Below are 230,965 nucleotides of genomic sequence, written 5' to 3'. Positions count from 1 at the left end.
AGTTATGAGCTGTCTTGATGCAGAGAAAGTGGAGTTTGTCATCCTGGAGCTTCTGCCAAGATTGAATGATGCTCTGCCTCTGTGGTCAAGTTCAGACATAGGCTTTAAGCAACCATGAGCCACTGATAAGCGTGATAGATTAATAAGCATGTATAAAGTGGACTTGTTAAACAGCTCTGATAGGAGAAAGTCAATGAGCACGCAATAAAGTGGACTTGTTAGGGACAGTTTACCATCAGCCTTGATAAAGTTTAACTTCATTTGTATTGAAAGACAGACTTTAAAGAAGATTCTTATTTGAAACTGGTGATAAAATCCAGGTCAGATACAGTTACATACAAGCATACAGTACACACTACTGCTCAAAGGTCAGAGGTCAGTTAGAAAAGTCCCTGATTTTAATAGAAAATTGGCTTTAATGTAACATCACATGAAGTTTATCAGTAATGTTTCACAGCTTTAATCAAATCCTTCATCATCCATAAGTTGTGAAGGAAAAATGTCTGCAAGCGTGCAGGAGCCCATTTTTAGAGACAATCACTCCTGTGTCATAATGTTCATTGAAGTTTATCAGGTCAGACGACCAACAGATGATAAGAAATATAATCTTACTAATTATTAGAGTTGAAAAGTACTTTGCTAAGCAAAATTCAATGAGGTTAGGCTGGAGCTTGAGACGTTAACATAACAGGTTCAGTTGGTGATACCTGAAAGAAAATAATTTTCTTCTACAAATCTATTGGAGAATTCTGATTGTAAGAAATGAAAAATATTCAAAGAGTGAAACTTTTTAAAAAAGTGAAGGTTTTGTGCAGCTGGGTGTTGCAGCCCCTTTAGAGGAAAATGGAAACTTGGTTTCATGAGGTTAAAAACAAACACTGGGATGATCCAGACACATTAATTGTTTCTTTAATCACCACAATAGTTTCAGTTTGTGCAAAAATCTTTAAAAAGCTGTTTTGAGTGATAAGTTAGGCTTTAATGTGTTAAGCTTGCATTAGATAAGACAATGTACCACTGAACACAGGAGGGATTATTGCTGAAAATGGGTCTCTGAACACCTCTGTAGATATTCTATTAAAATCATTCATGATTTGTGATCAGTGTTAATATTAAGCATTTATATGATTATTTTCATAAATTGCTGTGATTCAATCTGAAACCTAATTTGAGTCTATTCTGAAAACAAGACATTTCTAATTCACCTCAGAATTTTGAGCTACATTGTAATGATAGTGTATGGTTATTGATTAGAGCAGATGATATGAGACTATCAGGAGAGACTGTTAAAAAGTTATGAGCTGTCTTGATGCAGAGAAAGTGGAGTTTGTCATCCTGGAGCTGCTGCCAAGATTGAATGATGCTCTGCCTCTGTGGTCAAGTTCAGACATAGGCTTTAAGCAACCATGAGCCACTGATAAGCGTGATAGATTAATAAGCATGTATAAAGTGGGCTTGTTAAACAGCTCTGATAGGAGAAAGTCAATGAGCACGCAATAAAGTGGACTTGTTAGGGACAGTTTACCATCAGCCTTGATAAAGTTTAACTTATTTTGTATATTAAAAAAGACACTTTAATGAAGATTCTTATTTGAAACTGGTGATAAAATCCAGGTCAGATACAGTTACATACAAGCATACAGTACACACTACTGCTCAAAGGTCAGAGGTCAGTTAGAAAAGTCCCTGATTTTAATAGAAAATTGGCTTTAATGTAACATCACATGAAGTTTATCAGTAATGTTTCACAGCTTTTAATCAAATCCTTCATCATCCATAAGTTGTGATGGAAAAATGTCTGCAAGCGTGCAGGAGCCCATTTTTAGAGACAATCACTCCTGTGTCATAATGTTCATTGAAGTTTATCAGGTCAGACGACCAACAGATGATAAGAAATATAATCTTACTAATTATTAGAGTTGAAAAGTACTTTGCTAAGCAAAATTCAATGAGGTTAGGCTGGAGCTTGAGACGTTAACATAACAGGTTCAGTTGGTGATGCATGAAAGAAAATAATTTTCTTCTACAAATCTATTGGAGAATTCTGATTGTAAGAAATGAAAAATATTCAACGAGTGAAACTTTTTAAAAAAGTGAAGGTTTTGTGCAGCTGGGTGTTGCAGCCCCTTTAGAGGAAAATGGAAACTTGGTTTCATGAGGTTAAAAACAAACACTGGGATGATCCAGACACATTTATTGTTTCTTTAATCACCACAATAGTTTCAGTTTGTGCAAAAATCTTTAAAAAGCTGTTTTGAGTGATAAGTTAGGCTTTAATGTGTTAAGCTTGCATTAGATAAGACAATGTACCACTGAACACAGGAGGGATTATTGCTGAAAATGGGTCTCTGAACACCTCTGTAGATATTCTATTAAAAATCATTCATGATTTGTGATCAGTGTTAATATTAAGCATTTATATGATTATTTTTTAAAAATTGCTGTGATTCAATCTGAAACCTAATTTGAGTCTATTCTGAAAACAAGACATTTCTAATTCACCTCAGACTTTTGAGCTGTAGTCTACATTGTAATGATAGTGTATGGTTATTGATTAGAGCAGATGATATGAGACTATCAGGAGAGACTGTTAAAAAGTTATGAGCTGTCTTGATGCAGAGAAAGTGGAGTTTGTCATCCTGGAGCTGCTGCCAAGATTGAATGATGCTCTGCCTCTGTGGTCAAGTTCAGACATAGGCTTTAAGCAACCATGAGCCACTGATAAGCGTGATAGATTAATAAGCATGTATAAAGTGGGCTTGTTAAACAGCTCTGATAGGGGAACGTCAATGAGCACGCAATAAAGTGGACTTGTTAGGGACAGTTTACCATCAGCCTTGATAAAGTTTAACTTATTTTGTATATTAAAAAAGACACTTTAATGAAGATTCTTATTTGAAACTGGTGATAAAATCCAGGTCAGATACAGTTACATACAAGCATACAGTACACACTACTGCTCAAAGGTCAGAGGTCAGTTAGAAAAGTCCCTGATTTTAATAGAAAATTGGCTTTAATGTAACATCACATGAAGTTTATCAGTAATGTTTCACAGCTTTTAATCAAATCCTTCATCATCCATAAGTTGTGATGGAAAAATGTCTGCAAGCGTGCAGGAGCCCATTTTTAGAGACAATCACTCCTGTGTCATAATGTTCATTGAAGTTTATCAGGTCAGACGACCAACAGATGATAAGAAATATAATCTTACTAATTATTAGAGTTGAAAAGTACTTTGCTAAGCAAAATTCAATGAGGTTAGGCTGGAGCTTGAGACGTTAACATAACAGGTTCAGTTGGTGATTCATGAAAGAAAATAAATCTTCTACAAATCTATTGGAGAATTCTGATTGTAAGAAATGAAAAATATTCAAAGAGTGAAACTTTTTAAAAAAAGTGAAGGTTTTGTGCAGCTGGGTGTTGCAGCCCCTTTAGAGGAAAATGGAAACTTGGTTTCATGTGGTTAAAAACAAACACTGGGATGATCCAGACACATTTATTGTTTCTTTAATCACCACAATAGTTTCAGTTTGTGCAAAAATCTTTAAAAAGCTGTTTTGAGTGATAACTTAGGCTTTAATGTGTTAAGCTTGCATTAGATAAGACAATGTACCACTGAACACAGGAGGGATTATTGCTGAAAATGGGTCTCTGAACACCTCTGTAGATATTCTATTAAAAATCATTCATGATTTGTGATCAGTGTTAATATTAAGCATTTATATGATTATTTTTAAAAATTGCTGTGATTCAATCTGAAACCTAATTTGAGTCTATTCTGAAAACAAGACATTTCTAATTCACCTCAGACTTTTGAGCTGTAGTCTACATTGTAATGATAGTGTATGGTTATTGATTAGAGCAGATGATATGAGACTATCAGGAGAGACTGTTAAAAAGTTATGAGCTGTCTTGATGCAGAGAAAGTGGAGTTTGTCATCCTGGAGCTGCTGCCAAGATTGAATGATGCTCTGCCTCTGTGGTCAAGTTCAGACATAGGCTTTAAGCAACCATGAGCCACTGATAAGCGTGATAGATTAATAAGCATGTATAAAGTGGGCTTGTTAAACAGCTCTGATAGGAGAAAGTCAATGAGCACGCAATAAAGTGGACTTGTTAGGGACAGTTTACCATCAGCCTTGATAAAGTTTAACTTATTTTGTATTGAAAGACAGACTTTAAAGAAGATTCTTATTTGAAACTGGTGATAAAATCCAGGTCAGATACAGTTACATACAAGCATACAGTACACACTACTGCTCAAAGGTCAGAGGTCAGTTAGAAAAGTCCCTGATTTTAATAGAAAATTGGCTTTAATGTAACATCACATGCAGTTTATCAGCAATGTTTCACAGCTTTAATCAAATCCTTCATCATCCATAAGTTGTGATGGAAGAATGTCTGCAAGCGTGCAGGAGCCCATTTTTAGAGACAATCACTCCTGTGTCATAATGTTCATTGAAGTTTATCAGGTCAGACGACCAACAGATGATAAGAAATATAATCTTACTAATTATTAGAGTTGAAAAGTACTTTGCTAAGCAAAATTCAATGAGGTTAGGCTGGAGCTTGAGACGTTAACATAACAGGTTCAGTTGGTGATGCATGAAAGAAAAGAATTTTCTTCTACAAATCTATTGGAGAATTCTGATTGTAAGAAATGAAAAATATTCAAAGAGTGAAACTTTTTAAAAAAGTGAAGGTTTTGTGCAGCTGGGTGTTGCAGCCCATTTAGAGAAAAATGGAAACTTGGTTTCATGAGGTTAAAAACAAACACTGGGATGATCCAGACACATTTATTGTTTCTTTAATCACCACAATAGTTTCAGTTTGTGCAAAAATCTTTAAAAAGCTGTTTTGAGTGATAAGTTAGGCTTTAATGTGTTAAGCTTGCATTAGATAAGACAATGTACCACTGAACACAGGAGGGATTATTGCTGAAAATGGGTCTCTGAACACCTCTGTAGATATTCTATTAAAATCATTCATGATTTGTGATCAGTGTTAATATTAAGCATTTATATGATTATTTTCATAAATTGCTGTGATTCAATCTGAAACCTAATTTGAGTCTATTCTGAAAACAAGACATTTCTAATTCACCTCAGAATTTTGAGCTACATTGTAATGATAGTGTATGGTTATTGATTAGAGCAGATGATATGAGACTATCAGGAGAGACTGTTAAAAAGTTATGAGCTGTCTTGATGCAGAGAAAGTGGAGTTTGTCATCCTGGAGCTGCTGCCAAGATTGAATGATGCTCTGCCTCTGTGGTCAAGTTCAGACATAGGCTTTAAGCAACCATGAGCCACTGATAAGCGTGATAGATTAATAAGCATGTATAAAGTGGGCTTGTTAAACAGCTCTGATAGGAGAAAGTCAATGAGCACGCAATAAAGTGGACTTGTTAGGGACAGTTTACCATCAGCCTTGATAAAGTTTAACTTCATTTGTATTGAAAGACAGACTTTAAAGAAGATTCTTATTTGAAACTGGTGATAAAATCCAGGTCAGATACAGTTACATACAAGCATACAGTACACACTACTGCTCAAAGGTCAGAGGTCAGTTAGAAAAGTCCCTGATTTTAATAGAAAATTGGCATTAATGTAACATCACATGAAGGTTATCAGTAATGTTTCACAGCTTTAATCAAATCCTTCATCATCCATAAGTTGTGATGGAAAAATGTCTGCAAGCGTGCAGGAGCCCATTTTTAGAGACAATCACTCCTGTGTCATAATGTTCATTGAAGTTTATCAGGTCAGACGACCAACAGATGATAAGAAATATAATCTTACTAATTATTAGAGTTGAAAAGTACTTTGCTAAGCAAAATTCAATGAGGTTAGGCTGGAGCTTGAGACGTTAACATAACAGGTTCAGTTGGTGATGCATGAAAGAAAATAAATCTTCTACAAATCTATTGGAGAATTCTGATTGTAAGAAATGAAAAATATTCAAAGAGTGAAACTGTTAAAAAAAGTGAAGGTTTTGTGCAGCTGGGTGTTGCAGCCCCTTTAGAGGAAAATGGAAACTTGGTTTCATGAGGTTAAAAACAAACACTGGGATGATCCAGACACATTTATTGTTTCTTTAATCACCACAATAGTTTCAGTTTGTGCAAAAATCTTTAAAAAGCTGTTTTGAGTGATAAGTTAGGCTTTAATGTGTTAAGCTTGCATTAGATAAGACAATGTACCACTGAACACAGGAGGGATTATTGCTGAAAATGGGTCTCTGAACACCTCTGTAGATATTCTATTAAAAATCATTCATGATTTGTGATCAGTGTTAATATTAAGCATTTATATGATTATTTTTTAAAAATTGCTGTGATTCAATCTGAAACCTAATTTGAGTCTATTCTGAAAACAAGACATTTCTAATTCACCTCAGACTTTTGAGCTGTAGTCTACATTGTAATGATAGTGTATGGTTATTGATTAGAGCAGATGATATGAGACTATCAGGAGAGACTGTTAAAAAGTTATGAGCTGTCTTGATGCAGAGAAAGTGGAGTTTGTCATCCTGGAGCTGCTGCCAAGATTGAATGATGCTCTGCCTCTGTGGTCAAGTTCAGACATAGGCTTTAAGCAACCATGAGCCACTGATAAGCGTGATAGATTAATAAGCATGTATAAAGTGGGCTTGTTAAACAGCTCTGATAGGGGAACGTCAATGAGCACGCAATAAAGTGGACTTGTTAGGGACAGTTTACCATCAGCCTTGATAAAGTTTAACTTATTTTGTATATTAAAAAAGACACTTTAATGAAGATTCTTATTTGAAACTGGTGATAAAATCCAGGTCAGATACAGTTACATACAAGCATACAGTACACACTACTGCTCAAAGGTCAGAGGTCAGTTAGAAAAGTCCCTGATTTTAATAGAAAATTGGCTTTAATGTAACATCACATGAAGGTTATCAGTAATGTTTCACAGCTTTTAATCAAATCCTTCATCATCCATAAGTTGTGATGGAAAAATGTCTGCAAGCGTGCAGGAGCCCATTTTTAGAGACAATCACTCCTGTGTCATAATGTTCATTGAAGTTTATCAGGTCAGACGACCAACAGATGATAAGAAATATAATCTTACTAATTATTAGAGTTGAAAAGTACTTTGCTAAGCAAAATTCAATGAGGTTAGGCTGGAGCTTGAGACGTTAACATAACAGGTTCAGTTGGTGATTCATGAAAGAAAATAAATCTTCTACAAATCTATTGGAGAATTCTGATTGTAAGAAATGAAAAATATTCAAAGAGTGAAACTTTTTAAAAAAAGTGAAGGTTTTGTGCAGCTGGGTGTTGCAGCCCCTTTAGAGGAAAATGGAAACTTGGTTTCATGTGGTTAAAAACAAACACTGGGATGATCCAGACACATTTATTGTTTCTTTAATCACCACAATAGTTTCAGTTTGTGCAAAAGTCTTTAAAAAGCTGTTTTGAGTGATAAGTTAGGCTTTAATGTGTTAAGCTTGCATTAGATAAGACAATGTACCACTGAACACAGGAGGGATTATTGCTGAAAATGGGTCTCTGAACACCTCTGTAGATATTCTATTAAAAATCATTCATGATTTGTGATCAGTGTTAATATTAAGCATTTATATGATTATTTTTTAAAAATTGCTGTGATTCAATCTGAAACCTAATTTGAGTCTATTCTGAAAACAAGACATTTCTAATTCACCTCAGACTTTTGAGCTGTAGAGTTGCACACAGTAGAAATTTTGTATTCATTGTTTATCTTGGTTTTCTTCTGATTTTAGTATCTATTTGTGAGTGTATTTTTTATTTGCACTATTTTATTCTGTTTGTATCGCATGTTTTTAGTGTGTCATTTTACGTTTTTTTAATCCACTGTGGATTAGCTGGGCATGGGAAAAATTAGCTGACAGTGATCCCATGTTGAGGCATGGGTGTGTCCAGAGGTGTCCTTTCAGCTGTTTAAAGGTCGTATTAAAAGGAAGCAAGCTGAGCACTGGAAGGAGAGAGGCCCTAGATTGGAAGAGGAACGTATGAAGGCCAGGTGGAAAAGAGGGAGCCGCTGCGTGATCGTGGGGGGTGCTACGCCTTGTCTGGAGACCGGTCAGCGTGATGTGGTGACCCAGTCCCGACAGCAGGAACGGTGACAGTAGGAGACAACGTGTGTGATTGACATCAGGGCAGATGTATACCACTGCCTGCATTTGTCAGTAGCGTCTCACTGTTGTTCACTGGGTGCAGCCGTGTTGGGAGAGGGTCGCCATGGCTATAAGCCAGGACAGCTTCCGGGATGATGGTTCTGGCTCCTATTTGTTTTTACTTACAGGTGATGACGTGAGGGGAGCCGCGGTGGTATCGAGCGACGGACTCCAATGCAGAATGCGAACTGGGCTGGGATGTGATGGGCCCAGTGGACGGATGAGACTGGGACAGGAGGCTCCTCGTCTGCCTGACACGAGGCTGGCGTGGACCCCGCTCAGCAAGAGGAATTTCTGTCCAGCTCAAGAACACACAAGGAATATTCGTCCTGGGTTGTGGGACTGGGTGGGATTTCTGTGCATGAAGAGAATTGTATTTTGACCAGTTTTAGAATAATCTCATCCAGTCTCAGTGGGAATTTTAGCATATCGAGAAAATTTCATTGTATACTTTATTTCTTAGTATCTGGTTTGTTTTATTCCTGCTGTCCACCTCGTGGAATAAACATGAATGAAACAATACTTTCCTGTCAAAAACAATATTTTAGTCAAGCCTAGCAGAAAGTTTCATATATATCATGAACATCTTTCCTCTTTGTCTCCCTATAGTTTAGTTTCATTTTCTTACCCCAACCGGTGGAGGCAGATGGCCACTCCCTGATTCTGGTTCTGCTGAAAATGGAGTTTTTCCTTCCCACTGTTGCCAAGTTCTTGCTCATAGGGGGTCATTTGATTGTTGGGGCTTTCTCTGTATTATTGCACAACCTTTATCTTATCATATATTTCAAGTTTATATGTTGTGAATTGGCTTGATTTAAATCAAATTGAACTCATTCAATTAAAACCAAATATAACTTGTAATCGAATCTATTCAAATGTAAAGTCATCTCACTCAATTTGGACTAGCACTGAAAAATACACTGACATCCTGTTTCCCAATTAGCAGATCAGAGGTTGATGTTTTATTCATGACTCAATACTTGAATGGTTTTATCCTGTTTATAAATAAACATTTAAAAAGGACATTGCTTCATTGTCTGATTCATTCTTTGTCTGTGTCAGTCCTTAATACACACACGTATACAATAATTCTAGTTGCCACAGTCTCCGGAGATCCTATGCTCCGTTTTCTCATACTTTTCTTCACTGTTTACCTCATTTTGCCCAATAAAATGTACATTTTTGTAAACAATGACTTGTTTTGGCCTATTAAAAAAACTGGCTCCATATGAGGACGTCACCACTTTGCATTTTACAAATCAAGTAAACAAACACGGGGCTGTTTATCATATAACTAACATTTAGGTCTGTGGGATGGAAGGATGGGAGCTTTAAATGTTGTGCCTCCATAATCATTCTAGAGTCTTTACAGTGTTCAGCCCCTGCTGTGATTTGGTGCTACATACATAAACTTGAAATGAATTAATCCACCTGTTCACAGGAGTCACAGGAAGATGACACCAAACATCAGAAGATCTTATTGTGCGCCACAGTAAAAGGGTGGTTTCTTGGGACTAAAGCACATAATAAACTACAGCAGAAGCTCACATAAAGCAGGAAATAAGCAGGCAGCACTTGATCTGCTAATGCACGTTTCCCACTTTTATTGTTGCCTCATTCACTAACAGTTCAATGGTGCAAGATTACCATACACAGAATTAAGATATCTGCATGACACATCTATGCTGTACAGTGAATGGATTATAATTATTACAAATACAGTAAACATATTTACATTTTAGTTCAAGCTCCATAGAACATAGATATTTACAAAGTATGAAAATAAAACCGGTCTGACAAATAATAAACAGCGTTAATGACGTTTTTTTTGTTTTTTTTTCTTTTGGTGAACAAATCTGAAAGGGGGCTTGGTTAACTGATATTAATTGTCAGAGGGGGAAGGTGGAAAATATCATGGCTAGTTTTGTTTGAAAGGCATCATCAGAAAAACACACACAGAAAAAAGTGATGAGGTGAAGAAAGACACAATAAGTCTGCTGTTGTTTTAGTTCTCACCAGCTACTTTGTATAGTCCTAGACCTCTGATATTAGAAAAAATAAAAATGAGTTAAAATACACCTTTATTTTGATAGAGTTCAGATGGATGTCTAGCATGACTAATGAGTAGATCTCCTCCAAAAAAACAACAGACTTCTAATTCACTCAAACCGCTTTCTAATAAAGAGGAAGCACTAATGTAACTCACCTCCTCCGTCGAGATGCAGGGGGTTACATTTTAGGTCTCCTTTTCCTTTTTCCTCCTCTCTCTTACATTCAAACCCTCTCTTAGTTCACACTAAAATAGCAAATATTTTTATGGGGTAGTATCAGAAATAAGACCTTTGAATATGTAGTCCCTTTAACTTCTTTCCTTCTATTAAACCATTCATTCATTCTTTTTCCTTACGTCCTTCTAACCTTTTCACTGTGTTTTCTTTGCGTTTACAACAAGAGTGTAAAGTTAATAGCAGTAAATGTCAAGGCTTTCTGATTCTCAGTGAGATAAAGCGAGCTAGAGGAGCAGAGAGGGATGTGTTAAACGAGGGTTAACTACCACACTCATCCCAGAACAGACTGCATGTACAAATCAAGTTTTCTCCTTAGTTCGTTTTCATCCTCCTAGTCCTCCTCCTCATCTCCTTGTAACCCTGTTAGTGAGTCAGTATTTTACTGACTCACTAACTGACTGGCACTATCGGGGGTTTAGAGGCGGCGTATGTACACAGATTGAGGAGGATCTAAGTATGACGTGGATGACAGAGGAAATTGGGCGTGGCCCTCCTGTCAAAGTTCATTCCCACTTTGAGTTTTTGTTTCAGAGACGGTTCAGCCTGATGCAAATTCACTGCGAGAAGAAAAATACCCTATAAATCTATTAGCAGCTATAGTTTAGGTAGCAGAGCGTAAACTAACACGTCACTTGGAGATATCTGTAGATTTTTCCTTCATGGTTTCAAATGTAAGCTGGTTGATTTGGTTCATTTTTGTTTTTCGTTTGAAACTGAGCAAACCTGGTCTTCTCCTGAGGACTGCTGCAGGTATCATGCAAGCATGTTAATTTAATAAAAAATCAACAGCAAAAAAAACCCAAATTAGAATGAAACTCATTTCAGGAGACAAATAAAACTAGAGACATTTTTTTGTACAGATGATTGGCAAACCGAAAGTTTCTAAAGAGTCGTGCACACACAAGTAGACTACTACAACATGCTACTTAGTTAGGGGAGTTTGGGAATGACAAACAAGCGGAACAAAATTAGACCCAAACATTGTCATCGAAACAAAAACACAAAAAGCTGAGGGGAGGGAATAGAGAGGAGGAAAGCTAAGTTGGCAGCGGGGTTGCTGGAGGGAAGGGGGGAGGCAAAAGTTCTGTGGAACTTAAACGTTTGAGTCACATGAAAAGAGACTTAAGCCACAAGTCTACTTACAAGAGAAAACCATCAAGAATCACAATGATTAATACGTTTTAACACTTGGTATTTTTGGTATTTTCAAAGGCTTTTCATAAAAGATGGAAGCGGTGGTTTTCCCGCGTACCGCTCCGCCCGCTCAGTTCTTCCTCGCCAACTTAGATCTGTGGGGAGAGTTTTACATTGTGAGGAGAAGGGAATGTTTTTGAAGGGTGCAGAAGCTGTACGTTTGACTGTGGTGTGAGAGGTGCGTGTGTGTCTGTGTGTGTGTACCTTATTGTTCCTGCCAGCAGAGGATTAAAGGCGTACAGCCAGTCGTTCATGTCATTCTCGTTGTTGGCCTGCAGGAGGATGCCTCCATGTTTTGTGCACACTGCAAATGTGTTGGGCGTCTGAAAAGAAAACATCACATTATATTTATGTTCATTCAAATGATAAATCCCAGTCAATTTGCCATTTCATCAATCAATGTGTCCAAAACTGGCCAACGTGCACCAAAACAATTTGAATGAATTCTCATTAAAGACAAGCGTGTTACATCCAGCCTTTCTCTATCCTGCCTCAAACCATAAGCATGGCCTGCTGGTCTTCGTTGTATTCCACCTGTGCTGTGGAGAGGTTGAGGACGCCTCGCTCCACGGGGTCCTGGTTGCTGTTGTAGATGAAGACGTAGGGCCGGCGAACAACCACAAAATGCTTCACCCATGAGTTAGAGCGAGGCTCCATGAAGCTTAGAAAACTCTTCTTGGACACAACAGATCTGAAAAGAAGTGATTTTATTCATTTATTTATTTTTTAAGAGAGCGCTTGTTTTTCTGAGGAAGAAGCAGAGTTGGTTTGTTTCCAGCTGAAATCATCCAGGCTCAGGAATTTGAATCAATCCACATCATTTCTGCTTGAACTAGAGAACATGAGTGTCGACTTACATTTGGTCTGTGAGACACATGTCTTAGTGACAGTATTTAGGTTAATATGGCATTACTCACCCTGGTCGCATTTCTTCAATATCAGGCACCAAGTTGAGGAACTCGTTCTTTGCAGCCCGCGCAAGGTAGGTCTCCAGAGTGAGAACCATCTGGAAGTTTTCATAGTCTGAGCAGGAGGGACTGGAGGCTTGAGGCTCCCTATAATGGTATTCTAAACAGTACTTAGCTGAAACCCAAAGACTGCTTGGTTGAGTTAACTTCCTGAACTATCTACAACATATGGTGGAAACCTGAAATTAAGACAGAGCAGACTAGAGGTAAGACATGACCATTACTGAATATTAAAAATAATAAATGACAGATTTAGTGATCATTTTTATAAACTATTTATTTACCACATCAATAAACAGCATGGCAGGGCAAAATATGTTTTCTAACATGGCAACCTTTAAAAAGTGAAAGGAGACAGAAAGACAGGTGAGAAAGAATAAAACTTAACTGACTTTTTGATGGCATTTTACACAAAGTACTAGTACAGTATCTAGAAAATGTGGGAAAATACTGGCATCATGTACAGTACTTTCTTCTGAAAAAATTATGTTGGGACCCTGAAAAAAAATTACTATGCACAATAATGGATTTCTATAAATTTGACATCAGATGAAAACTTTGGTTGTAAGATTCGGATAATTATTTGTTAAAAGCTAGAAATTTTAAATGAGAATAAGAAAGAAAAGTATTTCTTTGTGCCCCCCTTTCCCTTTAATGCTCTACCTGGCCCCATGGCAAAACTTTGCTAGACCTGCCCCTGCACAGTTACCAGCTGTCAGCTACATAGAAAAGGATCCTGGTGTAAGTTGTCTCTCAGAAACAGTTCATAGCTTTCCTTCAACCCATTCATGTCACCTAAAAGGTAAACCTGTTTCTCCATCACCTGTTCAGTTTTGATGATTCAGTAAGGACATCTCCTGGTTTCTTCTTGTTAGGATGCCTGGGTCGTTGACCCAGGGCTTTTGAGTTTATTATATTATTTATAATTTCTAGTCTTTGGGTTTTCATTAGAGTCATGTCTTATGGTTTGTCTCTGTGTAATCCTTGGTTGCTGTCTCCCCTGTCTGCTATATCCCCGTGTCCAGTCAGTGTCTGTGTCTGCCCTGGTCCCACATCTCTGTTCCCTCTGTTGTAGTGCCTGCATGTGAGTCTGTGTCTTTTGTTCAGTCTGTGTTATGTGTTTCCTGTTTTACTTTGAAGGTCTCTGTCTTATCTCAGTGTGTTCAGTTTACGCTTCCTTGTCTCGTCAGTTCTGATTTGCCCCAGCTGTGTTTCCCTCCTGTTGTCCATTCCCTGATTGCTCCCTCTATGTATTTAAGCCCTGTGTTTCAGTTTGTCATTGTCGCGATCTACCGTTTATTTAGCTGTGTGTTTTTTCAGTCCTTCGTTGTAAGTTTATTTTGATTTTTCCAGTTATGTTATATTTGAGTTGAAGATTAAAGCAGTTTTGAGTTTAAGTTTTGTCTCCGGAGTCTGCACTTTGGGTCCTATTCCTGTCTGCACACAGCCGTTCCCTAACAGAAGATCGCGACCAGAACATGGACCCCGCAGACTCTTTTCCCTCGGAGTTCAACGGCGAGATGATGCGGATGGTGAGTCTGCTCGACCGCATTGCCCAGGCACAGGATTTACGGACTATGGCAGTCGGGCTAAGTGCAGTAGATGCCATCATTCATCATAACCCCCAGCTCTCTCAGTTTGCTAAGGACACTAAGTTGGATGACACCATTACTGCCTGGAGAGAGCAAGTCAAGGCTGGTGAGCTTGCTCTCTCACTCACTACATCTTCCCAACCGCTGCCCCAGGACAACACACACTCTCCACCTGTCTCAACACTGCCACGGACTTCCTCTCCCTCCCCACACCAGCCGGGTCCTCGTTCGCCTGCCTTCTTCCTGGCGGCTATGTGGTCAGAGGATGAGGAGGAGGTCTCCTTTTCTCCACCGGTTCCTGTTTCCTCATCCCGAAGGAAACGGCGCTCAGGCACCACTCATATTGTTACAGTGGATGTAATATATCCATAATTTAAATACTTGTCTTATGCAACAAAAGGAAGATAAAGTTTGTGAACAAGTGCAAAGTTGCATGTACCTCCCGTTTCTTAAGTAGGAGAATTTTCTTAGAAATCGTTTTATTTAAAAAGTTTTTTTCTTTTGCTATAACAAACAAATCACTCTTTATTTTTAATTTAATAATTTACTTCAGCCCTACAAATGGTCATGTTTTTTAATGCCTGCAAAGACTGGTGGGTTTTTTTGTTTAGTTTTCTAAACAAAACCAAACGATCTACCGTTTATTTAGCTGTGTGTTTTTTCAGTCCTTCGTTGTAAGTTTATTTTGATTTTTCCAGTTATGTTATATTTGAGTTGAAGATTAAAGCAGTTTTGAGTTTAAGTTTTGTCTCCGGAGTCTGCACTTTGGGTCCTATTCCTGTCTGCACACAGCCGTTCCCTAACAGAAGATCGCGACAATGACAAACTGAAACACAGGGCTTAAATACATAGAGGGAGCAATCAGGGAATGGACAACAGGAGGGAAACACAGCTGGGGCAAATCAGAACTGACGAGACAAGGAAGCGTAAACTGAACACACTGAGATAAGACAGAGACCTTCAAAGTAAAACAGGAAACACATAACACAGACTGAACAAAAGACACAGACTCACATGCAGGCACTACAACAGAGGGAACAGAGATGTGGGACCAGGGCAGACACAGACACTGACTGGACACGGGGATATAGCAGACAGGGGAGACAGCAACCAAGGATTACACAGAGACAAACCATAAGACATGACTCTAATGAAAACCCAAAGACTAGAAATTATAAATAATATAATAAACTCAAAAGCCCTGGGTCAACGACCCAGGCATCCTAACACTTCTTCATGTTTCCCTCTCACCAGATAACCAAACCGATATCATGACCAGCAGCTTTTACAGCTCCAACAAACATCAGCTGATACTAGAAAGTAATATTAAATAAATTCTAACAACAGCTTATCAAGTTTAAAGGCGCTGCTGCTGTTTAACCCGACCTCCACTAGTTTCCTCTTTCTGGCGCAAACAAGATAAACAAGCAAGAGAGACAGGAGAGAGGCGGCAGAAACGCGATCAGCTGATCATTGATCAGTTTCAGGATTGAAGTAGCAGCAGGAGAGGGAGGGGGGAGAATGAGAGAAGAAGAGGCAGCTGACAGCGTAAAGACACAGAATAACTCCAGCTTTTTGTCTTTTTTTTTTTTATTGTAGCTGAAGTACGGGACAAATCGCATTTATTTTCATCTCAATACAAAACGCATAATATTAACTCTGAATACCAGAGGATTCCGTTTTTTACAGGATGGTAGGCAACTCTACTAACTAACCATATGAATAAAATAAAGTTCACCAATAACATCATAGCACCCACCCAACTGTATAGAAACTCTGTCATGCTAGCTAGTACACAGTACAAGTTATTGTAACTGACTGTAAAAAGTTAGCACAACGAAAATAAACTACACCAAAACTTGGTTTATATCTGACCCAGATAGACTGCAGGTCATAACTTCTTACCTGAAGCTCATTTCACCTGACAGTCAGACCGGTGTTGTGCCAAAAAGTGATTGCCTGCCAAAAACCGATTTCCAATGTTTCCGTGTATTTTTTTTATGTGTAATATCTTTATGTATGTTGGTAGACTTCGGTGAACAGCGTTTACAAAGGGGTTATATATAGAATTAAAAAATTATCTGTTTTTTCAAGTATCTTTACAGCTCTGTGTTATTGTACTTACATTATAACCAATCCGGTCCTTTATCCTCGTTTAAAATATTTTTACAGAACTATTGTCATATTTGCTGCCATTTCTGCTGTCCTCTTGGCCAGCTTACTCAGACAAAATACATTTTTAATGTTAATGAGATTTTTTTTAACTGCATAAATAAAGGTTAATTCAATTCAATTCAATTTTATTTATATAGCGCCAAATCACAACAAATGTCGCCTCAAGGCGCTTCATAGATACAGAGAAAAGCCCAACAATCATATGACCCCCTATGAGCAAGCACTTTGGCGACAGTGGGAAGGAAAAACTCCCTTTTAACAGGAAGAAACCTCCGGCAGAACCAGGCTCAGGGAGGGGCGGCCATCTGCTGCGACCGGTTGGGGTGAGAGAAGGAAGACAGGATAAAGACATGCTGTGGAAGAGAGACAGAGATTAATAACAGATATGATTCAATACAGAGAGGTCTGTTAATACATAGTGAGTGAGAAAGGTGACTGGAAAGGAAAAACTCAATGCATCATGGGAATCCCCCGGCAGCCTACATCTATTGCAGCATAACTAAGGGAGGATTCAGGGTCACCTGGTCCAGCCCTAACTATATGCTTTAGCAAAAAGGAAAGTTTTAAGCCTAATCTTAAAAGTAGAGATAGTGTCTGTCTCCTGAATCCAAACTGGAAGCTGGTTCCACAGAAGAGGGGCCTGAAAACTGAAGGCTCTCCCTCCCATTCTACTTTTAAATACTCTAGGAACAACAAGTAGGCCTGCAGAGCGAGAGCGAAGTGCTCTAATAGGGTGATATGGTACTACAAGGTCATTAAGATAAGATGGGGCCTGATTATTTAAGACCTTGTATGTGAGGAGCAGGATTTTGAATTCAATTCTGGATTTAACAGGAAGCCAATGAAGGGAAGCCAAAACAGGAGAAATATGCTCTCTCTTTCTAGTCCCTGTCAGTACTCTTGCTGCAGCATTTTGGATTAACTGAAGGCTTTTCAGTGAGTTTTTTGGACATCCTGATAATAATGAATTGCAGTAGTCTAGCCTGGAAGTAATAAATGCATGAACTAGTTTTTCAGCGTCACTCTGAGACAGGATATTTCTAATTTTAGAGATGTTGCGCAAATGGAAGAACGCAGTCTTACATATTTGTTTAATATGTGCATTGAAGGACATATCCTGGTCAAAAATGACTCCAAGGTTCCTCACAGTGTTACTGGAGGCCAAGGTAATGCCATCCAGAGTAAGAATCTGGTTAGATACCATATTTCTAAGCTTTTCAGCGCCGAGTACAATGACCTCAGTTTTATCTGAGTTAAGAAGCAGAAAGTTAGTGGCCATCCAAGTCTTTATGTCTTTAAGACATTCCTGCAGTTTAACTAATTGGTGTGTGTTATCTGGCTTCATGGACAGATAGAGCTGGGTGTCATCTGCATAGCAGTGAAAATGTATGCTATGTCTTCTAATGATGCTGCCTAAGGGAAGCATGTATAATGTAAACAGAATTGGTCCTAGCACCGAACCCTGTGGAACTCCATAATTAACCTCAGTGTGTGAAGAGGACTCTCCATTTACATGCACAAATTGGAGTCTATTAGATAGATATGATACAAACCACTGCAGTGCAATACCTGTAATACCTACAGCATGTTCTAATCGCTCTAATAGAATACTATGGTCAACAGTATCGAATGCTGCACTAAGGTCAAGAAGGACAAGCACAGAGATGAGTCCACTGTCAGAGGCCATAAGAAGATCATTTGTAACCTTCAATAAAGCTGTTTCTGTGCTGTGATGAACTCTGAAACCTGACTGAAACTCTTCAAATAAACCATTCCTCTGCAGATGATCTGTTAGCTGTTTGACAACTACTCTTTCAAGGATTTTTGATATGAAAGGAAGGTTGGAGATTGGCCTATAATTAGCTAAGACTGCTGGGTCTAGAGATGGCTTTTTGAGTAAAGGTTTAACTGCAGCCACCTTGAAGGCCTGTGGTACATAGCCGATTATTAGAGATAGGTTGATCATATATAAGATCGAAGAATTAATCAATGGCAGGACTTCTTTGAGCAGTTTTGTAGGAATGGGGTCTAAAAGACACGTTGATGGTTTGGAGGAAGTAATTACTGAAGTTAACTCAGAAAGATCGATTGGAAAAAAAGAGTCTAACTTAACATCAATGGAACTAAGAGTAGCTGTAGATAATATTACATCTGTGGGATGATTATTGGTATTTTTTTCTCTAATGATAAAAATTTTATTTGTGAAGAAGTTCATGAAGTCATCACTAGTTAACGTTAAAGGGATGGTTGGCTCAACAGAGCTCTGACTTTTTGTCAGCCTGGCTACAGTGCTGAAGAGAAACCTGGGGTTGTTCTTATTTTCTTCAATCAGTGATGAGTAGTAAGCTGTTCTGGCTTTGCGGAGGGCTTTCTTATAAAGCAACAAACTATTTCTCCAGGCTAAATGATGATCCTCTAAATTTGTGACACGCCATTTCCTCTCCAGATTACGAGTCATCTGCTTTAGGGTACGTGTTTGAGAATTATACCACGGGGTCAGGTACTTCTGATTAGAGACCTTAGTTTTCACTGGAGCTACAGTATCCAGAGTCGTACGTAGTGAGGAGGTGAAATTATTAACAAGATAATCGACCTCTGTTGGGGTAGCGTTCAGATAGCTGCTCTGCTCTGTGTTGGTACAGGGCATTGACGATGATAACAGTGGCTGGATTATATTCTTAAACTTAGTTACAGCGCTTTCAGAAAGACATCTACTTTGATAAAGTCCACTCTCCACTGCTGCGTAATCAATTATTGTAAATGTAAATGTTATCAAGAAATGATCAGACAGGAGAGGGTTTTCAGGAAACACTGTTAAATGTTCAGTTTCTATGCCATATGTTAAAACAAGATCTAGAGTGTGATTAAAGTGGTGGGTGGGTTCTTTTACATTTTGAGAGAAACCAATTGAGTCTAACAACAGATTAAATGCCATGTTGAGGCTGTCATTTTTAGCATCTACATGGATGTTAAAATCACCCACAATAATTATTTTATCTGAGCTCAGAACTAAATTAGATATAAAGTCTGAGAAATCAGACAGAAACTCTGTGTAAGGCCCAGGTGGACGATAGATGATAACAAGTAAGACTGGTTTCTGAGTTTCACAGCTGGGGTGGACAATGTTAAGCATCAGGCTTTCAAATGAATTAAAAGTCTGTCTTGGTCTATAAAAGGTTATATAAAAGTCACTGCCAAAAACTGATTGCGGCTTCTACCTTGTTACACGAATGTTGTTTGTGGCTCAATATGACTTTATGTCATCCATGAGGGATGCATTTAACATATGTTTCACATATTATAGCCCAACAAGTTACTTATAGCAGTTTAAATACGAGCAATCAGTTTTTGGCAAATACCGGAAATCACTTTTTGGCAGACAATCGCTTTTTGGTACAACACCGGCAGCCGCCTTGGGTCTCTCCACCTCCGCCTCCCCTTTCCCCCATCCACCTGCTGGCCACTTGCTAATTTTACTGAATCTGTGAAAGCTCCACCATAGCCACTACCAAACAATTGAGTTATTTTTACACGTCTGCCAGCATCTGTCCAATCCGCCACCTTTCACTGTTTACACTGTTACAGAAAAAAAGACAACAACAACAAAACATCGGCCCATTTAAAACGAAAAATTGCCCGGTGGGCCGATGGCCAGTCCAGCTATGGCCATGACCCTAAATCTTGCCAATCGTTTTGTTCAGCTTTTGAAAGAGAAATGTGTGTGTGCAAATCTCCGTCATATTTAACCATCTGCAACACTCTGTTCACTTGTGTTATAGTCAAGCCATCTTTCTCTGACATAATGGCAGTCAACTAGTTTTCATGTCAAATCTTAACCTAACAAGTTGGCAGGACAGCATGATGACAACACAAATGCATGCTTAAAAGATCCATATAAAAGATCAGTGTCTTCATATTGTAAATATCTTGTGTTGTTCAATCATTAGAAAGCATCTTACAGTTTTTATATACTGTACTAACCACTAAGTTCATTGACTGGTGACTAATTGGTAGCAAGAGGTCCAGGTTTACCTCTTTCTGACACACTGAGACATTTAATTAATATAATTTTTCATCCCTGCTTGTTAACACTTTCTCTCTCTGATTCTTGCTTGGTCCTGTCAAAAGAAAATAATCTCCCCAATCTGCATTAAATGACACATACTACTTTTATTTTAAGTAATTTCTCCTCTTCCTTTTCACCGTCTTCCCACTTTTTTGGATTATTTTATCATAGATTGAAATACAGTTTTTTTTTTTTGAAAATGCAGTGCATCCACAAATTTTATTGCTGCAATATTTTCACCATGTTTTTCATAAATTTGACATTTGGATTATTTTAGGTTATACTTAACTTGAGCCACCTTTCTGTTTAGGACTTTAGGAGCTTCCCATATTAGTTCCTGGATGCTCACTTTGAATCTCAGAGACCCAATCACTAGATTCTCAATGACAGCCAAGGTCTATTGTTAATTCAGCCCCAGGAAGTCGTCACTCATGGAACCAACAATAACCTGAGTCTGCCTGTGGCAATCAGCCCAAGCCAACTGTGTTTACCGAAGTTTTCCCTGAATGGTGGACTGTCTTACCAAACACAGAGAAATTTCAAATTCCTTCAATTAAATAACCCATGTCCTTGAAAATCAGAAATTAATGTTGGTCTCAATTGTTCTCCACTCTGGCTTCATTATCAATTGAGATTTCAGCAGTGACTCTGTCTGCTCTCAGCTGTCATGCACTCATCTCTTCAATAATTTGCTCGGAGGTAAGCACTCTTTCAGACTCATTGAGTCTACCTGCAGGTTTTCCTAAATCAACATGAAAGCAGAGAAGAAATCACTTGAGCGATTCCATTATTGTTGCCAAAATTGTTGTGGAAATAATTTGAAACGGATTTTCTGAAAGAAAGTTAAAACCTTTGCAGAGGGATCAATACAGCATGAACAGGGTTCGTAGTAGCATCAATAAATAATAGCAGCTCCTTTATTGCCATCGTGTTGATATAATCTTTGGCTGTTCAGCCATAGGGAGCTCAGTTCCTGCAGTCATGTGGGCACCACCCTGATAATGAAGACAGACTGCATCGTGACATTAAACACAATTCACATTTAGTTTGTTTTCAAAACTACAAACTCATTCTTTATTCAAGAAAGTCACAGCTACACACCAACAGTACACTGAGGTTAAATGAGGTGAAGCACAAATTTTCCATTAGATCATAGAGGCACATTTAAGTTGTTGTTGTTTTTTACATATGTATATACTAGCTAAATAAACAATAGTTTATATTTATTCATGGTAAACTGCTCATTAGAATGACAAAATATCTTTCTTCATAAGAAAGAAATGTTTAGTCAAGCATAGCTTTAAAGATGACTTTCAGTGACATCTATGGCACTGGTTGAAAGAGCTTAAAATTACCTTAAATTATATGCTTGATTACACAGCTATAGTTAAGCCAATTAGGGATTAACCTTCAGGTCACATGCTGTCTGTGAAGTGACTGAAATGACAGGTCATGTGTCCATTCAGGTAAAACTGGTAAAAGGCCAGTGTTTATACTAACGCGATTGTTTATTCAATTCAATTTTACTGAAAGCTTACACTGCAGGGACTGACCTGAAGGTCAGAAGGGATTCAGTGAAACCAGCAAGCACTTGTGTTTCCCTGGAAACTCCCACATCCTTGTCAGCAAGCACACAAACAATGACACTGACATCTGTCTCTGTGACATTCAAGGTACTTTACCTATTTACTTAGAACCATGTGATCAATCCGGAGGGAAGGCTGTCCATTCAGATACATCCAGGCTTGTTTGAGAAAGCATATCACATTTTATGAAACCTAATATGCAGGGGCCATAACTGCCTTATTTTAACAGCGGTGAAAAACAGTCTTTATTAATAATGTGTTTATTATGGAGCAATCCAGCTTAACTGTAATATTAACTGCCATAACTGTACATAATGACAATATGTAATCACACAAACTCAAAAAAACAGCATTTACGTAGAAAGAAAATTAGCCACTTGTAGTTTTTGCCAGTAATTCTTAACGAAGTATATTGCTTGCAAAAGCAGCTTCTGCTCACACCTCCACTGTTTTATTTTTTCCTCTGATTCCAGGCCCGGGAGTGAGAAAGTTGAGAAGGGCTGTGTACTTTTGCGGGTCTTTTAGGAGCAGTGCACGCTGTGTTGAGGTGGAGTGTTTGAAGGTGGATTTGTATGGACGAGGGGGAGGTGGACACACGATCCTCTGACTCCACACCACTCTCTCCTCCTCCTGCTTCCTTTCCTCTATTAACGTACCCCAGCCTTGCTGCATCACTGTTCTGCCTGTGGAGCAAAGAAGAAGGCAACAATGGATGCACAGTATCACTCAGACTAATCTGAAGAGCAGAATACTTACGCTGGACGTTTTTCTGTTGGTGTGCTGGACAGAGAAGCAGTCGGTGTCTGCTGAGTGGAGGCTTCCTGTTAAAAATGCATACATATAATGTTCAGCAAAAAACAACCACAAAACCCTGTTTGAAGTTGTTTATTCATCCATGATATACGTCTATTCACGTGTTTTCTATTTATGTAGCATCACAAGAATCCTACCTAATGACTTACCCTGCTTGCATTATGTTGTGCTCTTTCTCCCAGTTTCTCCAGACTTCTAAGAAGGGTGGAATTTTCCTGCTCCAAAACCTTTATACGAATGCTATTTGCTTGCAGTTGCTGCTGCATATCCAGAAGCACATTTCCTGTACCTTTTTACATGGAATAAAATTAGAAATATTCCTTAAAAATGACAAGATTGAAGACAAGAGTAATACTTTAATGTGCACTGATTTTTCCGATTTACTGTCTCTTTCATCTGCAAATGTACTGGGTCATTTTTGTGATCTTATAATTCCAAGTCTGTCAAACTAGCACTCTGTGCTTTCCAAAGTATTAATAGCCGCAGTGAACTAGTGCTCGACAGGTGCAAAGCCACATTTATTTGCATACACACAGGTAATGTTAGTTAGTAGGTGGTTCATAGCAGCCTACTCTGTGGTTGAGCCAGTGGGCTGAGCTCTGGGAAAGCCACCAACAGCCTCTCCCTCTCTCTCAAAGCTTGCACATATTCCTTCAACTCATCCACGCAGTTGTTTAGCTCATCTGTGTGTGTTTGTAGGGTCTGTTTCTCATTTTGGAGCTTCGAACACAGGTCCTGATGGGGAAAAAATATAGGAGCATATACTACTTGGTTAAAACATGTCTTCTTTGGGTATTACTATGGGTAAAGTGCATTTAAGAGCTCTGATCTACCTGCTGTTGAGTGAGCTGAGCCTGCAGTTCTTCCTTCTCCTCTGACATCTGTTGCAGCTGACTCTGTAGGCCGATCTGCCCCTCCTCTCTCTCCCCCAGCTGCTTCTGCAGCTCTTCACACTCTTCGTCGAGAGCGTCAACTCTCTCTAACAAAGACTTCTGCTTTGCCTGCATTGACTGGATTTCACAACCAAACAACACCTGTATGAATCTATTTGATTACTGCTGTGTGACTCACACATAAGCGAGTCTGTCACAGTGCCCAGTGGAAAACAACAAATAATCAGATGCTTGCTGTGATGCTGACCTCTTGCTGACGGCAGGCACTCTGGTACTTGACTTTCTCCTTATCAAGCAGGAGCTGAATGTCGGCGATCTGACTCTCTAACTGCTGGATCCTGTGCTGCAGTTTAGAACAGGCCTCTTCCTCTATTTGTAAGGTGTTCAGACTCTCCTGCAGTCCTTTCTTTTCATGTTCTAACACACAAAAAAATTCTTAGCCTGCATAAATATTTATTTTGTGTGTGTTCTGCAAAACATACTTTCTTTTTTTTAAATGAAAGAAAGGTTGTAGATTGATCTTAGGTGCGTGTCTTACCCAGTGCTTTTAAGGTATTTTGCTGCAATGCTATTTCCTCCTTCAGTTTGAAATTCATCTCTTCCAAGGACATAGTGTCTGTGTTCAAAAATGTGAAAGTAGAAAAGTGATCTCAGTGAATTCTCATCATGTTTATTCACAATTTCACTCACCCCTCTTATGTTGCTGTTGGTCCTCATGTAGCCTTTTCTCTGTTTCTTTAATGACTCTCTGTGCTTTCTGCAGCGAAAATTCAAGCTGGACTGAATTTATTTGAAGCTTTTCCTTCTCTTGGTTGAACTCTTTTTGTGCTCTTTCCAGCTGGGACCTGAATCTTTTCTGTTCCTCTTCTGCCGCTGCTAGTCTGTCTTTAAGAGGCTGCACCGTACAGCGCACATCTTGAAGGTGTTTTTCCAGCCTGCGCGTGTCCCTGCGCTGTTCATTGGCCCACTGGGAAACATCGCCTGCTGTCATGCGTCCCAGCTCCAGAGAGTCGTCCACAGCTGCTAAGAGAGGCTGCAGAGATGAGGGCAGGCCCTCGCTCTGAAGCAGGTCTACCAGAGCGTCTCCTGTCTTTCTCAAAAGAGTTTGCACTTGATGACACACATCGCATGGAATGAGTGATGATTCGACAGTCTGGCAGCTTTTGTTTTGACTGCTAAACACAGGAGAGCATGGACTGCTGTGGGCAGGACTGGAGGATGTGAGATTCTGTGGGGAAATTTCAAATGTGCTCGTTGAAGACCAAGCAGACAAGCAATGCCTGCAAAAGTCGGTTCTTGAGCTCATTTGAGGTGAGACAGGTGATGCAGTGTTTGTCTCATCACTGTTTCTTTCCATCTGTTTCTTACTGAGTTCAGTCTCCTAAGAAAGGAAAGACAGCATAAAGCACTGAGATCTATCAGTTAACTGGCAACATTATGCCATTATTTTTAATTATGCCTTCACTAAAATGAAGCAGTCTGCCTACCTTTATGTTGGCAAATTGAACTAAATTACTCCAGTAGTTTGTGACTATGAGACCAACTGACAGGCATCCCTTCTGTGGCGTTTGTTCTCTCCTGTGGCTGCCCCTCAGTCGGTCAATGTAAGCACTGGAGCTTTGTACAAGAAGCAGCAGTCTTGTTCAGCCAGAGAGGGAGGGAAATAAATTATTATGTGTTTATGTAATGTAATGTCAATTTTTGCTGATTATTTATTTTGTCAGTTTCAAGTTATTTCAGTGATTAGTGTGAGTTTTTCCTCCTTCAACAGAAGGGTACCAATGATTTTGTTCATGTCTATTCATCAAACAGCAGCATTATAAAGTTCACAGATGATACCGCAATCATTAGGCTGATCACTGATGGCATATAGAAAACAAAATGGCAGGACTGGTGGCTTGGTGTCAGCAAAACACATCTGTTTAAACTGGCTTATTCGCTTTAATGTTGGTTTTATCTGTTGTCACGCTCTGTTTTGTAATTTTAACTTATTTTATGTATTTTATGACTACTGTTCCTTTTATTAATTGTGTTTTTTGTAAGGTGACCTTGGGTTTCTGAAAGGCGCCCTCAAATAAAATGTATTATTATTATTATTATTATTATTATTAATAAAATAATCTCTTCCTAAGTGCAGATAAGACCGACAACTCTTGATTTTTTTATGTGAAGAGAAGGATAAAGCAGCATACACACAGCAGGCATCTGTGAGACAGGTAGAGAGGGTGAAAACCTTTAAATTCCAAGGGACACACATTAGAGAAACCTTAAGTTTCTCAAGAAATCACAGTAAAGACTGTACTTCCTAAGATGGCTGAGAAAGTCTGGCATGTCGACTAAAATCACAGGATCACTACACTGCTCCTGCATCACAGGAGCAGCCTTCACATCACTACACTGAAATCAAGCACTAATACTCTCTGTAGCTTCTAGCTGTTGGCCATAGGACTCCTGAATGAGACAATCAGCACTGCCCCTCTCCCACACCAACACTACTGTTGGCTGTTACTGTACTATCATTATCTGCTACTGCACTAATTTGTACAGGTCTGTTTGCAAACATCCACAAGGCATGGGCACAACAGGGACACTGGCAAAATAAGAATTTCATTGTACATTGTAAACAGCGTTTATTTTCACTGTGCATGTAATAATAATAACAATATTAAAACATCTAACATTTTTATGTTTCTTAATTTTCTGTGTTAGGCACATTGAGCTTTCATGTAAATGTGCTATATAATAAAATTGTCATTGTTATGTATTACCTGTCAACCACCAACTCCAGTAAAACAATGTGGGAGTGCTGATTGAACGCATCTTCCCCGTCCACAAAGTCATACTGCTCTAGCAGAGCTACCATGTCTAGATTACAGGAGTGCTTGTCCGGGAACTTCCAGGAAGAAAAGCGGAGCGGTCCGGTTCGAGAAAACACGTCCAGAATCGCTCCCTGAAGGTCAACCAGGTCTTTTCGGAGGCTTTCGATACAGTCCTGACTACCCAGCAACTGACTCATGTCTGACAAACTATTTTATAAATGACACAGCTCTGAAAAACACTGTGCAGTCTGTTGATACCACATCTCCTTGGCAACGTCCAAAAAAAGTACTTCAAGTTCCACAATGCTGTGCGGTTTATTTCCGGAAGTAATTCATCTCCATTGGGTCAACGAAAGCGCGACGTAGTAAGTGTGTTTAACCACGGCAAATTTTAAGCTTTTAGCTGTAGCCTTTATTGTTGACATAGCATGTGCTAAAAAGGAGTGTTTAAAATACGTATATTTTCTTGTTGGTTTTGTGTTTGCAGGTAACTTCCAGTTTTACAATAAGTCGCAGCCATGCCGCCTGGGCCTGTTCAAATCGTTCAGCCGGAGGCTAACAACAAGGTAAGGGTACCGCTGCTAGTTAGCTAATGCCAGCAGTGTAGCCTACATACTGCTTGCTTTTTTTCGGCTAACTTGTGAACTGGGTTAATTTTTGTCTTTCTATACTTTGAACTGTCTCTGTGATTTTTGAATTTAGCGAACAGCTAGCGTCTATTTCTTTTTCTTTCGCTAAATGTTTGAGGTCGCAGCATTAAACCTTGCTAGCCCGTAGTTAGCTGTAGTTAGCTTACTTGCTAAATTGAAAACGGATATTTGGATCAATGTGTTTTGTACAGAACCACATTTTTTCACGTAGAAAATTCACCGACCTACTTTCATCAGAGGACTTGGTAGTTTTTACCGTATGGTGTGGACTACTACAGCGAAAGTTTTTCAAAATGTTGTCTATGCTTTGAGTGTTGTAAATTGTTGTAGAGCAGGGGAAATATTACTTGGTGTAGTTGGAAAAGCTTTAACATCGGGTGGGTGTCAAGTGGTCCACTGTTGTTGTTGTTTTTACCTTATTCTTTTATTTATCCATCTAACCCTTCTTTGTTTTATTCTAACTAACAAATGTGCTTTTGCGACAACAGAATGATTCAACAGCAGAAGAAACGCCAGCCACAAAACCTATTGTTGGTATCATTTATCCACCTCCCGAGGTCCGAAACATTGTTGACAAGACAGCCAGCTTTGTTGCAAGGTTGGTTATTTTATATGTGGCAGCTTTTTAAATATGTAATGGTAACTGGATTTTATGTATATGGCATAACTAATTCTTGCCAATTCACAGGAACGGGCCTGAATTTGAGGCAAGAATCCGTCAGAATGAGATCAACAATCCAAAGTTTAACTTCCTCAACCCGAATGACCCCTACCATGCCTACTATCGCCACAAAGTCAATGAATTTAAGGAGGGGAAAGCTCAAGAGCCATCTGCAGCTGTGCCCAAAGTTATGCAGCAGGCTATGCAACAGTCCCAGCAGCTTCCTCAGAAAGTAAGTCATTGAACTTCACTTTGCACTTTATTTTATTTTTTTAATAAAAAAAATAAAACTGGTAGTCTTTGACCCTGACTAATATTTTACATGTTTTTTAGGTTCAGTCACAGGTGATTCAGGAGACAGTGGTCCCCAAAGAACCTCCCCCTGAGTTTGAGTTCATTGCAGACCCTCCATCAATCTCAGCATTTGACCTGGATGTTGTCAAGCTCACTGCCCAGTTTGTTGCTCGCAATGGGCGCCAGTTTCTCACTCAGCTCATGCAGAAGGAACAGAGGAACTACCAGTTTGACTTTTTGCGACCACAGCACAGCCTTTTCAATTACTTCACCAAGCTGGTGGAGCAGTATACTAAGGTGACTTAACAGATTGGGCTTCTCTGGGTGTGTTCAAGTGGTGATTCTAAACTTTCTAAGCATTATATTGATTCTCGACTTTAATCCTTTAGATTCTGATCCCTCCCAAAGGCTTACTGACCAAACTCAAGAAGGAAGCCGAGAACCCAAAAGAGGTTATGGACCAGGTATTCTGTTTTAACAGTGACTGCTTCTCAAAATAACCGTTTACATTTGCTCTTTCCCATGGTTGTAATATGTCCTGTTGTCCAACCATCAGGTAAGGTACCGTGTTGAATGGGCAAAGTACCAGGAACGCGAGAGGAAGAAGGAGGAGGAGGAAAGGGAGAAAGAACGAGTTGCATATGCCCAAATTGACTGGCATGACTTTGTAGTGGTCGAAACAGTGGATTTCCAGCCTAATGAACAAGGTAATTATAACCACAGTAACTACATCTTTAAATAGTAACCCCCACCTGTAAATATTGGTACAATCATTTAATCTTTATTGGCATCTCAAATTCCTTAGGCCACTTCCCACCACCTACCACACCAGAGGAGCTCGGCGCTCGCATCCTGATCCAGGAGCGCTATGAGAAGTTTGGAGAGAGTGAGGAGGTAGAGATGGAAGTGGAGAGCGATGGTGAAGATGATGAGCGGGAGGATAGGGGTGAAGGCCAGCCTTCACAGCCTGATCAAGACACACAAGTGCAGGACATGGATGAGGTTAGAAATGATGGAGTAATTAATTACTGCGGATTGCAAGCTGTTCGTGTCTGACCAGTTATAGATTTGATACTATATGTTTTTCTTTTAATTAAATGACATCTTTTCTAACCCACTGCTTGGAGAAAGAAAAAGAAGAAAACTTTAAGATCTGGTAACAAAATTGATTCATCCCTGCTGCTTTCTTTAGGGATCTGATGATGAGGATGATGGCATGAAGGCTCCACTGCCACCGGACACCCCCATGCCACCTCCACTGCCTCCAACTCCAGATCAGGTTATCATTCGCAAAGACTACGACCCCAAAGGTAACACTGTTTGTTATGTGAGCAAGTTTTTACTTTGTACAATTTGTTTGTTTTTGTTTTTTAACTAATGTTACCTTTTCATTACAGCATCCAAGCCTCAGCCCTCAGTTGCAGTTCCAGACGAGTACCTCATCTCTCCCATTACCGGTGAGAAGATCCCGGCCAGTAAGATGCCAGAGCACATGCGTATCGGTCTGCTAGATCCACGCTGGCTGGAGCAAAGAGACCGCAGCATCAGAGACAGACAGACTGAGGATGAAGTTTATGCTCCTGGTTTGGATATCGAGAGCAGCTTGAAACAGCTGGCTGAGAGGCGTACTGATATCTTCGGTGTGGAAGAGACGGCCATCGGTAAAAAGATTGGGGAAGAAGAAATCCAAAAGCCAGAGGAGAAGGTAAAAACACTGAGTAACTGCAGTTTTTATAAAACTGTCTTTAACAATAATAATAACAATAATAATTTGTATTCTTTTGCATTTCAGGTTACCTGGGATGGCCATTCTGGAAGCATGGCTCGTACACAGCAGGCAGCGCAGGCCAACATCACCCTGCAAGAGCAGATAGAAGCCATTCACAAGGCCAAAGGACTGGTGGGAGAAGATGACACTAAAGAGAAAATTGGCCCTAGCAAGCCAAGTGAAATTCATCACCAGCCACCCATCCCCTCCTCTGCACCCAGTTTGCCTAAACCCAGTCCCCCTGTCACAGCGGTGCCTCGCCCACCCTCTGTAAGTTAAAATTGTAATTGTATACATTTGAATGCTTTTTGTTGTACATATGTACCTTCTTAACACGTAATGTGGTTATGTAACAGGTGGCACCACCAGTACGCACCACTCTCTTGTCTGCTGTACCTGTAATTCCGAGACCACCTGTGGCTCCTGTGGTGCGTCTTGCACCAGGACAAGTTATTACCCCAATGCCGCCCATGATTCCTGCTCCCCGCATTAACGTGGTTCCCATGCCGCCTTCTGCGCCTCACATCATGGCTCCCAGACCACCTCCCATGGTTGTTCCAGCCCGTAAGTTAACCCCCTAGGGTCAAGGGTATAGTTGGCTGTTTTTTACTACTTTTGATTTTGCTCTTGAATTAGATAAAATGCAGGTAATGGCTCAGGCATTGTTTTGGAACAACAAATTACAAAACAATCAGGTGTCACAATAAGATGCAACACTGATTATTCCTGACTACACACTATCTTTAAACTCCAGGCAGGCTTGCAATTCTCAAATCTTGCTATCGGTGTCGCTGTTCTTTTTTTTTTTTTTTTTTTTTTTTTTTTTTTGCCATTGTTCCCACAACTTCTCCCCAGCAATCAAATGCCACGTGTTCCATATAATTTTCTGATTGGTTGATGTGTTATATTTTTCCACCAGTAGGGTGTTGTTTTTTTTGTTTTTTTGTATTTTAATTTTAATTTTTTTTTTTTTTTTGCAATCGCTTTCCTTAGAATATCACATTTTCAAGCAAAAGCATACCATAAATTATTGATCGTAGGTCAAATAAAATCATACTTATCAAGACAATTTAAAAACTGGAACATGGTTTAAAGTCTGCACGTAATCACATGACTCATGTAAGCTACTATAGCTATAGATGTAAGATACTATAGCTGCTATAGTATCTTACATCAATCATGTGTTCTGGACATGCCTGTGCATCCGTCAACTCTATAAGGTTAAAGTGGTTATGAGAAACAACTAGATGACCATTGTTAGGGAAAATAATACTTGTCTTGGAGTAATTTGGTAACCAAACCTTTTATACACAGCCTTCCTTATTTTTATATTTAAATTCAAATAACCTTATTTTTTTCCCCTTCCTCTAGCATTTGTTCCTGCTCCACCTGTGCCACAGCCACCAAGTGCTGCTCCAGCACCACCTATCCACCCACCCCCACCTCATGAGGATGAGCCTGTCAGTAAGAAGATGAAGACTGAGGATAACCTGATTCCGGAGGAGGAGTTCCTTCGTAGAAACAAGGTTTGTTGGATCAATAAAGTGTGGAAAAGGTGTTACGTTACATTTATAATTTACCAGTGCTACCACATCACTCTCATGGTTCAGTAGACTGGATTGGGACTTTGTGTGACCATCAGATTCATTTAAAGATTCTCAGATATGCAAAAAAGAAAAGTTCTTTTTGTGTACATGGTAGTAATATAGGGCTTTGTGTCTGTGAAGGTTCTCAGTCATTCAGGTCATCGTAGTCAAAGGAACTTCAAGTAACTTAAAGAAGTCCAGATGCTTTTCTTTGCAAGCTCCTTTGAATATAGGGCTTTGTTTCCAGCTGTGGTAGTTGAAAATAAACACAGCTAACCTACTTAGTAGAACATGGATATGTAGTTTCATCTGTTTTTGTGCCTGAATCTTTTTCCTGTCTCTAGGGTCCAGTGGCTGTTAAAGTACAGGTTCCTAACATGCAGGACAAGAGTGAATGGAAGCTGAATGGCCAGGTGCTGAATTTCACTGTCCCAGTCACAGACCAGGTATGCAACATGTGGTTTGTTTTCTCTCTTTAAGGTTTAGTGGTTTCACACACAGCATTCTTATTGATGTGCAAATGTAATGTCTCCGCAGGTGTCTGTCATTAAAGTCAAAATCCATGAAGCTACAGGCATGCCGGCAGGAAAACAGAAGTTGCAGTATGAGGTAAAAATTTGCTCATGGCTTTGTTGGAATGTCTGATCTCATCTGCATTAATTAATATAAAGTGCTGATTTATTAATTTGTTGTTGTTGATGTTGTTTTGTTTTTTTTGTTTCTTTTCAGGGTATTTTCATCAAGGATTCCAACTCGCTGGCTTACTACAACATGAGCAACGGTTCGATCATTCATCTGGCACTGAAGGAGAGAGGTGGAAGAAAGAAGTGAGCCATCCTTGCAGAAAGAAGACATGATTTTTTTGTTGCTTTATTTTGTTGTTGTTTGTTGTGTCATAAAATTTACATTTTTGTTTGCATTATATGGCATTTTACATACAATTGTGTGCAAACAACATGTCCTCCTTAAAGGTTAAAAGAATAATACTCTGGATGGGAGTCATGATTTCATACTTTTGCTTCAGTCTTTTTCTTCTCTGTGATGCAACTTAAGTGGTAATTTGTAACAACATGTAGAGCCCACAAGATCCATTCATTGAAATAAAGGAGTTTTAAATGGTCTGGTTTTGTTGCTGCTGCGTTTGCAAATCTAGCAACATGACATGGATTAGGACAGGTCACATGTGCTCACAGAAAAGAGCAGACATGGGATTCGCTTCCTCTTTCTTCTGCAGCCGCTAGGGGCACACGTAACATTAGGATGTTAAAGCCCAGGCGAGGGCGGTAGGCTTGGGATACTAGGAGATGTAGAAATCTGTATAGTATTCTCGGGTGGGATGACAGGACGGCAAAACCAAGCCACAGCTAGCCGAGGACAAAATGTACTAGTTCGTTAACCAGGTGGTTTAGTAAGTAATCGGCTAACTATGTAAAACTAGATAATAATGTAGCGGCGGTTCGTTGAAGGTGGGGTCAATGTAGAAATAGTTTGGGATTGTTGTCACAAGCAGTTAAGGCTAACTTTTAGTACGTTAGCAACGCAGAGTTAGCTGGCTAATGTTAAAACTGGGGGAAAACCCATTCAAGTTAACTCAAGCATAACCAGTTTAATGTGACCCAGCGGTTGGAACGCACCCTTAGAAAAGATTTACGGACAAAACAGCGGTTGGAAAGTTTAACTCGCGCCCAGAAATCATGGCGTCGGTGCAGTTTGACTCGACAGCATATGCACAGGAGCAGATTTGACTCTGGGTTGTCCACAACCTCGCTGACGTTAGCTGTCCCGGCTAGAAGGCTAGTTTTTTTTTTCTTCCATGGACAAAATGGAAAACGGCCGTCGATCTGTGGACACGGGGAGCATCAGGACTCTTAGCAGCAGTCACATTGACGACGAAAGCTCCTTGGGATCCGACTCGGAGATCAACGGCTTCGCCAGCGAAAGGCAGACGGATAAATATGGATTTATTGGTGGGGCGCAGAAGTACTCAGAGGACACGTAAGTTTCCTTTAACTCTGAGGCCATCTGTGTTGTTTTGCCATGCTTAATGATAATGATGATAATAATATTAGGTAGTAAATTTGCAGCCTACTGTTGTGCATTAGTTGTGATGACAAGTTGTGCAGGTGTTGTTATGTGCCACAAACAGCTCCCAACCAGCTGCGTGGCACCGTGTTGTTTCTATTTTTTCCTTTCTTTTTTTTTTATTACCTTCTGTTTGCCACAGTCAACACAAGCAGCAAACGCGTAGATGAGGATTAAATGAGTCGTATTAATCTTCTTATTTCTGCCATGTAATGTTAAATTGTTTTTCTTTTAGTCTGTCACACAGTTTTTTGCGGTGGTGGTGGAGGTTGTGGGGGGTGCTGACCGAGCACTTCTGGCTGTCTGTGTCATGCTTGGATTTAATTTATCTCTGGCCTTTTGGCAATACAGTTTAGATCAGTTTCTTTACCTTCTTTTATAAGACATCTATTTCGTTTTTCTTTTTGTGCTGGGTGCCTGCATGACAGCAGTGAAACAGTGGAAGGAGTGGGTGAAAGTTATGGCAAGCACCGGCTGGCTGGGAGTTTCCTGTCTTGTAGAGTTTTGGCAGGCTTGGAGCCGCAGCTCTTGGTGCCTCTTTAGCTGAGGGCCTCTTTTGGCTCAGCTCTGTAGATAGTCAGTGTTTAGCTTGTACTGTTTGGCAACAAACGTATCTCTTTATTGTTTAAAGGTTCTGGGAGCTGAAGCTGCAGTATAGTCTTGCACTGATCTACAACACATAGGCAGCACTTTGTTACCAGAAGAGGTCTGTCTTAAATAAGAAGAGCTCTTTGAAGACGTTTCAGCCCTACAATTACAGGCTTGTGCCGATGAGATAATTACATACCATAGTAAAGCATCAGACCACAATTCCTAATGTAGGTTATACTTGCTTACGTTTTCTTTTTCTGTTTGAGAATATAATGTAAAGTCCTTGACTCCCCCCTCCCTCCTTGCCTGTAAATATTTTACTGTTAAATTATCCTGACTGCAGCTCTTTCAGATCAGAGAGCTTTGACATTAAATAGGTCTTGAGTTTGTAACTTTTATAGTTCGCTGACTGCAAATGAGTGATGGCCACACACACAGATCTGATGGCAGATGCAGAACGATAAACTGTCTTTGTGAGATTGTTTTCTTTTTAAAGCTTGGGCCAATTTGGAGGCTTATTTCAGACTTGCCTTATTGCAAAAAACAAGCAAACTTTTGTCACCTGTCTAATTATTTCTGTGCTAAAAGAAGAGAAGATGTGTCGTTTGCTGTCATTTCAAGCAAAAAAGTGCAAAAAATTATTTGAGCTTTGTAATTTTTTCCCCTCCTGTTGTGTAACCAGAGCTCAGGATATACCTCCAGCGGTGCTCAGGCAAAGAGAGGTGAAGTGGCTGGACATGCTGAGCCACTGGGACAAGTGGATGATCAAGCGATTCAATAAGGTCAGCACCAGGTGTTAAATCAGTTACATAAAACATGTGGCTTGGTTGTATGCCTTCCATGGTGTTAGCCATGTGAAGTTCACCAGATCAGTTTCTTTTAAAGAGTTCCTGAAGGTGGTTTGCTGAATTGTATTGTGTCGTTTCTAGGACGTTTTTGTTTTTGTCCCCCCAGTCACAGGTACTCTCACACATGATCAAACAAAGCAAACGGTATCATTAAATGATTGCACAAGGACCAGACTTTGTATACACTTTGTTTTGCAGCTTTGCTTGTCTAGCTGGTTCTGTGTGAAATGCTCTCAGCGAATCGACGTAAAGCTGCAACTTAACCTCACACCCATGAATCGGCAGCAAGCCAGGAGACAACCCCGTCCCTGTATCACTGCATATACTGTATGACAAATTGACGGTTTCAGATTCAGGGTGGGATTGTACTGGCTTCATATAAAATGATTCTCTTTCAAAAGGAATAAAAAAAAAAAAAAAAAAAGTGGCTCAGTACATGACAGAAACGGCTAATTTAGCGGCAAAAAGTGTTCCTTTTCTCGCTGTACATGTACTAATAAAGGTCAGGGTTTCTAATCCTTTATTGTGCCCCCATGATTGATAATAATTGTACAGTAAGAACTGTAATGTTCTTGAGGAAGTGTGCCAGCTTTGCTTTAGAGCAAACAAATGTGCTCAGAAAGGGTAACGCAAGTCAAGTCAAAAGTCTCAAGAGGACTCAAATGTGAAGGTCGTGTCAGCTAATCTGTTGCGACAACACCTGTTTGTGAGTCCTGCTGAAAGATTGCAAAGCCTCAACTTGGAGAGATGGCACGAGTTGAGATCAAATTTTATCAACGTGATGTTTTGCAGCATTCATTTTAGTATATTTTGGGCCTTTTGAAGGTCATAATGTTCTTCCTACAGTTGCAGCAACAAGCTTTTTTCTATGCCTATCCCTTCCACACACTCGCACGCTGCTGGATGCCTTTAGATCATTTTGGGGTTCAGTATCTTGCCCAAGATACTCCTCCAGCATGCACACTGGAGGAGTCTGACGTTCCGATAAGAAGACGACCCGCTCTACTCCCTGAGTCACAGGTGGTAGAGTGTTTGTGTATGACTTCTGTTTATGTTTCTATGCACCTTAAGTAATCGCCCCCTTGGAGATAAAGTTTTGTTTTCTGCATCCTGAAGATATAAATCACGTGGCATGTTTTTAATGTTACATGTATAACTGAAGCTCTAATAAGAGACTCAGATGTTAGAATATCCCCAAATTTTGGTTCGTCTTTGATCAAATTCTGATCTTGCATATGCCAAATAAATTGGTGATCTAGATAAGTAGTAACTGGCCATTTTCATTGCTGAAAAGAAGGAAGTCAACTCACTGGGTTGTAAGAGTTTTTAGAGTGCATGCAGTGCTACAAGTCAATGCATCCTAAGTGTAAGCTGTTAGTTTCTAAGTACAAAACTACACTTATTCAAAAAAGGGAACAAATACCAGTGGCAGCTCTCTGATGAAAACCATTTGCTGTATCTGCGTACCAGATTGCCTCTCTTAGCTTTTCTCAAGCTACATTCTCCCATGGTCCTTTGGTATATTGCTTTATTTGGGAAACCCTTTCGTTCTGTGACTCAGGTGAGGCTGCGGTGCCAGAAAGGAATTCCTCCTGCCCTCAGAGGCCGTGCATGGCTCTACCTGTCTGGTGGGAAGGTGAAGAGAGAGCAGAACCAAGGAAAGTTTCAGGTCCGACGGCTTCCTCTTTCACTTCCTCCTCACATCTCTGCTTAAACTCTACTTTGAGCTCATTTCATTTTTAAATTTCATTTGAAATTGGTACTGAAAGTGTGGTCATCCACAAGCATTACTCATTTGAGTGAGAACCCAGATAGTTTTACCAAAGAGCTGGAGCAATGGCAGTTTTTATTATTGATCTTTTTTTTTGGTTTGTTTTCTATTCAGGTTAAGTGTTCAAAATGCATGCTAGCATCAAATGAATAATGATGCAGATCTTGAATCTTTTCAAATATAAAGTTTAAAACTAGCCTCTGCTCGTGCAGTGATTAGACAATTCAGTGACCTTTATAGTGAATGAATAACTTAATTTATTGCTGAGATCACTAAATCCTATAAAAAAGAATCAGGGGTTTGTAGTCCTCCTACTTAAAGACAGTGTAATCACTTATACCGTATCACAAAGAGATCTCACTCTCATGTCCCCCATGCTCTTTTTGTCAGGAGCTGGATAGCCAGCCGGGAGATCCCAAATGGCTTGATGTAATTGAGAAAGACCTCCATCGACAGTTTCCTTTTCACGAGATGTTTGTGTCACGGGGAGGACACGGGTGAGCAGTCTACCACAATGTGACGTGCAACACGGGAGTTGTTTACTGCATCTTGTTTGAATATGCTAAAATGTTGCATGTTTGTGTGTGTGTGCAGGCAGAAGGACCTGTTCCGTGTTCTTAAGGCTTATACTCTCTACAGACCAGAAGAGGGATACTGCCAGGCCCAGGCTCCTATTGCTGCAGTGCTGCTTATGCACATGCCTGCTGAGGTACGAATTGCCTTCAATACAAACACACACCATCACTCACCATATAAATTATGTCCTTTGGTGTGGATGATCTGAACACTTGAAGACTTGTTATGGTCTTTAAAACTAAAATCCACACTAAAAATAGAAATAGTGCTGTTTCTTTTATTTTGTAAGGCTCAGTTTTAGTTTGTGACCTCAGGAAAGTATTTTTGAGCTGAACTGCAGAGGGACTGAGTGTACAAATGATGTAATCTGTAGATGATTTCCAGAGCTGCTCCATAGTATAAATAATACATCGAATTTGAGATTATGATAGCAGCCAAGGTGACTGTAAAAGGGTTTGGAAATTTTGAACTAAAAAACGAGGCAGATAGCATCGCTGGAAAAATCCTATCATTCCACAGATTAAGTCTCTGCATGTATGTCAGAGTATCAGCTAATGGAATCATGAATTCCACTTATTCAGTTTAGCTTTGTTAGACATGGTGTGTGATTTTTAGATACACTCTGTCAGTTTGAGGAAAGTCTTGTGGTCATTAAAAGCACTAAGCAATTAATATGTTGAAGGAAAATTCTCCACGCGTAAGGCACTGCATCGTCACAACATAAAGTATGAACTTCAGACATAAGAGAGAGAGCAGACTTTGAAGTGGATTTATCAGATGTGTGATATATATATATATATATATATATATATATATATATATATATGCAGTTTTCTGTCCTGGTGAGCATTTCAATTAAGTCAATTAGGTAAAGCATAAAAAATAACCCGCTAAATAAGTGTCCGGAGTGTTGCAAAGATGGCTTTTTATTGTGGATAGTTGCTTGGGAAAGGATTTTGGTTTGACACCACACTGTGTGACACAATAGCACTATACACACCAACTTGGCCAGTGTCCTAAGGGGGCCCGAGTGCTTCATAAGGGAAAATCTTGTATTTAAAAGAACATTTCTAATGTTTTCCAGATTTTCTGTGACCCCTGGAATGCCTCTCTAAGTATAACAAAGAACTACCCTTACATTGTGTGTATGTGTGTGTGATTCTACAGGATGCTTTCTGGGGGCTGGTCCAGATCTGTGAGAAGTATCTTCCTGGTTACTACAGTCCCGGCCTGGTGAGACTGAAACACTTGAAAGCGTTCATGATGACATGGCTCAGTGTTGGAAATGCAAAGAGAATATAGCCTCAGTTGACTTCACTGCTACCAGAGCTGTGCACACCTACTTGTAGGCCTTTTGCTTAGCAAAACTAGAATGTGTATTTTGTTTCCCACAGTGTGTGTGTGACGCAGTGGCACTGTGGTTATGGTTTTCTGATGAAGGCAGTGGGCTGTTTACAGACTTGTTTTCTCAGTAAGCTGTTTGAGTAAACTTTCTTGCGTAATAATTGCCTCCTCTTGGTTTCTGTTGCAGTTATGAATTCCATGTTACGAAAGAAGGTTTGCTAATTAAATGTTTCCTCATAAGTGCAAAATCTGGGTAGTCGTGCATAATGGGAAAACAATGTGTAGAAATAAGGACTGGTTTAATTTAATAGATGAGCGTGTATGTGCATATCTCATTTCAGCACCAGCAATGCAGAGTACAATACGTTTTTTGTTTAGAGTGTCCCACCGCTCCCTCTTTCAGGAAGCTATACAGTTAGATGGAGAGATACTCTTCGCCCTGCTGCGACGCGTCTCCCCTCCAGCCTTCCGGCATCTGGAGAAACATAAGATCGACCCCATCCTCTACATGACTGAATGGTTTATGTGTGCCTTCTCCAGAACCCTACCCTGGGCATCGGTGCTGCGCGTCTGGGACATGTTCCTCTGCGATGGTATGTATCTGCAGCGGTGCCTCATAGAGCCTGTTTACTCTGAAATTGACTCATCGGCTCCTTCTTCCTCCTTTTAGGAGTGAAGATAATTTTCCGAGTGGGCTTGGTGCTACTCAAGTGCATGTTGGGAACTCGTGAGAAGCTTAAGGCCTGCCAAGGCCAGTATGAGACCATGGAGCTTCTCAGGGCGATAGAGCCTCGATACATGCAGGAGGGTTTCCTCGTTCGAGAGGTAAGGGGTTTTTCCCAGATTGCTTTGCCTTCAGGCTGAAATGTCCATGAGCAAAGTCCTCTGTGTCCTGCCAGTGATTCTGATCTTTGATCTGCAGCTAGTAGAAGTGTAATCCAGGCCTAGAGTTGAATGTGGTAACTGTCTCCAAAAACTGAAGGTATTGCACTAGCAGCGAGTCATATAGATGCCTAAAGATGGTCTCTAGTTGTCCTTTAGTTTGCTCTTTCAAGGAGGAACTACATCCCAGATATCATGTTTCTCATCACATGAGTTACCTAGTTATGTGAGGATACCCAGTTACCTATTTACTTTAATGAGATGATAAGAATCAAGGAAAATATGATTTAAAAACAGTTTATTTTACTTTGCTGATATCAGTGTGTTCTAAACATGTGATCTGACTTTGTTTTTGAGAAGTCGTTTCTGATTGTCCGGCAGTGATGTAAACAGCATTGTGTCATATTGTGAGGGAGGAGTTAGAGGGAACAATAAATGTTCCTACAAGTAGTCAAGAGAACACCAGTGAGTCTGAGAGAGTGAATTAAAGTGACACACAGACAAATTGACCAGGGTGCTGGCTGCCTGGTGTCTGGTTCCTTGTATCGAGCTTTGTGTGAGGGTCTGTCTTCCCAAACAATACCCCCTGTTATATGTAGCGCCGGCTTGACTGTGTGTGGTGGTCATTTGGCATTTGCAGACAAAGTTCACAGTCTCAGTACAATGGCCAGTCATGGAAGGAACATGTGAGCACAGCAGTGACCGGGTGACTTGATTTTTCCTTTTGCAGATTCTCGAGGTGCCGGTGACGGCGCGAGACGTGGAACGAGAGCATCACATCCAGCTCAAGCGCTGGAAGAAGAACCGCGGGGAGCTCAATTTCAAACCGCCTCCGAGAATGCACGGCGCTCGGATCATCATGCTGGCTGAGCCACCCAGGCGCCAGGACCTGCAGCAGAACCCCACCATTGTACTTGAAGTGCCTCAGACTACCCCACAGCTGCAGAAGGGCAAGGAGGAGAAGAAGAGTAAGAAAAAGAAGAGCATGAAAAAATCCCAGCCCACAGAGGAGATTCCCAATCCTTACCCTCTTCTCAGTGACCCTCAATCGTCATCCACAGAACCGCCTGCCCCACCTCCAGGCAACAGTGTGACGCCAGAGGCCGCGGCGCAGACTGAAACGGACTCAGCTGGAGAGCAGAAAACACCTCCTACAGACCTCCCCTCTGCCAAAGAATCTACTCTTCAGCGATCTACACAAAGCCTCAGCAGCACAGAGCAAGACACATACTTGTAGCTCTGAAAGTGTGTGTGGGTGAGTGGGTGTCGACAAAGCACCAGCACTCTTCCGTCAACAGCCAGCCAGCCTTGCCGAAATCTCTGAGTGGCCAGCATAACCTATTTTTTTCTAATATCGGACTACTTTGTATGCATTTGCTCATTTCCACACAAGTTTGCCTTTGATATTAACAGCATACACTAAAGCACCTTTACCATGTATAAAACTACTTAAATGCTTTTGCCATTTGTCACTACAGAGCTGACGGATGCTTCCTCTTAATGCTTGATTCTCTTATTTAGACCATAAGTTTCAGTATTGTTTTTTTTGGAAGGGAGACAAGTTACTGCTTTACTGAGGGCAGTGTATTTCAAGTGTTCGGTAATCTTAATAAGGTGCCGGAATTCTTGCAGTTTATGCGTTTTCACTCAAGTTTTCTTGTAATAATATGCAGCACAGGATGTAAACTCCTGATGCACGCGCCACACATTTCAGCCTCTCAAGTCTTTGTATTTCGTTTTGGGGGGGGTTTCCACTAGAGGGCAGCCTTGCAGCTATAAATGCTCTTAGGAGAGGCAACCACAGCGAGGATGGGATTCAGTAAAATTGGGAGGAGGTACAAGTGTACTTCTCTGAAGTTGAGATTACATTTTCTCTCACAGTGAAAAATTGCATTAAATTTAGCGACTGAAGTGGCGAAAGTAAGGAAGTCTTTTCCAACAAGCACTAGTTATTTAAATACAATTTAAAACATGGAGTAATAGGTGTGTGTGTGTGTGTGTCCGTGTGTGTGTGTCCGTGTGTGTCCGTGTGTGTCCGTGTGTCCTGCTATGCAAAACAAACAAAAACATCTCTTTGTTTTTCCTGAATCAGTTGAACTGCTGTTTAGCTGTGTATAAGCTCCTCTTCTCACTGTGTGAGGCACTTCCTGCCACTTCAGCTCACCAGTCATTCCCAGGCATCAGAGTGGAGAACACTGGACTTTCCTCACTGTATGACACATTCCTGCCTTCTTAAAAGCTAATCATTTTAAAGACCACCTCTTACCCAATGCAAATCTGCCTGATTGTGTTTGTGCACACGAAGCAAATCACCTAATGGGCGCTGACCTTCCTTTTGGCTCTGCTTAAGGTCTATTTGGACATGTGAAACCATTAAGGTGTTGGATTCATTTTTGTATTTTGGGTGTTTGTTTGTTTTTTGCTAGAGCTTCCAAAGCAAATTAAGACTGTTACTCTGAGACGATCTACGACCCCTGCACGTGACCAGGCTCATTTTCTGTGCAGTCACGAGGGATCACGGGATTTAAGGATTTACTGGGATTTCTGTAGCTGTTTGTATTTTTGGGGGGAAATGCGGTAGCATGCATGGATTGTGAGGGTCTTTGTCTTTTCTTTTTTTCCCCCTGCAAAACACCACAGTCTTATTTTGGTGGCATTCCTAGTCTTCCTCAACTATCAATACAATGGTAAAGGGAGTCTTGACAAACACAAGTGCACGTGTGTTAAATGTGTTTGTGCATAACTAATATTAAAAGAGTCTTTGCTAATAAAGCGCGTGCTCAGCTCAGTTATAAAACGCAGCGGGGATATAAAAAGATGACATTTATCAAGCGATCACTCTCCCCTTATGCAATAGTTTAGTTGCTTGTGCCGCAAATCCTTACATTTCACTCATATTTTAATTTAATGCTCTTTGTGTACATACGATATAAAAAAAATATGTAATGAACTGTATTTTCAAGTGTATACTGCTATATTTTTTGTCATGCAGTTACAGATACTACAGAGGTAGCTATGTATGTCATTTGCAGTCAGAGACGGTGTATATATATATTTTTTTCTTTTTTTTTGATCAGCATTTGTAACACTAGGGGGGAAAAAAAAATTCAGGGGAACCTTTGCCACTAAAATGCTTTTTCTCACTCTAAAAGTGTTACTGTTGCTACTAGGTTTTAAAAAGGAGATCCTCTCCAGAACTCCCGTGGCATAAGTTTTAGTCTTGCAGATAAGTGGCTGTGTTGCATATATGATTGCTGTCAATCTAGATTGTTATTAAATGCTGGGATCTTTAGACCTGTTTGTATGTAATGCCCCATGTTCACCAGCAGATGGCGGACCAGAGTCATCTCTTGGAAATTAGAAGTTTGCCTGTATGTGAGTGACAAGCTGAATGCCCTGTGCGATCCAAGATGTCTCCATTAATTCCACTTTTTTTCTTTTGTTTTTTCTTAATGCTGCACCAGCACAAGGTCAATTATTACATTAAATACTGTTTTGCGTTACATTTTTTTTCAAAAATGCCACGTTTGAGAGTGGTGTGACAGCTCTACTTATGAATAAATTTGTTTTACAACCAGGTATTGACTGCTGTTTGTTTTACGTCGGGGACATTATATATGGGAGAGAAAAAGCCTTCAAATCAATGGGAAAAGTGGGGCAAAAAACCTTGTTATATACGATTTTTTTTTTTTTTTTTAAAGAACAGTTGATGTACATGCCTATAGGCCACTGATTTTATTTCACAGAATGATTCAAAAACAATGAACCAAAAAGTTCTTGGGTGTGTTTTAAGAAGTTGGCCAAATTATCGTTTATTAGTAAGTTGTCTTTTGTTTTGTTTTTTATCTGCCTAGCAAAGCTAAGTGCATTTCAGTTTACATAAAAATTTCAACTTACTGTTACACGTCAGAGTTATTTCTGTGTAAGCTGAAATTTTGAGATCCATGCTTTATGGATAACCAAAATAAATTCTTCAGTTGTGGAAACGGGCAGCTTAGTATGTTTGATTTGGCAGGTTTTTAGGCCAGGGTGCCAAAAAGTGATTTATGGTGTTTCTGTGTGTTTATATTGGTAAATGGACTGTAGTCATTCATGAAAGCTATGTTATACATATGTTTAACAGACTATAGACCAACAAGTCATTTACAACTAATTTACAACTTTTTGGGCATCACACCTGACTTCCTCACTTTCCCCTAAAGGCAGCACAATTCCGAATGACACTGGGTAAGTAATAGTTCACACGTACCAAATATTTTACATAAATTACTATTATTATTTTATTTTTGGCTGTCTGTATGTTTTTATTTTTGCTACAGTGTATTTGTTTTCTTTCTGAAGGTCAGTGTGGTTACGCTAAATGTGTAACTGCGAAGCAGCCTGTTAGCTTAGCTTAAAAATGCTAGTGTAGTTAATGGTATGTTTTGTGTTTTTTCTTGTTATTTCCCCCAAAACACTGCCATGAGGGGTTTCGAGGCATTTAGTAGTGAAAGACATGCTGGTAAGTTTATTCTGTTGCTTTTAATAGAGTCAGGCTAGCTGTTTCCTCAGGTTTCCAGTATGTAATGTAAACTACGCTACATAAAAAGTAAATATAGGAGATTGATATCAAGATTTTGCAAAAAAGGAATACAAAAAATATATATTTAAAAACCAAAAGACAAATTTTGGAGTTATACTGGATGAAAGTGTGCTTAAGCAGAAGTTTCCTGGTTGAACTGGAATGGTTTTTAAGGAGGCTTTTAAACAATAAAGATAAACTACATTTAATCTGGCATAGTGTTAGTGTTATATGATGATTTATCCCTCCCAGTGATGAATTTCCTTTCCTATAACGATGTTATTCTGCATTATGTCAACCCTGACATCTCAGATACAACAGTGTGGTACAAAATCTTATCAATTGGGAGTCTGTGGTTTGTTGTCTATTTGCCTAAGTATGAAGAAAGAAAGATTGTAAAGCCACTGTAGGAATGTATGTCCAGCATATTCGACCCTTCTCCTGTCAGGCTTTCTCAGCAGCTTGACTGACTCAGGCCCCCTCTTAAGTCTAATAACAGGGTGCCATTCTTTTCTTAATTCACAGTTTGACCTCTTTCCTTCACCTTAAGGTGTAGGGCATTTGAAGGATTTTTTCCCCCAGGCTCTAAAGAGTTGTCAAATTGTTGTCTTGATGACCTCAAAAAGCGTGCTAACTCATTTTTAATCATCCAGCAAGGTGTGACCTGCAGCTGTTGACCTCTGGTCTTCAAGGTTTAGTGTAGTTTTTTGCAGAATGCAGCGGTTCCTCATAAGTGGGAAACTTTAAGTTTCTTATTGTTTAAATATCAATGCACACATGTGTAGACATGATTAAAATTTTGCTGGAGACAGGGTACTTGTTCTGATTGTGTTACTCCAGCAAGGCCATTATGGACCATTATAGAATCTGCTGATGTTGACCCGCATAAGGCACAGAAACAGTTAATGTTCTAGGTCCCTGAGGAATGCATGCACCGTCACGCTTTCCCTCTTTGCATCAGACACCTGGCCCTCTTTCTGTGCCACCGTGCTATTTACATCTCAAAGGGGAATGACCAAGAAGGCTCTCTCTGTGCTCCCTTCCTTACTCCAGAAATGATCTGATTTATCTCTTCATCAACGGAAATATATGCCTTTAGAGGGGCATCCCGCGCCTCTCATCCCCAGCTAATACAGATGGGAGAGAGAGAGAAATAAAAAGAGAGACTTGTGATCCTCCGTGTGATCCCAGACCTAACGGACCCCTGTCACAGTGCTTGATTCATGTGATGCGGGTGACTTTCTCTCTCCTCCCAGAATCAATGTGTTAGGGCTCTGGGAGGTGGTGGCGGGCCATAACGCAAAGCAAAGGCGCCTGTGTTCCTAAGGTATCCGATTCCCACGTTTGATGGACCATGACAGGCAGGTTCAGGTCAAATTAAAACGCCGCAGTAACAAATATGAGGGCAGACGCTGTGATTGTCTGTGCAGGTGAACTTTCCGTGGCAGTGGGAATAAAAAGTTATTTATTGCACCAAGGGAAAACATTACTCTTTGTGCAAGAGGTATTTACAAAGGAGGGGGATTCCTGAGCTAGTAGTTGGATAATTGAATCATCCTTGTGTTGGTTTTTCTGTGTGGACTTCTTGTGTTCATTAGCCAAAGGAAAAGCCCTCACTTTTATCTTCCTCTTGCAGCATTATGGCATTACTCGCCCTTTTTTCCCCCTGTAATGTAGCATGTTATTAGTAAAAATCACCTTGAGTCTATTCCCTGGTGCTGCACATTTCTTCTGGATGGAAACTTTAAAGCCCGCTTTCGAGACATAGCTTTGCAAATATTTTCCATCTTTTGGCTCCAGTGTGGTATTTTGGACCATCCTAAATACAGACTACTGTTAAATAATCCCACGAATGAGTGTTAATGTTTTCAGTCTGGAGCAGTGCCTGGAGGTTCAGCCTTCCTGTCACATAGAAAGCCGAGTCTTGCCAGAAAAATTAAAATGCGGTTTTGGCACTTGCAGCGTTTCCATTGTATAATTCTGCTTGTATTTAGAGATTTGGTGGCTACAGATATGGATAATACTTAGAGGGTAATGTTACCGCAGAATAACACCCCAAAATTCACATCGGTGCATTTAGCAAGTGCTTTAAATGTCATCACAGTTCTCATTGCAGTTACTCCCAGTGGACGTGCTGCACTGCTTTAGGGACTGTATGATTAGTGGTGTTGGTGGTGGTGGGGGTTTGGGTTAAAAAAACTAAAACCATTTGAGGTTATTTGGTTAAGACAGTGCACGTGACTTTGAAAGAATACATTAAGGAACAAGGAACTCAAGTGATAGATTAGAGGTGAAATTAGCAATTACTGAAATTATGGTAAAAATGACCAAATAATTCAGTCTGCAAACTTTTAGATGATGTTCTTCTTTGCACTGAAACACAAAAGAGCCCTTTCTAAAAAGCTTAGAGTCACATTTGAACATACGGGTCAGTGGCTAAAAGGTAAGTGAGGCATAGTAATTGTATCTGCTAATCACCTGTCTGCTACACCCACAGGACATTTTGGGCCCAAATGACGGTTGTGTGGGGGTTAGTTGGGGGGTAAGTGCAGCGCACCTGTGTGGCTGTCATACTCCTTGAGGAGTTTCAGTTCAGTTAATCTCCGTCAGTTTCCCCCACCCCTGCACCCATCCTCCTGACCTCTTAACCCTCTACATCCCCTTGATCAGTAGTGCCAGGGGCATTTACAATTATGACTGTGAAGTCTCGTCAAGTAAATGAAGCATAACCGGCGGCAACATTTTTCCCGACACTCCTCGAGTCTTCTGACTTTTTCACGGCTGGTGGTAATTAAGTCTGTCGCAATAGTTTGTTTTATACCCTTGATCCCTGATTGAGCTGTTTTGCAGTTATGTCTGACGCAAATTCCCTGTGTAATGAGGATGATGATGAAGCAAAGTGAAGTTAATGTGCCCCTGTTCACAGTTGCCTCCTCCTTACCCCCCTTACCCCTCGTCACTGGCTCCCGTCCTCTGCTTTTTGGGTGGCGCTGATAATCAGTAATTAACCGAGCCAGGTAAAGAATTGGCTCTTAAATGGCTCTCTCTGGGTGTTTGTTTACTTGTGTTTGTGCCTGCAGAGCCTCCTGGCCTGTGGGTGATGAGTTAGAGACACAGATGGTGGGCATCAGCAAGCTGGCTGGAGGCAGATTAGCTACCTACTAATGTCTGAGCAGCCCAGTCCACTCCCACTCCCACTGAGCCCCAGAGGAGCGCCTGTCTGTAACACTACTCGCTTTGGAAAGCCTCATGTGTTGATGGAGGCCAACCATGGGCTTATCTCGTCTCATTCCACCACCAGTGAGCCTAGCAGGCTCAGGGCTCCGAGCAAGAGAGGGCGGGGGTGTCTGTGTGTGGATGTCTGCATGAACAGCCTTGTTTTGAAAAAGTAGTGGTGTTGTCTTTACAGGCAAAGGTTTCCCAATTAGGACTCATTTAACACCAATAAATAAAGAGCTTTATGAAAATGCATGCTTACCTGCACGTTTTTAACCTCGCATCCATATCCTGAAAACACCTTTTTCTTTTTTAATTAAAAACTTATTTTTTGGCTTTTATGATTGATATTGGTCTGCGACAAAGTTCTGGACTGCATCCCTGTTTTAATCATGTGTGGGAGGGCCACATGTGCCATCTCCATGAGGATATGTTGGTAATCCCCTCCACCGGTGCATGAAAAGTGCCTACAGTACAGATTTTGCCATTATGCTATAGTCACATCGTGTCGGACAGGAAGCACAGTTCAAACAGTCCAGGTCAGAGGTCATCCAGATGCAGAGTTGAGGGTGCAGGAGTGGGGAGACTGGGCAGGCTGTAGGTTAGTGTTCATGGGACTGTTTATTTTATAAACAGTGGGACCAGATTAGTATTGGAGCCAGGCTCCCTCAACCATATGTGGAGGATGTCCTCTGTGTTAGGAGGCTCTTAACAAAGCATTGTGTTCATAGTTGCAAACACACAGTCGCTGGCATCATTTCTGGTCACTGCTAATGATGACATGTCGGTGTTGCCAACACACATGTCTGATTCCAGGCGTGTGTGGTCTACGCCACTTCCATTTCAGGCAGTATTGAATGATTGTGTTAGCGGCCTATAGGTTTTGAGTCATTAGTGGTGTTGGCACACGCAGGCCTCCGTCACCGCTTAACTGGGAGGTAAAAAACAGGATATGGACAGATCTCCCCGTTCTCAGCGCCAGTCTAATGAATCCTGCTTCAAGATCTTTGTGTGTGGCTCATCTCCTGAAGACTTGCAGCCCCTTCCTGCTATTGTTTGGGCTTTTTGTGAGCAGCGCTAGTAGTAAAGTCTCTTTGATGACCTAAACTGTCAGCTCTTGGCTCCACTGATGGCTCTCCATCGACACGTTAGGATTTAAGTAAACACACTGTCGTTTGATGTTTAAATGCTCTCTTCTAAAGACCCTTACTGTATCATGAATGCTCACATTGTACACCAATTTGGCCCAGTGGGGAAACAAGCCTTTAACTTAAAACACTTGTGATTGCACACCCCATGCTTTTCTATTTGTTTATTTAAATAGGTGGTCTTATTGAGATTAAAACCTCTCTCACAAGAGTGAGCCATGCTGAGGAAACCTACCCAGATTAAATATGGACCGAAACTGTAAATACACACACACAGGTTAAGAAAAACAAGCACAATTTGAATTACAGAAGATCTTTTTACACTAAGATTCTTCTTTAATGGGGAGGACCTCACTTCATGACATTTTTGCATGTTTACACCACGCCACACCAAGTCAGCATGAAGCCTGGAATATAGTCCGCTCCCTGGGCTAATGTGTAGTTGGTGCATTGTAATGTAAAATTTCCACAGATCAGTCTGTGGACGAGTCCTCATGGTCACAAAAAACCCTCACGCTCACTATCCAGTGACAAACTACATCACAGGGACCCAATCGGACTTGTGGACGTGGAATGTGTTGGAGAATCATAATAAAAGGGACATAGATAATACAAAAGTAGTAAATAAATAAACTTTAGATCAATAAAGAATGGTGACAAGGTTTTTTGTTCTTCTGGCTTTCTCAAGGTTTTTCAAATGTCTTTAAATCCAAATGTGAAATCTTTGATTCAAATTGTAGTTAATTTTTATTGAGGAGATCAGGAGAGAGATGTGAATGATTGCAGTCTCCTGTAAAACACGGTGGAGACTTACAACAACACTTACCTCAAGGCAACAATCCCCAAAAATCATATGATCCACTATTCAGAAACGTCTCATTGGCAGTGGTTTAACTTTTCATTGTGACAATGATCCCAAACACACTGCCAATCCAGTGAAAGCGTACATGCATAGAAGGGAACACAAGGAAACACTATCAGTCATTGATTGTCCTCATCAGAGCCCAGACATCAACATTATTGAAGCACCATGTGATCACTTTTACAGAGAACAGAACAAAAGGCAGAAAAATCCAAAAAAAGAGCTTTAAATGTCCGTCAAGAATCATGGGAAACTATTTCTAAACTGCTTAAAGAAGTGATAAGTGATCACTTGCCAGGGAGAGTTCAGGCTGTGTTGAAGAATAAATGTGGTCATAGCAAATATTGACTTTCATGATTTTCAAACTCTGTTTTTTGCCTGATATACTGTGTTTCCATGTGTGTTTTCACATTTCAATAAATCACTGCACTTATTTCCCATGATTTCTAGTAAAATATAATGAAAAGACGGCTGGCTCAAGACCTTTGCACAATACAGTAGGATTGCAGCAGTTTGACAGACTTGTGCAGTGAAGTTTGGCATTGTCTTGCTGAAATAGGCAAAAACGTGCCTGAAAAAGAAGTAACAAGTATTACTTCAAAAACTGTATATACATATATTGATGTGGTTAAATAGTGCTTTTATTGCCCAGGACGTATGCACTAATGTAGGAATACTGACTTTTAAATGATGCGCTGATAACAAGTTTACCTGGAAGCTGCTTTTGGGGGGTAAATTTCACGTAAAGGGGCTTGTAGTATCAGACTCTGACACAATATGTTAAAAGGTGCTGTGGTTTTGGAGTCTGTCCTGCATCCTGAATAAGGCAGTGCAGATTCCCATACTTGAGCCAAGCTACCCACTCTTATATAGACCAGATGAGGAGTAACCTGAGCATTGCAGAGCAGGAAGCATAAACCTAACCAGCAATTTTGATGTTTAGCAATGTTGACGGGGCCTCTCTACATGAGCAGGCCCTGAGGAAGACAGGAGTGCAGGACTTGGGCACTGTAGATCTACAGATGGAGTGATACAAAGCAGGATTGTTTCCCATGGAAAGAGCTGTAGTTAGGCTTTTCTGTTATTTACAATGAGCTGTGGGGATGAAGCAGCAGCTCATGTGTCAGCACTGTGTGTTGTGGTTTCAGAGCTGCGTGGACAAAGCACCTTCTTCTGAAGGTTGGGGTATGACTGTGGAGGATCAGAGCACAGCAGTATGACTTGTTAACACTGCTGTTATAGACCGCTGGCTGCAAGTTCCAGATTGAACCGGTGGTGACAAAATATTGTTAGTTTTTACTGGACTCTGACCCACAATGATTGATTGTTAATAAAAATCTATTGTATCAATTCACTCTCTATGTAAATAAAGGCAATAAAGGAAAGTTCAATAGCGCAGCCAGTTCCAAAACTTTAAATTCTGAAGTATATACACAAATCTTTTAAGTGGATACTCAAAGAGACACAGGTTTCTTTGTGCAGTACAAAATAGGATGATAGTTCATTGATGCATAGGACTAACAGTAATTGCAGGAATTAAAGTAAATCTACTTGGAATTTATTTTTATGTTTATTGCTTTTATTGATTTCTGTCATGTTAAGCAGTGTCATAACTATAATACAAGAGCACTTGGACAGCACAACTCCGCCCAAAGAGCAGGGGCTACACTAACACTTTGATGTTTTATAATGTTTTTTACAATATGATGACGTTAGCCCGTTATGGTGTCATTGTGACATCATAGGAAAATTTTAAAAACTGTGTTATGCAGCGCTCTCCCTTTAATATGACATATTACTTGATATGGTTTCTTAACATTTTTTTTCAAGGTCAACTTTAACCTTGGGCATTAACAATGACGGTCAAGGTCAAAAGCTTTGCCAACCTAGGTACTAATGTCCCCCAAGGCCTGGTTTATTGTTGTGAAGTTTAAAAATGATAATATAGTTTTACTGATTTTCACAGCTGGCATCATTGACTCTGACTCGATTTTCACCAAAATTAAATCAGCTCAAGCTGTTATTGGTATCTGACATTACACAAAATTTGAAAATGATATTTTGAAAACTGTGGACGCTAACAAACAGACAGACAAACAAACAAACAAACAAACGTAAACATTAACCTACTCCCTCCCTTCAGGGACGGATTATTTGATTATTAAATATGCAAATTTAAAATATTGGATTCTTCGTTGCTGCATTAGTTGCTGACTAGAAGTTAAGTTAGTACATTTTGAACTTTACTGTAATGAAAATAAACTGTTCTTTGGGACCAGGAAACTTCACTGGAGTCAGTGAAGCCACATAAGAGCACATCTGGAGTTTGAGCTTCGACTAAGGTTTTATTCATGCATCAATATGAACCCATTATGCCATATCATAAATCTTGCTGTGGTCCGTGATTGCATGTGTGCTGTTGTCACCTAAACTCAACCCCAGACTTACATCTGCACCGGGCCTCAGATCATGATAGATGTAAGAACACGATTGCTGCAGATGAAGAGAAAGACTGGTTCTAAATCACAGAGAAACACTTAAACAGATAAGCAGTCTAAAAATGCTTGATTAAGTTTGCCCTTTCCATTTAACCACAATTATAAGGAGCACTAACAAGTAGATACAGTGCATTGCTTTTATTACCTAACAGGCTGAATGGAGGGTCAAATGTGATTCCAGTTTCTCATCATATCAAGCGTTTAATTTGTGCTATCTGATCCTTTTCACTAAATTGCAGGGTAATATGAGGAGATTGGCCTTGTAGGGCAGTAGATATATGAGGGAGTTGGGCCCTGAGAACGAGGAGTTATGTGGGGAGGGCGTGAAGGCCACAGCGACAGTGGAGATTAGAAAATAGAGCAGAGACGAGCAGGCAGAGACGAGCAGGCAGTGCCAGCGATAGCAGCAGGAAAGATAATAAAGGAAAGGCGTTTCCTGTGCGTCCCCTCAGGAAAAGTTCTCCTTCATTCAGTGCAGTATTTTAGACTACCCATAGGGTACAGTCTTTGTGAACATCTAAGACTGATTTGCTATAGCATTGTAAACAAAAAAACCTAAACTAAACTAACTAATCTTTGCTGTCAGACAGGGTCCCTGGGCTAAAGGCATGCTAAAGGCTCCTCCACCTCCAGTTTATATGCACATATCTGATCTTAAGGAGACAAAAAATTCACTAAAAATGAGGCATGTGATAGGGTCTCTCTGCAGTTATTTAGGTTTGTATAGATATGTAAATTTTACAGTTTTATCTCTATATGGTTCTTGTGGGTGATTTGTGGTTCTTTTTCCCCATTTTGTTGTAGTCCTATCATGTAATTTTGAGTTTCTTCATAATCAGTGCCATCTTTTTACTTTCATCTCCAGTTGTTTGTTAATAGTTGTTTCTCTTTGTTGTATATTTGCATTCAGTGGGGCTTCTTTGTGCACACATACACATCTAAACTCAGTCAAGACAAAGGTGGTTTTGGCTCCTAACAAATGACCTCACTAGCTTAGATGGCTGCTATCCCCCCTGTGACGCCATCTCTGGATTTTGTCCTAGCGCTTTGCTCTGAACTCATGTGATACAGTTTCAGCCTCTCCAGATGTCACAGGTGCTCTCAATTTCACCACTAATTAGGTGCTTGATCACGTTGCTTCTAACTTCTGTGAACCCCCATCAGAGAGAACCGTCACCGCCAATAATGTTTAGAATTTCAGGCCCAACTGGTGCGTGATAAAAAAAGCTTTGTTTGCCTGCGCTGTGTTACCAAGCTGTTGGTTGCAGCTGAAAGAACCGCCTGCGTGCCCCAGCTGACTTTTAATCACACTCACCCAGGCACTGGCTCAGTCATAGAGTAGCAGGCCTGTAATTAGATGACAATGGGCCCCCTCTCTCTGGTGCACGGCTGACGGGTGGCCGCAGAATTATTGATCAAAGACGTAGGCGCAGGAAGTGCAGGCAGAGCAGCAGGCCTGGTATACATGTTTGATGTGTGAACAACAGGTGACATACATCTTACAGGCATGGAACTAACTGTGGGCTGCTGGGAATAATTGTATCTTAGAGAGGTTTTGCCACAACAGTCGCAGATATGCTTCATGAAAGATGTATAATGGGAAAGCTCCTTTAAGATTACATTACATTATGGCACAAGTGGCCATTATTATCCAAATTTAATGGAACTAATGGTTCAGAGAAAAGCAGGGGTTTTTTTTAAGTGAGGGGTTGCTGTGTTGGAGAAGATCCTCTATCTTACTACAACCTTATGCACATCAGTTTGGAAAGAAATCCAAAGCTTGTTAGTTAGTGTGGGTTAGTAAACAGTCAATAGACAAGGGTACCAGCCTCCATCACTCACTGGTTCATCTATTTTCAGAGACTTACAAGCTCACTTGCAAATATGAGTGAGCTGAGAGAATAAAGCATTTATATTTAGCTGTGTGCTATCTGATACTTGGAGGGGTTTATAGAATTGGCCACAGTTAAGTCTCCTGTAAATCCCACTTAGAGTTACACAAACATGAACTCTGAACTGTTGAGCAAACTCTCATCAGATGCCTCTTGTAACTTCCATTCATATATGGGCAAGAATGTGCAAAATACAGTAGCTCATTCAAGCATGAATAACCCAGTGTTGGTTGGATGGATCCATGGTGGCTGCTCCACGTGTGTGTTGCTACTTTGTAAGAAGCCCTCGTCCCAGATGGTGAGGTGGAAATGCTCCAGCTGGGGTTCTACCACTCTTCTCTGCTATCTGGCCTGCATGCTTTACGTATCACTCTGATGTCACGAGGCTGCTATGGTCAGATGAGGAGGCCCTCCTCAACTCTGAGCAGAGGTGAAAGTGTCAAGTGCAGATAGTGGGGAGGGAGAAAAGGAAATATGCACTCGCTCTCACTATTTTAGCCAAGCAAATCCAAGCATTTATGAAACTAAGAGAATCCAGATGATAAAAGTGCAAAACCTTATATCATGCATTATTATCTTCTGCAGTAACCTGAATAATTGCACTGTGTTTCCGCAGTCTCCACATGCATTCATTAACTGTATATTAAAACAAAGATATGACCACACTTGGATGACAGCTCAGGAGTTACATCCTAATGCTAGCACTGGCAAACCAACTTGGTTAGTTAGCAAGGTGACATTTGGATCCATATTTCAATGTAAAATGATATGTGATGCTAATTTTGGTTCAGCGTCTCCATTGCCGAAGCTGCTGCATTGAGCTGCGGCCGCAAGGTGGTTGGTGCCTGCCGTGGTGGTAATCCCCGAACCAAATGGTGGACACCAGAGGTGAAGGGAGCCACCAGGCTGAAGAAGGAGTCCTATCGGGCTTGGTTAGCCTGTGGGACTCCGGAGGCAGCCGACAGGTATCGACGGGCCAAGCGGAATGCGGCTCGGGCAGTGGCTGAAGCAAAAACTCGGGTGTGGGAGGAGTTCGGAGAGGCCATGGAAAAAGACTTTCGGACTGCCTCGAAGAGGTTCTGGCAAACCGTCAGGCATCTCGGGAGGGGAAAGCAAACCTGCACTGTGTATAGTGCTGGCGGAGCGCTGCTGACGTCGACTGAGAAAATTGTCAGCCGGTGGAAGGAATACTTCGAGGACCTCCTTAATCCCACTGACGCGTCTTCCGAAGAGGAAGCAGAGTCTGGGGATGAGGGGAATGACCCGCCAATTTCCGGGGGCGAGGTCACTGAGGCAGTTAAACAACTCCTTGGTGGCAGAGCCCCTGGTGTTGATGAGGTCCGCCCCGAGTTCCTGAAGGCTCTGGACGTTGTAGGGCTGTCCTGGTTGACACGCCTCTGCAATGTTGCGTGGAGATCAGGGGCAGTACCCGTGGACTGGCAGACCGGGGTGGTGGTCCCCATCTTTAAGAAGGGGGAACGGAGGGTGTGTTCCAACTACAGGGGGATCACACTCCTCAGCCTCCCCGGGAAAGTCTATGCCAGGGTGCTGGAAAGGAGAGTTCGTCCGCTAGTCGAACCTCTGATGCAGGAGGAACAATGCGGTTTTCGTCCTGGTCGCGGAACACTGGACCAGCTCTTCATCCTCTTGAGGATACTTGAGGGTGCATGGGAGTTTGCCCAACCAGTCTACATGTGTTTTGTGGACTTGGAGAAGGCATTCGACCGTGTCCCTCAGGGTGTCCTGTGGGAGGTGTTGCGGGAGTATGGGGTGTCTGGCCCATTGCTACGGGCCATTCGATCCCTATACAACCGTTGCAAGAGCTTGGTTCGCATTGCCGGCAATAAGTCGGACTCCACCAGGGCTGCTCTTTGTCACCGGTTCTGTTCATAATTTTTATGGACAGGATTTCTAGGCGCAGCCAAGTGGCGGAGGGCTTTCGCTTTGGTGGCCTCAGAATCTCATCTCTGATCTTTGCGGATGATGTGGTTCTGTTGGCTTCATCGGGTGAGGGCCTCCAGCTCGCACTGGAGCGGTTCGCAGCCGAGTGTGAAGCAGCGGGAATGAGGATCAGCACCTCCAAATCTGAGGCCATGGTTCTCAGCCGGAAAAGGGTGGAGTGCCCACTCCGGGTTGGGGATGAGTTCCTGCCCCAAGTGGAGAAGTTCAAGTATCTCGGGGTCTTGTTCGCGAGTGATGGGAGAAGGGAGCCGGAGATTGACAGACGGATTGGGGCTGCAGCTGCAGTAATGCAGACGCTGCACCGGTCCGTCGTGGTGAAGAGGGAGCTGAGTGTAAAAGCGAAGCTCTCAATTTACCGGTCGATCTACGTCCCTACCCTCACCTATGGCCACGAGCTGTGGGTAGTGACCGAAAGAACGAGATTGCGGATACAAGCGGCGGAAATGAGCTTCCTCCGAAGGGTGGCTGGCCTCTCCCTTAGAGATAGGGTGAGAATTTCGGCCATCCGGGAGGGGCTCAGAGTAGAGCCGCTGCTGCTCCACATCGAAAGGAGCCAGCTGAGGTGGTTTGGGCATCTGACAAGGATGCCCCCTGGGCGCCTCCTGGGTGAGGTGTTCCAGGCATGTCCCACCGGGAGGAGGCCCCGGGGCAGACCCAGGACACGCTGGAGAGATTATATCTCTCGGCTGGCCTGGGAACGCCTTGGTGTTCCCCCGGACGAGCTGGAGGAGGTGGCTGGGGAGACGGAGGTCTGGGCCTCTTTGCTTAGGCTGCTGCCCCCGCGACCCGGCCTCGGATAAAGCGGATGAAGATGGATGGATGGATGCTTACAGTGCAAATACAGCTGGGAGAGTGGAAATAAGCAAAAAACCAAAAATCTTTTTATGGCTATTAACATGTTTATTTCTGCTTTGGAGCAGATATGGAGCCTGCATCTGTTGACTTGGTTTCAGAGCTAGCCGTTCGATGAACTGCAGTTGAGCTTTCATTGCTGAAAGTGTAATTATGAGTGACTGCATAGGATCCAGGGGACCCTGAGGAAGTCATATTAGCAGGGAATCCGCTTTGTTTGATGACAGAAGCAGCTTGACCAGCCTGAGCTGTGTTCATACTGCTGAATGCCATTCTGTACTCCAAGCTTCTGTTTACAGTTATACACTATAGGAGCCTCCTGTGGACAGGATTTCCCCACAGTAAAAACAAAAATGCAAGCACACACAACTGAGAAAACAGTAGTGATATGTCTCAAGGTCCAGGAAAAGATTATATGGCTCTTATGGTTCACACCATGACTAATCTTCTGTTTTTTAAGAGTTGGGCTAATAATCTTCATCAAAGAGGTCGGTTTTTCCTGAAAGACTCGTAACACAGGCACAGCATAATGTGAAAAACATTTTGATGGGTTCCTCCTTTGACTCCACACACTGTAGGTAATTGAAAACCACACAGCTAACATCGCTATACTAACTACGTCAATGTATTTCAAGCTGCATTGCTTTTCATGTTGACACAATTATTTCCCAGTGTTTTCCCTGCTTTGGAAATCACTCGCTATTGATGTGCTCTCTAGGGTCCCTATGTGCCTATAGATAAAAGCCAGTGGTTAATAGTGTAGGTGGGGTTTTTTTGCCTTTATGTGGGAAAATATGTGCTCAGAACATCCAAACATAATTAAACATTGGTTGGTGTGTGTTGGGACCATTACTCAGATTTTATGTCCTATCATGCACGCACATTTGAGTGACTTAGACATCCTTCCCCAGCTTCCTCTTATCCTTGAGATAATTTTGCATCATGTAAACAGTGCAATAGACTGGCGACCTGTCAAGGGTATACCCTGCCCTTCTCCCAGTGACAGCTGGGATAGTCCAGCTGGGTGGATGGATGGATGGATGGATGGATGGATGGATGATTCCTTTCTTATTTCCCTTACTCACTACTCACGTTGAGAGAACATTATCTGAGATCAGTCAGCCCTGATAACCATATTCAGCAGATCCAGAATTTATTTACTCTGGCCTGACCGTTTTTAATTAATCGAATTTATAGCTTCATTCATAAATTAAAGGAGAGCAGTACAATCTCTACAAAGTTAAAATTACTGTGTGGTCTCTTGAATGTCTTTTGACTCCACTATCTTCTTCATGTAAGATAGGTCCTGCTACAAAGGTCATTATTGATTAACGTCCTCATTCCTAACTGTATTAAAAAAGTCATTATGTTACCTATAATAAACTGTTATCTACAGTGATGTGTTCATACTTTGTTGGCAAGATAAAATACTACACAATCTTAAAAAAGATCTATATGTAAAAGGCAGTAAATCCTGTTTTTGTCGAGCTTAAGCCAAAGACAATATGCTTCACATTTTTATTTAACAATGACCAAATAAATGGATTGATGGATTGCATTTCAACTCCAATTAAGACAGGCACAGTGAGTTACACAGATTTTTGGCCTCCTTCTGACTGTTGAGTAATGATACTTCAGTCTCACCTTCACCCTGCTGTTTCTCTCCTCTTCTCCACTGCTGTTTTTTTCTTATAAAAACAGGAAGAGGGTGTGTTTGAAGAACCAGAGCCCGAGGAGTTAAGTTGTTCACCACTGACTGACCATAGTCTTTATGTCGTGTGCGTATGCATGCCAGGATAATTGCTAAAACAAATCTTCCGAAATCTGCAGTATTTGCTTTGGGCATTGTGCCCTATAGGCAACTTTCCAAGTTTTATGTAAATGGCGTGCTATCTGAAGCATGTCACTGCATGTTGCTCTTTCGCATGTGACTGAATTACCAACTCACATCCAAAGTGTGAGCAGATATTTTCTTGCTAACACAGACATTTTTCTCCAATTATATAGTACATCATTAACCACAATATATCCTCTTTATGAGGTTCAACAGCACAATGCTAGCTCTGGTCAAGCATGGGGCTTGTGCACAGTTGGAATCTGAAGCACTGCAGGCAGGGTACCAGCCTGGCAAAGTCTTGTCTGGTGGGGATTAGAAGTGAGCTGGCCCCATCTCTTTCCCTCCCAGCAGGAGCTGTCATGTCAGCATAGGACTCCTTCAACTGAGCTTCACTCCGATTGGGCGTAGGGCAGGGGCCAGCGTCAGGTCACGCCGCTGGCTATCCTCAGTTTCTACTGAGCCTGTGCTGCTCTCACAAAATATATGACAGTAAGAGTATATACTATCTGACATCCCACGCCTGAGCAACAAAAGAGGAGAAGCACAATAAGACTCAATGCAGTCTCTGCATTGTCGTTGGACTGTAACAGTCGAGCCTTTTAACTAGAATCTGGATAGTTTTTGAGCCATATAACTGCACTTACTCTTAGCACATTGAATTGCTGAAAAGTTGCAACATGCAAAACAGAGCATGTCATTTTCTGATTAAATGACATAGCTGAGGGCTGGTCGTATTCAGTGTGATAAGATGTTCCTGTGTGAGAAGTCAGTGAGCCTCCCACCTCTGCTCCCTCATGGTGCTTGTTAACTGTGGAATTTGGTGTGTCTGTCCATGCACTATACTGGTCAGATAGATAGTGAAGTGGAATGAGAACCATGTGGAAAACCTCCTTAGTTATGCAGAGGGAGGCCAAATGTACAAACAGAGTTAGTGTGCATCATGAGGATACATCTGTACAGTATTTTATGGCAGTATCAGATTTTTGATCATTTTGTTTTTGTGAGCTGAGCTCCCTTCGGGCAGCTTGTTTAGCAATTTTAAAAGTTGAAATGTCCATCATAGAAATGTTTTTTTCTTTTTACATTTGTGTGCAATTGAATGCTGTATAGATGGCTATAGTGAGAATATATGGGCTGATCTGCAGAAGCAGCTGGCTGTAACTTCAGAGGCTCTCAGTAATGACAGGCAGCAGCTGGATGGCAGAAGGAAGTCTCAGTGTCTGCCTTTGAGACTTGCTTCTGACTCTGAGAGGAGTCTGATTGGTGTAGTGTCTCCTGAACAATAGCCACAGTAGTGGCCAAGCTATTAACAGAATGGTGCCCGGCCGGGCCAAGTGCTGGCTGCTTGTCCTCTACTATATCCACACTTACAATATAATGCTGTAATCCTTCCTGTGAAATTTGTTATGAAGACTATAAATCTTTCCAAGTGTGTCTCTCATTTCCCCTTTAGCTGAGCAGCTGTGAAGGTCTGAGTTCCTCTGTCCCCCTTTTCCTATGCCAGAGCAGCAAGATGTGTTTGGAAGCCGTTATCATTTCTCAGCTGCTTAACAACTCCAAACCCAAAAAGCCAAGTTCATCCAGTGTGCTGATTCACTGTTTTGACTCATAATTTGCTTGTTTTTAATCAGCTTTTAGCCATGACTTGGGAGAAAGATATCCTCTCTACTTTTAAGATTAAGCTTTTTTGATAAAGCTTATAGTTAGGGCTGGATCAGGCGACCCTGAACCCTCGCTTAGTAACACTGTAATAGCCCTGGGCTGCTAGGTGATTCCCATGATGTACTGAGTGTGTCTACTTCATTCATCTCTTTTCACTCTCTGTGTGTTTATACACCATTTTGCATTTAATCATCATCAATCATCAGTTATTATTAATCTCTGTCAGATGGCTGCCCCTCCCTGAGCCAGTGCTATCAAAGGTTTCTTCCTGTTAAAAGGTGTTTTTTCTTTCTTAAAGTCACAAACTTGCTCATAGGAGGTTGTCTTATTGTTGGGGTTTTCTCTCTAAATTTTTAGGTTCTTTATCTTACAGTATGCAGTGCCTTGAGGTGGCTGTTGTTGTGATTTGGCGCTGTATAAATAAAACTGATTTGAACAGAATTTTAAAGAACTAACGTTACTGATGTCAAGAGCAGTGTCATAAGAGATTTTCTTTCTATTTCAGAATACCAGCTGATCAAAGCTGGTATTCACATATCCTTTGAATAGTATTATCAACCAGATGAATTGGCCTAGAAGTGGTTACAAATGATAACTCCTCAAAACTTTAAGACTTCTCCTGAATAACCACCACCAGGCTTTCACAACAACCTACAAGGCATTCACACATATTCACGCAGATGCTGCTGATGCATCTGGGGTAATTTTAGGGCTTCGGTATTTTGCCTGAAGACACTTTAAAATGCAGGCTGAAGGAGCTGTGCTTTCTTATTATTTTTATCATTTCGCCTTTTTTTTGTAGGTTTAGGTTAAGGTTGGTATGCGGCGTATTTACTGAAATGTCTTAAGGGAAATGTTGATTTCATAAGAACTAAGGCACCATGGATTTTCCCCTCACTTGCACTCACAGCGATGTTTTTTTGTTGTTGCCTGATTTCACATTCTCTTGAGCCTACGCTGGAATTTGGGTTTGAATTAACAAATGTTATCATACTAGAACAAACATGAAATTGACTAACTCAGCAGCGTTAAGTACATCATTGCAGAACTGCACATATAACTGCAAATTCTTGCTCTGTTTTCTCATGATAAAATTGAAAGTCTTCCTGTGATTGGTCCACCGACTGATGTTTTGTGGTTGCTTCTACCTTTTTATTGCTCTCATTTAGGCGGTCTTTTAAAGGTGAGGGGTCAAACGTGAGTAATAAAACCTATAGCCTGTAGTGATTGCAGTGTAGACCTGTTGACCTGGCCATTGTCTAAGTCTCAGCCTCGGGTTCAGTAGAGTGACAGGTTGATGTTGGTACAGTCAGTGGTGCTCTATCACTTACCGGTCTCTGAGGAATGTTACATTCATACAAATGAGTACCTGGTAGGGGTCCTGAAAGGCCTCAGTTTCTAAAGTCAAAATCTGGCATAAATATTACTAAATTCTTTGCAATGTGGTCAGTTCGGAGTTTGCATTGTAAAAAGGCGTTTTCACTTGCCTTTACTCTGAGAAATCTACATATCTGTCTGTATTAATAAACATCAGTATCTGCTGATTTAAAGACCAAACATAAAAAAGCACAGGTCCTTTTTGGGCATGGAAGCATAATTTATCACCTCTGAGATTTTTTTCCCCAGTCCTGAGGATAACCTCCCCGTCTGAGACATTTGCATCCTTTGTGTTCCCTTTGATGAAAAAAATATTTTGCTTTTGCTTTGATGTCGTGAACAGATTACCACTGGGTTTTCTCGTTTTTATTAATGGCGCCTAAGAGTGCCATCGCAAGGGGAAACTTTGAGTCCCATGCGGGGCCGTGCTGTTTTTGACATCCATCCATAAACAATATACAGCACAATAGACCTTAGGCGTAACACAGTTTCTCAGACGTAACAGCACTGTGTCCCTGTTGGCCAGTTGACCACAGAAGAGTTCAGTCTCCAGACTGTTTGGTTTCCTCTGCTTGCCCAAAAAGGATATTTCACTACCTCCTGTTTACTCTTTCCACTGGAGGCCGAAGAAAGTTATGATGACTTGGGGAGACAAATATCTTGACACAGCAAGGGGCATGCATGGCAGCCTGTTTCTAACTTTTTTAATCTTCATGGCAATAAACCATTGCCGGTAAGATGTGACATGTGATGATCAGGTGATGCATATGTATGTGAATTTCAGCAGATATTGCAAATTTAATTTGGTCCAAAATACCTGACAGAATGATGAAGAATCACTTGAACATGCGTCAAATTATACCTAAATAAGAAATCTTGGCTCACGTTCCCATATTGTTTATTGTGTTTGCTGACACTGACATCCAAATTTGAATCAGTGAATCATCTTACTTAAAATACGAGAGAAGTGAGTGGTTAATCATTCATATTGTCCAGGTAGAGGGGCAGGGTGTGGATCAGTTGTGACTTTGTTTCATGCTGGTCCAGCCTGGGGCACAGATTTGACCAGTGCCCTAATTCTCCCCTCTACGGAGGTCTGGTTGATGGATGTGGTCTAATCAGCAGTGGACAGACCTGCCACAGGAAACATCTCCCCATCACGTTTACGGAAACAAGTACTCCTCCAGAGACCCATTGATAGCCACAGAGGGAGAGGGGGAAGGAGGTGAAAAACAATTGGATTCTCCCTCATTTTCTGCGAAGAAAATCAGCAGACTGTCTACTTTTCACTAACCAGAATATGATTTATAGGCCTGCTGCCAAATGACCTCTTTGAACAATACAGTAGCCCAGAGCTTGATTGCCTTGAAAACAATTACCAAAGACTTATTTTGGGAATGCACGACTTGTCGATTTCCCATTGCATTATGTGTAAAATTCCTACCCTTCTTAAAGCGAGAGCTTGATACTTTGGGACTTGGACATGTTTGCTTTGTTATCAAGAATTAGACTGGAACAGTAATGCCACGTTTTGTTTGTTTGGAAGCTTCTTGTGCATTATGCAAGGAGGAAGTCAGACCAAGATAAGGATCCGCAAGATGATCACGATCTTATCCTAATTACCACAAGTTTCCTGTTGAAATTTGCTTGCTAATGTTGCAAAATTATTACCTTAGCTAAAGAGCCTTGTCTTGTGTGTCTTTTGGAAGCATCTGTCCTGTGAGAATGTGCCATGCACTTTGTGTCATGACCAAAAGGCTTTTTTACCTCTGACAGGTGATGCTTCTCTCCTGCAGTTCAAACCTTCGAAAATCCCCCCCGCATGTCAGGATGAGCATGGTGATGAGTCGCCATTTGCTCTGCCTATGAAAAGAGTGATGTGTCTGCCTTATTGGAATGCTAAGAGCTATTTGCTTTTTGGGCACGTTAAAGCTTGCCTCAGTGCGTTTTAGTTTCAGAGATTATCCCTGAAAAGAGTGTCCTCCTTTCTCCTTACTCTTCTCAAACTCTCTGACCTTGAGCTTGCTGTCAAGCAGCTTCCTGCCCTCTGCAAGGACCCATGGAGTCACACTTGCGCAGATGTGAGGAAGAGAGGCCTCCAGCCCTTTAATTCATGCAGCTTTAGTGTGATCACAAAGCACTAAACTGTGTTAGTTCATCATAACTGAGTGTTGTAATTAGGTAATTTGTTGTTGCTGTTTATCAGATATGTGTGTGTATCGCTCAACACGTTTTAATCCTGTTTTGTAAAGCCTGAGGTCTTCGCAGGACTAACCTTACCTACGTGAATGGAACGTAAGTGAACAGGTTTAGACTTGCCCTCCCAACCGTAGTCCTAAAGGCCCTCGGGGTGGTACCGTCGTTTACCTGCTGTTAAGAAAAACATCCATTTTCCATGATATTCATGAAAGCAGGTATGTTCCTTTCTGCTCAATTTGCAAGTAAATGCATTAAACATTTGCTGACATTGAAATGCAAAGCAGACGCTGATCTTTCAGGACAGACGTGTAGAGCAAGGGTCAGGCACAAGAGCACCCCTGGTTACACCACCCTAAACAAAGACCAACAAAGGCAGGAAGGGCTGAGCCGGTGAACCCTACGCCCAGGCCAAACCATCCTCATCCATCGCATGCATCGAGTGTCAGTCCACTACCATGGGTGATGTTGACTGTTTTTCCTGTTTTAGTATTCCCCGCACCTCCTCTTTGTGTAGTACAGTGTAAACACTCTCAAATCATGTTGCTGATGTAGATATTTAGACATCAAAGAGTAAAAGTGTAAATACAGCATTGTCGTCAGAGGCTTACTAGGTGAAGGACGGCATTGTCACAAACTTTCCACTCCTTCACAGCAACAGAAGGAAGAGACTGGTTAACAATAGAGTGTAGCGGCCTAAATTGTGGAATTGTGTAGGAATAGCACTGTACACTATTTGTACACTTTAATCTGGATTATTTGACGGATTCTTGTTACATCCACATGCAGTCATGAACATCAAAGGATAAATTGCAGTGACTCTGGTGATCCCCCGACTTTGTCCTCTATCGTTTTATAGTGAATTGTCTCAGCATTGATTCCTAATGACCTTTCATCTGTTACCATCGTGACATCAAAATATGACATCCAGTACTTTGTTTCATGTCCTAATATCTGCAAAACTAATGGCATTCCTATTAATCTCAGCCATGTTAGTGCTAATAAGAAAATGTTAATAGGCTAACCTGTTAAAAAAAATGTTTTCATGTTGCAAGCAAGCTTTGAGGATATTCAACATATTCACACCCATGTACATATGACCAGTGGCCACAGTATATGAACCAAAGCAACTTTTTCAGTGTATCATCCCACCATATGTTCACACTCAAAGGCGAGTGAAAAAAAGAGTAAACTATGGCAGTCATTCACTTGGTATTAGTCGTAGTTATATAATCACTTTAAAAAAGTAATTTATTTTGCCATTTTATTACCTAATTACTCCGTTACATACTTGTCACATTACTTCTTATTAACACTTTTACCTGTTGAAAATCAAGCCTAGGCTGCATTGCTGTAGCACTGGCTCTTCCTCAGCTGGCATTGTGTTATCATGCTGCCTTTGCAGATGTTTGCATAGAGTCCATGCAAACATTAGCAGCAGTAGATAGTCATTTCTGGGTCGAGTGTAGTTTAGACTCTGTCGCCACATTGTTTTCCTTTTGTGCAGTAAAAATAAAGATAGTATCCAAATGTCCAGTCCTCAAGTTGTACATTGCACTGTAGTTGTTCTCCTCTCTGCGCATGAACTGAGGTCAGGAGATTATACCACACAAGAGCAGGAAAAAGGGCTTTTTTCTAGCTGCCAATCTTGCAGATAACCAAAGAACTTACAAGTAACGACATAATTGTTTGCTTAGTAAATGTACATTACTGCATTAGAAAACAACTGTAATTTGATTATAGTAAGACAGTATTTTGCAGCCCAAAGAATTCAATGTTGTAACTACAAAAAAGAATAAGTTGTTAAATGAAAAAAATGTTTAAAAATTATCTACTGGCCCAAACTATAGTTAAAATGATTCCTTAAATTTAGACTTTTAAACAGGGCACTGTGACACAGTGTTAGCCAAGCAGCAACCTTAACCTCCTAGGACGTGGCGTCCACACATGTGGGCATCACATTTTGGGTTGTCTAGACCAAAATACAAAATTTTGCTCTACAAGGGCCTGATATCCACTTACATTATACTGCCACTGTTCTATCAAAAATTAAAACGAATGTCCTTATATGTGGATCAAATTTTTCTCAGAAACAAATATCAGGTAAAAAAAAATCTGGTAATTCTTTGTTTTTACATTCATCAGGTCCCAATCGTCCCAAATAGCAAACAGAAATTAAAAATGCATGCAATGAAAGAGTTCGGGTCTTGGGAGGTTAATATAAAAATGAAAAACATTATAGTAATTAAAGTCGTTTTACAGACTGGTGCAAAAACTAAACTGTTTTGAAGTACATGGATAGTTTTCCCCATCATAGTAACTCTACAGTAGCTGATTTTTGGTGTAACTCATCCCTTGGCATACACCTGCTGGGAGAGTGACTATTAAAGCCTTTTAGAAAAGATCTGTGTTATGGTGGGAGTGTAGTCTGCAGCGTTTAGTTTCAGATTAATCATAGCTGAATGAAAGCTTGATACGAGCACAGGCCTTTCTGCCAGCCAGCACATATGTTGGCATTGTGGCCACTATTATACCCAAGATCCTGCTTTGAAAGAGATACTGCCACATAACATCCTGTTAGCTCAAAGGATTGGGTCACTATTATGAATGCTGATCCAAATTATGAACTTTTTATAGGCAGTTGAATCTATAAATGTCTCTATGACCTTTGTTTGGAAGTCAAAAAGGGTCTTCTCTAGTCACAGCTGCCCCAAGAGTTTACGTAGCCCTAAGTAGAATTTCTTTCGGAGCCCCCGCCCACAACTAAGCCCATCATCCATCATTATTATTGTCTGTGCTTCATCATTTGTGCATTATACATTAGATACAACAATTATTATAGCTTATTAGTGTGCTAGAAATAAATCAAATAAACCAACAGGCAATGCATTTTTTAAAAACAAGTTAACTATTCTAATAACAAAGAACATCAACCAATTTTTTTCTTAACTGTGATTATGTAAATGCAAAACCAGACAATATTAACTAATTAAATAGAAACTGACTAGAGAGCTAACATCAGGCTACCAACCTCAATGCCAGTTGTTTCCATACATCACCTAAGCTCACCACAACTTGAGTGAACTGAAGGCTCATTTGATGTTTCACTTTAACTGATGTCATTGTTAGTGAATGATAAAGATATCTTAATCCTGCCTTCTTTTTCCTTCCTCTGTTTTTTTTTTGTTTTCTTTTCACTCCCAGGGGGTTAAACTTTTTTGAGACACACTTTTTGTGTGCTTGCAAACACTTAAGTGTGTTTCATGGTACCGCCGTCCTGTCTGTTTGCTTGGGGATCGCCTACAGCAGGGGTGTTCAACTCCAGGCCTCGAGTGCCATTGTCCTGCAGGTTTTAGACGTGTCCTTGATGTGTCAACATGTCCTGAAGTTCTCCAGAGGCCTCGTAATGAACTAATCATTTGATTCAGGTGTGTTGACCCAGGGTGATACCAAGTGTTCCCTCTAATTTTTCATGTGTCTGAGCGAACTCCCTGAGCGATCCCTTGGATTACTGTGAGCAACAGCAGACGTGTGCACTGTGGTCATGCCAGCATCGAATCCATCCATGTTACATGGTTTATTAAAATAATCAAATTACAGCATTTAAATTTATGTTAGACTAGTTTTAATTAACTGCTTTAGCCCACTTACAATGAAAATTAAAAAAATCTTGTTCATATCCTGTGTAGTATGTTAAGACTATTGGAAGTAAAAAATAACTTGAACTCCAATTTTGAAAACACAACTTTATTTTTTTTTTCCTTTTTTTTTATAAAGCTCTGACTTGTATTATGAGTATGAGTCTGTGGTCTGGGAGAGAGTCCTGTAACTCTCTGTCTGCAAAATACAGTACATAATGACCAATGTTGGGCAATTAATTATATAGTTACTTCTTCAAAAAAGTAACTGAGTTATGCAAACAACAAAGTTTTTTGCAGCTGTTTACCTAAAAATGCAGCCAAGGTGGGTTTTTTTAAATAAACATTTCAAACTATTTACAGAACAATCAGGTGTTCTGCATCAAATTTGATGCCACACAAATTATTTGTGCCACTCCAAAACATAATTTCTGTCCACTATGAGATAAAGGAGAACAGTCTGATACCTGCAGGCCTGACAACAGGAGATGTATCACTCCTGTAACACCTGTAACATTCAGCAGTCGCCTCATTGTTCTGACACACACAACAAAACTATTGACTACACTACACACTAACTACACAAGATTTGCGCTAAACGTTGCAAATCTCTCACATCTCAAAACACTGCTGTCACTCCTAAAACTTCCCCCCATTCCCCAACAACTAAGTGCGATGTTGCCATATCATTTTTTGATTGGTCGACATGGTACATTTTTCCACCAATAGGAAAGGGTGGGGGGTTTTTTGGTTTTGTTTTTTGCTCACAGGCAGAGAGTGCTTTCAAGCGTTTTCCTTATAAAACGCTGTTTTTACCGTTTCTTCCCGCAGTAAATATAAACAACAATAGTATTCAGGAAGAAAACCAAACATTGCAGATATTTTTATCATAACTCTGGTTTTACGTGGCCTATCAACACAATTTAAAAACTGGTATAAAGTCCACACTTTTTCCGTCAGTTGTTCCGTCTGTCCTCCTCACATCTCCAATGGTTGTACACGTTGTCATTAACGTGGCTTCACTCCACATCAGCCACGCCGCTTTGCTAGCTAAAACACCGGTGTCGGCACATAAGGATGCCTGTTAACCAAGTTGATTAGCTGCGTATATACGAATGTGAATCGCATTATTGGCTGGGCTATGGGATAAGGTGGCATCGTTCTAATCCCATACAGGAGCAGCCAGTCACTTACTGACTAACACTGCAAAACAGAATTGTTAAAGTTTTAATTTTACTTTCAGTTCAGGTTGGATTTTTGTTTTTGTGCGCAACACAGATTTTCTGTGTGCAGAGACCGTGCCAGCAGTGCGCAATTGTGCACACGCGCAGCTTAGAGGGAACATTGGTGATACCCAAAACCTGCAGGACACCTCCGCTTGAGGCCTGAAGTTGGACACCCCTGGCCTACAGAGAGCGTATGGAGAAGGGTTTTCAACCTATGCAACCATAGCATGTGTCAAGTGTTGATTGGTTGGCAAACTGATTGGGAAAGGAAAGAAAGTTAAAGCAAAGTTCACCAGGAATAGGAAAAGACGTGAACACAGATTCCTTGGGGAAGTAAATAGGCAACGTACCAAATGTACCAAATCAAATATGCAACGCTAGCTGGTGTGGTGATATCTTGCGAATAAGGGAGAAGCCAAAAGTAGCTTCTATTACATTGTCAGTCAATTAACACATTTATCGATATATTGTGCCTTTTCTTGTATGATTACTATTTGAAGTGCTCTTGAGGGCCTCCTGCTGGTGTGCGAGCCCCAAGCAGCTACTACTCATGCCCAAGGCTAGGTCTGTCTCTAGTCATTATTGATACATAAAGTCTTCATAAACCCCTCAGCTGTGTTTTTCAAAGCCCTCAATCCTCGAGTGAGATGAAGTGCAGCAACATGTGCTGAGTGCAGAGAATGTGGATCAACCCATTTTGGAAGCTGAAATAGTGCACGGCTTTGTCCAAATATTTTCTTTGAGTCTCAGCTTCTTCTTGAAACCAGTTGGCCTTCACACACACACAGGGCTCAGAAGAGTGACACATGGCTTTGGCATTGACTTTAGACCTGTTCTGGGACCATTAAAGACCAATTTGTCAGCATTCAGCACTGCGCAAACAGTGAGATGTGTTTCACAGGGCCTCACATCTGGACCTTTTGTGTTTAAACAGTGTCCCACTTCCTCTTTTAGAAACCTGAAGTACATGTATAATGGCTAGGCCACGTTCCACAGCCAGTTGGTCTCATTTCATTATTTTATTTATGCACTCTGGCCTATAACACTTATTCAAACACAGTTGTCCCTGATGTCCTATTCCTACTTCAGACACATGTTCTCCTTCTTCCTCCAGTCACATTGCATCATAATAATCATTAGTGGTAATGAGATAATATCATTATCCGCTGTTTGTTTAAGAGAAAAGAATAGTGCTATTAAGTGGACCCCTTACAGACTTCAACATAAATTGTAAAGTCAGCAGAGATGAAGAGACAGCCAAGACAAGGCCAAGGTCTGGTGTGGCAATCAGTCACTGCGAGGTCAGCTTGATTAAAGGAAATGGACTCAGTGGAAACTTTGAATGTGTGTTTTCAGTTGTGTTTTCAGCCCGCGTGATAGCAACAGCGGAACAGATGCTGAAACAATTAAGGCAAGCCGAAGGATGTTTTTACTCCCGCTCTGCCCCCTCCTCTCACCTTGTGATTGCACATCAAAGTTGTGGACAGAGTTTAAAGGTCGGTTTTATTGTTTGGCTCCTTAAAGCAGTTGTTGGATTTTTAAGAGGAACCGTGGCTTGTGGCGGCAGCACAAGCTGAGAGTGCAAACAACCTCAGAACAGGTTTGTCCTGACAATAACTCTGTGTCAAGTAGGGAAGGGATGTGGTCAAGGACAAATGCACATACATGTTTCAGCACAAAACAACAGTAGCTGGCTTTTCTAATGTAATTTGCACCGATGTGCTCGGCGGCTTTGAAGCAACTTCATTTTGATGCTCTAATCTGGCTTCTTTTAGCCCATCACTTTGATATCTGCATATACCCTTACACTAGCAATGGTAAATTATGGCAGGTTTGTAGTGCAAAACGTTCCTGTTATGAAATTCTCTGTAACAGTTACACACTCTCATTTTTGACTCACCTGCACCACATGATGTGTGTAAAAGGATGGTGCGCTGGTAGTTTGAATACGCACCCTATGGTTTGTTTGCTCTGAGCAGAGAGGGGGGGCCAGGACTCAATCTCGGAGGTGACTGATTTACAGGTTGTTGCTGTCAGTCAAACAGCTGACAGATGGTGAAAAGAGCAGTGCCTCCGCCGCACTGTCGCCGCTCTTAGATACTCTGGGTACTCTTTAACAGTGGCGGGAGTGCTGAAATCTGTTCCTGGGCTTTGATAGGAAAGTTAAGCAGTTATAACAAAACAATAATTATGAGTAAAATACAACTGAAATATATCAAATCAAAGGGTTATTCAAATACTTAATCTTTAAGGAAACTTTGTTGGTAGAAACTGAATGTATACCAACCAGGTCGATTTTATTTGAGCAGATATCATTAAATTCAACATTTTACTTTGTACTTTTGTAACAAAGTTACATGGAATATTGGCCAGTCAGCATTTGGGGCATACATCTTTGTGTTTGAATTAAGTTAATTAATTTACCTAGGATGACCATTGAACCTTCTACATAGCAATTAAAATTGCTATTTAAAAGAGCTTTTTAAAAAATTGTTTTCCTGACATTGTGACATTTTTCTCTAATACTAAGAAAATAAGGACATGGGTCTTGTTCTGTGATGAAATCTTGCGGCTTATTTTGGATTAAATCTTCAGAGAACAGTGTGTTACTACTGGGTGGGAAAAGCTTGCTACCTATTTGGGATTTTTTGGTTTGCTTGTTTTTTTTTATGTTTTTTGATTTAAAGAGTCTTTTACCATTTCCCTGGAAGATTTCCAGTTTTTGGTTAGACTTTCAGCATAAACCTCTCTTTATGCCCTGCTGCTAAGACCACATTTTCAGACCCATAAACTGCAAAAGAGTAGTTAGTGTGTAAAAAATTGAGAACTGAAGCATTTTACTCAGTAATTATTTTTGTCAGGATAACACTGGGGTTTCTCACTGCCAGTCAGGTCTGTTACAGGTCTTTCATTCCAGTCCTGAAGGAAATTATCAAATAACAGACAGAAGTTCCACACAGACTTTGTGGGGCTTTGGGTGGAAAGTCTGCAAAGCACCTGGTTTTCACATGGGACACTGTTTAGGTTTCAGCTTTTCGTAATAGGCACAGGATTTGGGTTTCGGTTCTCCAATTTTAAAGAAAACAGGCAGTAATGATATTTGGACCTGACAAGGCGTTGAGCCAGACATTTCTTTTGACTTAAGAATACTTCTCCCATTGTAAAATTAAGCACAATACCTGATTGCAAACTAACTATAAGGCAATAACAAATTTGTCTGAACTGTTTCGTGTTGCATATCCTATTAACACTAACATTACCCAAGGCAGGGAAGAAGCAGTGAATCAGTTGTGCCAGAGGGGGTGAAGCAGGCTAATTTCCTCCTAATTGAGCCACAGGCTTGTTGTTTTGTCAGGAGATTTTCGGCCAAATGGAGTCAGATTCCTGCAGATCTCCTGGGATGATGGGAGGGCCAGGCTGGAGTCTAGCAGAGCCCTGAGATCCCAGCAGTTACCCTGGCTCCTAATCCCTGTCATTAACTCAGCTGCAAAGAGAAAATTGTCTATCCTCTTTTCAGCCTTGTCCTTTGTCCCTTCATTTCTTCCATTGCATCCTCTCTTTCATTAGACTTATCTCCCGCTTCTCTATTTTCGCCCCTGCTATTGTGTTCCACATTTCTGCACGACATCCCGATTTTCCCTGTGAATGCAGGTAACACATAAATCCTAATTGTCACCTGCATAATTTATCCAAACATCACTTGTCTTAGATGTCTCCTGTTTGACATAGGTTCACATTTCATCATAAAGCTGCTACTCTGACATAGTTTTCAGATCCTACTTTACAAAAAAATATCAGGAAAGGTATGTCACTTATATATGTGTATATATATAACCATCACAGTGTATACCAATTAAGTGGACTGTCTTGAGCAACAATAAAACAAAAGTTGGAGAGAAGCATCTCAGCTGGAGAGACAAACTGTCCTATTATAGCACATCCTGTGGTGCTTGCTGTTTTGTCCACTGACACACAAACACACACAATGTGGTGGGGAGCCAGAGGATGGGTAAGAGGGTGGTCCGGGGTCCCGAAAAGGAGAGAAGGGAAACACCTTGTGACCCCCCTGTTCCTGACCATGCTACTGGAGGTCCAGAGACAACAAGGATGGAAGAGCAGAGGGCACCGCTGACATCTGCTTCTGTGTGGGTCATTCAGTGTTGTTGCCTCATATTTAACAATATTTAATCATATAAATAACTGTCAGAAGTCTGTTTACAGTAGTATCAGGAAGACCTACCTACCAACCCTGTAATGTCCTCTGAAGTGAGGGAAGCACAAATGTGTGTGCTTATTTCTTGGCAGCCTAGACTAAGGAAGGTAGACAAATAATAAATAAACAGTCAGGATTTTGCTTCTTGTGGCAAAGACAATCATCAGCATACAAATGTTTGGGTTTTGATATGGATGTCAAACTCAAATGACTCCCAGACACAAACAGCACGACTCTTGCTACAGATAAGCCAGTTTTCCTTGAATGGGCCATTTCACCCCTCCAAGGAAAACTTTCTTTTGGTGTCCATACTGCACACACTCAGCGCACTGACACTAAATGCTGAAATAAGTTAATCTGGATGGATTTATATTTAATACCAAATAGGATCAGTTGACAATCACGGTAAAAATCAAAGGACATCATCTGACAGTTCTAAGGCCTCACATATCAGGAACGGTGACTGTAAAAAATCCATGGACGACCTAACAGCTCCCCAAAAGTGAAGCCAAAATGTCTCCGTTGGCCCCCTGATGTCTGGCCGCAGTATAGATCATAAACTCTGTGGTAGTGGGTGGGACTGAGGTTAAAAACTAAACCAAAAACAGTTTGCCTCAGATTCATTTTCCCCAAAGATCCTTTCTGCCACTTTAAGGAGGTCTGCTGATTTGGGATCAAAGGTTCATTTGGATCATTTTAATGTTAATTACTAACTTGACTGTTAAATGTGATTGAGAGCTGCAGTACTGGAGAAAGTCATGTATCTGTGTCCAGGAATTACACCTAGAGTAGGCACACTGAAAAGAAATACTCTATTTACCTTCCAAAACGACAACTGTGGCAATTTCATTTATAAAGCACCTTTTATTTTATATAAACTCAATGTGCTTAACACAGAAGATAAAAATGTGAAAATCTGTGTGGATTTAAAATTCCTTAAGGCAGTTTGTGTCTTTAAAACTACAACACAAGGTGTTCTGCAGTAACTAACTGACATTCCTGAGGTATTATCACATTTTTTTTCTCAGTGTGTTAAATGTAATCCTCAAGTTAACATCCTTAGCTAGCTAAGAGAAACAGTCATTAGCTACTGGGGGAAGCAAGTGTTCGGTAGCTATGATGTTAAAATAATCCGTGCACATGAATTAATCTACCCCGACTAAAGACATTGTTCTATATGGATGTAAATTAATAGTTCGTGTTGCTGTTCAAACATTAGTTCTGCTGCTCTGACAGTGCAGGACAGAGGGGTGTTAAACTGAAGCAGGCTGCCAGAGATGAAGCACTGAAACTGTTTATATGAGAAGCATTGAAAACTTTGCCCGGGCAGGTCTGACATAATTATTAAATACCTACATGAAGCTGTATGTCTCTCTCCACACATGCATGTGCACTAACGTAAAAGCTGGCATGCGTGTCAACATCCCCTTGTTATCGGTAAGAGTAAACACCTTATCAGAGGCCGACATTCACAAGCTGCCTGTAATTTGACTTCACGGTTTTCTAGCTGATATGAAAATTCACTGAAAAAAAATACTGATAACATGCCCACAAAATAAAACCATGTTTACCCGGAGCCGTTCATATGTGGCCCAGCTGTTCATCTCAGTTTGTAATGGACATTAAACACAGCCTAAGACAAACAACATCTCCTTTCTGTTGCCTGTAGGGAGGACTTCACCTTCAGTTATCTGGATGTTAAAATATAAGGTGATTCATATTTGAGTAATTTTTTAGTAATATCTTTTTGGGTTTATACATCCAACACTGCTGCTTTACACAACAAAACATTAAAAAAACCACACAAAAAACAGCAAAGCCTAATATTAATGAGTGGAAACCGTGCATACGTTTTGACAAACAATAATTGTGCATTTATTTTTAGTTTTTCCACTGAGGATTTTTTTTATTGCAAACACTTTTAACTCTTTACAAAGCCGAGTTCTTCTTCACAAAGTACAGTTCACCAAATTATATCTGCAGTAACCTGTAAATGCATTAGTAATTATTACATTTGAATAATAAAACTGTCACTGTTTTAATAAACAGTTCGGTAGTTAGGGAATAGTTAGGGAACTTCAAAACCTGAAGCCTCTCAGGACAGACAAGGATTGGACTTCATGACCGAATCATTGTATATGTCCACTCTTTAAGCTGAATATACTTAATTGTTTTAATATTAGAGTAAATTGGTAATTTTCAGAATTAGCTAATGGAAAAGGTACAAAGGCTAAACAACCATATCATTTGCTGTCAGTTAAACCTGGACTTGTGTGGAGATGATTCCTTACGATTCCTCCCAAGCTGATGAGCAGCAAAAATGGCTGATGTCTTTTTCACCTGGCTAATACTTAGCCTCTGACTTTCTATGGAAGCGCAAAGGGTGCACTCGGTTTCTCACACACTGCTTCTACATGTGGGCTTCATTTTTGTTAGATAATCACGATGTGGTTCAGTATTGTGTTTGTTGATTTTTACTTAACTTAAAGGCCGGCTAAAAAACAGATACTGTAATATATCCTAATGTGTAAAACCTTGGAATCGAAGAAGGGTGTGCGTTCTTTTTACTGTGACTGTAATGTTGCAGTCTTGAATGGCGGTAGTTTAAAATAAAAACAGAAGGGTCACGTATCAAAATCAACAATCAAGGACTTCCTCATTAAATTCTGGCCCCTGGATTACTCTCCTCACTCACAGACATCTGTAAGTCTTGACGTACTCGGATACTTAGCAGTACATTTCATGAGAACCCATTGTGTTTTTATTTAATCAAAAATGTGTTTTTGGACGATATGGTTTTAAAAAAAAAACAAGCATAGAAGCACAAAAAATAACACTAAATCTGTTAACAAGGCATTTTCTTGCACTGACCAAACACAAATTTGCATCTTCCTGTTCCAGGAAGTGTAACAAAATTTTAATAAAACAGTCAGCAGGTGTATTTCTCATTAAAAGAAAAGTGCTGAGAGCAACAAAAATGAAACAATGGGGCCTTGTTATCAAGCAAGCAATTCTTATGATTGGGTGGAGGTCTCCATTCAGTTCACCGTTGAGGTCAAGATTAAAATATAGCTGCGTGTGACCTCCAGCTTGATGGTTTAATCACAGCACGGCACAAAACCGCCTGGAAGGTTTTGACAGAATTTCTCATTTCGTGCAATGTTTTACGTATTCCAATCCCCGCATTTAGGTTCAGATTTTTTGCGTTGTGGAAAATTAAACATTCATGGCAAATTGTTACACTGGAGTCACATGGCGAGCTATCCTCGTATAGCCTGCAGTATGATGAGATACAAACCCCTCAGCAGGAGCAGTGCCCTCACACATCTGAGGGTGTAGCTCTGGCTCCATGGCACTGATGTGCGACGTCGTCTGACACAGCAGAGTCGACTCTTAGCGAGCTGATGTGAAAGCTCTGCAGATGTGGCTCATAGTGAGTTTTTAAGATTTCACTAGATAGAAAAGTATAAATGATTTTTATCCTTATTTCATTCAAAGTCTTTGCATCAGAGACAGCATGCACTTAAAGACCAGTCGTGTCTCTAAAGTGACTACGCTGTGACCCCACAGGTCCCCGGCTCCCTTGGGCTCCAGGTCCCCTCAGCATGATTTGCGAGGCCTAGGGTCTGCTATGTTAGCCGGTGTGCTGTCAACATTTTTTACACTTCAAACAAACCTCAAGTCATAGATTAGCCTCCACCTTCAGTCACTTATCTCCTCCAGACTGGAGCTGACGTATCCACTGCGAATGTCCCCAAACCCTCCTGTCGGTGACCCCAGTTAACTCTGTTGAGTTAAATATCACAAACTTCCCTCTCTTTAGTTGTTACAAAAACCCATGATAGTATCCGCTTCCCGCTGAGTCGCTCCATTTTGTCCCCGCACCAACAAAATGACAGTCAGAGTGAGAGCAAGGCAGTCGTGTCACAGCAGCAGGGTCATTTCAGCAGCAGATCAAAAGCAGCCACAGCTGTGGCAGAGTCACATGTGTGGTCCAGGCATATACAGAGAAACCCAACAAGCTTTCCCTGTCAAGCTAGCGCTTGCAATATGTTATGGAAAGAACATATGACACAAAAGCATGCAATAACCTGTACTTAAAAAACAACATAATTCACATACTGTATGTTTTATTTGGAAAAGCGATGTCAGTAAATCTTCACTCGCTGCTGATAATCGTCCTCCCACCTCAGGAACAGCACCGGGACTTTATCTTGGCACCTATAAAGGCTATGATGAACAAGTAAGGAGGTCCTCTGAAGACATCTTATATGCTGGTCTAATCTGGCCATCTGTTTCTTATCTACTCGCCTTTTATTTTTTAAATTTGCTAATTTATTTATTTAAGGGATACTGACCGTGGAAGCAGCAGGCGCCAATCCTCTCCCTGGGGAATGAAGTAGAGGCGGGACACACCTGGTGTGTGTGTGTGTGTGTGTGTGTGTGTGAGAGAGAGAGAGAGAGAGAAGTTTGGTTTAGGGTACTTTTTCTGTGTTTTTTTGTGGTTCAGGATCCAGTAAGGGCATCCTTTTTATAGCAGTTCCAGGAGGAAACTGTCGTTTGCTTAAAAAAAGGAAAATAAAACACAGATAATAGCAAAATTGTTTTAGTGGACTTCCGTGTTTTTTCACTTGACATCCAGCATGTATGTTTGCATACAAAAAAACTGGCTCCTGACAGTGTCTCCTTGTTGCTGAATTAAGGATGAAGCATCTGCCGTGTTAGGCTATCCCTCAGACCACTGCTCTATGTACAGTACAATCACCAGTCACTCAGTGCAGGCTGATAAGCTGTGAGCCTTTCCTTTCATCAAAGGCATTTTTTAGTCTGTGCATTTATAGTTAATAATCCATTCTGAGGATTAATGTAACAACATCTTGTTATCAACAATAGGAGGCCTGTTTTTTTAACAGATTACCTAAACTAAATGTGCTGTAAATAATGTTCAACACTGCTCTGGCATGTCAAGCTCTTTTTTTCCCCACTGATAGTAATTTCTTGGATTGGACCTGGAGTCTGAAAGCAGTTTCACCAGCAACATATTCTGTAAGATGACTAAAAAGATTATCTGCATTTTGTAACATTTCTAATGGAACATATAAAAGCTCTTTTAAAGCAATTTGATAACTGCTACAATACTCTATACTATGGGACATTAAATGAGCATTTGCTGCAGTTAGTAGTGAAAGGAAACCAAGGTGGTGTCAATGTGAAGTTTCCTGTTGTTTTTGTTTCAAACTGGTGTGTTTGCTTGGCCTTTTATCATGGAAATCAATCGTCAGACCCGAGACTTGTATTAGAGTTACAGTGCATAGTAAAGATTAAATGAGGTTTAACAACAATTTAACGGAAGTGATTGTGATGTAAAGTAATCATCTGATATGTCCAGACCTGTTCTGCACATAATCAGAGTCACCATCTCACCACAAAGTCACTGCAAAAATTATAGGAGATAAAATGCTTGTGAAAACATGCACTAAAGAAAAAGTAAAGCAAGCAATGTTTGTGCGATCTGTTCACACCACTACTAGGACTTTATTTTAGGTTTGACATGATCATTATTATTATTAAGAATAGTAATAGTAATAATAATAATAAAGTAAATGTTAGACTCTTTAGTTTTTAAAAATGACATGAAAAACACCTTTATTTTGACCAGAAGTAATGGTGGTGTTCCCACATGGACAAATTCTGAATGTTTTATTGATTTGATGTCTTTTCCCTGATATTTTTTATTGAATTTACTAGTAGTAAGTGTTTTGGCCTGTCATCTGCAAGGGAATGCAGGCTTCTTGTCCTCCAGGCAGAGGGAAGGGCTGCGCCTGAAGAGGTGAGAGACAGGAGGAGGAGGGGGAGAGCTGAAAGATGTTTTACTGGGGGGAGGGAGGGGGTCGTCCTGGGAGGGAACCGGGGGTGTGGAGGGGCGAGTTTAAAAAGGCAGACAGAGCCAAGAGTCACTCACTCTCACAGGATCTGCTCAGAAACCCCAGCTCCTATGATTCACTGAATTTCAATTCACCGTTTGGAACTTTACAGGACTCCTAACTTTTTTTTTACCCTTTAAATTAAGGATTTTTTTTCTTAACAACAATCCCTGCAGCATGGAGCCCCCCACTCCGGAATATGGTGACAGCTATGAGTACTATGATGACAATGAGACTGCGTGTGACTTCTCAGAGTGGGAGCCTTCTTACTCCCTCATCCCGGTCCTCTACATGCTGATCTTCATCCTGGGTCTGTCAGGTAACGGCGTGGTCATCTTCACTGTCTGGAGGTCCAAATCTAAACGTCGGGCTGCAGATGTCTATATAGGAAACCTGGCACTTGCTGACCTCACCTTTGTTATAACTCTACCTCTCTGGGCTGTGTACACAGCCCTGGGCTACCACTGGCCCTTTGGCGTGGCTCTGTGCAAGATCAGCAGCTATGTTGTTCTGGTAAACATGTACGCCAGTGTTTTCTGCCTCACCTGCCTGAGCTTTGACCGCTACCTGGCCATCGTGCACTCTCTGTCCAGCAGCAGGCTCCGTTCGCGGGGCACCATGCTGGCATCGCTGGGTGCTATTTGGTTCCTGTCTGGCCTCCTGGCTGTGCCCACGCTGCTGTTCCGCACCACTGTGAATGACCTAAACAGCAACCGGACCACATGTGCCATGGACTTCAGCCTGGTGACCATGAACCAGAGGCATGAGTACCTGTGGATTGCAGGACTCAGCCTGTCCTCCTCTGCCTTGGGTTTCCTCCTACCTTTCTTGGCCATGACCATCTTCTACTGCTTCATCGGCTGCACTGTCACACGCCACTTCAACAACCTGCGCAAGGAGGACCAGAAGAAGAAACGACTGTTGAAAATCATCACCACACTGGTGGTGGTGTTTGCCATCTGCTGGACTCCCTTCCACGTGCTGAAGAGCATGGACGCCCTCTCCTACCTGAACCTTGCTCCGAGCTCCTGCGGCTTCCTGCGTTTCCTGCTGCTGGCTCACCCCTACGCAACTTGCTTGGCCTATGTCAATAGCTGCCTCAACCCGTTCCTGTATGCCTTCTTCGACCTGCGTTTTCGCTCCCAGTGTCTGTGCCTGCTCAACCTGAAGAAAGCTATGCACGGCCAGATGAGCTCCATGTCGTCCACTCTCAGCGCCCAGACTCAGAAGTCAGAGGTTCAGTCTCTGGCCACCAAGGTGTAGAGAGCAAAGTGAAACAGGGCTGCTGCAGGACAGCTCCAACTGCTGGAACACTTGTAAAAATACAGACTTTATGTGTCCATTGTTCAAAGCTGGTAAGATGAGATGATGAACTTTGAATTGTCACTGCCTACAGTCATGATATTCATTATGTGTTCCTCCCAATGTACAGTGAGAGAGGCCAATGCTCTGTATGCTGTGTGAACTTGGGAAGCTGGAGCCAGCTGGCTGAGCTCCTTTAGCTGCATTGTTCCTCAAATTCTCAGAGAAAAAAAAAGTCTTTATTTTTTCTGTTTAAATTTGTATTTGCAGAGGTTTTTTCATTTGTATCATGAAAAAAGACAGAAATATGAATTGCTCTTTACACTGGATGAAACCTAAAGCTACACCCTATTTTCATACCATCTTCGTTCGGATATATTGCTGATTTATTGTAGAAGCACTTGTTGTACATGAGCAGGGAAATCAAACAAAGCAGTGTCGCTTGATGTTTTAGAAGGTAGAAGTCTGGGCTACGGAAGGGAGGGAGGGAGGTGTAAAAGGAGCAAAGGTGTTGCAGCTTAATTACATAGTTTGTGGGGAGGAGATGGGGCAGACAGGCAGATGGCAGTTGACAAATGTTGCTGAGGGACAGGAGCGGGTGGGGCGCTATGGAGGGGTTTTGCAGTGCAGTCACGCACTAAAGGGACAAAGGAGCCTTATAAATGGTCCAAATTGATGTATATGTTTTATTTTTTGACATCGCTGTAACTAACTACTGTATTAAAGATGTGTGCTATGAACCAGATGTCTTAAATTCATTGTGTGTTTGTCTGTGTGTGTGTGTGTGTGTGTGTGTGTGTGTGTGTGTGTGTGTGTGCATGCAAATCAAAGGTAGATTTTCAAGTATCACTTTAAAGGAGAACAATCTTGACAGCAAATGTAAATATTTAACCTCCACTTTCACGTCAGTCCTGTTATTTCAGTGTTAAGTACCTCAAAGGGTTCAAGCTTTTGTTATGAATAACCTTGCATTCAGTTCACACCTTCAGACTAATAGGTCTCTAATCTCTATTGATTCACAGCCAGTATCCAGACAGTAACTGGATTATGCAAACTACCTGCCATCCCGAGTGTGTATTCTGCACTCAGCTGGGATTTCTGCAGGATTTCTTCATTTCAAACATTAGTATTTATTGACAGCGAGGAAGAAAGAACCAGCAACATATTCAGAGTGATGCGTGCTCAGTTAAAGTCAAAGTGGCTAAAATTTATGCATAACAAAATTTAGAACAGCCAAACCCTGTGTGCTGAATTACGTGGCCATTACCACTGAGTGACTCTTCTAAGGGATATTCTGATTTGACAGTAATGAGCTCTGTTGGGCATAATTACTGTTTAGAAATATCGGTGGTGGGATGGGTTAGGGGGGAAGTGGGACTCTAATCCTGGCAGAAATCGGGGCCGCCAAACAAGTCAGTATTTGTGCCTGCTGACAAGAGATTGCAGTCAGAGGGGTTCTTGGGGCACGGGATGGGGTGTGCAGATGCTGCAACACACTAAAGAAGAAACTGTGAGGTGATTGAAGTGAGAAACTTGGGAAATGGGTCATCTTGCACCACCGTTCTAAAGTAACCACATGTGTGAAGCGTCGAAAAACTGCAAAGCTGTATGATTCATCGTTTCTTTGTGAGTGAGAGATCACATGTTACTTATTGTCCATCCTGGCGAAACGGAGCCTATTTGCAAGTAAATGGCAGAATGTTCTTTGTGAGATCCTCGCAGACACTAGATTGCTCAAACATGCAATGATTCTTCAGCTTGATAGATTTATTAGAAAATATTTTATGTATCTAGTTTATGTATTTTGGATGCATACAGAATCTAACCTATAACATAAGCGTTCACTGCACCATTAACTCTATTGTGTAATAACAGAAGAATTCATTTTCTTGTTCATCTTTATATAAAACAGCTGATATACGAGTAGCAATTAGACCGTGGAAGCAGAGTCACTCACGCGTGCCGGACAATGCGAGACATGTTGTTATTATTGAGATCAGTTGGCCTGACAGCCTGTCTGATGCTTCACTTTGAGATAACTCACCCTGAATACCAGCTGACCAAAGCACACTGGGAACACCGCAAACACAAAAGCAACAGTTGCACATAAATGTTTTCTGTGTTCCTGTGTGGGCTGTGTGACCTGTTTGTGTGTTCAGGGATGTTTGGACGTGGGCGTCGCAGCGCGCCTAAAGTATTCTTAAAGGGAGTTCGAGCATGTTGGTCTGCTGCCCCTGTTATAATGTTGTTTTCCTGGTCAGGTGGCATGAAGTTTAATGGACAAGTATTGGTTGTCCCAAACAATAGCTGCTTTATTGTGTCAACCAATCGCACGCTCTGATAGATAAATACATGCTTTTCATTATTCAGCCAGTTTTATCATTTAAATATGGGTTGCTGATTCAATGAATCCCTGAATGATGGGTCTTATCTAGATCAAATGAGACCTCATAGCTTCAGAATGATAGTTAAGAAATCAACACAAACGCAGCTGCGCAGCTCCCAGCTCAGAAATAAAGCTGGAGATATGTTTTTGTGTTATCCACCTGAATGAATGCGTAATCACACCAGCCACACAATCAGTCTGCAGCTCGAAACACACTAAAGCGTCTCACACAGGTGCCAGTTTCTGAGTGCTGTCAACAGTGTGAGCTGCCACACCCAAATGGGACATCTGAACCAAAACACAACTGCTCCCCTTTCCTTAGATCTCCCTGCTGTTCCATCCCACCCAAGCAGCAACAAATGCACCCCACAATGTGTGTGTGAGTGCGTTCATATGCACATGTAAACAGAGACCTGACACATAGCACGGGCTGTCAACGCTAACCCTACTTTCTCTGTACTGTTCATCCACCTGTTGACTATAACGCACACAATCAGCTCCCCATTCTTCAAATCAGAGTCATCACTAGGGATGACTCTATACAGTAGAGCTATCCACACAGAGAACACAGCGCTGAGGGGGGGGGGGGGGGGGGGGTAATTAGGAAGCCGGTGAGAGGGGAAAAAAAATTTTATTCTGGAGGATCCGCATGACCTCTGAGAGTCCCTCGCCTTTTTGTTTTGTCTGTCATTCCTACAAATCTGGAGCACAATGGAGCTAGTGGAGCCCGAAAAATAGAGAGTGGGAGGGGGTGAGGTGTGGGCTGCGATTGCTCCTGTGTGTGTGTGTGTGTGTGTGTGTGTGTCCAAGAGGAGGAGGGTGAGTGTTTGCAACAGTCACATTTCTGGAATCAGCTGTTATTTTTCTACGAGTTTTTACTCCAAGCAGTGAGAATCTCAAATGAACTTCGAATTTTGAAGCTTTTCACACATTTTGTATTTATGTATATATATATTTAAATTTGATTTACTTTTCACTCTGGGCAATTTCTCATGCTTCCACTCCCTACCCAGAGTTTTTCATCCAATTTAATGACAGTTGTGAGGGCGCATGCTTTTATCTGTTGGATTTGATCAAATCAGTCACACACCTATAATAAAATCTACTAGAATGATACAACTTTAATAAATATTCATGTTTCAAAGACATTCAAAGAATAAATGAGCATAAAATCTTAACATTTTAGCACTGTTTTTTCTGTCATTCACAAATAATTCAAAAGAAGGTGTGCAGAAGGATGACTAACTAGACGTGACAGTCTTATTTCTATATGACTCCTTTCATTAAGAGTTCACTTGAAGGAAGTTACAACAAGGAGAACAGCATAATTCAGCTGGACCCAGCAGCAGTTAGTTCATAAAACCGACTGGAAACAGGCAGAAGCATTGAAAAATACTCCGTAATCAGTGTTTTTTTTTTTCTCCCAGCCTCAGAGCTTTAAATAAAAGATGAGATGTTTACGAGTGTAACCGCAGTTAATTCCAGTTGTCCAAACTTTGCAGATGTTTCTTGAATACATTTTGTTGACTTGTGTTTTCAGGCTCGTTTGTTTTGTGCCTTTGCTTAAATAATCTCGAAAACAATCAGAAACATGACGGTAAGTGGAGGAACTTTGTTTTTATCCCCGGTGAGGGTTTGACAGCTTTGTGATGAGAAACTGTCCTCAGGATTAAGGCTTATTTTGTGACATGTCTGAGTCGAGTATGAGACCAGCACCAGTCTAGACAGCAGGCCCTCTGATCCACCAAAACAAGTTAGTCCAACCTGACACTGAAACATGGGAAGCTCCAGCCCCCCCACGCCCCCACGACTCCACCCATTACCACCTTCTAATACTAGGTTTCAGTGCTGGGGCACATACCTTTGTTTATGCCTTTTCTCATTTATTTAACACTTCCACTCCAACAGTGTGACATCCTGTCAAATAAAAACCTGCTTCCTATATCATAGAAACTGTTAGCTCAAAGACAAAATTACAAAGCTACCACTCTAAACATGCTGTCACTTTAATGCTGACCATTAAAGTGATGGTAATGAAAATAATTACTAGGCTTAGCATTTATGTAAACACAGGATAATAGATGTTAGACTAAAGCTTAGTGAAAGTGTTCACATGTCTCGCAGCATTTATCCTCAGATCTTTTGGAAGGTTTTTTTCTTTAAAGAAAACATAGCTCTAATTTTTTTCTGCATTCACAGCTGTATTTATCTCCATATCTCTTTCCTTCTTTTTGAAAGCGTGCTGATAGCAACGGCTGGTATTGCGCAGACCTCGAAAAAAGAGTCAGATTACTCCGAATCTTATCCAAATGCTCTCACGAATAATGAGGTATAACATGTCTAATCGTACCTCACACAAGGGGCCGCCTGAGAACAGCTCCAATACACACCAGCGACAACTGTAAATTGCTACCACGTCTGCCCAGGGATCGCTGTTGAAATCAGCTTCTCTCAGTAATCTGTCTAGTTTAACCTGAAAGTGGCCCCCTCGCTGTAATTGTCCAAATCCTGAGAACAACGGCCCAGAAAAATACAGCATTTACATGAGACTGGTGTTTTCAGTGTAATGTTGTTATCTTTTGGCACATTTCAAGAGGTGGTTAGGAAACCAGGGTTTACAAATGGATCTCCTCCAACGCCGCCTTCTTGACATTGTTATTCATGTTGGCTCAGGGACATGTTCACGCCACCCGATTGGATGTGAGTGAGTGAATGAGAGGTTTTTATTCAACTATGAAAATGTGTGATTTATCTTTCTTCCTATCATAGGAAATATTGCCTAACAGACCTTCTAAAACTGTTTCATCCACCGATGCATATTTCCTAGGGAAGACCAGACCTGCTGCACTGTGCATCATAATGAGCTGTGCCGCTGGTGGATATCGTTAGGCGCGAGATGCTGCTTCCGAGGACAGCGTGGTTTGGCCAGACCTGAATGCGCTGGGCCCTCGCCCCCTCCGGATATGGTCGCTCAGGACTCATCGTCCCTGAAACACAAAGGTCCTCTTCACATCTTTCTCTATCCCGTCCACTGTGAAAGGCCTGCTTTAAGGCGCACTGCTCCTGTGCCTGCTTCGCAGCTAAATACATCTCCTGTCACTGGCTGGTCCCAGTGCCAGTTCAGCTGCTGGAAGCACTCAGGTGCTCAGGTCTCCAGTAACCACTTGCACACGGCTTGCTAACAAAAAACAAAACAAAACATGAGTTGATTTTTCTACAAACCTGTCACAGAATTTCCTTTTATAATTTGACGGGTCCTATGTGAAAAAAATCCACTATCAAAATCTAATGAAATGTGTGTACACTCCAAATTTAGAGCACAATCACTACCAATTGTGCAAATGGAGGAACACTCTTAGCTAGAGGAACAGGAAGAAGCAGTTCAAAACTATTCAGCAAGTACTGAATAGGTAAATAGCCACAAAATTACAACACAATTTAAGACGTGTAAGGATTATGAAGTGATAGAGCTCATTTCTCATGTGCAAAATCATGTTGGCAGCAACCAACAGCATGAACAGGAAGTTTGCAGCATGGCCAGATGACCATGACATGACCAGAACTTTGCCATCTGCAGCGACCAGTTGGAGGGGATGGGAGGGAGTGCAGTCATAAACAACAAGAGTATTAGTTTACTCAGCTTTATTTAACTTCAGCTTCAAGTGACAATGAAGCTATTCTACGAAGGTGCCCCTGGACAAGAGTAGTGACAGAGTTAAGGAGCTGCAGTAGCAGTGTTTCCGGGTAATCCATTGATGTGCACAGGGATTGTATTTTGTTTTTGTTTTTTTGATTTTTCAGACTTACATGGTCCCATCACATGTGGTTTCAGGTGAAGCTAACACAAAGAGTGACATTGTCATTAGTGGGTGTTAGCTGCAAATATAAGCAGATTTTCTTCAATCTCCGATACTTCTTATTACTGCCTACTCGTACATCTTCCACTCAGCTTCCACTGGCCTTCCTAAATACCACTTATACCAGAACACAACAGACCTTTAGTTAGACCAGATTTGCCAAATGATGTCATTGTTTGCATTGATGTCTATTGAGGCAAGAGTGAACTGGTGTGGTTTGCTGTGCATGAAAGGAGTTCCTTCCACTCCTTCCAATCCTGGATCTAGTGGAACAGATCTTTTCGTCATGGAGATGTAGTCAGAATAATTTGGGTCAATGCTGCTGGCTCAATATGACATCCAAATCATTGCAGGGGATGGATGAACCACACAAGAAGTCATCAGACACGATGTTGATAAAAATCTCTGGCCAGACCAACACAGGTGACAAGGTGTCGACAAAGAAGATGAGAACTTGTTGGTTAACTCCAAGCAGTTTTTTGGTAAATTGTCCTTTCACTGCACATAATTTTACGTAGAATACTGTACAAAATTGGCATATCTGGATATTACGTTATAGTGCATTAATGGAGTACCCAGACTTTTCACATTAAACCTTTCCCGACTGTACTTACCTAAAAATCTCCATGCAATAACCAGTATCATTCAGCCAGACAGCTGCCTGGTGGATTCAAACCTAGGGTCTAACCACTACACCACTCTGACACCTTAAAAATATATTATCATAAGTACTTTTCTCATTTAGCCATTCAGTAAAAGCAGACAGTTTATGTTTATTCATCGTTGCTTCCACTTACACCAAAATATAAAACTGCTTAATTTCTTGTCTGCTAAGCTGTGTTCATCTGAGCTCAAATACATGAACTCCTGCCATCTGTTGGTCAAAGTGTAGAATCACCAAAACACAGGCCATGAACGTTATAGTTTTAACTGAAAGTTCTCAAGTACTAATTTAATGATGATTATAGGATAGGGCTTTTTTAAGCCTTTACTGAAACTGACCTACACATATAGGGTGTACAATTAAAGGCACGCATGAATGTTGTTCCTTGTGTCCTGGTCAAGGGATCTGCTCATAATTCAATAAACATTATGTGTGAAGTGAGTGATTGTTGATCTTCATTATTATATTTAAATTCACTTGTCAAGGCTATTAATTATAGTGGAAAATCCAGTTTTTGGACGTGTACTGACATTAAAACTGAGACTTCAAAGAAAGTTGTTTAATTTATTTTACACAGATGAAAAGTGAACAAGCAAAAGTGAACAAACACATGCAGTGTATGAATTTAAAGTGTTCAAACGGTTCATGACCAGCATTGGACAAGAAGCCACAAGTAGTAGTAGTATATTATCTTTACCTGCAGATATCAACAGTCCTGTCTGCTGTAAGTAATCTCACCACCAGAGGGCGGAACAGTTCTAAAGCAGACCCTGAAACCAAAGCTGGTGCATGAAAGTAAGCATTATTTCAAACAAGCAGCACTTTATAATATGGCCCGGATCTAAAATAAAAGTACACTGATAATTATTTGAAGAAGAGTCAGAGCAACATGATGTCCACAAAGATGCAAACATGTAAGGTACTTTTTAAAAACTGAACTACACCATTTTTGTGGGTAACTTGTCCTCTCATTGTATGTAATTTTCTCCTTACCACAGTACTTCACTGTAAATTAGGTGCAGTGATTTACTGAAATGTGGAAAATAAAAATACAGTATATGCAAAAAAGAGTCTGTACAATGTAAACGTTTTTACATATTTGACATGTAGCCCCACCATCTTGAATACAGTGGTCATTCCATCTATTCGAGTTTTTTGTATGTGACTAGAGAACGGCTTCATACGTAGTAAACCTTACAGGTTACTCTTAATATAAAGATCACAAAGCTACTTCAAGCCATATATATATATACACACACACACGCACACACACACACACACACATATATATATATATATATATATATGTATATAGATAGATAGATAGATAGATAGATAGATAGATAGATAGATAGATAGATAGATAGATAGATGTATGGCTTGAAGGAGCTATATCCTATCAAGCCTCATTTCCTGAAATGAAGTCAGGCCTCTTACACATTAAAACATGCATAAATATGCTCATTTATTCCAGATATTGTCACAATTACATCTGGTCACCAGATAAATTGTGCAGCCCTCCCATCTCCAGACAGCTGACAATGACAACAACAACAGCAGCTGGTTGTAAGCTAGCATAATGGCAGCTAATATTTGGCTCGAATGTCCACGAAATTATCTCTGATAAAGGTGTCCAAATAAGAAAAATGTTAGCTCCACCTCAGACAGCTTAACTAACAGTAGCAAACAGCAGCGTTTACCAACAGAAAAGTCCAGGATGTCTTCAGCAACTCACCTCAGTTTCACAACTCGTATCAGACTCCCTTCACAACATTTTACAGCCTCCTCCAGTGTAGAGGTAGATAAATACTGACAGCTGAGGTAAACACCAGCCTGAGAGCGTACACTCGCTACACATGAACATGTTTGTCCTACAGCAGCCACCGTAGCTAAGATTATCCACATGTCTCCCAAAACGTCGGCTGCATCCTGCGGAGGCCGCATTTGAAGGCCGATTACGTCACAGCCAGGCGACGAAGGCTGTCCCAATTCGTCGACTCTTTCAAATGCGGCCGACAAATGCGTCCTTCATTTCCCCGAATTTGATGGATGGGTCGGGTGTGCCCAGCCAAATTTCAGCTGCCAACAATGGCGGCCGCTACTGAGTTTTAAAATTAGTCTTATTAATCTTTCTGGGTCACAAAATAAACTTTTAACATATTTTCAAGCGAGAAAGTAGCTGTGTAAATTTCAAATATCCGCTTGGTTTATCAAGACATCGCATATTTGCAAAAGTGCGCCAACCTTTTCGGAGACATATGTTACCCACCGCGACGAGATCATTTTCAGACCCCCGCTCTTTCACTACTCAGGTTAAACATGATATATAAGTCACTCGGATAACTTAAAAATGTAATTTTTTACCCCTTTTCTGTGTTTTATTTGTTCCGGAGTAAATCGGTTTGGCTGAGATCAAAGTTATTAGATTAAATAAAACTTTATTAATCCATCGGGTGGGTTCCTCCCGGATTTTCACACAGCTGAATAAACGTCAAACAGAAAACTGATTAAACAGAAGTGTGAGACAGTTGAGAATTTACGCCAGTGTCCTGTTATATTTTAGATAGCAAGGAGCAGACGGCCGAGTTTATTAAACTCCACCGACACAGCGGTGACGCAAATCTGAAGGCTAGTCCGTCCCATTTCACAGCCTCGCACTTCCGGCCTTCTCTGTCTTCGAAGGTCTCGGCCCACGTAGACTGCGAAGGCCGGGTCTTACCGAAGGATGCAGCCGACGTTTTAGAACACAGCTGACATCTACTGACATCTAGGCTACGTCCACACGTACACGGGTATTTTTGAAAATGGAGATTTTCCGTTTTCGTTTTAAAAAATAATCCCGTCCACACGTAAAGGCAGAAATGAAGGAAAACGCCGCTAGGAACATGCCAAAGCAACAGGTGGCGATATATTCCTAACCGTGTAGAAATGTTGGTCAATCAGAAGTCTAGAAGCCTCGGTGGGAAATAGTAAACAAAGATGGGGCATAGAAGCAGAACTGTGTGTGTATATGTAAGCATTTAAACACTGCACAGAGTACAGTTAACAGTAACGGTATTGTAGAAATAATACCTTTGATGCTGCGTTTTCTCCGTTTTTCTCGTCCACACGTAAATGCAAAAACGCAGTTTTCAAAAATATCCACCTTGGATCCACCAGTTTTTAAAAATCTCCGTTTTCAGTGAACGCCGTTTACATGTGGACGAAAGGTGCAAACACATAGAAAAATCTGCGTTTTCAAAAATACCAGGGTACATGTAGACGTAGCCCTAGTGTGGATATTTTACGTACTGTACCTTTAAGTGATAGTATGAATGTCTTTTTGGACGCTCTGTAATAAGGCAGCTTACTTTCCCCAAGTTTTTGTTTTGTTTGTTGTACTTTTTGAATGAGGCTTTTATTTAAGCCCTCAAAAGTAACCCGTGTTTATAATGTAAAGTGAGGGAAAACTGTTTTTTGACTAAAATACATTGAAGTTATTCAGTTCTTCAAATTTCTGACCAATATTTTTAGGTGATTTAAATCCACAATTTCACAAAAGTTACTTTGAAACTTTATTTTAAATCTGGGGACATTACACCCTTAATTACAGGCCGTATTATGGAGTGCTATCTTTATATATTTTATAGCCCAACTCTGTGTTAAAATATTTTGAGGAATGCAGACATCATGGTTTGGATCCTTGCATAGTTTCTCCTCTAAAGAAGTTCAGAAATATTTTACATTCCCAAAAAGGTTTTTGTTGAAACTGCTACAGCTGTGTAACTGTAGGATAAATGATGACGCAAAAGTGTTGGAGCTGATTCTGATCTAAGCAGGATATCTCCTTTGAAGCTTTCAGAAGATGCTTTATTATTTTAACAGTCATGGTTACAGATTTCACTCAGATTTCATTATACAGTGCTGCAGTGGTATAACAGGTTAAAGGTAACAGACAGTCGCAGTAACATTTGTGCTGCATGAATGAATACGATTTTGATGAGTCATTTTCCCGGTTTAGCCTTTGCCTGGATGGACCTTTTACGCTGATGCATTTGGGGCCGAGCTGGGGGTAGAGGTTTGTGGCTCTGGCAGGCTCTGTTTCCTAATAAAGAAAGAACTGGGTCTTTAGGAGGAAATCGAGAGCACTCACACTTAAAGGAGCTCAGTGTCTCTGATTTGGCACGTGGGCCAATCACGACAGGAGGACAGGTTTTAGGGATGATGGTGGTCATGGTCCGAGTCAGGACCCTTCCTCTTCTGGACCCCATAGAAGGAGCTGGTGAAGGTTTCTGCTTCTTGTCTGGACTTTTGCTCTCCTGTTCTTTGGACTGCGCCTGTTGCTGACTGTTGGCCTGCCAGCTTTGCATCTTAGACTCCAAGTCTTTCAGAGCCTGGTCAGTGTAGGCCTGCAGTTCAGTGCGCACCCCTGAAATCTGAACGTGAAACTCATCCTTTAAGGCCTTTGTTCTGGCCTCGAGCTTTTCCTCAAACGTTGCACACATCTCCTCCTCCTCCATCAGACACATCTCATTTTTGCGCTCATGTTTCAACACTTGTTTTCCCTCTTCACCACTCACCTCCTCACCATCAACTTTGACGCTCACCTGTGTGAGCTCCATTTCTTTGACTTTTTGCACTAGCTCCAGTATGCTGCTCTTTGGGAGTCGCACACCCACTTGTGATCTGATCTGGTTACGTACCTGTTGGAAAACAGACTGCATCTTTCCTTGCGACTCCTTTTCTGCAGGTGCATTGTCCTCCAAACACTTATCATCCGGATTGAGAGCACAGGCACACTCCTCTGCTGCAGCAGCATTGTTCTGTGGTTGCTCCTGTTGTTCACTGTTCACCAGTATTTCTGGATTTTTCTCAGAGAAAGAATCACTCATTCTTATTTTCAGGCTTGTCCGCCTCCTTTGAACTGAGCTGCTATAATAATTCGAGGAGCGCAACTCGGTTGAACAGCACATACTCTACCCCTCCCATGTCACACTATTAAATCATGCAATAGTAGTAGTTGTGTAATGCAGCTACAATTATTTGATCATGCGTGTTATGTTCCTTGGTCTGCATGTGTGTCGCTGCAGCCCTTGACAACATTAAGCCTCTTGGTAACAGCATGAAAAACAACGATCTTCGGGGACAGCTGGAACACTGAGGGCTGGCTTTGAGTTTCTCATTAGTGATTAGTGAGCCGTTACTGGAAAGTAGAGCTTCAACAGACGACTAACAAATCTGCTGTTTGACAGAGAATTAGACTAGATATGTTCCTCTGTGAAATACACGAGGATGACATGCATTTAATTATAGTGCTTGTGTGCACGTCTCTGTACTATACACACTCTGAATGTAGCTTTTTTGAATTGACAGGTTGCTCTTTGCTTCTTTGGGCCATTTAGTTGATGTTTAGGGCAGAGAAACCTCAGCTGTGCTGTTTGTGCTCGGGGTCACAGGCTCATCAGCTCATCCTGATGCAGTGCAGGATTTAGGGATAACTGACAGGATCTATCATACATGCACCGCATTTGTAGTTCTTTCAGCAGGATCCTTTAGATTTGATGCAGGATACTTGAATGCGATTGGTTCTGCCTTTAAGAGCTGTTTTGTCTGCTCTTCACACTGAGGCCCGTCGTTTTGTATCATATGGAGTCTTTAATCTCATCAAACATCCTCTATTTTTTTCATTATCTTTTCTTTTGCGATGAACATTGTCGTATAATAAACTTGCACAGTCTGACTCATTCCTATGCAGGTCCCATTTGCTCTGAGATCATTTGCACCTTCTGTGAAAACATTACATGCACCACGACTGAGTTCGGGTCAATTTGATTTTTAATGATAATGAAATAGTTTTAAAATCAGTAGAAAACTGCACGTGAAGGAGGATGATTGATGGAATGGGGGGTTGAGGGTATTTTCAAGCCATGAGGGTTCACTCCGCATAAACCCTTTGAGCCAATGAGAGTTCGGGATGCGTGAGCCTCCTCTTGCCGCTAAACACTAACATATGTTCCTAGGTCCTTCTTGTCCTAAAAAAATGCAGTTGTAATTCAAAACCTGTGTGGACAATTTGTTTTTGTGTTTCCTTTTTTGAAGAATAATGTTTGGATGCAAAAACGCATTCTCACACAGAGCAACTCACAACACAAGCAAAATTACATTTTCTGCACATCTCTGGATGGGTCTAGCTGTCGTCTCTCATACTGAGCAGCATCAGTCAGTGAATAAGGTGATAATGAGTTTTGTTTTTGTTTCTTTTAATGACATCTTTAAAGTTTTGAAGGGATTTTTCCCCCCAAGTAATCATTGCATAACAGCAAAAGTGCACAAAGCATCAGCACGCTCTCCTCCTCCAATCTCTCCACCCCATTGGTGGGAGTGGGTTTAAACACTTCCTGCCCGGCTTTTAAATTCAGGCGTTCGCCACAGATTTCATTCGGACTGTCAGGTCTCATCACCTCCAGCAAAGATGGTGAGTTGCTCTTCGCTGATGAATCCTCTCAAATGGCTTCTTTCTCCTATCTCAGGTCGCTCTGAGAATTTGTGTTTGCATGGAGATAATATTGGTTATGCCAAAAAAACAGTTCTTTTTCTGTAAGTAGTAAGTTTTGGTGTGTTACTTTTAATTGCAGACAACATACACAGACAAAGGCGAGAAGGTAAATAACTGATTTGTGTGTGTTGCACTGCAGAGATTATTTAATCATTGACTGCAAGCTGGTTTTGGTATTATTAGATTTTTTTTTTTTTTTTAAACTTGCATATGTGACTGATTTTTGTTATTTCTTTTTGTCTTCAGCATGAGCAGGGCAGATTCCTCTGCTTTGATCACTTAACATTCTGGGTTGGAAATGCAAAGCAGGTAAGTTAGTTCTAGTTTTCTACTTTTCTTTTAGCTGTTTTATTGGTCATCCAAAGGGGTGGAGGGAACAGAGCACACAGAACACCAGACCACATACTCATTTTCCCACCTCCCAGAACCCCTGCTGCACAAACACCATCAAAATTCGTCACCAGGAGATGGCGCTAAAGCCAGTCTGCTGCAAACATGCCCAGTTTCAGCAGACTGTGAATCGGTTCCCTCATTTGCTCATGTTTTTGTTTGTCTCCAACAGGCTGCATCGTATTACTGCAACAAGCTTGGATTTGAGCCTGTGGCTTACCAAGGTTTGGAGACGGGCAGTCGTGAAGTGGTGTCACATGTAGTCAAACAAGGCAAGGTAAAGAGCACTCAGTGCCCGCAGCCCACAAGAGGGGAAATCAGTTTAAAGCACCTAAAAAAGTTTGCTTACAATGTGTAGATTTGTTGAGTGATGTTAATTGTAACAAAACACACCTAGACTCAAATGAAAGCTAAAGATGCACAGAGGCAGGAGTTTAATCACGTCGATGTGTTCACTCTGTATTTCACAGATCATTTACGTGTTTTCATCTGCCCTCAATCCTGGAAACAAAGGTACAGCACTGATAAGGAGCTGGGTTCCTGTAGTGGTCACAATTACGTTTGACTTTGTTTGGCATTCCCCTTTAACAGGTTCATTTGTAAGATTTCTACACTTCTGTTACATTTTTAGATATATATACTACTATACTATTTTGTGCATTCTTTCTTTTGCCAAACTTTTTGCAGTTCCATGTCTAAAAAATATATTTTGACTAGTCTGTGGTAAGAATATCGGTGCCATGACTGACCCCTATGATCAATTTGAATATGCAAGGAAAGAAGAAATTGTTGAAAACTTATTATCTTGATATGCTTTGGTGAAAGTCCCACTCAAAACAATCCCTTTTAGTACACATTCATTATAAATCACAAAAATGTAAAAGAGTTTTAAGAAACCTGTGAATCATATGTTCATTTAAGCTGAAGAAAATGTCTGTTCTTGTCATGTTTTCAGAGCTGGGGGATCATTTGGTTAAGCATGGGGACGGAGTGAAGGACATTGCATTTACAGTGGAGGACTGTGACTTTCTCATGCAGGTAATGGTTCAGGTTTTATTTTACAGATGCATCATGTTAGTAACTGAAAAAGCTCTTGCTTCCATAATTAACATTATTTCCCAAACAGAAAGCCCGGGCGCGAGGGGCAGTCATTATAAAGGAACCCTACACTCTGGAGGACAAATATGGTAAAGTCAGGCTGGCTGTGCTGCAAACTGTAAGTGTTGTATATTTATAGTGAATATTTTAGATACCATGATTCAGGGATTTATTAAAAAAGTCAGAAACGTCAGAAAATCCAGGATTTTGGATTTGCTTTTGTTTCCTTCAGTATGGTGACACCACTCACACATTTGTGGAGAGGACAGGATACAGTGGATTGTTTCTGCCTGGATTCCATCCTCCTCTGTTCAAGGACCCCTTACTTGACAAACTGTGAGTAAACAGAAATTATTCCGGATGTGATGTTTTTGTAAACTGATGTGTATTTCTGTCTGAATCACAGCTGACTGAATTATTTGTTTGTTTTTCCCCCTCCGTGCAGCCCAAGTGGAAACCTGGACTTTATCGATCACGTTGTAGGAAACCAACCAGATGATGAGATGGTTTCAGCAGTGGAATGGTGAGGACTTGCAGCTAGTTCTTGTAGAGAGTGTGAAATAGCAGTGTACCATATAAATACAACTAAAAGCCTCCGTGTTAGGACGAACAAAACTGCAGAAGATGTAGGGAGGCTTGAATATTTCCTAGAACGTTGTTTTTAGTTGGTTAGGTTTAGAAAAAGATTGTGCTTCAGGTTAAAATACGCCCTGTCAGTTATAACGTTAGCCACATCTAAGAGGGTTTGTCTAGCAAAAATCCTCGAAGGCCAACTTTTGCCATGTGTTCTGCAGAAACACAAGCCAGAGGGTGAATGAGGGGCGGAGCTAAAGGGTGTCTGATTCTTACATAACTCAGTTTTTTTTGGCATGACTTGGGATCAGCATGACTTTGCATTAAGTGGGCTTTCCACATCTGGATCTTGTTTTTTTTTGTTTTTTTTACTGCATTGTTGGAAGTAAGGCAGTTCTCTAAATGAGCAAGCTCATTGGTTTAACCTCTGAAGAGGCGTGTTACACTGGCTGGCAGTTTTCAGATGTGAAGAACCAATTTTTTTCTGGCTCATAAAAATGTCAGTCACTGATGTTTTTACAGGCCAAAAATGTAACCCCTCAAATTTAGTTAATGCGGTGTCTGTGGAGTATGAAGCCCATGGTATCACTATAAATGTAAATTGCATTAATATGTACATTGCTTTTGCAGCTCTGGTTCTTTTAATATAATATATGAGGCTATATTTCTCTCTCTCTCTCTCTCTCTCTCTCTCTCCATATATATACACACACACACACATATATATATATGTATATATGTATATATATGTATATACATATATATTTGTGTGTGTGTGTGTGTATTTTCTTTTGTTTGCCATGCAAAAAACGTGTTTCTTTACTGTGCATATGACACTATGAGAGCAACTTCAAGAGTATTTGCGCCACAGCGGCTCCTAATCTGTGTTTCTTCATTTAACAGGTATCAGAGAAACCTTCTCTTTCACCGCTTCTGGTCCGTGGACGACAAGCAGCTTCAGACAGAATTCAGCGCCCTGCGCTCAATCGTTGTGGCAAACTACGAGGAGACCGTGAAAATGCCCATCAATGAGCCTGCGATGGGGAAGAAAAAGTCTCAAATCCAGGCATGTTGCTTACAGTTTATCTACTTTAATTAAACATCTGGGTTACCAGATTAAAACCAGAGCTGAAGTATTCAAATGAACAAACATTAACCATGTGGTATGTGGACTAATAAGAACATTATTGACTTACAGGAATATGTGGAGTACTATGGAGGTCCAGGAGTGCAGCATATCGCCATGAACACTTCAGATATCATTACTACAGTATGGCAACTAAAACACCCTGCTTACCTCTGCAACAGGCTGAGTTATAACAGCAGCTTAACTGTAATGTTAATTACCTTGTTTGCAGATCCGTAACCTGAAGGAGCGCGGGATGGAGTTCATGTCTGTGCCTGAGACCTACTACGACCAGCTGAGAGAGAAGCTGAAACACTCAAAGGTCAAAATCTCAGAGGACCTTGATGTCCTGCAGGTCAGAGCTAAAACCCTAAATTAACAAAGCTGAAAGAGTGATGATTTGTGATCCTTATGTAGCCAAACACAGTGGCCTTTTTTAAATCGTAGAACATGTTGACTCAGTTCACTCTAATCATATTTTTTTAAAGACTAAAGGTGCATAAAACACATTTTGTCTTCATAATTAACACAAAAAAAAATCCCTTCAAATTGACAAAATATTGTTTTATGTCCTCACCGTTACCCAGGAACTAAAGATCTTGGTGGACTACGATGACAATGGCTACCTACTTCAAATCTTCACTAAGCCGGTCCAGGATCGCCCCACTGTGTTCTTGGAAGTCATTCAGAGACACAACCACCAGGTGAGGGCACCACTGGCTAAACAAGCAGTGGAAATGTACTCTACAGTATATTTAACATGTTATTAAACCAAAAAACAAACAAACATGTTCTCATCCACAGGGCTTTGGTGCAGGAAACTTCAAGTCTCTTTTTGAGGCTATTGAAGCAGACCAGCACGCTAGAGGCAATCTGACTGTTCTGACACCAAATGGAGATTTAAACAAGATGTGAACTGGGTGATGCATTAATTTAAGAGCTCAGAAAACATGCTATATCCATCAACTTAGTATAAAACGAATGCTCTAATAAACATCCTTATGCCTGAAAATGTCTCATATTCTGAGAAATACACAAAGCACGTATACTTATGGTTTTCTTTATTTTTTTATGTGTTGCATGTTTGTTTTTTGGTTTTGTTTTTTTACATTTAATTGTTCATTTTATGTCTTTATCATTTCTCCTGATGCTTGCAAAAATGACATGAGTACAACATCCACTTTAAATCACAATGCAGTGCTTCCAGTTTGTATAAAACATCAACAGGAAAACCATTTTTATTAACACAAGCTTGACTCAAGCAAAACGTCATCCGAGCTCTCATAAATGAAAACATTTAACTATACACTTTGTTAACTTTTAGACGGCGAGGTCAACAGAAGTTGGGAGATTTAGCATGAAGTCTAGGATGTGATTTTCCCCTCCTGTTTAAAAGAGACCACTCTTGGTTTTTGTTTGTTTTTCTCATAAACTGTGATAACTCTCTGTGAGTCCCAAGTGTTTGTTCCGGTCCTGATTTATATATTGTTTATGGCAGCTTAGTATTAAACCATTATTCACTGAGTACCACATGTCTGCAGTTCTTTCATGAGCTCTTCTACGGCTTCCAAAATGCTGAATGGTTGCTGAACAGTATTAAAAATTGCTTTTTGATACCTCTAGTTTAGGTTGCCACTTTTTCTCTTTACCTAATCGGGCCACTTAACAGGTGATTAGTTCAAGGAGCCTCTGCAGCCGTCTGCCCCACACAAACAAGGGATCTTTGTTTCCTCAATGGGAAACTTGTAGTCATATGTAATCTCTTCATTGATGTTTATAGGCTGGCGGGAGTATATGACTATCTTCTTCTGAGACTCCACTGTGATGATCTTTGCGTAGCAGTTAGGCTGTAAGACAAAAATAAATAAATAAACCCCACAAACCTTTTAATGGGAATACTTTATGTGGAATCACTTTCATCTCTAACCACAGCACTGCAGGTTTTTACTCACATTGCAGCTGTGGTTGATAAACCTGGCTAAGTTCCCACATTTGGTAGCATCAATGATGGTGTCCTGATCCACCCGAAACAAATAGCTGCTTCCAATGCCCTCCTCCTCGTATCTCTGCTCCCTCATGTCAGCAATGACCTGAGGAGAAAGAAAACAGATGTGGCTTTCCATCTATGCGAGGGTTGTTTATCACAGTTACTCTACATGCATGGATGGAAACCACCCAGCACGACCCGAGGCCCCCAGTGGACCGGTGGACTAATTTAGAGAAACAGGGGAAAAGGGGTTTGTTTAAAAGTGCATGTTAGTTTGCATCAGAATTACCTGTCGGATGATTTGGCCCACATATTCAATCACCATCTCGTCTGCAGCAATAGGCTCCATGGCAAACAGGCCCCACTCGTGGATGTAACTCCTGCTGAAACGAATCCTCTTCCTTCGGAACTGACAGACGATATAGCATGGGTTTGGACTGTCGCTCAAATGAGACAGTTCTGTGCAAAAATCTCGAGTCACCCTCATTACTCTATATTTTGCTTTGTGAATTTGAAAGCCAATGAATAGTAAAGTCAATTTTTTATTTGGATACTGGCTGGTTTTTCAGTCACTTTCAGCACAATCCTTGTGCTTAACCATTTTCAGAGGATTTTTTTTATTTGTTTGTTTGGTTTAAATTGTATTTTAGGCACTTTGTTTCCATTGGCTCTATAGCCATCAGTAGAGTGCAAAAGAAGAAGCTGCACCTTATTTAAAGTTAAACTATTTAAAACTGATGAAAGAAGAAACAGGAAGAAATCCAACAAGAACCTGACACCTAAAAGATTCAGTTGATCCTGTTTTTCAGTATGCTCATCTTTCCATATATGTTTGCATATGTTTCAATAAATCTCTGCACCTATTTCCCATGTTCCCAGCAAAATATAAAGAAAGGAGAAGTGGCTCAAGACTTAACAAAGTTCAAAAACATACAATAAGTGTGAAATTATTTCTTTCTTTTTTTAGAGTGCAGAACTAATGTTCTGATTTCTTGTCTGCCCAAATAAAATCTAACGGTAAACTCAGTTTTAGACTCCACTGTAGACTTCTTTCAAACTGGGCTTTTACAGTAGTCTGCTGATTGTCACTAACTTCCTGCTAACCTTGAGTTGGTTGAACTTGACCAGGTCACTGTCACAGCTGAAAGAGGACAGCAGCCGGCGCTGTTCACACCTGAAGTCAGACCCAGCTCGCAGTGAAGTGGGTTGCTGAGCTGGAATGCACGTTCCCTGATAAAAAATGTCACAACATTAAATAGATAAATCTTAAACTGGACACAGAAATCCTCACCTTCTGTCCTCCTTTAATACCTGAGCGCTTGTAGACGGAAGCTCCGCAGCCAGCCGCGTGTTGTGCAGATACCTCATTTTATCCTTCCTGCTGATTTTGTAAAAACCTTCACTTCGAGCAGAGCCTGTTCTGTGGTGCGGCTGCCAGGATCTGTGCTCCTCATTCTTCTCTGTAAGGACCTTAGTCAGTGAGCAGCAGTTAAGGATGTGAACAGCAGAGTGATATGCAAAATTCGCAGCTCCATCAGAAAAAACAAAACAAAAAAACATTCTAAGTATGACTTAAAAACAACTTACCTGTTTCCCACAATATAAAGAATCATTTCAACATAAAACACTGTCTGTAAGGATATGAGGATGAGGCATCCAGAGGGTGTCACTGAGCCACCCACAGCCATTATCCTGCACCTGCAGCCTTTCATAGGTGCACTGCAGAAACCTTGCATCTTCTTCATCCAAGCCGTCCTTCCAAACGCTATGAAGGATTTTCCTCTCTTCATAGGGTGAACGCCACCTGTGAGGACGACGTTGAGAGAACAACGGACTGATTCTTTTAAGTGATCTCTCCCAGTGACAGGCTCGCCTTCTCTTCTTCAGCCTCCTCCATCGGTTTAGCCTCAGTAAGATTTTCTCTTTGTCCAACAGCTCAGGCATGTTCTCCAGTCCCTGTAGAGGCTTTGCTCTCACACCTGAACGGATCTGGACATCCCTTCCATCAACGCTGTCACATGAAGAGTCAGAGACGCTGAATGGCGAGGACACTGTGATGGGGGAAACTCTGAAAATGTTATTACATGACAGAGGCACTGACGTTGCCGCCACCTGGGATTTCCTTTTGTGGACTATTGATCTTCTGGGCAGGATAATGTCTCTTCCTGGAGTCTTTGGGGCTGTGATGTATGGACTGCTGGGCAAGAGTGGGATAAGTGGTGGGCTGCTAAGGGGCGGGCTCACTGTGCTAAATTCTAAACCTGCGGTCCCTCTTCCAGGTGTTGCAGGAGCTCTCCCTGAGCTACAATGAGTCCACATACCTCTTTCATCTCTGCCAGGAGTCTTAGGCATCTCCTGGCATAATGGGTATGATGCCATGAGGAGATCAGAGGGAGGTTGAGCGAGTCCATCGCTTGCTGGGGAGAGGGAGAGGACTTCCTCTGAATTCTCACTTTCCAGTCCTGCCACTATTCCCTTGCCTGGTGTTGGTGGTCGTTCCTCCTCCTCTGCAGCAGGAGATGATGGTCTGCTTTTTAAAAGGATGTCAGGGTCACTGTCCACCAAACGGCCAGTAGGAGTGGGAGGCCTCAGGCTTTTTATGTTCTCTGGAGACTCCACTGTCCAATCAGGGCTTTCCATCTCCATATCAAGGCATGGCTCCACTGCTATACAGATTAACAAGGAATTTTCATACATAATTATTTCAAAACCTGATACACAACTTACTCTTGTGTAGTTCTGTTAATTTGTAGCACACTGGAAATTCAGGGAGTATTACAAGATATTGTTACATGAGTGACAATTAAACCACTTTTGATTAACCTGATGACACTAACTTAACAGATCTATTGCTTTACAAGGACATGTAACCTGAGAGTCCTAGAGGTGATGGGGGCAGCAGGTCCTGGGGTTCACTGGTATGGAGCTCCATCATGGCATCGAAGTCGCAGTTGTCTTCGTGGCACGATGTGTACTGGTCCTCCTCCGTTTCCTGCCTTGGGAACAGCTCTGACCAGCCTTGCTGGTCCAGATCCAGCTGAGCACCAGGGGTCAGTGGGGCTGAGGGGGTAAGAGGGGGCTCGAGCTCCACTGAGTCTTCATCTGATGATATAACTATACACTCTTCACTCCCGGCGTCCTCGCTGTCCTCCTCGGCGTCTTCACCTTCAGTGGTCAGGTCAGACAACGTGTCCTCAAAGCCCACTGAGGAGAGCGAATCTGAAGTGTCGCAGTCCGACGTGTGCTCGCTGTCCTCTGAAAAAACCTCTACATTTGAAAAAGAAGCAACACTGTTCAATGTTAAGATATGTGATTTTTAATGAGTGTTCAGTGTTGTATGAGATTTTAACATACCGCTGTCTAAGCACTGCTCTCCGTCACATCGATCCTCCATCTGACTATTTTCTTCCGCAGTATGATTACTGCCATCATCATCATCTTCATCATCACCATGAGCATCTCTGTCAGACTAATCAGAGCACCAGTTATGTAATGCTGTCTCCAGAAGTTTAAACTTTTTAGTTAAAATTTTAATTTTAAGACTAAAAACTGAAAAAGTAAAGGCACCAGACTAAAATATTGACCTCAGGGCATTTTTCTCAATTTCTTATTTGCTATTTCTTTTTTCTTTTCTGTCTCTTCATTTACCAGGATGTGCGGCTCATCCTCATCCAGCACAAAAGCCTTCACTTTGTCTGGTATCGTTTCTTCATCTTGAAGTATCTTATCTTCTTTCCCGGCATCACCACCATCATCATCATCATCATCACTGTCCAGGTCCAGTGGTCTTGCGTGTCTGCGTTTGCCTCTCTCAGACGCCGCTCTCACTATGTCGTCCCCTTTTTTCACCTCTAATGCAACAAGTTAGAATCAGTTAAAGCGACAGTCTGGCACAGAAAGTTAATACACACTGAAATTTGAATTAATCGCACTGACCAGAATGATCGAGAGCAGAACCGGAGTCATTTCCTGTCTCGTCTGATCTTTTCCTTTTTACCTGCGTGGAAATTTCTTTATTTAGGCATCACTTGGCAGTCAAAACCAGCTGTGTTTCAAAAATGTCTCCAGAACAGATTACCTTGAAGGATGGCAGTGGTGGTTTTCTGCTCTGCCCACCAATGTTACTGAGGGGATTTAGGAATTTGTTCCTGTCTTCCACTCTTGCCACTCCACATTTCAGAGGAGACTCTTGTATCTTAAATGAATCAACTGAGTTATAAGACCCACTGGCTCCAAACAACTACTCCCATTAAAAGACATGCAAAATGTTTTGTTAATGTGCCCACTATAAGAGACAATAAAGTATGTGAAAAAGGTTTTACCTTTGCCTTCTTCTCCTGACACTCCCACCAGTCTTCAAATGCCTTGAAAGCGACCCCTTCAATCATTCTACGTGTAATGTCCTTCTTTATGATTGACTTCAGTTCATCCATAAGGATATCTAAAACTTTTTCTGTCGTGATCTTGTGGGGATTTGCCTGCACAGGTGGGTAGAGTGGTGGTGGCACAAAGGGGTTAAACCTTGGAAAAGGAGGTGCAGGCCAGAGAGGAGGAGGAAGAGGAGGAGGAGGAGGGAATGGCAACGGTGGACCGCCATGCCTTGGAGGATTCCCCTTATCCAAATGACACCCTGTCTGTATAGGTAAAGGGAACATGTGCACAGGAGGTGGAACAGAGGGTGGTGCTATCAAAGATGGAGGGGGTCTCAGGAAAGTTGGTGGAGGAGGAATTGGAGTAGGAGGTGGGATGGGGGGAGGAGGAATGGGGATGGCAGCTTTGTGGCCCAGAGGTGGCATCCATCCTGGAGGAGGGATCGGGATGGTGCCATCTGGCAGGCGAGGTGGAACAGGTGGAAGAGAGGGGGGAAATCGAGGAATGGGGAAAAGGAAAGGGGGTGCTGGGGGTTGGGAGAATCCAGCTGTAACAGTGGAAAGAGCTTTCAGGGTAAGATGCTGAGCGGTGGAACTGGAAGAACAACCGGATGGAGGATCGGGCAGAAAGAGGTCTTCTGCTGGTGTCACAGCTTCAAACTGTCTGTTATTTGAGGATTTCTTCTCCTGATGTGCTGCACAGTGTTCCTGAATAAGACAGAAACAATAATAATTTGAGTGGTTGATTAATATCACACCATTAACATTTTTACATAGTAACAATAGGGTAAATTCTACCTTTATTATCACTGCAATATATCCAGATAGATTACCTTTGGGCCTGACGATGACTGGACCCTCTCTGCATCTTCTTCATTGTTTATGTGTGTTAAGCTTTCTGAATAAGCATCAGACGGACAGGGAGACTGGGAACTTCTTGTAAGAAATGAAACAGCTCGAGTAGTTTCGTCCTCCTCATTTTCATCCACAGCATCATTGTGGGAGTACTGGTGGCCGCTTGTGGGGGATTCACAAGACAGTGGGGTACAAAACTGTGAGTCATCCGAGGAAGAGACCTTAAGAGGTGAGCCAGGTGAAGCCGGGCTCTCTTGAGAGGATGGATCGGTCTCAGAGGTCTTTCCATGAAAGCATAAGGGGTCAGTGATCTGGCTGTTTATCAGCAAACTTTCAATTCGGGAGTCTAGACTTGAAACAGCTGCCTCTGGCTGTTGGTTATGAAATGGAGAAGCTGTTCTAGTTTGCAGGTCAGCTGAGAGATCCACAGTCAGGATGTCACGAGAGTTGCCATTCAGAGGTGAAGATGCATAACTTGTGTTAACCACATCTTCAGTCTCCTGAAAAGGGGAGGTGAGACTAAAGGGAGCCTCGTCACTATTTTTAGAGGAGGTTTGTGCACTGGGACTCCACAATGCAAGCTGCTGGCTGCTAGTTTGTGTTTTGGTTAAGAGGGGATGTGGTGGCTGTGGCTGGAACTGCTTCAGAATGATGCTAACATTTGAGATGTGGCTAAGTCCCCTGTGCTGTCGTCTACGACGGCAGAGCTCTTGTCTTAAAGGTTTGTGAACACTATAGGCGGAGGGTTCCCCTTGGAGGACGGGAGTCGCCTGAAGACTGGAATAGCAAGAGTCGTGGGAGGAGAGAGGAGTCGCAGGCAAGCAGGGAGTCCGGGGGGTTCCCTGAGAACGTGGTGTAAGCCCAAAGCTGCAAGGTGTGTCTTGACAAATACTGGAGTAGGCTGTGTCCAGAGAAAGGGGCGTAGCAATGCTGGTGGGGCTGCAGACACTTCCCAGCTGCTGTGTGGCCGAGCTTCCCTGCAAGATGTTGATAATGAAGTAAAAAAAAGGGGAAAACAATTAACAAATACATTCATATTTAACAGCTGTAATACAAATATTAAAGATAAAATCTTTTCATGGGTCGAATCATTATGAGGAACTTTTAATAAATTTAAATGTTCACCAGCAAACTGTCAACTAAGCCCTGAAGAGCCCGTTCGCTGCTGCCCACCGGCAACGTCCAAGGTGTATACAGCCCACTTAACAAGAGCTGGAGATATCGAGCTCTATTTTCCCCTGAGAAGGAGCACATTCTAGTTAATCAGCATATTCAACACTTACATTTACACCTCGGCACACACACAGAGAAAAAGTAAAGTTTACCCTTTGGATCAAGTTCCACATGAATAATATTTCCCATCACTGATGTCTCATGCAGGTGCTGGACAGCGTCTCTTGCAGCCCTTACTGTATCAAATGTGACCTTTGCGATACCTAAATGCTTCTTGTTTTGGGGATTGTAAAATATCTCCACCTCTTCCATGTTCCCATATTTTTTGCACATATCAGTCAAGAAAGTCTCATTCACGTTGTCGTTGAGCTTAGAAAATGTCACTTCTTTTGGAGGAACGGGAGCCACGTACCATTCATCAATCTGGAGACACACGGGAAAACAAGAAATGGGCTATTAGTTGTTTTTAAAGCACGATTATTTAAAATAGGATGTCTGTATTATTACAGTCGTTTTAACAGTTACCTTAAATTTGGGAACCACGAAGTCAGTCTTGATACACCTGCTCCACAGGCGGCAGATGCGCGGATCTCTGACTGTGATCACAGGAAGTAGACCTAGGTCCTCAACCTGGCAGAGAAGACCCTCGTTATCATTATTATTATAATAGATATAATACATATGCTGACATCACCTATGTGGAGAGGCGGACAGGTGCTCACCGGCAGGTTAAAGTATTGTCCATCATAACGATACACTTTGTACAGCCCGTTCGTCAGCGCAGGATCTATAACCAGCTTGCAACTTCTCCAGTGTAGAGGCTGTCTCTCGCTCTCAGTACTTTGTTTTTCGCTTTCCATTACATTCGTCAAAACCTTAAAAAACAAACCAAACAAACAACAACAGTTACTTCCAGTTTGCTCGTTTTGTGCCACACTGTCAGCTAGCTACATTGCAGCTCCGCGAGAGGTTAACACACCCCAACAGGTGATGGAGAGCATCACCTGTAACCTTATCCTCGGGAAAAAAGATAACAGGTGGTGGTAGGAAACACAGAAATACTCGAAGGTTAGTCTTACAAAAGATTTGTTTCTTTAAATCTTACTTACCTGTGCCAAAGTTGTATCCTTTGAAGGAGCAACATTGTGGAAAAACAGCTGGGATTTATTTTTCTGTGTTTTCACGGATCGTCGCTAAGGTTGGATAATGATCCATCCGCCAGTCGACGGAGAGGAAAAAATAGATCCTTAACAAGGCGGAAGAACACCTAAGGTGGGTTAACAGGTGAGGTATATATAGGCACCTTTGGGACCTTTATTAGACATTAATAATCCAAAGACTGGTCGAATATTTGTGCTAAGCTTGTGGCTGAGTAAAATACGATTTACATACTAAACATGTTATGGCCACATGCTGGTAGCCTGCAATAAAATAAAAGGCAGCTGCTACGTTTGATATTATACAGTACATGGATCAGTACAGTAAAAATGAAAAAAATAAATAAATAAACGAAGGATACACCTTTTTATTAAAAAAAATGAAGTGACATGTGCAGGTATTAATATAAAAACATGTATTTCCTGGTCATTGTCTCTGGATAATGTCTACATTATATGCAGTGCAGGATCAGGCTTTGTTTTTTTGTTTTACAGAGTCAGGTAAGATAGCCTACTGCACCGTTGATTACATAATTGCAGCATTTTCATTACTTTCAACTCAAAGTTGGAATAAATACTAAATAATAACAGCCAACAAAATAATAAATTAATAATATTGATATTCTTATGGGATTAAGGTGTTATCCTTTACTTACACGTCACCTTCTAAACCAAGCATTTATAAGGTATTTATAAGTGATGTCTTTATGGTTTGCCGTTTGCAGTCGGTGCTTCTTTAACATACCGCAGTTTTAAAATGTACACTTTTTATTTTATTTGTGCCATCTTGTGTTGTAGCACTTCTTAAATGGGGTGACCAAAATACTTGTCAGTTGCAAAGTACACCTGCACAAATCCAAGATAAAGGTCAGATTGAAAAGCACATTACCTTAACAGTGGTTACTATTACTGTTGCTAGTTAATATTATTAGTTTGTAACTATAGTATCAGGTAACCCATTTTTATGATTCACAGGTCATTTGTGGGAATAAAACTCTTGAGTGGGAAAATGGAGAGAGGAGGAACCAAGCCTGTGCTGCACTCAGAGATTTCTGCCAACTATGAAACCATGCACAACTTCTGCAGAAAAGCAACAAAAAAAGTGCTAATGGTCTCAAAGAATGCAGACAAAAGTGAGCAAGGGGGGGGGGGGGATTTCTCTGTCTTGGCTTCAGCAGTCTGGCACTGTAAGCTCCACTCATCCTCCATTTTTGGACATTTCCTGTGTGGTTTCCCTTTAGATGTTGTAATTTTGACAGATTAAAATGTTTCCTCATGTATTCCTGTTTTATACATCCACATGGCTACACAGACAACACTGAACACACAATTAAAGAAATAATGAGAACAAATCTTTTTTTTTATTTTGCAAACTGGCAAAAAAAAAAAAAACCCAAAACCAACATCCTGATAATTCTCAACACTTCATGAAGCTTCAAGCTTTTTCATGAGCTGTCAACGGCACGCATAAGCAAAAGTTACTATGTTCACTTCAAAGTTGTACACTGACAAAAGCAGTTTTTACACACACACACACACACACACACACACACACACACACACACACACACACACATATATATATAATGCAGAAAAATTAACCACAGTGACCACCTTCACCTGCATTGCTGTGTTTTTAAAGCAGGCACAAGTGGTAATTCCCATCTTACATGTTTCACGGAGCGAGTGTGCACCATTTACCGAAATAAAATAGACTTAACTCCCAATAAAACAACAACAACAAAAACAGCAAATTCAACTTAAGAAAAGAAAAACATCAACACCATTTTACTGAACTGTCTGTGAACCATTCCCAACAGTCTTTGGTTTCTGCTACGTGTCACACAGATTTTATCACCCGGTCAGGACAATTTGAATGCAAATGTGGTCTACAGTTACTGCAGTCCCATGACTCAGTATAAACCATGTCCACAGATTGCATGTTAACAATGAAACAGTGTTACATTGATAGAAACACAGCATTTCAAGCACCAGTAAATTTAAAAAAAAAAAAAAAAAACATAATTTTTCCCAAAGAGGGGAAAAAAAGTTTTCTCCAATATTTTAAATCATGTTGTGAAAGAAGATACTATGTGTACAATGTCCTGAAATTACATTTCTGTCGTGACACTATTCTACATATTAATATTACAGTAAAAACTACAAAGAAAGTGACCAAACCCGTGTAAAACAATAAAGCAGTACAGTACATAGCGCACTTAAATACATCTATGACCCAAACAGAGTGAACATGCTCAATGCTAAAAGCTAACCCAAGTAAAGAACAAACACTCAATATTTTCATGCAACGTAACATTGTAATAACACATTCAAAAACACTTTTTTGAAACCAGTGGCCACCTGTGGATTTTACAGTATATTGCAAGAGTCATATAACATGAAGCAAATATCCATGTTACAAAGGGATAACACATTTATTTCTACTCAAATATCCGTACTGCAATAACACACTCCTGAACGCAGACTGGTTAAAAGCACACACTGACACATGTTCTTTTCCATCAGATTGCACACAAATACTGTTGGTTTATATTGTACTCTTCTTTATCAAAGACTTACAGAGCTCCCAAGGATTATGAAAACAGCAACTTTTAAATTAAAAAGTAAGAAAAGTTTGACTCAAAAGTATATGTAAGAGTGGCAAACTAAAAAAGCCACTAAGGTTTGGCTTGGAGATATTTCTACAGAAAGCCTAATTTGGTAAACATTAGGCTTTACCAAATTAGGTATTGACGACTAAGTAAGGTCAGTCAGTCAAGAACCAGAAAACCTGTAGGTAAATGCAACAGTAGGCTGGAGTTTTACAGTATACACAGAGAGCACAAAAGAACCCGAGTGTGCTGCTCAGATCAATTTAGTACAATACAAACAGGAAACTGATGAAATTTTAGAACTGGGTAACAACAGAGTTCCCAGATTTCATTTCAGTAAAAATTTAAACAAATTCCTGAACATGTTGAGTCATATTACAAACTTCCTCGTTTTTAGCCCATCTTACTCCGATCAACAGTTTTCTGTTGCTGTTATAACTTAAGAGAACTTAGTTTCTGTATTTTTCTCACATGAACTCAGTATTTGATGTAAAAAGCTAAACACGTTAGGGGATCATCCCAAAGCATTGAAATGCTCATGTGAAGATCTTTAGAAAGTCCTATTCTATTAGTGTTAATCTATGGTAGCCTAAAAGGTCGTCCTTTAAGGCTACCATAGACTAACTTATGATGATACTGATGATGATGTTTTCAGCTGAGAGCCAAGCATTTACAAAGAAACTACAAAGAGTAAAATTACCAGATAATTTAGTCAGCATGCAGTATCAAAGAAATGTACAGTAGAAGAAGATTTCTAAAAACAAGCATCTGGATAAAGTGAAAATAGAGGTTCTACTCTGGTTTTGCTGAAAGTCCCTGCTGTTGTCTGCGTGTACTCAGGGAAAATGGACAGCGGTCTTCAGGTCGTCGTTCTCAGCCCTGTGCTCCAGCTGGTTCTGGAGCCGAATGACCTGCTCCAGCTCTCTGATCTGTCTGTCCGTTTTATGACTGACGAGCGTGCGGTAAAAGTGGACAGCGAACATGATAAAAACGAGTCCAAATGGCACCATGATGCAGGTGGAAGCTATGGCCGCAGCCACGCCAGGACTTATGGTGTCATTTTTCTCGTCTGCGTTGCTTTTGAGGGGTAAGAACTTCACCCAGCACAAGAGCACCACCTCCGTCAGGAAGAGGAGGGTACCGATAACTGTGGAGAAAGCCCAGGCCAGTTCTATGTGGCGGTGCATGCGCTCATGGGGAGATTCGTTGACAGAGTTGAGGTTGTGAACATTGCTGACAGCCTCCAGGTTGGGCAGGATGCAGGTGCTGATCATGAGGGCAAAGAGGTGCACTGCAACCAGAACGGTGGTACAGGCGCTGAAGGCTATCAGCAGCCCTGGAGGGTACTCGTAATCCCGCTCCAGCTGTACCTCCACCATGGCAACCTGTGAATATCAAAAAGGAAACAGCACCGTTAGGTGAAAAAGAGATAGTAGCTGACTACTAAGAGGAATCAGAGTTCTTGACCTGAGAGAAAAATGTTTGTAACAAATTAGGAAGTGCTGGAATTAAACCAGAGTGTCACAGTTTGCACAAATAACCGGAAAAAAGGTGAATACCCCACTAAAAGTCTATTCTGTCAAACCTAATATTGAGACAGAGAGACAGACAGAGTAATCCTTTATGCTGCATAGCTTAAACTTACTCGACCCAGGCGACATCAATAACACATTTGCTACGGCTGTTATATATACACAACCACTATAAATATAGTACTGCTTTTCACAAAAGAATCCCAGGCCACCCAAGAGTATCTTGTGTGTACAGGTACATTTTATAAACAGAACTGTTTACAAGTGTTCTGGTATTTTTGAATACCTGTGGAGCTTCTTACTGCAGATGCATCCCTGGCCAAGAGTTAATGTACATCATAATTTTTGCATCAGGAAGGGGGAAAGAAGCTTCTTCTATATGTTAGGCTTTTAGTTTTACAAAAACCATTTGTTGATTCATTGTAACTGCATGTCGTTAAATTAAAAACAAACATTTGGTGGCACTATAGGCTATTATTTTCAAAACTTTTCGTGTGTTATTTTTTTTCTTGTTTCTTATGTATTTTAACGCTCCTCCGCGGACTACTTATTAAAGCGGAAGATAAACCTGGACTTTTAGGGGTGGCGCAGGCGAGCCCCCACTAAATTTCCACGAAGTTTTGCTCTCAGTGCGCAGGTATTACAGTCCCGCAATGTGGGACGTGCAATGGAAGCCAAATATGACTTTAACAAGCCTACACTAGTAACCCGTAGACTTCCAGTAAACAAAACGGTCGTTTATGCTAAGTATCAGTGCACCGTAGCTATCATTAGGCCTGTAACACGGTCACGGTCCTTCAAAACTAAATAAATAAATTGTGCCTCACGTAAACTATCTGCAGCGTCAAATTAAAATGTAACTTACCATTGCGAAGCCCGACAAGAGAGCCGAAGTGCGACTGGTTGCTTTCAGTTTGGCTCGGCTCAAGTAGAGTTTTCTCCAGGACAGAGCCTGCATTGAGTGCTCGTTCAGGCTCATTGCGAAGTAATTTTTGTTATGAATATATCGTTACAAACTGGTATGAGCAGGACGGTGCTCGATGACACGTGAAATTCGCGCGCGGGGAAGGCTGTTCCAGGGGGATCCAACATCTAACTACAGCAGAAAATAAAGATAGGAAACTTTAGCAAAAAAAAAAAAGTTTTCCCTCAACAGCTGACCGACTGTCAGAGTCTATCAGGAAACAAGATACCCACAATCCAACGCACCGCAGAGGCGCTGCCGGCTGCTGCAGATCGCCGCCCTGTGTTTAGCGCCGTGCGATTCTGCAAACTGTGATATCGATCAAATACCAAGTAAACACGGGGACAATATTGCCGAAACAGATATGATAATTTTACTCGATAAAGAAAGCGTATGTAGGGGAGAGCAGTGTCTCATGACTTATGAGACGAATCATCCAGTTCTGAACGTACTGGGCTAAAATCACTGTGGTTAAGGCAACAAAACACACCTTTCAGCTTTTCGTGTATTTTAAAACTAGTTTTTTTCATGGAGATTGTAAAGAAGAGGACTCCCTTACTACTATTTATATTATAATTTGTATTGCATTTTAGGACCTTTTACTTTATTAAAAGCACCTTATCTAGCACTTTATTTAGCATTGCACTTTAAACATAGATTTTGCACATGAAGAACATTTGCACACAGGAAGTTTAATTATTTATTGAATATTTATTGTGTATTTTAAAATCAGTTGATCGCCTTTGTTCCAGGTCCTGCACAGCTGCTCCTCATCAAGAAATGTGGTGGTTGTTTGTGAGGAGAAAGAAATTGTGATTGAGAGAAAATAAGGTTTAACAGTAAGGAAAATTAACGTGCGTGTGAAAATTAAGCAGTAAAAGTGGTGCAAAGAAGTGACAAAGATGTGATTACTCACCTTTCTTTCCTGTGTCCTCTTCAGGGTGTTTGGGCAAATGTTGTCCCGGGGGTCCAGACACTATTTAAAAGGTCCGGAAGAGGCCATGGGTTAAGGGAGTGTGGGGAATCTTTTGTGCTTGGGCTTTTTCTTTTTTTTTGGTGTTTTAAATAAGATATAATGTATGTATTAATATGTATTAATGTGAAAGTGTAAATGTATTTATATATTTATTTATTGAAATTTATGTATTGTATAATCAGTGTTGGGGAGTAACGGAATACATGTACCGCCGTTACGTATTTAAAATACAAAATATGAGTAACTGTATTCCGTTACAGTTGGTATTTAGAATACAGTTACTTTGTTGAAATAAATGGATTACACGCGGTACTTTCCTGTTTCATGTTGTGGCGGGTCAGGACTGTTTGGGTTTTGTTTGACAGCTATGTTCTGTTGTTCCAGGCGGCAGCGTTACGGTTGCCATGGTTACAGGGTGACACTCTCTCTCTGCATGTGTCCTGGGTGAGAGAGGCCTTTTTGTTGTTGTTGTGCTAAGCTAATAGGCAAAATGCTACAGGTATAGCTCTAAAGAATGTAGCATCATAGGCAGTGTAGTCCGTGCTGCAGGGAGAATGGACTGCCATGCCCGTTATGTGTCTGTGAGCGAGGGAGGGAGAAAAAGGAAAAGTACAAGCTGTCATCGAGCAAAAAAGGGAGCTGGAAGCATGTAAATATAATAATAACCACTGCAGCCAAGAAGAGTGCCTGACGAGCCCAGTTGTAAGTAAGCTATTAAGACTCGACTGTACACCTTGTTCGTGTTTTCCTCCAAAAACAATAAGTTCTGTTGGAGCAGCCTTTCAACGCCTCTCTCTGTCTGTCGCAAGCAAAGTTGACCCAGACAACAAAGTAAAGCTATTTTTCGGCTATGAGCCCGACACAGAACCCACCGTATTAGCCAGAGGTCCCTTTACTACGGTTCGGAGCCGCGGACCTTCAGTAACAGTAATAAATCACAGCAATAGTACATTCACGTAGTTGTAAACAGCATGATAATATATTAAGTAATCCAAAGTATTCAGAATACGTTACTCTCATTGAGTAACGTAACGGAATACGTTACAGAATACATTTTGGGGCATGTATTCTGTAATCTGTAATTAAATACATTTTAAAAGTAACCTTCCCAACATTGTGTATAATGTGGTAAAAGGTTGGGATTTGAGAACTCACCTGTTAGTGGAATAATGGTTTAGCCTGTGACAGCTGAAAGTATTTAAGGCTGCTAGCCGTCATTAGATGCAGTTTTGTGAGGTGAGCTATACTATGAATAAATTCTTTGTTCCACTATACTTGTCTTGGTGTGCCTCATTGTCACAAGTGGTGTCACAAGTGTGTCGTTCATGCTACAGTGAGAAGATAATGACAAGAGGTGGAAGAAAGCTGGAGATCTGGATATGATGTGACCCAAAGACTGCAAAGGAAGCAGCTAGCCTCATGGAGGTTTTCACTTCCACCAGAAAGGGAAGCAAGAGCACCTACTTGAGCTGGGAGACCCACTACGCCAAACCAAGTAAGCCCAGTGGGGGTGAAGAGGACTCTGGTCAAGTTCAGGCTAGAAATCCTACCAGTTCCTGGCAGCTCCCTTCCCAAAGACTTCACAATGTTAAGAAATCTTTTAAGTCTCCAGTTCAGGATATTAAATATTATCACTGTCATAACTTTGGCCATTCGAACCATTTTTCACTCACCATCGATAAATCCACAGTTTTCCCTTCTCCTCAGGTTAAGAGCCTTGGTGTCATCCTAGACAGTTCACTTTCCTATAAATCTCACATCAATAATCTCACCCGTTCTGCCTACTTCCATCTACGCAACATTAACAGATTGCTTCCTTCTCTTTCCACCCAGTCTACGTCCATTCTTGTCCACAGTCTTGTTACCTCCCTTATTGACTACTGCAATTCTCTTCTGCATGGTCTCCCCCAAAAATAACTCCATAAGCTTCAACTGGTTCAGAACTCTGCTGCTCGCATTATCACCAGAACCCCCTCCTACCAGTACATCACCCCTGTTCTTCAGGAACTTCACTGGCTCCCTTTGAAATTCCAGATAATATTCAAACTTCTTCTGCTCACCTTCAAGGCCCTTCATAACTTCACTCCTCCTTACCTTTCTGACCTGTTAAGCACTACCTGTTCTGCCTGTTCACTTCGATCTTCTTCTTCTATCCATCTTGCTGTACCTTCCTTCCGCAGAGCTTTCAGCTGCTCTGCTCCCAGGCTGTGGAACTCTCTACTCCCAGAAATAAGAAACAATGGTTCTCTCCCCCAGTTTAAACCCCAACTCAAAACCCATCTGTTCAAATCTGCATATTCACTGTGAATCCACTGTTTGTTAATTTTATCTTGTGCTTTTGTTTTATTGTTCTTATTTTGTCATTGTTCTATTATGTGTTTTATCCTATTATAAAGTGTCCTTGGGTGACTTGAAAGGCGCTCATAAATAAAATTGATTATTATCATTATTATTATTATTATTATTGTTATACACAACATTTTTGCCATGCCCTTAAATCAAAACCATCTCTTTTGTGTGCAGTCCCAAGACCAGCCACAGAGCCAGTAGGAAAGAAAGCTTATACTGTCCCTGTTTTAATTTATGGGCGTAAAGAAGAAGCTTTGCTTTGAAACTCTTGTACATTCTAGTTTGAATTCATGGGAAAATCTAAGTGATGAATCTAGAGGCTCACTTCCTCTTGATATGACAGCAGAACCACTGAAACCCTGTCATGTAGGCACAAGACCATAAAGTGCAAAGAAAATGATCTAAGAGCTAACCCCCCCCTTTTTTTTCTTTCTTTCTTTCTTTCTTTCTTTCTTTCTTTCTTTTTTTTTTTTTTGAGGAGTCTCTGGAAACACAGAAAAAAAGGGTCAAAGGCTCAGGGGAAAACGGTACACCATGGTTTCCCAAGCCAAATAACCAGCTTGAGTTTGACATTCCCTCAGATTTAGGTGCACTCCAAAGAAGCGACCCTACTCTAAAATCCTGGTTTGAGAAGGTAACAGAGGTAGAGGGGGGCTAGTCAAGGTCAGGTAAGATCTTGTAGACATTGTTTACTTAATTAAAGGAGGCATCTTGTATCAGGAAAAAGAGGAAGTGTGAGGCGGTAGCACTCCCACAACAGTTCAGAAACAAAGTTATGGATTTAGGCCATACAATTCCATGGGCAGGTCATATGGCTTTTCTCAAAACACTGAATAGGATCAGCAGCAGTTTTGTGTGGCCAGGGATGTATGTCCAGGTTTCCAGTCCTTCTCAGTTCCGATGACAAAAAAGGAAGGTGAGAGGTTTTCTGGGTCTGGTAGGCTGGTGCAGAAAATTCATACTTTATTTTGCAGAGCGATCCACTGCACTGAATGACCTCACAAGGGGTTCAGCCCCCGACAAAGTGCGTTGGACAGAATGTGAGCATGCACTCAGAGAGCTCAAGGAAGCAGTATGCATACATTCAGTTCTATACAGCCCAGACTTCAGCAAGCCATTCATCTTGTAAACAGATGCTTCAGAAGTAGGCCTTGGAGCTGTGCTTCAGCAAGATGGTGAAAGAAGGCCTGTGGTGTTTCTGAGTCGGAAACTACCTGACAGGGAGACAAGGTATTCGACAGTGGAGAAAGTGTTTGGCCATGAAAATGGGCTATTGAAATCTTGAGGTATTATCTTCTGGGACGTCACTTCACTCTAGAGACTGGTCACTGTGCCCTCCAGTAGTTGAACCGCATGAAGGATGCAAATGCTCGCATTGCAGGATAGTACCTGTCTTTGCAGCAACATGACTTTACGGTCCTGTACAGGCCAGGGAAGTCAAATGTGGTTACTGACTGTTTATCCAGGATGACAGAGGACTGAAGCACTTTGCACTTAAGAGAGGGGAGGAAATGTCAGGAAGAGGACTCCCTTACTACTATTCTATTTATAATTTGTGTAGCACTTTAGGAGCACCTTTTACTGCATTAAAAGCAACTTATCCAGCACTTTATTTAGCATTGCACTTTAAACATAGATTTGCACATGAAGAACATTTGCACACAAGAAGTTTAAGTGTGATTGTGTGTGACTCAAAAAAATTGAAGTAAAGGTGGTGCAAAGAGGTGACTAAGATATGATTACTAACCTGTCTTTCCTGTGTCCTCTTCAGGGTGTTTGGGCAAATGCTTCCCCGGGGGTCCAGACACCCTTTAAAGGTTCCGGGAGAGGCCATGGGTTAAGGCTTGGGTTTCTTGGGTTTTTTGAGGGTTTTGTTTGTTTGTTTATGAAAATGTAAAATGTATTTGTATGTTTATTTATTGAAATTGATGTGTTTAAGGCTGCTAGTTGTCATTAGATACAGTTTTGTGAGGAGAGCTATACTGTGAATACATGCCTCGTTCCACTATAGTTATCTTGGTCTTCCTCACTGTAAATCCAGCCGCAAAAGGCCGCACTGTTACAGAGATGTAGAATATAAACACATCTGTCTGGAAAGCACTTTGGGTCTGCTCTTGTTTAAATTTGCCATGAAATATAAATAAAAAGGACGTAACAAAGTTCAAACATTTTTTCATATTGTGTTTGAAGTATTTTATTTCAGTTTCCTAAATATACAGATAATAGTAATTTTACACATTTCAGTGGGCTACATATTCAACTTAGAGGATGGAAACAAAGTATCAATCCTGCTATGCAACTTCAAGATGAGAATTTACAAATATCTGGTGAATCACAAATCTTTCAAAGTTTCTTGTTATCTTTGAAAAGGATATTACACAATAATAATGCAATGAATTTAAAAAAACAAGCTACAATAACATTTTAAAATATAAACATTTCTGCTTTGGTGCAGCAGGTCCTTTTAGTGAGGTTTCAGTCAGAGGGTTTTGCAACACTTGAATTACCACAAGGTAACCACTTGTATATTTCCTGGCATTCAGGCACACTTTTTGTATCAGTGGGGGGATCTAGTTGTGGTACGTCTCTGTAGTCTGCCAGAGTAGTTTGCCAGTGGGAGGGGAAACCATTCGGGGGCCAGATAGCACAACCGAACATCTCACAGAGAATATTAGAAATGTTACTTTTTGCTTTATGTTGAACTGCTCCTGTGTCGTGAATACACTGACCTATGAATCTGTTCTATCTGAGCCCTAGACAAGATAACTCCAAAGCCATTACACAGCTGGAGCAAACTGAGTTTCAACACTGGGTGGCGTCAATATGTTCATGTTCAGTCTTTACACACACATTCTTGCTTTACATAACTCTGTGTTTAATCATCATAATTATATAATAACTAACCAAACAATGAGTAATACATACTTCACGTTGTGTTGAATCTGCTGTCAGGTAGGCTAAATCAGATAAGAAAGAAAGTTCTTGACTGTGAAATCAAAGCGCTGTTTTTCACTTTTAGTTTAAGAGTGTTTACATCTAGCTACATTAGATGAACTTTATACACTGTACATTCATGGCTGTATAGTTGGGAATTTTTTTTTAAGTTTCAATTATTAAAAGTAAACACATTATCACATTATCAACATTTGATGACAAACGCCTGCATAAACTCACTGAGTGTTTTTGAACTTTAATGCTATTTGTAAACTGCTAAGCCCATAAGGATTAAAAGGTTAAACGTATTAAATAAACCTTTGAAGAATTTGTTCTGCCACTGAGTCATACAGCCCATAGACTGCCTACAAACGCTATGACAAAAGCAAAGACGGACGAGTGTGGGAGGGAGACATCTTGTTTTACCTGCTTATCTTTACTTCCTGTTTAATCGACGTTGCGTTAACATGCCACGTTAATTACATTAAGCCAATTTTATTGTCATATGGACAGGGTGTTAATACAATAACGAACCATCCCTGAAACCTGTATATTTGTTAAATTTCTGTACAACCCTCTGCGTTTACGTTTCTTTCCAATACATTTTGGATTATAGTTGTGCCGTTTACCTTTTTTTTACGTCAGTTTTGATATTTCCTATGGTTCGTGAACGCATCCTGCAGAAGCTGCCTGTGTGTGTTTGGTGTGAAGGAGGGGGACGAACTTAGCTTGTTCAGCCATGTTAGTTTTCTCAAACGATGAGAGAGAGGAGACATGGCCTTGTCACTGAGCGGAGACGATGAGGAATATGATTCAGAATCTGAGCAGGTATTTTAATTTAGTGAACTCTACTTTGCTCTGTATGCTTCTCGATTAAAAAAAAAGGGTTTTGACGTTTTTTTCCTTTTCGTCAGTTACTTCAGGTGAATGTTTGTATCCGCTTTTCCTCTCTCTATGTAGGTTAGTCGGGTTGAAAGGAGAAGGTGTGTTTTAAACCTTATTCTTCGGTCAGCCAGGTAATAGCGAATAAACTCAAAGCTAAATATTTGTACACATTTAAAAGAACTGGAGTTCCTCCTTTTTGTGTTCCGTGACCGTCCAAAAACACACCGTGTCCTCGCCTCCTAGACACCATCTATCTTGTTAGCCACAACCGACCCATTTTTGTACTGACCACCTCTTAATAGCGAGCAGCCTCATCCAGTGAGGTTACAGATCCGCGGCTGTGACCACAACCTCGTTATCATCCACTACCTTAACGGTGAAGGCCATCCGACTTTATGCTGGCCAACTTATGATTTTCTCGTGCACTTTGGTTAACCTGCTATATCGAAACTGTTTTTCATGTGATTGATTTCCTCTCACTTCCAAAACTTGTCCCACAACTCTGCGCCTTTAAGAAAGCTTTAGTCAAAAACGTTGAGGAAGCAGGGACAGAGAAAGGGGGTGGGGGTGGGGAGAGGGTAACAATGAAGTGCCTCTACTTCTGTTACTTAGTAGTCCAGTGGCCCCAAACTGGTCAAATGGGTTTGATTTTTAACAGAAATGTCTCCATTTTAAACGCTGCATAAAGCCTTAATGTGGCTCACAGGGGGGGAACTTCTCATGAGTGGCATGGAGTGCATGCTCATTTGAGGTCAGCAGCATGGATACTTTCTCACAGGGCTCATTAGATATTGCACAAGTCTCTCCAGCACACAGTTGGCATGTACAGTTCAAGAGAAATGGGAGAAGTGCTGATGTAAGCGTCAGACCCCTGCTCTTACACAATGTTTATATCCACAACACCCACAAGCAGTGCAGCATCAAAGATCATATTTTGAAGTCTTCTGTTGTGACATATTATAGGGAGAGCAGCACATGTTATTTGTGCTAATTGAGCGCGGGCAGCAGATGAAGGCAAACGTGAGTTTCACTCGCTGACATCCACGCTGATGCTGAGTCAGAAGATTGTGTCACAGCAATATGGGCCATGTTTTTATTTGCAGGGCTCAGCAGCCAATTGGTGTCTGTGCAGAGACAGTGGATCTGTAGCGTAGTGGTTTACACATTTGGCTACTAAGTGATCATAGGAGGAGATACACCTGGGATAAAAAAAAAGCAGCCAAATAAAATTTGGAGACATGGAGGGAATGGAGGACATGTCAGTTTTTTGTTGTGGTTTTAAACTTTGCATGGACTTTATTTGCTCAGAGACTCGGCCTTACTTTAGGTATGCTATGTGAGACAAAGTCATGTGAGATAAGGTTAGGGAAATGGGGAGGTATCAGCCACACCTGCAGCAACAGCACCTGTCCTTTCCTCTGTGTTTCTTTCTCATATTTCCGTATTAGTCAGATGGATTAATGGAAAGCTTGGCACCATGAAAATAAGCTTTGCCTGGTTTGATCATTTAGCCTGGTTTTGCATAGATGCTCTGTCAGCAGCAGCAGGCAAAGAACAATTTCTTGAGCTGACAGCAACACAACAGAAGAAACTCTGTTATGTAAAGGGATAGATCTAACAACGCGTTCCAAAATCCTCCTGGGGGAAAACGCTCCAAAGAGCAGTTTCTGTTAAACAAGAAGAAACATGTTGTCACTGTTGTTATTAGCAATTTGCCGTGAAGCTTCTTTAGCACATATTTAGGGCTGGTTTCTCCACTCCTTCCAGTGAATATCATTCAGAAAGCAAGAGTGACGTTATCGTTTGCCTGGAACATCTTGTTTTACCTGTCTGCAACGCCTCAGTATCATCTTCCACATAAGACAACCGCAGAGGCTTGAATGATCTTAATTTATTGTAATTTGGTGTTTTATACAAATGAATGGAGTAATAATTGGTCAAAGAGCTGAAATGAGCCGTTGTGCGTGGGCCGTGTGTGATTTCAGTAATAGAATAAGAATAGATGACATCAGGAAAGTGCTCAGAGCACAAATCATAGCTTCACTCTGAGCTTATTTTTATCCATCTCTCTCAGTTTTTTATTCAAACAGTTGCCATCAGAGAGGCAAATGTGTTGCCTAGGTAACCTCTCCTCCTGTGTGATTTGTCTTATTTTCATAGTGCTTTATACTGCCCTGCCATGGCAACAGGGAAGAGAGTAAGAAGGAGATGTGAGAAAATCACAAAATGAATTAAGGTTTCAGGATTCAGTTAGATAATTGGTTGCTTAAATTTCAGTCTGATCGTTAAATTACTGTTTTTATTTTTAGTCCACAGCATCACGCAGTTGCTGCTTCCAGTGACTCAAATAAGAAGATTTGGAGTATGCTTTTGTCACAATTCTCAAGGTGACACCCTTAACCCTAAGCGTAACATGCACTGTGAGGACACAATTTCATTGACATGCCTACATTATGGGTACAGTTCAGTTTATATAGCGCCAAATTGCAACAGAAATTGCCTCAAGGTGCTTCATATTGTAAGGTAGAGACACTACCCTGACCACAGCTTTGTTTTTCTGTTTTTTAATTGTTAACTTGATTTAGAGTCAGTACTAGTTAACCCAGTAGCCAAGAAGCAAATCATTTGTTTAATCAGTAACACAATAATTGTATATCAAAAGCCTACAAACACCACTTATGTGTCGTTAATGTTCCATTCAATAGGAATCCAGTACTTTTTAAAGCAAAAACATGCAAATATTCACTGAGAACTTAATCCTTTTACTTGAAATGGTAATCTGAATACCTTATTTTGGGGTTATCTTGAGAGATCGTAATCAACTTAGAGGGGAAAATTTACAATTTTCAGATATTTTGTTGACAAAATAATTACTTAGTAAATATTAAGGGAAATTAATTGATGAAAATTAATATTAATTGCTGCTTAAGTATAAACTGTTTCCACATGGTTCTGTTTGCTGAAGGATAGTAAAATCCCAAGTTCAAGGTGGAATTAAACTAAATTCCTTGTTTAGTTAAGGAATTTTTTAGTAGCTGGGTCATATGACTTGTAATTAAGCAGCAGCAAGAATAGCCTATAAATAAATACATAATGCATGCATCACAGTTTGATGTCAGTGCCAGTTTGATGGCATTCCTTGTGCTGATAGACCCTGTGCACGAGAAAATGCTAACTTCCTGGTTTGAGACCGGATGTGGGGTTGTACATTTCCGGTAGCTTTACTTTGCGGTCAATCACTACTGCGAAGATATACTCCAAAATCATGTCCAAAACTCGAAAACGGAAAGATCGCGTTAAGTTACAAAGAAGAGAACGTGGGAACACTCACCACTGTTGTGTCATAAAAAATCTAATGATCAGTTTTGACGTTTAAAGAGTTTAGATCGATCAGTTGTTTACATCACTCAACACAAGCAGAACTGCATTACAGAATCAGAAGACACATCGTCCACATTCAGAAGCACATCTCTGTATAGTGGCAGTTATTATGATTTAAACAGGAAAATGTTCAGCATTCAAACTACAGGTGAAGAATAGTCAAACCAGATGTTTCCCCCGTTATGTCGATATCAGCTAGTCAAGTACACACCTACACAGCATGTTAACACACCATGAAAAAAGCCACACAAAAAATGAATGATTGCTGGTAACGGTTTCTATACATTAGTATGTACGAAGGGTATGTTTTGACTTACCTTCAAAATTACAGTGGTCCCTCGCTAATAACGCAGTTCACCTTTCACCTCGCTGTTTCACAGATTTTTTTAGTGCAAGTTTGCGTGCTTTTTTTTTAACGTCACATTGTGTCCTGCGTCCTGCGTCCTGATCGCTGAGACGATCTCCTCCGTGACGTCTCTCCTGTACAGTACAGAATCGCTGCATCAATCGCTAGCAGTGTGACTCTGAAGTGCAGTACTGTGTGTCCACGATGTCCACGAAACGTTTTGCACCGTCAAAAAATAAAATTGGCTACTTGATTTCACCTTTCGCTGGTTATTTTTAGAACATAACACCCGCGATAAACGAGGGGCAGCTGTTTACAGATACTGAGAAATATAACATTTGAATCCCTTTTCTCTTTTGCTCTGAGGCGCAGGGGAAAAATGTCGACAAGTCGATGAACATCATTTACAGATATATTGGGTAAATGCCCAAGACATCTATAGAAATGTAAATCGCTGCTTGATTCATTCATTTGCTTAACTTGTTTTGGATCGTAAACAGGGCGCGAATAGGACACCGGAAGCAAAGCTCCCCACAGGAGTTTCCGCACTGGAAGTAGCATATGCTAACGTGCACATAGTCTATTACGGTTATTTCAGCCGTTTGGTCTGATATCTGTTCACCTGTTAGCTTGCTTAAAGGTCCTGTGTCCATGTTCTCAATGACAGTTAGTCTGTTCATTTTGAGTTATCATCTAATGTCTCTTACGTTTTTTGCCTTCCAGCAGCGGGCAGCTAACCGGCCCAAACCCAAAATGGGGACGTCGTCAGCTGTTAAGCTGCCGTCCAACCGCAGCTCCTCCGGAGCCCGCCGCAGGAGGACACGCTGCAGAAAGTGCGAGGCGTGCTTGCGGTCTGAATGCGGGGAGTGTCACTTCTGTAAGGACATGAAGAAGTTTGGTGGACCAGGGCGCATGAAGCAGTCCTGCATCATGAGACAGTGCATCGCGGTGAGTCAGTAGAGCTTTAACACTGTCAGCTTTGTTTTTAGAAAGCATTCACTGCTTAATAAACTTGATTTCTGCTTGTTTTTTCTTTTTTCGCCCCATGCAGCCCGTGTTGCCCCACACAGCAGTCTGTGTAGTGTGCAAAGAAGCTGGGAAGGAGGACACACTGGAGGATGAGGAGGACAAGTTTAACTTTATGTTGATGGAGTGCTCCATCTGCAATGAGATCGTCCATCCCAACTGCCTGAAGGTACAGAAGGGCGCCTACGTTGGGAACAGCTGAACAACTCCACCTCATCATTACAGTCATTGTGATGGTGACTCACAGTGTTGCAGTAATGTGCCAGGAATCTCAGATCATTGTAACATGACAGGAGTGACTCAGGCAGTTGAATCGCAGTCAGAGGAGATAATTGGGTAGAAATGTTGATGTTTGCATAACGCTAAAAAAACTTTGTTTGTGATGTGGATCTCAAGATTTTATGGCTCCGACACGACACCATCACGCTGAGGGTTTCACTGAACACACGCTTAAGAAAGCTTAAGAGGTCAGGAGTTTAAAAACAAACTCTCAGATTAAAAAGAAACTGTATTAGATCATGACCAAAAAGGGCAACACACAGCACACACCCTGTTTGTAACCTGTTATGCAAAAACACAATTTGCTATTTGCATACGTTTGGTCAAACCAGTTTTTGAAGCATGGTCTGCATGTTTGTTTTGCATGCAAGAGCTAAGAATTTTTAATGCCATCAGCTAAATTCCTAAAAAGAGTAGAAAACAAACAAACAAAACAGAAAAAAGAGGCTGCCTCTTTGTGCCTCGTTGTTACAGGTTTTTCTAGCTGTTTTATTGTCTTGTTGCAGAATATATTTGGAACCTCATACAGCAGTTTAGATTTGTAACAGTATATTTAGGCCGAGTTGAGATCTTTAACTGTTTATACTTCCCTTTTCTGAGTAATCCATGAAGCAAGAGTTGGCATGTTTAACAGCGACTGAGGTTAAACTGTGCTGACCTGCCTAACAAGTACGCGTCAGAACAGCCACTTTCACTTCCCTTGCCTTGTTTGCATTAAACACACTGAACACAGTGTGTTTAGCTGGCAGTTCAAGTTGAAATCCGACTCATTTGGCCGTTGTTTTTATCAGGTGTGCGACGCTTCGGGGGTGGTGAATGATGAACTCCCTAACTGCTGGGAATGTCCTAAATGCAACCATGCTGGAAAGAGTGGAAAAGTGAGTACAAATATGTGTGTGTCACGGTTTTTATGTCAAGTTTCAGTTCATCAAGTGTGTTTCAGAAACAAAAGAGAATTAATTAGCATTACAGAGTTTTTGGTGCTGTTGTTACTTTCATTATTTCAATATTCGGTTAAAGCGTGTGTTGATCAACTTGCCACTTCCTGTTTATACTTTTGTCATCTTTCACATGTGGCAGTGAAGCAGGAAACCTCTGACTGCTGTGTCTTTTATGTTCTCGGTCACATTGATTTTGTTTATTAAACCATAGGAACACTTTTAGGAACAGCGTCTTTTTCTTGTCAATATAGGCTAAAGGTATAAAGTTGTCTCGCAATTATTGTCCCTTTGGCATTGAAGCAAAAAAGGGGCCCGGGGTTCAAGTATGCCTCCAACCTCCCTGGCTCTTTGCTGAGGGAACAGAAGCCTGTGACAAAGGAGGAAGGGGACGCTTCTTCAGCAACTAAGAGGAGGTCAGAAAAAGAGGAGACACCCAGGTACCGACCCGAGGAGTCTCTCAGCCGCCAGCCGCCGGTGCTTTCTCCCAGCAACCTGCCACGGCCCCGGCCCGAGGACAAACTGAGGAAAAAGAGGAAGCTGTTTGATGATGATGAGGATGAGGATCTCAGTGTGAGGAAGAAGGTTTGTATAATAATGTACAGTGTGTCAATAGAGCAGTATTTTGGGGGATAATTGCACATGCAGGGCTCTAGAGTGCGACCAAATTGGTCACAAATGCGACCAAATTTTTCAATGGTGCGACTCAAAAAAAATCCTAGTTCGCACTGGTGCGACCAGATGTTCGAGTAAAAAAAAAAAAAAAAAAAAAAAAGTCTCAGTGTGGTCAGACATAGTCAGGGGCGGGACTTCTCTGATTGGCCGTGGTGCAGATATTCCTGTGGTCGTTTGTGTGTACGTTTGAAAGTGCAGGTGGATACACAAAGACACAAACACAGAGCGTGGACCCGACGCATCAGAATCAGTTTTCTCTTTCTTGGCTTTCTTACCCGACAGCATGTACACGGACACCCCGTTGTGGCTGAAAGCCGACAGCTCACTGATTCTGATGCTAGATTCTGAGCTGCAGGTTTTGTCTCTCTCCAACCAAAATTCACTGAACCAGCAACAAAAGAAGATCCAAACTACAATTCACATTTGATGAATGTTGTCATTAATTCCCTCTGACTTTTGCTGTATTGCTTCTGCCACGATAAAATCACACTTCATGCACAGCTTTCTCTCTCTGTGTACTTCAAGAATAGTTTCCCATCTCAAATCTCTGTTTTTGCCATTGTTTTTTAATGACCTCAGACAAGAGAGGGCAGCAACTTCTGCTGTTCAATACTGAAGAAATTTAAACTTTTTAAAATTATGCAAAATTGCAGAATATTTTTAAGGTTATCTGCTATAAAACGCCAGGCCAGGAAAATCTCCTTCATGTTTTTCTGTTTTTTATCCTCAGTTACTTTAACACAAAGGCATCTGCTGTGATGCTCACACCTCTGATGAAGTCTTACATGTATCAGTACTGATAAATAATCAGAATTTTAATATTTCTGACTGTCTGAGTCAAAACTGAATTGAATCCAATCGGGACCTTGTAAATCTGAATCGAAAGGATTATAGAAATCAGTGATGATACCCAGCCCTAGTGAGTAGCCTAGGCCTGACAGAAGTGGATGTCGCTGTGGGCAATAAGATGTAAAAAGAACTATTGATAACTTTGACAAGGAGCCATCATTCTCTGAACCCAAAAAAGCACAGTGTATCCAGAAAACACATTATGTGCTGCGATAAATGCACTGCCCAAGTGTCCCCTCTCCCTGCTGCCTTTCAGCGGCAGGCAGCAGCAAACAGGTCGCCAGAGGCCGATGTGATGATTAATTTTAACATTGTCTACAAAGTTACCAAAGAGTGCCAAAGCACTGCAAGCACAAACACTTTTTCAGTAACTTATCTTTCTTGTAGAACTGTGCTCCAAATAAAGAACCTTGTGTTGACAAGATTGTTAATCATTTCTAAATCAATATCGGCTGTATGGACAGCAATATTCCCCCAAAAAAGTGCACATGTAAAACTGCAGTGTTAAGTGATGCGGTTGAAAAATTTGGGTGCGCCTAACTTTTAGGTGCATCAGTGCAAACGTGGCAAAAAGATAGTCTAGAGCCCTGACATGTGGTTTTTGTTTTATTTTGTTTCTCCAGGAAAAGTCAGATGATCCTTATTTTTCCAAACTTCTTCAACAAATCAAGAGAGAAGAAGATGATGAAGATGCTGAAGAAGAGGATGACGAAGGAAGGGAGACTCTTTTCCAGAGCGGTGTAGAGAGGAAAGGGCGCTCTGGAGACCCTGAAGATGATGGGGATTACAGGGACTCCAAGAGCGACCTTTTGAATCTCAGCCTTAGAACACCGGTTGGAGACAGTGACCAGTCTCACTGTAGCTCTCCACAGGCCGGCCCCAGCAGTGAGGGCGGGAGCGAGACCCAGGAAAAAGGCCCGCGTCCAAAGGCTCGGCGTAAGCGGCGTTTACCTAACAGAGAGCTGAGTCGGGAACTGAGCAAAGCACTTACCCAGGAAATCCAGAAGACCGAGGACTGCATGGCCAATGAGAACCGGCAACCACTGAAGGCTGAACCAGAGACGGAAAACGAGGAACCCAAGAAGCTGTTCTGCAATGGCAATGAGCTCGGGGATCAGAGGGCCCACCTCAAGACCAAAGAGATGAATGGGAACTCCTGGGAGCTGCGACACTTCTACCCAAGTCAGATCACTCCGCTGGGCTTCAACAGGAGCACTCCGACAACCCGGCCGGTTCCTCCGCGCTCTCCACCCAAGTGTGTCCAAATGGAGCGGCACGTTATTCGGCCCCCTCCCATAAGCCCGCCTCCCGACAGACTGCCTCTAAAAGATGGAAAAGCACACATTATCCAGCGAGAGCTCTGGATGAAGATATTCCGCTATCTCACACATCAGGAGCTGTGTGTGTGCATGAGAGTGTGCAAGACGTGGAACAGATGGTAAATGCACAGCACTATCTCAACAGTGATTTAAAATATATTTCTGATGTTTACAGTTAGTGCAAAAGAGAAACAAAGACCTCTGAAATGTGGAGGAGCAGTTACAGTTTGGTTTAGAGTGTTCTGCCTTGACACAAAGACCTGAGATTCAACACAAATCTTTATTTCTGCTAGGTGTTGTGACAAGAGACTCTGGACAAAGATAGATCTGAACCGCTGCACCTCAATCACCCCACTCATGCTAAGTGGGATTATCCGCCGACAGCCAGTCTCCCTGGACCTCAGCTGGACCAACATTTCCAAGAAACAATTAAGCTGGCTTATTAACAGACTGCCAGGTACTTAACTATAAGGGATTTTTGATCTAAGGTTACAGAACCCCCCCACCCCCAAATCAGTGTTTTAAAGTGCCACTATATGTTTTAGGTCTGCGAGTGTTAAGGCTGTCAGGTTGCTCCTGGGCTGCTGTGTCTGCACTCTGCACCTCCAGCTGCCCTCTGCTGCGCACTCTCGATGTGCAGTGGGTGGAGGGACTCAAAGATGCACAGATGAGGGACCTCCTCTCCCCTCCCACAGATAACAGACCAGGTAAAGCACAACCACTGTCACATTTGCCCTTTTCTCCTGCCTGCCATGCTGTTATGCATAAATGACACTCAAAGTTAAGTTTTAAAAGCTGCAACATAAACACAGTTACTAATCATTTCACATTAACTTGTGTAAGTGTTAATGTTAAAACTCTTAGGTACTCAGTTACACATTGCTAACTATTTTATAGAGCAACTCTTGGAGTGGGAGGCTTTTCAGTAGCTGGAAAGGTTATTGCTCTCATTCCAAACCCCAAAATAGATTTTTCCAGGAGGAGCTGCTTTAGATTTACGTTTTCAAATTGAAACACAAGCGTGAACTTGAATGTCAGAGATTTTTATAATCTTGAGGTGTTGATCAAATTTAAAATTGTTCTGTTTTACTTTTTATTTGACCAACTAACTAACAGGCCAGCTGGATAACCGCTGCAAGTTGCGGAACGTGGAGGAACTGAGGCTAGCGGGGCTGGACATCACCGACACGTCTTTACGCCTCATAAGTCGACAGATGCCTTTGCTCTCCAGGCTGGACCTTAGCTACTGCAACCATATCAATGACCAGTCAGTCAACCTGCTGACAGCAGCAGGGACCACAACCAGAGATTCCCTCACAGAAATCAACCTCTCAGGTGAGATGCTGAATCAGAGCGTGGAGTCATGGGAATATACAGGCATCAGGCTTTTTCATGTTTGTTTTTTTTCAGCAGGCTTGCATACAAGTTCAGCTGGGCGGCTGAATTCAAATAAATGGCACACTTCCTGTCCTTTAAATAACCTGATGGTCAGTCTAAACTCATACTTCCATATAATAACACAGAAAGCACCTCTGTTAGACGAGCTGGTTGTGTCAATGGACGAGGATACAATGATTGATATTTTTATTGAGACTGGGTGTGTCTGTTTCCAGTGTCTCAAGTGTACTGTGTTTTGTTTGATTGTTTGTGTTGGTGTCTCTTTTGGGTGCCAAAATAAAAACAAACAAACAAACATTGAAACTAATAAAACAAAACTGAAACAAGTAAACCAACTCTGTAAAATTAACTGCAGTCAAAATAAGTGTTTAAAATTATATAGAAGTTTTAAAAAGTAATGGAAAATACAAGACTATAACAACTCTTGTGTTAACCACAGAGGAAGGAGGCGAAATAGGGGGTTTTGCTAAAGCATCGATATTAACCACTAAATTATTTAAATGCTGTGGGTTGTGCTTGATTGTTCCAGGAAATTATATACTTGGACTTGAGATGAATAAATAAATTAGTATACTTAGCATTGGTTAGTTTACTTCCTTTAATATGCTGCTTTTAGCATTTCAGCTACTGTGCACTTAGCTTGTGGTTTTTGGTTTGAATTAGCAACAGTACTCAGAATTACAATCTTCTTTACTGTCATTGTGTAAAATGTAAAAAAAAAAAAAGACAAAATGCAATGCTTTGCAAATATTGTAAACACATATTTTATTCATAACAGAACATAGATGACATCTCAAATGTTTAAAATGAGAAAATGTTACAATTGTAAGAAAAATATTAGCTTGTTTTGAATCTGATGGCAACAAAATGTCTCAGAAAACTAGGACATGTACTTGGCATTGTTGTGGTGGGAGCATATGTTGTTCTAAAAGCTGTATATAGCTTTCAGCATTGATGGTGCCTTTCCAGATGTGCAAGCTGCCAGTTCCATAGGCACTAAAGCCCCCCATACCATCACAGATGGTAGTAAGCTGTATGACAAGCCCTCTCCTCTTTAGTCCAGAAAATCAGGTGTCCATGGTTTTTAAAAATAATTTGACATTTTGATTTTTCTGACCACATAACAGTTTTGCTCTCAATGACAGCATCATGCCTGTACCACCTGAGGGCCAGGAGATAACAGGCATCCAATATTAATTGTTGATCTTGTCTGCTGTGAGGAGATTTCTCCAGAATTGTGAGGGCAGTGTTTTGTAAAGCCTGTCTTCACTTCTAAAGAACTCTAAGTGTCTCTTTAAGATGCACTTTTAATAACCAGACATTACTGGCCTGTTGCCAATTAACCTAATTAGTTTAAAAATATTCCCTCAGCTGCTTCTTCTTAGTACCACTTACTGTTTTGGCCTTTTGTTGCCTCCATCCCAATATTTGAGTTTTTGTGAGACACGCTGCTGCCATCAAATTAAAAATGAGGTAATATTTTTCTTAAAATTGCACATTTTCTCAGTTTTTTGTGTACTGTTTTGGAAAAAGGAAATGCGCGAGATCTGCAGATCATTGCTTTCTGCTTTTATTTACATTTTAGTCCCAGCTTTATCAAAGTCCCCGGTTTACATTTATAGCAATAAAGCCCAGTTTTTGAATGCCAGATGTGATTAGTCTGGAGACGTATACATTTTTAAATTAGCAGAACTGACAGTTTTCTGTTCTTCTAACCCTTTTTCCCTGCCTCATTTTTCAGTGTGTAACAGAGTAACGGACCATTCCTTAAATTTCTTCAAGCGCTGCGGAAGCATCTGTCAGATAGACCTTCGCTTCTGCAAGCAGGTGACCAAGGCAGCCTGTGAAAGGTTCATTGCAGAGATGTCTGTGAGTGTACCGTTTAAACTGAAAGAGGACAAATTGCTGCAGAAGATAAGCTAGTTCCCAACAGGGCAAACAATAAAAGGACGTCAAAGATGGTCTTTGCACTTAATGGAACAACTGGTCCTGTGATAAGTCTCTGAATCACTGTCAGTAAACTGAAGTGAAAGATGGAGGTTGACTGGATGGAAGCCTTGGAGTCTAATGTCATGAGGTGACAAACATTCACTGGACGTGTTAAGAAGAGATGGCATGCATGTGTTTCTTTTGAGACTGTACTTTTATAAAGACCTGCTTGTAATTGACTCCTGGGTTATTTTTATTCCTTAAATATTTGAAAAACAGTATTTTTATAGCAGCATCATTTCATGAGTTTACAGTGTCTCAGGAACTATTATCACAGAGAGACTGTACCGTGAGCTGAAAATGATCTCCTTCAGTTTGCCCTCTTGTAACAGTCTGCGTGCCAAAATGTACATTTGAATTTAACATCACTTCAGTATCAGAGAAATAAAATAGCATGTACAATATATCTGATCATAAAAATATTTAGAATGTCTTTTTGATGAAGATAAAAAAAAAAAAAAATCATATTCTGTTACACCCTCATGCCTTCAGTTACATTACTACTTTAAACTGTGGAGTGTTTTTGCTTTATGGGGTTTTCAACAATATTTCAATATTAATTTATTGATATTTTTTTTATTACAGTTTGTATTTATTCAGTAAATTGACATAGGTGTGTCACATAGCTGGGTCAAATAATTAGTACAAGTAATTTATCAGGGTGATTTAAGCCTGTTGCAGCTCCCAGCGGGTGAAGTTCAACACCCAAAAGTTAGTAACAGGAAGCTGACTGTCCCAGCAACTGTGAAACTGACTTTGTGATAATACAGTAATCCCCCACACATGTTTTCACCTGGTTCTGGTTTATATAATCTGCTAACGCTGACCTTTGCAAATAACTCATTTGCATAGTTTTGACCCTATACTCCCTACAGTAGGTGTTGTATTTTGGTTGTTGTGCTGTAATTGATCACCTCAGGTGAATGTGATGTTTATATTTGTAAATCCAAAAATGATGTGCTAATATGCATTAAAACAATTTCATTTGTACCATTAAAGCGAGGCTTTGCTCTTTTCTCTCTTTTTTTCCATATTCTCACAGGGCTAATAGAAGCTAATAGATTTTACCTAATTTGTACATTTGGCACAAGCTTGTAGTTTGTACTGTTGCCTCACAGCAAGAAGGTCCTGGGTTTGAATCCACCATCTGTTCGTGGCCTTTCTCCAGCTTTCTTCCACAGTCCAAAGACCTGCAGTTAGTGGAGTTAGGTTCATTGGTGCTTCTAAATGACCCTTAAGTGTGAATGAATGCCTGCCTCACTGTTAGTCGTGTGAAAGACTGGCAACCTGTCCAGTGTGTACCCCACCTCTCACCCTATGACATCTGGCATAGGATCCAGCCCTCTCATGACAGATGGATGGATGACTTGCAAAAAAGTCATTTGTTTACCAAATGTCAGAGGAGTACAATGGGAGGGTTTAAAATCATTTTCTTTTTACCACTTTTTGAAGTTGTGAAATCAGATCAAGTTAACTTTCGTTTGTGTTTAAGTTGTAAGAAATTATTGGGTTGATTTTTGTTTATATTTTTTCACGAATTTAACGCCATACAATTTTAGAGAATGAAGTAAGAAGTGTGTTCTAAAACAAACCTCTCATCGCCACCCAGGCCTTGTCTTGAACAGTTTTTTTGTGTTTGGAACTTAAAAGGCTGTGACATGATCACTTCCTCAGTAATCATTAGCCAGGACAGTAAAAGACATATGCTTGTGGTGCCCGACTGCCCCACTCCCACCACACACACACACTCTCATTCACAGACACACGCAGATTTCAATTGAAATTTTAATTACCAAAATAAAAAGTTCAACATTCCCAAATACAAAGACCAAACCTAGCACACAATTAAACCCTCTGTGAAAGGAAAAAAATGCAACCTGATCCGCTACTGTGCATGACTGTAGCGGACATCTTTACTGTAATAGCAGCAATTTTGACTTTGTGGGTTACAGTACAGAGCAAAAAGCTTGTGAAAGAGCAGGGTATTGTGGGAAAATAAAAGCAGAATTTGTTTCAGGGGTAGGGGCAATCTAAGGAGTAGGTTGTGACCTATCTGGTGTAATAAAGCAGTGTCATGCTCTGGTTCAAGCAAATTAATGCAGATTAAACACATTTTAAATCACCTGACAGGAAAAATGTAAACCTCTAAATATAAACTGAAGCCAATCCCTGGGCCACTTCAATCAAATTAAAAAAAAAATAGATATATACATATCTCATATGGATCCATATATGCAAATATACATCAGCAAGTCATTAACTTCTATTTACTTCCTATATCACAGGTGTCAGTAAACTCATAGCTATATCTTTGAATAGTTAGTTCAATACATTACTCCTACATGAGAAAATTCAACTCGTTAAGACACTTCATTCCATTCTCAACGATACACGACAAATAAAAGAGGTGGCTGGGGAAGGTGGTGGGATGAGTTAGCACCGGTTTTCGTACTTTGTCTCCACTAAAGAGACAAATCAAGAGGTGACAGCGGAGGTTAGCTATTGCTGTAACGACAGACGTTGTGTGATCATTTAAAATGTGTAATGCATACAAGTAGCTATGTAACAAAATAAGTGAACAGAACAATTATATGTCAACTCCATCTGAAAAATCACAGCGTCTTTGAACTCAAACAGCTCAAAGATAAGCACGCATTAACTCAGCTACTATTAGGTCGCTTGCGAGTAGTGGATCAACACACAGTTGTGAAGAAAAGTGCTTTCTGGTCAAACATGCTGACGAATCAACAATCCAACACTAACCCTCACAGCTGAAGGAAGGGGGGAAAAAAGGTGAGAAGCATAAGGGCATGACGCATTATTTGGCACCTAGTTCACACTCTCCTATGTTGAGCTTCAGTGTGTGCCCTCGCCCTCATGAAGATATGTAATCACTTGCAGCAGTTGTTAAGTGAGGTGCTCTCAGGAATGCCCAGCAGAGTAGAGAACCAGCTACAGTTTACAGGCAGATCTGAGGGTGAAGCGTTGTTTAACAAGACTGCACGCGGCTCGTGCCGCACATTCTTTGCTTTGAAAAACTGTAAGAAATACATTTAAGACATTTGAGAATAAACACAGATACGGAAGATATGTTAACTTGAGGAATGACTCGCTGGAGGGTATGTTCCTACGCTCTGCCCACTGGTGAAAGCAAATAGTCAAAATTCTTCAGAAAGACATTTCTTAGATTTCACTGTGCAAATAAAGTGAGACCTCAGGGAATACAAACATCCACAGACTGAGTCTTTTGGGGATTTGAAGGTTACGAGCTGCATTGTTGAGGTTAAGGTACAGTCTCAGTCTGAAGCAGGTGCAGTGGTGCTGCAGAGGTGCATTAGGATTTGAAGACGTGCACAGCCCTCACGACGTACTGCCTGCAGATCGGGCATTCGTTCATCCTCTTGCCGCACTTGGTGCAAGTGACCATGTGTCCACACTCCAGGAGGACGCAGTCGATCGTGGCGTCCATGCAGATCCTGCAGAGGTTGTCGTCGTGAATCGTCAGTGGACAGTTCTCCCCATCTGCGAGAAAAGAGTGTGATATAACCACACAATGAGTAAAGGGTAAGAGAGCACTGGAATACTCAAAGCTTCACAAAGCACCCTCGTCTGATCGAGGTAGGTCATGCCCACAATCGCCTGCAAAATAACAACCCCTGCGGTATCTAAGTGTCAAGATGTTACTATGTCAACCACACAATTTTGATCTCTAGAAGCAAGCTCAGAGTGAACACACAGGGCTGACATACTCCAGTTTATATAATTTGTTTATATAAGTTAATATAATTACTTCACATATTCAACACACACACACACACACGAATCGATGAGACTGAAGGAGATTGATTTTCATGGTGGATCAATCTTCAATTTTCTTAAGTGGGATAAATGAACATTCAACTTTCATCCTCAATGCAACATCAATATCCCCAGGAAGAACCACGTATGGAAATGTTTCAAAGAAATGGGTCGAATGGAAAATGAGAACAGGTTCACAACGAACATTGGTGCGGTGCAGATGCAGTTGGGTTCATAGATGGAACATGTGACCACAAGGTATAAGCCTTACCTCCAATGGCACCATTGCAGATGGGAGGGGGGAAGGTCATCACTTTATGAGGGAGGAGTAAAGCAAGCACGAGACATATCAACAGGAGTCTAAACAAAAAACTTGTTCAAATGACCCTACCTGTGTGAGTTATCAATAGCACTCGCAGTAAATAATATTGTCAGAGGAAGCAGAGATATTTAGTTTCAGTGGTTAAAAACAGGATGTAGTTCCAACAATGACATCTAGGACACTGCACACAGAAGTTGGGTGAAAACTTACCTGTGGTTACAGTGCTGCTCACATTTTCCACTGCAAGAGAAATAAATGAAATGTACTGACACACTTCATTCGACCACACAACATGATACAATTGAAAAGGTTTGTAAACTCTTTGAAGTTAGCTGAATTTCTATTCTATTTATTCTGATAAAATGCGGTCTGATATTAATTATAAAGACAGCTCTACTTCCACTGTCTTTATTATCTTTATTACTGGCTCACAGTACAGGCTGGAAAAGGTTAACTCTACAGTTTATTAAATGGTACAGTCTGTTTTTGTAAGCAACCACAGCTTTTTTAAACATTTCCTATAGCTGCCCGAGACTTGCACAACTCTCAGGAGGAATTTAGATTCAAGCCGCCTACATAATGGTTTCAGTTCATCAGTAATTCTAAAATATCTTGATTCTTCTTTAGATCATCTCAGTTAAATTAAGGTCAGGACTTCTGATTTTCTCCTATTCACAGCTATGGCTGTAAAAAAGACTTCTGGTCCTCTACATGTCTGTAGGACAGGGCCTCAGTGACTTATTTTGGATTATACCGAATAAGAAATTAGCTTTACTTTGTAAATCTTGGTTATACTACATTCCAAAAAACTATGGATGTTGTGCTGCCGGCTTGTGATTGACAAGTTGTTAGCTAATGAGTAAGCACTTTCACTGTTAGCCTAGCCACCCTCATCAAATCAGTTTGTATTTATTTATGTTTCAAATTAAAAAAAGATGGCAAGGATGAAAATAGAAATCTCAAGACTTCAAAACACAACAGAAACAAACAGATGACATCATGGTAGCTACGCCCACCTTTTACACTGTCTGTGCACTGACCGCGCTTCACAGATACGTGTGAAGGACTTTTCTTCACTCCAAACATACCGCTGTTATACTTAAACTTTTGTTGGCTGAACATATCCTACAATAATGTCCTACAACTTTTAGGATATCCTGAAGATCTGCAGTAGTTTACGTTAATAGTATCCTATTGTTCAGTGATTTTTCTCAAAATTGACACATGACCAAAGATTTCAGCCTTCTGAGAGACTGAGCAGGCTGCTTAATGCTTCACACCACACCAGTCGCTTTTTGTTCTTGAGAACAGCAGACTTAATAAAGACATGCAAGGACTGGTTACTAACTGGAAAGGTAACCTCTATCCTCTATTACCTGAACACTGGACTTTTTAGAGAAGTAATTAGCACAGAGGTTAATCTACTCTTCCAGCCTGGACTGTGAGTATCTATTCAGAGTCTTTAATAAAGATGCGACAAATGAGTGTTTGTGTTATTAGTTTAGTCACATTTGTCTGTGATTGTTATTTAGATGAAGATAAGACCACGTTTATGTGCAAAAGATTTTAACTATTACAAACATTTTATATACTATAGATGATTTCTATAGGAAATAAAAAACAGGACTGCTTTAGAGCCGACAGCCCCCCTCCCCCCACAGGATTTAAACACAGTAAGAAAGTTAATACCCACATGATTTCCTGTTCTCTTCAGTCTCCCTGTAAAGTCTGCTGACACGCTCCACCAGCTCCCACTTCTCACAGCACCCTGAATAGTTGACAAAATTCCTGGCCAGTATCTCTTTCAGCTGCCTGACAGACAGGCCCTCAATATCCCGTAAACTGGAGATGTCTGAGAGGGATGCTCTGGCCCAACGTCGAGTCTGAGGACTAACCTACAGGACAGGAAACACCACTAAATGAAATATTATGCACACAATACTCTTTTTTTTCATCATATTCTGCTTCTTGTTAATCATTATAATTTATTTGTTTGTTTTTTTTAAACTGTCAGCAAACACAAACGCATAACTGAGTTTTCATATCTCCAAGTAAGCAGAACTGTTTCTGGGATCTTAGATGAATAAAAATTCTTTTCATTGATTTTCAACCCAAGTCACCCAAAAACATCTAAGCATTCATCACACTGCTCTCTAATAACTGCACCACAGTTTTATCGGCAATAATGCATGAATTCACTTTTATTAAATGGAAAATAAATAGAAAGACCTCAGGAGTGTCTTCACTGGGATCCAAGTTGAGAAGAGACACTGATGTACCGTCTCCCATATCCTGAAAGGCAACAACAGAAACAACAAACATAGTATGCACTGCACACAAGAAGCATGCCGCCAACAGAGGATTAGGATTAGACAGACCTCAGCCAGCCCATTGATACATTGGAAACAACAATGCCTGGTACGTTCCATTCAAAGACAAGCTTACTGCTCTATAATCAGGCCTGGTACAAGTATTTATAGTGGCTCCTGGCTGCTTGAGGTTGGGCTCTCTTCTAGCTTATTTGCTTTCTTTTATTGCTTTCTACAATCCTGATTTGTTTTTATTTAGTTGGTGTGCAAATTTAGCTGAAAGGATGAGCAGTGAACTCCAACGGACTCATTTTCTGGAAAACACTCACGTGAATTTCTTAGAAATGTATGCGTTGCACCAACAGAAAAGTATTACTACATACTTAAATATCTGTAGAGGTCTGGACAGTATGTTATTTGCATACATGTGTTTAACCTGGTTCTGACCTGGTTGGTGTCAGAGCTATCGCTCCTGCTGAGCGCTTCCTCCTGAGAGGCAGCGAACGCAGACAGCTCGGAGGCAGACTGTGTGGTAGAAGGGGTTGGAGTGTACAGGGAACGCGACTGAAGGCTGGTCACGTCGGGGTCCTCCTCTTCCTCGATTCCTCGGTGACAGAGAACCAAGTCCACCAGATCTTCCTTCTCCCTGCAGGTGTCGGTGGGGATGTTACGCAGCAGCAAGTACTGACGCAGGTCCTTTACTCGGAGACGCATGAGCCGCGGCCGCTGAAAGGCCGTCGCCTTCAGCAAATGACATGTGGCACAAATGCGTAAATTCTCCTGAAGCACGGAGCACAGAGAGCAGAAGCTCTTCTTGCAGTCACAGCAAATATGCTGAGGAAGAAAAACAAGATGATGGAAATGAGGGAATTAGTGATTTATGCACACCTTCCGCCATGTGCTACTGCCAGGTATCTCATCGCAGGAAGACAGCACAGGCAAAAATGTAACCCGTCTCATTCTCCTCCTTATATGCACATATATTTTATAATAAATATTGCTATTACAGTCAAAACAGGAAAAATACCAAAACCATTTAATAAATCACTGGAAAGTATGTGAATGCCACCAGAGCTTTATTGCATTTCTATCACTCACATCTGTTCTTCCCATGCAGACAGAGACAGGAGGTGCTTTCTTTTATGTGACAAACATCAAAGAGTAATAAATGCAAGATATGGGATTAGACCGGCATGGTGGTGTGCAGAGGGTTCAGACAGAATGAGAGCCTAAGCATGAAGATATTAGAGCACTAGCATGTTGGTCCATCTGCCTCCCAACTCGTGCCTTTTTGTCCCAGGACATATAAATATTCATCATGTCAGCACTCTAGAAAACCAGTTAGCCTCTTTTTAACTATTTGAATTCGTTTATGCCTTTATAATTACATGCTTTTTTCTTCAAAAAAAAAAAAAAATATGAACACCCATTAAAAATGCACATGAGAAAATGAGCTAAGCACGCACACTCTCCATGCCCACAGTGCTTCTGTCTAAATAATTCATTTAATATGTTTCCTCCTTATCAGATCAGGTAATATGTTTGTATTAGATAGAACACCCAGGCACCTACCTTCCTCCTGAAGACTGAGAAGGCCTGACCACAGGCCTTGCATACAAGACTGGGACTCCCTGAGCTGGTGGGCGGGTAAGTGGAATATCCCGCACTGGGGGCAAATCTGAAGGGTCCAGCACCGGCCCCGAACCCTGGCTGCTGGCCTCTGACGGCCCCAGTACCCATGACTTCATTCAGCAGACCACAGCATGAAGCCCACATGGAAGAGGCCCCTGCCTGACATTTACAAAACACCTTTACTTCAGTATTTAGTGTCTTCACGTTGAATCCTGAAGAACATCTTGTTCTTACTGACAATATGTCAACCACACAGGCCCATCAGTATAATTTATACACGGTTACCACAAGTACCACAAGGCCACATATATGTGCATATTATACATGATTATAATACATGAAACTACTAGAAGGGGTTTGTATGAGCTGTTCATAAAGCACAAGATGTGAATAGATAAAGTAAATGTCAACAGTAAAAGCACTTAAGGTACATAATGTCACAAAAAGGCAGAACAACAGCTAGACCAATATTCACCTGGAAACCTAATGTAACTAAATAATCTTAACGTCAAATCAGTGTTGAGTGACAGCTGCCAGAGTGGCTGTTTGTCCGGCCGTTTTAAGTCTTTAGCCAGCACAAGCCCAGAAACGTCAGCGACCTGAAGCTTGCGCTAGCCGGTTGGTGCTAGCGAAAATCTAATCAGACCGATAATTGGAACAAAGGTTATGTAAAGAAAAAAATACCTTCATTGCAACTCCGGCGTGTCTACCAAGACAAAAGAGACTGTCAGTGTAACCATTGCAATGTGTAGCGTTGCTTATTTAGATGAAGTATCTTCTCTGAACGTAATGTGATGAAACCAACTGCCGAGTCCACCGCCGCTGTACTGCTGCTTCTGTGGTCTAATTACTGCCAGGCGACGCATTAGTGCCACCTACTGTTAACTTGCAGAAAATGTCCACAAAAAAAATTAACAAAAATATGTAGGCACTTTATAATCAAATCTCTCCAAAACAAACACAAATGAAGATAATAATTTTAGAAGATAAGATAGAATGATTTGCAGACAGTGATAATCCTACCTTTGCTCTATAATTGTAACCGCATGAAACAGACAAACAAATATTAATTTAAGTTTTAATTCATCATCATTCCACAAGTGTGCCCCTTCTAATTCTTCTCAGGTTGCAACTCTTTGAACCATAAACAGATACTTCAATAATGACTGTTATTTTTTTTTATACATATGCTCTTGTAATTCTATTTATGTATTTTGTTTTTCAACTAATTATTTGTTGATCTGTGCCTTGATAGCAACAGCATTTTATGATTGGTGTATGATTGTGTGAGTAAGTTGTGTAGATAGGCTGTAAACGAATTGGCCTTTTTTGGATTAATAAAGTCTACACAAAGTTCAAAGTCAGTTAACCAAACTTGAGGTTTGTAAAAGCTAAACTTACATGAATTAAGCTATTTGAAATTCAACTAACATCAATGGCAGCTGTGGTCCTTTATTCACTTAATTCACGATGGTGAGGCCGTCACATGGTCTTTAACTTATTTAAACAGATATTTATGTCATTAGGAAGATTAAAGACAGTGCTGAATTATAACTTGTAAGACTAAACAGTATGTACATTCCTGATATTCCTTCGTAGTTAACTACATACATAATTAGTTATTCGTAATTAGTTATTTTATTTTAAAAAAAATCCGAGCCAAACAAAGTTACATAACCAGGTTTAATATAAATGTCAGTGTCATGCATAATTCAGTAATTCTGGTCAATTTATTTTAGATGTGTTTTTATATACTACTACTACTATTACTACTACTACTACTACTACTACTAATAATAATAATAATAATAATAATAATAATAATAATAATAATAATAATGTGGGTTTATTTATTTATTTTTAGAAAAGACACTTCCGGTCTCACACGATATGCGCGCCAATAGTAAGCGTCTCCACCTGATGACGTAACAACGTCATAATGTTTTGATTATCGGCGCGGTCGCAGCAACGGGCTCCTTTTTAAGATGGAAACCGACGAGAGTGCCGTGTTGATGATCATGTACGAGGATGAGTCGGTGGATATCCGGTATAGGAACGGAGCGCGGTTACAGCTGTCCCCGTGCGGCTCTGAATTCCTGCTGGTGAAAGCCTCAGACTCCCGCCGACATCCACTGCAGCCCGCTGAGAAAGTCCGACAGAGGACCAGGTTCACCATCAGCACATACAAGGTATCGGCACTACGTATGAGGGTTTCTATAAAAACAACTTTATTGCTTTTGTGCCTCTCGTGTTGCCTTCATCTGACTTTCTTCAACGTGATTACGTCACTTGTTTTTATTACAGAAGCTGATGTTGGCTGCACTGGCATTTAGAAATAAGTATGCCCGTCAACCATATCTGCCACATGAACTTATCTCTGCTGAGAACAAAAAGGTATAAAGAACTGGTTGCTAGTCACTGTGTTACTCCCTTAGACTATGGGCAGTGTAATTACTCTCTCTTTGTATGTTCTGCACTTCTGGTGCACTTCTGCACCAGCCTTTTTTCAGCATTGATTCAGCTGTACATTGGCCAGAGGTGTCAGCCTCTCTGGCTGAATTTGGACTTGGAGGCGAGACCATCGTCAGGTCAGAGGAGGGACATGCTGTGTTGGTGCTGTCACCCTCCGGTGAAGAATTCACAGTGGAGTTCATGTGCAGCCTCAGTTCTGCTCGTAATCAGCACCGCAGTGTGCAGCAAGTGAGCAAAGATGATAGCTACGGCAGACAAGAGCAAACGAGCAGTCCAATCCCCGATAATACCAGTGATCATGCCGAAGTGGTCCGGCACGGAAGAAGAAGCATGAGGACAATGCTGACCAGACCAAGGTCTTGTTCTCCTCAGATGATCAGCGATGGGCACCAAAAGGTAGTACTTCCTTCTAATAATAATGCCAATGTATCTAAAGTCTGATAGGATGATTGATTTTTCTTCTCTTTCCAGCCTGAACAGGTTTACCAGTCCACAACAGTGGTCCAGCATCACTCATGCTGTGCGGTTGCTCCCAAATGGGCCTACCCTCTTTCCGTGGCTCGCCATCACTGGGCAGCTCGTTTCTCTAAAGCTAAAGATGTAGCGGATAAAGGAGCTAGCAGTTCGAACCAATCAGACAAGACAATAAACAAATTGGACATATCCTGTGAAGACAGATGGTCCCGTGTTCCTCAGGCGCTGCCTCTCACGTGTCCAACGCCTCATCGGCACAGGTTTGTAGATTTAAAAACAAGCATTTTGTAAATATTTCAATATTGTTCAGTGGCTGATTTAAGCTTCCGTACTTGTGTATTTAAGGTGGAAGGTTAAAGATCCCCTGGCCAAAGAAGAACACACAGACCTTCCGACTGAGATGGTAAAGGTAGTGTGGTGTCAGGGAGTCACTTACAGGTAACTGTGCAGGTCTTCAGGGCATAAAGTACGGTGGCCCTGAAAGGTCAAACGCACTGCAAGTTAAGAAGACTTAACTAACTAACTTAAATTTTGCAGAATGTTTATTTTCATTGGTGTTTTCTTAAGTGGCAATGTGTTTGATCTCTTAGGGCCACTGTTAAAAAAAAAAAAAAAGCTCTGAATGATGGTTGATGTTAGACTGGATTAACCAGAGAGAAACTCTGTTGTTATTGTGTTGTTTGACAGCTTATGGGCCATTCTAATGTCACTAATATTTATGCTGTTAGCTCAAAATCTTTGCTCTGAGGCCTGAGCACTAATCCTCACAAACCTAACTAGCGTCTGGTCTACAGCTGAGTGTGTAAGGCTCCAATGGTATAAATAGATCACTTTGCTTTATATCATGTGATGTAGAGCAGGGCGATATGATCAAAAATATTTATCAAGATATACATTTGAAAATTTGCGATAACGATATAACTGACACTAACAATGGATTGCATTTATATAGCGCTTTTCTAGGCACCCAAAGCGCTTTACAATTCAACTATTCATTCACTCTCACACACTGGTGCAGGCAAAGCACAGTTGTTATATATAAATTTAACAGTGGAAATGCAAATTTCTTGCTGACAGTTTAACCAAAAGGCATTTCCAGTGGAAATTGGCCGACATATCCTCAGCATAACCGTGTATAATATCCACAAAACTTAAATAGAGGTTATACACACACAATACTGTAATATTATGTTGAAGCACAGTACGTATCACTCCGCGAGGCGCCTGCCTACAGTAGCCGTAATGCTCCAACAATCCATCAAGCGGTGCAGGTTTGTAGCTTAGCAAAGTGAAATATTTGACAGATTTTCGAGCGCTGTGTACCACATAAAATCGTTTCGAGGTCCGTAAACACAACCAGAATTCATACATAAGGCACACGGGATTATAAGGGGCACTGTCGATTTTCAGAAAAATCAAAGGATTGATTTTAAGTGTGCGTATTTTCCAAAAAACACGGTAATAACGACGGCCCGCTAGCATTCTCTACCAAAAATAGTGCTTTATTGTGTATCTGAGGGACGAAAGCTTAACCAGTTCCACACCACTGAAGTTGCAGCAACTGGTTCATCTGTTTCATTCAACGATCCGCTTTCGCCCTTCTTATTCTCCGTCGCCGCCATGCTTTTTCTGCCATGTGCGTATGAAAACAAAGGCACTGCGCATGCGCGTTTTACCCATATTCTATTGCGATATTTCATTTTCTTATTGTTGCCCAACATATCTGGTCCCCATATCATACCGTGAACGGTATGATATGGCCCAGCCCTAATGTGATGTTACCTAGATACTACCAAAACATCTTCTGTACTATAGTAGGTTTGGTATAGTAGACTTTTAACCATTTAGCACCAAATAAGAAGTGAAGGAGAGGTAATTGTTAATCAAAACGCCGACTTGAGGGCAACAGGTCAAAAAAATCCAAGATAAGAGCTCTCTTTAGTTTTTCTTTTTCTTTTTTTCTTTCTTTTTTTTGAGTGGTATCTTGTTTTTGCAATCTCTTCCAGGAGAGTGACGAACATTTATTATTTATTTCACAACTTTAACGTACTGAAAGGCTGGAAGATTCACTTTGAAAATACCAGAAAAGTGCTTGAATGTATTTATTTATTTAAAATAGTCCTGACAACTTATAGCTGTCATTTTTCAAGTCTTCTGTGCCTCAAAGCAAAACAATAAATCAGAGCAGAAGCATCCTTCCTGTTGATCAAGTCTAACACCAAAGGATCTCTGATATCTTCAATTTTCATACTCATGATAAAAAAATCATTGTTGTACAGTATAGAGTGTGGGAGATGGTCCATAAATCCACACCAGAATAGTGTGTTTACCTTCATGTCTGCTGTGTAGGATACTGAGTGGACCTGTCTCAGCTGTTGAGGTTTCCCCAGGGGATGGATCAGTCATCCGCTCTAACCGCAACCTTAACTCTTATTTTACGCATCACAAAACTGAACTCCAGTCAGGGCTGGTAAATTTTACATTTTATAATAAGAGATTAACCAATACATTTAAAAGAAATCTTACAAATTTAGCCCATCTTTACCACAGGTCAAAGAGGTAACCTACCATTTAAACAGCCTTCCACCTGATGTGCTTGGACAGGCCTACTCTGTTTGCTCTATTGTGAGTCGTGCAAGCAGGTAAGCTGCCCCCTCTTCATCGCAGTCTGGTAAGTTAAAGGACTTAATTTTTTCCGGTCTTCACCCATCGCATAACTGTTTTACAGGATCCTGGCTTGCTACAACCAGGCCTTGAAGTCAATGAAGTGTCCAGCCTTACCCAGCTGCTTGCAAGAGCTCGAAGTAGTAGTACCTCCTGATACACCTGTGGATACCTACACTTACACCATTTAAGCTTGTGCACTGCCAGTTACTGAATCTCTTTCTGTTTGCAGGATGGATATTTTTGTAAACCAGCAGCGTTTGAAGAAAAGGTGCCCATTCCTGTGCCTTCTGAGCAACGCATGAGTGTGACAGAGGAAGCAGGCAGTTTGTAAGTTGTGTTTTTCTGGTCACTCTGTTGATATTTTGTTATAAAATTAAAGGTGTTAACAGCTTGTGTGTACTGTTCATTTGACCTTCTGTTCATTTTAGATCAGAGCTCGTTGCTGCAGAGCTTGAGAAGATAAAGCGATTCACCTGTATCCTTCAGTGCTAGAATCAAGATACAACGGGATGCTGACATGAACATTGATGTCTGTATTGAGGGTTTCTCTGTGTGCTCTTTAACACCCTTTGCCCAGTTCTGCTGGAGAACAGTCACGTGCTGAGAAGTGGAAAAGCACGTGCAGATGAGGAGGAAAGACCTGCAGACGTCACTCGTGAGCCATTAAATGACAACTATGTTGCTGAAGCTCTTCAAAGGACATCCAAAGCAATTCAGGATATTGACGCCCTCGTATCTGCTGCCACACGAACTTAAAACAATCCTTATGTTTAAGCAGGAAGCCATATTTGTGTGTTTGTCTCAATAAAAAATATAATAAAACTGTATGGAATTATACTTAAATAAAGTATGTATTACTATGTAATGGGGTTGCATAGACCTTTAATATTTTAGTCTATTTAACAATCCCAAGTTGGGACACAATTTATTCATAATGGAACATAATCAAATGTTTCAATTAAGACATTGTAACATTTTAAGGAGGAAAAGTTTTATTTTGAATTTGATGGCACCAAAACATCTTATAACTGCTGCGTAGCATCCTTTGTTCTCTTAACCACAGCCCATAACCATCTGGGAAGTGAGGAGACCCATTGATGGACTTTTGGGTGAGGAATGGTTTACTATTGTTGTTTGATAGAGGATTTGAGCGGTTCAGCAGTCCAGGGTGTTCATTGTTGTATTTTTGATTTCATGTTGCGCCAAATGTTTTCAGCTAGTGGAAGGTTTGAAATGCAGCCAGGCCACTTCAGCACCTAGACTCTTTCACTATGAATCCCTGCTGTTTTAACGGATGCAGGATGCAATTTGTTTGTAGTTCTCATCTTCAAACATTAACATTGGCAAATAGTTTATGCTCGCTCTCCTGACTGGGGTTTTCAGCTCAATGTCCCGGATAGCGTTCTATCATCAGGAGAGCATTAGATCACAGTAGGGAGGAAAATCAGAGCTCCAACAGATCCAATATAATAAATTTCAAAAGGAATCTATTTGGGGTTTAGTGTAGGGATCAGACTTTCAAAATAAAGCATATTCAGATTGCTCTGATGAGACAGCTCTGTAGTGCTTCTCCTGTCAAAGCAGTGCAGAATCATCAGCGTTTCTATAGGTGCTTTGACCTGAAGTTGTACTGAAAATCTGTACAACTCAAAAAGTGAACAGGAATGGAGACCGTGCAGTCCTCTGTGATGCTCCAGTGCTGCACATCACCTAATCAGACAGAGGTCCGCCCAGTCCCAGGCACTGCAGTCTCTCTGTCAGGTAGTCAGTAATGCAAAACATTGTTTTAAGTTCAAGAAACTGAACTTCTTTAAATGACCGAACTGATAGATGCAGTAATAGTAAGCATCTGAATCTTCTTTGCAGTTCATTTAATGTCAGGGGGTGAATAGCTTTCAATCTATTTTCCTGATCTGTGTTCCCTTGTAACCATAAACTTTGGTTGCATTAAACTATGAACTCGGTGAACTATGCAGCACATTTTGTTTACACTGTAATCAACAGGCAGAGAGTGGTTTCCTAGTCTCTGTTATCATCCAGTGGAGACAGCAGCTGCCATTGCCCCAGTAAGTCAAAACAACTAAATAGTTTATGGCTGAAGATTTTTTCTTTATTTTTTTTTTTGAGCGAGTGACTATTGACACATTTTAAATCCCTGAATTGCCAATCATGTACACTAGCAGAATGATCTAGCTAATACATTCAGTAAGCTCATAGATTATGGGAAAGATTAATATAAAATCTCTCATTACAACCCATGAGGATTTAAAAGAAGAGAAAGAAGCCATCGCCTTCACAGAGCCATCGCCTACTGTATAACTTTGTATCTACGATGATTCCAGTTCACTAGCTGATGCGCTCAGAGCAAATGTAAATTATAAAGTTGCCTATCATATCTCTTTCTCATGTGACTTTACACTTTCTCTATTTTCAGTGACTTAATCAGCTGTTTCTATTTCCTTTAGGCTGTTTGTTAATAAAAATGTATCCATATTAATTTTTAAAATAGGAATACATTAATGTTATTGATGTTAATGTAAATATAATAGGCCTGCTATAAGCTACTGCCATACTGTTAACTTTTTTTTCTGATTAGCTCACTAATTGATAGTGAAGGTTATACAATACTTCTGTCCTTTGGATGTTTCAGACTGGGCCATTAAATTGAGTAGAGATCAGAATGTGTGTGTAGAGTCATTGCTTTTAGAGAGTAAGAGAAAAAGTCACCTTCTTTCATGCATTCAATTGTTAGTTGAAATTAATTTGCAAACAGACAAAATACGCCTGTACTCAGAGAGTGTCTATTTATTTCAAATGGTGAAGCCACATTTCGGTCCACTCCCAGATTGACAAAGTGTTCATTGTTATGTATGTGTGACACCAAGTGTGCAAGACGGTTATTGCAGGTATTAAGACCTGAAAAGCTGAAAATTGTAGTCATTCGTTGTTATTATTATTCTTTTCTCACACCTGTTTTGCCTTTAGTAAAACGGCGGAAAAACAAACTAACAAAAAGTTGTGCTGCAATATGATATTTTACTTTTGATATTACTTACTTTTGATATATACAAAAAAATAATGAATAATAATAACTGCATAATAATAACTTGCACATTAGATCACTAAAATTACATTTAAAAACCAGAATAAACTACTTTAAATGTTTATTGACAGACTTTACGTGTGAAAAATAGCGAAGTCATCAGTTATAACTATGAAATGTGAAAGGTCGAGCTGGAGCCACTCATAGACATGAATTATTGAAAGCTTTTTTTAAAAATCCAAACCCATGTTAACTGTAGACATAATAATAATAATAATAATAATAATAATAATAATAATAATAATAATAATAATAATAATAATAGGAAAAAGAAGAGGAAGAATATACTTAAACAATAAAAAATGAATAGATAAGGCAAGTCAAAAATTAACTTTACCTGAAATGATAATATTTTGTGATAGAAATTATATGGCGTTGAGATCCCCCTTTTCTAACCCTAACACAGTCGCCAGATCAGATTTATGCTTTTATCACTGGTAAGATTAGAGGGATATTAAGGAGGATCCAGCTGATCTTAGGTCTGTTGAGGATCTGTTGCGGTCCTTCTGTCGTCTGCTGTCTCGCGATAACCCGCGAAGTTTCCGGTGTTGTGTATGTTCCTGGAAACATGGCGGCCAGCTTCCGCGGCCGTCCTATCCGGAGTCTTCGGATGCGAGGTAAGCACAAAAACCTCGGTTCAGCGGCTGCTGTAAAAGCAGGATATTGCAAAATATGATTTTGTCACGCACGCGATGACCTTGGAGTAATGTCTCGGCGTGTCCGCGGTGTGTGTTTTTGACAGGTCGGAATGACAGCGGGGAGGAGAACGTACCGCTGGATCTGAGCAGAGGTAAGCAGAGGCTTCATCACATCACCCTGAAAGCGATTATTGTTCAAAATGGATGAGGGCGATTTCTGCAAACGCTAGCCCCGCGTGGTGAAAGTCTAGACAGTGTACGCGCTTGACCCGTCACTGCTGTTGTTATTTCGCCATTTTCCCTCACTGTTTGGTCTAAAAACGTCGCTATCGATGTCATAACAACAGGCGGCAACGAGCTAACTTAACTAGCTGAGTTAGCGTTAGCTAGCTGCCCCAGCTAACCAGCCATGAAGACGCTCTGTTATTTTGATCGGCGTGAGTGGGCACGATAGCCTGTTATTTAGCCAAGTAGCCATAAGAGTTGCAGTCATGCATTTGTCATCGCTAACTGGCTGGGGGAATTGAGTCTGAAAGCTGTGCGCCGAGAAGCATTGAGGCAGCACACGGTGGTTCTTCCAGAGGAGCACTGATAACACAGCTGCACAACTTGTCAGATTTACTCCTCCAGCATCAACACTGCATAGCAGTTTGTTTACACGGAGCAGCGGTATCTGAGTCCTGGAGGCCCAGATCCCTGCTAGATTCATTACAATCGTCTCAACTAGAGACATGCTCACCTGAAATATGTGTGACTGACAACATTAAAATCTTCACCACAGGAGAGTCAATACACTTAACCTATCAGCTGCTTCAGTGCGATTTGCACTATTTACATGTTCTTCCTGACAATACCAAAACTGGGGAAAATAAAGTATGTCAGTTCCCAGAGGTTTAAAATGATGAAATAATGTGATGTATTCATAACTTACTGTAAGATTGGCTCGTGATGTTTACAAATGCTTGTTACCAAAGTAACCCTTTGGGCTGGCATTTTTCTCATTTCCACTTTTGAGCGATGGATTGAGTGCAGTGAGACTGATGACTAATACCGATAGCTGTTACTTTTTGACAAGCTGCAGCGTAATCAGGCTTATCATCTGCTGCGCTTTGTTGTTGAGGAGAAAGTGATCTGCGCAGCTCATTAAGCTGGTGTTTTCCCAGTTTGTGCGATGTTTACATTTGTCTTGCAGGGCAATATCTGGAGTCATCCCACGCAAAGCGGGCGTTTAGGCGTCGACCACGCTTAGACGATTCTGTTTTAAAATGCGGTTCCCGTTTGTCAAAATATTTAACGTAGGATAGTTGAAAGGAACTGAAAACAAAAACACTTCCCGCTCAGGTCTGGCTATTTTAGTGTCTAGCCTTTGTTTTGATTGTACACTCTACATTAGTTCCAGCTAAACCAACTTCCTTCCTGCAGGATATCTATTACGGTTCATTGACTGATATTATTATGGCAATATGGCTTAACGCCTCCCTTAGTTACATTGTATTTCCTTTTCATTCTCCTTCAGAACCGTCAGAAAACTTCCGTGAAATCCTTCAAAATGTGGCCAAACCGCACGGAGTCAGTAACATGCGAAAACTGGGCCACCTGAACAACTTCATAAAGGTAACGCTGTCAAGCTCTGATAATTTTGCCTCATTTAAAGACAGTTTTGCCTCGCTGAAATGTTGTGAGACATGCAGCTTTTTGAGAGGGTTCACTGGGTTCAGATCTCTCACAAGATTGATTAGCTGCTCCTCCTCTGTAGTGTCACCACTGACCTCTCCTTGATCTTTTCCTCTTGGGTGTTGATGCCAGCAGGCCTAGTTGTGCCTGTCACTGTGGTGCTGACAGTGAATATAAGAGGAGCTCGAGGGATAGGAGAGCACTCCAGTCTAATGTGCGTCTGGAGCAGCGCTCAGACTTTGAAATCTGAGATTAATAGTGTCTAGTTATTGTTTGTATGGACCTGAGACTTTGATTTGTTAAAAAAAGAAGAAGAAGAAAAGATTACTTTAGTCATTTTATCTCTCCTGGTTTTTAATGTGGATGATAAAAAAAGAGGATTTAGGAGGATTTTCAGTTCAGCAAGGCTTAAAACACAAATATGCTAACATGGATTGTAACACATGTGAGCATATGCAAGTTTTAAATTCTTTTGACCATGCAGTATAACTGCTCTGATTCACTTAACAGCAGTAAATGTTACTGATGCAGAGATGAATAATAGCTATAATATCCCCAAAAGTTTAGTCTGTTCATCTGGACGTAGCGTTTTCAGTGGGAGAAGCGTTTCATCACTCATCTAAGTGTCTTCTTCAGTCTCAGCTGACCGCAGAATGATTGCAATAATAATAAAAAAAGAGTATGAAATGTAAGTTTTTTGCTCATTAAAAAAATCTGTTTTAGTGTTTTCGCTCATCCTTCAGGTCAGCCCTGTTTGTCAGGACTAGTGACCTCTCGAGGGTGTTTTTCTCCTGTCAACCCAAAACATGCTGGAGTACTCTCCTTCCTGTTATTTTGAACAGGAATAACAGGGGTGGAGAAAATGAGTTAATGATTGCGAGATGAGCGTGAGATAGAAAACTAGCACTTTCTTGTGCCTTGAGCACACTGGTTTTGCTGACTGTCACCTCAGGTGGGAAAAAAAAAGTCAAAGCCATGTGCACAACTGTCTAATTTACCAGTTTCACTCTCTCCGTCTGCAACTACGCTGGGGTCAAATTGGTATAAAGTTTGTCATCTGAGTGCAGGTATTTGTCTGCTCTTCACTTTGTTGTGACAGGTCTGTCTGTGTCTGTGTGCAAAGACAGTGATGTGCAGTATTTTAAGGAAGCTAACTAAAAACCAGTATTATCAGAACACTACTGGTTTGGGGTATCTGCAGTTGTCCATGCACATGTTTACAGGAGAGTTTAATCCTGATCATAGCTATATCCTGATTTCCTCTTTCACCCCACTGCCTCAGACTACTTCTGACTGCTGGTCATAAGCATATTGTAAACAATTGTTGGTGGCTGTGCGGCAAGTGAGTACTGGCCCTCCTACAACTGTGCAGTTGGCACTGGAGCAGGCTCGAGGCTGAGTGAGAGCATGGGTTTGTGTGCCTGTAATCTGTACACCTAACTCTCTTGTTTACAACTGACTGGAGGGTTATAGCCATGATGTGTGTGTGTCTCCCATTAGAGCACCATGACTCTGATTCCTTATAAGGGTTCCAGGACAGTGAGGGTTAGCTAATCCCCCACCCCCCCGGAGAGCATCACGTGCACCCTGTCCCCATCTCCTCTCCCCTCGTTTGCCTGTTTGGGCTCTGACATCACAGCTGTTTTAAAACAACCCTGTACTCCTTCTTGCCTCTCATCACCCATTCCACCCTGCTCCGTCTTGCCTCATGCTCTGCTGTGCTTTAGGAAATTTATGCTCAACTTTGAGGAACAGTTTAAACCAAAAGTACTACAGTGGTTCACTTTCATTAAGAGACACATGGCAGAATAGACAACTGTGATGGAGGAGCATTGACTTGTTGTTGTGAAGGAGCCTCAGTGTACCTCTAAGAACGATGTTACAGAACATATAAGACCATATTTGGAACATTAAATATGTAAAATATTGATTAGAGTTCACACTCTCACTAATTGTTGTGTGCAGCTCTACAGTTATTAGGGAGATGTAAACACTCCACATAAGATTTGGATAATGATTACATAGAAACATGGGGCTGACACTTTATAGCTGATTTCAGTCATTTGAATACCCTTCTGAATACCGCAATTGCTGTGGCTTTGTGCTGGCAATGTTACCTCTTACACAGTGACAGCAGATTCATTCACTTCCCACACAAAGGGCCCACAAGGCCATTTTTCTGCAGTAAAAGGGAGAAGTGATCGATCTGTTTATTTTTGTTTGTTTTGCTACATTTTTAAAAATTTCTCTGTCTTCCTCTCTCTCTTTGATTTATTAGTTACAAGTACTGCAACTCTTTATTTTATTATTTCACTGTGTTTACCACAGATTTATATTGTCTCTCATCCTCAAAATCATACGTGTAAAGTCATTTTGAATTGTTGGCTACATACATCCTACATTGAGCTTACGTGATAAATTTATAAAATTACAGAAAAATGTCTAGTAGTTCATTGCCCAGACCGTCCTTTTATAACATGTAAATTTTTCATTGTCCTTTTTTCCTATCTAGTATGGAAACATGTTATAGTACATAGTGGAAAAAACAGGAACTTTTTTCATTTAATTGTTTATACGTTACTTAATTACTTAGCTGTATTATCAATAGCAGTGGTGAGGGGTCTTTTATCAGTAGGAAAGCTGTAAAAGTTGTGAAAATACAGCTAAAAGGGTCATAAGTCTGTGCGCTTCATCACATTTTCCAAAGCTGTCAAGTGGGCCACTTTGGAGTCTTTCCCGGCTTAACTTTGGAGGCTTATTCTGGCCTCCTCCTCTGGTCTCTCAGATCAATAAATAAGTACTCCTTTTATATGCGTATTGAGATATGATTTTTTTTTACGACATACTGCACAGTCTTACCTGCCTTTAGGGAATTGCTACAGGTAGACATTCATGCTGGAAACAGGGTCACACTGACTGCCAGACCTGATAGGATAGAGAAAATAGGAGCACATATCTAGGCTATGAGAGAACAATACAACAGAATTAGTCCAACCATTGAAGACTCTATCTTATCTCCTTTCTGTTTTGACGTACTATCATACAAGCATGTGCTTAAGCGACAAATAGTGGCAAGTGTTTTGCCTCTATGGGTTTCCTACTTAGAGCCTCTAAATGAGTTGAACACATTTTTTTCATTCACAGTTATTCATTAAATCAGCATGTACCTGACTGGGCTCAATTTACTCTTGTCCTTCACTAAAACCATGCTAATGGAGTCATGGCCATATTGAAACCATTTTTATGTTTCTGTTTTATAGCTGCTGTGCAGCATTGGCCACCGTGAGGAAAATTTTGGGTTTACATATGAAGAAATCATCATTTGGTAAGTAATCTCAGCCACCAATAATAGTGTAAGTGTGTCCTATTTAATGTGCGCTTTTTATTTACTCTGGCTGTTAAGCTGTTTTGGATTTGGAATAATGATGATGTGAATGTGTGATTGAAAAGTACCAGTCAATGAAGTAATGAAGGAAATAGTCATATCTTGTGTCAGGTTGTCCGTGCTCCAGTTTTAGTCACTTTATTGTTTGTTTTTAATCTCTAGTCTGCGACTAGCTCTCCTTAATGAAGCTAAAGAAGTGCGTGCTGCGGGGTTGCGGGCGCTTCGCTACCTCATCAGAGATACCAGTGTACTGCAGAAGGTCCTCAGACTACAGGTGGATTACTTGATAGCCAGGTGAGCTCCTGCTTTGAACCACCCAGTCAGGTGTAACAGTTGGTAGGCTTACTAAATGTTTGGGGTTTTTTTTTAGTTAAGTTGTTAGGGTGTTTGCAGTACCATGCTTCAGCCAGTCTTCTTCTTCTTCGGCCCAACCATGGTACATGACTGATTGTTATGATTGTGGGTTTTTTCAGATGCATTGACATCCAGCAGAGTAATGAGGGTGAGAGGACTCAGGCTCTACGACTTGTCCGAAAGGTAAAAACAAGGCGTGTGTTTTGGCGGTCTTTGTTCCTTCTGACCATTTGCAGAGTCGCTCTCATGTCACTCGAGGAATTTGCCCTCACTGCTCACTCCTGTGCCAGCAAAATGCCACCAGAAAGCTCCCGGGGTTAGCAGGAGTGTCAGTGGGGATGGTTTGCATGAGTCTGCAGGCGGGGTTATTTATAGTTGAGTAGTTTACTGTAAATCTTCACACAGCGCTTAGAGTCATAGTGCTGTGGTTTCAGCTTCAATTTCTTGAAGGAACTACCAGTTTTACAAGCACTAAATATGTGACCTTCAGAATAGTCAGATCCTGTTTTTGCATTTCAAAAGTTGATCTTCTTTTTCTGGAGTTCTCCAAAAAAGCAGCCATAAAAAGAGCAAAACAGTGAAGTTATTTTTTGCCTCTCTTTGTCGTGACTTGTTTTGATGACTCATGTTCCCGTCCTCTTCCTCTCTCTGTAGATCATCACTGTCAACGCAATGCTCTTCCCCACGTCTATTGCAAACTCTTTAATTGCTGTGGGGACCGACGGCCTGCAGGAGAGAGACCGCATGGTGCGCGCCGCCATCGCCATCGTTTGCGAGCTAGGTAAAGTGCCTGGTGTTTAACGACGCAGGCCGGTGCAGTTGCTATGCATGGTGCTCTTTGGGTGAACAGAAAAACTTTCTGAGGTGGAGAACTATTGTTGTTTGACATTATTATTAATATTATTATTATTATTACCGCCATTGCCTGTGTAGCCCTGAAGAACCCAGAGGTGGTGGCCAAACGGGGAGGCCTCAGCACCATCCTTAAGAGTGTGATAGACTGTCAACTAAGTCGCATCAACGAAGCACTTATCACCACCATCCTCCACTTACTCAACCACCCACGCACCCGCCAGTATGTGCGTGTTGACGTCGAGTTGGAGGTCTGTGCACACACACACACACACACACACACACACACACACACACACACACACAGACACATAGATTATGAATTGAGAAGAAGCTTCTGTTTAAAAATGAGCCACTGTGCTGGGAGCCATTCCAGTCAGGATTAGCAGAGCTGTAGGTGCCCGTCTCTTTCCCATGGAGCTTACAGTAATCAGTTACAGCATTTCTCCAAAGCCTCATTGTCTGTAAACACTTGGGACAGTAGCAGCTCATCACTGCAGGCACACAGATGTTATATAAGATGTGTAGCAGGTTCATTATTACTGCAAGATTTTTCCTGACAGTAGTAAATAGAGATGTAATTTGAAGCTCTCTTTACTGTTGTGTTTTGTATGCATCAATTTTCTCTGTTTTTGTTCTCTGTTCTCCAGCAAATCCTCGCGCCTTTCACTGATTTTCACTACCGTCACAATGCAGACACGGCTGAGGGGCAACTCAAGTGAGTGTGTGTGTGTTTAGGTGGTATGAAGAGCCTGTGGTTGAACTGTGCATAGAGAGAGAGGAGGGTTTGTGTAGTGTTTTTGTTAGGTGACCCTTGTTGTCAGGGTGGCTTGACTCTGCAGCGGCTTGCCAGAGGATGTGAAGTCAGATTTTTATAAAAGATCTTTTATGTTTTGTTTGTGTTGTGTAGTCTGAACAACCACCGGCTGAAAGATCATAACGATGTTGTGTGCACAGAACATGATGTCCAGTCTTTAACGTGTGTTTTTTCTTGTTCACAGGGAAGACAGAGAAGCCCGTTTTTTGTCCAGCCGAATGGCTATAGTGGCTGCTTTCCGCTCCTGGTCCGGTAAGGGCTTTAATATTATTCTTTCTGTACATACTTGTTAGGAATACCCACTGTTAAATATCTCCTATTCTCTCTCTCTTTCTCTCTTTTTTTTTTTTTGTCTCAGGAATTATCAACCTATGCAAGGCTGGAAATTCTGGAATCCAGTCTTTAATTGGCTTACTTTGCATACCAAATATGGAAGTTAGGGTGAGTATAAAAATGTTTGGCCCTTAAGGAAGTTTGATATTCAAAAACACAGATTTTTCTGATTCTTGCCTGTGAAGATTCCATCCAAGCGATTGTTTTTATTGTGCAGCGGTTAGATGGAGTTGCGTTAGAAATTAAAAATCAACCAAAATTTCCTGTATGAAACAGCCTTTTAACTAATGTTAAGTCTGTTTGGCTTCAGAGGCTTAAAGCACAGAGTGTATTCGCTATGCCATCTTATCAAACCATTGGGTTCTCTCAAGCTTGCAAATCACTGTTTTACACAGCATTAACATTAGTTCTAACTGTTCTTTTCCGCTACTTAACAATGCAGCTTTTGCCATATCCATATAATTATTTGTAACCAATTTTATCAAATATGCTCTGCAGAAAGGCTTGTTGGAAGTGTTATATGAGATATTCAGGCTTCCTGTGCCCATTGTAACGCAAGACTTCACTGAAGCCCTTCTAAGTGTTGGTAAGTAAAAAATATCTAATTTTCAAATATTTTAATCCCCATATAAAAACAAGGAATGGAACTTAGAAACTGTTATATTAAGTATTTGATGTAAATAGCACATTTCACTAAAGTTAAGAGGGGAAGCATGAGATTGGATCAGTTATGTAATATTAGAAGGAAAAAAAACACCTGGTTGAAGATCTGACTGCTTGTTAGGTTAATAAGTAACACGACGGGGTGTGAAAAGACATTCCCAGAAAGGTTGAGTTGTTCATGATTAAAGATGAGAGGGGCTCAGCACTTTTACTCGGTTTGCCCACTGAGTGTGAAAAACCAATTTTTAAACAGTTAACACTAAATGTGTAATTTGGAAAAAGAAAAGCGGAAAACAATGCGACTTAGTCATCTATCGCACAAAATATCATTAAAGATTCGGAGAAAATGGGAAACGAGACAACGTCAGAAAACCAACACTAAATGACCGTGGTCTTCGGGCCCTTGTGTGACACTGCATCAAAAACAGGTTTTTGTTGGGTTTAGAGCAGCGGTCCCCAACCTTTTTTGCGCCACGGACCGGTTTAATGTCAGACAATATTTTCACGGACCGGCCTTTAAGGTGTCGCGGATAAATACAACAAAATAAAATGATACGACCAAGACAAAAGCTGTGGTGTTTTGTAAATGTAATAATAAACGCAAATTCACTGTGTCATTGTGCAACTTTATTAGCTGCGTCCTCCTGAAATGCGCCAACAACAATGAAAGTAACATCCTCCTCTCTGCCCCTTTAATGCTCTCTGGTCACTATGGTAACGCGCAAATATTTATTTCAAAATAAGACACACAACTACAACATGGAAACCGAGTTAACGATAAAAACCCTGAAAACCATACGTTTCACACCTGAACCTCAACTCTTGCGGCCTGGTGCCAAATGACTCACGGACCGGTACCTGTTCGTGTCCCAGGGGATGGGGACTTCTAGTTTAGGAACACTTCTGAATATTGTTCTCTGTGGACACAGTTCATAGTTGGATCCACAGATACAAATTAGACCATCATCCAAAAATCCAGCTGTCCTTCCTGAGCCAACCAGAGCTCATTTAGGAGGGAGAAAGCTGCCCTGTGGTCTCATCTGCTTCATTCTGTAGTGTAAAGAGGGGCCATTTGGTTTATTATCAGTGATTAGTTGAAAGTTGAGTTGAGTTTGGAGATTAATTAGTGCACATTACATGGATAACTGGGCAAATCTGTGAAGGCCCAAATAATGCTTAATGATACACAAGGTAGAAATTTTTGGATCAACATGATGATAAAGTCCATTTGAAGGAAAACGCTTTCATTTTAGCAGGACAGCACTGAAGCACAGTCTGCATGTCTACATAATAAAATCCATTTAGTGACCCACTGAATACATTTGGTGTGTTTTGAACTAAAAAGCTTAAATTCTAAATCACCAGGAAACCACGACACGTTTGTGTTTTTGTTCTCTGACATAGTGTGAAAAATGTTCCAGCTCCACTTTTTTGAAATGTGTTAATGCAATCAATTTCAAAAATTAGCATTTTGTCCTGCTTAAGATTAAAAAAATCTTTGTTTCAGCATTTAATATGCTTTCTCAGTACAGCCTTTGGTTAAATGTAGAATAAAATTTCTTTTAGACCCCAAGTAGGTCCATGTTTTACACACACTGACAGACTGGTCTGTTTGTTCTGTTCTCCTTCAGACCCCGCCAGGTTCCAGGACACCTGGAGACTGTCTGACGGGTTTGTTGCTGCCGAGGCCAAAGTCATCCTACCCCATCGGGCCCGCTCTAGGTGACAAACGAAAGCACAGGATAGAAATGAAATATATTGACAGACCTGTTGTCATTTCAGTGAGTAAACAAGCCATAAAATGATTTTTATCTGCTCCCTTTATTAGGCCTGACCTAATGGACAACTACCTGGCATTTGTTCTTTCTGCCTTCATTTCCAGCGGGCTTTTAGAGGTGAGCTGACACAGTAAAAGCACAATAGGTTTAATTTACTCAGGAGTGTGTGTTTCACAGTATTGTATTAACCACTTTTGGGTGGCTTTTATATTGATGTCCTTCCTTCTGCCTTTATTTTTGATACTGTAGGGCCTTGTTGAAGTTGTGACCAGTAGCGATGACCAGCTTGCTGTCAGGGCCACCATCCTTCTGGGAGACCTTTTACACATGGTAATAAAAAAAGTATAATTTTGTGCATTTCTAAAAGTTTCTAAGCTATATCTTTGTTTCTTTGACTCCTTCGGCTTCTTTTGCTATACTCACCATGGTTTTATTTCTCTCTTGATCAGGCAAATACCATCCTTCCTCATTCCCATAGTCACCACTTGCACTGCCTTCCCACTCTCATCAACATGGCAGCCTCCTTTGACATCCCCCAAGAGAAACGACTGTGAGTACAAACTGCCACACACGCAATCACTGTTTTTTTTGTTTTTTTCTATTGTAACAAAATAATTTCCTCTAATCTTTAGTCATAATCCTTGTTTTTGAAAATTTCATCCAGCCACTACTCGCCAACTGGTCGCCGACTAACTTGTAGGATTTACGTACTAGTTTTTAAACCACTTTTAAAACATCCTCCATCTTTGTCTCTATGCGCTCTAGGCGAGCAAGTGCAGCCGTCAACAATCTGAAACGTTTCCATGAGAAGAAGAAGAAAGGTTTGAAACCGCACAGTCTTTATCTGGACCACATCATTCGCAAGTCTGTGTCGTCACATAACCGTAGAGATTCACGTGTCCACAAAGACATCTATGTCATTAAGGTAAAGATCAACATCTTTTATGTATTTTCCATCTTACGGTTGGTCTTGGCTTCGGCTTCTGTGTGTTTGTTGCAAAGTATGTGGTGTGTTTAGTGTAGCTAGAAAGAGGGAGGCTGTTATTTGCTGCAAACCTGATTTGAACAATTTAAAGCCAAAGGTTTAAACATTTAAATAAAACAAATAGTTTTACTTTCATATTTACAGCTTCTGTTTTTTCTGCTTCTGTGCTCAGGACACAGAAGAAGCACTGATGATGAATCTGCGAGACAGTCAGATTCTCAACCACAAGCAGAATCTGGAGTGGAATTGGTTGCTTATTGCCACCATCCTCAAGGTCAGGCTGTTCTCATGTACCACCACAGACTCGACGTTTTGTTTTTACTTGTGTAAAAGGGTATTTTTTTTTGTCTTCTCAGTGGCCAAATGTAAACCTCAGGAACAACAAAGATGAACAGATGCACAAGTAAGCCTTTTTTATTTAACCACAGCTCATTACAAGAAACTGAATTTGTTCAGCGTGTTTTTCTCACATCCTGTTTTACATTTCTATTTGTTTTTTGTCTGATGCAGGTTTGTTCGGAGGCTGCTGTACTTTTATAAGCCCAGTAGTAAGTTGTACGCAGGGCTCGCGTTGGATCACCTAAAGGCCAGACAACTCACTGTGGTTGGCTGTCAGTTTGTTGAGTTCCTCATGGACTCCGATGAGGTTAGAGAGGTTTACACTGATGCTCGTACTCTAATTTATTTCTTCTTTATGGTCATTTACAAACCCGCCTTTGTTTTTGACACTTTATTTTTTCCCCGCCATCAACCAGGATGGCCAGGGTTACCTGGAGGACCTGGTGAAGGACATGGTATCGTGGCTCTCCTCGTCCTCTGGAATGAAGCCCGAGCGCTGTCTGCAGAGTAATGGCCTGCTCACTACACTCAGCCAACACTACTTCCTCTTCCTGGGGACGCTCTCGGCACACCCACAGGGAGTCAAACTACTAGAGAAATGTGGCCTGTTTCAGTGGTGAGTGAGCAGAAAAGTCTTTAATCTATTTTGAGCTTTTCCAGGCCTGCAGAGTGAAATTGTGTCAGAGCTGTTTGATTAAAAACATCCTGCAAGGTGACATTTGCACTTTTTTTTCTCCCCTCTATTTTCAGCCTGCTGAATCTGTGCTCTGTAAAGAACCAGGATGCTGTGCTGAAACTCGCTGTATCCACACTGGACTACAGCAGAGATGGTCTGGCCAGAGTGATCCTCTCCAAGATCCTCACTGCTTCTACTGATGTACGCAAGCTGTTAAAACACTAATATTGTAATTAGTAGTAATGGGGAAGTTTTTTTTTTTTTTCCATGCACAGTGGTCAGCAACCTCTTATCACACTGCCACATTTGTAGGCATAAAATAAACTGAATCATCTATTGCCAAACTTGCCCTTTTTTCTTTTTCTAAACACACCCGATCACCTCATTTTCTTCCACCCACCACACCTTCTGAGAAGTAGTAGGCCTCTTGGCAATTAAATGTTCGCAGCACCCCTGATCACACAATACTTCTTGTCTCGCTGTGCAGACGTGCAGGCTGTATGCTACCAAGCACCTCCGTGTGCTGCTGCGTGCAGGCGTGGAGTTCTTCAGTAGCTGGGGCATGGAGCTGCTGGTCACACAGCTTCACGACCACAACAAGGCTGTGTCCATGGAGGCCCTGGACATACTGGATGAGGCGTGTGAAGACAAAGTGAGTGATGATGCCGCTTAGATTGTTCTCAGCAAAGCAATTAAATAATAAAGTAGCAAAAGCAGATAAGATTAAGCCCATCGTGTTATCTGACAGTTTCGTTTTGTGCCCATTCTGCTGCTTTACAGGCCAACCTTCACGCTCTAATCCAGCTGAAACCAGCTGTGTCCCACCTGGGAGACAAAGGCCTCTTACTGCTCCTCAGGTAGGTGTTTACCACTACAACAATACAAAAACAGTGCGTCACTCTGAAATAGTCCTTCTTGAACACACTCTACATCTTTTTTTCACCTGCTTTTTTAGGTTCCTGTCCATTCCTAAAGGTTTCTCCTACCTCAATGAGAGGGGCTATGTCAGCAAACAGCTGGATAAATGGCAAAAGGTATTATTCAGATATCAGCAGACAGCTTAATGAAATCTCATTTAAAATATTCTGAAATCATGTGGCTATAACAAGGACACATACAAATGAGTTTCCTCCCCTCACCCCAACCGGTCACGGCAGATTGCTGCCCGTCTCTGAGCCTGGTTCTGCTGGAAGTTTCTTTCTGTTAAATGGGAGTTTTTCCTTCCCACTGTCGCCAAAGTGCTTGCTCATAGTGGGTCATATGATTGTTGGGTTTTTATCTGTTTTCTTTGTATTGTAGGCTCTTAACCGTGCAGTATAAAGCACCTTTGAGGCAACTGTTGTTGTGATTTTGGCATTCTATAAATAAAATGTAATTGAATTGAATATTAAGTAGACTCTGTGCATTGCAGGAGTATAATCTTAAGTATGTGGACCAGATAGAGGAACAGCTCAATGAAGCACTAACAACTTACCGCAAACCTGTCGATGGAGACAACTACGTCAGACGCAGCAACCAAAGGTAAGAAGGGTGAAATTTGGGGCAACCCGATGAGCTGTAGCAGTGAATGGGTTTTTGACTGTGCCTGATTTCTTTGGCCATGTCTCCAGGTTACAAAGACCAAACGTCTATCTCCCTGTGCACTTGTATGGTCAGCTGGTTCACGATAAGACAGGCTGTCATTTATTAGAGGCTCAGGTAAGGTCTCTCTCTTCTTCTTCTTTTTTTTTTTTTAACTAAAAATTATCATTCAGCTGTTCTGTAGGACTAAAGTGCCATTTGTCTTTTATTTTTGCCCCATTTGTCTCCAGAGTGTAGTGCCTGACCTTAGCTACACGATTCGCTCCCCGATGCTGGACACCTGGGAGGGCATCAAACAGCTCAAAGCTGCTCTCTGGGCACTAGTCAGTAACGCAGATTAATCCGTGTCACATAAGTTAATCTTTAATGATATTACAAAGACACGGGCTTGATTGTGGTTGTTTTTCGTTTTGTTTTTTTGTTTTTTCAGGGCAACATTGGCTCTTCAAACTGGGGTCTGAATCTCCTGCAGGAGGAGAACGTCATTCCTGATATCCTTGCATTGGCTCAGCACTGTGAGGTGCTGTCAGTGCGAGGGTGAGCTTTTCTTTCTTTGTCTTTTATTCAGTTACATTAAAAAGCGTTACTATGGAACATGTAATGTCAGCCTGTTTTTTTGTTTTTTTTTTTGTGGTTTTTTTGTGTTTTTTTTTTTTTTAAAATTTCATATAGAAGTATTTTGTATTTGTATTTTGACTGTCCCTTGGTGCCCACAGGACATGTGTGTATGTGCTGGGTGTGATCACCAAGACCAAGCAGGGCTGTGAGGTGCTAAAACAGTTCGGTTGGGATGCAGTCAGACACAGTCGCAGGACGTTGTGGCCCGTCACTCCAGACGAAGTGGACACGCAGCTGACCTCTGAACTTTCTTCAGTACCGAGCACACTCAGTCTAAACTCGGAGTCCACCAGCTCCCGCCACAACAGCGAGAGCGAGTCTCAACCAAGTACGTAGCACATTGCCTTTGCTTTGTCACCATGTTCTCCAAAACTATTGAAATTTATGTTTTGTTTTTTTAACAGATCTCTATAATAATCAGTAATTATTGCTAGAAGTTGGACGTTTTTAATTAATTTCATTTCTCTTAGACATGTACATCCTGGATGATGACAAGTGTGATGTTCTGGACCAGTCGGATGAGACTTCTTTATACTTACACTCCAAACCAGTCAAAGACCGTAGCCCCTTTACAATACTGGCCTCTACTCGCTTCGTTCGCACTCGCTTCCTGAACTCCCTGTCTCTCCCCAGCAAGAAACTGCGCTCCACCAGTGACCCCAAGACACCATCGGGCTCTCGAACCCCCACTGAGCTCAAGACTGGGAGTATGAGGCGGAACAGGACCGTGACAGAGCCCTCTGTCTACAGCCCAAACCAGGGGGACTTTACCCCTATCTTTAATGGCCGAGGAATGCCAAAGAGTCCAACGGTCAGTCTGGAGACATCATTTGTTGGGACAAGAGGGGGCTCAGAGGAGCACTTGGTGGATGGCAGGCTGTCGAAGGGAGGAGGCTCAGGCCTCGGACTTAGTACTCTTGGAGGCCAGGGGGCTGCAGAGCAACATAGCCGGGAGAGAGAGCAGAGCAGCCGGGAGCGTCTAGCAGGAGATGGCGGCTCTTCTAGCGGAGGCAATGTAGGAGGGGGTGGCGGAGGTACTCAGTTTAAAAGCCGCAGTCAGAGCTTTAACACGGACACCACAACGAGCGGCATCAGCTCCATGAGCTCCAGTCCCTCTCGGGAAACCGTTGGCAACCCGGAGCATCCGGAGGCCGAACCGGATTCCTCTGACTGCGTGAGCCTCAACACAGTAGTGTCTGCCAAGACTGTCAAAACACTCTCATCCCTCACCCCCCAGTCACAGACTAACCACATGTCCACATCCAAGTCCTCCACTGTCTCTCTGGTACCTCCCGGCTCCTCCCACACCCTCCCCCGCCGGGCTCAGTCTCTCAAGTCCCCCTCAGTGACCACCATAAAAAGCCTGGCTGATTGTAGCTTCATGTACACCAGCCCGAGAGACGCGCTGGGCTACGCTACGCTGAAGAGGCTTCAGCAGCAGAGGATACACCCATCTTTGTCTCACAGTGAAGCGCTGGCTTCACCTGCCAAAGATGTGCTGTTCACAGACACCATTACTATGAAGAGTGGCAGTCTCGATTCCAGACTAACTCCCCGCAGGTAAGTTGGCTCCACCGCAGGGTTTGCTTCACGGAAACGGAACATCTTAACCCATCTCTATTATTCTGTTGTCTTTTTGAGCGTATTTAATTTAGGTTTGGTGCTACGTGAAGATGTTAGCCATCAGCATAAAAAATGTTTAAAAACATGCCTGAACCTGAGTTTTTGCTTTTAGTTTTTTTTGTACCTTTGGAATGACAGATTTTTTTTTTGGGGGGGGGTGTCTTTTTGTGCACCTTCTGCTGTGTCTGTCAGGATATCAGATAGGAGGGTTACCTGTCCAGAACCCAGCGCCGTAAGTTCGTACCGCAGGCTGTCCAGAACACTCGTACCGCGGTGGGTGGACCTAGCTTGTGTCCTCCTTTAGAGATGTAGTTTCTAGCACCAGTCCAGACAGATCAATATGTTGTTGCTGCTTTAGTAGAGTACTAACTGCTCTTTGCCTACAGTTGATCCGTCAGTGCTTTCCTGTTGTGCAAGTAAGTCCCACGTAGACTGGTCAATTTCTAGTGGCCTCCCTGTGACCCCAACTTAAAAATATAAATGGCAAACAGGTAGAGATTAGTGCAATTTGATGTTTTACAATGTGTCTAGTATAAATGCATCACAGTGATAAGTCATGCATAGAAAAAAAGTGGTGGGTAAGGTAAGTTAGTGCAAAAAGCAGGACCAGAAAATAAGGAAATGTGAGAGAGTGTGAAAAAAAAGAGCTAAATCTCTGATACAAAGGTGTAACAGATGAGTTCATAACTCTTAACCTGTACATTACCCACTGATTGCACTAGAAAAAAAATTCATTTATAACTTTAAACCTCAGACAATGGAAACAAAATGACTTTTGCTGCCGCTGCTCTGATGGCGTTCTGCAGCAAAAAAAGTTTCCCCTCTCTGTTCTTTTACCAAACATTTTTTTCCCATTTATTCCCCATGTTCCTTTTCTTTCCCAGCCTCTCCCCCCGGATCCTCTCACGCACCTCTCCTCTTGCCCTCCCTAGGTTTCTGAAAGCTCTGAGTTTTGCCTCTTTGGATAAAGAAGAGCTACTCAGTCCAATCAACCAAAGCACCCTGCACCGCTGCTCTTCAGTACGCTCCATGGTCTCCAGCGTCACCTTCGGATGTAACGACGACTACATTGGCCTTGCACTGCCGATGGACATCCATGACATGTTCCACATCAGAGACTCTGCCTACTTTCAGCAGAGGATCAGCCCGCCATCAGAAGAGCGGAAACGTTTTCTTTTCGGTGACGGCGATGGTAACGTCCACTTCGCACATAATTAAATAAACTATTGAATCACAAAACTGCACAAAGACAAGAGACTGATTTCTGTTGGTGCTTATTACCTCTGTAGGTGATCGTCCCGCCATCCCAGTGCTGAAGCAGCAGTTTAGTATCTCAGAGCTGATTGTGCACCGAGGAGACACCCCGAACCACATGGTGGGCTCAGAGGAGACGGGCCTGCAGGTTCACACTGAAGAAAACTGCCTCTACTGCGTGGGAGCGATCGTCCTTGGATACCCCACCCAACCACTGATCAATAGCACACACTCTCGTACAGGTAAGCTGACACGCACACATTCAGTCATTTGAACGGATACGGATTAAACCTAACAGATGCTTCAAGGAATGCTTTTTTCTCCCCATCTTTTCTCGCAGATTTTGTCGACTTTCCATCATGGGGAGGCCAGAGCGGCCACCGCCTGGAGGTGATGCCACAGTCAAAATTTTCTGGGGTGTCGGGCTGCAGTGATGCTGCTGTGTCACAAGGTTCAATCTCTGGCACACCTACACCTGGTGACATTGTCATTGGTGAGCTCACAAATAACCACAATATGCTAAATAAAAAGTGCTGCTTTGTTCCAGTTGAAAGTCTTACTGTCTCCTTCTCCATCAACTCATTTGTTGGACTTTTTTCTCTATCCACCTGTTTCCTCTCTCTTTCTCTAGACCATCAAAGCAAATTAGAATGACAAAGGAAGTCTTTATTTAACTAGGAAAGTCTCTTTAGTTTAATCTTTCTTTCTTGATGAGTGTCCTAAAATGAGCAGTGGCAGGACAAGTGAGTCAAACTTAGTGCCCTGTGGAATATTCAGTCCTTAATATTTGATTCAAGTTTAGTTCTGTGGAATAAGCAAATACAAAAGCCCACACACACATGGATACACATTGTTTAGTTTTGAATTTTCATTCAATGTTTCTTATTCCAAGAAATGATGTAACAGAATAAGTATTTAAGATGAAGTCTTAGGGAGTTTATTACTTTTACAAATGACTTGAGATCATTTCATTACAGATCATAATGAATTAACAGAGTGTACAACAAACAAGAGAGTAACTAACACAACTAAATAGCTTAGCACTTGTAGAAGGATAATAATACAGAAGTTCATCTGTTTTGTATTAAAAACCGATTAATTACTGTGAAACTGATTGAACAACTCACTGCATACATTTTAAATTTCACTGCATGGTTGGTTCCAACATAATAAGAATCACATTTGAACGAATTAACGAGTCAAACAAATCTCATCATCCACTCTGCTCTGCATCAGTTTTCAGCTCTCCTGCTCAGGCCCAAGAGCTGCCCCACTCAGCTACTCTGCATTTATGGATTAGTTCTCCACACTCTGGATTCTCCCCCCAGTTCAGCTGCGCTTCCCACACTGCCCCGCACAGCCAGCAACCAGTCCAGTTCCCCATTTGTGTCCAATAACACACTCCACCCAGCTCTGCCACATCTCCAACAACCCACTCAGCCCTGCAATAATTAATTAATTAATTTTATTGAACTTTATCAATCAATCACATGCCGCTAGCTCTGGATCAGTTTATAGCAGTTTTTATATCAAACAATGTGTAAACAATATATGTTGCTAGGAAACCCGGCATGCTGCAGGCTGATTTGACTGGTTTTTTTCCTTCTCATCCCACACACTTCAGAATTCACTGTATGATGAATAAACCCAATTTTAGAGACAGTAATAAATTATGAGGAGGTGGGGTTATATTTTAACTGTTACTTTATTTATAAAGTGCCATTGGGTGAAAATGAGTCCCTTGGTTTTGTGAATGTTAATAAGAGTGTATGTATAAATATTTGCTTGCTTCCCTCAGGTGGCAAGGCGATATCCGAGGACGGCCCCGCCTCTCGAGTCTTACTGAGGAAGGAGGTGCTCCGCCTCATCATCAACCTAAGCTCCTCCGTAGGAACCAAAGGCCACGAAACAGGACTACTGACGTAAGGCTCCTTTTCCCCCTTTTGTCCATATACTCTGGATGCATTTTAAAGTTGTTTTTCCAAGGTCTCTAAAATATTTCGTCTCTCTTCAGGATAAAAGAGAAGTTTTCATATGCGTTTGATGACATTTGCCTGTACTCTGAGGTTTCTCATCTCTTATCCCACTGTGCATTTCGCCTGACCTCAAGACGTTTCATACAAGAACTTTTCCAGGATGTGCAATTTATGCCAGTAAGATCAATTGAAACTTGATTTGAAGTTTTTTAAAACGGACTGTGTTCTTGTGCTTACACGTTTAATCACTGTTCTTCTTTTGGTTCTCCCCAGATGTTTGAGGAAGCAGAAGCAATCCTGACAAAGCAACCAAAACCTGTTGAAGAGGACGCTGACCCTCCTGAAGAATCCTGATCATCCCATTTCTCCCCCATCCCTCCTGCTTTCCCTGCACAGCTGCAGACCCGGCTTCTTATCACCCTGAAAGGCAGACAAAACTGAAATAATATGAGTTAAGGCTCTGAAGATGGGGTGGGGCATTTCGATGTGTTTCTGGTGGATTTTAACAGCACCACAGCCAAGGAAAAAGAGGAGATGGTCATCAGTCACCTTACATACGAGCTGGAAACAAAGGACGTCAGCATCTATAAACAAATGTAATCCGACACGCCTAATGCTGTCTCAGACTTATTTTTCTTTTTCTAAATAAAAACACAGGAAAAAGGGGGAGCAGTTTAACCAAATACTGTTTTCAAATGGACTGGCGATGTTGAGCAACACTCAATAATACATCAACATAATGCTCAGCGACAAGCTAAATCATTAGGACAAAGACTCGAGCTGTGTTTAAAAAAACAAAAACAAACAAAAAAACTATCATTTTTTCCCTCCTCTTTCCAGAGGTGGTCTTGTTTTTTGTTTTTTTTCTGTAATGAAATAAGTCATGTCGTCGTGTCTGCCCAGTGGTTCCTCAGACCTTGCGTTCTTTTCTTCGACAAAACACTACAGAGGGATCCTGCTGTTTTTAAAACGTACCTGGAGCCTTCATATCCCACCCCGACTCGTGATCTGTTCTAGCCGGATATGTGCTTTTGCTTCTCTTGCCTCTCTACTTCTTACAACCTGTAGCCTCTTGTCAGCACAGGTAGCCAACTGCTTTTCTAGTTCTTGTATCTCAGACAATCAAACATCACTAGTATTCTATTTTCTAAAGCATTATATCTACCACCCTCACGCAGTACATGGGAAGAATAGCACGTAATTTAATGCTAGTTTATGCCATCCTTTACCTGCTAAGGACTTCTCGTGTTTTTTTTCTTCCACTGCATTTTTAGCGAGCTTCTCTGAAAGTGGGTCGATCCTTGGAAAGACGCTCCAAAGATTCATTGTAGATTCAGTCCCAATCTCTGCTCACACATGTTTCCAAACTCTGCGTAAACCCAGCGGCTGCCCATCACTATACCTTCTTACCTCTGTGCTTCACCTCCACTGCATGTCCAACAAGCATGGCGAAGTTGTAATGTCACCTGAACGTGTTTCTTGCTTGTAAAACCTTTTTAAAAATAGGTTGCCATTACTTGCTGCCATTACGTTGTAGGACTATAATGACCCCTGGATTTGCCTCCACCATGCAGTTTCACAGGGGGGAACGCGAGCGATGACTAAAGGATTTATAAAAGGTTTTCCAGGGAAACAGGGGAGCTCGGTTTCCATTGGCTTATTATTATTTTTATTTTTTTATTTAATTTTTAATTATTATTTTTTTTGCTCTACTGCTGCTACACAAATGGACTCATAGAGAGATGATTCATAGATCAGCTGAGTGATGTCAGATCCGATCTATTTATTATATGTCTGTACCATAGAGTGAGCTCAACCAGAGAAGAAAAAAGTTATTTATATTTTTTCCTCAAGACTGTATTATAATTTAAACGTTTTTCCTTGTTTTTTTTCCTTTTTTTTTTTTTTTTTTTTTGCCTGAATCGTGGTTTCCCTTGTATAATGTGTACAGTATGTTTTGGGGGCATTGGTGACCTAAAGAAACATACAATCCTATCAAAGGGATGCATTGTTAATAAAACAAAATTTGAAATACCCAAAGATAGTTGATATTATTTAACTTTAAAAAAAAATCCAACTTATTTCATTATTTACTGTGTTAATGTCTTATAAGTCGGCTAATATTGTTACAGTTACAGTTTTTGGGTTTTTGTTTTTGTTTTTGAAGAAACATTTAAATTAGGTAAAACAAAATCCTCAAAAATTAGGCTGGGCACATCTTCTACGTATAGGTAGTGTTCCTTAATGTTTAAGTTATCAAGTTATCTGCTGTTTAAAACACGATTTCCCTTCAGTGTTGTCGTACTTTGACAGTTTCAATAACAATCTCAGCTTTTTCATATATAGTATGTTTATTAAAGTTACTGTTCAAAAAAGCCAAATATGTGTTTTAAGAAGAGATTTATGAGACAATAAAGCAAAAAGTATAGGCAGAGATCCTCCTGTTGACCTGTGGAGATGCTGCTGATGGTTTTTAAGTTTTATAAGTTGGACCTTTTGAATTTTTACACTCCTTAATCCTCGAGGATAAATCTATAGGATAAGATGCACTTGTATGACCATTTGTTTTGTTTCGGTAGGATTCCAAAATAACATTTCTTTTCAGTAATCTAGCTTAAAGCTGCAATGACATATTCACATTTTAAAAAGAAAATGAACTATTGAAACAAAGGTGCAGGGTTTAAAAATGTAAATCCTTACTATACGTCTTCCTTTTTTGGCCTGTTTTTGATCTTAAACTCCTATATATTGTTGTTCTTTCGAATGAAACACATGGAGTAACAGATGTTGTAAACTTCAAAATCAATGAAAACAATAAGAGGATATTTCATTTTTGGCTTGTGTGATGATCAGAGTTGGGATTAAACGTTTTTATGGGCTGCAGAAGATTATCAACAGCAGTGGTCCACAGCAGGGAATATCTGCAAATAAAGAAATTACTGTTGTGATGTCAGTGGGCTGTTCTAAAGTTTATGCCCAGTCACCTTTGTTTTTACTAGCATAAACTTTGGAACAACCATTCACTGATCCAAGTAAATGACCAGGCACACATGGGTTTAACAAGTGCATCATGTACTTCCAACCTGGCATTTAATGCTTTAAAGGTGTTAAATTCTTTTTTTTTTATTTTTTAAATGTAACATTTTAACCTGAATGAGTTCAGAACATGTGCAGTTGTGTAGGTCATCTTCTGCTTTTATTTTGGCACTCTTCTAAAAGAAGCACCATGTTTACAGGAGAGAGTGCTGTAGAGCTTAGAAATGTAACATGACTGATTGCTGCATCATCAAAGTCTAAATCATGTGGAAGCCAGAATAAGAAAATAGTAGTATGCATGCTTGCTACTTTACTAAATCCTAAAGAAATGTTGTCTGACCTTCTGGTTTCCAGTCAGACTCAAAAAAGTGTATTTACTGGAACATATCTTGGATTTCAAAGTCCAAGTGATTATAAATGAAAAGAAACTAAGTCCCCAAACAAAATACACAAAAGCAGCCCGATGTCAGGCAGAAGCTCATGTTTTTATGCCTGGGGACAATTTACCGGATGTCTATTTTTATTTCTCTTTAGAGAAAAAAAAGACATTTCCATAATAAACTGATGCAGAAAAGAAAACAATGTGCACCAAAATAATTCATCAAATTTTAGGAAAAAATAATGTCTCATAGCCAACCCCAGCCCTCCAGCTTAATGTCTTCCACTAAGTGCTCATATAAACTACCGCTGATAAACGAGACGTGTGATGTCAAGAACGTGATCAGCAGCAGCACGCCCACCTGCAAAAGTCCTTATTTTTTGGGCAGAGTATAAAAAGCCAACATAATATTTTCATGGTTAAAATCAGTTTTTGTCTATCACAGTCAGACTAAGTGCAAGAAAAAACTGAAAGACGTGCATTTTCATTTCATGAAATGACACAAAGTTCAAAGAGTCCTTGATTTATTCTTTTTTTACTATTTGAAAAAAACAAAACAAACACACACATTTCTGGACCCAAATTGGCCAAAACTTTTAAAAAATATATCCTAACATGTATTAGAAATGTTTTAAAAGAGACAGCTTTGTGAGTCCTGGAAGTCATACAGTGGCAGCCGCACTGAGATAAAGAAAAGTGTTTGTGTATGATGAAATAATATATTAAATACATATCACAACAAAAATACACATTTCTGCGAAACCATTAGTTTCAATTTATAATCATGGAAAACTATAATGTTTTCAGTGGATTATTCATTCACATAATGAATGTAGTTGATATTTTATCACTGATTGCACATTTCCTGCAATAGCTGTGGAGTGTGTGTTCATTTGAATCAGTCACTTCTACTGTGAAGTGTTGAACAAAAAAATACAAAATGACTAACTCGTGATTCTTTGTTTAAGCCTTTATCAAATACGCTTCCTATACGTTGATTCAGGAAGCCTGAACCTCATTGCATTAGTCCATTGTTGCATTGCTCCAAAAATATTGCACACCTGTGTAGGTCCTACCTTCCATTATGGACAGAGATACACAAGCAGGCTAACAATTTCCACATGGGGCCAAAAAGTCATTTTCTGTGTCCATCGTGACTCTGTATGCTACAGTAATTTACCTCAAAACTGATTTTGTTTTTTGTGCTCACAACCTGTCAGTTTTCCCCACCGTTTTTGAACCACTTTCATCCACAGTGTTTGAGTACGGGTCCTGTTTTATTTCATTGCCTACGTAGCTGATGTTATCATAAACTTGTCTCATGTGGCTGTTCGTCTCCGCCTTTTCCCTGTCCTTTTCTTTTTCCTGCTGGAACTGGAGCAGCACCGCTTTATTTACACCGGGACCTGAGAGAAAGGAGCACGACACAACGCAACAGCGAGACACTTAGTCTTCACCTTCAGTTTTTAATAGTTTCTCAACTACACATAAAGAACCCAGAGGAAAATGATGTACGTACCGAAATAACTGAGCACCACTGGGAGGAATATAAGTCCGTGAGCCATTCCCAGGAGTGTAATGACGAGGTTCAACCGGAAGAAGAAAATCTGGATGAGCTGCGCTTTGGCAAACGCCAGCACAATGATGCCTGGCAGGTTAGTCATAGCAACACCAGCAAACACCTTGAGGGTGCAAAAAAGGGAAAATTCATTTGAAAACATTTTTGGTTCAAATTTTTCTTTAATGGGTGATTAACAACATCAGCTCTTCTTTATAGTTTACTTACTGCGCTGCCCATTTTGGCCGTAGCCTCGATTGCTCTTTCCACACGTGTGGGCTTGGTGCTGAGTGCAAACGATCTCGTCATATGCGACACAAACTCAACAGAGATGCCCACCGCCTGCAGATTGCACAGAAGATGTGAGTTAGCCTAGACTTTCACTTTCATTTAAACCATCAAAAATGAATCTCTGCAAAGCACGGGAAAAATACAAAAGGCTAGCAAATTTAGTAAAAATATCCACACTCAGTTGATTGTATAGGTTGGTCTCTATAGTCTCTATGCAGCTAATCAGCACCTGTTATTAGGCAGACTGGTCAACACAATGTCTTTCCATAACTGTGTCCGCACTTGAGAAAACGAGCCTCCTTCAGTCCCAATGATCTGATTTGCTCTTACCGTGACCAGATTGATGAGAGCCACTGCATTATAGTCTATGCTCCACAGCGTCATGACACCGACTGTATCCACAACGATCATGACAATGGTGAGCAAATTGAGCAGGCCGGAGCGCAGATCCAAGCCGAGCAGCAGACAGCAGACCACGAAGGTCGGCAGCAGACACAAGGAGATGTTGAAGAGTCCCTCATTCACAATAGTCAGGTACTGCTCATAAAATACGTAGGTTATCCTGGAAGGAGGAGAAACATAAAACATTGATCAGAAAATACAAACCGCTTAAAGACTAAAACAACTTTCTGGCAGAGTGGTTGGAGCTGAGGTGCAGGGAAACGGGGAAAGTACATACGTGTAAGGGAACACTTCAAAGTCAGGCGAGGTGCCTGGCACGAGCCTCATGCCTTTGGTGATATTGTCAGCGAGCTCCCTGGCCATCTTCAGGGCAGCGGTGAACTCCTGGGAGTTGGTCAGAGGTGTGTGGTAAGCCATGAACCGAGAGGCTGGAGAGACAGGGGGGTAAAAAAGGTTTTACTTTCTATTTTTTAAATCTGTTTTTGAATGAATAGAATCACTTCCACTGCTATGCTGTGTTTTTGGGGACCTACCTATTATTTCCCCACTTTCATCTCTTACCACTGCTTTGTCATACGCTCCTAGACCGCTGTTTAAAAAAGACAGTAAGCCATAAGATTTCCGTTTTGATGCTGGGATTTATTAGTGTGTATGCGCGCATTTACAATACAAACCCTTTGGAGCACTGCAGGTCAGGCCTGTTAGTCAGAAAGTCAGGAAGGTAGCGGTTGAATTGTGCCACAGTGGGCCTCACCGTATCATTAACAGGACGTGCCAGACACCTTTTAGCACAGATTAAACCAGCTGTTAAGACAAATAAGCAGAGTAGGGGTTATTGAAGTCATGTCTTTGTTCATGTTTAGACAGTAACATCAAAAACTGTGTGCAAGTATGTTTTTTTTAAATGCTTTTTTCATTTAAGAAATGATTCTCACATTCATTTGCAGGACAGAAATGTCCTGCATTGGGACCGCTGGTGTACAGACGACAACATTTGGATTGGGGGTTCAACCAGTCAATGAAATCATCCACCCACGAGTTCGCAGGGATAGCCACATAGGATCTAAAGTTGAGATCATATAAATAATTATTTATTCTCATAATCATCAAATTCAGAAAAAGGTAAGAAACAGCAATACCTTGTTAGTCTGTTGCATTAAAAGTAACACTATCCAGCACTTCCAAGCAATAATTCATCATTTTATTCAAAATTGAAGTTTAAAAAAACACTTCAGGGGTTCTGTGCTTGAATATTTGGCCATTTTTCTCTGTCTGTCTCTATGCTCAGTATGCTTCAGTAAGCTAACAACCTGTAGCTACTTCAAATGTATTAATATCAGTCTCATAATTTCAAACCATCTATCTGGATCTGGGATTATGTACTGAATATTTCTAAATAACTACAGCTGTGTTTAAGAAGGCTCAGCAGTACTTTCACTTCCCGAGGTTGCTGAAGAAGTACTGTGTAGATGAGAAACTGCTGGTTTGCCTTCTTTCGCTCACTGAAAGCATGCCAGCGTACTGTGTTACAGCGTGGTCTGCCGGATGCTCTGCAGCAGATAAAAGAAGCTACCCCCAGGGTAATAAAGACAGCATGAAAGCTCACTGGCTCCGCTCTTCCCTCCCTGGAAGAGACTGAAAAAGCAAGATACCTTTCAAATGTCTTAAAAACCCCTAAAAACAGCTGTCACCCTGGATACTTGCTATTTGACCAGTTCCCCACTGGTAGACGCTACAGCTCCACCAAAACAGAGGCAAACAGCTCAAGCCCTAACTCAAGCAGGGTTGCTGTAATGCACCATGACACTTTCTATTTAATTCTTTGCTCCTTTTTTATTCATAATCATTCATTGTCTTCTACTGAAAGGACTGACTTCACTGTGGGAATGACTTTGTTGTTTTATTGTGGGAATGGCTTGTTTTTATGCTTGGGGCACCTGCACAATTAGCGTCTCAATTTAACTATTTTATAACCCAAAGATTATTAAAGGCGTTCTGATACAAATCTTTCAGTTAAATTTATTGGAGTTCTTAATGATAGATTTATTGTTCCTGTTTTATGAGATGCTGTTTGCCAGCTGATAAGGCTGCTGATAGATACAGCTCCATAATTCTGCTTATCTTGAGGAAACAATTGTGTTTTGTTACCTACGACGGTCTCAGTCTGATCGAATATATCAAAATGTAAAGTGTTTAGGTGAATGACAGGGAAGCTGGGAAGATTATTTTGTGCATCAGAAGTTTCACATCGGTCAGAACACAGTTTCTGATTGCATATTTCGAGAATAATTATAGAGGATATCTCAGTGATTGCTTTCAGTAACTGGTACTATCACTCAGAGACACCCTTCATCTGCTCTGTGGCAATTATGTTGCTGAGTTTATCATTAACTGATCTGACTGGAAAGTGTGTAACAGGTTGCTACTACGATATCAGCAAGGTCAAGGATATGTTGTGATGTGAAGGACACATGCAAAGTATCAGAACTGTTGCAAGCAACTGGTAGATACAGAGTTTTAGTGATGGTACAGAGTTTGCTTTTAAAGCTTAAAGTTTCCCGTGCTCAGATTATAAACAATAAATCCACTGACTCACCGTTCAGGGTAGTTTGTGGCGTACTGGATCTTCTGAGTCAGCGAGAACTGATTACAACCCACGCTGGAGCAGACTGCATTCATGCCCTCCACAGAGGTGAAGTCGAACCCCTTTTTTGTTACAAAATAAACAGGAACGCCAACTTCAAAGTACTTGTACAGGTACTGGAAATAGGTCAGCATGTACGAGTCCTGGATCAAAAACAGAAATATCTTTGTAAACAGGTTTAACAAGAAGAAAAGAGTGTCATTGCCATTTATACATAACTGTGCTTACTGACCTGAGGCATAGCCAGCTCCTGATCCAAACCCACTTTCACATTCATCATGAGGAATAAGGCTCCACAGAACATAAAGATGAAAACTACTATCTGAGGAGAACATAGAATAGAGTGAATTTATCAAATATCTGTTTAAAAACACACAAATCTCAATGTGAGGTTGTGTTCATCTCATTAAATTTCATCTCGCAGGATTTCACATCAGTGAGACAGCTGAAGTCAGTGGTTTAGAATAACTGTGGACTGAATATGTTTGATGTTGTTGGTGAGGCATTACCACTGTGATCCTGGTGTAGCGGTGCAGTAGAACAGGGGCATAGTATTTCTTCATGAATGGCATCAGAAAACCCTTATTTGGCTTTTTTGGACGCTGTTTTGACACTTTAATGCAACAGAGAAGTTCACAGCGGTTGTTGTCTTGGCGCCGGGCATCCAGGGACAACAGCGCAACAAAAGCTGTCATCTGGAGGGCAAAGTCCATGAGCACAGCCAGAGCAGCATATAGAGCAAAGGACTTCACTGCTGGCATAGTGGACAGGGCCCCTGAAACAAACATGGATAGGGGGTAACGCACCAGACAAAACACCAAGTCCAGCTTGGTGTAAAAAAAATGTATTGCATTTTTAAAACTAAGGATTCAACTAAGGATATCAGATTATATACCTAGGAAGAAGCAGACAGACTCAGAAAGACTGCACAGGAGCATGCTGGGAGCCACGTTTCCAAGGACACGCCCGATCTGCTCCTCTCGCGTCTCGTGAGACCTCCGCGCATCTCTCTGGAAGACAGGAAGAGTAACTTAATAAAAATTCCACCATGTTAAAAAAATGGCACCATTGTACATTTATGGCACACATAGATATACAATACCTGGTACTCCAGAACAAAGATGAAGATGTTGTCAGCTCCCACGGCGAGCACCAGGAAGGGAACGACCTGAAGGATGACCAGTGAGGAGGGTATGCCAATCCAGGAATAAAAACCCATTGAGGCCAGGACAGAGCAGGCGACCACCAGGATCCCACCCAAACCAACCAGAAACTTAGAGTCCACCTACAGGACAAAGAGATGCAAATGTACAAACGTCTCAGTGAACCCATTGAGATTTCTTTATTACTCTGTAGTAAGAACAATAATCTTGACATAGGCATACTGTATCAGCTTCTCCTTATCATGTACAGTAGGTGATATATACTTTTCTATCATTTTTTCTCTCTGTACAGAAGCCAGTATAACCCAGGGGCATATTTTATGCTCACATTTTTACAGCAACAACTAAATTCATGTTTCAGCAACTTTAAAAAGAATAAAAAAAAAAGCTCTGATCATAACGCTTTCAGCTCTTGGTCAGAGGGTTTAAAAAGCATGTTGTTTCTAGTCAAATATGGCTTTATTTGCCATGTTATCAAGGTTACTGCACACTATTATCTAATCTAGATCAACTGGACAGCAGCTAACAGTTGCATCCAGCACCACACTTAAATGTTAGCAAAAAATGACATTATTCTGATACCAAATGAATGCACATTAACACTTATGTTAAATCGAAACTTAAGTGTTAAAGTGTAAGCAAACCTAACCCTTAAGTGTGTATTCTTATGCTTTGCAGTTACTAGTTAGCATCAACGATGTTACTGAACATTTTTAGCATGCTAATCAGCGCGAAACAAAACATACAGCTGAGGCTAATTGGAAAGTAATTTCTTTTGCAGATGCTAGATTTGGAAAAATGAAAATACTGACATTATAACTGTGCTACATCAAAATGTTTGGGCTCCATCCTGGGCAGACCATGAAGGTAGGTGTTAGGACATTTCACCTAAAACCACACAAGTGAAAAGGCAGAGTGTGGCAGGGTTTATGAACACCTGTTCAAAGACTAATGGCACTAAACAGGGATTAACTGCTGATTTGCAAGTTGCAATACCCAGGAATACCTGATGCTACCTATTCTGCGGAGACGTACCAGTAAGCGTTTCCATGAAGAGTGCTCTCCAAGTGCCACAGCAATGTAAACGAATATTACAGCATAGCTGATCATGAAGATGGGGATATCTTCTGCAGTTGTTCGATTGATCTCGTCCTCCAGAGATCTCTATTAACAGAGCAGAGAAGTGAGTGATTAGATGTGTTAAAGGTCACAGATAGGCCAACTTAACGTTTCTTAGAAAAACAGCAACAGCAAGTCTTTATCAGTATGCCTGGTAATTGCTTCATTTTGCTTTCTTGAGCATTTTGATCTTTATTAGATAGGACACGACTGTGAGCAGGCAGGAAACGAGTGCAAAGATGGTGTAATGACACGTACAAAGGTCCCTGGACCACCACAGATAAGTGACACATGGCCAAGGCCTTAATGGATCTTTTCTACTCTGCTTCATCACTCAAAGCATCTTACACCTCATTCACCAAATCACTTTTTTCTAAGTGATTCATTTCTATTTCACATTCACACACATGTGAGATTCTTACTCTGCACAAAGCATTGGGAGGAACTCAGGGTTAATTATCTTGCCCCCAAACACTTTGGCCACAAACCCTCAAACCTGCCAATTCTACTTCTTGAGCCACAGTGACTCACGTAAATCACAGGTAACTGCCCCAAAATTCCAAAATCTCATTTGAACTTAAATTTTGTAAATATACGAATAATGCGTACTCATAGAGTTTTTACCTCTGCCATGTATGCAAAAGTGAAGCTGTTTTTCGGGTCTTTCTGGTATTCTTGGACAATTTTAAGAAAATTTTTCTCCCATTGCATAGCCACTTTGAATTTAGGGTCACTGCGAGCATAGTTGTTCAGGGAGAAGGTCAGGATGAAGGCCTCAGCACTGCTGAATGCATCATCTGGGAAAAGTCAAGTGTAAATTGTTCAAGTGAGTTAGAAGCACCTTTTTGTGTGTTTTACAATAATTTCAGGGATAAAACAGTGGTGCTAAAAGTCTCTTACCCTCATATCCTCCCACAGCCAGGAATGGGAAGACTGGAGCTCCATAGTCAGCCATGCAGCTCATACCTAAATCTGTGATGTCTTTGAAGGACAAAGGAGAGCTTGAGGAGAAGTGGAAAAAGGGGGGGAGAAAGGATGGTTTTATGTGCCGGAAGGTGAAGTTTATAAAAATGAGCGGTGTTGGTTGCAGTTTTTTTAATGAATGCTTACCCAAGGCAGTAGATGAGGTGGTCTCTCCAGTCCACCTCTTTGGTCACTCCCAGCTCAGTCATGTTCACTTTAGCGTTAATGTGGTCTAGGCTGTTCTGGAAGTACTGTGGCAAGCTGTTGACTGCACAGTCAGTCAAGGAAGGGTTGTTGGGATTTAGCGGCGCAAAGCACACATCCTTCAAACTTGCTGTCCGGTTCAGATCATCTGACCAAAACTGAATATTCTAAAAACAGAATGAGGGGGGTTTCAGTTAGTCAACATGGAATGGTGCACCTTTTCAAACATTGTCAGCAGTCAGCTTTGACTTTGAGTACCTGTATTCGTGTCTGGAGTTCCAGCAGCTCAATGATGAGCTCTTTGGACATTATCCCACTAAAGTTTTGCGGTCCAAACAGCAACGAGTCATAAATGTGGCTTTTTCTGCCTGGTGCTGTCAAGATCACTTGATTTGTCCTGTAGAAGGGATCAAAGTACGTGTCGTGGAATTCTTTCTCTTGGCGAGCCCGGCTGCTAGGGGCAGACCAAAGTTCAACTGGATCGGTGGTGAGTTTGATGTCTTTGAGGCCAACAGATAAAACAGCCACAACAATAAGAGACAGGAGGAGGACCTTGAAAAAAGATCAAATATTCTTCAGGCGTGGTGTCTTCGTCTGGCTAACAATATGCTTTCTCTTAAATCCACTGTGTAAGGTAAGGTTAACGCAAGAAGTCAGAAATGTGCTTCAAGTGGTTTTGAAATGGGAACATATCTATACTGAATTAGTAAATAAAAGATAGATAATAGGGAATTATCAGTATTCTTTATGTTCCAAATGCCACTTTGAACAATACAAATGCAATCTTCCTCATTTTAGTCCACTCAGAGGTTTTGTTGCTATAGCATAACTGGGTTTGGTATGAACAGCATCTTATGATTTGACTTTAATTCTTCCACTAAAGCTAAAATAAGGCCTAGTGGGTACATATGTCCTACTTTTACTGGATCAAAGTACTTACAGTGAGGGGATAAGAGGCCATGATGGTTCCCCAAATCCGGAACTGTGAGCTCAGGTAAGCCTGAGCAGCCAAGCTGTTTGTCTCAGCACATGTCACCTCTGAGGGGTGGATGATCTTCTCAGTCACTTTATCACTGTCCTTGTCTTTGCCTTTACCTCTGTGTATTCCTTTCTTTTGATTTTTTTGAGATGCCACCCACCAGGAGACAGAGAGGTATAGGACAAAGGAAAGTATCAGGAGAATGAGCAAGATGATAGAAATTACAAGGTAACCATTGGTGCCCAGCAGTGTAAAGGGGCCAGCGACCGGTGGAGGAGGTAGCACACTTGGACACGATTCTTGGCAGTCCTGGCAGGAGCAAACGTCCCCTCCTGTAGGTGTGGTCTCATTACACATCAGAGCGACCCCGTTGTAGGGAATCACACCTTCTGGCAACCCTGTGGTGTCTCCTTCTTGTATTATTTTAAAGTCGATGTCCAGAGGAGCCAAACCGTTACTCGAGTCCCCTTGGAAATCGTACCAGCGCTGGGGAGTGCACAGCTTTGCCCCATAGCGACCACACATGGTGGCAATGGCATAGCCTCCAATCGTGGCAGGAATCCTGACATTTTTACATGACTGGAAGGAGGTATCTGCAAAAGTCTTGCCAATGAATGCCTGGTAACCCAACACGGCCTCCCTCGTCTTATTCTGCTCAGTGACATTCATCACCCTTGTGACCTTAACTGTTTGGCTCTGGTTAGGACTGCAGGTGTTGATGCAGTGCAGGTGAGCAAAGTTGTAAGCACAGGAAGGGCAGCGGACGAGAACAGCCTTGGACAGGGTCAGGCTCTTTTCCAGTGATCCCAGCTGTTTGATTGTACAACAAGCATATGTGCTGCTCTCTCCCTGATCAAACATAGGGCACACCTGCAGCAGGAACAAATGCAATTATAAAAGGATTCTAACACGCACTTATTGAGAATAGACAGAAATCTACCTCTGCCACACTTCATTCAAACTTCTTCTCTTACAGCAGTTCACTCCACCGAGAAGAAGGATATACACACACCTGTTTGAGTATCTTGTAGTGGTCTCCAGTGACGAGTTTGGCACGGGTGTAATTCAGACATGGGACGATGGGATCAATGAGGGTGTTATTTAGCAGCGGGTTATGACCACACTCATCATAAAAAACACAATATCCCGGCTCATGCTGGGCCTCTGATAGACTCTGCGTGGAAGAGACGAGTTTTCAAGAGTAGGTACAATAAAAGCAGCAACAGCGCTTTTAATGTAGAGTCTGCTTAGAAATCCAAAACTTCTCAGCACAGATGTTCGATTATAAAAATTATTTTCCTACTCACAAACATTACAGTTAACATGAAGTGATAAGCTCAATGATATGTTTTCCAAAAACTTGTAAAAGTTTGATTGTGTTTATTATAATGCCTATAACATTTTCTAAGAATAACTCGTAACATCTCACAACCGTGTCACAATGACACAATCGCTACACGGTGTCCTGCCAGCTCAGCTTCTTTATTGCCAATTTGCAACAATAAAATGGAGATTGTACTAATAAATTGCACATGTTCAAGGTTAATTATAACCACAAACTACATGCGTGCCTACAATACAAGATTAAAAAAAATGTCAATACTAAGTACAATACATTTTTAAAAATAGTGTTTGATTTCTGTTGGAATATAAATTGACTTTTATTTTTTATAGTCCAACACAATGTATTCTTGTAACATGCAATGTGATTGAAGGTGACTGTTGCCAAACCTACGGGGCTTAAAAATGTCATCTCTAATTTTTTACAGTTTAAAGCAAAGGCAAATAAAATGTCATGATATAAATTTAATCACCTTTAACACGAGAATAGAAATTTGGGGGAAAGTCACAAATGTGTGGAGGGCATTACCTTTGAAAGTTTTAAAGGTAATAATAATAATAATAATAATAATAATAATAATAATAATAATAATAATAATAATAATAATAATAATAATAAATGTTATATCATACTTTGCATGAGAGTATGTGAGATAAATATAATTGTGACGACTACATTTGAATGGTCAGTGATGTAAAATATTTGAAACAGCTTAAAAAATTCCCCATATAGAAAAATATTACATGCACATATTTGTGTATGCATTATGTGCATATGTTCAACACAGTTTAATCTAAAACCACAACAGTGATTTTACCTGAGAAGCTGTTTGCACACCTTCTCTGACCTCAACTCTGGGCATAAAAATCACTACTTACTTTTATTTATTTATTGTGTTGCTTTTAATTTGGGTTTCTTATCTGCGAATGTACTATAAAAATACATGTTGATTGCTTGTTTAAACAGTTATATTCATTTAGGATTTTAATTAAACGTTAATCTTTCTAGTTTTAAGTGCTGATCACAGATCAAATGATTAATACATTTCAACCCCCCCCCCCAAAAAAAAAGGTTTTAATAGTAGAGCAGAGAAATGCAACCTCATCATGCTGTTAACTGAAAAAATGTACAGTATTACATCTTCAATATATTATAGAAACCAGTGCCAGTAAAAAGAGAAGAAAAAACTTACCACAGTATTTATAAAAATGACGAGGGCTGCAAAACACATCATGATTCCTGAGCACGATTCAACAACAGAAGAGTCAGATTCTTAAATTTCAGTAAAATAGGAGTGTAAGGAGTGTTTCACTGTTGTCCTATTAGAAGATGCATTAGGAAAGAAGGTGGGAGGTGATGTGGGTTGTCTGGCTTGTCCTATCTCTCCTGTTGTCTGTCTGTCTGTTTGTCTGTCTGTCTGTCTATCTTACAGTGTTAGGGCTGCGTAAGGAGAAACGTGTTCTGGTGTGATGTTGCTGCTGGCCAATCACGGGCGAAAGCTACCAGTTGCTCCGTTTGATAATTAACACAGAAAATAGATTTTGATAGGGTTGCTGGGGTGATTCAGCAGAGCTGGGAGAAACAAAATCCCACCCAGACGTCTGAGCCACACCTAGTTCTTCACTTGTGCTTCATCTTACATTGATACTTGAACTGATACCACCTGGAAATTTGTAGTTTTATTGACGATAGATAAACATTCTGAGTGATTTGAATCGTGTCAATCCCTTTACAGCAAGAAGCACGTGTAGGCTGTTGTTGCTTGTTTTCACAGCAGTGCATGTAGGAAACATCCAAAGTACAGCACACTACTACTGAACCTTTAGACCATCATCAAAGTGACTATCTGATCTATAGAGTACAGTGAGAGAACAATACCTGTCTATGTTCCTGATATGATATGATGGATCATTTTTCTTTAAATCAAAAAGTCATTTAGTGCTTTGAATGGTCAGTAGGACTAGAAAAAAACTAAATAAATACAAATTACTTTCAAGTCCAGTGATGGTCTGTAAGCATGCCAAGACGACATGATCAACTTTGTAATGAATGCTCTTATCACATGTCAAGGTCACAGCTGAGATAAAGAAGACATCCTGAAAGTCCAGATGCTATCGTCTGAGCTTTCAGGGTGATGGTGCATGAGCATTTAAATTTGTGATAAACAGACATGGTGCAGAAGATGGGAAGAAATGGCAAAGATATGAGGATGTTTATTGTTCTTACGTGATAAGTGGCAGCATAACAGAATTTTGTAACTATTCATAAAGTTTAGGATTTATCAGCATCTCTATCTATCTACTTTGCGCTGGTTTTCAGAGCAATTGCAGCAGTCCCTGTGCAATTCCAGAGTCATAACGGGAGCAGGTTTCATTCAGCAGAACAAATCTATTTCTGATGCTACACCGTCCAAACGTTTCTGTTTATCACTTAATTATTTTATTCTCATTCTGTTATATCATGTTTTTGTGACGTTGGTAGATGCGGTGTACCCTGGCATTTATTCTTTATGAGCGCTATTTCTTAAAGGACTCTGCCCAACCATAAAATGATTTTGCAAAGATTAGCCAAAAATTAATAAGCCTCTCTGTTCTCAAAAGGAAAAACATCTTCATAGAATATATTTCTATGCTGCTGCAATTTAGACTTTTGTAATTAATGACAGAGTCTATGTACATGTTTTAAGGTTCTATCACATTTTCTAGAATGTGCAGACCTGCAGAACTTACTGAAAAACTAACTTCTTAGAGATAAACACTGTTCGGACTGGAACTCCACTATCACCGCTTCAATTGGTTCAACTAAACATGAGAGAAACAGCACTTTACTTCATATCATTTATGTTTGGTGCCAATCAAAGTTTTGATTTTGTGGGTTTTTGTTTTTGTTTCAAATTATTTCTATTTTTTATTTTGTTTTTGTGTGTTTATTTAAACCTGTTTCTTTCATTACCTTGTGTTTTTGATGATCGTTGTCATGCACCAATTTGTGTGCTGTGCATTCCCTTGTTTATATGAGAAACAACTGTGCAGACCTTGACAAATTGAAAACATTTACTAATTTTGGAAATAAAAATGAAAAACATTTTAAAGTTAAAATTATTAAAATTATTAAATTAAAAATTATGATCAATAAATCAGGATTTGAAAGCAGTTCCTTTGCAGGACTGGTCGTTCTGCACGTTTTGTTTTTTTTTCAATTGGGATTTGATACTTTTCATGCACAAAAGACATGAACATAAATGTGATGTTGTCAGTAACTTGTATTTAAAACAAAATAAAACACCAGGACACCCGATTGTCACGTAGAAGGTGACAGCATTGCATAAAAAGACCAATAAATTAGTGGGATGACCCCCACTGGTGGGCAATCCAGCCACTGCAGGTGGGGGAAGATAAGCAGGGGAAACTGACGGGACAGGTGTGAACCTTTTTGGTTCATGCTAGAAAAGACTGAGGACTCTCTGAACTAAATCAACATTTCTCTGACAATCCAAAAACAACCGTAACTTATATCAAAGAAAACAGAAGTATAAAATATATGTACTTCATACATATAGGTATAAGTATCGCATTATATGTTTGCCTTTATGTTGTTGTTTCAAAACAGCAGGAGAAATGTTTCAATTAACTGTTTTACTCTTTTTTTGATAATGTTGTAACTGATTGCATCAATGTGAATTAGGCATTAAAAACTATCTGTCATGTGACCTAATGTGATACATTTTGATGAGTATGATTTTTTTTAAACTTAAGAACACCAACCACATCTTTCAGTGTGGGACGCCAGTATGCAATAAACAGCTGAATCAATTTTATGCATGGGTCTGTTATATATAGTAGATCATTTAAATACTGTAACAAACTCATGTGCAATTATGTAATTATTTCTAATCATGGCAAAATACTAAATGTTACACAAAAAACATACAAATTTCTCTAAAAGGGTTATGGGAAATAAAAAGAATGTACCTACTGAAGTTAACACACTGACAGTAACAGTATATTATATATTAAGGCTTATTTGTTTACGTTTTTGAAGATTAATAATATTATCACATCGACATGTACTAAATAGCTACAGCACAGACAATTGTGAGTTTAATAGTCTTAGATTTTTATGGCATAAAAAGAAAAGAGAAAGAGCTGTAGCATTCAGGGTGCAGTCTTCAAATAATGCCTATCTAAATCATTTTAGAAAACAGATTTTGCATCCAGATAGCATACATTGTCCCCTTTTTATGATGGGCTCCTTATCATTATTTATGGAGCTCATTTTATGCTGACCTGATCTGGGGAGAGCCAATCATTTTGACTTGTTGGACTCAGATAAAGGTGAAAGGTAGTTTCCTTAGAAAACCCTCAGTATCAGATTAAAAAACAACTGTATTAGCAGATAAATCTGTTTCTACATGAGGGAGATTCAAGTTGTTTAAGTATCTGCAAATATCATCAGTGTTTTTCCCAATAACAGTAGAAATATATATTTATATTAGCTGTATTCTTTAAGATGTTATTCAGACACTGATATTTTACATGTAGTTGATTTTTCCTCCAAATTTAGTGGTATTTTTACTTAAACTGTACCTCACCTATACAAATTTTGTATACTTGTATTTTTTTTTCTTTATTCCCACAACCGTGCACCAATGCAGTGTGTGCATTCACTACTCTCATAACTAAATATTTCTCTTTTTACTCCACAGCTTTACCCGTTCACTTTTCAGCTCACAGCCAATGAAAACCATACATATGCAAATGTTATATTTTCATTTTTCTGGATAAACTGAAAGATTAGATCTTCTATTTTTCCCTGAAATTTCTGAAATTCTTGTTTAGATATCCTCCTGAGAACCGAGGAAAAAAGAATCTTCCCATTGAACTTTCTTTGTGATTTCCTTCCTCGTTGGAGTTGAAAGAGGCCGCCCAAACACATGAATTATCAATGGAAAGCCTGGGATGTCCTCTATTTAGTACATCAGGACTTAGAAGGGTAGCTCAAATAAGTCGAAAGATATAGACCAAAACAAATGTCCATTACAGAAGACAGAGAATAAATGAATAGGCTGGTTCTCAGGAGGATATTAAAAAATTAAAAGATTCTGGAGTGTGTTTCAGTGCCTTTTAAATATATTTGGTAAAATTTATTTGTGTATTTATTTATTTTTATTGATTACATAAATGTGTTATATTAATATTACTTTTCTGGGGACCACCAGAGGTCAGTATTCAATATACAAGGGTTCGTCAAAGTGTTTCTATATATCATGGTCTACTGTGCTTATTTTGTTCTTTATATCTTTGGAAAAACCTCATGTTACATACATATGAAGTATTAAGAGTTGATGCTAGAAGACACATAGTTGTAACACCAACAGACTGTAATGACATCAGGATCATAAGTTTGTGCAAACTAACAAGGAATTTGACTGTGCTTCACTTTTTTATCTTTATGCAAAAAAAAGAAAAGAAACATTTTTTTAAATAGGCAGTGAAGTGAGATCATATGACCTCAGCTTTTTTAACTCCTGTCAGAAGCAAGCTACAAAGTGTTGTGGAACTTGAAGTCATTTCACTCCATCAATACAGCCCTTATTGACAAGTCAGATTTTTTCAGACGAAGAAAGTTTACAAGACGGTTGTGAGGCCTGCTATGATGTAAGGTTTGGAGACTGGAGACTTGGCTCTGACAAAAAGATGTGAGGCTGAGCTGTAGAGCTGAGATGGTCACTTATTAAGACTGACGTGGACAAGGTTAGAAATGAATATATCAGAGTGACAGCTCAGTTTCAGCAGTTTGGAGACAATTTTAGAGAGATTGTTTGGACATGCGCAGAGGAGGGATAGTGGATATTTTGGACAAAGGATGTTGAATATGGAGCTGACGAGGAAAAAGAAAGACGATTACGGAGAAGCGAGAGATGGAGGCAGACAATCCACTGCAGTGACCCTTAAATGAAGCAGCTGGAAGAAGAAGAAGAAGAAGAAGAAAACAGATGAAGTTTCTTTGTGAAACAAAATCGTAATTTTTTCCATTTAGACTTAAATAAAAAAATAAAATTACATGGCTCCACAAAGAACCAGGTTTGTATCATCCTGATAATAAGAATGATCTATCCTGTTTTATTAAGCATGACAAAAACCAAATGAAAATATGTCAAAATCAGAAACACTTTCTGTTGTATTTTCTAACCGATACTGGCCTGCCCTCCACCCTCCCCATATGAATCAGTACCATTTACAGCTCTGTTCACATGTAGCTTTACTGTGATTCTTCTCAAAGGGTTGTTGCCCTCTGTGCCGTTTCACACTGCGTGGGCATGAGTGTTTGGACTATGCTTTATTTGTCATTGAGCAGTCATCAACCCTCTGCTTTCTTCTCGGCTAGTTCAGTGATTTTATACTGGGGAGCCACTGAAGGGAAGCCGGAGACAACCAGGAAAATGAAAGGGAGAAATTGCTTTTAAAAAGTATTAGTTATTTACAGACAAAAACAAACAGGAGTTTGATGATTTTTGTGTTTACTTTTTCTTGCTACTGATAGGAGGAGGGGGAAAAATCTTGAATCACTGGGCTTGGTAGTGGATGAATCACAAACAACCTGTGTAGATTACAAAATGGTGAAATCCCCATGCAGGGAGTTACTTGTCAATTAATAAAACACTGTGCTAATAGGGAAAGAAGTGTTAATTATTAAGTGTGATAACAGCTCTTATGCCATAAGAGCCTTATGCCATACATAATGTTTCAAAGCATCCATCCATCCATTCGCTTCCGCTTATCCTTTTCAGGGTCGCGGGGGGCGCTGGAGCCTATCCCAGCTGTCATAGGGCGAGAGGCGGGGTACACCCTGGACAGGTCGCCAGTCTGTCGCAGGGCCAACACACAGGGACAGACAACCATTCGCGCTCACATTCACTCGCACATTCACACCTAATGGCAATTTGGATTTTCCAATTAACCTATCCCCACAAGCTGCATGTCTTTGGACGGTGGGAGGAAGCCGGAGTACCCGGAGAGAACCCACGCAAACACAGGGAGAACATGCAAACTCCACACAGGACCTTCTTGCTGTGCGGCAACAGTGCTAACCACCGTGCCACCGTGCTGCCCATGTTTCAAAGCAGATTTTGTTATTTAAAGGAAGAGTGGTGAAACAAAACCTGTCTGCATTTCTGTATGTCAAAATGCTTTTTCACTAATACTGATGTAACAGATGCTCTCTCTATCAGGCACAGTAAAACTACGATATCAGTAATTAATGGGTAAAGTTAATTTCCACTGAAGCAAACATCATGTCTTCACTAATAGTGCAAAATCAAAACAGCAGTTGCTTCAAGCTGCTTGTATTGTACAGTAAAGACCCTACAATAAAAGAGAGAAACCCCCAACAATCAAACAGCCCCCGATGAGCAAGCGCATGGCGACAGAGGAAAGGAAAAACATTTAATAGAAAGAAACCTCCAGAACAACCAGGCTCAGGGAGCGGCAGCCTGCACAAGGGGGTGAGGATACACCTTCACGTTACCGTCACATCTGCGAGGCTAACCTGTGTTAGATGGCGAGTTTGAGAGCAGAGAGACAAAGAGCGCCAGTAGCGTAATCTGCGGGTGGATGACGGTCATTAGTGCACCAACACTGCGTCGAGGTAACTGTACACTGTATACGGGGATCGATCTAAATTATATGTATTATAGCGCTGCAAAAATCAGGTCGGGTGAACCTAACTCACACATAACATAATAACATAATCGCTGCGTTTACTTTTGAGATTTATACCACTGAATGTTGTCGCTAAAGTTGTCTCCTAACTAGCTGTCTGATCATGGAAACCAGTTGACTACGTTAGCTGTAGCGGTGATGAAAAGCGCCTGTTATTGAAGCGGAAAACGCCTTTTGGAGCTCTTTTCTATCTGAAACCACTTTTATGTTGCCAGGTTGGAGTAACCGCGCTAGGGACACATTTATGTTTGTTTATTTTTTAATTATAATTAGCTGAACATAAATAAACCACTTTTTTACATTTATTATTCCTGTTTTCAGTGAGGAAGCTGTTGTAACTGTAAAGCCTTGAACTGATCAAAAACGCCCTGCACCCACAAGACTAACAGAGGCTAAAAATAGACATCGTATTTCTCCTGTATCAGCTTCTCCTCGCTGGCTCTCTGGTTAATCCAGAGTTGAATTTAAAATGCTTCCCCTCACTAACAAAGTATTAATTATAATCTGGTCCAATCATATCTGAAATGCGTGCCCATGAGAGGAGCCTGGCAACGCTGACTCTACCAAGATGAACATCTCTTAGTTGTGCTGCTGTCAGGATGCTTGGGGACCTCCCAGGATGCACTGAGCATTTCTTCTCTACTCACCTTCCCCCCACCCCCCCACTCTCCAGGTATTTATAGGCTGCTACTACAAGTCTATAACTTCTATCTTCTCTCTCTCTGAAGATTTGTCTCTCTGTGCTCCCCCAACATGCTTCCTCATAGGGGATCATCACCTCATCAGGGTTTTCTCTTATACTGAAGGGTCTTTATCTTGCTATATAAAACGTCTTGAGGCTACTTGATGTGAATTACAACTATAAACAATTAAAAAACATCAACTGAAATCTGTCAATGACTGTGACATTACTGTTTCCACTATCAGTAGGAAGCCAGATTTGGGTATTCAGCAAAACATGCAAGAAGTTCTCAATATGTGTGAAGCATTTTTTTTTTTCACCTAATTATGAAAATAAAGCAGAAAAACGACCGTGCAAAAGCCCATGTTTCTCGCTTAATATTTAACTGCAACCTATCAGTAAGACTCAATTTTATGGAGCTTCAAAGCTGTGATAAGACTTACTTGCTATAAATTGCTGACATTTGCATTTCACTTTTTGGTAATTAATAAATCAGGCCAATAACCAACATTGAGTGCCAAAAATACCAGTCTTTACTTTGTTAGTGACAATACTACTCACACTACTGTGCAGACAAAAGTCACTATTGTGTGCAATCCTGAGCTTGCTGAGGTGATTCTGCTCTGAATAAACCAAAGCCTTTATTTAGGGAATCAGGAATTTATTCCAGAAAAGTTATCATAACCAGGACAAAAGTCCTTTCTACCCCTATGAAAATACATTAATGTGAGAAGTAAAGTAAAACACATGGCTCATTTGGAGTTTTTACATTTCAGAACTAAAAATAAATCAAAAGTACAAATAGGCAGGTACAAAAAAAATGACATGCAGTTTTCCAAGTTCAAAAGTTAACACTAGCCGAACATAAAAGTACAGTGAGTATGAAAAGGAAGGGGGGGGGGGGGGGGATTAAGCTTGCAATTCAAAATCTGCGTTGTTTATTGGGAGGTCCATAATCTCCAGGGCCGGGGAGGCCTCTGGGGAAGCCACCCTGACCACCTCCAGGCATGCTGTTGTTTCCTGGCCCTGGCAACATTGGTGAATTTTCTGCAGCCAAGCCAGGAGTACCAGCTGGACCAGAGCTGCCCCCGAGAGAGTTTCTGTTCATGGGCATCCCATGACCACCCATATGCATCCTCATGTCTTGCTCCCTGTTCTCAGAGAAGTTGCCCCTGAAGCCCTCCTGCTGCCTCTTCATCATCTCCTCATTGCGCAGCCTCATCTCCTCCTCTCTCCTGCGGCGTTCCTCCTCCTGACGGAGCTCAGCTTGTTTCCTCTTCTGCACTTCCTGATTGTGGAGCTCCTCCATCCTTCGCAGCTCTTCCTGCCGCCTCAGGAGGTCCTGCCTCATCAGCATCACCTGATGCTCGTGTCTGGCCGCCTCCATCTCAGCCTCCAGCTTCTCCTGCGCTTCTTTCATGTTGCGGTCCACCATCTCATACTGCTGCTTCTCCATCTCCATCAGGGCCTTCCATCGCATGGCATACTCATACTCGAAGGAGCCGGGCTGAGCGAATCGTGGCGGCTGCTCACGCTCTTTGTGATACTGCTGGTTTTTGTTGACCAACTTTTCTGGCAGTCCCTCTTCTTCATCAAACTGTTCCATAGGCTCCACTGTAACAGGCCGGGGGAAAGCTGTAAGAAGATAAGCACCATCAGAGCACTTATCCAAAGCCTTTCTTGCAGCTGGCTTTGAGGTGAACTCCACTATGCCCTTCCCCGTAGGTCTCCCTCGGTCATCCACTATGACCACAGCTCTTTCTATCTGGCCAAAGACTGCGAAGGCCTCCTCCAGGAGCTCGTTGGACACAAACTCTGGCAGATTCTTCACAGTTAAAGCAGCTCCGTGTGTCGCAAACCTCACCCGTATGGGCCTGCCTCTGAAGGGGGTATCATCTAGCTCGGCTCTGGCGATCTCTGCTATGATTCTCGTTTCGAGCCTAATGAAGCCGAAGCCTCTTTCCTTGTTAATAAATATCTCGCTGGCTTTTCCATACTTGGTGAACAGCTTCTCCAGGTCCTCCTCGGTAACACCCGTTGGTAAATTACCTACAAACAGCCTGCTCCGCTGGGTAAAGGTCTTTTCCCCGGGCTTTCTGAAGCACTGCAGGTCCAGGGTTAAGGCCTCGTTGGGGTTGGTCTGATCGCTGGGCTCTGGCTGCTGCCCGTTGCTGTTTGTTCCTTCGCTTTTCAGCTGCTCTCCCGGGCGGTTTGGGCCGCGGTTCTGCTGGGGGCCTCTGTTTCCTTGCATTCTCGCAATGGATTTAAAATCGGAAGTAGCAAATGGCTTGTTAAAAACACAGAAACTCTTTGCAAACGGTAGCGCACAAAGAGCTGTGAAAATGGCGGAGGTACGTGCTACCGCTACGCTATTGTGACCTCAATTCGTTGCGACATCGGCGACGTAGTTTATGTGCGACGGTACGAGAAAAAACAACAATAAAACAAAAACGATGCAGTTATTTAAAAAATATGTAAAATCGTAAGTGTATAAAAATAACAAGGCTGTCTCAAATGTGTTGTTTATATGTTTCGTTCCTTACTACGGGTGCTTTAGATTTTTGACTTTTTTTAAAATGTTTTCTTACTTCTCGCGATAGTTCGCCCTCGTACATAGAGACTGTCGCCGGTGAGCGGGTGATTTCGCGGGAATTGTTCCTGTTCCTCGCAAGCTACTGAAAATAATCGTCGATATCTGAAAATATCAACACGCACTTGATCTCAGAGGAGTAGCAACTGAAGTGCAAACGTCTATTTTCTTCGGTAAGGTCGTTATATCTGTCATATTGTATTAGTTTTCAGGGTATTCTCATGAAAAGTCGGGATGTTTAGGAAAAACCCAGACAACTTTACTTGCGCTTGTAAGCACGTTATTGAGTGGACTGCTTTAAATTGATAGCTTTTGAAATCTAAAATAGACCCATTTCTATGTCTCCTGTGCTTTTATTCAGGACAGTCATGTTCTCAGACCTAAGTGTACAGAAGGAGGGCTCCTCTCTGCTCTGCCGTCCTGCCTCCGAGGACCAGGGCCCGGTGTTTGAGAGGACGTCTCTGGCTTATAGTCAGTGCTCTGAACGCTACAGAATTGGGGAGCGGAGCTTCAGCCGCCAGTATGCTCACATTTACGCTGCGCGACTCATGCAGATGAGGCCTCTGCTGTCAGAGAGAGCTCAGCAGAAGTGGGGTAAGCTCAGAGCAATCTTACCTACCTACATCAGGGACACTGAAACATTTGATTTCTATTTCTTAATCTGTTTTTTTCTGTTCTGTATCCCTCAGGATCAGATGTGGTTATCAAGAAGCTGTGTGATCTAGAACCAGCGAAGCAGTGTTGCATTGTAGGGACTCTGTTCAAGCGTATGGACTTGCAGCCATCTATTCTGAAAGAAATCAGTGAGGAGGTTGGAAGTAGTGCTAAATTCACCCCACACATTAAAAGCAGCTACTGGATTGTACTTTAACAACTTTCTTTTTCCTTGCTCTCCAGCACAACCTCCTGCCCCAGCCTGCACGAGCAAAATACATTCATGAATCAGATGAGTTGATTCTGGAGGATGAACTGCAGAGGATTAAACTAGAGGGGGAAATTGACAAAGACAAGTGTGTCACAGGTTGGTAGTTTTTCAGGATGTCAGCATCATATGAGCTGTGGATGTATGAGTCTGATGTAGGTGTTTCTTGTTGTCTTTCTTAGGCAGCGTCATTGCAGTATATGGTGCCGAGAGGAATGATGGGAAGTTCACAGTTGAGGACTTTTGCACAGCGGATCTTCCTTTGCAGAAAGCAAGGCCTGCACTTGACTCTGACAGGTATGAAAACACATCTAATTGGTGTAAATTCCTGCCTGTAGTGATAAACAACATTAATTGCTTTGCCTGCCTTCATACAGGTTTGTGCTCCTGGCGTCAGGTCTGGGTCTTGGCAGTACTCATGCTGACAGCATGCTGGGCCTACAGTTGCTTGTCGACATGGTAACTGGTCAGCTCGGTGACCTCAGGGAGCAGAGTGGTGCAGCAACAATTTCCAGGGTCCTGCTGGCGGGAAACCTCCTGAGTCAAGACACTCAAGACAAGGATGCATCAACAAAGGTGGGGAAAATGGTTTGAACCTTGTCATATAGTCACGTTCCTCCCAAGTCACTCATGTGAACTGGTTTACTTAAAACATAAAAATAAATATTTTACCCTTTCTCTGTTTTTTTGTTTTGTTTTTTTCCCCAGGCCAAGTATCTTACTAAGAAGACTCAAGCTGGCAGTGTGGATGCCATTCGTTTGCTAGATGAGTTGTTGCTTCAGCTGGTGGTAAGTCTGAAGATTTTGACACAGTTTACTTTAATGATAAATGTTTATGTTATGATTCGTAACCTCCAAGAGAGCCAAGGGAGGACCTGTGATACTGTATGAGAAAGTATGGAAGGAATGATAAATGGGGATGTGATTAAACCAGGGATTGCCTTTGAGCCCTTCGTTTTTTGCAGTGGTGACAGGCTGGCATATGAGTTCAGGCTCCATGAACCTCTCCATAGAGTATGATATAGTTAGGCGACACTGCGATCTGTAGTAAGAGTAAGGAGCAGGTGGTGGAGAAGCTGGGGAGGTGGAGGAAAGTCAGTCGAATCGAAACAGAATACATGTGTGTGAATGACCGGGAGACGGGTTTGAAGGCGAAGGTGTAAGAAGCAGAGGTAGGGAAGGTGGATGAGTTTAAGTACCTGGGGTCAACCATCCAAAGCAAGGAGTTAGGGCTACATCTAAAGATAATTTGGTAGTCAACTAATCTGCCAATTTTTTAGTCGATTAGTCCGTGATTATTTCAATAACTCTTATCTCCGTTTCCTGTGGGCAAACCACCTGTTCTGGGCTCCAGTATCTCATCTGCCCACCAGTGAATATCACCCTGTTATCTTGTCCCACAGCAAATTGGAAGGAAAGCTCCGCTTTGCACAGTCTGCATTTACTTTATTTGTTTTCTGTGAAATTCTTTCACATTTTTTTTTTTTTTTTAAATCCCCGTTTCCATTTTCTTCTGTCCTGCTTTGCAGTTAGCACTACTTTCTTCTTCTTTAGTATTGAGTTCAGTCTTGGCAGACGAAATAGGGGGTACTGCCCCCATGGCCCCCTGTAGTGTATTGCAGTTAAAAAACACATTTACGTGGTATTAGAATGTGACACGTCGACAATAAAATTAAATGTCGCTAAATTTTAATTGTTGACGTCATTGATTATAATAAATCGTAGCAGCCCTACAAAGACTGCACAAGAGAGGTGAAGAAGAGCAGGTAGACGAGCTGGACATGCTGTAATATATGATGTATTGTATGGAGAGGGTGGTGCTGACAAAAAGACAGGATGTTGAGCCTGGAGGAGGCAGAGTTGAAGATGCTCAGAGTTTCATGGAGAGTGGGCAGGATGGACAGGACTAGAAATGAATTCATCAGAGTTACAGCTCAGGTTGAGCGGTTTGGACACTAAGTTAGAGAGACAGGCTGAGGTGGTTTGGGCATGTGCAGAAGGGTGATAGTGGATAAACTGAACTGGAGGAAAAGAGGAATACCACAGATTATTACCGTCTAAACAACTCTACTGTTTTGTTTTTTTCTTTTGCTACACATTACTGTCTCCTGCTGATTAAGGCTTCGGTTCCTGTGGATGTAATGCCTGGCCAGTACGACCCCACCAACTACACCCTCCCACAGCAGCCTCTCCACCGATGCATGTTCCCCTTGTCGTCCGTTTACCCCACACTACAGCTGGCATGCAATCCATACCACGCTAGCATAGATGGAGTGAGGTAAGCACATGTTGTTACAGTGGGCATGAAACACTACAAGTATACAGGCTAATTTACACCATAGAGCCCTGCTCTCAAAAACTAACATGGATATAACTCTGTGTAGCTGGATTTGAAAAATAAGTGCTTACAGTTTAAATTTTCAACGTGTTTAGCACTATTTCTTAAATCCAACTTCACAGACGCACTATGTCAGTTTTTCAGAGCAGGGCTCCATTTATGCCTCATGTCCACTTTAATATTCACTTCTAGGTACAGATATGTTTAGGTTTACATGTATTTGCTTGTTTCCTTGAAGGTTCCTCGGTACATCAGGGCAGAATGTCTGTGACATTCAGAGATACAGCAGCAGGGACAGCCACTTGGAAATATTAGAGGAAACGCTTCGACTCCGACATCTGGCCCCGACGGCACCTGACACATTGGGTTAGTTGATACAGAATAACACGCAGAGCCTCTGGTAAATCTAAACACACTATTGATTTATTGACAAGATTTTCTCTGAATTGCTCAGGTTGTTACCCATTTTACCAAAAAGACCCTTTCATCCTGGAAGAATGTCCCCATGTTTACTTCAGTGGCAATGCCCCTACTTTTGACTCCAAGCTCATCAAAGGTTAGTGCATGCCATTTGCATGTAAACAGAAGAAACTTTGTGGATGTTATCATATGATCTGTTTTAAGCTACAAATGTACTATTCACACAGACTAATGTGTAATAAATAATTAACTGTTGCTGCTCGTATTCTCATCCCGCCAGGTCCGGATGGCCAGGAAGTCCTTTTGGTTACCGTTCCAGAATTCAGCAGCACACAGATGGCGTGCCTCGTCAATTTACGCACTCTTCACTGTGAGCCAATCAGCTTTTCTGCCTTCTCTGCAGATGAAGATGAGGAAAGTGAGATGAACGTAAGCCACTGAGGACACAGCTGATGCTTTTTTTTTCTTTTGGCCACAGAAGGATCAAATTAACTTCAATCCAAAAAAAACACAGAAGCTTTTCAATAAGATACATTTACCTCATGGGTTCCTTTCAGTGTTTCTGTTAAAATAACATTTGTTGTTTTTTTTTTTCATTGAACTGAAAGAAAACCAGCAAATGAAAAAGAAAAGAAGAGACCCTCGTGGTTTAATAAGAAGCCTTTATTTGAAAAATAACTCTTCTAACCCATCTGTGTCTGAGAAAACATGATAAAAACCTCTGTACTCCTTCATCTGTTACCAACTTCTCCCACATTTACTGAATGTTCACACTAAAAATATTTCTGCCATATGTGAAGATCGTGTAAATAACTGTTTTTTTTATGTGCATCCACAATAAACTTCTTTTCACGAAGCATTCGTAGAAGTGATTGAACGAGTCAGAGAATAATGAAGTGTGATCTTTGGAAAAAAAATCTATAAAATGGTTCCATTTCTGTGAAGAGACCTTATTTCAAATGTTGATTAACAGATGTACTATTTTAATATAGCTGATATTCTGTACATTCCCATTGCTTACGTCGTACAAAGACGAGAGCCCTAATTTGATTCTTCAGCCAGCTCTAAGTACAACACGGCAACGTGAACTACAGTTAAGAGAGGACGGTGGTTTACTTGAAACAAGCCACTTGTGTTTTCTTTAATAGTCACTGATCTTGTAGTCATAGTCCATGATGGAGTCTGTGAAGCCGCCAGGAGTTGAGGACTGTCCCTCTCCCCAGACCCAAGATTCATACCAGGATGTGGTGGCCTCTGTTGTTGTGGGAATTGTGGTTGTTGTAGGGGGTAACGTCGTTCTCATCGACATGGCCTTCATTAATTTCTGCTGGCGAAGACGACGGATGAGAGCGATCTTGCGCTTCCGTCGCTGCTCAGGACTGAGTCGAGAATTTGTGGAAGACCCATTACTGGCACCAATCACACTCCTGTGGCCATTGTTGACTGTGGTGTACTGTACTCTGCTATTGCTGTAGGCAATTCGAATTGGCTTGTTGCCGTGGAGGGCCATAATCTGCAGAGAAATTAAAGAAAAAACAAAGAGGCTTTACTGAGTCCTGCTAAGATGCACATGTATCGAGGCACTTCAAGTTGGGACAGTCTTACCTGTTTAATGCGGTCCCAGTTGGACTTGGCCAGGTTGAAGCTGCAGGCAGTCGCGCCCGACTCATAGCCCACCACACAGAGTTTGGTCAACGAGGAGAAGCCCTCAGCTCGAGCCGTCACGCGGTACTCCCCGGGGTTAAGCAGACGCCAATAATCCCCCGTTGGTGCTACAATGGCAACAGTAGTGTTGAGCACAGTTTGAGCTATGTTATGTTTTATTACAACCTGAGTGATGGTGTGAACAGTATACTGACCTGTGGTCACGTCGTGATTTATCCCCTCGATAGATACAGTAGCGTTTGCAATAGGGTTCCCCTGCTGATCTTTCACAATCCCTCTAATGCCGCGATGCACCTGAAGTACACAAATACTTACATGAGTGAAAGAAGCAAAGTACAAGGTACAGTTGCTGAGTAGTAGTTCTCTTCAACTGCTCAGTAAAATCAGTAGGTTCATTTTTTCATGAGTGGACTTTGGAGTAAAATTAAGCAAAATTATACTTGGATTGATCCAAAAAGCTGTGGTTTAATGATTTAGTGATTCTAAAATGATTCCACTCAAAAATCATCCATTACAAAAGAATCATATTTGATCCTACTCCCATTTTTATGTTGCATTTGAGTCTTGAGTGGCCTATTTTAAGTGATATGCAAATTGTTTTTATCATTGAAAAATTTATATGTATAATATAATAAACTGTTTTGATGAGTGGTATATGAATTTAAACACCTGCGATCAACTTTTCAAAGCAACAGACAGTTAACTTATACAGCCAAAGCAAACATTTGCCTCCAAGAGCTCCGCAAACTGTACAACATATGACATCCTCTGTCAGTCGACCCTCAGTGGACAAATCTAAGGATATAAGGGAGCAACCTCGGGAAAAGCAATACAGCGTGGGAAACATCTCGTTTGGACAGAGGAGGAATAACTGCAAAATCACAATGCTGTAAATCCCAATTTTAGGTACTTTTATTTATTTATTTTTTTTAGAAATTTTAAAATCCAACATTATATCCAGCAGGATGTTGAATAGTCTTTTCACTGCAGACTGAAGCACAGTCGGGACAGGTTACAGTTTGTGTTTGTTTGGGACTAACCTGCTCCATGAAGATGAGCATTGCTTCTCTGTTTTTCTCCCACTCATACGCCAGCTCGCTCTGATGAGGGAACTTATCACAGCCGAGGAAAATGGACAGCTCCAAACAGTTGGTGTGCAGGTAGCTGAAGTCATTCATACCTGCAGGGAAGATCAAAAGCATGTTTTGCAACTACTGTCCACCAGGGTGTGCTATAAACATACGTGGGAATTTAAACGCACTGGTCTCTACTTACTGCCTGTTACTGGCTTCCATTTGGCCCGGTTGACAATTCCAAGACCCCCTCCTGGTGTGTCTCCTTGGCAAGATCCGTGATGGCTGTGTGTCATGGTCAGGTGTGTGGAGGCATAGGAGATAGCTAGCCACCTGAAGAGGGATTCGTCTGCAGTCACGCGGGGCTCATCTTCAGATTCAGCATAATGGTAGCCTGCACTTCTTCCTCTGTCATCGTCTTCTTCCTCCCTGTGCCCATAACCCTGGTTGTACGCGTGATTGTAGCCATGGTCGTACCCAGGGTCATAGCCATGGTCGTACCCAGGGTCGCGACCATGGTCATAGCCTGTGTCGCGACCATGGTCATAGCCTGTGTCGCGACCATGGTCGTACCCAGGGTCGCGACCATGGTCATAGCCTGTGTCGTGACCATGGTCATATCCATGGCCCCGCCACTCCTCTTCTGGCTCTGCATACCCTCTGCTTCTCCAGTCTTCCACTGGCTCCTCATGGTAGCCCCTTCCCCACTCAGATACATCAAAACCTTCATCCTCATACCTGCAGACATGATTCTAAATGAATTATTAAGCACTATTTTGGTGGTTCACAGAGGTGAAAAATTTGCATTTGGACAATACTTGTGTACATAAAGGTACAGAAACAACAACAGAACACAGGAAGGGAAACAAGTCATACTGTCTCTTCTTGCGGCTCTGAGGTTTCTGGCTCTCAGCAGGCTTTTTGAGACGTAAGCTGTCATAAGGATAGGCCACAATTCTCTCCCCACCCTGGAAGTTTGCACCCAACACAAATGGATAGCTTTTCATCCAGGAGATTATGGCCCTGGTTTCCACAGCAATCTGGAACAAAAGCAGGAAGATCAGGATCACACAGACAGAGGATCAGAATCTCATGTAACATACTTTTGTTTACCACAACCTGGTTAGTCTCAAAGGCTTTATATATCTATATCTATATCTATATGCGTATTTGTTTTTTTGTTTCTTTACCGAACTATTAGCTTCAAAGTGCTCTGGTATAGGCACATGATGGTTGGGAGTGAGTTTAGGCACCATGCCCTTATCCTCAGCATCCCACAGGATACTATTCAGATCAGGGAAGTTCTGGAAGATGTCAAAGCCCTCATTGGTGAAGTGACCGGTGGTCCAACTGCTCAGCTCTGATCCCTGCAGAGTAGAAATTGGGTAAAAGGGACATACTCATCTAAGTAGCCCACTATGTTTCACAGACATTTCCTCTTTGTTTTAGACAGTATTTAAAACATGTTGTCATTGATTGATTGTTTTATTACACCGACCGCTTCAAAAGCTTCCTCCTGTCCGTCAGGGTTGAGCGAAGGAACCAGGTGGATGCGTATTCCCTCCACCAGGCGCTGGGCTCTGGGGTTTCTGTCTTTATACTCTTTGCACAGGTACTGCATGAGAAGCAGCATCATCTCCCGACCCACTGCCTCATTTCCATGGAGACCTGCCGTGAAGCGGATCTCTGGCTCACCTGTGGGGACAACCGGGGCGAGACTGTAATTGTCTGTCAGCCTTAATCTGCTGGTGTCCGCCTGGTGTTTATTAGGATTTGCGGGATACCACAGTGGTGCCATAAAGACCCAGCGTAATTTCAACGAATCAGCATCCCAGACTGTTTGAAATACTGCACATTACAGTATTTGTGTTGTTATAGCACACATTACAATAAGAACACGGTTATCTGCCCGTTTCCTGCTTGAAATCCCACCTATTTCGTGCTCTGTGGGGTTGCCAGAGATTATCATGGCAACAATTTCCCGTCCCTTGGAGCTGCGGCCCAGGCTGTAGATGGTGGTGATGTTAGGGCACTCCTCATTCACTGACTTCATAAGCTGAATAGGTGAGATAAAGACAACAGTAAATATGCAAAGCATTGTATTTGATTACATTACACACTACAAAGCAGATGGTTAATAATGAATATTATGTTATTGTGGAAATGTCATGTTGGTCTCTGGTGGTTCAAATGAAAAACTGAGACAGAATGAAGCTGCAATTTATATTAGAGCATTTAAAGCGGACCTCCTGGAATTCTATCAGCCAGCAGATAAACTTTGCAGGGAAACTCACATCAACCATCTCCGAGTAGCTGTGGTGTTTGAACTGCAAGTAGTCCACGGGAGTCACCTCATTTTGCCTGTACAGAACATTAACTGGATCTGTTTGGAGAAAAGAGCAGCAAAAATTATTCATTTTCTGTGTTTAAGGTGTGTGTGAGCGTGTGGGCATTCGACTCACCAGGCAGGGGGCAGCCTAGGACCTCCAGCCTCATACAAAGAGAGCCGTTCCAGCTCTGCGGGATAATTCGCATGTAGCGGGCCACCACGGGCACCGCAAGCTGGTTCATCACTGGGGTGTCCTTATCATTATTTCCAAAAAACAACTGCACAAGAGGGGACATGTGATTGAGGGGGAGAGGAAGACGAGTATTGGTGCTTGTGGAAGTGGCACAGTTTTAGATGAACTCACCCAGTCGGCGTATCCATCGTGAATGGTAGTCCACTCTCTGCTGTCATTGCTGAAAGCCAGGAAGTAGGACGTCACGTAGTCATTGCTGAAAGAAGAAGAGGGCAAATTGTTGGGTGTAAGAATGTCAAATGATGCATATTTATGTCTGCGTGTCTGTTTGTCTCTTACTCATTTAAGGAGTCCCGTCCCTGAGTAATGACTCCGGTGAACTCTGTCACCCTGCGAGCATCTATCTCAAACCAGTGGATAGCATCCTCTGAATTTGCACACCACGCTCCACCTCTTATGTTTTCCTCATCATCGGAGCCCTGGGAACCACGGAGACACATGCTACTGAATACTTGAACCCTTTTAGTATCTTGAGTGCCAAAGCAACATATCTACTTTTGCATCCATTAACAGAAGAGTTTGGATACCCCCACCCGCCCACCCCCCCAAAAAAACACATTGTTGATTTAAATACTGAGGACTTAGAAGAATCCGTCAAGCATGTACCACTAAGGCAGCTCCTGGAAGTGACAGACCCAACAATAACAGTATTTTTCAGTGTTGCTGGCAGCTGGTGGTTATTTCAAGGCCTACTTGTAAGTGCATGGCCCCGCCCTTATTGTTGTGTACCTGCATGTTTAGGCGCGCCCTCTGAGGTGCAAAGTGATACTGAGACATAGAAGAGGCTGAAAGCTGATCTGGCTCGACCTTGTGAGACTCCATCCCCAGGGGAGGACACTCTGCCAAGCAGAAAGAGAACATTTAAATAATGTGTTAATTACATTCAGCAAAAGCTTACGTATACTTTCCAGATTTGAACAGATGTTGACTTACTCTTTGGCTCTTTGAAGACACGCGGCCTGTTCCTGGCTCTCTCCTCTGCCTCCTTTAGCTTCTGCGCTCTCTCTGTCCGAGGCCAGACAAACAGTCTTAATGCAAAATAAATTGCGCTGTCTTGGCTGAATTTTTTTTTTTACTCTGCCCAGAAATGATGGAGGAACTCAGTATTATTTTACAATTTTTATTTGCCAAAAGTCCTCACAGGGACCTGGAGGGCCAGAGTACGGTTAAAAAACAAAGCACACCAGATGTTATGATTTAGCTTCTAGTCCAAGTCTGCTCTGAAACTATCATCATCATCATCATCCTCCCTCTGACCTGGACTTTTACCATGAAGGAAGATTGCCGAGTCTCTCACCCATTGTCATTATTCATATTCTGACACATACTGGAGTGTGATGCTAGTTCCATGGCTGACAGTGAGAATGTAAAACATGTTGTAAGCTCTCTCACCCACAACACACACGCGCCCCTTTACACATTATCTGTAGATGCACATAGTTGTGTTACGGAAGAACAACTCTCAGAAACGTCTGCAAAACCATTTCACCTTAGACCTAGTCTGGGTCAAACTGTGCACACAGGACGAGCCTCATTAACAGCAGTCCTGGTGGTGTTATATATCACTTGCTCTGGGCTTTACCCCTTCAACTTTACGCACGGCAGACACGTGGCACAAAAGAGCTGAAATACTTTGTTGTCACTCCTCTTCATCCCTCACTTCCAATCCGATGCCGGCACAGCCTTCTTAGCTTATCTCACGCTCTTTGCTTTTGGGCCCAGCCCATATGAGATTTCTGAACTCTTTACAGCCCTAATCTCCGTTTTACTTTGGTGGGGTGAACTTTTGTCCCTGTCATGCAAGTTAAAGCAAGTGCCTGAGACGCACACATTTGTATGCATGGAAATCACATCTGCATTCTCTTAGTATGACTAGATATGACTGAGGGGAGACAACATCATTGTTAGTACTTTTCCACTTGGGTTCACGAGGCACACTCTTTGCTTTGACAGGATTACGCACGGTGGTGCAAATAACAAAAAGAAGAATCCCATGTGGGTCTTCTTACCTCTTTCTTCCCTCTCCCTCTCTTTGGCTGCTCTTTCTCGCTCTTTTTCCATCCACTTTTCATCGGTCTCGTCTTCTTTTCTCTCTGAAAACAACAACAACAACAAAAAAGGAAAGAAAATCACTTATAATTTCATAGAAACAACAATGATTACCACAGAGCCATGCACAGTAGTGTACTGTATATGCATGCTTTTTTTTGTGGTTTTGCAAGTCATTAAGAAATGTAAACAGGTCATCAAGGAACACTTGAAAGCTATTGACTCAACTGTTGTTTATCCCTTTCTTTTGCTGTTTGCTTTATTGGCAGGAAATTCTCTGTGACTAAACCAATAATAGAAAACATTCGAGTATGGTTGTGATTCACATGTGTGTGAGCGGGCGGCCACATACTCATCCCGTACTCGTCGTAATCATCATACCAGGTCCCCTCATAGGGCGCGGTGGCGGTGGGCTCTTCTGTGTAAAAAAGAACAAACACGAAGTCAGACGACTTGTTCAGCCCCTCGGAGGCGCCGCTACTTTATAGAGTCAAGCTTTATGGGATTACATGCAAAATTTTACAATTTAGCAGTGGCCCGAATTATTCAACCACAAGAGGAGTTTTCTATTTTGATGCTGGTGTGATGCCCGCTGTATAACGTAGCTGTTAAATCTTCAATTCCCTATTTATGAGAAACATAACTTTGCTGGGCTCTGATCACAGGGCTTTTTGTTGCTCTACAAGAAAACTGTGGAAAGTTTTGTTGACTGTGTGGAAGATATAAACCCACCCACTCTTGTGTGTAAACTAGGGCAGGTCAGCTCATAGATTAGCTCCAGTGTTATTCTCATGTGTTGCATTTCTAATGAAACACAAAGTATGGGCTGGCTATTTCATTTGTATCTCAACGCTTACTAGAGGTTTCACATTAGTTGATTTTGTCATGAGAGTCTGCAGTCACCTGGCAGGATTTCCACCTTAATTTCTGGGCTGACCTCTTTACCATCAGGTGACGGTTGCACCTCATCTGCAGGAAGAAGAATTCAAAAGGTCAAGCTGAGAGGTGATTTAAGTGTAACAGACAGAGAAATGGGAGAATATAAGCAAGAAAGCAGAATGGCCAAGTATGAGTGAATCATTGGAAATGCTGAAGGAGCATAGGTACTGTACAGTAGTGTGGAAACAAAGAGTAATGAGAGCATGCCATTCAAATCCAGATGAGTGTCACAGGTCTGCACGACACACTGTTTTCAGCATGCATTTCATCCCGTGGAAAAAAAGCCCTCTGTTGACTTCAGCTGGAAGAAATAAAGAGCGCTCATAAAAGTTTTCTCCAATATGTCTGAAAATCGGATCCAAATGATTAGCGGGTATCTGTTATTAAACGTTATTTAATCAGAAGTTTACGCAGTTCCTTCAGCTTAAACAAACCACCGAGTTTACTGAGTGTCCAGCTGATTAATCACTGAACATCCTATTCCTAACCACTTATCCAAATAAGGGTTGGTAAGAGGCAGAAGCATTTTGTAGTTGACAGAGGACAAAATGCAGGGTACATCCTGGACAGATTGCTGGCCTACTCTCTGTAAATGTCTCCCATAGTGCAGTTCACTCCTTTTTCGTGTCCTTCTTTGCTTCTTTCCTTCTGTTTCACAAAGAGTAACACTGTCTTAGATCATCTAGTATGTTTCTGAAGAAAAGAAGCACAAGTGACCACTTGCATGGTGAAATTGAAATATTTAATTTTTTAAATCATGAATTTAAAAGCTTCTTGATAATATCATACAACCCAGCACTGTTAAAAAGACACCTTTGATTCTGTAACTATTTCTGAACACGTGACTTCTCAATTAGCATTAAAAGAATGCACTTTAAACTCTGACAATGATCCTTTTTAACCACTACCTGCAGTTTTTATTTCCACACTGCAAAGCAGTAATGGAAATTTTGACCTAATTGAGTTCTTGTTGTTTGACTCCTTTATACTTTTAAAGACATAAACTAAAATTTTACTAACTGCCATTATTTTAAATGTCAAGTTTCACAAGACAGAGAGTAAAGCATTTGTCTCGACTCAAGTTTCTGGTTGTATGGCAGAGGAGTGCCTAGAGGAAGGATGTGGGGTGGCATCCATCCCCTCTGAAGGTGAGGGTGTTTCCTAATATTTTAATACTATTGGAGTAGATTACTATTAATGCTACAATACCTAACACCATCAGATGAGAAAATTTACTTTACTATTTCATCGAAGTAAGGTTTTAATTTACTTGTACCTTAGTATTTCTATGCTGTTGTCTACTTCTACTCCATTACATCTTGTATATAAGTGTCACATTTTGTACTCTTTACCAGTTATTTTAAAGTTGTAGTTACTTGTTACTTCAAAGCATCTAAAGCAAGCTTTTTAAAGTACAAGCTGATGATAAAACCTTTACTATTACTTAAGTGAAGAGTCAAATTGCTTGTAAAAGTATTTTTTGTGCAGCATCAGTTTCTTTAATACCAATTTTCTGCATTTCTGATAAAAAAAAATAAAAAATTTAAGTATTAAGTAATAGAAGTAATAATAGAAGATTAAGTAATATTTTTTCCTATGGGGCCCCTGCCTTATTCGTGCCCCACACCTTGGCCTACTGAACAATTCCTGTAAACACCCCTGTTAGTTAAGTAAATTCAAGATATTTCTCAGAATTGTTTCAGCCCCCCCCCCCCCCCCCCCCCCATAAATAAACAATTATTTTATTTGTTATTTGTTTCTAGTGACCTCCCTGGAATTTGCCACATGGATCTAATTATGCTTTCATCATCTTATTCATGTTACATAAACTGCCTCCACACTAAACATCCTCAATCAAAACAAAGACACAAAAGACTTATACGTACATGTGGCATCCCAGTAATCGCTGTCATCTGTTCCAGGCTTTGTATCAGGGGCAGCAGGCGTTGGGTTTACTTCTTGCCAGTAGCTGTCATAGTTATCGGTCACAGAGGTGTAGAGGTCTGTCTCGTCTGGTTTCATGTAATCATCGTAGATGGCAGGCGCTGAAGTGGGCACTTCTTTCTCTGCTGGTTTCCAATAGTCATCGTAGGCATATGTTACAAGAGCAGCTGGGTCTTCCTCATCTGGTTTAAAGTAGTCTTCATAGGCATCTGTTACGGGGGCGTCTGGCTTCCAGTAGTCGTATGGGGGATCTGTGATCGGAGCCTCAGGCTTTGGCCTGGAGGGTGTGGGCTCAGGACCCCAGTAGTCATCTTCTGGGTTCCAGTAATCAGTTTCTGAGAGGGAAACAGACACAAAAGCTGGCTGATGGTGAGCTCACAAGTCTGGACACAAATATTTTTATGGTTCTCTAGTGTTTTATAATGTTTTGATTTTTGAACTGGATCTGAAATTATTTTTCCTCCTTTCCACTACTACTTAGACATATTTCTAGTTTTAAATTTGTATTTGAATAAAAACAACAACAAATCCTCACAAAGAAAGAAAGAAAGAAAGAAAGAAAGAAAGAAAGAAAGAAAGAAACAAACAAACAAACAAACAAACAAACACTGTAACCCTCGATGGGTAAAAAAATCATAAAAGAGCACAACTTTTTGCCTAATCAGATAGGTGCTATTTTTACATCTAAGTGTGTGTGCCACATTTCAGTCTTCATTTCAGTGTTGTGATTTAGAGATTTAGGTGTGTTATGTGAGGCTAATGTAACACTGAGCTGGTAGCTGGCTCAGAAATGAGGAGGGGGCTACATTTGATCTTTCTAACTCTATGCCTGCGGAGTTTTGTAATTTTCAGTAGCTTCTGGGTGCAGAAGCTACTAAGCCTAATGTCAAAGTGTCAAAAATGTCAAAGGGAGAACAGCTTTCTGTCTTGACCTCTGTAAACACTTTCCCGTTGAGCTCAGTCTTTAGTTTCGATCATGCTGGATAAAAATGGTCTGTTTTAAAAATCTTGGTCATTCCATGTATCAAAATGGAAGATTATCTGTGGTATAAAACCGCTCTCTCATGAGCTCCAGTTTCACCAAGATGGCAGAAACAGCTGAAACACTCATCTCAAGACCAGACTTCAGAAACCAATGGGTGATGTCACGGTAGATTCCTCCATCTGTCTACAATCTGGTATTGTACAAAATAAGCTAATGTGGAAGTTACTTAAACTCTCTAATATTCAACAGTGTTGGGAAGTCATGCTGCATAAAACTTTAATGAGATTAATCATCCCTGTCAAGTTTTTCTGTGGTCATTTTATGGCCTCTGACCCTGGTGTTTGAAATCTTCTTCAGTATTGCATGATCATGATTTGAATGGTCAGATTTTATGTGGACAGTGTCCTCAGGTTCTCACACTCATCCCACACTCCTCTGCAGCTCACCATTGTGTTCACATCCAGCCCTCAAAATGCTTGAGGTTACGGCTTTCAAATCTACAAACCAGAGGCAAATCCACTTCTTTTATGCTCCTGGTCCACCCCAAAACAGACTTGAATGACATAATTTTACGATTTACATAAATTTTCTCAAAGGTGCAGTAGCACTGACCAAATCCTGTTCAGACTTCGATGCATACAATGGTTGAAGTTTCCATTTATATTGTCATGTGTAAATCCCATTTATATTCTTATATTCCCAGCCTTTAAAAAAATAAATTGTTAAACAAGTTTTTCCAAGCCAGTAGTGGGAGGCAATTTAACACACAGAATATTAACATATTAACATTAACACGTATTAACAATATAGTTATATGAACTCAAATTTAGTAGTCAACTGAGTCAATATTTTTCAAGCAGCCCCTGCATGTGTGCCACTCACCGGCATCGGGATAGGGGTAATCTGTATATGGTTCGGAGGGTGGCTCCGTTGGGATCGCTGGAAATATAAGACGGACACAAGATTTAACAACAATCAAATCCAAGTGATCAGCGAAGCAGGCTCAAAGCTTAGCATTCTCTTCTCACTTGTTGTGGTCGGGGGCAAAGTTGTGGTTGTTGTCTTCTTGTCCTTCTTCTTTCCCTTCTTGTCGGTTTTTGGCTTTTTGGTGGCTTTGGGGTCTTTTGGCTCTTTGTTCTTCTTCTTGTCCTTCTTTTTCTTCTTGTCTTCATCAGGTGCCCTCCTCACCCGGCCTAAAATATCTGAAAAAACAGGGAAAAGAAGCGGCAGAGAGAGAGAGAGGTTTTCCAGAGCCCACTTCTCACGGTTCTGTCACAAAACCTTTTGAAATGAAAACATATTCCTCCTTGCATACAGAAGCTAAAGACACAATTAGTTCTTTTATGAGGCTTGGGTCTGAGATTATGCAACTATTTCTTCACTGCATCACATTGCAGTGTTTCCAAGGAAAGTCCACACTGCCAATTACATTTCAGTGGCTGCTTGAGGTCCATCAGTATTTCCTTTTGACTTTTCCTCAAGTCCTGTGGCACCTTCATGGAAACCATGTTTCTCTCTTTCCATTAGTTGTGCTCTATTAACCACAGTTCAGCTTTAATGATACAAAATCAGTCCAGATACTCAATAAATGTACCACTTTCACCTCAGCAGCATAAGCGAGACTCATCAAAGAGCTTAATTAATGGCTCCAAAAACTGGGCTTATTGCTTGACGTGTGTTAGCGGGATTGTACAGAAGAGTCAGCATTATTCATGCAGGGTTTGAGCAACTGAGGCAGTGGAAAAGGTACGCGTCATAAAAAAATCTGTCTGCAAGATGCTCGACTCAGTGTCTTCTTCTCTCGTCTGGTGTGAGTTAAACCAGCTCATCTGTCCCGCTGCCTTGTGCGGGGAAGCAGGAGTGGACAGACGAGCACATGGACTTTGTCACGCTGTTGGAGCTGTCAGAGACCGAATCGTTGTGTGTTTGTGTCTGCATTTGCTCCATGTCATGCCACAACTCAAGCAGTACCTCAGCAGCTCTGATATCTTGTCGGCATAACACATCTGTGCTTTAGAAGTACAAAATATAATTTCTTCCACTTACCTGCCTGGTTGGCTTCTGCTTCTCTCTTGGTCTTGATGCCACCCTCCTCTGGGAGTAAGTCTGCTACAAGTTCTTGCTCTCTTTCTGGGTCATCCGGCGACTCGTCTCGCAGCTGATCCCCAGCCTGCCGGAGAGAAACTATTCCCCCAGCGCTCTCTCCTCCTCTAGGGATCATCAGCAGGCAGCACAGGGCCAGCAGAGCCGCAGACGCAGTCACAGCCTGGCTCTTCATACCTGCTGCTCTTCCAACTCGCACAATCCTTTGGTTTGGAGTTTGTACAACTGTTCAACACTCACTCCAGTTTAATTGCCAGAAGGTTAAATTTCACCCTTAGGCCCCCTTGTGCGCTCTTTCCTTGTGATCCACACTTTTACTCGAGAAGGGAAACCTCTGCAACTCCACACATACCCACACAGCCACAGTGTCAACCAGCCTCAGACTGCTCTAGACAAGAGATGGAGTGGGAGGGGGGTAGAGATACACAGGGAGGGAAGGGAGGTGGGTTGTAGAGACAGACGGAAAGAAAAGATGCAAAGCAAAGCAGTAATCCAGTCAAATGAATAGACAGGGTTCCTAATTACCCTGAAGCCAGGGTCAGCTGAAAAAACAGCGTAAGGCTAGAGGATCCCCTCCACCTGGCCGACAAGTCAGAACAGGTGCAGTGCTCAGACAGGAGTTGGAGGGGGAGGATGAAGGAAGGCAGGTGAGGGCCCCAGACTGCAGGGTTTGCACCTCCTGGAGTTAAACGCCAATTTTTCCTACGTCCTCGGCTCTGGATGAATTCCTCAGTCACCACAAAGCAGCAGGAGAGGGGAATGATTCCTAGGACATTGAATTCCACAAGCCAAAGAGGAGGAGGAGGAGAGAATGGGCAAAAGGGGGAGGATTGGGACAAACACAAGCTAATCCTCAGAGTGAGGAATTCCAAAAAAGAAGAAGAGGAGAAAAAAAAAGGGAAACAGGCAGGAGTAAAACATAAATTCTTCTTTGGTACTTAAAAAAAAGGGGATCTCTGCTTTCCATCACTTCAGTGTGTTGCACTGTCGTTCATTCCTCTGAGTGTTACGTATTTTTCTTTCTCCTTTCTGGAGAAAAGGTTGTGTTACACAAAAGGGTGTGTGTGTGTGTGTGTGTGTGGGGGGGGGGGATGGTTTGGAGTAATACACACGCTGGGCAAGAGAATTGTCTGAGCAGATGACAGAATTAACATTTGCTGTGTTTTTTTTAACCATCCCCCATCCTCCTCTTACTCTGTCCACTGTTTGGAGAGCCTGTCAGGGCCTTTAAATTCTGGGTGTGTAGAAAATGTTGCAGCTAGTTTCAATGAAGAATGACTGATCCATTAATAAGTCTAGGCTATGAGTTTAGATCATTTCAGTTTCTAGATTTAGAATCCAGATATTAAGCAATGTGGTAAAAAGCATTGTGAAGCCCATAGAACTCCTATAAACTCTGCTTAGGAGCAGAAAAAGAAGAGATGTCCTCTGAATGGGTTTCAGACTGTGATGAACAAGACAGATACACAGGTACAGACGTCCAAGTGCACGAAAACCTGCTAAAATCATTTCGTTTGTACTGTCTCAGACTCAGAGGACAGTGACTCAGAAAAGGAAAACAGACTGCGTGGGATTTGATTTTAAGAAAACTATGGCGTTGTGCAATCTTATCGATGGGGGATATGACTACTGCTGTGAAGAATGCTGCAGAAATCTCGGACTACAGTAAGGTCAAGCACAGGGCTTTTGAGCTGGAACTAACACAGAGCTGGATAACTTTAGTTATTACTATTCCTGTTATTATTACAGCACAAATGGAATGATTTTATTTGTTGGAAGCTAATATATTACAACAGTGTAAATGATCTGAGTGATGTTATAGATAATGCAACAGTTCTAGCATTTGTTCTTTTGGCAGCTATAGTTTCTGAAGGAAAGTCAGTGGATGATAACCACAAAGAGAAGATAGGCAACCCTACAAAGCCTTAAATCAACCTGCAAAAGGTGACATGGCCACAGGTAGCACTCACACATTGTTTGATGTCTGCAGACAAGAGAAACCAGAGCACTTCACAGAGTCGACTGAAAATGGGGCTGACATCACTGTTGTACGTGTCTGTAATTTCCTATATGTCAGCATTTCAAGCAGAGTGCTGTGCATTATGTTTAATGTGTGTGCACACAGACCTGAACTGAGCATCAGAAACTACCGGGCAGGAAACAATGAAATCAGAGAGAGAGAGAGAGAGAGAGAGAGAGAGAGAGAGAGGAACAGAGTTGGGGGAGGGAAGGCGAGAGTGAAAGTGAGAGAAAGAGACTGTAATCCAGCAGGCTCACTAGGTACAAATGGAAACAGATTCATAAAAGTCAACCCTGCTCTGTTCTCGTCATTCTGACTTGGAAGCCAGAGGCCTTGACACACCAGTAGGATGCTGGATATGTGGCTGAGTTCTCTGTTTCACATTATTAATCCTTTAAAGGGTTTCTGAGTGGAATCATGTCAGTTAGGTTGCTCTCAGCTGAAATCACTCCTTCAATAAAACATTGCTAATGTAAGCTTGGAAGGGAAAATAGGTTAGGGAAGGGTGATTTTGATTCAGGTCATAAGAAAAGGGGGGAAAAAAGGCTTAGAATTTTTCTTTTCGTCCTGTGTGTGTCTGCTGTGATTCAGCAGGTCCACCACATCCCAGTCATCTGGGACTGTGGGACTGGAGCCACAAGTCTGATTAGGCGCAGATGTAGAGCATCCAGTATCAAGATTCCATTCAGGCATCTTTGTTAACTCAGTACAAAAGTCTCTTTCGTTTGATTTACATTTTCAACACACCAGCATGTAAACAAGCCAGTAATTTGCTTATCTTATGAAAGATCAGGGGCCTGCCAATACTGCCGATCCGCCCCACTGAAGCAGCGCTGGGACTTATGAGGCTCACTAAAAACTAAACACTGGAAAGGCAAAATGAATCAGGTTTGATTTTAATAGGAGTTCACCGATGTTGTTTTGAAAACTAAAAACACTGACAAGGAATTGGAAAAACAGATCAAACTTCAGCTTATGCAACTGAACAGATTAGTCTTGGCAAACTTGCTCTGTGCGTGAGATTATTTTTGCAGCACCACAATAAATGAAACACCATGTGAGTCATGTAGCTCTATGGCAGCATGTTAAAAGTGTGCACTCTAGTGGCTGAACTGCAGAAAATGTACTGACGCACTGCAGAGCACAGATAAGAACAGAGTTAAAAACCTCTGCAAAAGAGAAAAAAGTTGCAGGAAAAAAATAAACGCTTCATTAGTTGCTAAAAAATAAATACATTTATTACCTTTTTAATCCAACTGTAAAGTTTCTTTTAAAAAAAAACAAAATCCACCACATACATAAGATGCTCTATCGGACTTAAATATGGCGACCGTGGAAGTCGTTTGAGTACAGTGAAATCATTGTTTACTAAATACGAACAGTTGATGGACATGGTCAGCAAAAAAAACTTGGGTAGACCATGACATATAAACCATGCTCAGTGGGTAGTAAAAAGCCCAACATGTGGGAAGAAAATATCCCCTACACCCTTACACCTCCACCACCAGTACTGTAAATGTTAGATATAAAGCAGGATGGCTCCACGCTTTTTCTAACGTCTTCTGTTGTCCGCTTTTGGTGAGCCTGTGTAATTTGTAGCTTCAATTTCGTGTTCTTGGTTGACAGAAGCAGCACCTGGTATGGTCTTCTGCTGATGAAGCCCCTCTGCTTCAATGTGCTCCACATTAAGAGTTGCTCTTCGGCATACTTTGGTTGTATCGACTGGTTATTTCAGTCACTGTTGCCTTCCTCACAGCTTGAAACACTCTGGCCATTCTTCTCTGACCTCTAGTATCAACAAAGCATTTTCCCTAAAAGCACTGCCACTTACTGGATGTTTTCTCTTGTTCAGACCACTCTCTGTAAACTCCAGATAGTTGTGTTGGGGAAATCCCAGCAGTTTCACAAATATTCAGACCAGCCTGTCTGCCACCAACAAACACACCACACTCAAAGACACTTAAACCAGCTTTCTTCCTCATTCTTATGCTCACTTTGAACTTTAGCAGGTCATCTTTACCGAAAGTTAAGCTTTCCAGCTACTTGATGGCCACCTTTGGTTAGAAACCACTATAGCATAGCATATGACAGAGTTATGAGACAATTTATAAGATTTAAGAGGGAGTTATGATGACTCAATGATTTCCCAGAGAAACAGTTTTTAAACAGCATTTATTTAGCTTTCTCCATACAATACATTTAATGTACAACAGCACATACTGTAATCTCAAATAACTCTCAGTATAAAATAGGGCTTCTACAATCAAGGTACAGTCATAAAATGCTCTGAGGGACATGACGACAGCAACAGTAAAACACCTTCATATAAAGCGCAGGATATTGAGAGAAGTGATTGTATTTGCCAAGCTGCTGCTGTAGGAAGCAGAACTTCAGACCCCACCTCTCAGAGTATCTGGCATCCTGCAAGAACCCGTTTTATGTTTCTCTTGGTTCTGGTTTGTCAACTGAAGTGGCTCCAAATGATGATCAAATCATAAGAACATGATCTATTACTGCTGAAAATACAACTTTTGTTAACATGGGAGGATAAAATCAGGCCTTGTTTGGCTATTATATACATAGGTGAGATATATATATATATATATATATACCAAAGTCAAAGCGCACTCAGCATTATGACTGATGATCAAGCTTATCTTAACAATCATTTATTGAACTGTTTGTGACTGGAGCTGTAAAAACAGGATTGTTTCTGAGTGTTTTCCTGACACAAAACACCGAATCACAGCAAAAGTATACCATACTATCACTGAAGCCACAAGAAAGCGATCTTATTTCAACATTATAAGTAAACATCAGCCAATTATAGAATGTCTTTAAAAGGAATTTTATCTGCAGATGTGCATCGGAGTGCGCGTGGGCCTATATAGCGTCGATAAATGTGTCTTTAAATAGAATACACGTAACACTGACCAGCTTTTGTGTTAGTTTGCTATTACGTAGTGCTTCTGGTGGAGGATATACATTACATATCATATCCAATTAGTATGAGAGAAGGCCTAGGTAAAAGGAAACGTAAAAATAGAGAGAGAAAGGAGAGATTTGTCTCAAGTCTTGAGGTAAGCAGTGTGTTTCGATATAATGCCCTACAGACAATCATACAGTTACAATCATTAATTCTCTATATACAAACTTCCTGATTTACATACACTGTACTGCTCCTCAGTTTGTAATTGAATAAAACTAAATATGAGACCATGGTGCAAACTTTTTCAAGCGAGGAGGGGAGTCTGACTTCACAAAGCCCGTTTTCATGATGTGGGTGATAATGAACGTTACAATATGGCTATTGAAGATGGCCTGCTTCCTCTTGCATACGTCACACATACTATCAAATATCTACAACAGTGCAAATTTTCCTGATCGATCAAAACACTTGCAAACAATTGGCAAAACTACATCAGCTCACTTTTGAAGTTGTACGGTGGACGAGAAGAATGCAAGTTGGCGATGGACAATTGTCTGAATAGATGCCGACATCAAAAACTCACATGCCTGTGCATTTAACAGTATATATTAATTAATATGGCATGTTTTAGGGGTAACATTAACTCTGCGTACTGTGTCACACGAATGAATAAAGTCTACCGTGGCACGATGGCTCGAATGAAAGACAAAAGTAAGAGGACAAACCTGCACTCTGCCCCACATGGCTCTGCTGGATGTAGGCACCGGGTTTACTATCACCTTCTTAGAAGACAAGTTTGAGCTCAGAAACATATCGAGCCTAGCCCACATCTCTCCAAAACACACGCTGTGCCACCTAAATGTGCATCTACTCGAGGAGGCTTTGCACAAAAAAAAAAAAAAAAAAAAAAAAAAGGAAGAAAAATAAGAAATGTATGTGCTATAGTAATAACAGTTTGCGCACTCATTAACACTACAGACTGTAACTGAGACGCGACATCAACAAGCTTTTACGAAGAGGAGGAGGCTATAGGATGCTACAGTACTAGTGCTACCTGAACATGCTACAGATTGAGACTACAAAGATGGAGGACTGTTTCACATTAGCACAAAGCAGGAACCAGCTTTGCTGAGGAGCTCTACCCATTTCAGCCCACAGAGCTGCTTGCAACCAGCTGTGCCTGGAACCAACATTTGATTATTTAAAAACGCAAACCAAAGGTTGTGTGTGTCTGTGTGTCGTTTGTTTTAGGAGAAATATTGTCTTCACAAATGTTATGTACCATTTTTAAAATGACAGAAGTACCATCTATGCAGCTTGATGGATCAAGTACTTAGTAAAGCTGGCTTATTGTGTGCAGAGGAAAGCACCCCATCTGTAGTCAGTTCCTGTCATATGAAACACACATACAAACATACTCACACACATTCGCTTGCACAAGTGCACAAACCCTGAAGTTAGGAACGATTTCTATCATCACACGGCACTAGCGTTTTGATTATCTTAGAGTAAGAGCTGGGATTGCATACTGTAGCATACATCTCCTGGGAGAGGCGCCCTTCATCAATATCAGCTCATTTGTTTTTAACCACACATGCATCCACACCCACACACAGACACACACTCATACACACTGGAATAAATTTTTAAACTGGTCAAAAAAATTAAAAAGAAATTACAATCGCATGCTTTTTAACGGAATGTAAGAAAGCTCAAACCAGACCTTCGGCTACAGCTGGGACCAAGCTGAAGCCAAAGTGTCTCCTTTGCTTTAACCATGAAAAGCAGAGACTTAAGAATTTTGTTCTGGTGGAATTTCATAGTGTTCAAACCGTTCTCACCGTCACCAAGCCATCAGTCTGGTAACACAATTCTGAAGTGCTTTGACACACAACTGTAACGTTATGATTAAAGGGACAGCTGTCCCTTAATAAAGGACTAATATATAGTTTATCTATTTATATAGATAAACACACACATACACTTTATATGTTTTTATATATTATTTAAAATATATTCCCCCATATTAAGTGGGAGCTCTGGACCTAGTCTATTAGACCTCTGGCAACAGACACCTACTTAAAACTGACTACAACCTCACATTTCGACTGATGTCCAAATGACATATGCCATTCACACCAACAGCAAATGCAAGGTGATCAGACCTTTAAAGTAAGCTCCATTCAAAGCCTAAAGTGTAGCTGTGAAACCAGTATCTATTAACATTTGCCATCTTCCTCTTCCCACTCAAACTAATGGAAAACCTGCTATTGTATTCTCTAAAGCAGGGATTCAGACTAGTTCATTTTATCTTGTATTACCATAATTTTAACAGAGCCTTTAACAACATACCAATCATCGCTGCTCTTCAGTTACATTGCATGTGACGGAGCAGTGTTTTGGTGCAAAGGAGAATGCCAAGCCTTTGGGAAAAAAAGAAAAGAAAAAAAAGACCCTCTCTGCCATGCTTCTCTATAACATTTAGATAACCTGGATAAGAGATCCTTGGAACAAAATTGTGTATATTTTGTACTTTTAGACAGGTAGACTTCAACCACAATAATTGGGCAGCTATTGATTTGGCTACAAAATCCACAGAAAAGTGCAAATATTCACTTTATTTTGTTTTTGTGACATCTTGAGTTTCTGACCTCTTTATATCTGTTCTATGCACCCATGCTTAATAAATAAGTTAATAACAAAACTCAAACATAACTCTGAAAGATCCCCTAGCATAATCTGATCAAAGTGCAGCACCCCAGCAACAACGGAAGGAGTGGAAGTGTTTGATAAGGTTCAGATAGCAGGTCCTAGATCATGGTCTTGTGGGGCTCTTCTTCTAGCTCCGAGTAAGCCACTCGCACATAAAGTAATAGATAGACTCACACACACACACAGAAACACTCGCATAGAGTCTAGTTTAGATCAGTCTGGCCTCTCCCTCCATGTCTGGCGGTAGATCACACACTCCTGTGAAGTGCATCTCCTTTCCCTTGCGTGCCTGTGCAGTGCCAGCTTTGGCCCCTCGCTCCCCCAGGCTGGGAGAGGGCTGTTGAGCCACAGGGTCTGGCGACGTCCCACGGGGGATTCCACCTGCCCGCCTCTCTTTCAGGAAGACCTCTAGCCGGCGTAGCATCTGCTTGGGGTTCTTTTTGGCAAACAGCTCCACCTCTGAAGGTTATGAAACACAGAAAATGTGAGATTTGCGGAGGAATGGTAATCTGTGTTTTTTCCAGTGTGGAATTCAATGGATAGACCCCTAACTTAGACTAAAGGAAGACCCTTGACATTTTGGGAAATCCCATATTTGCTTGGATGCTGAGTGTTGCTTTCAAACAATGATACCAATCGCATATTTTTCTCTAAATATGAAGCCAAAAGCTGCAGCTTAGGTAAGAGGAAAACTATCAACAGTGTGTGAAACAGTTCACTAACCAATAACCAATTATTGAAAAAGTTCAATAATCTCATCTGTGTTAAGGATATGAAAGCAGAAATGTAAAAATCAAAGTTGCCATGTGACAAAAGGCTTTGTACCAGGCTGGCCTTGGACCTGTATTTTGTTTTTTTTACTTTGCCCTTTAAAGCAGATTAATTTTCTGATGTTTCCAGTCTTTGTGCCAATTGGCTTCTGACTGCAGCATCACAAGTAAGAGGTAGCATTAGCGTGATTATAAGCACAACCTTTCAGAACAAAGCCAGAGTCAGCGATGGTCTTCTGCTGGGTCTTCCACAGTTGATAAAGGTGCAGATAGGTGGCAACGTAGAATTCGTTCAACACGCCGACCACTTGCTGACGACGATTACACTCCCTGGTATGAACAAAACACAAAGGACAGAGGGTGTCTTGACACCCATCAAACACACTTCTGAAAATGGGATAATTAAAAAAAAACAAAACAAATATGAGTCTCACTTGGACAAGGCCTCCTCTCTTAGTACTTGCAGAGCGATGCGGGTCATGTTGATTGACATCACACTAAATGGAAAGTTCTAAAACAGACAAAAACACAATGAATTATTGCTAAAGCAGCAAGGGACAATCATTAAATCAAATGAACACATTTCCCCACTTTGGCTTGAACAAGCTGCCTTGTGAGAGTAAATTTTACTGCCAGGTAATACCTGTGTCGGGTGTTGTGATAATTTGTAGATGTCTCTAGCCAAGGGTAGAGTCTCTGGGTCCATCACAAAATATAGAGTATGCATCAGTCCCAGGAATCCAGTGCCACGTAGGTCAGTGGCAGGGTCTGTACCTGCAGTAAAGAAAGTAAATAAAGGCAAAGCAGCATGATGTTAGCACAGGAGTGATGTCATATTATTAATTATGAATTGAGAACTACCTTTGTACAACAAAATAGAGAGTGTCTTACCCTGAAAGCCAATGTTTTCCCAGTGTACACCATACCGTGGACAGTCCAACTTGCTGCCAATCAGCTTCTTATAAATGGTCTGGAGGACACGCATGTGGACTGTTTGGCTGTTGTCAACAGGGCCTGTGTGAAGAAAAGTAAAACACAGGTGCACAAGACCTAATTTTTGTTTTTGGAAACACTTAAGGAGTTTTAAATACTTGTGTGATGTTTAGACCAAACAGACCCTTCTAACACACACTCACACTGTGCAATGGCAAAGACGAGATCTCTCTCCTCCAGGAGCTCCCTGTGAAGTCGCGGAGGTCCAAAGAGGAAGTGTGTGATTGCAGCCAGACCAGTCCTGCGAATGGTTGGCTGGATGTTCTTCTGCAGGTGGACATTGAGGAAAAAATTTAAAAGTGTACCCATCAAAACAATGTATTTATTTGTTTTCAAGTGCATTATCATTCTCATACTTTACATTTCTTTATTTACTACACTAAAGACTAGTGATTTTTATGAATAAGACCTAATTCAGATTTCCTCTGTTTGTCATTCTACTTTCTTTGCAGTTTTGTTTTTAGCATTCCTTACCAGCAAATCCCCAAGGTCTGTGGTCTGAAAGTACTGCAGGGCTTCATTGAAGGAGATAAGTGGGGTTGGATTTAAGTCCTCAGTGAGAGCTGGAAGATCAATATTACAGTTATATTATTATACCATCAACTAACAGACCAAAAATCAGTAAAGTCATTATCATTCTCCTACAAACAGCAAGATTTATGACCTGGCTGGGTGTGCTCTAGAGCCTCCCACTCCTGCCTGGCCTTTTCCAACTCCACATTTTCCTTATCATCTGTAAAGAAAGAAAACGTGCTAATTCAACAAACAGCTTCATTTGGTTCACAGCTTTAACCTAGCACTCCAACAGGGTGAGCTATTTTTCTATGGTGACATCCACCCAGTCACTCCCTTGTCATGAATCCTTCTTGTCTAACAGACCTGCACCCTCCAGGGTGCCTCCTGTGCTTCCTAAAACCAGGCAACCTTAACTCCTGGGTCAGGTGTTACCTGCAATAATTGCTCTGTATCTAGGACACACACACACACACACACACACACACACACACACACACACACACACACGAGAAGAGGATGTGAGACAAAAATCAAGGTTGTTCGTGTTACCTTCAGGCTTGGGCTGGTCTCCAGCTGCCAGGGTTTGCAGAAGACCATTCTGTTTTAATGCTGAAATCTGGAAAATAAAATATTTGGAGACATTAAATTCAAGGAAGTGGTGTGCTGTTTGAAGTCAGACAGTAACAATAGGCTTTAATTACCGGCAGAGATCTGAGTGGTGCGCTGCCATTGGTGTGGTCTTTGACATTATGACCAATAACCAGTCCATTCATGATCTATAAAGCAAAAAAAAAAAAAGCAAAAAAAAAAAAAAAAGACAATATGTAGATTTTTTTTTTTTTAAAAAGGACACAACACGAGCACAATCTAATGAGAATGAATCAATGAGAAGTGATTTTGAAGTGTACTCACAGGCTTATGATTGGAGTGTCCATTGGTTATCTCCTCTAATGGTTTACATTCACGAGACAAACCATTCAGACCCTAACAGCAGAGCAGCAGCAGCACAAAACAGGTGTATCAGAAAAACACAATGTAAAAACAGTGCAGCATTCACCCCCTCCATGACAGAGCAACACGTTATTACTGGAGGCCATATGCAATTCCTGAAAACTAATACACATATGATAAAAATAAATAAATTTAAACAGTGAAATGTTTAGTATAACAGGCCAAATTAAATAACAGGTATCCTTTTGAAAGTGGCCTGCTTGGAAACATGCCACTTTTACTGGGATGCTTCTTGTGTGTGGCACACTTATGCTTAAAAACTATGAAAATAATTTAAGGGTGCACATCCACTGGGGAAAATGGTCATAACCTGACTTATGTTGCACCGAAATTGCAAACACACTTACTGATCCAACTGTTTACAAATGAAACTGTACACAAGGACAGCAAAGAGGCCAGTGAGTTAGAGGTAATGTTTTGGCTAGGAAACCAAGCTGGGGATAAAGGAAATGCGCTGTCAGCTGCCACTGATAACAGAAAGGACTTTGACCTTAGACCTTAGGTTAAACACATAAGACATAAGGACTTAAAGCACATCATGTGACATTAAACAAAAGTGCAGGGCAGGAAGGGAAAAATGATTCCTCTGAGAACAATAAAAATCTCCGTAGCAACAATGGTCAGACGGCAGTACTTCTGTTTTGTTGACCAACACGGCAGGTGCTGCTTTCGGTTTTAATGGTTTTAAGTTCCTGTAAATCTAAACACTGGAATGAGATTAAAACAAAGGTCAAATAAGGTTACCTCAATGCGGGAGGCGACATCAATGTCTTCTTCCATTGCATGTGAGCGCGTTGTCTGCTGAACTTGTTTCTGATCCTGGCCTCTAAAGACTTCTGAAGTCATAAACTGAGATTGGCTGATGAGTTGATGCAAGGGCCACCATGGTTTCAGCTGCACACACTTGTAGCTACTGCAAGTATCTATGCGTTTATCATTTTCCTCTCATATATGTAGACAACACGACATCCACAGTCACCGGGTCAATTTTAGAAAGTTGTCGCCGGCAGGAAAAAAAAGTGTTGTTTGAACATCATATTCACGCAAGAGCAATAGTTGTGTGGTTTTCGATGCCAGTCTAACCACGAGTATGGATGCTGACAGGAATCTACAGATATCAGTCCACGAGAGCTGACTGGAGGAAATGGCTACCCATCAATACACAAGTTGCCTGGAAACCTGCCTCTTTTCTCTTCACCACTGACCAGCCCTGCTCTCTTTAGCCCCTCCAGAGGTGCCCGAAACCTGAATAATGACATTCCTGTTCAGGGCTGGGCTCTCCCTGTCCGAGACACTTCATCACTTTGGCACTTAAGATAAATCCAAAGTATCCCAGGCAGTATTCACAAGCACCGAAGCAGCCCTACGTCTCTGGCCTCACGTGAAATGGCATCAAACATCCGAACTCCAGCTGTGCAACGAGATGTGGGGTCATGAAGAGTTGTTGTATGGCAGGAGACACTGTGTGAAAGGCAGTGGTTTAAAAATGCAAAGTTAATAAATGGCTACACAAAAGTAACAGAAAAACCAACCAACAGGCGACAAAGACACAGAATTATGGGTTCTTCCCAGCACGTTTGGCTCATCATATCAAAAACGATAAAACAAGCAAAGGTTCATCACGTATCCTTTAAGTCACAATACATCACAACACCTGGAACAAAAATAGTTCCCTTATGCGTTTACCTGTTAGGATGGGCCAAATTATTTTGCTGTGAAAAAAAAAAAAATCTAATACCTGAACTGAAGACCCTGTTTCTTCCAATGTTGTCTCTGTGTGGGAGGGTCAGAGTATATTGCGTGGTGTAAAACAAATACCTCCTCCCAAGCACTGGTTTTCATACTTATATCTCAAGAACATTTTCAATGCATAACTAGTCAGCGTTTTTTCTTTTCTTTTTCTTTTCTTTTTTACAGCGTAATATTGCTACTTTTACTAAAGCAAAAGCTCTGCACACTTTCCCATCCGTTTAAAAAAAAAAAAAAAAAAAAAAATCACAGCAATTTTAAAATAAAAGGATAGCACTACAGAAATCAAGCACACAGCCGCGACAAAAACAAAACAAAAAACTAGCGAATAAGTTCAGCTTAGTGAGGTGACAGCTGCCTACAGTAACGCTCCGCCGCTCTGACAGCTACCATTATCTCTAGCAACCGAAAAGCTAGCATTATGTCAGCTAGCAACCCCGCAGGCACAAAGACGCAGCTACAGCTTCACCTCAAACGGAGAATGCCACGGCGCATATACTGCATGCAAGTCCGCCGAAATTTACGGCAAACACCACAACATTTTAATTCGTATATAAAACAATCACCTGCATTTAAGGACTCCAGTCCTAGTTAGGTTTTGACACACGAAAAGCCAGCTGCCAGGCTAACTAACGGGCTAGCTGTAGCTCTGCTGAACTGTAACAGGGATGGAGGGGGGGTCTGTCCCCAAATCCAACAGCAACACGCGAATAAATCTGCTTTTGTCTCAAAGTTCCGGCAAATGCAGCAGAAACATTGCGTCCCGCGGCCTGTCTGAAAATATTACGTGATATGAAGCATTTTAAAAGTACCTCAGTTTATGATTGTTTCTCCCTCCAATCTCAGCTTCCCTTCCCCCGTCCAGTGGCCACGGTAATTTCGAGTGCATCTTGGGAATTGTGGTTTCCTGTCCGACTCTATCTTCATTACGTCATCGCATTCTCGTGCTCAGGTATACAGGAGCTGTGGGAGATCGAGACGCCTTCCGTTACCTTTGATTCTCGCTCCTTTTTCTTGCTCAATATGTAATAATAAAAAAAAAAAATCTATTCCGAAAAGAAATAAAAATGAAAAACGGAAACAGAAATAATAAAATAAGGTTCTGAAAAATTCTAGTTTACTTTTGACTTGGCACTTTCTCCCTTTCTATAAGCTGAAAGAATGCGCCTAAAATTTAGACTTCAATTTAGACCATACGAGGGCACACAGATGGAAATGGGTTTGAAAAAAAAAATAAAAATCAAGGCTGTCAGTGCCAAGGAGATATTTTTTTTCTTTTTTTTAGTCTTCCCGGTTACACAGCTTATCTGCATGGATAATTTCCTCTTTCCAATCCAAGAATCCAAGAATTTTTTCGTTTTAATGAAAGACTATCTCTAAATGGCTACAACTCACATTACATCTACTTACTCTAGCATTTTGAGCAATTTGCTGTTTTCAAACAGATGTCAGTCATTACCCCCGGAACATCCTTTGGTATGCGTTATACAAGCTGCACTTGGGGATGCTATGCTTTACAATTTTAAGTGCATGCAGTTATATGCAACCAAACTGGACCCCCAGATTTCTCAAAAAGCCCTATGGGGGAATTGGAAAATGGCTCCCATTTGACCTCACACTCTAGACTAAGGCTTTAGTGGCATGACATAACCGCATCATCCCGAGTAGCACAGGTTAATATATTTATTATTAGAAATGGAAGTCAGACCTATACTCTGCAATTAAACTAATCCAGATCCCTGCTATCTGCCCTGCCAAGAAAATGAGCAGTTACAAAACATTTTGGATCAACTAAAACTACACAGAATAGGCAGAATGTTACACAACTGGCAGTAATGGAGGAGAGATTTCCTGTTTGGGCTGAAATCCACTGTTACTTGATCTTGGGGAATGTGCTGCTGGCTCGCATAGGACTGCTAGCTGCTGGACTCCTTACATTTCGGAGTGGCCAAACACCTGCTCGTTCTGGCAAACGCTCAGCCTGAAAACTCATCAAGGGATAGGAAGACATTTTTCATGAGCTACATTCATCACGGGTTTAAAAAGAGCCTCTAAATCCATCCATCGCCTCCCCGTCAAAGAGGAATAATTCTTATCATTATTGCTGTGCTATTTAAAAGATGAGTTTTAGTTTCCTGTTGAGCTTGGTGTTTTACTTGTGTGTGTTTTTTCCGTCACTGGGATTTGAATTTCTGTCATTTTCTAAAAATCTCTGTGATCAAATAAAAAAGTCAAGCAAATGGCACTTAAAGTGTTTAATGTTATCTGTTTTTTCCCAACAGGAAAGAGCAGAGAAATCATTCATCAACAGCATAATAAAAAGCACAAAAACACACACACTAATGATGCTGCTGTCATTTATTCAACACCGCTTTATGTTACAATAGCTCATAGCCAAATACATCTGCAAATATTAATAAATAAAACAATGAAATAACAGTGCAATTTCGCAGCAGAGGCAGGGGCAATAAATGACTGTTTTCTGCCAAAGTGGGATGATGATGATGATGTATGAATATGTCAGAAAGCATACACTGACTTTTGCAGAAGGTCTTACCAGGACGGGGAGTCGTTGAGGCCAGTGAAATTGTGACATGATTATTATTTTTCTATTTCCTTTTACAGTTTTAAATTGTTTTAATATTCTTTTTTTTTTACATGCTTTCTGATGAGTACCTGAATCAGACTTAAAAATTCTGTTCAAGGGGAAATGACTAAATCGTGTTTTCCCAAAAGAGAATTCCAATCTCTATGACTTTTCAAATTTAACAGATAAATTCTCCAAGCTTGGCCTGATCAAATTTAGAAAAGAAAACAACCACGAGTGAACAACACCGGAGCCAAAATCCACTAACTGGAGAAGTGGAGATTTTAATCTTTGCATGTGTTACATTTCACTTCATAATCGGATTTGGACCATAAGCTTCTTGTTAAGTTCAGTTGCTGTTGTTAGCAGTCAAATGGCTCTTCAGTTAAGATAGCTATGGCACATCCAATGTTGTATAGCCTGTATATTAATATTAAGATTAATCTAACAAGCAAACGATCCTGGGAAGAGGCACAAATTCCCTGGGGTTGTAGACCTTTCACCTGGAGCCACAGGTGAAAGGTCCAACCCAGACTCTTAAGATCAGTAATCCACAAACCCAACATTGCAGTTTATTGTGGTGCTGGATATACATTTTAAATGGCATTCAGTTTCTCTTCACATTGCAGTTTAGTGTTCACTTTGTGATCAGAACTCTTAAAGGTGTTATTATGTGCTCTAAAAACCCCACAATTTTATTATATAACTGTCGCCTGCCTTTAATCAGTAGCATTAGATTTACAGGGCACTTGTTTGAGACTGAATCTCTCTGAAGATCTCTCTCTGATTTTAGCCTAGTTGTTTTAAAACACCCAAACAGGGACCTGAGACACTAAAAGCCAAAGGCGACAAAGCACACAGTATGTAAGACTGGTGTTAGAGACAATCATGGCAGATTTTCTATTTTTTAGGGAAAGAAAAACACACATTTACCGACTGCAGCAGTTTAAGCAGACAAATATGAGTTTTGTTTTGGTTTTTTTCTTTTGTAAATGAGCAGAGGCTACTTTTCTGCCACGTCTCTGGTGCCAAAGCTCAATAGACATCCAGTGTCACCAGGCAGGAGACATCTCCACGGAAACATTGTTAGCCATCCTTTGCCTGAGGTGGCTGGCAAAGTCCACCTGCGTCTGAGCGAGCACTTTGTTTATGATTGTCTTTGGGATCCAGCCCTGCCAATAACAGAGACAAAACCAGTGTCAGTTTGAATCAAATGACGCTTTTACACAAATCTAATACCAGTGAAAGGGAAGATGCAAACTTGATCATTCATACCTTTAGATCTATACTTAGTAACCAGGTGAATTTGGTCTTATTTGGGTCTTCAGCGCAGGGCTTCATAACTATGCAGGTTGGCCCGTTTTCCGCTCTGAGAAATGTAATGATTAACGGACAGTGTCACTTTAAAATAATCTGCACGCAAACGGTCTGTGCATCCATAAAGTAATGCCTCGGATTGATGGCTCCCCATTGCTTACCTGACAACACCCCTCTGCTCAGGCATTTTTGGGTGCTGAGTGGACATTCCTGCCAGGAAGCAGGTGGAGCCTCGCCGCTTGGCACATCGGACACTGACAAAGTCCCTGGGTCCCACCACATTGCCGGGGGTCTCCGCGGATACCTCATGGGTGATCATCGTGTCCTGGCCGATCTTTTGGAGAATCTGGAGAATTCCGAAGTAAAGCATCATTAATTAACATTTCTGGATATATTTGTGTAACATGTTGTAAGTGTACGCTTTTAAAATAACAGAATAAAAGAAGCAATAACCATTATTTTTTCAATTTTCTTACTTTGACTTCTTTCACATTTGGGTTCCACTCCCCCATTCGCTCCATATTTCCAACTAGCTCTTTGTAAAGATCATCAGGATGTTGCTCCAGCATCACTTCTAGCTTGAACACCTTCCCGACATGAGGTAGCACTTTGCTCAGGACCTTGTCTCCATTCGCCTGCAGAAGAGAGGGAATGGGGACGAGAAGTGTTAAAATGTGAAGTTTCATAGCGGAGCTAATACAAAAACACTTGACTTTGATGCCAATAATGTATGCACGCACAGCAACAGTTTCAGTGGTCCAGCCGTCCTGCTCGCTGAGGATTCTGATGGCCTTTTGCAGTGCATCTTCACCTTGTTTCAAATAAGACATCTCCTCCTCATTGTAACCGTTTTCTTGAATCTGAGAACCTTAAAACCAAATTGCAATTATCCAAATTATACTTGTTTATGTCTTATTCTATGATTTAAAAAAATCTGATCATGCATGACTTTTTCTTTTTGCATTACAGTGACTGAAACAATCACAACAACTCACTGAGAAGAGAGTTTCGGCGGTGGACTTGGCTGATCCAGTTACTGGGGCCTGGACCTGCCAGCCTGTAGAGCTCATGATGAATGGCCACCATGGCATTCTTCCTCAAACCTGGAAAGCGCAGACAGAAAATACTCCGTCACTGTACCAGAACTTCCAGAAGGATTATCGAACAACATCTGTCTTCATTTTTTCTTTACTCATCAGGCTTGTGGATGAATTTGTGGATTAGTTCACTCACATGTCATATTCCTCATGTGCCGATAGGAGATGCCAGCACACAGTTTAAAAGTAGCAGGCAGCATTTTCAGTTTCGAAGAGCGCTGAGAAAAAACTGTATAAAGGCAAGAAGATTGCAGAGATTCAAACTCTCTCTGAGCTGTGAATGTTCTAAATGGCCCAGCTCCTGGGTCCATATATATAGGAGCACTGTCCACAAGGCCGCCTTGCTATCACTGTGTAGATAAACACACACACATTTCACTGTACAAACGGCCATGCCACCAAGGTTGCATCGTGCACGCAACAAGAATGCCCCACACTCTCACAAACACTCTGTGGGATTGTGTCCAGCGTCCTCCTCCTCGCTCACTTAAGCAGACGCAAACATTAGTATATCAGTGGGTGACACTGGGAAAAAACAGCCTTTCGTCAGCAATGAAAACACCCAAAAGAGAGGTCAGTGCGAGAGACCCTGAGTGACTCATGCATCCCTTCATGACCCATTACATGCTAAACACTCTCTGGAATTTGAGGGCAAAAATTTTCCATTCAGTTTGGCTCGTTTCTTCTCCCAGTATGACTGAACCCTGAATGGTACTTGGAAATATAACTGAGTGAAATGATCAGACATTAACTTTAATGTTGTGCTTGGAGACTTTGGGCTCCCTTTAACAAAAACAACAGCAAAATGTGTTTGAAGATGGCTTTAAATGGACAATGTTCATAAGACATCTGCTGTAAAGGGTTTTGCTCGTGTTTGAAGTCTCAGAGACCTTAACTGCAAAGGTTTCAGCTATGGATAAATAGGGTGGATTTTTATAAACTATCTCAGTGGGTATTGCTGAGAATCTTTTTAAGGATTTTAGGATTTATTGTTGCACATTTTTTCTACAGAAAATGTTTATCCCACATTTAGCTATGTCACCATGTGGGGCAGCATTGCTCCTTATCAGTGAGCAAATAAAATGAAGATGCACAGGCCACGGCCCTGTGTTTCTTCACACTCTACATTACATATTAAATGATTTTCCTTTGGGAATTTTTATTTACATTAGGGCAAAAGGTAAAAAAAGAGCAACTTTTAAAAACAAAAATGGTTGATTTTGCAACAATATGTGTAAAAAGCAAGCGCTAAAAGCACATCTATGCACTGAGCTGTAGTTATCCGGAGCAGAAAGTAACCCTAAGGTCGAAGGAAGTACGTAACTGTGGGTGATTCTGCCAAAATGCATATTCTGAGTGTTTTGACTGTGAAGAAACAGGGAGAGAGTCAAAATGTTTTGTTTTGTTCAAGTGCAAACTGACAGGAAGTATGAATAACAATTTTCTGCTGAGAACAGAACATCCTTAAACATCTTTTTTACATTTACAGTATTTACCACGGATGATATACTGACAACAGCTCATACAAAACAGACGTACAGAAGCGTTCCTTATACTAGGAAAACTGACTTTATATACTTTAGGATTTAACAATAATAAGAGAGTATTAAAATTTTGAATGCAAGCAACCAAACTTCACTATGAATCTTTTGCCGCCTGCCCATTACATCACACTTTTCTTGAAAGTTCTTCCTGAAGGCTTGGTTTATCATCAGATGCTGCACCACCATCTGTGAAAAACATATTTTATCAAGCTGCTCACATGTTTTGTGAACCTTGCTTGCTTCTTCCTAGAAAAACCCTGGTTATATCTAACAGAAATATTGCCTCAGTGGGCCCCGCATGTCAAGCAAGTGCTCAGAGTCACGGGAACAGAAAGCTGTCAAGTGAGTTGCAGGTCATCTGATTAGTGAACAGGAATGCATGCAGAAAAAAACCCCTAAAAAAATCCCCACTATCAAATAAATAAATTACCAAAAAAGAGCGATTGCCTTAACCTACAACCTTATGTCCCTCTGGCTTGATGACAGGAATCATCTATCAGTCCCTTTGGCCTTCTGCAGGGTGACTTCTTTTATTTACCATGGGAACACACACTCCTAGTGTCTTAACCATTTCTGAGCCACAGTGGACACAGTGTAGATTGTAGGCTGGTAAAGGTTAAGGGGTCAGACTCTATGTCTTAAAAGAAGGTACATTTCTGTAAGTGAAATGGTAAATGGCCTGTATTTGTATAGTGCTTTACTTAGTCCCTAAGGACCCCAAAGAACTTTACACTACATTCAGTCATTCACACACTGGTGATGGCAAGCTACATTGTAGCCACAGCTGCCCTGACAGAGGCGAGGCTGCCAGACACTGGTGCCACCGGGCCCTCTGACCACCACCAGTAGGCAACAGGTGAAGTGTCTTGCCCAAGGACACAACGACCAAGACTGTCCGAGCCGGGGCTCAAACAGGCAACCTTCCGATTACAAGACGAACTGCCAACTGCCACGATCGCCCCAGTGCTCTAGCTTTTGATCCTGGAACAGGGAGTCATTACTAACTGATGAGATGTAATGCAGTTTTAACATTTCGGCTTAATATCCTCAACATCTGTTTGACTTGACACTATAGGACAATTTTTTCTTCCTTTTCTTTAACTTTCATATCATATGGATTGAATACTTCTGCATAAATAAAGGTATGTAAGATACATAAAAGGCTATGTGAAAAGATGTTGTGCTCATTACTCAACCTCCAGCATTAAATGTCTGTTTTTGTGAATAAAATCAGGAGTGGTGAATAACGTAAATATGTGACATGTACTGGATGTACAGTTATTCCCCTAATAGTCTTGGAAAAAATAAAGTTTTCATAGAACATTGTTTATCATTATTACTTGCTTTTATTTAGTTTACTTTATGCTATTTTAACTTGAATTTTGTTCTTCAAAAGTGTCATATAAATAAACCTTACTTACTTAGTGCTTCTATAGGAATTAAGAGGGAAAGTAACAGCCAGGTGCTGCAAATCAATAAACTTGATTAGCTGGGTATCACAAAGTATGTTACAAGGCTACATCTAAGACTCTGCAGTCCTGAGTAAGCATGTTAAAAATGAAAGTTTATTACAGTACAATTAGAGAAAGATTAAACAAGTATGCTTTTGTCTTGTTTTTTCAGAGGGAAGAACACCGTAGTGTGTAGGGACGGTACCTTGCTCAGGGGTACCTCAGGGTAGCCATTCAGTGGATTCAAACCCCGACCACTCTACCTACTGAGATCTCAAGAGAGCTGTGCATAAACAGTTGCCTGCAAACCTCAATGAACTGAAGCAATGCTTTAAAGATTGAGCCAAAATGCCTCCATAGTGGAAAATGGAGGCATCCACAAGGAAATGAAGCTATGATAGAGTGATATTAACACAATGTACGCACTTAAAAACACAAACTCTGGCTATGGATGAGGCCTCATAATGGTTTACAAAATATATTTTTACACATTTTGCCCCTTCATTTTGTACTCACATTTAAACATCTACATGGCCTATGAGAACTTAATTACTGCACAATGATTTGCTGCATTTATTTGCCTGTAAAATATTACACTATGGGAATGCAATATTGCAGATCATCTGTTTGTAAAGGAAACATTAAAAACAAACCTCAATCAGGGTTGTCAAGCTCATACAGCTGCTTTTATCTTAAGGGAGGCCAGACCATTGAAACTACATAATGAAAGCATAAAATTACAGTCTTTATTATTTTTAATATAAACAGTTTTTGTTAATTTACTGTAGACTCACAAATAGTGGAAGAAAAAACAAGAACTTTCCCAGTATTTGACTGTTTACCTGTTAGTTAATTACTGCGCTGGGCAGTCTTAATCAATGACGCACTAAAGCTATAAAAGTTAAAAAAATCTATGCACTACTTTCCAGAAGTGTCCAGTTGACCAGGTTTGGAGTCTTCGCCTGGCTGATTCTGACCCCTGGCCTTATATTTGACACTGGTGCCCTAAATGACAACATTCTTACAGCATAGTAAAGTACTAATGCAGTATATATCATAAAAAGATAAAGTCTTTGCAACCAACACAGAGCAGGCAGGGAAATAAATAGACAAACTGTAGAGTACTCAAACTATAATACAGAGTTTATTGGGACTTGAAGGACACAGTGGGTTTGGCTTTCACATGCACTCAGCACTTTGCTGTATATCACATTTAAGAAGGAAAA

The 230,965-nt window shown here is 41.0% G+C and overlaps 18 protein-coding genes and 1 long non-coding RNA gene across 34 annotated transcripts; 9 read left to right on the top strand and 10 right to left on the bottom strand.

Annotated features, from left to right (window-relative positions):
- Window positions 1–7,722: 7,722 nt before the first annotated feature.
- Window positions 7,723–8,713, top strand: LOC146507107 (uncharacterized). The gene is made up of 2 exons (XR_014877201.1): window positions 7,723–8,199; window positions 8,320–8,713. It is a non-coding gene; the product is annotated as an uncharacterized LOC146507107 (long non-coding RNA).
- Window positions 8,714–11,762: 3,049 nt separating this feature from the next.
- Window positions 11,763–13,505, bottom strand: LOC146507106 (kinesin-like protein KIF1B). Its single transcript, XM_085180873.1, has 4 exons — window positions 12,926–13,505; window positions 12,591–12,820; window positions 12,208–12,364; window positions 11,763–11,996 (listed from the first exon to the last, which is right to left on the bottom strand). The coding sequence occupies exons 2-4, from the start codon at window positions 12,677–12,679 to the stop codon at window positions 11,763–11,765; spliced, it is 480 nt and encodes a 159-aa protein (XP_085036999.1). The 5' UTR covers window positions 12,680–12,820; window positions 12,926–13,505.
- Window positions 13,506–21,513: 8,008 nt separating this feature from the next.
- ccdc157 (coiled-coil domain containing 157) lies at window positions 21,514–26,859 on the bottom strand. Its single transcript, XM_085180221.1, has 10 exons — window positions 26,535–26,859; window positions 25,254–25,404; window positions 24,457–25,147; window positions 24,305–24,382; window positions 24,014–24,183; window positions 23,707–23,883; window positions 23,446–23,608; window positions 23,023–23,162; window positions 22,817–22,881; window positions 21,514–22,743 (listed from the first exon to the last, which is right to left on the bottom strand). The coding sequence occupies exons 1-10, from the start codon at window positions 26,780–26,782 to the stop codon at window positions 22,512–22,514; spliced, it is 2,115 nt and encodes a 704-aa protein (XP_085036347.1). The 5' UTR covers window positions 26,783–26,859; the 3' UTR covers window positions 21,514–22,511.
- sf3a1 (splicing factor 3a, subunit 1) lies at window positions 26,852–32,664 on the top strand. The gene is made up of 16 exons (XM_085180220.1): window positions 26,852–26,950; window positions 27,073–27,151; window positions 27,724–27,833; window positions 27,924–28,128; window positions 28,230–28,487; window positions 28,580–28,654; window positions 28,747–28,897; window positions 28,996–29,192; window positions 29,383–29,500; window positions 29,588–29,895; window positions 29,983–30,228; window positions 30,315–30,522; window positions 31,330–31,484; window positions 31,889–31,990; window positions 32,082–32,153; window positions 32,274–32,664. Exons 2-16 carry the CDS (start codon window positions 27,104–27,106, stop codon window positions 32,373–32,375), a joined length of 2,355 nt encoding a protein of 784 aa, XP_085036346.1. The 5' UTR covers window positions 26,852–26,950; window positions 27,073–27,103; the 3' UTR covers window positions 32,376–32,664.
- A 124-nt stretch (window positions 32,665–32,788) lies between these two features.
- Window positions 32,789–42,524, top strand: LOC146507103 (TBC1 domain family member 10A-like). Its single transcript, XM_085180222.1, has 9 exons — window positions 32,789–33,539; window positions 34,900–34,999; window positions 36,627–36,734; window positions 37,227–37,333; window positions 37,431–37,545; window positions 38,580–38,645; window positions 39,160–39,349; window positions 39,427–39,581; window positions 40,369–42,524. The coding sequence occupies exons 1-9, from the start codon at window positions 33,358–33,360 to the stop codon at window positions 40,873–40,875; spliced, it is 1,530 nt and encodes a 509-aa protein (XP_085036348.1). The 5' UTR covers window positions 32,789–33,357; the 3' UTR covers window positions 40,876–42,524.
- A 36,171-nt stretch (window positions 42,525–78,695) lies between these two features.
- aplnra (apelin receptor a) lies at window positions 78,696–80,744 on the top strand. Its single transcript, XM_085180223.1, has one exon. It carries the CDS (start codon window positions 78,880–78,882, stop codon window positions 79,963–79,965), a length of 1,086 nt encoding a protein of 361 aa, XP_085036349.1. The 5' UTR covers window positions 78,696–78,879; the 3' UTR covers window positions 79,966–80,744.
- Window positions 80,745–92,773: 12,029 nt separating this feature from the next.
- Window positions 92,774–98,158, top strand: LOC146507101 (4-hydroxyphenylpyruvate dioxygenase-like). The gene is made up of 14 exons (XM_085180810.1): window positions 92,774–93,365; window positions 93,526–93,552; window positions 93,693–93,755; window positions 94,009–94,113; window positions 94,307–94,349; window positions 94,792–94,874; window positions 94,963–95,052; window positions 95,167–95,270; window positions 95,380–95,457; window positions 96,411–96,573; window positions 96,706–96,777; window positions 96,866–96,988; window positions 97,221–97,337; window positions 97,438–98,158. The coding sequence occupies exons 1-14, from the start codon at window positions 93,363–93,365 to the stop codon at window positions 97,546–97,548; spliced, it is 1,182 nt and encodes a 393-aa protein (XP_085036936.1). The 5' UTR covers window positions 92,774–93,362; the 3' UTR covers window positions 97,549–98,158.
- Window positions 98,159–98,247: 89 nt separating this feature from the next.
- LOC146507100 (histone-lysine N-methyltransferase SETD1B-A-like) lies at window positions 98,248–107,574 on the bottom strand. Its single transcript, XM_085180812.1, has 18 exons — window positions 106,128–107,574; window positions 105,741–105,893; window positions 105,544–105,648; window positions 105,171–105,441; window positions 104,971–105,083; window positions 103,824–104,822; window positions 102,943–103,698; window positions 102,699–102,815; window positions 102,557–102,617; window positions 102,269–102,471; window positions 101,975–102,089; window positions 101,492–101,887; window positions 100,264–101,286; window positions 99,932–100,098; window positions 99,725–99,850; window positions 98,910–99,029; window positions 98,586–98,723; window positions 98,248–98,480 (listed from the first exon to the last, which is right to left on the bottom strand). The coding sequence occupies exons 2-18, from the start codon at window positions 105,876–105,878 to the stop codon at window positions 98,307–98,309; spliced, it is 5,022 nt and encodes a 1,673-aa protein (XP_085036938.1). The 5' UTR covers window positions 105,879–105,893; window positions 106,128–107,574; the 3' UTR covers window positions 98,248–98,306.
- A 119-nt stretch (window positions 107,575–107,693) lies between these two features.
- On the bottom strand, window positions 107,694–111,525 carry LOC146507099 (calcium release-activated calcium channel protein 1-like). Its single transcript, XM_085180811.1, has 2 exons — window positions 111,185–111,525; window positions 107,694–110,172 (listed from the first exon to the last, which is right to left on the bottom strand). Exons 1-2 carry the CDS (start codon window positions 111,296–111,298, stop codon window positions 109,624–109,626), a joined length of 663 nt encoding a protein of 220 aa, XP_085036937.1. The 5' UTR covers window positions 111,299–111,525; the 3' UTR covers window positions 107,694–109,623.
- Window positions 111,526–118,227: 6,702 nt separating this feature from the next.
- Window positions 118,228–133,031, top strand: kdm2ba (lysine (K)-specific demethylase 2Ba). 9 transcript variants are annotated; one of them, XM_085180586.1, is made up of 10 exons: window positions 118,228–118,370; window positions 122,878–123,102; window positions 123,206–123,349; window positions 124,251–124,336; window positions 124,691–124,982; window positions 126,545–127,359; window positions 127,534–127,697; window positions 127,786–127,947; window positions 128,357–128,575; window positions 130,380–133,031. In XM_085180586.1, exons 1-10 carry the CDS (start codon window positions 118,317–118,319, stop codon window positions 130,559–130,561), a joined length of 2,343 nt encoding a protein of 780 aa, XP_085036712.1. In that variant the 5' UTR covers window positions 118,228–118,316; the 3' UTR covers window positions 130,562–133,031. The 9 variants fall into 9 exon arrangements, with proteins under 9 accessions (XP_085036712.1, XP_085036707.1, XP_085036704.1 ...); XM_085180585.1 differs by lacking the exon at window positions 118,228–118,370 and adding an exon at window positions 128,654–128,727 and having other exon boundaries at window positions 122,246–123,102; window positions 124,251–124,338; window positions 124,693–124,982; window positions 130,380–130,531; XM_085180581.1 differs by having other exon boundaries at window positions 124,251–124,338; window positions 124,693–124,982; window positions 128,357–130,510.
- rnf34a (ring finger protein 34a) lies at window positions 132,399–139,541 on the bottom strand. 2 transcript variants are annotated; one of them, XM_085180588.1, is made up of 8 exons: window positions 139,373–139,541; window positions 138,629–138,847; window positions 137,504–137,890; window positions 136,977–137,039; window positions 136,441–136,642; window positions 134,958–134,987; window positions 134,697–134,738; window positions 132,399–134,149 (listed from the first exon to the last, which is right to left on the bottom strand). In XM_085180588.1, exons 1-8 carry the CDS (start codon window positions 139,376–139,378, stop codon window positions 133,962–133,964), a joined length of 1,137 nt encoding a protein of 378 aa, XP_085036714.1. In that variant the 5' UTR covers window positions 139,379–139,541; the 3' UTR covers window positions 132,399–133,961. The 2 variants fall into 2 exon arrangements, with proteins under 2 accessions (XP_085036714.1, XP_085036715.1); XM_085180589.1 differs by lacking the exon at window positions 134,697–134,738.
- A 1,042-nt stretch (window positions 139,542–140,583) lies between these two features.
- On the top strand, window positions 140,584–147,350 carry c12h5orf34 (chromosome 12 C5orf34 homolog). 2 transcript variants are annotated; one of them, XM_085179147.1, is made up of 11 exons: window positions 140,584–140,877; window positions 140,993–141,082; window positions 141,188–141,556; window positions 141,632–141,894; window positions 141,980–142,072; window positions 143,984–144,104; window positions 144,185–144,276; window positions 144,363–144,441; window positions 144,531–144,628; window positions 144,730–144,776; window positions 144,879–147,350. In XM_085179147.1, the coding sequence occupies exons 1-11, from the start codon at window positions 140,674–140,676 to the stop codon at window positions 145,055–145,057; spliced, it is 1,635 nt and encodes a 544-aa protein (XP_085035273.1). In that variant the 5' UTR covers window positions 140,584–140,673; the 3' UTR covers window positions 145,058–147,350. The 2 variants fall into 2 exon arrangements, with proteins under 2 accessions (XP_085035273.1, XP_085035274.1); XM_085179148.1 differs by having other exon boundaries at window positions 140,585–140,877; window positions 144,363–144,438.
- Window positions 147,351–147,893: 543 nt separating this feature from the next.
- Window positions 147,894–171,772, top strand: LOC146507095 (rapamycin-insensitive companion of mTOR-like). Of its 4 annotated transcripts, none has more exons than XM_085179142.1 (38): window positions 147,894–148,021; window positions 148,147–148,194; window positions 149,559–149,656; window positions 152,977–153,041; window positions 153,264–153,395; window positions 153,575–153,638; window positions 154,110–154,236; window positions 154,389–154,558; window positions 154,958–155,025; window positions 155,309–155,376; window positions 155,483–155,565; window positions 155,956–156,043; window positions 157,752–157,842; window positions 157,949–158,015; window positions 158,148–158,228; window positions 158,348–158,448; window positions 158,664–158,823; window positions 159,056–159,157; window positions 159,240–159,286; window positions 159,394–159,529; window positions 159,639–159,838; window positions 159,973–160,099; window positions 160,386–160,550; window positions 160,679–160,755; window positions 160,854–160,932; window positions 161,310–161,419; window positions 161,509–161,596; window positions 161,710–161,802; window positions 161,910–162,016; window positions 162,196–162,425; window positions 162,568–163,657; window positions 163,913–163,993; window positions 164,653–164,912; window positions 165,010–165,216; window positions 165,315–165,467; window positions 166,773–166,896; window positions 166,989–167,127; window positions 167,224–171,772. In XM_085179142.1, the coding sequence occupies exons 1-38, from the start codon at window positions 147,973–147,975 to the stop codon at window positions 167,302–167,304; spliced, it is 5,256 nt and encodes a 1,751-aa protein (XP_085035268.1). In that variant the 5' UTR covers window positions 147,894–147,972; the 3' UTR covers window positions 167,305–171,772. The 4 variants fall into 4 exon arrangements, with proteins under 4 accessions (XP_085035268.1, XP_085035267.1, XP_085035270.1 ...); XM_085179141.1 differs by having other exon boundaries at window positions 164,605–164,912; XM_085179144.1 differs by lacking the exon at window positions 163,913–163,993.
- Window positions 168,825–182,868, bottom strand: npc1l1 (NPC1-like 1). The gene is made up of 21 exons (XM_085179145.1): window positions 182,223–182,868; window positions 180,701–180,862; window positions 179,650–180,558; window positions 178,968–179,261; window positions 178,653–178,876; window positions 178,443–178,543; window positions 178,167–178,339; window positions 177,459–177,587; window positions 176,363–176,545; window positions 176,156–176,270; window positions 175,770–176,035; window positions 175,493–175,582; window positions 175,213–175,403; window positions 173,552–173,679; window positions 173,291–173,420; window positions 173,150–173,205; window positions 172,894–173,044; window positions 172,545–172,776; window positions 172,152–172,265; window positions 171,885–172,047; window positions 168,825–171,771 (listed from the first exon to the last, which is right to left on the bottom strand). Exons 1-21 carry the CDS (start codon window positions 182,262–182,264, stop codon window positions 171,572–171,574), a joined length of 4,053 nt encoding a protein of 1,350 aa, XP_085035271.1. The 5' UTR covers window positions 182,265–182,868; the 3' UTR covers window positions 168,825–171,571.
- Window positions 182,869–187,398: 4,530 nt separating this feature from the next.
- Window positions 187,399–196,560, top strand: pold2 (polymerase (DNA directed), delta 2, regulatory subunit). Of its 3 annotated transcripts, none has more exons than XM_085179152.1 (11): window positions 187,399–187,499; window positions 192,385–192,617; window positions 192,713–192,834; window positions 192,921–193,044; window positions 193,128–193,242; window positions 193,323–193,521; window positions 193,654–193,734; window positions 195,066–195,223; window positions 195,522–195,649; window positions 195,738–195,839; window positions 195,984–196,560. In XM_085179152.1, exons 2-11 carry the CDS (start codon window positions 192,392–192,394, stop codon window positions 196,142–196,144), a joined length of 1,416 nt encoding a protein of 471 aa, XP_085035278.1. In that variant the 5' UTR covers window positions 187,399–187,499; window positions 192,385–192,391; the 3' UTR covers window positions 196,145–196,560. The 3 variants fall into 3 exon arrangements, with proteins under 3 accessions (XP_085035278.1, XP_085035275.1, XP_085035277.1); XM_085179149.1 differs by lacking the exon at window positions 187,399–187,499 and adding an exon at window positions 192,041–192,196; XM_085179151.1 differs by lacking the exon at window positions 187,399–187,499 and adding an exon at window positions 192,042–192,196 and having other exon boundaries at window positions 192,390–192,617.
- On the bottom strand, window positions 187,782–191,919 carry nono (non-POU domain containing, octamer-binding). The gene has a single exon (XM_085179153.1). It carries the CDS (start codon window positions 191,682–191,684, stop codon window positions 190,356–190,358), a length of 1,329 nt encoding a protein of 442 aa, XP_085035279.1. The 5' UTR covers window positions 191,685–191,919; the 3' UTR covers window positions 187,782–190,355.
- Window positions 196,349–209,944, bottom strand: aebp1b (AE binding protein 1b). The gene is made up of 22 exons (XM_085179146.1): window positions 208,987–209,944; window positions 207,969–208,142; window positions 207,823–207,879; window positions 205,898–206,290; window positions 203,976–204,041; window positions 203,425–203,490; window positions 203,033–203,116; window positions 201,957–202,028; window positions 201,753–201,862; window positions 201,303–201,442; window positions 201,135–201,219; window positions 200,904–201,048; window positions 200,736–200,824; window positions 200,374–200,497; window positions 199,940–200,136; window positions 199,632–199,808; window positions 199,318–199,481; window positions 198,644–199,179; window positions 198,409–198,548; window positions 197,563–197,662; window positions 197,309–197,475; window positions 196,349–197,216 (listed from the first exon to the last, which is right to left on the bottom strand). Exons 1-22 carry the CDS (start codon window positions 209,216–209,218, stop codon window positions 196,845–196,847), a joined length of 3,690 nt encoding a protein of 1,229 aa, XP_085035272.1. The 5' UTR covers window positions 209,219–209,944; the 3' UTR covers window positions 196,349–196,844.
- Window positions 209,945–213,218: 3,274 nt separating this feature from the next.
- Window positions 213,219–222,662, bottom strand: elmod3 (ELMO/CED-12 domain containing 3). Its single transcript, XM_085179154.1, has 13 exons — window positions 222,556–222,662; window positions 220,739–221,455; window positions 219,896–219,967; window positions 219,685–219,759; window positions 219,533–219,599; window positions 219,132–219,200; window positions 218,942–219,030; window positions 218,611–218,734; window positions 218,366–218,488; window positions 218,118–218,248; window positions 217,909–217,985; window positions 217,677–217,804; window positions 213,219–217,163 (listed from the first exon to the last, which is right to left on the bottom strand). Exons 2-13 carry the CDS (start codon window positions 220,838–220,840, stop codon window positions 216,913–216,915), a joined length of 1,308 nt encoding a protein of 435 aa, XP_085035280.1. The 5' UTR covers window positions 220,841–221,455; window positions 222,556–222,662; the 3' UTR covers window positions 213,219–216,912.
- Window positions 222,663–224,086: 1,424 nt separating this feature from the next.
- star (steroidogenic acute regulatory protein) lies at window positions 224,087–227,856 on the bottom strand. The gene is made up of 7 exons (XM_085179155.1): window positions 226,881–227,856; window positions 226,643–226,750; window positions 226,388–226,515; window positions 226,124–226,282; window positions 225,809–225,993; window positions 225,606–225,699; window positions 224,087–225,502 (listed from the first exon to the last, which is right to left on the bottom strand). Exons 1-7 carry the CDS (start codon window positions 227,053–227,055, stop codon window positions 225,383–225,385), a joined length of 969 nt encoding a protein of 322 aa, XP_085035281.1. The 5' UTR covers window positions 227,056–227,856; the 3' UTR covers window positions 224,087–225,382.
- Between the last annotated feature and the right edge of the window lie 3,109 nt (window positions 227,857–230,965).

The sequence above is a fragment of the Neolamprologus multifasciatus genome, chromosome 12 (assembly GCF_963576455.1).
Source record: "Neolamprologus multifasciatus chromosome 12, fNeoMul1.2, whole genome shotgun sequence".
NCBI classification, from domain to species: Eukaryota; Metazoa; Chordata; class Actinopteri; order Cichliformes; family Cichlidae; genus Neolamprologus; species Neolamprologus multifasciatus.
This window is presented reverse-complemented; position numbering and strand designations above follow the sequence as displayed.

Coding starts and splice junctions, on each gene's coding strand:
- kdm2ba (XM_085180578.1), top strand. CDS start 122,806: ATGTTCTCAATGACAGTTAGTCTGTTCATTTTGAGTTATCATCTAATG. Junction 124,339..124,692: donor TGCTGGAAAGAGTGGAAAAG/TGAGTACAAATA, acceptor TTGTCCCTTTGG/CATTGAAGCAAAAAAGGGGC. Junction 127,948..128,356: donor TCCCACAGATAACAGACCAG/GTAAAGCACAAC, acceptor ACTAACTAACAG/GCCAGCTGGATAACCGCTGC.
- npc1l1 (XM_085179145.1), bottom strand. CDS start 182,264: ATGATGTGTTTTGCAGCCCTCGTCATTTTTATAAATACTGTG. Junction 173,680..175,212: donor GCCACAAACTACCCTGAACG/GTGAGTCAGTGG, acceptor TCTCAACTTTAG/ATCCTATGTGGCTATCCCTG. Junction 173,421..173,551: donor TTTCTGTCCTGCAAATGAAT/GTGAGAATCATT, acceptor TTGTCTTAACAG/CTGGTTTAATCTGTGCTAAA.
- LOC146507100 (XM_085180812.1), bottom strand. CDS start 105,878: ATGGAAAGCGAAAAACAAAGTACTGAGAGCGAGAGACAGCCTCTACAC. Junction 100,099..100,263: donor CCTCTGGATGCCTCATCCTC/ATATCCTTACAG, acceptor ACTGCTGCTCAC/TGACTAAGGTCCTTACAGAG. Junction 98,724..98,909: donor TGGGCCAAATCATCCGACAG/GTAATTCTGATG, acceptor CTTTCTCCTCAG/GTCATTGCTGACATGAGGGA.
- rnf34a (XM_085180588.1), bottom strand. Junction 137,040..137,503: donor ATAGCTCTGACACCAACCAG/GTCAGAACCAGG, acceptor GTTGCCTTTCAG/GATATGGGAGACGGTACATC. Junction 136,643..136,976: donor CCAGTGAAGACACTCCTGAG/GTCTTTCTATTT, acceptor CCTGTCCTGTAG/GTTAGTCCTCAGACTCGACG.
- aebp1b (XM_085179146.1), bottom strand. CDS start 209,218: ATGAAGAGCCAGGCTGTGACTGCGTCTGCGGCTCTGCTGGCCCTGTGC. Junction 203,491..203,975: donor TAAGGTGGAAATCCTGCCAG/GTGACTGCAGAC, acceptor TTTTTTACACAG/AAGAGCCCACCGCCACCGCG. Junction 199,180..199,317: donor CAGAGCCGCAAGAAGAGACA/GTATGACTTGTT, acceptor TCATGTCTGCAG/GTATGAGGATGAAGGTTTTG.
- LOC146507095 (XM_085179141.1), top strand. CDS start 147,973: ATGGCGGCCAGCTTCCGCGGCCGTCCTATCCGGAGTCTTCGGATGCGA. Junction 158,449..158,663: donor ATCCCCCAAGAGAAACGACT/GTGAGTACAAAC, acceptor TATGCGCTCTAG/GCGAGCAAGTGCAGCCGTCA. Junction 160,933..161,309: donor AGCTGGATAAATGGCAAAAG/GTATTATTCAGA, acceptor TGTGCATTGCAG/GAGTATAATCTTAAGTATGT.
- pold2 (XM_085179152.1), top strand. CDS start 192,392: ATGTTCTCAGACCTAAGTGTACAGAAGGAGGGCTCCTCTCTGCTCTGC. Junction 193,045..193,127: donor CAAAGACAAGTGTGTCACAG/GTTGGTAGTTTT, acceptor TGTCTTTCTTAG/GCAGCGTCATTGCAGTATAT. Junction 195,840..195,983: donor TGACTCCAAGCTCATCAAAG/GTTAGTGCATGC, acceptor TCATCCCGCCAG/GTCCGGATGGCCAGGAAGTC.
- LOC146507099 (XM_085180811.1), bottom strand. CDS start 111,298: ATGAGCCTGAACGAGCACTCAATGCAGGCTCTGTCCTGGAGAAAACTC. Junction 110,173..111,184: donor TCTTGTCGGGCTTCGCAATG/GTAAGTTACATT, acceptor TGATATTCACAG/GTTGCCATGGTGGAGGTACA.
- LOC146507103 (XM_085180222.1), top strand. CDS start 33,358: ATGGACAAAATGGAAAACGGCCGTCGATCTGTGGACACGGGGAGCATC. Junction 37,334..37,430: donor GTGTCACGGGGAGGACACGG/GTGAGCAGTCTA, acceptor GTGTGTGTGCAG/GCAGAAGGACCTGTTCCGTG. Junction 38,646..39,159: donor GTTACTACAGTCCCGGCCTG/GTGAGACTGAAA, acceptor TCCCTCTTTCAG/GAAGCTATACAGTTAGATGG.
- elmod3 (XM_085179154.1), bottom strand. CDS start 220,840: ATGACTTCAGAAGTCTTTAGAGGCCAGGATCAGAAACAAGTTCAGCAG. Junction 218,249..218,365: donor GGAAAACATTGGCTTTCAGG/GTAAGACACTCT, acceptor TCTTTACTGCAG/GTACAGACCCTGCCACTGAC. Junction 217,986..218,117: donor TATCACAACACCCGACACAG/GTATTACCTGGC, acceptor TGTCTGTTTTAG/AACTTTCCATTTAGTGTGAT.
- LOC146507106 (XM_085180873.1), bottom strand. CDS start 12,679: ATGGTTCTCACTCTGGAGACCTACCTTGCGCGGGCTGCAAAGAACGAG. Junction 12,365..12,590: donor ATTGAAGAAATGCGACCAGG/GTGAGTAATGCC, acceptor ACTTCTTTTCAG/ATCTGTTGTGTCCAAGAAGA. Junction 11,997..12,207: donor TCAACCTCTCCACAGCACAG/GTGGAATACAAC, acceptor TTTTCTTTTCAG/ACGCCCAACACATTTGCAGT.
- aplnra (XM_085180223.1), top strand. CDS start 78,880: ATGGAGCCCCCCACTCCGGAATATGGTGACAGCTATGAGTACTATGAT.
- ccdc157 (XM_085180221.1), bottom strand. CDS start 26,782: ATGAGTCAGTTGCTGGGTAGTCAGGACTGTATCGAAAGCCTCCGAAAA. Junction 24,383..24,456: donor CCAACAGCAACATAAGAGGG/GTGAGTGAAATT, acceptor TTTTGAACACAG/ACACTATGTCCTTGGAAGAG. Junction 22,744..22,816: donor CCAACAGAAAAACGTCCAGC/GTAAGTATTCTG, acceptor TTTGCTCCACAG/GCAGAACAGTGATGCAGCAA.
- c12h5orf34 (XM_085179147.1), top strand. CDS start 140,674: ATGGAAACCGACGAGAGTGCCGTGTTGATGATCATGTACGAGGATGAG. Junction 140,878..140,992: donor TCACCATCAGCACATACAAG/GTATCGGCACTA, acceptor TTTTTATTACAG/AAGCTGATGTTGGCTGCACT. Junction 141,895..141,979: donor CCAACGCCTCATCGGCACAG/GTTTGTAGATTT, acceptor TGTGTATTTAAG/GTGGAAGGTTAAAGATCCCC.
- LOC146507101 (XM_085180810.1), top strand. Junction 95,053..95,166: donor GGCTGGCTGTGCTGCAAACT/GTAAGTGTTGTA, acceptor TGTTTCCTTCAG/TATGGTGACACCACTCACAC. Junction 97,338..97,437: donor TTCAGAGACACAACCACCAG/GTGAGGGCACCA, acceptor TCTCATCCACAG/GGCTTTGGTGCAGGAAACTT.
- star (XM_085179155.1), bottom strand. CDS start 227,055: ATGGACCCAGGAGCTGGGCCATTTAGAACATTCACAGCTCAGAGAGAG. Junction 226,516..226,642: donor CCGCCGAAACTCTCTTCTCA/GTGAGTTGTTGT, acceptor TTTGGTTTTAAG/GTTCTCAGATTCAAGAAAAC. Junction 225,700..225,808: donor GAGCAGAGGGGTGTTGTCAG/GTAAGCAATGGG, acceptor TACATTTCTCAG/AGCGGAAAACGGGCCAACCT.
- sf3a1 (XM_085180220.1), top strand. CDS start 27,104: ATGCCGCCTGGGCCTGTTCAAATCGTTCAGCCGGAGGCTAACAACAAG. Junction 28,129..28,229: donor CCCAGCAGCTTCCTCAGAAA/GTAAGTCATTGA, acceptor CATGTTTTTTAG/GTTCAGTCACAGGTGATTCA. Junction 28,488..28,579: donor TGGTGGAGCAGTATACTAAG/GTGACTTAACAG, acceptor TTAATCCTTTAG/ATTCTGATCCCTCCCAAAGG.
- nono (XM_085179153.1), bottom strand. CDS start 191,684: ATGCAAGGAAACAGAGGCCCCCAGCAGAACCGCGGCCCAAACCGCCCG.